The sequence below is a fragment of the Sinohyriopsis cumingii genome, chromosome 13 (assembly GCF_028554795.1).
Source record: "Sinohyriopsis cumingii isolate HCF-2022 chromosome 13, ASM2855479v2, whole genome shotgun sequence".
NCBI lineage: Eukaryota > Metazoa > Mollusca > Bivalvia > Unionida > Unionidae > Sinohyriopsis > Sinohyriopsis cumingii.
This window is the reverse complement of record NC_142973.1, coordinates 80,525,552-80,773,091: the sequence shown is the minus strand read 5'-3', so window position 1 is coordinate 80,773,091 and position 247,540 is coordinate 80,525,552. Positions and strand designations below refer to the sequence as shown.

The window sequence follows — 247,540 nt, the reverse complement described above, 5'->3', positions numbered from 1 at the left end:
TTGCCTAATTTATTTGTTATGGCTATTTGTTTTGTTAGTACACTGGATGGTCCTGGGGTTTGGCTCAGATGGTACTTAACCTTGTTCTTTTTTATTGTTAGTTCTGTTACTTTTCACTTTATTTGCCTGGTTCCATATAGTTGGCGTTTGCTTTTCCCTGGTTATATATGGGGTCTTCAGGAGATCATGTCAGTCTATGGTAATGTGTGGTCCTGTTTTGTCGTTTGGGGAGTTGTTGGGGTATGCTCTGATTTAGTTTGATTATTTGTTTTGGAGTTTTTACTAGGTTGTGGTTGGATTGATTCAGGTTCAGTCTGTGTTAGTTGTATTTATAGTTTTTTGGGGGTTGGGGTTTGCATGATTTGCGATATCGACTGTGGATATAAGCTTTCTGTGAGCTCATATATTGACATTGGGAGGGTGTCGTCAAGTTACTCTTCTTCGTAAGCTATATTTGGGTCTTTAAATGTGACTGGACTGACAATTCCACACTGAACCCCGTTCCCGTAAAGGCACGTTCTTCCTAGGTGTGCTGACAAGGTCGGTCTTGGTTGCACGTTTCGGCACAAGGGAAACATCAGTTTCCTTGGCAATGGTGAGGCAAAACGGGATTGTACAAGTCTGTAGGAGGCAAGACTTGACATTTAATCAATCATTCGTATTGTCGAATGTTGTCCATGTCGATGTGTTCCGTCAGCAATTGCGGGTGCCCTGCGGAAAAGGGACAATATTTACACACGTAAGGATACAGTGAACTCGCGTCCAGGTAATTGATTTTGTTTCTCCTTTCTCCACGTCCGCGTGATACAGCAAACAGGTTGCATTTGTCAGGTATTTTGCCTTTTTCTAAGAAGTCTTCTTCTAATGAAAGTGTTCTTATTCAGGGAGTAGAGTGCAGCTTTGTTAATGTTCTTCTCCACTGTGTAAATTTGTCATCTGACTTAGTTTCAGGACCCGTGACAGTTGGAATAGTGTTTGCTTTACCCAATGGAGCATTAATTTATTACTAGGCAATGATCTAGCTGTAGACAAGGTTATGGTTAATCCACTTGTAACTGACAAGCCTTGTTTGGATCAGAAAGTCGATCCAGTTGCAAAAGAATTCCCTGATTTATACCCAGCTTGTGGAGTTAAGAAAACTATGGCAAAGAATGCTCTTGAGAATGATGTTGATTAGGAAAGTATTCCTTTAGCTGACACATGTATTGGTCAGGTTTTTGATTAGGTCACTTTCACTCTTTGTTTGGATCAATTGGACGGTATTGATCACAATGATCCTCTATTAACTATTCATTCTCTTTATTCTAATCAGGGTAATAAATGACAATCACTTGTTGTCGAACAGGAATAGATCCTGAGATCTCCTGTTTGTTTCAAAGGACCACTGGTGAAACTGAAGCCACTTTAGTACCTGTCTATTTAATTAAAAAAGGAATTCTTATGAGAAAATGGAGATCTCCCTAGGTACCTGCTGCTGACGAGTGGTCAGTGAACAATCGAATTGTAGTTCCAAAGTTTTACAGACAGGAAATACTTAGTCTGGCCCATGAAATTCCTTTGGCTGGTCATTTAGGAATTAATAAGTCTAATCACAAGAGCTTGACTCACTTCTATCAGCCAAAAATCAAAAGTGATGTTTGTAAATACTGTAGATCCTGTAGTACTTGTCAAATGGTAGGAAATCCAATCAGAAGATACCTAAGGCTCATTTGCAACGTATTCCTGCATTTGATGAACCATTTAGTAGAATTATGGTAGACTGTGTTGGTCCCTTACCTAAGACCAAGTATGATAACCAATACCTTTTGACCATTATGTGTGCGTCAAAAAGGTTTCCAGAGACAATTCCTTTGAGGAATATTAAATCTAATACAATAGTAAAAGCTTTGATAAAGTTTTCTACTCAATTTGGCCTTCCCAAATCTGTCCAATCCTATCAAGGCTCAAATTTTATGTCTGGAATTTTTCAGCAAGTTATGTACAAAATTAAGTATCCAATAATTCAAATCTTCTGCCTATCACCCTGAAAGCCTAGGGGCATTAGAAAGATTTCATCAGACTTTCAAAAATATAATTTGATCATATTGTTTTGATACGGGTAATGATTGGGATGAAGGCGTTCATTTACAATTGTTTGCTGTTAGGGAATCAGTTCAAGAATCTTTAGGCTTCAGTTCCTTTAATCTGGTTTTCGGACACACTGTGCATGGACCATTGAAGTTGTTGAAAGAGAAACTTCTTTCTAATGAAGATAGTGAAATTAATCTTCTTGATAATTTTCCAATTTTAAGTATAAGTTGTGTATAACAATGTATTATTTCATGTACACTGGGTGTAATTTATAAGAGTATTTTTAATCTAATGTATAATTAATCTATGGTAAAAAGAAAGCTTTATCATATATATCTTTCTTTTTCTTTATGTGGTGAAGTGTTATGTATATTTTGATTTAATTTAAATGTAAGTTTAAATTTTGTTAATTTTATTTCATTACATATCAAAGGAATGTAACATTGTTTACTTGATTTGGCATTTTGTCGCCAGAAAATTCAGTTTGACCTGACTCTTTTGATAAACAACTAATAATAGAAACAGTTTCTATTTTTTACTTAGTTCCTGACCTTGATTCAGAAATCACTAAGACAAGTAAACAACTTTCTATTTGTATTTTATTCGTGCAGTAAAATGATTGGTTTTTATCAAGGTCATACTGGGAGTATATGACTTTAGATATGTAAATAGCCTCTATTGTGCAATTCTGGGTTTCAGAAATTGCGCAGTAGGTAGATTTAATAGTGATGTTTAGAAAAATATTTCTCAGTTGGGCATTTACACTGGAATGTGTTTGTGACCAGTTTGGAGTTACATTTTAATCTGTATTCAAATTATTTGAATTCTAAGAGAATAATTCTTTTTCCTGAAAATATTTAAGTGCTCAAACAGAAGTCTTGGACAGAGACATTTCTTTAAATTTTATTCGGAATTCAAACATCGGAATATTATTTTCTGTGGTTCACAAGAAACTGTAAACACATCCATGCTATACTGACTACAGTATATGTCATCTCCTTCTAGTTTGGATTTTTCATCGGGACTCAAACTTGAATTCATTAGAACATTTCATTACTAGGACTTCAAAATTTAATTCGTGGATTATTCTTGGATTAGATTCTTAAAATTGTAAGTTCTCATTTTTTAATTTTTACATTTTTTTTCTTCTAGGGAAATAATTTGTTAAATTTTACAAAGCTCGTTTTCACTTTTTCTTTGTTACTGTTTATTACAGCCTAAACACGTAACATAAGAATATGTATGTACCCAATATATGAGTGGGCTGGGTCTTATAGAGAAAGTCCAACTGGGGAAGCAACTTCTTAGCCACCCTTAATATGAGAATCCTGTAATCATTCTTTAATCTTCTTTCATCCTGGTCAGAATGAATAAAGTGATAAAACTAAATATTTAATCTGTCCTTGACTTTCATATGGCATTTCATCAAAAGACTTTGTCTTTAATATGACAGCTGACCCAAACCAATGTAACATTCCACCGTGGTTATCAGTTCTTTTATGTTTGACCCCTACAGAAACGTTAATATTATCCCCAATAATCCTGAAAGGCTGGCCATTTCTGACTCATTCCACAACATCACTGTAACAATGCTTCCCAATATCCTCTATAATGGGGTTGGCAATTTGTACAAAGTAGTCACACTACTACCTGAAGACAGTGAAAGACCTGGTGAAAAAAAATATTACAGTAATTATTGCACTGATCATCATATGTATATATGTGGTTGACAATTATGCTCTGTAGTTACTTAATTACAAGTCAAGTTCAACTGCAAACTGCACAGACCCAGATCTGCTGTTGCATAATGTGCCAAAAGACCTTGATCTACAGGTTCATTTCGCAATGGCAAATTGGGTTCTGTTTGCAGATGGCATAGACTTCCATGTGAGTATATACAGTACAAGATCAATGTGTTAATATGGGTTTATTCAATAAATTTACCTGTCATATAGGTTCTGGAAGATGAAACATGATATCCAAAAAACTCCTATAATGTTAAGTTATAATGAATGTTGATAGTACAAGGAATAAATCTATAATATTTTTTTAAACAATAAGTAAAACAATGTTTTATCTCTGAGCAAATACTAAAATATGTTAGCATGTCCAATATAAAGTCTGCAGTCTTTTGATCTGTAATAAGAAACAAAAAAAACCTCATGTGTCAAAAACAATATTTTCGTCACATTATGTCACTGTTATCAATCATATATGAAGAAAATATGTTTGACATGCTAAATAATATTTAAAATTTCACTCAGTTACTCAAGGGTAATTTTTTTTATCAAAGTAAAAACCGTTCAGTCATTTTGCATATTTTACCAAACAATCTAATAGCTGTAAAGTGCTTTCATCAACCTTAACTATTATTTCATCTGTAAAATAATAAAGTGTTGCTTTACAAAAACCTGTTAGTAGGCAAACATCACTTTGTAATGCCAAGCAGGAATCTCCACCCAGTGAAATCAGAATTGTGACATCTTTGTACAACATTAGTATGCCAATGAAATATGGAAAATTAGACCAGCACTTTGCAAAAGCATAATACTCTTGTCATACAGGGCAAAGGGAATGAATGTGATATCAACAAAAACTAAATGGAAAAGAATTGACAGAAACAATAAATAAAATATAAATGAAAATGTTGTCAAATGCAGTTATTTCAACATTTCCTGCCTTTTAAAAAGCAGACTTAAAAGATAACCCTAAAAACAATGAAAACTGTATAGAAATAATGATCTTGTAATTTCACTGCGAAAAAATTCAAAACAGATGCTGTTTTAATCTTGACTTAAATTACCAATCAATAAGAGAAACTTCAACAATGAAATGCCTTAGTTCTTAAAGCCACTACTTAAATTCATCAAACTATATATAAGCAAGTCCCAATCTGAGTTTATAGTTTTCGCTTTATTTTACAATTATTTGTAGAATCAAATATAAACATCAAGATTATGTGATTTTTTTCCTAACATTAGCTAAAACTAATTCTGAAGCAGATAATTATCAAAGTACAATAATAAAAACGTAGATATTGCAAGTATGACAAGGAAAAAAATGTAACTGTGGTCCTATAATTATAGAATTGTCTTTTTCTTTATTTTCTGTCAAAAGAAGAAATTCGATAGTACTATTTGTTATATATTTACAGTTACAAGCGTTACTAATAGCAAAAAAATTAATCAAGATTAAATTGAACACTGAAGATGAAGTTATTCAAAGTGATCAATTCAGACCAATTGAAAATAATAAATTTTCACTCATGTGTTTTAATCACTTTTGAACTAATTACTTTTAGTTTTCTCTAATATCAGAAATAAAATCTGTAAGTACATAATGGGGGAATTGCAAAAAGGTATGCAACATAAGCAAAAATCTTAGAAAAGGTTGTTCTATCCCAGCTTGTATCTCATCTAATTCAAACAGTCTTTATGGCAATGTACAATATGCATATTGCCCTTGCCACAGTACTGAAACTACTCTTCTAAAAGTAGTTAATGACATCCTCTCTGCGTTGTATAGTGGAAAGATTACACTCCTCTCCCTCCTTGATTTGTCTGCAGCATTTGACACAATAGACCATGATATATTACTTCACCATCTCCAGCATGTATTTGGAATTCATGATACAGCCTTACTGTGGTTCAAGTCCTTCTTGGTCAACAGGACACAAATTGTATCTGCAAATGGAATACACTCCAGCCCAGTTGATCAATGTTTTGGTGTTCCACGGGGGTCTGTTCTTGGACCTGTTCTCTTCATTATGTACACTCAGTCGCTCTCAAGTGTCATAGATTATCATCCATTGTCTCACCAATTGTATGCTGATGACACCCAAATATACAAATCTAGCCACCCAACTGAAGTTGATGCTACCATCCAAGGTGTAGAGAGGTGCATTTTTGATGTGAAATCATGGATGACATGTAACAAGCTGCAGATGAATGATGATAAAACTGAGGCCATTCTGATCACAACACAAAGACTTTCTCATTCACATCCTTTACCTCAAACAATAAATATCAGCAACACCAACATTAAATTCACACAATCAGTACAAAACCTAGGTGTTACTCTGGACAGTACTCTCACATTGCACCAACATGTCATGAACATATGCAAGGCTGCATATCTTGAGCTGAGACGCATCAGCTCAATTCACAAATATCTTTCAGCTGATGCCACTAAAACACTTGTGTGTTCATTAGTACTTTCAAGACTGGACTATTGTAACTCAGTTCTGTCTGGTTCATCTCAATATCTGCTCCAGAAACTTCAAGAAGTTCAAAACACAGCTGCTCGGATCATACTTAGAGTACCACGATCAGAGCACACCTCCCCACTGCTCTGTACTCTAAACTGGCTATCCATTTGATCTAGAATCAAACACAAAATTTGTTCTCTGTGCTACGTTTCACTGTCGGACTCTAGTCCAACATGCCTATCTGACCTCACCCATGTGTACACACCAGCAAGATACTTACACTCCTCTTCTGACAATCGTATACTCATTATTCCCACTATGAAAACAAAGTCATATGGACAGCGTTTTTTTGCATACCAGGGCCCAGCAACGTGGAATGAATTGCCCACTGAACTTAGACACAAAGACACAGCTCTCAAAACTCACTTATTTTGACTGCAAGAACAAATTTAAAGACCTAATAATGTTTCCTACCTTAAATATTCTCAGCATGTTTTTTTAATTATTTTCTAATTTCATGGTGTTCATTTTTGTAATCATATCATTATATGTTTTTTATCTTATAGGTATTGTCTAATGTTGTAAAGCGCTTAGAGCTTCTAAAGATTAGGCGTTATACAAAGTCATCATCATTATTATTATTATTACATAACACTATGAATTTAAATAATGAACATTTTAGGAAAAGTGGAACAAGTAAACAAGAAAATACCAAAAAGATAATCACTTTTTCAGGACCACATTCATCCAGTAGGACAACTGTCTCTACCCTTTGAAGTCTAGAGAGTTCATGAAATCTGCAGGACATTAAAAAGCTGTAAACAGGCGTGGAATCAAGTCATGCATTAATTTAATACTACCAACTCTGCTTATTGGTACTGAAACAGCCAGAAGGCTGTCAAGAAGAAATGGCTGATATGTTGCTATTTTGGCCACTAATTTGGATAGTCCTTTTGAAATAGATAACTGTTGTCAGATCTAGCACACTTTTTCAATATCCATTAAAATGGAATTCTTTACTGCCATTTTGATACTTTTGATTTGCAGTATTGTTTTAGCAATTGTGGCTGCATCAGTATATAGCACACAGTGCAATAACTCTACTCTGTCTTGGTTTGAAATATCCCCAGCAACAAACATGTCTTAAAACACCAATAAATTTTTCTGCACCTGACTGCTGCTCTGTGTGGGATATTAATATAACTCTAGTAATGAGAAGAAAAATTGGCTTACAGTACTGAAAATAAATTGGGTTTATTTCACAAAAGTTTCTAAGGAATTGTATATCACCTGCCATATGCTTATCAGAAATATCCATTTTAGAAGTGTATGTGTTTGTGTGTTTGGATTTTTAATGCAGCTTTAACAATTTTAGTCATATCATTACGATGTCTGCAGTGTGGCATCATGCTGCAGATCATGTTACACCCTGTCACATTATCCTGACACCTGAGGCCAACCAGTCATCACACTAACAACTTATTACTGTGCACCAAGTGAGGCAGCTGTTAGTACCATTGTTATAAGTCTTTGGTATGACTTGGCCAGGGATTCAAACATGCTACCTTCTGCATCCAAGGTGGATGCTCTAACCTTCTTCCACCTGAACGGTCCCATTATTAAAACTGACTGTGACCTTGACCAAGGGTGGTAGGTGACTGGATGTGTAGGCTATTGAAATAATGACCAAATATAGTAACTATCCCTCGACCTTTTTGGAACTCATGATCATGCAGAAAAACTGAAACTTAAACCTTCAGTAAACTGCAAGCAGTGATGCAATCGCTGACAGACAAAACAAGTAACATATATCTCCCCTGCTAATGCAGGTGAGGCAATAAAATATCAAAACAGGGACCAAATTATGTTTAATAATGCAAATGAATTGTTTGAAAGCTTTGTTTTTAGTAATAACAGCCATTTGTGAGCGCTTATAGGAGGCATTTGAGTAAATTGTAAAGTGCTTGAAGTGATAATGCTTCTGAGTATGTTCATATTTTGTTCCTTAGTTTGAGTACAATAAGTATAATAAAGATATTTGTGTTTATATTTTTGGTAATGGTAACCATGTTGTTGCCGTCAGAGTAATGCTTAACATTTCCCTCCAATAGATATTGATTATCATTAAGACAAGATATATGGTATTTTTAGTTTTAAAGGATTTTAAGTGGTCAGATATGTTAATGTTAGAAACAAATACATAGTTCACACATCTGATACTGATAAAGATTCTGACCCATAAGACTTGGAGTCGAGTCTGTATTTGTCATCACTGTAAAAGCAAGAATTTATACTGTTAATGAACCCTGACTTTGTCTCCATTCTGTAGATTTGATAAACTATTGCCCTGGTGTAAAACTACCAATCTGTTCTCTGTAAAGGGCAGTGGTCCTGAGCCCTATATGTTCATTATTTAAATTGTGTTGGATGTTATTATGTGCAATGTTTGTACCCCGTAACACATGTATTTTGACTCATAATGGTCATTTACACAAATCTGAGAGAACTCATGCCATCCAGATATTTATAAAGATTGATTACAATTTGCCAAATACATTTTGGACAATAGCAATTTTTCATTGGCTGACAAAGATGATGCATGATGTATGCAGTCCCAAATTGTAATTTAATCAGTCATGTGATCTGAAAGGAAAATAGTCTGAGACATATTAGCAATGAAATTTAGTATGGATGAAACCCATCATGATGTTTACCTGTGTATAGCAAACATTGTATGGAGCAGTATGTTTATCAATGGCTCTTTGAGGTTGCTATATACAGGTTCAAATAGAAACACACACACACACACAAATAAACACATGCATTGAAATTATTTTACTAAGTAACAAAGGAGTAAACTATTAGATAATTGCACCTTTTTTCCTAAAAAAAAATGTATCATTTTTCCACAAAATTTGAGCAAAAATAGTTACTATTTTGGTAAAGTGCTTTGACTAAAAACTTACTGCTTTTCAATAACTGTGAGAGCAGGATCCATTTGTGTCTCTTTTGTCAAGGAAAACATCACTGTCTGCATTCCTTGTGTGGTTCCAACTGGGAAAAGATTCTTTATCTTTTGATACCTGCTGTAACACATCACACCTGAATTATGGTAATGAATTTGAATAATAAATTACTACTTTTCAATAATTTTCATGTAATCTGTACAAGCTATAATAATGTTTTCACTCAAACCTGTTATTAAAAGTAACATACTTTAGCAATCACTGATTTCCAATATTCTTTCAACATCACAAGTACCAACTATGGAAAAATGAACCATTATTAAGACATCTGTCTTTTTGTTGTTGTTGTTGTTCTAGGGTTTAACGTCATTTTTCAGCACAAGATAGGCTATACATGGCAGCCAGTATAACTGGTGGAGGAAGAACCCTGGAAAACCCAGGGAAGAACCACCAACCCACGAGAAGCTACTGGCAGACTTTCCCACATACCCACGCTGAGCCTTGGACTCAAACCCACGCAGACAGAGATGAGATGGCAGTGATCCGGAACGGTGAGCGCTTTAGACCACTTAGCCACTCGCGGGCCCCCACATGTCTTTTATGATGAGGTCTGAATATTATAATACAATATATATCTATATTCTACCATTTTGAATCATAATCATACTTCACTATTTAAAATTATTTAATATGTATGCTAGAATACTACACACACACACATTTATAGATATAAACGTATATATAATTTGTTCATATTTTCATCCCTTGGATGCGGGAGGTCGTGGGTTCAATCCCCAGCCGAGTCATACCAAAGATTTATAACAATGGTACTAACAGCTGCCTTGCTTGGCACTCAGCATTAAGAGGTTAGTGGTAGGACTGGTATCAGGATAATGTGACTGGGTGGGACATCATGATACATGTCTGCGGCATGATGCCCCAGTGCTAGACATCACTATAAACTGTCACACTGCAGACATCATAGCGATATGACTGGAAAATTGTGAAAGCTACGTTAAAAATCCAAATCACACACACACACACACACACACACATATTTTCATCATGACAAAAGAACAAAAGGAAAATAATTATGAGGATTTTCAGCATAGTCAAACCTAAACTAAATGGATATCTGCATAAGTAAAGAAGCCAAAAACACAGAAACCAATAAATGTACAAATAAGATGGCAATTAAATTAAACCATTGGTAATTTAAAAGTAAGCAGTCATCTCAGACTATGTATTCACAATACTCAATAGTTATCTGACAATAAAGAAACATCAAGACTCTACCAGTACGTGTAGAGTCGGTGTTTGTTTAGCTTGTTAGCATTATTATTTCAAAATGGATTCACTGTAGTGGTTGGTACTCCTCCTGCTTCTAAAACATGCATGTTCAGAAAATCTTTTTCTTCCTTTGACCACTATATTCTCGACAAGGTAGGATCCTGAATAAAATCAAATACCATGTGTACATAATATTGTTATTATAAGCTAGAAAAGTACAAAATAAAGTATAATGCTGATTTTCAAAATGTTACCAACCATCTTATTATTTTGTACAATGATCATCAGATTCATTATACCATTCAAGAGTCATCCTCCGAGACCAAAACCAAAGTTTTTAAACAAATGCTAGTAGTAATGAAGAAAATTAAATCTTTATTCTTAATTTCATCTTTTTCTTCTTATTCATGTTATGAATGTAAAAATTACCTGTCTTTAAGTCAAGTTTAAGATTATATTATTTTATGTATAATACTGATCATGAACGGTGTTTGGGGGTCAAAAAGTGGGGAGACCGCCCCAGGCCCCGCTTTTGAGGGGGCCCTGTGCTTCAGGCCTAAGGTTGTCCTTATTAGTTTGTCAAGCTATATTCTCTGGTAAATTGGAAATGCTGATACAGGCCCCGCATGGTCATGCTCGGCCCTAGGCCTTGCGTACTCCTATTGTTGCTTCTGATACTGATTTCAAAAGATGGTTACCAGTTTATACTTATTTCATGATCTTAAGAACTGCATACCTTGAGTTTCTTTGACTCTTGTTGAGGTGTCTTTCCAGTTGGTGATGAGAAATCTCTTCCTCTTTTCCACTTTAAGAACATTAGATGTCTTTGAACAAGTGTGTTAGAACTGTTATTTTCTCGATCTTCAGGCCACCAGCATTTACACATGTACGTGTATGTATATACATATATATTACAAGAAAAGAAGCAAAAATATAAAACTTGTACAAGTAACTTAAGTGGGAGAGTGGCTTGGAAGGGGGGGGGGGGGCAGAGGGTGAAATCAAGGAAATGCAGTTTGCAGGAAATATGCTTTTAATATTAAAGAAGATGTCCAAAATATATTTTAACATGTATTCTATTTATAGGACTTAAAAGCTCAACCTCATTCTACATAACAACACATCATACATTTGTCAAAAAATTGTCCTAGACGTGTTAATGTTGTTTATCAAAACCTTGGTAACAATTTAAGAATCACAGATGTCTTAAGGTCTGGACCTTACATGTATGAAAGGTCAATTGTAATCAACGATACGAGCCCTGTGTGTACATTGCGCGATTTCAACATGGCGGTGGCCGTTACCTCACTTTCAGAACGAAGAGTAATGGAGTGGAGAGAGGTAAGAGAACCAGACAAATATCTTCTATCTTATTCGGATGGACTTTGACAGATGCTACTTGGACTTTGAAAGACTTTGATTTCGTGACGAGTACGTGCTAAGGAGAGGGAAGAACAGATTCCACTGACGTGAGAGCTACTTAAAGGTGTATTTATGTTTACATAAACTTTTGAATAGCTGTATGATTTCAGAACGTACTGATATAGCTTTCACGGGCAGCAAGAGAGAGAGAGAGACGACAGACAGTAGCGATGTGCAAGCAAGGAGGGGATAACTCTAATATGCTTTTGAAAAACAACGTTAGGGCCGGAGATCAGAACAGGTCTCTTTTTGCACCATACCCTGTGTTAAAGTGATAAAGTCTTGCATGGAATTATTGTTTCTTTATGTTAGGTAAAATTCCAAAATTCTGCGTATCTGGCATTATTTTAATTTTAGCGCGCGTTTTAAGCGATAAAGGGCACTACGAAGTATTGTAGCATGCAACCTGGTCTAGAGCTTACCATGGACTCTCTTATACTGACATAAAGTCTAGATTTTCTCAGTTTTCTATCATCCCTATAACTTTTCCTGACAGTGACATGCTTCAATCTTTTCAAATATCACAAGGTCATTAACCTTACTTCTTAAGCCTATAACAATATCATTCCTTAAAGAACAGTCACCAGCCCGCCTCTGTCCTTGTCAGATCGTTTCTCCATTTTACGGCGCCATTAGACAAACACTGACGTAGTGTGATCTCTGTAATGATTGGGTTTTTGTATTGAGAGAGGAAGAGACCTGTTTCTACAAACACATGTTTATTCCATAGCATACAAGTTATAACTGACTTGTATGACCTACATCTAGTACCCTATCCGTCAGCCTTATCTCCAGTCTCTAACATGCTGATTCAGCAGTGGGGAAAGTCTATATTACTGTATAACACTGCTTCTAGAACACTACATCCCTACTTTTCTTTCAGATTTAAAATTTATGTTCGTAAATTGAAAATCAGTTCGGTATATTTCGAATTAGTCATAATGATAATAAATATACATTTCTTAACAACAGAAATTCACATAATAGAAATTCATGAATGCAATAAAATTTGCTTCTTTATTTTTTCCTTTCTTGTTGATGATGTCAGGGCTTGAAATTAGCAGTAGTCCGCTAGCCCGAGGCTAGCAGATTTCCTGTCGGACTAGTAACTTTCATAATGTTAATAGTCCGATGGGCTAGTAAGTTTCGGTTATCAACAGTCAGTGTTTGTTTATGCCATTCCCTAATAAAGACTTGACTTAGCAGATGTTCTGTAGAATCAAAGCAGTGGCCATTGTAAACACAGTCTTAAAATATAAGCATGAGAAGATGATGTCAATTTCTGCCTCGGAAAGGTGCATTTCTATAACAAGAATCCATCTGATTTTGTGCATTTCACTTAACAGTGCAAATTATGGTCCCGTCGTTAACAACAGAAGTTTTGTAATTGATCCTATTTAATCTGATAACAAATTAAATGAAAAAATGACGTGGTATCACACTTTATTCACTCAACCACAGTAACAAACTACAAAGCGGTATACCACACAAAAGAACATGGCAGAAACTATTCAAAGAAATTAGTTTGCACGTTTTTTTTGTTTAAGGTTGTTTTTTTTTTTTTTGCTTGCTACCCAAATGCTCCAACAGTCACAAACATGAAACTACATATTTTACATTTCCATCGAAATAATTATAAGAATTTGATCAATTTATTACAATTACATTATTGACACATCCTTTCCATACAACTACTTTTTCTATGATGATAAGAATAGTTTTTATATTTTTCCCTTAAAAGAATGAATTCTCGTGGGTCGGTGGTTCTTTCCGGGGTTTTACCGGGTTCTTCCTCCACCATTAATACTGGCCGCCATGTATAGCCTATCGCGTGCTGAAAAATGGCGTTAAACCCCACAACAACAACAACAACAATAAAAGAATGAACAAATAATTGAATACATGTGGAGATATCCAAGCAGAATGCCATACATTGGTTGGGAATTAAAATCTCCGAGCATGGGCATCTAAGATTTGAAAATTTTCAGCCCTATTTTTAATTTCAACAATACATTGAGGTTTGATTAATTAGGAACAATTACCAAACTTATGACTTATGATACCATAATTGGAGCTGTTAAATACAACGTGCCGAGTGTCAGATGGCTTCGCTTGATGGGAACACACCTTTCCAAGCTGAAACTAACCCTATCTTCTGTTGCTAATATTTTATTACAGTGTTTACAATAGCTACTGCTTTGATCATGCAGAACATCTGCTGAAGTTAAGTCTTTTTTAGGGAGAGGCCATTTAATTGTGGGAGGGGGCAAAGACAAGTGTTTTGAAACGTGTTTCTTGCTCTGACTTTCTTATATAAAGGACACTGTGCCATTTCTTTTTTTGCTTTAAATAATTTGCGTCAGCTATTCCATAACATATCATATTTCAAAACAAGGCATAATTTCCTCCTTATAAGACAGGAAAATTGTAGCATTTGATAGAAGGTGTTCAGCCACTGGAAAAAAAGCAAAAGTTGAATGAGAATGACAAGGAATAATTCTTATGATAGGGAAAAGCATAATGGAAAATTTCAAAAGAAATGGACAAAAGACAGTGAATGGCTGAATTATGACAAGGAAAGGAATGTTATGTGGTATAACTGGTGTACACAGTTCGCAAAAACAAACACACAGAAAACATCCAGTTTTGTTGTTCAAACTTTAAAATTGAATTGGTAAACATACATGAAAGCTGTGTGACATTGTTTTGTGAACAGGACTAGTAAAGATTTGGCAGGACTAGTAAATTTCTCAATATACTAGTCCTTCTGGCTACAAACAGATTTGTGTTAAATTCGAGCCCTGGGTGTATATGTCATCTGATTTGATTTATATACTTGGGAGTTTAGTTTTCACTTTTCGTCCAAATAGAATTTTAGCTGGAGATTTGTTGGTTGTTGCATGAGGTGTGGCTCTATAATTTCGTAAAAAGTTGTACATTTCTTGTTTCCAGCATTTATGTTTTGCATTAGCTGCTTTGATTGTTTTTCCAATTGTGCTCATAAACCTTTCTGCTTTGCTATTGGCTTGAGACCATAAAGGTGTGATTTTCCAATGCTTGTATCTCATGTATTCTGCAAATTTTGTAAACTCTTGTCCATTGAATGGAGGTCCATTATTCATTTTTACAACTTCTGGTATTCCAAACATTGAAGATATTTTGTCAAGTTGCGGAATGAATGTTTTTGCAGATGTTGAGTTAATAATTTCAACTACTGGATACCTTGAGTAGTCCTCAACAAGTACCATTAAATAGAATACTGACGGAAGAGGGCCACTGAAGTCCATGCTAATTTGACTCCAAGGATTGTCTGGTAGAACTGTCATTTTTAGCAGCAATGTCATTTGCTTTGGCGTTGATTCAAGGCATGGTATACAACTTTGACAGAAATCCTCTACTTGTTTGTCAATACCAGGAAACCATACTTTCTCACGAAGAAGTTGTTTTGTCTTGACTAAGCCTTGTTGGCATTCATGTGCTAGCTCTATCACTCTGTTTTGTAGCCCTTTTGTTATTACTAGTTTCCTGTCACACAGTAGGACAAAGCCATTTGTAACTGGAACAATCATGAGTTTGTGTCTGAGCCGTGAAATGTTTCCAATGTTTTGTTTTGTTTATAAGAATGTTTCCAGTTTCCAGATTCTATTGATTTGATAACATGTTGAAGGTCCTGGTCCACTAAAGTAGCCATCCGAATTTCTTCAACGGTCTTGGATTTGGGTACAGCACTGACGAATATGAATTGTACATAAGCTTCTGCAACTTCAGAATGTTTACGGCATTCATTTCCGGTCTTGGGATGTCATGAAATGTAATCTTCTGCATTTGTTTTACCTGGCTTGTATACTACTTTGAAATTGTATGCTTGTAATCTCAATCTCCATCTCTCAATTCTTGCAGGGGGTCGTGATTTTCGATTATTGAAAATGACTTCCAGGGGCTTGTGGTCACTAATTAACTTAAACGTATGACCGGACAGGTACAGCTGGAAGTGCTCACAACACCAGACTATTGCTAGTGCTTCACATTCAGTCTGTGAATATTGTTTTTCCACATCTGAAAGTGCTTTACTGGCGTAGGCAATAACCTTACCTTTCTGGGTTAATAACGCGCCTAGACTGACAGGACTTGTATCTACAATTAATTGTGTTTCCTTATTAGGAATCAAAATACGCTATTATTGTGTTACTAGCTAGGTCTTGTTTGAGTTTTTCAAACGCTTTTTCGTGTTTTTCAGTCCATTCCCATGGTTTATTTTGCTTGGTTGAAGCTCGAAGAGGCTCATTGATTGTTGCATAATTTGGGATAAATCATCCCACATAGTTTGTCATGCCTAGAAAACTGTGTATTTCTGATGTGTTTGATGGAGTACTTTCACTTTTGATTGCTTCCACTTTCTTTGGATCTGGAGAAATTCCATCTTTGCTGACAACGTATCCAAAGAACTCAATTTTGTAATATTTCTTGATTTTTCATCCAATTCAAGTTGATGGTAACCCAAATTAGGTCAAGATTGGAGAATACGGTTACACCATTGAGATCTGCTGTAAGGTCATCTATTGTTGGTGTGATGTGTCTCTCATGAAGTACTGCTTCATTGGGCAAACACATATCAACGCAGATCCTAATTTCATCGGGGTTTTTTGGGTTTGGGAGCAACCACAATTGGGAGATACCCAAGGAGTTGGTCCATCTACCTTTTCAATAATGTCTAATTCTTCAAGTCTTGCCAACTCTTTTTCAACATTCTTCAGAATATGAAATGGAATACGTTGATGGGGTTGAGTTACAGGGATCACAGTATCATCAGTGTGAAGGTGTATCTGTACGTCTTTTAGTTTTCCAATTCCTTTGAAGATATCTGGGTACTTTTTACACATTTCTTCAGACTTGCTCTTCACTGTAGCACAGATTCTTAGAATTATTTGCAGCTTTATGCTTGTTTCATAACTCAGTAGGTTTCCAAAATTTCCTATGGTTACATAGAATGGAGCTCTAGTGATCCTATACTTTGTTTAAATTTTGGCTTGAAATTTGCCAACTATATGTAATTTAATTTCTGATCCATAGGCAAATATGTTTGTGTCTGTTTTCTGGAGTTTAGGTCTCAGCTTTGCAAATGTATGTTCATCCATGACATTAATGCTTGATCCTGTGTCAATCAGTTTTCTATTTTCGTTCCATCTACTTCTACCATTGTGTGAGGTTGTTTTGGTTTTAGAGTATTGACTTTATCTCGAGTTTGCAGGCCAAATGTGTATTCTTCATCTGAGCTCTCAGATGTACTACCTCTATCTTGCTGGTTTTCTACTTGATTAACTTTGCTTTCTGCCTTGAGTCTTGATCTACAGACTTTAGCAAAATGGTTTTTCTTGCAAAAATTGCATTGTCTCCCTTTTGTAGGACACTGCCTATCTTTGTGTGGATATTCACCACCACAATTTTTGGTATGTTTGGTTTTTGTATTGTTGTTTGTTGGTGCCTTTAGCTTTCTCCATGAAATGCGTCTTGTTTCTATGATGACTCGATGTCCTTCGTTTTGTAATGGCATTGGCATTCTCTCTTTCTGATTTTTCTGTTTCTGTTGCTTGTCTATCAGAGAGTTCCATGGCATGGGCAAGTGTAAGAAGATGTGTTAGGTCCATTTCTTCATGAAGTGCACAACGTCTAAGACGTGTTGACAAACATCCTTGAATTATTTGTGATTTTATTTCTTTGTCGACATCATTGAACTCACACGTTGCTGCAAGCTGCCTTAGCTTGGTGTGGAAATCATCAATCAATTGTCCATTTTGTTGTTTTTCTTGCCGAGATTTATAGATTTCAAAATCATGGTTCTTCTTTGGTGCAAAATAGTTTGTCAATTTTTCTACTGCAGTTGGATAATCTTCTCCTGTCTCTTGGAGGGTTTCAAAAATGTTGTTTACTTCCTCTCCTGCATAGTGTAAAAGCAATGCACTTCAACATTTTGTGTCTATGATGTCCATTCCAGTCATAAGGTTATTAAGTTGTTTCAGCCACTTCTTCCATCGAACATCAGGTGCATTTTCATGGACTGAGAATGGTGGGAAAATGGGCAAACTTGCTGCCATTTTCAGAGATATAGACTTTCACTACAAGTGTACAATACAGTAGAAGGTCTGTAATAATTCTCTGAGTAGAATGACACAACTGTCCTAATTCTTCCCTTGTTATTCTCAGCTTTTTCTACTATATCCTCCTCACCATTGTAATGATTGAGTTTTTGTAATGAGAGAGGAAGAGACCTGTTTCTACAAACATATTTATTCCATAGCATACGAGTTATAACTGACTTGCTTGTATGACCTACATCTAGTACCCTATCTGTCAGCCTTATCTCCAATCTCTAACATGCTGATTCAGCAGTGGGGAAAGTCTATATTACCGTATAGCACTGCTTCTAGAACACTACAGTCTCTATCACTTAACAGGCTAGTTTTGGGAACTATTTACAAAGTCAGCAAAGATACCATGCTACAAATTACCCATACCTCAGAATGAAAGTGTCCTCACTAAAACTGCAATGTGTTTAGATTTTTTTTGTTAAAGCTGCAAAATATATTCAACATGACTAGATATTATAAAAGAAAAATAGTTGCGATTAAAGTTCTTTTTTAATAGCATAAGAAAGCTCTATTGTATAATTCAAGAATTCTAGATGCATAGTCACACACCGTACATCCAGCAGAATATTTCAGGTAAGTACTATTTTAATTTAGTGGTTTTCATTTTCAGCATTTTTTACTTTTTAGATTTGCACAACTGAAATTTATAGTGTCTCATACTAATTTTGAAATCAAAGTTTCTCTCTAAAGCATATATTCTTTCCACCAGCTCGGGTGTCGCCTATGGCATCCACTCTGTGTCCTTGGTAATGGATGTTCTGACACGATACTTTCCATAGGGTAAGGCCAAGGTAGATCATTAATTCTGGATGGATCATCATGATTATTGTAGCTAGCATTGTCATGCTCATCAATATCATCATCACTTCAATGCTTATCCCCATTATCATTGTTATCTTGGACTTTACAGGGTTTCATTCTGTCCACATGAATCCCTTGCGATTTGCCCCTATATCCACACTTTACACGGTATGTCACATCACTGAGTCGTTTAACAGTTTGAAATGGTCCCTTCCACCAAGACTGCAATTTACTTGACAGTCCTGATATCATTTGTTGAATGTAAACCCAAAACAAATCACCTGGTTTGAACTGTTCCCATTTTAGTCAACTGTCATAGAATCTCTTCTGGCGAAACATACTTAGGTTAAGGTGGTTCTTTGGAAATTGATGAGCTAAATGTATTGTCTCCAAAAGGATTTCAACCCACATATTTCAAGAACATGTATCTGGTGACTGTCCAAATTGAATATCAAGTGGAACGGTCACTTCCTACTCAGCATCAAGAAGTTTGGAGTGAAGTTTGTTGACTCTTAGACAGCTAAACAGTACACCATTGTTAAATATGGCAAGTGTTCATCCCAGTTATCCTGATGTTCATTTACATGTGCAGAAAGCATCACAGTGAGCATTATGTTGAACCTTTCAACCATTCCATCACTCTGTGGGTGGTAAGCAGTTGTCCTTGTATTTTTGATACTCAGTAACCTGCATATTTCTTGGAAAATTTCAGAATCGAATTGTGTCCCTTTATCCAAATGAATTTGACAGGGCATGCCAAATCTGCAGATTATCTCTTCAACAAGTACACTAGCTGTGGTTATGGCATCCTCATTAGGCAGTGCAAATGCCTCTGTCTATTTAGTAAAATAGTCTCCAATCACTATATTTATTCCTAAGTGAAGTTTCTGGCAGTGATCCCATAATATCCAATGTTGTTCTATCCATTGGACTTTCTCACTTGCAGAGTTGCATTGGATCTCTTGTCTTCTTGCCTGGGGACTTTTTCTTGCACATACTTCACATATACCACACCAGTCCCTAACATCATGTTGTAGTCCAACCCATTAATATCCTTGCCTGATTTTATGAAGAGTTTTTGAAATCCCTAAGTGTCCTCCAGTTTTACTATGATGAGAAAATTTCAATACACTTTTCCAGAGTTCGTAGAGGACAATTGCTTGATGAAATCCCGCTTTACCATTAGATGTTTGGTATCTCCGACACAACAGTCCATTGTGAAACTCAAGTTGGTCCTATTAAGCCCACAGACTTCATTGCTTTGGCCTGATACTTCATTCCAGCATGGTCTTACGCCACCAGTCACCCACTGTCTAACTATGGATGGATCATTATCGCCATGCTGAGATTCCAGCAGCTTTGATACTGTATCTGCCGCTGTATAGGTACCATTATTATGATTTTTGGAACATAACATACTTACAGCAACTGTTTATGGTGCATTTTTCTTATCGTCATTTCCAATGTTTTCAACATTCATTTGTCTCCCGCATTTTTGGCATGGCTTTCTTGATAATGCATCCACATTTCTATGATGCAAGCCTGGTCAGTGTAGGATTTCAAAGTCATACTGAGCCAGCATCTCAAGCCATCTGGGTCCATTAACATCATGAGCCAACGCAATGCACTGTGATCAGTCCGAATGAGAAATCATTTCCCACACAAGTATGGCTTGAAATGTTTCACAAAGTACACTATAGCAAGTAATTCTTTCCGTGTCACACAATAGGATCATTCTGATTTTGACAGTGTCCTATTACCATATGCCACGACTTTTTCACAACCTTCATGAACCTGGGAAATTACTGCACCGATTCCATTTTCACTGGCTTCAATATCCAAAATGAATTGTTTTGTCATGTCAGGGTATGTGAGTATTGGTGTTGTTGTTAACTTAGCTTTTAGCATTTCAAATGCTTCTCCGCACTCCTTAGTCCATTTAAACGCCCTCCCTGACTGTGTCAATTTATGTAAACAACTAGCGATTGATGAAAAGTCTTTTATGAATCTCCTATAGTAGGAACAAAGCCTCAGGAAGTGTAGTCCAAGATTTCTCTGCCGCATTTTTTTGGGTCAGTTTTAATTTCCTTTACAGACACAATATGCCCTAAGAATGTAACTTCATGTGCAAACAAGTGACACTTGGAAGGTTTAAGTTTAAGGCCTGCCTGTTGCAACTGCGTGAAAACTTCTTTGATGGCTTAGATCCTCATCAAAAGTTTTACCGAAAATAATTATGTCGTCCAGATATATTAGACACGTTTTCCACTGTAAACCTGCTAAAATAGTCTCCATCAGCCTTTCGAAGGTGGAACCTGAATTGCATAATCCAAAAGGCATTACACAAAACTGATATAAGCCATTTGGTGTTATAAAAGCTGTTTTGGGTTTATCATGCTCTTTCATTTCTGCTTGCCAGTATCCACTCGTTAAATCAAGGGTAGAAAACCACGATACACCTGAAAGTCAATCAAATCATTCATTTATACATGGTAGAGGATACACATAATTCCCAGTCGGTTGATTGATTACTCTATAGTCAACACAGAAACGAGTAGTTCAATCCTTCTTATGTACCAGCACTATGGGCAAAGCCCAGGGGCTTAATGACGGCTTTATAATGCCTTGAGTTAACATACTCTAAACATGGTCTTCAATTTCATCTCTTGCGTGAATCGGAATTCTACATAGCGGTTGTTTTACTGGTCTTGCATCCCCCGTATTTATCTTGTGACATATTTGATTGGTTCTGCAAAGGGCATCGTTTGATTTGGCAAATAAACCCAAGAACATACATAGAAGTTGGTCAACTTTCTTGCATTGGGCCAATGTAAGACCCTTTTTCGTTTCTTGAGATAACTTTTTCACAGGTTCAGGCGTTTGGATAGTTTCCACTTGAGCCAATAATTCTCCAAAAACATCAATATCATTATCATCCACTGGCACATAAAGACCCCTAATAGTTTCGGAATGGACAACTTTTGTTTCATCAGTAACGTTCATGACCTTTAGAGAAATGACATTGTCGGATGTAGCCCTAATAAGTACTTTTCCTCCCAGAATAAACTGTTCCTTTGGTTCCACAATCCAGATCGAACCGAATGAGTTATTATTCCCTACTGTTTGTAATTTGCAAAGAATGTTCATTTTATGTCTTGCAGAGATCGATATTGTCTCCAATAACACAACTTGAGCAAATTTCATCAAATTTGATTTAATCACCTCATATGATAAAATGGTGTCCCCAATCATCAAACTGTGATTAACAAAATCAATTTTGCTTCCTACTTTTTCTAGGAAATCCAACCCTAACACGGATGCTAGAAGTCATGGGTTCGATCCCCAGGCCAGTGTCATACTAAAGACTTACAAACATGGTACTAACAGCTACCTCGCTTGGCATTAAGAGGTTAGTGTTAGGACTGGTCAGCCTGGTGACAGGATATTGTGACTGGGTGGGACATCATGCTACATGTCTGGAGCATCATTGCCCGTACAAAATTTTCCACATGGATTGGATATGGAATCCATACATACTTTTACAGAAATATCCACATGGACATTTTTATTCTATAGTTGAAGCACTCTTATGGATTTCACTGTATCCATATGGAAATGTTATGGACTCCATACGTATTCCGTATGGAAAATCTCATGGAATATGCTAATTAGTCTATGAGATCTGTAGGTTGTCCATATGGAATAAAATTGAAATTCCATATGGAATTTAGCAATAATCCATATGGAATTTGTGAATAATCCATATGGAATTTGGCAATACTCCATATGGAATTTGTGAATAGTCCATATGGAGTTGGCAAATATACCATATGGAATTTGTAAATGGACCATATGGAATTTGTAAATAGTTCATATGGAATTTGGTAATAGTTCATCCCGTATGAAATTTTCCCGGCATGTTTAAGGCGGATTTCAGACGGGTTTTTTAGGCGCTTTCTGTCTAAACCATAAAAAAAATCAGCGTCAGATTTCTATTAAACGGCCTAATGATTCTTAGACATTATTGGGAATCAATGATAAATATTCACCATAATTTTTAAAATGGATCATACATTTTATTTTGACAGATATTATCAAATAAGATTTAGGTTTTTCTTGTCCTCATTTTCTTTCTTGCATTAAGCCTAATCCATGATGGCGTCACTTAAGTCTTTTTCATTTCACTGAAGTCTGGTGAGATTTCACAAATATTTGACTAAAACTTTTGTGAGATTTCACTAAAATTTTGATCATTATATAGTATTTTAATGAAGTTTCAGAAGGTTTTCATACATTTCAGAAGGTTTCAGATTAATAATGAATATGATTTAAACAGGACTTTATTAACCAAGGTGATATTAAGTTTGCATGATTTTTTTTTTTACAGATGTTGTAATTATATGACATCCAAGGCAAGAGATATGGGAGTTTATAATAATAATAATAATAATAATAATAATAATGACTTTATTTAGAGAAGGTAACTTGATTAATTACAGAACTAATCTACCTTGAGGCTTTCTATCTGTTATGTACAATATTTACAGTATATACAACATGATGGGAAGAATCTGGCTTGACACTAAATAATTAAGTGATTTTAAAAATCAAAGTATCAAGCCTGGAATATATGCACAGGCATCTGTGAACACATAAACATATATAAAATATTAATCTGCATTGAAAAATTCAACTGTGAAAATAACGCAAAATTACAGAAAAGCATCCATTTGAGACATGAAAAGAAGAAATGCTAGAAGCCTGCCATGTCACTTGTACTGCAACTTGAGTTTTGATAATGTACAAACTATGATGCTGTTGTGGTCTCTTGAATTAGGCCTTGTTTCATAAGCAGCCGTGACAAACGTTTATCATGATATAAGTACTCTTATTTTACACTGAATTCCAACACACCTAGAATATTTGATAATATACACAATAATGCCTCACAATATTGAACGATGATTCTTCGTGTGGGCCAAGAAAATTCCGCAAAGATATGACAATCTTTGATAAACATGGGTATTTTGCAAGAATTCCCACCAGTGATCTATACATTGTCCTCCTTAAATTCATCCTGGGAGTTAATCATTTTTGAGTTACATAACTTAGAAATCATCCTGGTTCAATTCCTTGTCCTATTTAGCACGTTCGCCACTACTGTAGAGCTGTTTATGGCACAAAAAGCAAAATGCTAGTCCTGGCATTCAGTTTTAATACAGACTGACCAATTACGTTCCCATCAACTTTGCATTCAAGCTATTCTCATTGCCACACATTTTTCAAATGGTTATTCAAACTCGTATCCCGCTCGAATCGCCATGTTTAGCATTCCCATCAGTTTTTTGTTATGCAATGATTCATTGGGCAAGTACAAAATTTTGACCAATCAGAAAGCACTTTACAACGATCATCCTTAAATAATAAACTTAAGAAATACTTCTTAGAAAGCCATGGCCATCTCTAAAACCTTGTAAACACTACTCTGACTTCTAACATGGTACCATGGCCATCTCTAATACCTTGTAAACACTACTCCACTTGTATGAATGGTGGCATTGACATTGAGTATTTATTAAAACACTTCTTGCAGTGATTGGGTCAGAAAGAAAATGGTGCAGATCTGACCATCAACATTTCTTCACCCTTTTTAGGGAATTTTGAAAACCAGACCTAATGAACCTTTGGGCCAAGTAAAATCCTATTGTTTGCATTTTAGTACTTCATTCAGCTTAGGTACACAGGAAGCTGTACATATGCATTTTTGTACTTCTTTCAGCTCAGGAACACAGGGACCTGTACATATGCAATTGAATGCAGACTGGACTTTGTAATTAGTTGAATTCCAATGAACAAGTTGGTAGTAAGGACATTTGTTTTAAGTTCAATGATCTTGACTTTGGTTTTCAGCTATACTTCATTGTAAGCATGATAACTTTAATATGAATCAATTTTTCATTTAACCCGATCTGATGATAATTCTGACAAATGCCTTGGTTATTTTCTCTTCCAAATATATTATTTGTTGATTTAACCAAACCTAACATGTGTTCATATCTTGACAGTGAGAAAAGCTGAAAAATTTTCTATACATAATGTCAGGTTCAAGGTTAAGGGTCATGATAAAGAATTGTACAAATATCTGGTGAACATGTCACCTGAAACATAAGAAAATAGTTTTGTTATCAGATTTGATATGTTAGAGTTTCTAGAAAATATTAGAGATGGTTTTAATACTGTTATGTATATTTCATTTGCATTGTTTGTTAGGTGTTTTTTTAATTTATTATATGCTATTGTTACATAAAATTGTATTTTGTAGCTGACCATGTCCAAATCAAGTTCATTGTCTACCTGAGCAGAATCATTGATATTTTACGCTGTAAACAACTAATACATAGTTTATATTTCTCTGTGAAGGTTGGTTAAATATTAGGATCTTTATCTTGGAGTCATGGACATTATGTTTACCATGTTCTTTATTATAATTTTAGTAACAAACCTTGTCTAATTATAGCTGGGATTGTTCTGGAAATGAACTTTTGTCCTACATCATGGCTCTTCATTTGTGTCTTAGTTTTTTATATGATGTTGTTTATCTAGGAATTATTCATTTGTGCTGTAAGATCTTGAAGCATAATCATTGTTGTGCTTAATATTTTGATTTGGGTGAAATTATTTAATTCAAATTATCCTTCTCTGGAAGCACAAAGTGCTCTATAATATTCTTGGATAGAGACATTAACTTAGAATTATAGTAAATTCAGACAAGGAAACCTTGAATTATATTACTGTGATTCAACAAAAGACTATTGGCACATCATTACAAACAATTCAGGCCATTGGTACATTAGTAGACTAGAGACTACAGGCACATCGACACCTTCAGTATTGGAAATTATTTGGAATGCCAGTAAAGTTTATTCAGAACTTCATTCATTATGACTTATGTTAGTAAATCTAGGATTATTTGGGATTTAATTTGCAATACTCCAAGTTATTTTTACATTTTCAATTTTTATTCTTGGGAAATAAATTATTTGTTGAATTTTACAAGTCTTATTGGTTTTTGCTTTTCCTATTACTTTAAGACCATAGAGTCATGATAATACTCAGCAGTTAAAATGATGAAATAGAATATTCTTGGATTCCTGGAAGTACTTTTTGGATAGTAGAGCATCAGTCCCTACAAGAGACTTTTTTTCTCTCCTTCTTACGATACTGTTATTCAGTTATTTTTTTCAGTCAGTTTTGCCTATGCACCTATTTAAACATGATCCAGTGATTTATCTACCAATGCCATCACATTTTAAGTATGCCACTATGACATACTTTTTACATGTTTGATTTGTCTTTCTACTCCATCTTTCAGGCCTTATCTAACATTGCAGAAGATAGAAAGCTTGTAGAAGATAGAAAGCTTCTATTTTCTGTCTAGCTTGGCTCTTAGTACCTTTACAGTAATGTCTGACTTGACTCTAATTACCTTTATTGTAATGTATGGCTTGACTCAAAATACCTTTACTGTAATGTCTGGCTTGGCTGTAAGTACCTTTAATGTAATGTCTGGCTTGACTGTAAGTACCTTTACTGTAATGTCTGGCTTGACTGTAAGTACCTTTACTGTAATGTCTGGCTTGACTGTAAGTACATTTAATGTAATGTCTGGCTTGACTGTAAGTACCTTTACTGTAATGTCTGGCTTGGCTGTAAGTACCTTTACTGTAATGTCTGGCTTGGCTGTAAGTACCTTTACTGTAATGTCTGGCTTGGCTGTAAGTACCTTTACTGTAATGTCTGGCTTGGCTGTAAGTACCTTTACTGTAATGTCTGGCTTGGCTGTAAGTACCTTTACTGTAATGTCTGGCTTGACTGTAAGTACCTTTATTGTAATGGCTGGCTTGACTGTAAGTACCTTTACTGTAATGTCTGGCTTGACTGTAAGTACCTTTACTGTAATGTCTGGCTTGACTGTAAGTACCTTTACTGTAATGTCTGGATTGACTGTAAGTACATTTAATGTAATGTATGGCTTGACTGTAAGTACCTTTACTGTAATGTCTGGCTTGACTGTAAGTACCTTTACTGTAATGTCTGGCTTGACTGTAAGTACCTTTATTGTAATGTCTGGCTTGACTGTAAGTACCTTTACTGTAATGTCTGGCTTGACTGTAAGTACCTTTAATGTAATGTCTGGCTTGACTGTAAGTAACTTTACTGTAATCTCTGGCTTAACTCTGATTAACTTTACTGTTGTGTATGGTTGACTTCCAAGTACCTTTAATGTCTGGCATGACTCTGTGTACCTTTGGCTTGACTCTAAGTAATTTTACTGTAATGTCTGGCTGGACTCCAAGTACCTTTACTCTCATGTCTTTACTGTAATGTATGGTTGACTCCAAGTAACTTTATTGTAATGTCTGGCTTGTTGTTAACTACCTTTACTGTATTGTCTGGCTTGACTCTGATAAGTACCTTTACTGTAATGTCTGGCTTGACTCTAAGTACCTTTACTGTATTTTGTCTGGCTTGACTCTAAAAAACTTTAATGTCTGGCTTGACTCTAAGTACCTATACTGTAATGCCTGACTTGACTTTAAGTATCTTTACTGTCATGTCAGGCATGAATCTAATAAGTACCTTTACTGTAATGTCTGGCTTGACTTTAAGTATCTTTACTGTCATGTATGGTATGACTCTAATAAGTTCCTTTACTGCAATGTCTGGATTGACGCGCGTGAATTTAGGTACCTTTATTGTAATGTCTGGCTTGAATCTAATAGGTATCGTTACTGTAATGTCTACTTTTTTGTTGCAGCTATGAGGTCGTCTGTGAAAAAGAGAGTATTGGTGAGTTGCTTTGTTGGATGGGGACTCAGCATTCTTGGGGCAGGCCTGATTCCATTGCTGGACTTTGTTATCAGAAAAATGGTGGAACAGGTATGTACTATCATTTGAAACAGCTATTAACCATAGAGATTGTGATCGTAAAATTTTTATCACCTAAGGCATGGTACTTGGAAAATTTTCAAGCCTGAGTTGATTGAGTGTAAACTGTTTGATGGTGGGACTCGGGTGGAGAAGATAGTCGCAGCTAGTTATTTATTTGTAGTCTATATTACTAATTTTAAATCCAAGAAACTTGTAGCGTTGTTCACTCCCTGTTCTCAAAGTAAATGGAAGTGACAACAAGTTTCAGATATTGTTGTCAGCTTCCCTGAGCGAAAGTCTCAGCAAGAGCAATTATTCCATTTGAAAGTGAAGGTCATCACATGCTTTTAATATAGATCAAGTTGACCTGCATTACTCACAAAATCAGTAGAGTTGGAGTTCCTTTCCTTTTAAGGTTGGAACATGTGTATCCATTGCAAGCAGACACAAACAAACTAAAGCTTCATTGCTAGAATTATGCTCATAAACTGCTTGAGCCAAACCTACTGATACATTTACACTGAATAATTTTTCAAGAGAGTGATTTTAAATGTCACTTTATTTATAACATATGGCTTTATACAACTTTGTATTACTATTCAAACCAGATGGCACATGGCAGTTGCATGGCCCCAGTTGACTACATTCAGACTGAGAAAAAAATTGTGTACAAGGATAAAAGACAAACATGTTTGCATTTTATTTGAACTTACAAGTTTATTGTTTGACTGTATCAGTGCAAATTTTGAGGAACAGTCCACTGATAAGGCAAAAGCAACAGCTTAGGAATTGTCTGTGATGTGTGATTTTAACAACAGATGTTACTTTGATATATGGTCTGTGATGTGTGATTTTAACAACAGATGTTACTTTGATATAGGCACTTTTCATGTATTGCAGTCAGCTGGAAATGAAATAATCTGTTAATTAGCTTGCACTATCATGTCAAATGACCATCAGGTTCTCAACAGCTGTCAAAATAAATCTTGCTTTTCTGAGCATTTACTTAGGACAGTAGTGAATGAAGTGACTTTGTTTTAACCAGTCTTCAGATTTCAGAAATATTAAGCAATCGGGATGAGAACTTTCACATCTGCAACCACAGGAAAAGAGTGAATTTAAGCAATTATTATGTGAATATGTGGTTTATTGTGAATGTCTTTATCTTTATGAGAGGAGGTGCTATTTATATCTCTATTGTGTGTTAAATAGTTTCCATGATTGTAGATAACAGCATAGTACATAACTTACTTTTGTCCATGATTGTTGATTATGCTTTAAGAAGAATCATTTGTAGACATCTAGTTTACTTTGATTTGTGTTCAGGACTTTACTTTTGTCCATGATTGTTGATTATGCTTTAAGAAGGGTCATTTGTTGACATCTAGTTTACTTGGATTTGAGTTCAGGACTTTACTTTTGTCCATGATTGTTGATTATGCTTTAAGAAGGATCATTTGTAGACATCTAGTTTACTTTGATTTGAGTTCAGGACTTTACTTTTGTCCATGATTGTTGATTATGCTTTAAGAAGGGTCATTTGTTGACATCTAGTTTACTTGGATTTGAGTTCAGGACTTTACTTTCGTCCATGATTGTTGATTATGCTTTAAGAAGGATCATTTGTAGACATCTAGTTTACTTTGATTTGAGTTCAGGACTTTACTTTTGTCCATGATTGTTGATTATGCTTTAAGAAGGATCATTTGTTGACATCTAGTTTACTTGGATTTGAATTCAGGACTTTGGATTTTCCCTTGGAAAAACTATGGTCTACCTGATATTTGTCAGGTTTTCTGCTAAAATTTAGGTAAACAGGCCTGACCTTGTTGAAGAACTTGATAAAAGTTTTAATTGGAAATGACCAGTGCATTTTATTGTGTCATAAGAAAAGTGAGTCTGTATATATGGAAAGACCAAGTAAACAATTACTGATTCCTCCTTTTAATATCTGTCTGGAATTGTTTACTGTTGTGTTCAGATATAGTTTGAGAGGAATCATTTATTTAAATTATTCATGGGAATGACAAAGTGCTCATTGTTTGGACTAAAACACTATTTGGGATTGTTGTGAATTCATTCAAAGATATTTAAGATGATATCATGATACATCAAGACTATTGGCACATCAGTTCTTACAATCCTTTTGGTACATCAGCACATTCAAGACCTGGAATTCATTCAGAACTTTTCTATACTTTTGGACCTGTGACAGAAAGTTCAGGATTATTTGAAATTTAATTCACAATACTGTAAATTTCTTTTAAATTTTAACTTTGAATTCTAGGGAAATAAATTATTTGTTGAATTTCACTAAACTTGTTGGTTTTGCTTTTTCTGTTACTTGTTTAAGACCATTTAGTTGTAACACTAGTGATGAAGCAAATATTTGGCAGCATTATTTTGTGTTTCAATTTCTTTTTATATAGGATTTATTCTTCCTATATATCTATTCACCATTCTTATTGTAGTCAAGTATTTTATATTTTTAGTTGTTCTGTATACTAAAAACTAAAATTTACAGAATACTGATATAAAGGTTTGATAAGGATGTTTTGCCCATGTCACAAGATATGAATCCCATTTATCAGATAGACTAAGGTATGATGTTTTGAAAAGCATCTCTTTCTTATCGCAAGAAAATTTATTTTATACTTCATGTACGATATTTTCTAACTTCAGAATGTTGTAATCAGTCCTAATAACGATCTGGTGTACAAGATATGGAAGGACTACCCAATTCCTATATATATGCAGTTCTACATATTCAATGTAACCAACCCCAAGGCGGTTCTACAAGGGAAGAAGCCTCACCTGAAGCAGACAGGACCATACACTTACAGGTGCACTTGATGTTTATTTTGTAAATATTCTAGGCAGCTTCCACTGGATTTACATTTGCGACTTTGTGAACTCTCCATAGTTAAGTATCATGTGCTGTTTCCGTCTTGGAGAAAATAAAAATAATGAAATGTATTTTATAGCTATGCTTTGGTCCTGTCTTGTGAAGTTAGAAATTGTGTATATTTTAGGCCACAGGGTTCCTTTCTAGCTGTTATTTCTTTATTCACATGTCATTCTCATTGAAGTTATAGCATGACTTTATTTTTTTTTTTCCAATGAAGGAAAAATGCAAGTAATACTAGTAACCAGCTATTTATTGTAATTAATATCCCTTCATGTAACAAGTAGTACATGTCAGTGGTTTGATTTTGCCTTAGTGTGAGATGGTTTCTACATCAAGTATTCATCATAAATTTGCTAAAATAAGGTTGAAATTGTTTAGAAAATAAAAGTTTAATTATTAATAACTTTTCTTAATGCCATTTCAGTGAGAAACGGTTTAAATTCAACATCACATTTAACCCTAATGGAACTGTGACCTACAGACAGAAGAGAGTGTTTCAATTCCTTAGAGATAAATCTGTGGGAAATGAGTCCGACATATTCACTTCTCCTAATCCTTTGTTCTGGGTATGTAGAAGATTACATTTTTAAGAACCTTGTCTTTTCATGTCGGCTTTCTAGATGCAAATAATGTTTTTCAAAAGTGTACATCTTGTAAGGAATTCAGTAAGTAAAGCATTCTAGGAGAATATTATTCACTTTGTGATAGCATATTGGGGTCTGCATTATTTGCTGTTTGACCCATGAGTACGTGCAGTAGATTTTCACTGTACTGAACTTCATGATTTCACGAAATCAAAGAATGCTAAAATGTTATGATTTTTAATATCTTATTCTTCTGGAATTAAATTACATTGGATATAATAGTTAAATCAAATAGTTAGTTTCGCTTTGTATAGCTTTTTCTGTAAAACTTACCTATTTTACCATGGAACTCATTCTCTCATATCACTTAAGGATCTCAAACATTCATTCTCTCATTTCACCTCATGGATCTCAAACATTCTAACTCTCATTTCACTCATGGATCTCAAACATTCTTTCTCTCATTTCACTCATGGATCTCAAACATTCATTCTCCCATTTCACTTATGGATCTCAAACATGCATTCTCTCATTTCACTCATGAATCTCAAACATTCATTCTCTCCTTTCACTCATGGATCTCAAACATTCATTCTATCATTTCACTCAGATTTCCTATGGAAATGCTATATTTTCAAATGCATGTGAATTGCTTTTGTAATTATTTTGCTTTTTATCATTTGTATAAACAAGAAAGATAAAGTGCTAATACACCACTCCCTCGATAACTCGTACCCTGATAACTTGCAACCTGTTTATAACATGGAGTCAGGCATGGATCTCATTTTTTTATACCAGAAAATACATAAAACAATTATCCCTATTTCTTAAAACTTGAAGAAAATCGCGATCAAAAGTGGTAACTGAAACGTTGATATACCGCTCGTTTTATAGTCGAAAATGGTAGACAGGACCTCAAAATTTTAATCACCATTTTGAAATTATCAACTTTTAATCAAAAGTTGTAGAAGTGGTTACATTTTCTTTCCAAACGACATTCTTAGTACACCGCAGACCTGCTAACTCTTACAATTTTGCTATAAGTCTTACAAAAATTACCCTTAAAATACGGACTTATGGCATACAAGCAAAAACTACGGAAAAATGATAGTTGCCAAAAGATCCAGATAATCAGTATATGTATAATCTACCGTAACAGCTATGCCTGCAGACGTTTCTCTGAGAACCTAATAAAGTTCCAACCATGTTTTGATAACTGATTTGCAGAAGTATTTGTTGTAATCTTGCACTGAATTAAAAGATGGCCTTCTTTGTATTATAATGTTATTATGTCTTTTGAATTAAATAAAGGCGGTGGGTTAAAGGAAAGGCAGGTTAAAGGAAAGGCATGCAAGTCCTACAAACTTAAAATCTAGAGGCCCCGGTCATATGTCGGGTGAACTCACTTCATGGATCAGTTGAACACTGTTAAAATATTATTGTGTATGTAACATAAACTACCTTTAATTAACCAACTCATTCAGAACTGATCAAAGATACAAGGCAACCAAGCTAATAGAATACATCATAAAATAAAGAGCTTGGGTTCACAGATATTGACCATTGTGGGCAAGCGAGTTTCAGAGAATTCCTGAACTGGCATTAAGAGATATCCTCAAGGATGATAAGAAGTTTCACTAATACTTCCAATGAAGTCACGACATCAATAATATAATAATTAAACAAATAAAAAGTTGAGTTTCAACATAGACGATTGTCTCAGGAAATAAATGTTGCTTGTTTTCGGGGAGGGGGAAAGAATCTTGTTTGGTGGTGTATCAACAGTTAGTCTAGTTCCTTGCTAACAGACTCCCAATTTGGTGGGATACTATTGAATACCACACCGGGAACCAGACTAATCAACAAAACAAAAAGTAGTGATGTAATACACAGATGTTTTCACGTTCGTGATGGTTGTTGAAATCAGTACAATCGATCTTTCATATGTTGGACATTTTGAAAATAAATGTTATTTATACAGAATAGCGAACAACTTCATTAGAAAAAGCACATTATTAACAATTATTATCATACCAGGGCCCAGCAACATGGAATGAATTGCCCACTGAACTTAGACACAAAGACACAGTGATCACATTCAAGAGGGCTCTCAAAACTCACTTATTTTGACTGCAAGAACAAACTTAAAGACCTAATAATGTTTCCTACCTTAAATATTCTCAGTATGTGTTTTTAATGTTTTCTAATTTCATGGTGTTTTGTTTTTGTAATCATATCATTATATGTTTTTTATCTTATAGGTGTTGTCTAATGTTGTAAAGCGCTTAGAGCTTCTAAAGATTAGGTGCTATACAAAGTCCTCATTATTATTATTATTATTATTATTGACATGATTGTAAATCAAAGATTCAGTCATTAAACAGGCCAGTCCCCTACCCCATCCCATGGTTTTCTCGATGTTTAAGCAGACTTTTTGTCAATTTTTGGAGATCCATCAGTAACTTGCACCTTCGCTTACAGTGCAGTCAGTGTTTGTGGACCCCGTTGTGTGTGGGTTATCGAGGGAGAGGTGTACAGTTTATATTTTTCTTCATTGTTAAATATATCTAAATAAGATATTATTTTGGTGTTCAAAATACAATTTAATAAAATGTATTTCCATGTTTAGACATTGATTAGTTCCCTAAAGATGGAGTCTGGTGAAGTTCGTAAAGTTGTGAAAGACATTCTGAATCTTTTTGATGAGCATGCGTTCACACACCGTAGCGTAAAGGAGCTCCTCTGGGGTTATCAAGACGCATTGCTCAACGCAAGTCAAAAGATTGATCCAGAATGGTTCTACACTGATATCATTGGATACTTCATCAATGTGAGTTCTTTAAGATCTTTGATTTTGCATTGGTTTAAATTGGTTTTACATTCATTATTTTGTAGGGAAAACAAGGTCTCATAATGCATAACCATAATATCATACAGTACTATCTCACAGACTTCATGGAATTGATATCTCACTATCTCACTCATTTAGACTAATATCGCTCAGAATAAGGGATTCATTATTAGCTAAATGATGATATCATGCATTTGTTTTCATAATAAGATGTATGTTTGAGTAAACATGTAAATGGAATATTTTAGGCATATTTTCATACAGTTATCAGCCTTCTGAAATATGCTGTAAATCAATGTAAAGGCCAGTATGTTTGCACTTTTTCTTGTAAACCTTTGATGCCCATAGAAAAAATTAAGGTCTTACAGAATTTACTCCAATTGCACAATATTTTGTCGTATCTCACAATGTAGTACTCTGAAAGTATCACAGGTATATTTATTAAGTTTTCCATCTGTGCACTTGTTTGCATTCATTATTAAGTGCATATGTGTATAATGTTATTGGACACCTCCTGTACCATTCACCATGGGGACTTCAGGTCATAAAATTTGATACACCTTCTGTACCATTCACCATGGGGACTTCAGGCCATACAGTTTGATACACCTTCTGTACCATTTACCATGGGGACTTCAGGCCATAAAATTTGATACACCTTCTGTACCATTCACCATGGGGACTTCAGGCTATAAAATTTGATACACCTTCTGTACCATTCACCATGGGGACTATAGACAATAAAATATAATACACCTCCTGTACTATTCACAGTAAGGACTTAAGACCATAACATTTCATAACCACATGTACCATTCACAGTAGGGACTTCAGACACAAAATTTGATACCCCTTCTATACTATTCACAGTATGGACTTCAGACCATAACATTTGAGAACCACCTGTACCATTCACGCTAGGGATTTCAGACCATACAATTCGATACACCTCCTATACTATTCACAGTATGGACCTCAGACCATAAAATTTGATAACCACCTGTACCATTCACCCTAGGGACTTCAGACCATAAAATTTGATAAACCTCTTTTGCCAATCACATTACGGACACCAGACCATAAAATTTGATAACCACCTGTACCATTCACCCTAGGGACTACTTCAGACCATAAAATTTGATAAACCTCCTTTGCCATTCACATTACGGACATCAGACCATAACATTTGATAACCACCTGTACCATTCACCCTAGGGACTACTTCAGACCATAAAATTTGATAAACCTCCTTTGCCATTCACATTACGGACATCAGACCATAACATTTGATTGAGAATAGTTTGTAAAGTTTCATGGCCTTACACAGTTTGTAGCTATTTCGTTAAATGAGGTAATGGTTGATGGGTTAGAAAAAACATACAGAAAAGTGTTGGATTTCTGGAGTAATTTGACACTTAATTTAGCTAAATTCTAAATAGAAATCCAATTCTTTGCATCATAACCTTGGTAACAATGAAAATTAACAATAATTAAAGGTACATCATTTTTCATTGCCAAAACATACAATTAGATCTGTGTTATTAGCTTGGCCAAGGGCCCTAGAGGCTTGACTTTTCATTGGAATATATTTGGTGAATCTTGTCCAGGGTGTGGATATGTGAGAAAGCCAGTAGCTTCTCGTGGGTTGGTGGTTTCTTTCCAGGGTTTTCCCGGGTTCTTCCTCCACCATTAATACTGGCTGCCATGTATAGCCTATTGTGTGCTGAAAAATGGCGTTAAACCCCACTACAACAACAATTGTCCAGGGTATGATGGTGGGCATGAATCATGCATACATGAAATATGCAGAATATTTTCTGCATAATGCACACGAAACATGCATGCATGCACACAAAACATGCATGCACATATATCTATTGAATGGAGTAAGTCTGTGGTATATTTCACCCAAAAGACTTAACTGATAAGGTTATTTTAAATGGATTAAACGTGTGGTACATTTCACTCAAAGGTTTACCTGTTTAAGTAATTTTGATAGTGAATGGATTTGGCCTATGGTATATTGGTGGCGCTATACAGTTTCGCATTTTGCATAGGGTTAGGAATTTAAAGAAAAATAATGTCCCCGGCTTTCCTCACTGGTTATACTGGCTATTTAAAAAAGACCTTGTATATCTTAGGTATAATGCAAAGAACCTTTAATTCCCTTTATTTTGGTGTATGATTGATGGGTGTACTATGGGTTATAGAGTATACAGCTTGGCCTTACTTCAAATGTGCACCTTTCAAAAAAGTGCTAGCTCTACTTGGTCATTTTCACTTCCTGAACTTCAGAGGTCAATTGTATAAAAAAGAGCTGATAACTTTTTTTACATTTTATATATTTGGTAATTCATTCATTGCACTTTCAGACGCTGTTATTGTCTAGTCTGGCAAAATTCATTTTCCCTATTTTAATAGCTGCTATGTATAGTGTACTTTAGACTAATTCAGACTGATTTTTTAACACAAGGGAGCAGTCATTTTAGTTAGCAGTGTGCTTAAATCATGTAAAATTTCCAAAAGTACAATATCCAAAAGAAATATCATCCACATTACATTAATGTAGCATAGAGGTATGCAAACATTCTCTCCACTGTGCATGTTTTAAATGCGAACTACTTCACCTTACATACGTCACTCTCTCAAAAGTACATATTATCTGGTGAGCGCCACCATTTGACACAAAAGGCCTCACCATTTAAATTATTTGATAGCAAATGGAATAAGTCTGTGGTAAATACACCCAAAAGGCATAATCACTTAGGTTATTTTGATAGTAAAAAGATATAACCACTGAGGTTATTTTGATAGTAAAAAGATATAACCACTGAGGTTATATTGATAGTAAAAAGATATAACCACTGAGGTTATTTTGATAGTGAATGGATTAAGCATGTGGTCCATTTGACCCAAATGTGTGACCACTTAGGTTATTTTGAAAGTAAATGGATGAATGGTATGGTATATTTGACCCAACAGGTGTGACCACTTAGGTTATTTTGAAAGTAAATGGATTAAGCATGTGGTCCATTTGACCCAAAATGTCTGACCACTTAGGTTATTTTGAAAGTAAATGGATGAATGGTATGGTATATTTGACCCAACAGGTGTGACCACTTAGGTTATTTTGAAAGTAAATGGATGAATGGTGTGGTATATTTGACCTAACAGGTGTGACCACTTAGGTTATTTTGAAAGTAAATGGATGAATGGTGTGGTATATTTGACCCAACAGGTGTGACCACTTAGGTTATTTTGAAAGTAAATGGATGAATGGTGTGGTATATTTGACCTAACAGGTGTGACCACTTAGGTTATTTTGACAGCAAATGGATTGAGATGGTATATTTCATATATGGCATATTTCATCCAAAAGTTTTAACAAATGAAATTATTTTGATTGTGTCCAGGGGTTGAGCTAAAATTGAATTTGAGGGAGAAGTGGTTTCTCTGTTTAGTCAGAATAGGGGGAATTGAGAGCAAAACAAGAAAATGCAGCAAAGCAAGTATGCGTGTATGTGTGTGTGTGTTCATGCACACACTTTGGTTCTCTTATTTAAACATGTACTTTATTTGCATTTAATAAATTAATTTTTTTCATAGTTTCTTCTGTAGAAAATGGCAGTCAAAAACATTTCTAAGCTAGTTTGAAACAACCTATATACCATGCATGCGAGTACATACTCAACATCATAGTGTTAATCCATTCCAACTACAGTATTCATGGATGAGTATTCTCAACTTTACAACTGTATGTTGAGGAAGTCATTTTTGGGTGAAGTTTTTACAAGTATAAAAATGAAATTGCTTATTCTAGTAGCATTTGATAAACTGTTTGTACCAGGTTATTGTTACAATGATTTTATATAAAACACTACAAAAGCTTTTATTAGCAATGAACTGATGCATTAAAGTTAGAGTTTTACACAACCAAGTACAAATATAAAAATATGACACAATGCATGCAGTGTAGTTACATCTAATTTTAGAAACATGGATTATTTTCATATGACCACTTACTTTCTAGCTTTGTTACAACAATCCTTCAGTGTCCCTGATGAAGGAAATAATCTAAATTTTTTTTCTGGTTGCTAAAATGGTACCAGAGCTCTCTGTAAACCTTTGATCCTGGGAGTTCTGGACCCTCTGATCTATCCAAAAACTGTTGCTACTGGGAGTCATAGACCCTCAGAGCTCTTTGCAAACCTTGATATTGGGAGTCATGGACCCTCAGAGCTCTTTGCAACCTTTGATACTGGGAGTCATGGACCCTCAGAGTTCTTGGCAAACCTTTCACGCTGGGAGCCCTGAACCCTCAGAGCTGTCTGTAAACCATTTACACTGGGAGCCCTGGACCCTCAGAGGTATCTGCACACTTTCGACACTGATATTGGGAGTCCTGGACCCTCAGAGCTATCTTTGACATTGGTAGTCATGCAATGTATCCTTAGTCTTCGAAACTGAAAACTGAAAGTCTAGGTGAGAAAATAGGGAGTCAGTCAGAGGTCATTATATCACTGTACTGAAGCAACTCAATAAATTTGTACCTTTTCAACTTTTAAGTGCAATCTTTTTTTCTCATTTTTATTCATTTTATTATCCTTCTTACCAATTAAGACATTTTTCTTATAACCCATTGGGCACAATGTACACCTAGTAATTTCACACTGAGGATCCAGGGCATGTTACTGGGGGTCAGTAGGGTGCACAGTATGAGAAAATTGTGGGTCCAAGAAAGCATTTGAAGGTACAGGATGCATTAGAAGCGCTTGGGGAAAACTCCCTGTAATATTATAATGCATTATGTATCCCTGTAATATTATAATGCATTATGTATCACTGTAATATTATAATGCATTATGTATCAAGCATATATTGGGATAAATAAGTACATTCGAGCTTCAGTACACAAATTTATTATATTGCATCAAGTAACAAGCATACCTTATGATAAATAAACACATAGAACCACTCTAATGTTTTAATTCAGATAAAATAATTGTGGATTTTTAAAATGCAAGATGGTTTAACTAACAATGTTTAAGATGATAATTAGCAAGCAGTTTTTCTGAAGTATTCATATACAATGGTCCTCATCTTTTACACACCCCACCCCAGCAGCCACCCTCTCTGCATGGCCAGTTTTCTTTGCACCATCAGGCTTGTGTACCCTTCATGTCATTAGCCATTTTATGCAACCGTCATTTCCAAAAATATAAAATTTACCCCTCACATGTGGCCACATTGTATCTAATACATGTTTAAAATCAAAATTTAATTCAAACAGTAAGGTAAGTAATCTGATTATTTTTTTCCAATGTTTGTTTCCAGATTTCAGGTTTTCATTACTGAAGTAATTGCTGGCAAAAGCATATTATAATATGTGCCACTACATTTAATATCATATCATTATCCACAAGTGCCAATGTTTATAGGAAATAGGCTCCATCAGTGTTGTGGCAGTGTGTTGGGCTTCACAAAGCTGTTGAATTCTACTCTTTGATTATTTTGCCTGGAGATAATTTTTAAGATGGTCAACAAAGGCTAAAACTATAGCTTTAGTGGATTCACACACAAAGAGAAATGAACATTGAACAAAACAGGGTACCATGAAAAGACCAAAGGTCATATGACAGTACATGTATCCCTTCCTTTGTAAACAGTTTGCATGATTAAACTGCAGTACAGTTAGGAATAGTTTAACTTGTCATTACATAAATGGATAATTTTTACTTTAGAAGAAAAGTTCAAGTTTTTTGACTCAGTAACAGTGTTCAAGAGTTCTTGCTGAACAATTTGATGTTAGAAGGACTCAAATACAAAACATAAGAATATTCTGCATCTGTGGGAAAATGGAAAGAGAATGATTTTGAATGCCAAGTAATATTTGTACCAAGATTTAAATATCATGGTTTTTTTAATGTTTTTACACTGCACATGCAGAGAACATCCCAATTATGAATTAGGAAGTATTAATGTATATTCACTTGAAATAAGCCTGTTCTTAACACAAGAACTTAAATGCTTTGAAGTTATATGTAGGTTTCTAGCTTTATAGACATACTGTACATATACTTCTCTCAAAAATTTCCCCCTTCTGGAAAGGCCATTACTTATAATGATGCTTTTCAAGTGTAGAAGGGGTGATTGTATAAGGAGTTGATGACTGTATGATAAATAACACAAATCATATTTATATTTTTCAGATTTGTCAGTGATTATGCATTGTACAAACTATGTGATTTAATTTTAAAAAATTCAGACTAAATACATTCTTTGTTGGGGATTTACAGAAAAATGATACAGATGATGGAGTCTACACAGTTTATACAGGGGAGAAAGATATCAGCTTTCTTGGGGTCATTGACAAGTACAATGGATCAAGGTAAATTAAAGATGGAAGCCATTAAAAAACATTTACACATTGGCTTACAAATGCTTTTGACTGTTGACCCCTTTCCCAGTCACTGCTGTGTTTCATCCAGGAAAACAAAACCTTACTTGTTCTCATGAAGAATTTCTACTAAAGTCATCCACTGATTCTAATGAAACATTCCTACCAAAGTCATCCACTGATTCTAATGAAACATTCTTACCAGTCATCCACTGATTCTAATGAAACATTCCTACCAAAGTCATCCACTGATTCTAATAAAACATTCCTACCAAAGTCATCCACTGATTCTAATGAAACATTCTTACCAAAGTCATCCACTGATTCTAATGAAACATTCTTACCAAAATCATCCACTGATTCTAATGAGACATTCCTACCAAAGTCATCCACTGATTCTAATGAAACATTCTTACCAAAGTCATCCACTGATTCTATTGCAACATTCCTACCAAAATCATCCACTGATTCTAATGAAACATTCTTACCAAAGTCATCCACTGATTCTAATGAAACATTCCTACCAAAATCATCCACTGATTTAAATGAAACATTCCTACCAAAGTCATCCACTGATTCTAATGAAACATTCCTACCAAAGTCATCCACTGATTCTAATGAAACATTCCTACCAAAGTCATCCACTGATTTAAATGAAACATTCCTACCAAAGTCATCCACTGATTCTAATGAAATATTCCTACCAAAGTCATCCACTTATTTTCATGGAGCATCCACCTCAGATGCAGGAGGTCACAGGTTTGAACCCCATCTGAGTCATACTAAAGATGGTACAGTGTGACTCTGCTATAACACAGTAGTTGGAAGCCATAGAACCTGACCGTGTTATAGACTGAACCGTGTTCTATGCAACCAGGTTAGTTAGCTAAAGAAAATGATGCATGTATCCAACAACATTGGCTGGGGGTAGGGGGGTAAGTAATGATGTGAGCTCAAAAATATGTGCTTCATTGGCAAAGTTACCATCTTAAATCAATGTATATTAAATGAGAATATGCCTGTAGTGAAAACAGAGAAGGCATACATAATATTTTACTTTGTTCAGAGAACCAAGCTTTGGTACATATACATGTATACTGTTTATATATACATGTCTGATGTACTTGCCCACGAATCTCATCACATACATTGACTCCACAATACAAGTAATTCTATTGAAAATATGCACACACACAGATTTAAAATATTCAATAATTTTGTCACAGGTCATATAGGTCTGAATTCAGTGGGAAAAAATAGCACAATCACGTAACGAATGATGGAGCACATTTACTTTTCAGTACATCCCAAGTCGGTAAAAGTTAGTTTGCATTTTAATCCACCATTGGTAGCATTCATAAGCATAAACTTTTTTCCAGTGAAAAGGAAACTTCCATGGCACAGTGAACGTGTTCCAGTCACGTTGGAAAATGAAACAATCCCTCAGATTCCATTTCTTTTAATTAAGTTTGGTACTGACTTCCTTTGAAGAAAGGTTCTTTGATTTTATTGAAGGTTGTAGTTGGCTTTCTTTGATGAAGGGTGCATGAGTTATTGAAGTCACTAATAAATTACAAATTGGCAAATGGTATATTTTGCCACCAGTAAGGAAAAGAATCGCAGTTTGAGACATTGGTGAAGCCCTGCACAATCCCTGAATAAACTAAAAGTTTTACATGTTATTTTTTGTACTTTTAAGAAGGAAAGACTTTTTTCATGTACAAGAAAAATACATATAAAATTTCAGAGCCATGCCACAATAGTATTGTATTATTCATACGTGATCTCTTTCCCAAAATGAAAATACTTTTTTTTTCATTTTTTGGGGGTACTTTTAATGTTATTTTTTTGGTGTATGCAAAAAATATATTTATATCAAAGTTTGGGAGCCACACCATGACCGTGTTATATCCGAATTTATGTTATAACAAAGCATGCTATAGCAGGGTCACACTGTATTTGTAGCTGCCTCATCAGGTGCTCAGCATTAAAAGGTTAGTGTTAGGACTGGTTGGCCTGGAGTCAGGATAATGTGACTGGGTGGGACATGATGCTACATGTCTGTGACATGATGCTCCAGTGCTAGATATTACTATAGACTACCACATTGCAGACATTATAGTGATATGACTGAAAAATTGTTAAAGCTATGTTAAACACACACACACACTCTTATCCTATCAAAGTCATCATTTGTTGTAATGAAACATTCCTATTAAAGTCATACACTTATTAAACATTTATTAGATATACAGTTACCCTCCTTCATTTGTTATATTGAACATCAGATCTCATTACAATCATGAGTCCATCTTACAGATGATGTGACCTTCACCACTCCCATCTGTACCCAATCTTATGATTTAAAAAAATCATAATTAGGTCACTGATAAAACATCGTGTCAGATAAGACCACCATCTCAAAGAAGGTCCAGTTAGGAGAACCAATAAATTGACAGATGAATGGATGCACAGATGCATGAGTGGACATCACTTATCATAGTAATGTATATACTTGCTTGTAAGTTGGGGTCAACTGCAAAAAGATTGACCCTGATATGCTGTTGCATTATACACCTGCCAGGTCAGGGTCTGTGTTGTTTGTTCTACTGATTATTCCAAACCAGCTGCCTAGATCTATATCTGCCACTGCGTTATGGGACTGCAGATCCGAGGGTATTAATTTATAAGCAAGTGTATACTGTATATCCAACAAAGTGTAGATATGATAGCTGTTGTGTTATGCATAACAAACAGCTATCATCTGTACTCTCAATTACTATAACTATATGTTTTGACCTAAGCTGTAAACCACATCATGTAATACAAAATATAATCACCTTTCTTATTTTTTTTTAACATGAATGGCAAGATACATTGTACATGTAAAATTAAATGAACTCACTGGCTTGATTGTTGAATTATTATTTATATGATGAATGTAAACCATAGAAATTAAGTTTAACTAGTCTAGTATCATAGCTCCTCGTAACTAGGTCATTGTAGTAAGAAACTTTCGCTAGGTCACTGTGATTGGTAAATCTGTAATAATGTTTAAAACTTTTTGTTTGATTAAAACATTTGGAATACCTACTGATCAGTTAATCTGTTATCTGTTAATTCAAAATATCTTAGAACATAATCATCATCTTTATTGTTTGGCCTCGTAATTATGTATTAACTACATGATCTACATGGATTTTCTAGGCTGGTTGGAAATATGGCTTGAATTCAATGTTTGGTAGTAAAAATAGACTAATTTGGGAACAATTTCAAGAGTAAATTAAGAATTCTGCATATTTATTAACTTTTAATTGGGTTTATTATAGCAATCACTTGCCCACCCAGTTTTTCATTCCCCTTACCAATGTTAAGAAAAAAAGCATCAAGGATATAGAAAATGCGCAAAAACTTAGTCATTTCATTCATCAATATATAATTTTTAACCAGACTGTTGCCAGGGGGTCCATAACACTATTAACTTTTTGGTATTTCAAATCAAAAAGGATTTTATTTACTAACATGGTCACCATATTGGTATGGATAAGTCAGTGTTTTCAAGCAACAGATGGGATGTAGTTCACCATCTTGTTATGTATATTTGATTTAATTTAATTGTTTGTTTGTTAGTTTTAATGTTTTTTATTCCATTACCTGCTATTTTTCTTGGATAAAAACATTTATTGGAAGTTATACTGAATTCAAAACTGGAATAATTTCTGTGATTCAACAAGAAACTATTGACACAGCAACACTTCACAGGTTACAACAGGCATCATCATCTTCCATTTTGGATTTCATCGAGATTCAAACTCAGTTTCATTCAGGACTTTTTATTACTAGGATTTCTATTTTTTTAATTCTTGCATTATTTTTGGATTTGATTTGTAAAACTAAGATTTTTTTTCTTCTAATTTTTCCCTTGTTATTCTAGGGAAATATATTATTTGTTAAATTTTACAAAGCTTGTTGTCTTCACTTTTGTTCTGTTACTTTTCTCAAAAATTCTGAAATTTCTGTTCAAGAATGATTGATTCAGCTAGCAATTTAAAAAAAAATAATCTCAACTAGGTGATGATCATAAATTTGGTCATGACATCAAAAGTGTACATGAACATGTTAACACCAATTTTACACTCCATCACCATCAGGTCTTATGTGTGATTTCTGTTTTTCCAGTGTGCTTCCATTCTGGACTACATACTATGCCAACATGATTAATGGAACTGGTAAGGGAACATAACTTTGTAACCATTAATACTCAAAATGAGTAATGGAACTTGTAAGGGGACATCATTTTGTCACTTTGAATATTTCACATGAGTATATAACTTTTATGGGGACATAATTTAGTCACTTTTAAGATTTTTTTATTCATTTAATCATTGTTTTGAAGCTACTCTGTTAACTTCCAGTTTTGTTTTTGTTCATATGTAATTACTTAGTGTCATTCTAGTCTAAATAAAATTGTAAGACTTGTATAAGTTGGAATGGTCTTTTTTCATTAATTTTGGTGTCTAGATTTTTGTAAACTACCATAAATGATTGCATCATGATAACCAATTTCTAAAAAATTTGAGGACAGATTAAAAAGGGGGACCTAAGTATTTATATATCTTCTGTAATAAATAAATAAATAGTTCCTAATATCATGCATAATGATTTCTTTACATTGATAATTTGTTATTTTTGTTCAACCATTGATTTACTACTCATTTTAGTATTTTCCAAACATAATTTATTTCAGTACCTAGAATTACTTTAGCAAAGAATTAGCTCAGTTGGTTTCTGAAAGATAATGAGGATAATTTTCTTTTCTTAAAATGAAGCACCTAGGTTTGTCCTTAACATCACCCAAGTGTGTCCATAACATCACCCAAGTGTGTCCCTACCATCACCCAAGTGTGTCCCTAACATCACCCAAGTGTGTCCTTAACATCACCCATGTCTGTCCTTAACATCACCCAAGTCTGTCTTTAACATCACCAAAGTCTGTCCTTAACATCACCCAAGTGTGTCCTTAACAGCACTCAAGTGTGTCCTTAACATCACCCAAGTGTGTCCTTAACATCACCCAAGTCTGTCCTTAATGGCACTCAAGTGTGTCCTTAACATCACTCAAGTCTGTCCTTAATATCACCCAAGTGTGTCCTTAACAGCACTCAAGTATGTCCTTAACATCACCCAAGTGTGTCCTTAACATCACTCAAGTCTGTCCTTAACATCACCGAAGTGTGTCCTTAACATCACCAAACTGTGTCCTTAACAGCACTCAAGTGTGTCCTTAACATCACCCAAGTGTATCCTTAACATCACCCAAGTGTGTCCTTAACATCACCCAAGTGTGTCCTTAACATCGCCCAAGTCTGTCCTTAATGTCACCCAAGTGTGTCCTTAACATCACCGAACTGTGTCCTTAACAGCACTCAAGTGTGTCCTTAACATCACCCAAGTGTGTCCTTAACAGCACTCAAGAAGCATTGATGTCAACATATTCCAGTTAGGTTAGGACTAATGACATTATGACTAATAAACTGAATTAGGCAATGCCATCCTATACTGAATTTAAGTACATCCCATTGTTAAAAAGTAAAACTGATCTGATGAAATACAAACAAATGTAATTGATATCAGATGCTAGAAGCCCCCCCCCCCAATTCTACAGTATTCACTCCAAAATGCAAACTATGTTCTTAATCTTTGAACAGAAATGGTGTAATGTCAACAAAAGCATGTGTTCATGTGATTGTGTTATACACACTTTAAAGAATGTCTTTATTCCAACACTATAATCAGTGTCCACTCTGGTCAACATTGTTTTAAAGTGTTGAAACAGCATCAATATAGGATATTGATTTAAATACCCAGCTCAGAAAGCCATTGGATTGGCAGCCCAGTCATAACCTATCATTTAACAGTGGAAATTTGATAATTGTCAGGCACGACACTTAAACACTTAAATAAAGTGAATAACAAAGTGGAAAATTGTCTTGATTTGAAGACCTTTTTCATATATACTGATGATTATGTCACAATCTCAGATGTTGGGTGGTTTTTTGTTTGAAGAAGAAAAGGAATATGGCACCAACAATTATAATTTACCTGCTGGCATTTTCCTGTTTAGATCTAAAATAAGTTGACAATCTTGACTACAAGATTAGACCTGTATATTCATGAAATTTCCCATATTTCTTGTACAAAGTAAATATCTAAGGTTTATTAAAAAAAACATCGTTTTCTAAAGCTAACGTGCTTACATTAAACAAAATGTAATTGTTATTATTGCTGCTCAAAGCATCTATCCAAAATAATATTTGGACCTAATTTTGACTAGGATGTTTCCACTTACACAAAAAATTACGCTCATTATATCTTCAGTAGATTTTGTTTTTACCTTGCAAGAAAACTTCTTTTTGTTTTGTCTACGATTATTTTATGGGGCACTCATACTAAATTTTTTGTGAATATATATGTAATCTTGTAGTTGTCTGTCTTTGACAAGTGTGCACACAGCTTTTCATCTCCTATTGTACTCTTGCTTGTTTGGTTCTTATGTACTGAAGTGAACCTATGGTTTATTTAAGAAATATATGTGCAGATATAGGTCTGTGACTCAAAATATCTTTGACCTACAATGTGGCTTTAATTTGTCATTCATCCTACTTCAGATAGTCAATCTTATAAAGAAAACAATGATTTAAAGAGTCTTCCTCATCCAATATATAAATTTGTTTGTGTAATTTTCAGCAAATAAAAGTCTCAGCTGTTTTGAAAACAGTTGCACATAACTGCTCACCCTCTCTCTCTCACTCTCTCTCTCTCTCTCTTTCTCTCAAATCAATATCTTGTATTTTCATTAATGTTAGGCTCATAAGAAAATCTTGAGTTTTTTATATATTCTATTATCATAATATTTAGACTGCATGAATGCACACATTTAGCCCCAGGTTTTTATATTCTGTTGTCGCTGTATTAAGACAGACATGTTCACTCCTTTAGCCCCTTTTTATAGTCTGTTGCTACAGTATTAACACTGTGTACATGCACTCCTTTAGCCCTTTTTTATATTCTGCTGTCACTGTATTAACTACATTCATGAACTCCTTAAGTGCCCTTTTTATATTCTGCTGTCACTGTATTAACACTGCAGGCATGCACTCCTTTTGTCCCTGTTTTTATGTTCCATTGACACAGTATTAACACAGCAGGCATCCTCTCCTTTAGCCCCTTTTTGTATTCTGCTGTCACTGTCACTTTATTAACACTACAGGCATGCACTCCTTTAGCCCCTTTTTATATACACTGTCACTGTATTATGATTGGACATGTTCAGTTCTTTAGCCCCTTGTTGTATATTCATGCACTACTATAGCGCCTTTTTATATTCTGTTGACACTGTATTTACACTATAGATGCACTCCTTTTCCCCATTTTATATTCTGTTGACATATTATTGACACTGTATACATGCACTCCTTTATCTCTATTTTATATTCTGTTGACACTGTATTGACACTGTATACATGCGCTCCCTGAGCCCCATTTTATATTGTTGACACTGTATACATGCACTCCTTGAGCCCTATTTTATATTCTGTTGACATAGTATTGACACTGTATACATGCACTCCTTAAGCCCCATTTTATATTCTGTTGACACTGTATACATGCACTCCTTAAGCCCCATTTTATATTCTCTTGACACTGTATTGACACTGTATACATGCGCTCCTTGAGCCCCATTTTATATTCTGTTGACACTGTATACATGCACTCCTTTAGTCCTATTTTATATTCTGTTGACATAGTATTGACACTGTATACATGCACTCCTTAAGTCCCATTTTATATTCTGTTGACACTATACATGCACTCCTTGAGCCCCGTTTTATATTCTGTTGACACTGTATTGACACTGGAAATGTTCACTCTTTTTGCCCAATATTTTTTACCTGCATTTCTCTATTCCTTCTTTCTTTCTCAGTCTGTGGTAGCCAAGTTGGTAAAGCATCAGACTCATATTCCATGAATTGTGGGTTCAATACAGAGCCAGGCCAGCTCAGGTCGGTTGCTTTAGTGTGTCCTTGAGAAAGACACATAGCTCCCATGTGCTGGGCATATAGCCAAATATAAATTAAAAATGCTGTTAAAACCAACATAGATATTCTTTCTCTGTTCTTCAATTTTACATATTTACATTGATTTCATTTGTATTATTTTAAAATAGGGAACATTGAATTTAAATTGTTTTTATTCTGAATGAAAGAAACATTGAAGTTCAAATGGTGACATCAAAAACACAAATATTTAACGATGTGATTTTATGTTTCAGATGGCACAATGTCTCCACCATATATTGACAAAACAAGAACTATGTTTTCATTTGCCTCCGATGTATGTAGGTATGTGTATGCATAGCTGTGTATTGGAATATTAGGGCTTAGACATATGTAAGTTAGCATATGTTTTGTTGTGTATTAGAATATCAGCCCTTAGATGTATAGGTAAATGTTTGTATAGTTGTGTATTAGAATATCAGCCCTTAGATGTATAGGTAAATGTTTGTATAGTTGTGTATTAGAATATCAGCCCTTTGATGTATGTAGGTTAGTATATGTATTGTTGTGTATTGGAATATCAGTCCTTAGATGTATAGGTAAATGTTTGTATAGTTGTGTATTGGAATATGAGTCCTTAGATGTATATAGGTTAGTGTATGTATAGTTGTGTATTGGAATATCAGCCCTTAGGAAAGGGAGCCATGGTAGCTCTATAGATTGCCAGACTCGTGATCAAAAGGTTCCAGGTTCAGTATCCACCTAGGTCAGCTTGGGTCAGCTGCCACAATGTGCCCTTGGGAAAGGCACTTAGCTCCCATTTCCTTGATATGGTATAGCAGTTATGGTGTGGAAAGTCCAATTCAGAACCAACCAAACCAGATTATAAGAACAAGGAATCAAATATTGTCAAATCAACACGTATAATGAAAATCAAAAAGTTTTGCAGAGCGTTAAATCTGTACGCACTGTGTGAGGAAATAATTAAATTTGCAAAAATACTTTTCATAGTTCATAATATAATGTTGCAGTATGTGATATATGTATAACATATGAGTTTAAATTAGCAAACATTATGTTGGAAGAATGTGCTAAATTTTAGCAAATTTAATGATAATTAAAATGATAAAATTTACATTGGAAATGCAATTAATGGTTGGATGGATTTTTAAAGATTAGATTTGATAAATGACCCCAGTACTGACCAAGATTCAGGGCTTTTCATGCAGAGCAATGCAGTGGCTGCGAAGTTTATGTCCAAAAGACACAGAAATAGAGAAAGAATTGTTGCTGGATGTTCATAGTGAACCAGCTTTATTCATGGAGTGATCTGGCCATTCCAAAACTTAGCATAGCACCACTTCAACAAAATGGGCAAAATGATGCATGCCAGTGATATGGCATCATCACCGGCATATGTTATGCTCTACCCACAGATTCAAGGTGTTTGAGAGGACAGTCCTCAACTAAATGAAGGAGGTGATATGGAAATGCCTGAAATCGGTTGTATCTTGCCTCTGTCCAAATGTCCTCTTCCACTTACCATCATCCCTACCTACAAAGTCAAAGCCTTTGTGGATGTAGATGCTGAACTTGATCGTCCATCATTTAGAACATTGTATCAGTCATCAAAAGTTGCAGAAATCTCAGAAGAGAAAAAATTAATGATGTAGGTAATGCAAAATCTTTCTTTACCATGACTCGTTATACTCTTCTTTTAGATATTACTTTTCTACTCTGCTAAACCTGAAAACACAATCTGTGACTTTTAGTTTCTGTCACTCGTGGGCACCAGACTTTTATTTTGTCAGACTTGGATTGATCTCATTAGCAGAATGAGTGGTCCAAGTCATGTCAGAGGGCCTCAGAATCTCATTTATCGGCTTCCTCCACTTTCAATGTCCTCCTTCATTACGGAAACCCCAATTAATGACATGAAAGCTGACATACTACAAAAGGGATACATCAGATGGTGGAGATTGTACAAAAACCATACACTCATGGCCTCTACTCCCGACTGCTTCTGGTAATGAAGTACAGTGGTAAATTGAGACCTGTGATCTCATCTGATTTTTGCCCTGAAATTCAGGATGGAGATAGCAAAGGCAATCCATCTTTCAATGACTGCACAATCTTCCTAGATCTGTCCAATGCATATTTTCACATTATAATCCATATGATATCACATAAATATCTCCACTTCACCTATGGGGCAAAGTATATTAATTCTGTACTCTTCCTTTCAGTCTCAACCTAAGCCCTTTGGCCTTCACAAAAACTTTAGACTGAACAATCTCAAAGTTCAGGTGGACCTCCTCCACAGTGATGGTCCAAGATATGAACAACCCTCTTGTCCTCATTGACAGTTTTTGTTAAATATTGAATGTTGCCCTCGGTATTGAGGTTTCTACACACCTAAATATCATACATCTTTCTCCCAAACACGTCAAAAACATTCATCCATCAGAGAGGATTTCAAAACTCTTATCTTGGCCAGGGAGTTTCTTATCTCAAAGGCCCAGTCAAATGCAGTGGCACATTTTTTTCACTTGGTAACCTTTACATGTGCGTTTTAAAAATGACCCTTCTACCCCAATGTTGACCTTTCACTCGATATCTAGATCAGAACATTATGATCTTGATGCCCGCCTCAAAACATCCCTCTCCACTGGCAAGACAGGAAGTGATTCATGGCCAGAAATCCCCCTGAAAATCCACAAGCAGAAATAGAGATTTCTGCAGATTCCACTTTGTTGTGTAGGAGATCACACTTGGTGCCAGAATTTACAATGGTTTTTAGGAAGTGGATGCTTTATGAGATGTCTCTTTATATTAACCTCCTGGAAATGAAAGCCATCAGAAGCCATCCAGCACATGGATAGACTACATTTGTGGACATGCAGCCCTTATACTGTCAGACAATTTGATAGTGGTCACATCCCTCCACAAACAGGGATGGATGAAATATCTGGACCTTTGCATCATGGTATGTGATTACGTTTGGTGTGGTGTGCGCAATACCATATTAATATTCAGGTCCACCACGTACCAGGACAGTTCATTGCTTTTGAGGACAGCTACTTCATATAGTTTTCTCCATAATTCCATCGGTCCCTATGGTCCACCCAATGACGTCTTTTCACAATTAAGTCGAATAACAAAATGCCCTTGTTTGTCAACCCTTTTCTGGACCCAGAAGAATTGGCCATTGATGTCCTGCATGTAAGCTGAGAGAGAATGTGGGCCTGTGCCTTCACTCGGTCAGTCCTAATATCAAAAGTAGTTCCAAAAGTGAGGAACATGAAATGCCAGATAATTCTGATTGTCCCTCTGCAGTGGGACAAATCTTGGATCAGCATATGAAGGGCAACAGCAGGTTTTAATGACTGTTGTCACATCATTGACATGAAACCACTCTCCCTGCATTCCTCAGCCAGTCATCATCTTTCTCTTTCAAGGCAAGATATTATCCCCCATAACAGTCAAAGGATACATGTCCATGATCTAGGACACATTCCAGTGTTGTGGACAAGATGATATTGGACACAACAAGGACTGTTGCAACATGTTGATCACACTTATTCATTTTATTCCCAAAATGGAATGTCTCCTGTGTGTTGAGATGACTTAACTGATCCAAGTTGAGTTCCTGTCATCCATAAGTCAGCATCAATACAAGTAAGTCCTACTTTCTGATAGCACTTGCTTCAGTATTCCTGGTCAGTGATCTACATGCCCTTCCTCACAATGTAAACATCCTTTAAGGTGTTGCTCAAGAAAAAGTGGTTTAAACCAGTATGACGGTAACCGTATGGTGGGTAGAAAGGGGAGTTAACCTGCAAGAGTTGTTTCCCATTATATATAATATATTGGCAGAACAACACTGTTCCACATTTCCAAGAGGGCTGGATTCTGAGGTAGCAGAGAATGCTAATGTAATTTGGTCACGTAAGTATCGTCAAAGAAATATTGTCAAAGAAACATAATTTACTATTAAAAGACTTCACTGCACTATGGTATTTTTTCACAGTAAAGCATACACATACACTGTAGCATGGTATATATTCACAGTAGAGCATACCACTGCACAATGGTATTTATTCACAGTAGAGCATACCACTGTAGCATGGTATTTATTCACAGTAGAGCATACCACTGCAGCATGGTATTCACAGTAAAGCATACCACTGCAGCATGGTATTTATTCACAGTAAATCATACCACTGCATCATGGTATTTATTAACAGTAGAGCATACCGCGGCACCATGGTATTTATTCACAGTAGAGCATACCACTGCACCATGGTATTTATTCACAGTAGAGCATACCACTGCAACATGGTATTTATTCACATTAGAGCATACCACTGCAGCATGGTATTTATTTACAGTAGAGCATAACACTGTAGCATGGTATTTATTCACAGTAAATCATATAACTGCAGCATGGTATTTATTCTCAGTAAATCATACCACTGCACCATGGTATTTATTCACAGTAGAGCATACCACTACAGCATGGTATTTATTCACAGTACAGCATATCACTGCATCATGGTATTTATTCACAGTAGAGCATACCACTGCAGCATGGTATTTATTTGCAGTAGAGCATACCACTGCAGCATGGTATTTATTCACAGTAAATCATACCACTGCACAATGGTATTTATTTACAGTAGAGCATAACACTGCAGCATGGTATTTATTCACAGTAGAGCATATCACTGCATCATGGTATTTATTCAAAGTAGAACTACCACTGTAGCATGGTATTTATTCACAGTAAATCACTGCAGCATGGTATTTATTCACAGTAGAGCATACCACTGCACCTTGGTATTTATTCACAGTAAATCACTGCAACATGGTATTTATTCACAGTAAATCATATCATTGCAGCATGGTATTTATTCACAGTAAATCATACCACTGCACTATGGTATTTATTCACAGTAGAGCATACCACTTCACCATGGTATTTATTCACAGTAGAGCATACCACTGTAGCATGGTATTTATTTACAGTAGAGCATACCACTGCACCATGGTATTTATTCACAGTAAATCACTGCAGCATGGTATTTATTCACAGTAGAGCATAAAACTGCAGTGTGGTATTTATTCACAGTAAATCATATCACTGCAGCATGGTATTTATTCACAGTAGAGCATACCACTGTAGCATGGTATTTATTCACAGTAGAGCATACCACTGCACCATGGTATTTATTCACAGTAAATCACTGCAGCATGGTATTTATTCACAGTAAATCACTGCAGCATGTTATTTATTCACAGTAGAGCATACCACTGCACCATGGTATTTATTCACAGTAAAGCATACCACTGCACCATGGTATTTATTCATAGTAAAGCATACCACCGTAGCATGGAATTTATTCACAGTAAAGCATACCACTGCAGCATGGTATTTATTCGCAGTAAATCATACCTCTGCATCATGGTATTTATTCATAGTCAAGACAGTGCTATTTCATCAGCATGATCAGCATGGTATTTATTCACAGTAAATCATACTACTGCATTATTCATTCCAAACTAAACACATATTGTATACTTTCACAGAACATTGTTACACATTTGTCCAATCACCTAAAATCTAAGAAACAATTTTTTTCCTTGATAAGTTATGAATTTTAAAGATGCCGTCTTCAAGTAGTTTTGTAAATGTGTTTTTCAGCCTATTTGTTTGTTTGTAGGTCTGTTGCAGGAGTGTACAGTGAAGACTCATTGACACCACAGGGCATTGATGTCTGGCGTTTCACAGCTCCTTTAAACTACCTGCAAAATGCCACTGTTAACCCTGACAACATGGGATTCTGTACACCACAGAACAATTGTCTAGGGCAAGGCCTTATCAATGTCAGCAATTGTCAGCTAGGTAATCCACACAGGGAATTTGTTCTAATATAAGTAAAATGTCAATTGTTCAGACACCGATTATCAGGATTATTTGCTTGTACTGACTGCAACTGTCACGAGTCTATGCTCTTAAAATAAGTAGCAGTAAAGAGTGAAGACAACAAGTTTTGTAAAATTTAACAAATAATTTATTTTGATAGAATAAAAAGTTAAAATGAGAAAAAAGAACTTATGGTATTGCAAATTAAATCCCAAAATAATCCAAGAATTAAAAACACAAGTCATAATAATTTAAAGTCCTGAATAAAGTTCAGTAAAAGTTCTGAAGAGATCTGAAAACTGAAGGCGATGATGTGTTTGTTAAAGCTTATGAAGTGCTGATGTATCAACAATCTCTTGTTGAATCACAGTAATATAATTCCAGGTTTGAATATATTGTAAATTCCAGTGAATGTCTTTATCCAAGAATTTTATCAGAGCACTTTTGTATTTCCAGAGAAAATAATCACTTGAATTCAATAATTTGAAGAAAATAAGATTCAGCCCAAACTGGTCACAACATAATACATTCAAAAGTGCTAGATATTCAAGTACAAATGACTAAATCCTTACAATCACAATATAGTTCTCCTCTTGACCTCAAATCACAGTTAGCATTTTCTATATAACAAAAACATTACTTAATGGAAAATAACCTTCTAGAAAGATTTAATGAGCCTTGTTTACTTACCACAAAATAACCTGTAAAATTCCCTTAGGTATCTCCAAAACCCTGACCCAAATCAACGTATTTACTCCTCATTTACCAGAATAATAATCCTGATATTAAGCTCATACACATAGAAAATAATTTAGCTATGTATTAGTTGTTGATATCAATGAAAAAACAAAAGATTCAATCAGGTCAAGCAGAAATGAACTCAATTTTGGACAAGGTCAAGTCCAGCATAGAATGTTACATTACAATGGCAAGTAATGAAATACAATTTTTTTCACCAAAAATCTAACAAATAAACAATCAGAACAATTAAATATACATAATACTACCATGTCCCCAAACATTTTATTTACTACAGTGTACGTGCATCAATAAAAGAAACTAATTAACCAATCACAATGACATCTTAGAAGAGCAACAGAAAAAAAGAAACAAATACAATCTATTGTACATATATAATTACAATGGTATTATTCTTTTTAAAGTAAGGTAAATTTAATCAGGAGGAGGGAGATACTAGAAGAAAATTTATTTTTACATGCAATTGGCACAAATTGAGTGCTGCAGTGACAGTATGTAGTAGCTAATCAAGCATGGTTCACATCTCCTAATGGTCCAGTTAAAGCATTCTGTAGTCCAGGCTAACAAAATTAACTGTTAATCAATGATCAATGGTTACTTAATGGGTAAAAGAAGTTAAACACCTTCTATCACAGGTGTGAAGAGAATTCGTGTCAGCCAATTTAACCTTGATCAGAGCCCTTTGTAGGAGGAGGTGAATTGCTTGCTATCATTCCTGTAAGAACCTTTGACTTACCAGAAATTTCGAGTGACCATTTTTGTTTCAAGACTGGAATTGTATTATTCAGCTCTATTCTTGAGGTAAAATAATGGACAATTGCAGGTTGAATTTAGAAAGTAAGTTAAACTTTGATTATAGAAATTTACAAAATTTGTGAAGTTATAAAAAGTACATAGATATTATATGTAGTTTTTTTCACTGAGTACTTTTTGGGGGTAATTACTCTAAAATACACAAGGTCATTATGTAAATAAATAAAATACATGCAAATATCAGAACATACCTTATAAAGAATTGTGGTCATAAAATATTGGAGGGTGAATTTCATATTATAACATGTCCTTTTTACTCTCTGCTGAGAAAGAATTTATTATCCCTATTCCCGACCCCCACACATACTGTTGAACATATTTTTCTGAACATTTTTGTAGCAGACAGTTATTTATGAAATTTAGTATAAAAACAATGAAACTAGTTGTAAAAGGTTGCAACAAATGAGAAAACATTGAAATCAATCTTTATTCTGTGTAATTTTGGGTTTTTTTGATTAGCTTACATATTCACTAGCTTTCTTTGAAATTAGTTCTTTAAAAAGTTATATTTATTTGAGAAGATTGTACTGAGAATTTCACCCAACATATGGTTAGCAAACCAGTTAAACTACCTTTGAAATCCTCAATTTCATTACTGTTATCTCTTCTGTTCAGGGTTAAACACACTGTAAGGCAAATGGTGATGTCACTGTCATCCAGTTGCAAAATAATATATAGTGCTTGTTGCTGTCATTTTGAGTTTGAAGTCTAGATCACCATCTTGACTAATCATTACAGTGCAGTCTCCTAGAACAGTCACCTTCCTGAAGCAACAACCTCTAACATCCAACCTGGTTCTGATCGTCCCTTTTTCTTTATTTCTTCAAAATATATAACCATCCACAATATCCACATACCTTACTCACATAAAATTCATATATCCCATTGGTGGGTCTTCCACAACAGCCACCTCCCTTTCCCACCCAAGTTTCATCAATCCCATTTGTGGCATCTTGAAGGTGAACTGACATGGTACACCACTTTGTGAGATTTTATTTGAAATTTATGCATTACTAATGGAGGAAAAGTAACTTTTATGGGAAGAAATGTCAAATAGTATGGTTTTATCAAAATTGTGATGCAGTTCTGAATATCTCTGTCACTGGGATTGTAACCTTTATCCCACATGACTGACATTACAGGAGTTTGTTTAGGAAAGATTGCTTATGGAAACCGTGATAAATGAAAACCAGGGATTCTGAAATTCAGATGGCTCTCTGGCATTTTCCCCTGTATATTAATATTTCAGCCAGATATGTGTGAAATGTTTTATAAAAACATTAAGAAAAGATGTAAGAAGTTGTAAAAATTGAGAAAATATTGATAAACTTGATTAATAAATGCACCAGACAGTAAGTCAGGTTCTGTTTCAGATTACCTGTATTTTCATCCTCCATAAACAAATTTTCTGTCATGTTATTTATTTATGAATATGAAAATTTCACCCAAGATCAGTCTTTTATTTCACCTTAGTGTTTTTATTATTTTATTTTGGTTGTTGCAACAAATAGATTTACTAGAACAAAAATATGTAACACTTAACTGATTGGTATTTTTTATGTCAGGTAAAAGCTTATTCGTTATGTTCCTTATACAAGCATTTTACGATGACACATAAAGTTATTATTAGTTTATTAGTATATTTTTCTGTTTAATTAGGGCATAGGCTACATATACCTTGTTCTAAAGGTGTAATATGTGTCAACATGCTGACACATTATGAAAAAGCACATGGTGTCATGGACATGGTATTGCAATGCCTGTTACATGGACCTGATCTATGCTGACATGTTTTTATAAAGCATAGATTTTTTTTTAAAGTTTCTGCATAGACCCAGAGGCAGTCATTCAGTTATAGATATTTTTTTTCATTGGCAAGACCGATGTTGATTATGAGACTGAACGGTATAGCTCTCAAGTAGTTGGGCTGCTGCTAGTTTAGTAGGCAACACCTATTTTGATCTCGAACAAAGAAGCAATGTGTAAGTCAAAGACTTTACATATATATATATACACACACACACACACACACACACACACACACACATATATATATATACACACACACAGTGTGACCCCACTTTAGCGAGCTCCATTATAATGCAAATTCGGATATATACACATATATATACACACACACACACACACAGTGTGACCCTGCTATAGCGCGCCCCATTATAATGCAAATTCGGATATAACATGGTCGTGGTGTGGCTCCTGAAATTTCATATATATGTATTTTTCTTGTGCACAAAAAATTCTTAAAAAGTAAAAAAAATGTAAAAAGTTGCTTATCATTTTGGGGAAGAGATCGTGTATGAATAATACAAGACGATCGTGGCTTGGCTCTGAAATATTATATGTATTTTTCTCGTACACCAAAAAGTATTTTTCTCGTACACCAAAAAGTATTTTTCTTCTTCTTCTCAAAAGTAAGAAGAACAAAAAACGCATAAAAAGTTTATTCTGTGATCACATACGTCTTCGCCAATGTCGCAAACTTGGATTGTTTTTCCTTATTGACTACAAAACATACCATGTGGCTTTTTTTATTTGTTGGCGACATTGTTGGCTGTTTAAACTTTTATATACAACCATTGGTTTGGAGTGCAGAAATTCAGAGGCCCAATGAAAGGAAGCTGCAAACTGGACATAAAATACACTGAAATTTATCTATTGTTACATAAACAGATTCTTTGTCCATACTGACAAACCATCTAAACAGTGCATTGTTATATCATAATCCACTTATCCTCACATCTAGCATGAGTTCTGTATGTTGTGAAATATCCGCTTTTTTGTTGTTGACATTTCTGGTAACAGAGATCAACCGGACAAGGCATTGTCTTGTAATCTATCTTTCATCAGATTTTCAGCCGCTCATTAGTAATTAATATATTTACAAAGACTGACATTTGTATGTAGATGGTAAGTAAAATTCCTCTTCATTTCACTCAGAATTAAAACCTTCAGAATGCTCACTTTTTCTGTAATAATCCCTGTCATCAGAACACCTGCGTCTCTATCATCCGTTAACCCTTTGTTAATTTTCAGATGCATGCGTGGAAGGCAGCATCATGCTGCTACCACAAATGTAAAAAAAAAATACAGCATACTTATTGGTTTATTCAGTAGGCATGGAGGGACGGTAACTAGAATAATCTAAACGATGGCCAATTCCTTTTTAAAAATGTACCCAGATAAAATAGTTTGCTCAAATTTCAAAGGAAACAGATTACCTTTGAAGCACTGACTGTTATGAAAACATACTCAGCAAATGGAAAAAATACCAGTTTCAATCATGCAATACAATTATTTGATGTTGCCGCAACAATAAGAAATGGGCATTCGTTTGGTTCTCCAAAGCTGTCCTTTAGCGGTGACTTCAATAGCGCATGCACCCGTCATCAAAGAAAGCCAACTACAATCTTTCAATAACAGCAAAGAACTTTTCTTCAAAGGAAGTCAGTACCAAACTTAAATAAAAGTGATGGAATCTGATGGATTTTTGCATTTTCCAATGTGACTGGAACACGCTAGCTGTGCTGTGAAAGTTTCCTTTTTGTAGGGAGAAAATTTATGCCAACGGTGGCTTAAAACACTAACTTTTACCGACTTGGAATGTACTTTAAAGTAAATGTGCTTCGTCATTCGTTACCTGATTGTGCTATGTATTTCCACTGAATTCAGACCAATATGACCTGTTGCAAAATTAATGAATTAATGAATATTTTAAATCTGTGTGTGCATATTTTCAATGGAATCACTTGTATTGTGGATTCAATGTATATGATGAGGTTCGCAGGTGAGTACATGGTGTTGATACTCTATTCGTGCTATACATTAAATATTTATATATAAACAGGATTCATGTATATGTAACAATTCATGGTTCTCTAAATAAAGTAAACTATTATATTATGTCTTCTCTGTTTTCACTACAGGTGTATTTCTCATTTAATATGCATCAATTCAAGATGGTAACTGTGCCGACGCCCGCATTTATTACCCACACACACAATTTTTTTGTGGGGTTATTGATGCATTGTATTCAAACCAATTGGGTAAGAGGTAATTTGGTGACATCCTGAAATCAATGCAGTGCGAGGTGACCTTGTTTCGGCCCATTTAGGTGAAATGACAGACTATGAGGTGACTATTTTACCTGAATTACAGCCTAGTTTGGAACCCTATGTATTTGGATTTTCCAACATGCATGGATTGTCAAAAAGCTTGTCAAGAAAGAAGACATTTCCTCCAGTTTTTATAACGACAGATATTCCTTCCATAATTAGGACAATTTTTTTAACTAGCTGTTTAGATAGTTGACATTGATAATGGTTGATTCACATATTTTGTGCTTTGATTCAACACATGACCAGAGATTCATGGTGAGAATACAATGCATTAATAACCTCTGTGCAAAAATGTGTTCTAGTGTGAAATGCTAAATATCTTTTTTGACTGCTTTACTTTTGATGAATAAAGTCCTTTTTTAACATTCTGATTCATACTTTGTTCGTGAAAATGGAATATAGTTTTAGTGTTCAGTATTTTAGTTTGTTAACTTGAGTCTGCCTGGAAAATTTTCTGCAAAGATACCTTTTCTTTAAAATAGAATTTTGCTGTGAAACTTACTAAACAGTACCATGTGATTATAGGGCACCTTTATTCCAGTTACAACTGTGTATAACAAACAGAATGATTATAATGCAGCCTTAATCTATAGTATGTTAGTTTAAAAACTGGTAAATTTGTTTCATTTTAAGGACTTTTTATTTGAAAAAAGCTGTTTTATGCCAAAAATATCACAAAAGCTTCTTCTGACTCTGCCCAATTTAAAGGCAATTTCTCAACAAAACATGAACAGTATTATATAACTAATTTTGGTGTATAATGTTAATTTTTTAAATCAGGTATAAAGGAACATCAGAAAATAAATGGCAACAAAATTTATGACTGATGAGAATTAAAGTTAGAAACATAAAACTGTTTAAAATTTTGACAAATATTTGCTTTGAGATGACAAATTCACAATTCAAGAGATGATAGCCACAACATTTTAATGTTGTAATCATCCCTGGACTAGGGAAGCAATCTGTGATGATTTGAATGGTGCATTACTCTTGCCATAAACTGTCGCAAAATACTATATAAATATTCCTTTTTGTGCCATTGTACAATACTATGATCTGTGCTGTTAGATTTGGTTATTGTCAATATGAGATACAATACTGTTATCTATGCTGTTAGATTTGGCTATTATCAATATGATATACAATACTATCATCTATACTGTTAGATTTGGCTATTATTAATATAAGATACAATACTTTTATCTATGTTGTTAGATTCAGCTGTTTTCAATATTTAGTAGACAACCTCAGCCCAAAAAAACTCCACAGACAACACAGCAAAGGGAAATAAGCAAGTCAAATTTTTCAGCTTGATGGAAATCTCATGTGCAGGGTAATTCTAAATTCCCCTTTAAAGATGTAATGTAGTATCTAAGGGTCAAATGATGATCATAACATGAAAGTAGAAACCAAATGAAGTTAATAGTTGTCATTATTAGAAAAACTGGAGAAAACATGTCAGTCCACCTAAATATCAGCTTCAGATTGCATCATTCATTGTTTTGCCTAAAATGCAGGTACTGTCCAAACCCAGTAATAGATTTATTCATAGATCCAGTCAAAGATCTATTTTAGTCATTTCCGGTTTCAGTTGAGATCCCTTCCCTTTATAACTCACTTATCCTCCACCATTTCCAAGTCAAGGGTCATATATACTGACCCAGTATCATATCTTTAAAGCTAGAGCCAATGAAAAGTGTTAAGCATCCTTTGCTTTCTCAGTGACCCAGAATGAGTAAAGTTTGACTGCATTTATTTCAGAAGCATTTTGGCTGTAGACCAGCGTTATCAGACAAGCTATGAAGTTTCCCTAGTACCTGTCATTATTAGAAACAACTCTGGAGTTTCCCTTGTACCTGTCATTAATAGAAACAACTCTGGAGTTTCCCTTGTACCTGTTGTTATTAAAAACAACACTAGAGATTCCCTAGTACTGTCATTATTAGAAAAACTATGGAGTTTCCCTATTACATACCTAGTACCTGTCATTATTAGAAAAACTATGGGGTTTCCCTATTACATACCTAGTACCTGTCATTATTAGAAAAACAATGGAATTTCCCTATTACATACCTAGTACCTGTCATTATTAGAAAAACTATGGAGTTTCCCTATTACATACCTAGTACCTGTCATTATTAGAAAAACTATGGAGTTTATTGAAAAGACTGGTAGCATTATAGTTTTTAATTTTCCTGTTTTTCTCTCCTTTATGCACATTAGATGCCTCACTAGTTAGTTAAAATTAATCGAATATCCTCTCCTTGCAGTGGATTTTTTCCACATCCCTGCTGTACTCTCATTCCCACATTTTTACTTGGCTGATAAGAAGTACCTGGATGCTGTGGTGGGGTTAAATCCAAATGAAGCTGAACATCAAACCATTGTGGATGTTGAACCAGTATGTATATTTAAAAATGTAGAAAAATATACCAGATCAAAATGAAAGTGTCATGAATAATCACATTATTTATGCTTGCATTTGTATCATCAGATGTACACGTGGTCATTATAAGAGTACATCAAAAGAACAACTTCAGCTTTCATTACTGTGCTCTAATTAATGCCTCCCTTTTGGAAACTGTAGCACCCCTGGAGGCATTAATTAGGGAATATAGGGTCCATCTGTATGGCCTCATTGCATCTCAGCTATTCTTACTGCTTAGTTCCAAGCAAAAGTTTGGAGTTTATTACATAGTACTGACCCTGTAGAGAGTGGGCTAAGGGCAATAACTTTGTACATGTATATTATTTGTACATTCTTGATAAAACTTTGCATTCAGCTCTGGTTATTTGCACATTGTATACATATTGTTTTATCTGGAATCATGGAACATCATGAGGGGACAAGTACTACACCCTCATCACAAAAGAAGGTCACTATGACACATTTCTCACGTCTCTGACATTGGTTAGATTTTGTTGTTGTTTTTTTAAGTTTAATTCATACTTGAATTGTAAAAGTAGATGATTGTATGAATCATTAATAGTATTAGACTCTTTCAACACAGAAAGTCACTGTGACCTACGTTTCACATTTTACTGGCTTAGGTTATGTTATGAGGTTTACCTCATGACCAGTTTGTTTTGTTGTTGCATTCAGTACACATACTGTTATACCTAGAATCATGAAACTTGGTAAGGATTCATCTTGATGCATACCTCAGAAAGTAGGTCATTGTTAATCGTATTATGCTTCAGTGAATTTTGTGTTTAATATTAAGCACAGTTTGTCAGAATCATTCAGACTAGACAATAGTGTCATTCTCTGTATAGTACCACATTCTTATAACAAAAGCCGGTCACTGTGCCCTGCATTCACAATTTACAGGCCTATGTTAAGGTTTTGTATTTAGCTCATTTCCATTTAGGTTTTTAACTCTTCCCTATGAAGTCAAGCAGACTAGTTGTAGTACCCTTCCTTTGGCATCTGCACAGGTAGAAGATAATACATATGTACATCCCATTGAATCTCAACTGTTCTTTCTTCCTAGGTCCTATGCATCAGTTTGGAGTGGGTTTGTATGTGATTTAATGGTATGTTTGCAAAATTCTGGCTATATAGTGCCATATAAAAGTTAAAATTTTAAAAATATTAAAAGATATCATGTCAAGATAACTTTATTAAAATACTTTTATTTGTTACCACTCTATGGTCATTAACTAAGTAACAGAAAGAAGGAAAATCAACAAGTTTTGTAAAACTGAGCAAATCATATAATTATCCAAGTTATAAATAAAAATGTGAGAGGAACTTATAGTATTATGAAATGAATCCAAAATAATCCTGAAAGAGTTCTATTAAAGTCTAAAAATGAAATGTTCCATATAAAGTTTGAAACTGGAAACATACTGTTTTGCAAAGAATCATGACAGTGTCAAAATGGCATTTTCCAGAACTACCTTGAATAATTCACAACAGTTCGAAATAATGAGCTCTTTTATTTCCAATAAACAGTCCAAACAAATGTTTTTCCTCTCTAATAATATCTAGATTTAAAATAAACCACATCTGCTGACTTGATGTTACAACAGGAACACCAAAAATAAGAATGACTCCAAAATAGGAATGAAATTTGATAGTTCATTTCTCTCCTTATATACACATTTTATTACAACTATATTTCACAGCATAACCCCATGTGACAGATCATACTACTCAATAAATATTTTGAAATACCTCTTCATGTGATCTAACCCAACCAATTGGAGATTACTTAATTTTTCTAGAACCCTACCAGCCAAAATGAAATTACCCCAAAATCATCAACAAGTCTTATTAAGATTATCATTTGTAACATGTAAGCATGTAATTTTACGCTCTTAATATTCCTAAAACAGACCCTAGTCATGTGGGCAAGATCTAACTAAAGATAATCACTGCAATTTACAGCCATAAGTAAAAATTGCAAAAATTAGATAAATTTGAGTATATTTTCCACATGGTAATTTACAGTGACTACTTAAAGCTGAGTAGTGGTCAGCTAAGTAATCATTGACTACACTTTGGTTTCTTCTTTAAAAATGTTACCCAATCATAATACCTTAGAAAAGCTACTACTTCCTTGCAAATCCAGCCCTCCCAGGCTAAACCGTTTAGCTATGAAAGCTAATAGCTACTTGTCCAAATAGTGGTTGACTAAATAAAGTGCCATCCTCTCGATACAGAGATTGGTGCCAAATCCTTTGACTTCTGAAGTTATTACTTCTGCTCATGCCAAGTTGCATGCTGTCAGCTGATGAGAAGAATTTTGGGAAATTATTGAAAGCAAGTAGGAGGAATTATCTGATTGAATGGAAATAAATTCCATCTTTAATGTCATACCTTTTTTTGCTCCCTTCTTTCAACAACAAAATTTAGTATGGTCAGTGATAGGATTTTATTCTACACTTTTTTCAATACCTCTGTTTTATTGCTTCCTGTTTTTCTTTCCATTGTAGTACACTGGCTTGGTGCTTCAGGCAGCCAAGAAGCTTCAGATTAACTTGTACCTGGAACCCATTGCCAATATCACGTAAGACAATATTTTAACACCTATTGACGTAATGTGCTTTAGGACAGGTCAAGCATACAAATGTAATACACTTTCTGATTAGTCATACTTCCAAATTTAATGAACCTTCTGATTAGACAAACTTCAAAATGTGCAGCACTGAAATCCATGATATACACTTTGAATATTGATGCCATTATGCTGTCAAAGTGTTTCCTGTGTCCTAGTGCTATGGGAATTAAACTCTCCCTGTGACCCTGTGCCAATGAATTTTAAATCTTCCTTCGACCAAGTGCCATGTAAGTTACATTTCAGCTATTATTTTTTTAAACAAAATTTCTCAATATACATTGCAGTGTGGATAACAATACAGTAGTCCCCCTCTTATAAGGCCACCCCTATTGCAGCAGAGAAGTGACCTTATAATGAGGGTGGCCTTTCTAGAGGGGGGTGACAAATGCGAATAGTAAATACATTTGAAGAAAGTCACAAGTACATTTAATTTTAAAACATTTAATATTTTCATTAAAATATCACATGCATGTTGTGAAATAAATGAAAAACAAACTGTTTCATCATTTTCAAAAGAATGTTATGAATAACCATTGATATAGTTTTAAAACTGTCTTTATAATAGTGTTACAGATCACATCATCTGTCACTTTCTTGGTAACTGTCTAAAAAACAAACCAGTCTTGTTACAATTAAAATATCCTTGCTGTCATTTCCCCTGCATATATTGTTTAGTCTTTTGTTCCAATCTTCAACAACTTCATTATTAACATCAGCTGATTCTCCACTTAGGACAGAACACTTAATATTGTGTCAGACTTGAAATCTGTGCAACCATCCATTACTTGCGGTAAAGTCCTCATATCCCATTTCAACTGACAAAATTGTTGCTTTCACTTGGATGTGGAATTTTCTTAGGATGCGCAGTGCAAAGCCATTCAAAAACCTTGTCATTCGAATCAGGATACAAACATCTCCTGGCTCAATCTTCCTTTCTCCACCCATTCCACCTTCCCACTTCTGCAGAATTGTTTGCTTATCTTTCACGATATTGTTTATCTGAGTCTTTCCAACATCACAGTTTTCTGCAAGGATCCTTGACCCTTTCGTGAGGGGTACTTTTGAACACAAACTCATCTTTTTCAACAGATTCTGGCCGTAAGGAGCAGGTGGACGCTGGTCAGGGGGCCCGTTCAAGAGGGGGACTACTGTATTGTGTTTATGATTTGAGGATGTAAACCGATTTTACTGTCACTGATGTATTACTAGTAGAATCTCTCTTTATTACCCTCAAGTCACCAGCAACTCCTCCACTGATGTTTCACTGGTAAAATCACTGTTAGTACCCTCAGATTTCTCATGATGTTTCACTGGTAAAATCACAATTAATACCCTAATATCACTGGCAGTCCCTCCACTGTTGTGTCACTGATACAATCATCATTAAAGCCCTGATATTACCAGAAGCTCTTTGGCTGATGTGTCACTGGTAAAATTACAATTGACATCCTTAACTCATTGGCAGCTCCTTCACTGGTGAAATCACCAATAATGCCCTTTAATCACTGGCAGATCCTCCACTGATGTGTATGTCACTGGTAAAGTCACCATCAATGCCCTGAAATTTCTGGCAGATCCTGCACTGATGTGTATGTCACTGTAAAGTCACCATCAATGCCCTGAAATTACTGGCAGATCCTGCACTAATGCGTCACAGGTAAAATCAGAAAGATCTCAAATCACTGTCAGCTCCTCTTTTAATGTGTCACTGGTAAAATCACCATTAATGCCCTCAAATCACCAGCAGAACTTCCAATGATGCATCACTGGTAAAATCACCAAAAATAGTCCTTAAAACATCATCTGTTTCTCCATTGACATGTAACTAGTAAAATCACCAATAATGTAGATCCTCCTGTGAGTCAGAGTTAAAACCACCCTTACTACCATTTAATTACTATTAGCTCATGCACTGCTGTGTCTCTGTTAAAACCACCCTTACTGCCATTGAATTACCATTAGCTCATGCACTGCTGTGTCTCAGTTAAAACCACCCTTACTACTATTGAATTACCATTAGCTCATGCACTGCTGTGTCACTGTTAAAATCACAAAAAAAGCGTTCAAATCACCAGTAGTTCCCCCACTAAATTGTCACTGGTAAAATAACTGTTAATGTCCTGAAATCCATAAATACAAGATACTATCCTTTGTTTTAAGTTGGCATGGAACAATTATCTGTTTTGATCTGCAGTAATCCTTTTGGCTTTATCTGCATACTTTTGTTTTTGGCTTTATCTGTGTACTTTTGTTTTGATCTTTTGGCTTTATCTGCATGCCTAAGTTTTTATCTGTAGTTATCCTTTTGGCTTTACCTACATCGCATAGTTTATCTGTAGTTATCCTTTTGGCTTTACCTACATGCCTTAGTTTTTGTCTAGTTATTCTTTTTGGCTGTATGTGGGTGCCTATGTTTGATCTGTAGTTATCCTTTTGGCTTTACCTACATCACATAGTTTATCTATAGTTATCCTTTTGGCTTTACCTACATGCCTTAGTTTTTGTCTAGTTATTCTTTTGGCTGTATGTGGGTGCCTATGTTTGATCTGTAGTTATCTTTTAGCTTTATCTGTGTGCCTTAAGTTCCATCTGCAAGTCTTTGTTGTTATCTTTTTATCTTTTTGGCTTATCTTCTTACCTTAGGTTTTATCAGTAGTTCTAATTTTGCTGTTTATGTCACATTTTTAAACAAAACATTAACACTAAGGATCATTTGAATGTGGTTTGTACTAGTTTTGTTTGATCTGTATAATAAACCGAAATACTGTATGTCAGCAAAAATGTTGCAGTCCTCATAAGATCATAATTTCATGCTTCTACCAAGGTCCATACAGGCATATCAAGTTACCCTGATCCCTACAATCTATCAAATTACCCAAGTCCCTACAGCCATATCAAGTTACCCTGATCCCTACAATCTATCAAATTACCCAAGTCCATACAGGCATGTCAAGTTACCCTGGTCCCTACAATCTGTCAAATTACCCAAGTCCATACAGGCATATCAGGTTACCCTGATCCCTACAATCTATCAAATTACCCAAGTCCCTACAGCCATATCAAGTGACCCTGGTCCCTACAGTCATATCAGATTACCCTGGTTCCTATAGGCATATCAAGTTATCCTGGTCCGTGCAGGCATATTACATTGCCCTGGTCCCCATAAGCATATGAAGTTACCAAATGTAAATACCTGTTTACATCAGAAACAGAAATCAGGATTATGAATGTGTGTGTGTGTGTGTGTGTGTGTGATTTGGATTTTGAATGTAGCTTTAAAGAAAATTTAATTCATATAGCTACGATGTATGCAGCTTGACAGTTTATAGTAATGTCCAGGACTGGATCATCATGTCACAGACATGTAGCATCATATCCCACCCAGTCACATTATCCTGATACCAGGCTGACCAGTCCTAACACTAACCTCATAATGTTGGGCGCAAGCAAGGCAGCTGCTAGTACCATTTTCATGTCTTTCATATGACTCGGTCAGGGTTCAAACCTGCAAACAACTGCATCTGAGGTGGATGCTCTCACCACTAGGCCATCAGAGCAATCTTATGAACTTGAAAGCATTTATCTGTTTATAATATGTTAACTTCAAAATCACTCCAAAAATCCATATCATGCACTTAAGTATGTAACAATTACATTTTCATCAAAAAATCACTTTTGTGTTGCTATTATCAATAACAAGCCATGTTGTTTGTGTTTCAGAGAAACAGAAAATATAACTGAAGTATTCTTGCCCATATTCTGGCTTAATGAGGTATGTAATCAGTAAATACTGTCGTCATAGGCTGTTGTGTGTTAACTGTCTGATACTTTGGTTGTAGGAGTTATTTTTAGTGAGGTATGTAATCAGTAAATACTGTCGTCATAGGCTATTGTGTGTTAACTGTCTGATATTTTGGTTGTAGGAGTTATTTTTAGTGAGCTTATCGGCTACGCCAAAACAGGGAGTTGTCGTAGTGGGCTTATCAACTACATCAAAACAGAGTTATTTTAGTGAGCTCATTGGCTACGCTAAAACAAAGAGATACGTCAGGATATCAATGTACATAAAGTAACCTGTTTATTACATACTCTTATAATTAATATAATTTACCAGATCTCCAAACATAGGTAAGTGGGAAGAACACAGCTGTTTAAAAAAGTTGCTTTTATACTCTTGACGGAACTTCAGTTAGATCTAAGAGACCTGAAGAGCTTTATGTGATTGACTGTTGTCCATTGTAGTGTGTGTCTTTCATCCATCCATTACCAAAATTTGGTTATCACTACTTCTAAACTGCTGGGAGGTTTGCAATGAAACTGTATGCACACATTCTTCCCAAGGTTTGGTTGGTCCTAGATAAAAATGGTGCCCCTCAGACATTGAATGTGGCCACCCTAACAGCCATCTTTTAAAAAATCTTGTTACTGCTACTTCTTCTGAATGGACAGTCAATATCAGTGTTGGCTTTTCACCAAAATGCTTCTCATGATGTCTAGTTATTTTTTAAAATATTTTGTGCCAAACTGCCAACCATCACAGTGGCAGTCTTGAAACTCCTATTGTCATTACTGTTCTTGAACATATAGTCATTTTGTTATGAAATTTTCACTCAAAAGATTTCTTGCAAAGTCATGTTGGTTCTACATAAAAATTGTGCTGATCTGAATCCATTGTGAAAATCTTTTGATTGTTACTCCTTCACACTGGATGGGTATATTGACATTGGTTTTTCACTAAAAAGTTTGTCATAAATGAAAATAGTACACCCTCCCCCTTAGGATATCCAATATGCCTGCAATGGCAGCAATCTTGAGAATCTTGTTCTTGCTACTCCTTCTGAACTAATGCTTGTTTTGACTAAACTTTTATTATAATGTTGTTCCAGATGAAAATGGTGCCCTTTGGACAGGCAATATGGTTGCCATGGAAGCCACCTTGATAATCTTACGACTGCTTCTTCAGAATGGATGGTCATTGTGACATGGCATTTCAGTGAAAGACTTTATGCTGTCTAGTTGATCCCAAGTGATGATTTTACATTTAGTACTGCAGTGACTTTGAAATCTGAATGCATAATTTCAGATCAGATGGTTATGTAGATTTGCACGTTTTACTTTAAGACTTCTTATGATGTCTAGTCGGTCCTCAGTGTAAATGGTGCTAATTGGACACACTATATGGCTACCAAGGCAGCCGTTTGAAAATGTTACTGTCAGTACTAATTCCAGATGGATGGTCATATTGACAAGACATTTTCTCTGAGTTACGAGTCTAGGCTCTTACAAAAAGTAACAGAAAAAAATATGAAGACAACAAGCTTAGTCATTTGGTTACAATAAAGCCATTTGATTATTGTTCAGAGTCATTTGGCTACATCAAAGCCATTTGATTACTAGACTCATTTGGTTAAATTAAAGCCATTTGATTGCTTTTCAGTCATTTGTTTTCATCCAAGCCATTTGATTACTAGTCATTTGGTTAAATTAAAGCCATTTGATTGCTTTTCAGTCATTTGTTTTCATCCAAGCCATTTGATTACTAGAGTCATTTAGTTACAATAATGCCATTTGATTATTGTTCAGTCATTTGTTTTCATCCAAGCCATTTGATTACTAGACTCATTTGGTTAAATTAAAGCCATTTGATTGCTTTTCAGTCATTTGTTTTCATCCAAGCCATTTGATTACTAGAGTCATTTAGTTACAATAAAGCCATTTGATTATTGTTCAGTCATTTTGTTACTCAGTGCCATTCAGTTACTGTTAAAGTCATTTGGTCATTCAGAGTCATTTGGTTTTTTTTTAAAATATGACCTTCACAGAAATTGAATTCCTTTTTAATTGAGATAAGAAGGTGGAAAATTTTGCCAACCAGTTGATTCTTCTGCAGAGTGCAGTGATAGATGATGAGAATGCAGACAAGATGAATTCCATGCTGTTTACCCCACTGAAAATCATCTGGGTTCTGGAGATAAGTCTAATATCAGTGGGACTTCTGGTAGTACTAGTTTCTGTGATGTATTGTGCCTTCAACAGACATCTAATCTTCACGGTCAGTGTAAAATCTTTAATAACTCTGTACATTTACAGATGTATTCTTCAAGCTCGGTGTAAAATCATACATGTATTCTTCAAGGCTTATTGTAAAATCATGTACTTAATCCATAAGGTCTGTGTAAATTCATACACATATTCTTCAAGGTCAATGTGAATTCATACACATATTCTTGAGGGTCATTTCTGTAAGGTCGTTGCAAATTCATACACATTCTTCAAGGTCAGTGTGAATTCATACACATATCCTTTAAGGTCCTTTGCAAAACCATGTACTTAATCTGTAAGGTCTGTGCAAATTCATACACATGTTCTTCATGGTTAGTGTTAATTCATACATGTATTCTTCAGAGTCAGTGTAAATTCATAAATTGCAAAATCTCTGTTTGTTAGAAGTATTAAATTCTTACAAATCAAATGAAGAAACTGAAATCATGAAACTAATTTTGCTATTAAACACCCAAATTCTAGTTAGGATAAAAATTTAACTTTAAAAATGAAAATGTTAAATTATATATTAATGTCTTATATTAATGTAATATTTGCTAAATGTAACCTAGTTATTGCTACCTGCAGTAAGATCCAGATTTACAATAGTTTGATTAGTTTTTTTCCTTGCCTTGCAATTTTTGTCCTGTAGTTGAAATGTTTAAAGCATGAATTTTGTATAATTCGATGTGATTTTGGGGTTATGGTCTAAATTACTTTGTTAGTATTGTTCGTGCAGTACCTGTTGAACACTAATTAAACTCCACTAATTTGCAGTGTTGGGCACACGATAGACATTCCCATGTTAAATAGAGTGGTCAGTTTATCTTGCATAAAATTATACTCATACATAGTGGACATTTTATTTACTAATTTTCACCGTAACTATGTAGCAAGTTAAATGCAGTTGATAGTTTAATGTCTCAGAGAACTTAGGGTATTCTCTCTAGTTACTTTCCTCTAATGATAAGTCCACCTTGCAAATTTTGTCGAGAAACGATAATTAGATTTTGAAGAAACTAGTTTACCTGGATAAATATTTGCTGAAATTTTGTGTCATCTTGCATGAGTTTATTTTGAGATAAATATGGCAAAAGTCCACAACACTGACAGTCTTTTTCTGTTTATCAAGAGACAGTCAATCTTTCCAGTCTACAAGAATTATGATAAAAGTCAATGACACATAAAATCTTCTCAACCAACCAATATTAGGATAGAACTCAATGACAAATAATCTTCTCAGGCTGCCAGAATTATGGTAAAAGTCCAAGCCACAAATAATCTTGCCAGTCTACGAGAATTAGACTAAAATGTCAAGATAGGCTAATAGACCAGTCTATGAGATTTAGGCTAAAATGTCAAGATAGGCTAATAGACCAGTCTATGAGAATTAGGCTAAAATATCAAGATAGGATAATAGACCAGTCTATGAGAATTAGGCTAAAATGTCAAGATAGGCTAATAGACCAGTTGATGAGAATTAGGTTAAAATGTCAAGATAGGCTAATCGACCAGTCGATGAGAATTAGGCTAAAATATCAAGATAGGCTAATAGACCAGTCTATGAGAATTAGGCTAAAATGTCAAGATAGGCTAAGAGACCAGTCTACCAGAATGATGATGTGAATTCAAGACATAGCTGATCAATCTACCAGAATTAAAATAAAAGTTCAAAACACACTATCTTACCAGTTTAGCAGAATTAGGGTACAAGTTCATGACATAATCTTAACATTCTACCAGAATTAAAGTCCAAGACACAGATAATCTTAACAGTCTACCAGAATTAGGGTAAAAGTCTCAGACACAAAAACTTATCATTGTTCTAGAATTAGGAGCCTTAATTTTTTAAGGATGTTGATGTGGTTTTATCAGCACAAATTATCACAATGGTAAATTTTACTAGTGATATGTAAAGTGAACTTTTATACATTTCTGCACCATCAAAAACCCAATTCAAATGCAAGATTTCTATCAACAATTCGACACATTTTAGAATGTTCTGCTGAGAATTTGTGGAAAACACAGTTATTCTCTTTACAGAATAACATCACATGCATCCCATGACATCACAATAATACAATTAATTATGACAGCTTGTTTGGAATTTACTGTGAAAATTTTGATATTTTACCAGTAAGATTACAATTTATTTTATCAGCAGCATAACATCAGCTCAATAATACAAATATATATTTTGTTTATTTGGATTTTACTTGTATTTACCAACAGGAAAGACCATTACATTGTCAGATGTGTTAGAATTTTACCAACAGGAAAGACTATTACATTCTCAGATGTGGGAATTTTACCAGTAAGAAAATAATTACATTATTAATGCAATAAATTTTTGCATTATCTCTTGCAGTCCACTACCAGTAGAAAGGTGAAAGTGGAACCATCTTTTAATGAAGGTCCTGGGACAGAATATGATCATACTGGACAGAATGAGCGATCTCCTCTGATAAATTCTGATGTAATAGATCAGAGCTATTCATCATGAGGGACATCAGGGTCTATATAAGTGAGGGTGTTAAACCTTCAGCAGTTTTGATTTTGTACAAGTCTGTTCATTCAAAATCTGTATAGAATTTTTTTATTTTGTCCTGGAACAATAGTTTCTTTTGGTTATGAGATAAACTTTGACGCAATAGTATAGTTTTAGAACCAAAAATGGAAGGTTTTAAGTTCTAAATACTGCACTCTGGCAACTACAGACTAAAGGCTTTAAGTTCCAAATACCACACTCTGGCAACTACAACCTAAAGGCTTTAAGTTCTAAATACTACACTCTGGCAACTACAGTCTAAAGGCTTTAAGTTCCAAATGCCACACTCTGGCAACTACAGCTTAAAGGCTTTAAGTTCTAAATACCACACTCTGGCAACTACAACCTAAAGGCTTTAAGTTCTAAATACTACACTCTGGCAACTACAATCTAAAGGCTTTAAGTTCTAAATACTTCACTCTGGCAAATACAACCTAAAGGCTTTAAGTTCCAAATACTACACTCTGGCAACTGCAACCTAAACGCTTTAAGTTCTAATACTGTGCTTTGCTTGGCAACTAAAAACTGAGGGCTTTGAATTATAATACTACACACTAGCAACTAAAAATAAATCTCAGTTAATATGATTTTACTTAATAAATCACTACAAAGTGTATTATAAGTGACCAATCCTTGACAAGGGCAAAGGCAAGACAGACCAATGGTATCATGACTAACAATTAACACACATGATTATGTTACAGCAGACAAGACTAAGCATGGTTTAGAACTGGTGTCAATTTATTTCACAAAATGGTTCAGTTTTTTTCTTCTTGTAAATTTACAGCTCAATAGATACTAATTCATAATTATAGCAGAAGTGTGGGGAAGAGTGATAGGTGAGTGAAGGAATAGAGATTGTCACCATGTCACCAATGTGGAACTTTGATGACCTCAGAGTTCTTGCATGATTACATCTTTTGCTTATTGGCTAAAAAAGCAGTTGCTTGATTAGTCTAGATAACATAAGCTGGCAACAGCCACATCTAAGAATTATTGCAAAAATATTTTTTTTCTTTGATCAAAACAATCATTGTAACAGTAGAAAATGCACAGGTATGATCTCCAGTTATAATAGCATATACCTTGAGACAAAATCCTCAACAACACATAACTGGTGTATAGATACAATCACATTGCCATCAAACAAAATCCTCAACAACACATAACTGTAGTCTCCAGATAAAATCACAGTCATAAAACAAAATCCTCAACAATACATAACTTTAGTCTCCAGATATAATCACATAGCCATCAACACTGCTGATTAGTCATACTGGATTTGTTTTGTTTGAAGTGTTTTGATTGGCTGATAATTTGTTCACTTGGCCCAGTATGCAGTCACACAATAATACAAATCATTTAATGTGACAATAGTATCACAGTATGTCAATACATAAATTGACTTTGATTCAAGCATACGGTATGCTTAGATGGCATGAATGGCCAGATAATGGTAGATAAAGTAATTAAAGTTTGAAAATTAGCACTGGCCCAACTTGCAGTAAAATAGGAAGAAAGCACTTGTCACAGACTAGCACCTTGGAGAATTTGACTTTTTTGACTTTGTAAATGTATAGACAGTTATCTAGGCTATAGGATTTCATCTGCCCTGCTCTACAACTCATAACCATGGTCACAAGATACAATCATCTAGCCATCAAAAAGAGTCCTCCACAACAAATAATTATGGTCTCCAGATATAACCACATGGCATTAAATAGAATCTTCCAAAATTCATAACCATGGTCTCCAAATATAACCACATGGTCATTAAATAGAATCATCCACAACTCATAACCATGGTTTCCAGATATAACCACATGGCCATTAAATAGAATCCTCCACAACTTGTAACTATGGTCTCCAGATATAACCACATAGCCATCAAACAGAATCCTTCACAACTTGTAACTATGGTCTCCAGATATAACCACATAGCCATCAAACAGAATCCTCCACAACTCATAACCATGGTCTCCAGATATAACCATATGGCCATTAAATAGAATCCTCCACAACTTGTAACCATGGTCTCCAGATATTACCACATGATCATCAAACAGAATCCTCCACAACTTGTAACCATGGTCTCCAGATATGACCACATAGCCATCAAACAAAATCCTCTACAGCTGAACTGGATCACACTTGTTGAATAAGAGTATGACCAGTCGAGAAAGTATTTTTTCAGAGTTTGTCCTTAAAAGGTTTCAGTAAAATAGTTATGTAATTTGTAAGTATTTTTTATTAATTTGTATTTAATATATGGACCAATAAATGAGAAATAAAGAATTCATGTCTTATTTAAGAGACCAGTATCATTAGTTTATTGATAAATTACCATGACTGTAATATTTATAAATTATTGAAGTTTGGTTGATGATAATTTTTTGTCATAATATACAGAAAGTCATGATACATCAGAATCATATTTTCATGTTTTTTAGAATTCTATTGTCAAATTATAATGGAAGATGACAGTCCCAGCTTAGCTTTCATTTTTCATCAATATTCTTCATTTTGCAGATGTATTGACATAAACACAGTCGTACACATCTGTTAAGTTTACAGACTTTCCAACCTTTAAAACTTTACCATAAAGTGTACTTAAACAACTTTTTATGTTTATGGATTAACAGAACAATAGCAGAACATTTTAAAATCTGACAGTTGCAGGATAATTCGGATATTGAATGGTCCGGGTTTGATCCAGATCTGGGTTTTAATATTAGACTGACTTGAGTTGGTCATTGAACCAAACTAACTTGTACAGATGTTACCTCAGAAGCCACAATACACACATGTTGTTCATGCAATTGTTATGTATATTTGATTTAATTTAAATCTGATTTAATTGTTTGTATGTTTTAAAAATCTTTCTATTTTTTTAATCTCATTATATGTCAATATAAAGTAGTTCTTTTTACAAGGAACTCATATGTTTTCCAGAAAACAGTTTGACCTTGACTGTTCATTTTAGTAAACATAAAAGGCTGACCTGGTTCCCAACCTTAATACAAAATTAGTAACAGCCATGTGAACAAATTATTTTTAATTTATTTTATTGTGGGAATAATAATGTTGAGATTGAGGCTGTATTGAATACATGACCTTAGGCTTGTAAATAGTTTTAGTGAGGTAAACAACATTTTTTCTTGGAATAAAATTATTGGTTTTTATCGAAATCATACTGGGGCTACATAATTTTTTATATGTAAACATGATCAATTGATCCTCTATTTTGTAATTAGGCATTTCCAAAATTGTGCATTACTTAGTTTTAATAGTCTGGGCTTAAAAATGCTTGATTTCAAGTCATTTTCTTCTGTTGTAGCCATTTTTCGAGTTATATGTTAATATTTCTTCAGATTGTTTGGATTCTAAAAGATTAGTTCCTTTCTCAGGAAATATTTTTGTGCTCATACAGAATTCTTGAACAAAGAGATTTCTTAAAAATTTTATTCATATTTCCAACACTGGATTATTGTTTGTGAATAACACAGAACTGTAGACATTCCAACACCACAAAGGATACAGTATACGTCATCGCCTTCCATCTTGGTTTCTTTGTCGGGACTAAAACTTGAATTCGTTAGAACATTTTATTATTAGTTTATCTAGGTCTAATGTTGCAAGAAACATTTTATATTTTCTTAAACCAGTCTTTTGATTGTTATGTCTGACACAAATGGCATCTTACTAAAGATCCAATCTTCTTGTCCAGGCAGCAAAGTATAACCTAGTTTGATTAGACTTTCCAAATTTGCTTCTGCAAATTGAAATTTTCTAATCTTTTACAATGCATCATCTGTGATGAGATCATTTTTATTGATCATTGAGATATGACTTAAAATAAATCCCTTATGAGTTGAGTTTGTCTGTAAACACTTTAAATATTTCCTTAAAACATCTCTAATTATATTTACTCTGGTGGAGAACAAGACTCCTTTTGTATTAATACAGTTTAAAAGTTTGTTATTCTTGTAACCTCTTATAAGTCTATCATGGGCACACACATGTGATAGGCAGTCTATCATGGGCAAACCCATGTAATAGGCAGTCAATCATGGGAAAACCCATGTAATAGGCAGTCAATCATGGGCAAACCCATGAGATAGGTGGTCAGTCATGGGCACACCCACGTGATAGGCAGTCTCTCATGGGCAAACACATGTGATAGCCAGTCTCTCATGGGTGCATCCACGTGATACACAGTCTGTCATGGGCACATCCATGTGATAGGCAGTATATCATGGGCACATCCATGTGATAGGCAGTATATCATGGGCACATCCATGTGATAGGCAGTATATCATGGGCACATCCATGTGATAGGCAGTATATCATGGGCACATACATGTGATAGGCAGTCTGTCATGGGCACATCCATGTGATAGGCAGTCTCTCATGGGCAAACACATGTGATAGCCAGTCTCTCATGGGTGCATCCATGTGATACGTAGTCTGTCATGGGCACATCCATGTGATAGGCAGTATATCATGGGCACATCCATGTGATAGGCAGTATATCATGGGCACATCCATGTGATAGGCAGTCTGTCATGGGCACATCCATGTGATAGGCAGTCTCTCATGGGCAAACACATGTGATAGCCAGTCTCTCATGGGTGCATCCATGTGATACGCAGTCTGTCATGGGCACATCCATGTGATAGGCAGTATATCATGGGCACATCCATGTGATAGGCAGTATATCATGGGCACATCCATGTGATAGGCAGTATATTATGGGCAAACCAGGATAATACAAAATATCAAAATGTGGTGGCAAATTTGCAGGTAAAAATGTCACTGCTTTCTTGAAACTTCTCAGTTTAAATATGCACTTAGCTCAGAATTGTGATTCACCAGCTGACTTTAGTATGATAAATTCACAGTATTTGAACATAATAACAATAATAATAATAATAACAATAATATGTACTTTATTTGATGAGGGTAATGCAGTATAATATACCATTCTTCCCTTAGACCCTCGGGATGAATAAACTATAGTAAATACAATGGAAAAATAAAGAAAATAATAGAGCATGTTGAAATACATTAAGTATAAAGCACATAGTGTATTATGAAATGCATTAACATAATAAATTCGAGTCCATGAAAAATACCTTTCCAATCTAATTGTTTTGGTGAGTTCATCCCATACAATTGCATTGGAGTAAGCAAGTAAGTTTTTTTTAAGTATTTGATTTTGCAAATGATGTTTTGCAATGATCATTTGTAATTGAAATGCCCCCATCACATTAATGTTTAGATCATAATCTAGAGCTACCTGGAGTTCAGTTTCAAACTTCTCTCTCCAGGTAAACCAGGTAGCCTATAGACAAAACATATCAGTATTGACTTTGATGAAACAGGGCAGATTTGTATCCATATTGCTTCAAGCGACTGATCCCGGGGTCTTTTCTTCATTAATAGGAAATCTGACTGTTTATATATAAATTTACCCCTCCTCCAACTTTATCAGTAGTTTCTGTTCTGTCTTTTCTCTCATTTTCATATCTCTGTATACCAAACTGATTATTTTGTACATCTATACCAAGGAAAGTTCCACATAGGCCTAACACATGGACTGTTCTACCGCATAATGTATTAGCAACACTTGCCTACTGAGATGTGCCTCATAACATCCTTATTTTACTATGCCTATTGAAGCAATAGTGGATATATTCTTTAAGGATTCACTTTTAACATCTATAGAAATACTTAAATTTGTATTCACATCAATACTAGTAAAAGAATTTACACTGTCTCCACTATTCACATTTTCAGAAGGTCTGTAAACTGTATAGAGCAATTACAAGGCCTCATGGGAGGTTTCATTGGAATAACATCTGTGTACATCTTCACATTAAATCTGGTTAAGTTGTACCAGTGATTTGTCTAATGTTTTAGCAGTATGTGCACGTTTGGATATTTTTTGTACAATAAACATAGTACTTGAATGGTTACACTCTGTTTCTTTCATGATAATATTGTGGTGTTAGTGGATTGGTGTTGTACATTTACACTTAGATATTGCATTTTGTGCATATTCCTGACATGAAATCAAACTGTTTTTGTTATAGTATATTTTGTTATTGGGCTCATTGAAAATAATATTCAGACATAAAGTACTGCTGGCTCGTTGAAAATAATATTTAGATAATATCCAGACATGAAGTACTGCTGGCTCGTTGAAAATAATATCTAGATAATATCCAGACATGAAGTACTGCTGGCATTCTGTTCGTTATGGATCTTTATTGTAAGTGTCGAATCATGTGTTTGGAAAATGTTTTTTGAAAATATGAGTATCTTTTTCAAAAATAAATGTTTTATTTAGGGTTTTTTGGTCTTGTTTTATTTAGGGTTTTTTGGTCTTGTTTTATTTAGTTCTTTTTGTGTCTTGTTTTATTTAGTTTTTTTTTGGCATTGTTTCATTTAGTTCTTTTTGGCCTGCTTTATTTAGTTCTTTTTTGGCCTTGTTTTATTTAGTTCTTTTTTGGGTCTTGTTTTATTTAGTTCTTTTTTGGCTTGCTTTATTTAGTTCTTTTTTGGTCTTGTTTTATTTAGTTCTTTTTGGGTCTTGTTTTATTTAGTTCTTTTTGGGTCTTGTTTTATGCTCACTGAAGGAGAATGAAATGCTAGCTGTGCTTTATTTACAAGACTTCATTAAAATAACATCATGACTTTTTATGGTTGAAATAGCGTTGTATTATAAGTGACATGGATCATGCATAAAAAAATAGTCAACCCATCTTTATCCGATGGCAAGGAAAAAGTGTGAAGGATGTTATAGACCTTTCTTGGTTCAAAATTAATTGTTAATTTAATTTTTCTTATGTAAGATTGTATATAATTAAATACGGTGTTCCCAAAATGAGCTTAAAGGCAGTGGTTCTTGCAGATTAAGTACTTTTCACACTACTGATATATCTCTTTCATTAAACAGTTTCACATTTCCAGTTATGTAAAATGGTGTTTTTTTATTATTTACCATTAATTGATTATGATATATGATTATATACTCTGTATAATTTACCATTGATTGATGACATTGTATGATTGCATGTCCTGTGTTGTTTACCATTAATTGATGACAGTGTATGATTGCATGTCCTGTGTTGTTTACCATTAATTGATGACAGTGTATGATTGCATGTCCTGTATCATTTACCATTAATTGATGACAGTGTATGAATTTATGTCCTGTGTCATTTACCATTGATTGATGACATTGTATGATTGCATGTCCTGTGTCATTTACCATTAATTGATGACAGTGCATGATTGCATGTCCTGTGTTGTTTACCATTAATTGATGACTGTGCATGATTGCATGTCCTGTGTTGTTTACCATTAACTGATGACAGTGTATGATTGCATGTCCTGTGTTGTTTACCATTAATTGATGACAGTGTATGATTGCATGTCCTATGTCATTTACCATTAATTGATGACAGTGTATGAATTTATGTCCTGTGTCATTTACCATTAATTGATGACAGTGTATGATTGCATGTCCTGTGTCATTTACCATTAATTGATGACAGTGTATGATTGCATGTACTGTATCATTTACCATTAATTGATGACAATGTATAATTGCATGTTTTGTATTATTTACCATTAATTGATGACAATACATAATTGCATGTCATGTATCATTTACCATTAATTGATGACAGTGCATGATTGCATGTCCTGTGTTGTTTACCATTAACTGATGACAGTGTATGATTGCATGTCCTGTGTCATTTACCATTAATTGATGACAGTGTATGATTGCATGTCCTGTGTCATTTACCATTAATTGATGACAGTGTATGATTGCATGTACTGTATCATTTACCATTAATTGGTGACAATGTATAATTGCATGTTTTGTATTATTTACCATTAATTGATGACAATACATAATTGCATGTCATGTATCATTTACCATTAATTGATGACAATGTATAATTGCATGTCCTGTATTATTTACCATTAATTGATGACAGTGCATGATTGCATGTCCTGTGTTGTTTAGCATTAACTGATGACAGTGTATGATTGCATGTCCTGTGTCATTTACCATTAATTGATGACAGTGTATGATTGCATGTCCTGTGTCATTTACCATTAATTGATGACAGTGTATGAATTTATATCCTGTGTCATTTACCATTAATTGATGACAGTGTATGATTGCATGTACTGTATCATTTACCATTAATTGATGACAATGTATAATTACATGTTTTGTATTATTTACCATTAATTGATGACAATACATAATTGCATGTCATGTATCATTTACCATTAATTGATGACAATGTATAATTGCATGTCCTGTATTATTTAGCATTAATTGATGACAATATATAATTGCATGTCCTGTATTATTTACCATGAATTGATGACAATATATAATTTCATGTCCTGTATTATTTACCATTAATTGATGAAATATATAATTGCATGTCCTGTATTATTTACCATTAATTGATGACAGTATATAATTGCATGTCCTGTATTATTTACCATTAATTGATGACAATATATAATTGCATGTCATGTATCATTTACCATTAATTGATGATGATGTATAATTGCATGTCCTGTATTATTTACCATTAATTGATGACAATACATAATTGCATGTCCTGTACCATGTAATATTGTTTCTTCATCATTTACCATGACTAGATAGCAATATATGATTGCTTGCTCTGTATAATGTAATAATTTTCCTTCATCATTTACCTTTAATTGATAATGATATACAATTATATGCCCTGTGTAATTTACCATTAATAGATGACAGTACATGATTCCATGCCCTGAATCATTTATCATTTTAATTGATGATGATATATGATAACATACCCTGTATCATTTACCATTAAGTGATGAAATTGTATGATTTCATATCCTGTATCATTTAATATTGTTTCTTGTTCATTTACCATGAATAGAGAACAAAATATTTTATTGCATGCTCTGTATAATTTGAAATTGTTTCTTCATCATTTACCATGAATTGAGAACAATATATGATTGTATGCCCTGTAATATTGTTTCTTGATCATTTACAATAAGTTGATGGCAGTATATGTTTGCGTGTCCTGTATAATGTAATATTGTTTCTGCATCATTTACCATTAATAGATAATGATGTTTGATTGCAAGCCCTGTATCATTTACCATAAGTTGATGACAATATATGATTACATGCCCTGTATAATGTAATACTGTTTCTTCATCATTTACCATCAATAGATAATGATGTATGACTGCATGCCAGCAAATCCATCCATATCCAAATAACCTCCTCCTTGACTCCTGACTCCTTGACTCCCGACACCTTTAAGGGGTTTCCTGATTGATAGGAATTTAGAACTTCAATCCTGGAGAGGGTCACAACAGATGAAGCCTCTCTTCTTGGCAGTCATACAATGGGAAATCATGTTTTTTAATGACTATTGTCACATCAGTAATACTATGCCACCCTCAGCATGTTTTTTCTCTTTAAAAACAAGAAGATACCCCTTAGCACAATCATGGAATACTGTTCGATGATCTAAGACATCATGGAATACTGTTTGATGATCTCAGACATCATGGAATACTGTTCAATGATCTCAGACATCATGGAATAGATGATGGTGCCTGAAACCTGCTTATCATGGACATGGGATCCAATTTTGATCTATCCAGACCATGCTCACTCGCCTTGTTCCCAAATGGAATCTTTCCTGGGTTTTAACAGCTCAGTCATTCTTGTGACAAAATCATGTTTCCTTCTTAAGAACAGCTTGCTATCACTAGCCGTCCAACACATAACTATTTGCTCCATCTCCATGATGCAAACACAACCCCACACGCGCTGGCCGCTTGGCAAAGGGAGTTATTAAATCAAAGTACTCTACATTAGTGGATCAGGTACACTAATGAAAATTTGCCTCACTTAATGTAAGTGACTTCCATGATCGTTTCCTTGAATGTAATGTCTGACTTTAGGACAAATTGAAGTTAACTGACTGTCATGCCCATTCTGCCTTCTCTAGTTTCCATTTTCATGATATGGTCTCATTAAGGGGAAAACTGAATCTCAGTAGGTTAGTGGTAGCTGAACTGACAGTGCCTACTCCCCATTTATTAATGCACAACATTTAACCTAACATGAATTTTTTCCCCTTTTGCTGGATTTACCTGGTAAACTTTTGTCTCTTGTGCTAAACTAACTTTAGAAGTAAATTCTTTGTCCCTTGTGCTAAACTAACTTTAGGAGAAGTAAATTCTTTGTCTCTTGTGCTAAACTAACTTTAGGAGAAGTAAATTCTTTGTCTCTTATGCTAAACAAACTTTAGAAGTAAATTTTTTGTCTCTTGTGCTAAACTAACTTTAGGAGAAGTAACTTTTTTGTCTCTTATGCTAAACAAACTTTAGAAGTAAATTTTTTGTCTCTTATGCTAAATGAACTTTAGGAGAAGTAAATTCTTTGTCTCTTGTGCTAAACTAACTTTAGGAGAAGTAAATTCTTTGTCTCTTGTGCTAAACTAACTTTAGGAGAAGTAAATTCTTTCCTCCTCCTCTTGCCTATTATCTAAATGTCATCCTGGAATTCATTTGACAGAGAAAGCAAATTGTTTAGTAAATTATGTTTCTTCCGATAATTCTAATGTGATCACATAACAGATAATCTCTTCCACCCTTCCTCACAAAATAACTGGCCAATCTGGGTGTATGGTAACCACCTTGTGGATTGAAATGGGAGTTAACCTGTATTAGTTGCTTCCTAATGGCTATGTAGCATAGAGACAGAGATATGTTTCTTGTCTTTCCGGAAAGGCTTGATTCAGGTGTAATAGAGAAAGTTATCCTACTGTAATATGGTATTTTAAGCATTATTGGAGGAATGTAATCTTGTAAAACTTGGCTTTTCCTCATGGTTCATTATATTGATAGGTTTTGTCCTATGATAAATTGTCTGCATTCAGTCTCTCCGCCTTGTGTTGGACTCTCTTACAGCCTAATAGTGAAGTCAAGATGAACTTCTGCAGAACAAAATGACCAGTTTACCTCAATATGACCTTTGTAAGTATTAATGCTTAGTCTGATTTATTTATCTATAGCAAAATTTCAAGAATGTGTGTGAAAAAAATATACTGCCATAAATGTTATCAAAATCCAATCTCACAATACAAAGTCTCTTCCCCTGCAGGCAGTACATAGGTAAGAAACCACTTAGTACCCATAGTAGAAAATTGCCAGTCTATTTTCTTCAGATTTTACTTTGTCCCAAATTCATACATTTTGCATTGCTAATTTCACACCGCAAGTTATACGCTATGGAACAAGTAACATCCCAGTGCCTTTTTGGCAGATCTGGTTCATTTGTCATTGTGTTTACTCTTAAAAGGTTTGTCAAAAAGTTTCCAAAACTTTGCACAAAACCAGCTTCTCTGTGTCATCTTTTCTTGCTGAGTAGGTTGTTTCATTTATCTTTTGCCTATTTAATTTTGTTTTCATTTTTGTGTTGAAGCCTATCACATTGTTTTTGATGTGCTGTGTTTAGGTCAGTCTTAAGGTGATTCCTAATTTAATATACAAAATATTATGGCCAATGCAAGTCTCTGGATTATAAATTCAACGAAGGGACCAATGAGCCATTTCAGTAGTTACTATTCCTGTTATTTTCTAGTGAAGATTGCTTTTCTCATCCTGCCTGTGTACTATGTATCAATCAGTGATGATGTATTTTCTCAGCTATCTATGTTGTATGGTAGAATATTGTATATTGGTCTGTTCTTCTTGGAGTATTTCTGTGCATCCGAGTTAATTTTGTCAGCTGTCAATGTTTGTGATGTTGTATATGCTGACATTGCCTGTTTAATCTGTACATGAGGATCTGTTATGTAAATTTTCAGGTCTTAATGATTTTCTTAGAACATTCAAAAAATGCCTGTGGCCCAGTGCTCTCACAGAGAGAGAGGTGGGGTTTACATTGTATGTAAGTAACGACAGCTTGCGTTTAATCAGTGATGCACTTAAATCAGACTATGATGGATTTGGTCTCAGTACACGACTCATTAATTTGTGTTGGTTTCTTTACAGAATTGCAGGAGGTGAGGCGTTCTTGAGAGGAAAAAAAAACATTACACCTCTCTCTCATTTTGGTTAATAGTCTTTGACTATCTTTCATTTGCTTGTTCATTGTTTTAACTTGTTGGGGGGCAGCAACTGTAATGTTTCTCCAATAATACCTGATTACATTCCATTGGGGGGGCCCCAAGTGGCCGAGTGGTCTAAAGCGCTCTCTGTTACGGAATACTGCCATCTCACCTCTGTCTGCGTGGATTCGAGCGTCGGATTAGGCCAATGTGGGTATGTGAGAAAACTTGCCAGTAGTTTTTTGTGGGTCGGTGTTTTTTTCCGGGGTTTTCCCGGGTTCTTCCTCCACCATTAATACTGGCCGCCATGTATAGCCTATCGTGTGCTGAAAAATGGCATTAATCCCCACAACAAGAACAACAACAACATTCTATTAGGATAATTTTCTTTGATAAATCTGAATCTTCCTTCATGGAAAGTCGGAAACACTTTTCTGTCCATATTTATATAGACAAAGGGAAGCAACTAATACAGTTTAACTCCCATTTCTATCCACAAGGTGGCTACCATTAAACCTGGCTTAAACTAGACTAACTTGAACGACACCTTAAAGGATGCTCGCCTTGCGGGAAGGGTGGAATGGATATTTGTAATGGGCACTGAGAGTAGTTTGGCTTCATTGATGTGACAACAGTTACTGACATCATACAATTTCCCCTTGTAAGTCCTCCAAGTGGGGGAACTTCAGCCATTGAGATTCTCCCCCTCATTGAAACTCCAAACTACTTTTCAGTCAGGAAATGCTGAAAGGATCAGGAGTCAAGGAGATTGCTTGAATATGGATTGATTAGGTGGTACTCTACAGTTTCATATTTTGCAAAGGATTAGAATTTTAAGGAAAAAGAATTTTCCTGGCTTTCCTTACTGCTTATACTGGCTGTTTAAAAAGGACATTGTATATCTTAGGTATTATTCAAAGAACCTTTAATTCCCTTTATTTTGGTGTATGATTGATGGGTGTAATTTGGGTTATAGAGCATACAACTTGGCCTTACTCCAGATGTGTACCTTTAAAAAAAACTGCTAGCTTCACTTGGTAATTTTTACTTCCTGGACTTCAGAGGTAAATTTTAAAAAGAGACGATAACTCTTTTACATTTTATATATTTGGTAATTCATTCATTTCATTTTCAGAAGCTGTATTGTCTAGTCAAGTAAAATTTTCCCTATTTTAAAACATATGTTTAAGATAGTGTACTCTAAACTAATTCAGGCTGATTGTTTTAGCACAAGGGAGCAGTCATTTTAGTTACATTAAATCAAAGCAGCATAGAGGTGTGCCAACAGTCTCTCCACTATGCATTGTTTCAAATGCAAACAACTTCACCTTACATAGATCACTCTCGAGAAAGTACATAATAACTGGTTAGCAATTTCAAATGTTTGAGAACCACTCCGGTGGCCTAGTGGCTAGAGTGTCCACCTCAGATGCAGAAGGTCATGGGTTTGATCCCCAGCTGAGTCATACCAAAGACTTACAAAAATGGTACTAACAGCTGCCTCATTTGGTGCTCAGCATTAAGAGGTTAGTGTTAAGGCTGGTCTGCTTGGTGTCAGGATAATGTGACTCGGTGGGACATCATGCTACATCATGCTACATGTCTGCGGCATGATGCTCCAGTGCTAGACATCACTATAAACTGCCACACTGCAGACATCATAGCGATATGACTGAAACATTGTTAAAGCTACATTAAAAATCCAAATCACACACACACAGACACACACACACACACACACTCAAATGTTTGAGAGAGGGGTCACTATGACTCATCTGATTACATCTGTTGCTAAATAGAGGAGACAGTTTATCCAAGATGTTTTGTCTTTATGGAGCAGTCATAGCTATTGCAGTTAGAGCTTGTTTCCAAATGAAAACTGACGGAAGGAAAGTGGATGCCCACATTACCTCCCAGCTGATATAATCCATGCTTCTTGATCATGCAGAAAGGTCACATTGCCAATGGAAGGTTCCTGGATGCAAAAAATGAAGCTTCCTGTGAAAAAATGAAAATGCTAATTGGGCTAGCTCATTTTGTTACTTTATTTTTGATGTTTGTGTTTTCAAAATTTTATGCTTGTTCACTTACCCACCTGGACACTCAATTTTTGGTGGTGTAATTAAATCATTATTATATCAGTAACGGAATTTTGCACAGCTAGACTAGCTCGAGAGCATCTAGCACGTCATGAGTCTCAGTTGGAATTTAGAAAAGGTACAGAACAATTATTTAAACCAATTATTAAACCAACAAAGAAAATTTTAAAACTTCAAAAGCTGCCAATTGGATTAGGGATGTATATCGCATTGCTACTAATACTCTGCAGATTAGATCTGAAAGAGATGTTAATCAGTTTAACATTTTTAAACAGGCAGTAGATGAGCATATTAAACAAGCCATGCAGGAAAGGGGACAAAGATACAAAGAAATGGAGCAGCAAGTTGAAAAAGCAAAAGCAAAAAGGAAATGAAAAGAAATGAAGCCGAAATTTAAGGAGGTTAAACGAGCAAGGAAACAAAAAGATGAAGATTTGGAATTTGAAGAAATTAGACAAAGGAGGGAATTACGTTCACCAAGTAAGAAAGAAGCAAAAGAACAACCGGAAGTGGTCTTGTTACTCGAGGAAGTGGTCTTATTACTCCATGCCCCAATAACGTCCTTGCAGATGTTTATCAACTAGTAATTTGTATTGGCAGAAGACAAGCAGGAAATAATTCCCCAGAAATCATTAATGAAGCAGCTGCTATTTGACAAAGATTATTTACAGGCGGTATCAAGGACATTAATGTTTATTGGTCCCTTATTGATGAAATCGTTCATGATTACCACAGTGATTGAGGTATGCAATTAGATACAATGACTAAAATAAGATGATCATACATAATGCTCAACATGGACCTGTAATGGTCAGGGTGATAAATTTGAGATTACCAACATACGAAGCAATCTACAGTGATGGACTCTGTCGTGTTGTTCAGAGTCTATTTAGAAGGATAGCCCTAAAAGCAACACCGATTGAAAAGCAACTTGGAATGAAAGGTATTGACGTCCAGGATAAAGGTACTGGTGCTGTTGGTGATGTTGCTGGTAAAACATTCTTGGCAATCAAGGATAGACTAACACGATTTTAAAAATTCCCCAGCACTGAAGTAATGCCTGCAAATGTTGGTAAAATAACAAATCAAGCTGCAAATCAAAAAACTAGCCGAGTTTGCTGGTGTACCCATGGCAGAAAAGGAAAAAAAATATAACTGCTAGGCTGATAGCAGGAAGCGGTCTTCATGTTAGATGATAACAAATATAATAAAATGTTCAAACGCGTATCTGATCCAGCATTTGACATAGATGCACCAGTTCTCAAGGATGAATCGATTTGTGATTATCAGTATGACGCACCTGTACCTATTATCAGTATTATTCTTATGACGCACAAGGAAGAATTGAGCTGCAAGTTCAGGATACAAGTAGATATTTCTTATCTGCTGAGGCATTCACTGAGATCAAAGGTAGACTTTTGAAGGCAGATAATAGAGCATATGGACTTTTATACTGACCTGTTTTTATTAACAATGGTGTTATGGTGTTATTTAACAGTGCCACATACATCATTGACAGGAAGAATATGAATCATGTTGATGTTGCCATGATAATACTTGGCCTTGCAAGATAAAGTGATGATTACTCGAGATCAGCTGGTCCATCAATGATGTTTGCAAAGGATACAACTGATCACCCCAAGAGCAACAAATTGAGACTGAATTCATCTGGGGACGCAGTTGCATCAATGAATGATGATTTCAGCTTAGGATTTGCTGCATGTAGATCCATGTTAATTGGAGAAGAAAACTTTTCATGTGTGATTCCACTATCACATATTTTTGGATTCTGTAGAAAAGTCAGAAAGGTTATTTTTGGAGCCAAACACACCATGGTACATGTACTTGTAAGAAAAGCTACCGACAATAATGCAGTCTGGCAACCCAACACAGTTGATGCAGGTAAAGTAATACTAACAAAACTTTCACTGTGGATGCCAGTAATGACTCCATGACTTGTCAAAGAACAATAGTTGCTTTCTTTAATGGATCAAAGTGAACTCAGGTGGTAAATCATTGTTGTCATGGTTGACAATGACCACAGACAGTATTCAAAGTAATGCTGCTGGGTTATTCACAATGGCAGACAGCATCACAGCAGGGAGTGTCAGCACCACAACATGTATTCATTGCATTTCAGCAAAATGCCAGGGTAGATTCGCAGGAACAAAATCCAATGGTGTTTGACATGCTTTCGTTTAGTGAAGTTGCTTTGAGGATAAATGGACATCACGAACCTTCTGAAGAAGTTTTGCTAAATTTTGATTAAAATCATGTTGCACGTGCTTATCATTGGTTGATGGCATTTATGGGGCATGATCAGATTGTGGATTCTGGTTTGCAGATATCTCAGCAGGATTTCACAACATTATATCCAATCTATTGCTTTTCACTGGAACATATGGATCTGTTCCGAAAATCACTCAGCTCATGTAGCTCAACTACTCACTGGTTATTCCTGGTGGTTACAGAGCAATCGCTGTTATAGTCTCAGATAAAACAATGCTGCTTGAAGATATAGGTGGACAAATGAGAGTTATTGATGCCCCAGTGGAAAACATGTAATTTAATCGCTCATGATATTATAATGTCATATCATCATGTTAGTGTTACTCTGACTCCTGGTCAGATTAAAAAGCGACAATCAGTATCATAAAGGAATTGTGGAATAAAAATATCACTGAAAAAAGAAAAAATTGAAGGCAGTCTGAATAAACTATCATTGTCAGAACGTCAGTTCAGGCACTTTAATGAAGCCAGATGATCAAAGACTGACATATGACTTAACCTTTCTGCAGGTGCCATTAAAGATGCAGTCAAGATGGGGTGGTATATTTCCACTTCTTGCAGCTATACCAGCATTGATAGCCGCTGCAGCCCCAGCTGTTGCCAAAGCAGCTGCACTTGGTGCTGTTGGAACTGCTGTTTGGATGGCATTGAAGAAAGCAACAGGTCACGGACTTAAGACTTCCAACAAAAAAAGGGAAAGATCTAAGACTTCCAGGAACTCCCCATTTGTGGTACAGAAAAGGTCTAAGACTCCCCGTGACACTTTGTTGATTCTTTCTATGTCCAATTTTGATTTAATTGATGCTGGTAAGCAGTTAAATATAAAAATTTTAGAGGTGTTTTTATGCATGATCAATTACCAAAACAACCAAACAATGTTGAAACTGGTATCATCAATCTCGATAAACACTACTCATTGAGTTGCATATGCGTTTGATCTATGTGGAATTGTTTATTTCAGTTTGTATAAATTGGCACCACCAATAGAATTTTTAAAATATGTGAGCACTGGAATACGTTTTATTCCTGCAATCTGGTATTCAATGTTACCAACACAGACAACCGATCCGCCAATATGTGGCCGTGAAGTAATTCCTGTACTTGAGGCTGTGTCAAAATCGCTGACACCACCTCATAAAGTCACGCACGAGTATACCACCAGACAGTATAGCCATCCACCGTCATTTCAAACAGATTTTAAAGTATGATGGTAGATATTTGTGGAAGATCTTCTCATCTGAGTAAAACTCAACAAGTTGACTTATCCAAATATGCAACTCTTCACAATGTAAAGGAAGAACTCGCTAATCTTTTCAGTCTTGCAAATGTGGACCAAAGTGAAGTTGTTGTTTTTCAGGATCAGCAAGGATGATTAAAGACGAACAATATCCCATTGACAAACATTATTCTGAAAGTTCCAGATGTGACTGAAGATAACTTCGTTGTGTTTGCTAAAAACGGTAAAAATTAAAAACTCGGATGGAATAAATTCATGGGCGAAATTACTGGATGTATCAGAAGAATTGGGGATATTATGTATGGTGATCTCAACATGAGCAAAAATACAGTTATTAATTTGAGAGAACCAGAATTAGACGATGATGTGGCAACAAAAAGATACATAGACAGCAATGACACTACGATCAGAACTGAGATCAGTGAATATGTTGCTATAGCCGGGGATACCATGACTAGTGATCTCAATATGGCTAGTAATACCACTACTTGTTTCAGAGAACCATTAACAGACAATGAATGTGCAGCGAAGAGATACGTCGACAATAGCAACATCCCGATGATGACATCGTTAATAACAATCAATGATGGAATGGCCACATTTAGATCTGAATATTCTAATCATATAAACGCGTTTACTAATTTTCGCAAACAAATAAATGGAATCGTTGATGATTTCTTTGGAAAGCCAACAGTTATCAATATTAAGCTCACTGAAATCAAAAAGATAACGAACAGTGTAGTGCATACTGTAGCGTCTCGATCAGCATTATGAACACCACCCATTAAATCCATCAAACATTGTGCTGAGGTTAGCAGTATATACAGGTTCTAAAGAATCGGAGATACAAAATTTACTGCATTTACCTCAATTTTATGCCGTCTCCAGTAATCTGGACCTTCTCTATTGTTAGTATTTTTAGAAAAAGACACCCCTGTGCTGTACTATTGGTGTCTTGAATTAATCGCTAAACTACCACCTACTTAAAATATAATGAATCAAAACCCAATCGATGTTCAACATTTCAGATACGAGCAAGTGTGTTCATGGCATACCCAACTAAAAAATATCACACAAGTATACAAAACAAATTGTATATAGTGACGCTAGCATACTCCTAATTATCTTTGGTGATATCATCAAGTCTCAGCGATGAAATAATAACAGATCAAGAGTTCACAGAAATGATTAAGATTTACCATGAGGCAATGACTGTGTCAGAATCTACAAAAAAAACAATATTAGACCTCCAATTTAACAAATAATAATAATGTCAACGTCGAACGAATTACTACAACAGATTGATGCTAATACAACTCCATCAAAAACCACGATGATATCAGCAAGCTCAACCAATCCTGAGTTCAGCGTGGTTTCTCCAACTGTGATTCCAGCCAAAGAAATTGCACTACCACAACTGCGAGTATATCATAGTTGGCCAAACATTAGATCAAAGTCATTCGGTGGGTTCAAGGAAATAATTCACTGGTATTTGCAAAGAACAATAAAACCAATGGAACACCAGACTGGAATGTTGTGAGTATACCTACGGGCAGTTTTCAAATTGAACCGATCACCGATGAATTCCAGTGCAGTGCAGAATCAAATCTGTTATAGGAAAATAATCCAAAATAGCTATCACTGTTCACGAACCAACATTATCAGCGGCGATAGAAATAAACTCGCTAGCTTATGGCGTCGATATATATCAATCGTCGAACAAAACTGTGTTAGGATGGCCAGAGGTTCCACCGGTTTATCAAGGACCACCAGAACCTAAACAAGCCGATTTTACAACACGTAAAAAATTATATTTCATGACAACCTACGTAGAATATTCCCCCCCCCCCTCCGAAATATGGTTGTTTATAAGAAAGGATCCGGTGCCTAAGCCATATATAGATAGAGATTTAGGCAGGAATTTTCAATTTGATCATTATAAACATACATATAGTTTCGATAGGATTAAAGATTTTTTTTAAAAAAAATGTTTTCTTTTATAATTTGAGTATATGTGAACTGCGCGATAAATTTTACAACTACGTAATAGCATAACCCAATTGAAATTTTGTAAAGAAATTATTTCAGATTTTGTGCAAATTAAAAAAAATCGAAGATCTTAAATTTTCCAATAATAAATTTGTAAGTATGTTATTCATTTAACAGATAATAAACAATAGTTTTTAAAGGTAATGGTAGTATCTGAAGGTGATTTACCAAAATTCTAATTTTATAGAGATCTTGACAAAGTCAGAGATATCATCGATTACAACTTTTTAACAGCAAAATCGTTGCCGCATGGAGAAATATTTCCCCACCAACAAACTTTCTCAGAGACAACGATTCATAGGGTAGAGGTTGCCATATATCGCCAGATGTTGTAAATATAACATTAACGATCACAATCAGTCTTGTTGTGATGCGATTTGGTGGCAGTTATCAAGTAGATCTTGAAAAATCCAGTCAGGCCCATCTGGGATGTATTTTATTTGCACTCAACCTCAAGCACTCCCAGGATTTTTAATTGTATTAGAACCCGTTAATCCAGTTTATCTGCAATGTCATAATCAACTTTTGTCACGGATACATTTCAAGCTTACTGACCAGACCGTACACTTGCTTGATTTGTGACATGGATTTTTGAATATAAATCTGTGCGTTCGTAAAGGATTTTGTAAAATCTCTTTCTGAGTTGAAGTTGGCATTTGACAAACGCTACAAACAATTATTTATGTGGTATTATATAATGTATCAACAAGTGAGAGTTTTTGTATACAACAAAGAGATACTCGAAAGTGCCGTCAGAACAATATTGACACTTCCACACAGAGAATAATTAAGTGTTAATATAATTATTGATGAATACGGTTATGAATTTTTGTTAACGCAGGAACAGTTAAATGAGCTGCAGCAAGAACATATTATAACGATCGTGTGCGATAGAGATCAAATTCTGAATCATGCACATTCTTGCATTGAATTTGATCAGCTTAAAAAATATTTTGATTCAGAATAAAAAAATATTTATTTCCTTTTACTAGAGTCAGAAAAGAATTATTCCCCAATGACCTTGTCATCGACTCTGTCAAGGATTTTCACTTTGTTTATCTGTTACAATTAGTTTCATTTTCACAATCCATTACTACTTTCACTTTGCTGAGCTTATACTGACAGTGCTTCCACAATCACTAGGGTCATTGGTGACAGCGCTTTCATTTTCACTTTCAGCAGTAACAGAGTTACTTGCATACATCATCTTGCTCAATTGTCTTTCACGCATATTGACAATCTTTCTTTTTTATTTCGTATTCGTGAGACAATTCTGATCTAATTTTCTCAATCGCATGTGCCTGTGAAACGAATTGTTCAACTTGTGTATCTTCGACTGTCGCCAAGGATCATAACATAGACTGATGAATCAGCTTAATGAATCGGTAATCAGCTGGCATTAATGTTTTCGAAATGTCTGTTTAAAATAATAAAAAATATTTCACAATACATATTTACAGTATATATAATCTTAGTTTTAACGAAGACGCAACTCCAACATGAACTCCTAGATCACCAAACGATATTCTATATATATATATATATATATATATATATATATATATATATATATATATATATATATATATATATATATATATAATCTTAATTATATGGACAGCACAACACTAACTTAAGTCTAAGAACGGCACAACACAAATGGGGGTCTTCTCTACGTTCAAAAAATTGCACACCTTCCCCCAATGTCAACCCCGGGAGAGTGCAAAAATGCAACAATCTCGTGGTGACATGGTGGGAAGATGTATTTGTCTGTTGAAGTTCGAGTAAATGATGCGGACGATGGTATGTTTCATAAATTCATTTTGCTATATTTATATATTTTATTTGTCTAAATAATTATTTTTAAAATCTAGCGAGATAGTCTTCAGCGTCTTTGGGAGATTCATCAGCGTTATTTATTTTATCATACTATCGCTTCAGCTCTATGTATAGTTTACAACCGCACTGAACACACAACTGCGTTTCTCTAACTCCTTTGCTACATTTTATACACGGTTTTTATTCCTAGATTCTCTCTTCGCAAACTTTGTATGTGATATCCCCAGAATTCATTTGCGCATGTTTTGTTACAAATTTGGAGGATTGGAAGAAATTAGCTGTGATTAAGCCCTCTAAAGCTAGATTCGATGTTGGCAGAATATCCCCTGACTTGCCGATGCGAGCTCTGGTTGATCAGCGAATAAAACTCTGATTAAAAGTATTTATGGCGCCAAGAAAGAATTTCGTGACGATGACGCGGTTCATGTGTGGTCAACATTCAGAATTATGCACGCGACAGCGGCAGGTGTTGTTGATGCTACAATGAATGACCGACGAGCAGCGACGATTATTAATTATCTCGACAAAGATATTTTTTGCGAATAAAGTTTATTACGGAAGTAGACGATACTTGTATTATCCGTGACAAACATGACCCTGTTCGATTACATCACCCTAGAAATATTGTTATATTAAATAAAAATTCCAAACTAGGAATGTTGTCTGATACTGATAGACCTTATTATGAACGAGCCTATCCTGTGACTGCAATTGTTTATGCGATATATCCGCTGAATGATGAACATAACGTTGATCTCAAACCGATGAAACTGTCAAGATTGAATTGTGTAGCTGAGCGAATTACAGAGCACTTTACAAACGCGATACGTGGAAACGGCTTAACGGATCAAAGAGGTAAAAAACATAAATGAGTGGGCAAAAACAGTTAAAGATACCGGAGAGTCAATCAAAGATGTTGCTGAACTAGACACAATATTAAGATTCCCAATAGGAGTGAAGACATTGCCCGGAGATATTTGTTCAAATCTATATATATATATATATATATATATATATATATATATATATATATATATATATATATATGTGTGTGTGTGTGTGTGTGTGTGTGTGTGTCTGTGTGTCTGTGTGTTCAATTTTATCAGAAATAATAATTAAAAGCGGACCTGTAACTGTGTGGCTGTTTCAAAGTTCCGATGATCAATTTATACGTCCTAATGGATATATTAATCGTACATAATCTCTCCACGAAGAAATGAAAAATCTTGCGTTAAAATATACAGACGATGCTGAACACTTACTGAGTAATTGTTTTACCGTTCCGTCAGTTGATGCTCACTTTGCTCAGAAGGAAAACTCATGGAAATCAACACGGTTGGCAGTTCTTGAAGACGTACAACGCAGTTGTATCGAATACTGTGGAATGCTAAATACGATTATAAGGATGTTATCTCTTTTGATATGGTTGCGTGTTAATCTGGAAGTTTTCTTGCAGTGGGAGAGTGTTCTGCATATTTTAAGAGATTCGGACATACAACACACGAAATGATCAGAGTTACAATAAACGGACCCTTACCATATTTTGCCTTAACTAGATTCGCTTGTATCGAGTCGATCGAATTATGGTGAACGCGGCTGGGCTCCTATAGTTTTATTACGATATATACTTAATGTGAAAATATTGATAGCGTTGGTTGTAAATGAAGCAATTATGGCATATTGTGCACAGAAACAAGTTTGGTTCCCACAACGAAAGAAATATTCTGATGATGAAAATCCTGATATAACTGATCTCGAAAATAAACCGGTGAAAGATATTGGCAGAAATGTAGTTGGTAAATTTACGCAAGGAGGATCGTATGATCAATTTACGCAAGGAGGATCGTATGATCATAAACGACATTGTACAAGATTAATTATAGACGATGCTGAGTTAAATTTCATATTTGCTGATACGAATGGAACTAAGTTTGGTACAATTGTGAGTTACACTGCTGGTGACTCACCAGATTACTCATTTAAGATCTTCGATGCTCGCGTATGTTTCGATAAATTTATTATCGATGATAAACAAATTTCCTGATACCGCAGGTAGAGTCTCCACAGATTCATTGTATATCAATCATAATTTAAAAAAATACAGGATTGCTAAAACAATTCCATATAGGCGCTGGTGCATCATGGGTGAATGGAGAATAAAACGAGATAATTAGTTATTCTGAATCTGCCGACGTTAAATCTAAAGAAATATACTATAGAAATAAACATGTCAGAATTGTCATCAGCACCATATGTATATGATCCTGTGACCAGGCATAAAATAGTTTATTTCAATGGGCCGACGGTTCTGGTAAAACAACACGTGCGATCGAATTATTTCGAGATTTTGATATGTTTGTTTTGACACCCACACATAGATTCGCCAGAGAAATGAACGAACGAGGAGTTAAATCTCATACTTATCACAGCTTCTTCCGATGGAAGGGAGATACATGGACTCCTGAACGGATGGGTGAGAAATATATTCCAAAGATTATTATCTGGAATGAAATATGTGCAGTGTCGCTGGAGACTTTAAGATGTTTATTGATTTGTTATTGACTAAAAAATACTGCTGTTATGTGTGGTGATCATGGTCAACCTCCACCTTTTGTTGGATCATCTCCACATGAATGGCTGAAACGTTCGTAGATTATTATGAGGAGATAACTGATGATATATAGCACTTGATCCAGAATTAAGAGAGTCTAAGGAATTAATCAGACTACAACCAGATAAAATTCAGTGTGAAATAATGCGTGAGATAATTACAGAAACTGTGATGAATGAATTTGTGGAGACCATATGATTTGATAGTTGCAAGTAGAAAAATAGTTCGTGATATACTTAACAACAATTATTTCTGTTACATAAAGTAAAGTTTTCAAATTTACCTGTACCATTGTGTTATCGCCCAGCAGATATTCTACGGCAAAATATCAACGTTAAAATTCCAGGTTGCGGTAGTAAACAAAATCTTGTGTTAAATGATATTATTTTAGTTCCTATGAGTGTTGCTGAGAGCGCGTTAACAATAGACAAAACTCCGTGGACTCTATGATAGGCTATAACGATTCATTCGTCACAAGGATTAACTATTTCTGATACAAATATTAGGATTGTTGATCGTTATTGAATGGTCAAATTTAGTTCATCTTGCAGTGTCTCGAGTCAGAAGAATACCTCAGCTGAGGATGGTTATCATAAACTTCACAGAAAATCAAACTGTTAGCAAAGGAGATGATATAGTAAGAAAAAATAGCTAATTGTAAACGATGTGACTAAAACTAAGCGCGACTTTGATCTCGACGCTGCATTTGTGCGAGCTGTAAAACAATAATATTGTGGCAATATTCAAATAATAATCCAAGACAGTTTACCGTAGATAGAATTAATAGTAGTCTTGGTCACACACGCGAAAATATGACGCTGACCTCTCTTGAGTGTAATCATCGTCGGAGCTCCAGTTCACAAAAGTGAACGTGTTGGTAACTGTATATTTTCAGGAATTACTTGTAATTGTTCACGTACAAATTCAGGTTGAGAAACAGTTGAATTTAGTCTGTAGATTGCGGGTCTACCCGTGGATCTTACCACACTGGAAATTTTGTGTGTCGTCACACCCCTAATAGGATCAGTTGCTTGTTTTTTACTACCTTCAAGTTCACCAGGTTCATATAAATATCATACAGTCACATTATCTAGTGCTGGTTGTTTTGAGAAGGAGTCATGTTGTTGAATCGGTATATGTTTTCTGTGATTGCATGGTAGGTTTCATAGAAATTGCACGAGTAATTTCATTATTTAACGCAGATATTACACTTGGTAGTCTTGCAACCAATTCACGAGTTCTCGTGTCTTTTTGAAAATTGTTCAGGGATATTTCTTGCGCATACTGATATTCAAAATAACCTCTCAACAAATGTTCGATTAAATCGCTCAACGATTTCCTGATCGCAACGAATTGCTGTGTGCCCTCGTCTGATTTTGTCGTTATGTTTTTTCATCAGAAATGATACTGCACCAAGAAATTCCTTGCCAGGATCAACCTGTAGCAACTGTGGCCATCGTAGACCACCACGTTGATAAATTCGTTAAACGCAGATGCAACTTCAGTTGCTGCTTTAGTTGATAGTGGTTCTGCCTCTTTATAGTTACTTGCAACGTCAACGACAGTAAACGGATGTTCGTATGTACGTAATTGACGTCTACCAGTTTTAACGGTATCGTGTGGTAAAAACAATTTTTTGATGAACTTCATTGTGAGTGCTGACATAAAAATGTGCGTACTAACTTTGTTTAGCTGGTGGTAGATATATTTGCCATATTGCCTGTCGTGCTAACCAATTTGCAACACAGAACGTGCGACATTTGCTGCATCAGCAAGTTTACTAATCGCTGCTCTACCCCTCCAATATCATCTTGGGCTACAATAAATCGATTCCATTATTATCATAATAATCGGCCGACTAATTACCAGCTCCTAGCACTAGTTTACCTTTCATCGCAGATTTTACTAGGAAGCTAGCCAGTTTTTCTCTGAGAGATTATATATATATATATATATATATATATATATATATATATATATATATATATATATATATATATATATTTGATGTGTATATATATATATATATATAGAGAGAGAGAGAGAGAATTTAACTAGTGAATCAACTTTATATCTGCAATATGTCCTTATTTGTACACGCTACATTATGAATATGGTACACTTGATCAATCACATTTACCGGATACTCTCCAGGTCTTAGTTGGTCCCTTTCGTCAAGTCGGATATCAAGTTGGGTTAATGGACCACAATTATATCCAGGAAGATGTTTTTCTCCTGGGTATTTAACCCATGGAGCTCCTGCTAATTTTCTCAAAGTTGCAGCGATATCACCACCTGTTTTATTACAGGTAAATTTGTATTTTTTGTACCACATTTCTTACACTTGCCAGTAAGTGTACGCTTTTTATTTTTAGTTATTATTGTTGTTAATCCACTGATGGGGGTGGGTGATAGGCATCGAACACAATACAAATCCATATTATTTATTATATTTGTACAACATGGATATCACTGATTTCTCAGCGACACGAAATCAAGAGCCAGTCAAGCATCATCTAGCGCTACAAAATTCTATCAGAGCAATTACCAAAAGTCCATCTGGGTTTGGTAAGACGCAATTGTTGCTTAATCTGATAATGAGATGGATCAAGTGGGATAAGTTATATTTATTGGCATAATCAGTAAATGATCAGTGACGCTACGCTGTGCTTAAAGATTTTAATAAAAATGTAAAATAATTGGACGTGGATGGTAATTATATTATTGATTTTATCACCAATATTGACGAAGCCCCATCTGTAGATGACCTCGATGGATTTATTAATAATCTCGTAGTATATGATGATGTGATGCTGAACAAACAATCAAATCCAGCTCGGTTATGTTCTCCAGGCAAGCATAAAAACACAGGCGTGATTTATGTTATCAACGATATACACAAATACCTAAAGTGATCAGAGATAACTGCAATATTTTAGTTGTGTTTAATGGAGTCGATACACATACTCTGCAAAACATTCATCAGACTTGGTGATCAGGGCATATGGATATGATTAAGTTCAAAAACTTCTTTTCACGCGCGCAAGCGGATTTATAATAATAATATTACTTGATTATCGGTTGCGATATCGTGTAGGTCTTGATAAAATGTTCGGGTTGACAACGGTTGACAACAAAATCTGAGTGTCCAGGTGTGTAAATGAACACGCATAAAATTTGGAAAACACGAACGTTAAAAATAAAGTAACAAAATGAGCTAACCCAATTAGAGAAAATCTCGGTTGGTTAGAGGCTACGGTTTGGCGTTATTGACCTTGTATATTCATTTATTCGTAAGAAGCTTTATTTTCGGAAATGGACCCATCTAAACCTTGCTGGGTTCATCCTCATTGATGTGCTTCTCATAACAATACAATCGTAACCATGTAGGAAATTTTTCTACTCAAATATTTATGGATAATTTTTTATGTAAAATGTTACTGGTCCAGATTATCAAACGGTAGACTACTAGAATCAGCAGGCAGGTATTTTAGCTATCCTTGCCTATGAACCACTGAATCCTCATAGAACAACCATCTCTCTCTTTCTCCTCTCTCGGGTATTTATTTTATTTTTACTGATCCCACAGAAAAACAAAGCAAAGTAGATCTGTTGTAAAACAAGGCAACAACAAGTTTGTGATCTTTCCAACTATGATAAACCGCTACCATTTAACTGCGACCGAATCAGTATTCAGCGGAATTAACTCTGCTGCACTACCATGAGTATCTCTATCCCTGGTTCTTCTGGATAGGTCTTTATATTGGACTGATACCCTGATGTATCTGTCTGAGGACTGGCGCTCTAGAGTGTGACAAATTTCTACCGCAGAGCAGTACCGTCGTATTCATGGCTTCTTGTCGCCGCCTGCTCGCCAGCTGGGACGTATTCCGGATCGCAGATTGAGTCATCGACTCGATCCCTGAGTCGTCGACTCGGTCCTCTTATGGGTCGCCGACAGAGCCGTCTTCTGGGTCGCTGACCGAGTCGTAATCTGCGTCGTCAACTGAGTCGTGGTCACGGGTCGTCACTCGCTTAAGATCTGCTAAAATACGAATAGGGAGAATCGATAAGAGAAGAAAGGTCTTAGTTACTATCTATATTCTGGCAAGGTCGTGATAACAAGAGTTGTGTGCTTCTTCAAGAAGCCTTTGTAGCGCCTCTATTCTGATCGATAAAAGACCTAGTCCATATCATTCTGAGATTCCTCGGTCTGGCTCTTTTCTGTTCGAAAAACTGCTTGCTCCGGCTGGATGGTTATACTGTTTTACGTGAAACGTACGTCTTCTCACCACATGACATCATGACACACCACCACTCCAGCAACAATTGGCCCATATATATACCCAACAGGGTGAGTCACGTGACCAAAACTAAGACGCTGGATGGTGCAACAAAGTCCTCTAACATTTTAAACCAAAGCATAAACTTTAACGAAACGAAAATTACTGCCATGTGTTTTCTCACCACAAGTACTGCGATTAGTAACCCTAAAAGAGGAAAATTGACAGATGTAATGTTTCGAGTGGTGACATTTATTATTATCGGATGGGTATTGTGCTACCCTCCATCCGTCTGTCAGTTCATAACTCTATCCTCTCAACGCAGCGTGGAAATTGACTAAGCTAGGTGTGACATAATTTGGGCTTCTCTCCACGTGTCTGTGGGATGAATCAGAAATGAAATATGCAAAATCACTTACAGTGATATTTTTAAAAATATTTCGACTATATTTTATACGTGCATTTTTAGGTCATTATCTTGAGAGTGTGGCTGCCACAGACATAATTGAGGGCGTGGGGATTTCCCATGAAGTTTATTCTATTCTTGAAGAAATATCGCTCGGAAAACAATTTTCTCGTAAAACATTACTCAGTCAATCGATTTTGCACCCTAAAAAGTCTCAAACTCAGCTTTTATTTGGCGCAGATCTGAATTTCTTAATACATTCTCAGAGAATCTAAAAGTATTCACGTGAAAGTGTGTTTAGTAACTAACATCTTGAGGAAGAAAGTTAATATTTTACAAAATAAAATAATAGAAATACAGCTGATTAACAAATAATGCGCTTTTTTCGAAAAGCAAGTATCTTTGTCGGAAGATAGATTTCGGCGAAGAATTCTTTTTTTTTCTCTACCTGATTTGTTTGCAAGTAGATTTTAACAGTGAAAATGAATTTCTTCTAGAGTTCTTCATAAGCTATTCTTTCGCAAAGAATCGCTTTGCTTATGACCTCATAAATATGACAGGTCAGCGATAGTCGTCAAATGTTACATTATCATTACGATTTCAAAGGAAGTTGTCCACGAAGATAGGGAAGTCGTTCCGAAAGGCAAAAGCTGTCACAACTGTTTATTACTAACTTACTGAAATGCATAGTTACTTAAATTTTAAACCGTTTATGAAATTACGCGGCGGAAATTTCAAAACAAATTTAATCTCCGATAAATTGTTTAGCATTTGCAAGCTTTGAGGAGGTCATTAAGACAAAAATAAGGTTGGTAATGTTACTGATGTATTATGTGTTGTCCCATAAAACCTTCAAGAAGATATGTTTCAGAAGTAAGACACTCGAATTTTCCGCGTTATTGTTTCACCTGGTACATGAGGTAGATCAAGTTCAGGACATCTATTGATTTTGACCCATCATGTGACAAGGGATTTTTCATACTGTCAAAACACGGGCACATGACATTGTTATAACAGAGTTTTATGACTTTAGGCGCAAAAAAACCCACCAAAAAACTGTGTAGATAGATAGGAGGTGGGTGATTATTTAAGCTATTGTAGACGCACTACTAATAAAAACAATTAGATACCATAACTTACAACAACTAGTAGTATTATGGTTTTATAAAAAAAAACAAGGGCCTTTTTTCCTTATTGAATCTGGCACTAAATAGGGTGATGAGCAGCACACTGCTATGATAACCGGTATCCTAGGGCACGTGACAACTGAATCAAGTGCTCCTGAGTGGTATCGTTTAATATGGTTTTTCGTCGCTGTGTGTAAGCCAGATGTTTACATATCTTATCAAAATCTGACATTTAGAGATCCATTTTTGGAATAAATTGCCCCTTGATACCAGTTTACTGATAAAATGAGACAATGCCGCTTCATAATTTTCCGTTCACCTGCCCAAAGACTTGCTGAACTTACGAAACTGCGAATTCGACTCAGGCTGGTCTTAACCGGACACTTTCAGAGTTATTCTTCAACAATTGCACATCTAGTTTTAATCAAAGTGTAACAAATAGTCCACAATAAACCAAAACAAACAAAAGCAAACGCACAAAAAACAAAACAAAAATAAAACAATCACAATAAAATCCCGGAGCAATTTCTATTGCACGTATGGATTTCATGGTCGCCTAATCGACATTTTGATCAACTGTCGAGCTTTTCTGAAGAGATGGTTTCTTGGGGGATGGGGGTAGTTGTGTTTTTTTTTATTTATAAATAAATGTTTTTATTTACATCTCGCAGAGAATTAGGAGTTGAAAAAAAGCTAATTTCAAGTACAGTAAAGGAAATATTGAGTTCGCAAAAGGGACAAAGCAACCATAATGAGGTTGGGAGATGGACGGAGGGCAGAGTAATTTTTATATAGGCTAGTCAGATGGCTACAATTATGCCTCGTAAATGCCTAAAATGGACGAGCTTCCGGGGGATTATACCCATGGGTCCCAACCTGTTTGTTCCGTCCCAAAGTTCCCTCGCTTTCCTGCTTAGGTGCCCCCCAACACTGTTTCTAAACGATATTCCTATATTCCTGAAGCACGCTTAACTATCATTTACGGTTACCAAATACTGTGGTAGGCTTATCGGTAAGGTGATGTCCCAAGGGCATCCGAGGTTAAAACATTACGCTCGCCCCGACATAGATTAGGTCCGACAAGATGCTAATCCGTAGAGATTGTACCATTTAAAAAAAAAAATAAAAAAAGTATTCTAAAAGTCAGAATCGCTAAATCGATTCTGAAAAGAGAAAAAAAAACAACATTATATACATGCATTTAAGTTGCAATTTCTGTCGTTTGTCTTCACTCGCATGTCAAAATGTTCAGATGATCAGTTAAGTGTCATGGATGGAACTATCGTCACATGCAAAAATTCGTCTGATCAAAGAGTCTCTATCTCTACCAAAACATACGTTTAAGAACCAAGGATAATTTGGTACAAGAACATTGTGAATTATAGAGTATTTAAAACTTACGTATTATCATTCATAATTCTAAATAAAAGTACCTCATTCGCGAAACAACTTGAGCAAATGTATTTACTCGTACTACCAAATGTAACGTTTGGTAGGAACATACATTATTCAGAAAGACAAGACAGGTTTATTAAAGTGTGCACTTTTGCACACACACACAGAATATATATATATATATAGAGAGAGAGAGAGAGAGAGAGAGAGAATATTGACAAGTTCTGCCTCCTTGTTGTTCGTACTCTGTTTTTCCAGAGATTGGTATAGGAACCTGATAAATGTTTTAGATCCCCAGCCCAGACTATGAGTACAAGATTAAACCATTGTTCCCTGTATTACCTTAAGGTCTCTTGAGCTGTAGAAAGCCTTCCTCACACACTTCATCTCTCTCTAGCCTACTTATTATAATATGCACTTCTAGATCATGTTGACTTTCTCGCTGTTTTGTTTGCTTTTTGTCTAAAGACGATGCACATCAAAATCTAGAATCCGCTAAGATTCGGCATTTATAAATACTCAACATTCGTAGTAATAATCCTGGTTTCACTGGCCTCTTAAGGTAATTAACGTTTCCACATATGTTTAACTAAGGAATAGCACTCTGGCCCCTTATAGCAATGGCTATTGGTTTAACATGCGAATGGCACATACGGAAATGTAATGCTAACTTGCAAATTTATAATCCATTTATATCTTGAAACTTTTCCTGGCCCCTATGGCAAATGCAATGTCAGAAATTTTGGACTACAATGAGAAAATATAAAGTCATTCCAAACATACATAATGGTAGTTATATTTTCTCGACAGCCTACAGTTGCCTAACGGAAGCCTCGAAAAGCTACCCGCCAACATTCCTAAGAAGGCATTTCCCGCCAAAGCAAAGTACACGGAGCACGATGTTGAGTCCTTCTATGGTCAACTCTTTAGAGTTGGAATCAAGACGGTGAGTATTATAAGGCGTTTAAATGCCAGAAGCTAAGAGACTACCACAGTATCTACACGAAGACTGATGTGCATCTGCTGACTGACGTGTCTGAGGCGTTTCAGGACACTTCGCTAAAATAACTACGGTTTTGGCCCGGAATGATCTGGATGCCAATCTAATAATCACATATCCAAGCAAGTGCTGCTGACAGACACCGGCATGCACATGTTTATCGAAAAGGGGATCCGAGGCGACGTTTCCACGGTCAGTCGGAGCCACGCGAAAGCGAACAACCCAACGGCCAGTGCTACGACAGAAACATTCTACCATCTGGATTACCTACATAGTGACCAACAACCGCTACAGCTGGGTCACAATACAAGACAGATGATGGCTTTAACTGAGATAGCCCACCAGATTTTTAATCAGTAGTCGCATATGCTCCCAAGGGCAACATTTTTTCAACAAGACATCGATTGCCCAAAGGAGTCATATGACGTGCATGGCGACTACCAGCTTACCACAGAGGCATTGTGCGTCCAAGAGAGCTAAGAAATAAACCGTGAGAGGGGAATAAACACATTGAGTGCACGAAACTATCTCGCAGTCTAAGCTCTGTGTAGTCCATTACAAGAAACTCCTGTTCTACATCATTCTCGGGATGCCATCACCAAGGTTCACCAGGCATAAAACACAAGTGGATGGCGCTGTACATACAGCTCAACATCTGGCTGAGGACACATGCAGAAAATGAGTTTAGAAAAGACTTCAAGCTTATGAACACTTCCATCCTTGAGAAGGCCACGACAAAAAAACGGGTTCGCATGTGTCTCGGCATGCCAGAAGGTGAGGAAGACAAGCTGAAACAACTGATCACGGTTCACAGCACAAAATCTTAATTTCAACTGAATCGACCAATATTTACCTGATAGTAGATCCTTGATCTGAGCCGGTATCTGATGTAGAACGTTTATTACAACGTATTTAAAGCCATGTTTGACGAAACCCGGGCCTGCTGAACAAGGACATATATAGCCTGGTCTTGACCGTGGAATCACTTGATCGATCATCATCGCTAACCAATATTAACATTTCGGATCCTTGGTTGATATACTCCAGACGTTTAGGAACTTAAAGGCAGAATCGCGCGTATGTTGAGGAATCATATGGAAATTGTGTTGATGCAGGTCATCATGAACGCCGTTGGCAATTTTTTGGAAGGCTTATGGTTTTGACTACACTTTCACAGCATCGGTAATGGCGGAAAATGCAACGTCGTGAAGCCTACTGCAAATTTTGATTTCCATGGCCATCAAACTGCCTATACCAGCTCTGCAAAACGTTTTCCCATAAATATGGCGCCTACGCCAAGAATTACCTTTAGGTGGTATTACCTTCTTGCACAACATGCAGTCCTCGCGAACGAAGCTTCTACCCGAAGAACCGCTCTCAGCAAGATGGTATATAATGATGGCTCGCCTGGGATATCAAAATAATTTTGAGGTTAGACGTTATCAACCTACAAAGTCACAGACGCTGATGACACAGCTGATCGCGAAGAAGCACGAATGGCATCATTTGCTTATTCCTTTTCACTTGTGAGCAGCATTATCGCCTAAGTATTTAAGACCACCACAATGGCAAGCAGCCACCGGAAACACTCAGTGCTGTGCTTTGCAGCCTTGCTCTCGGAATGCAACATCATTAGTACCAAAAACATCCGCTGAACCAGAGTATGGTTGAACCACTAAACAATGACTGCGTATTGGTAGACGCCGGTCTCACCATGCCTCTCATGCGCTCCGTGATTGTCCAAGAGCTACAAAGAGGCATCCATAGACAAATGCCAAAGAACCGCAAATTCGGAAGCTTCCTTTGTGGTCAAGTGCTCGACGTTTTTTGTAATGACTGGCAACATAAACCACGTCAGCGGATCGACCTGGTGCACCTCGTTTGGGGCTAGAGCATGACGTTTCACCAGGGGAAGCTTGCATGGTTTCATGCATGTAAATCTGCTGCTAGGCCCGTTTCTCAAGCCATTCCCTGGCAACATCTTGTGATGCGTTGGTGGCTTCTGCCAGTTGCTTCTATAGCGCCTTTCTTTTTTTGCAACCTAGGACGGCAGTAGTGTATTTCAGTGAGCTTAGTATCCATTGCGTTTACACGTCAAAACTATGTCGTTGACACAGTAGAATGATCTGTAGGCAACGCAGTCCACACCGACGGGGTCTCAGGCAGTAAATATCAATTCGGAAATTCGTTACTGAGACGACATTTTATGTACGTGCGAAACCTTGGATTCATCATTGAGATATGGGTTATCGTCCGTCGCCTGCATATACACGAAGCCAGCCTCGACGATATCCTGATCAATCCATTTGACATGCTATCTGGCACGAAGCAATTCATTGAGATGATCGATTTGCATAAATGCTTTTTATGCTGGCATTTAGCCTGCGGAGCTTAGTTCTTCCTTATGACTCCATTTGAATCTAGCGCTTGTTGAAAAGATGGGCCAGTGAATATGATGGCGTTAATGATTGCTCCGCACAAAGACAGCAACAGAGGACATTATTCGAACTTGTTGATATTTGCGAGAATGATGTCCTATTTATATAGCATATACTGTGTCCAAATGCCTTGCCTCCTGATGGAAACAGTCCTTGCTGCATCTTGAAAGTCTAGGCAGCCAAGGTCGGTCAGTTTCATTCTAAAGAAGTGTTTTACAATCATTGAATACCCGACATCAAAGCTGCTAAGTACTGTTCCATACTAAAAAAGTTTTCGAGACATCTTGCGTTTTGCACTTTTCTATTCCATATCTTATGTTACGTGTTTAGGCTCTAATAAACAGTAACAAAAGAAAGAGTGAAAACAACAAGTTTTGAAAAATATAATAAATAATTTATTTCCCTGGAAAAACACTGCATAAATTAAAAAATAAGAACTTACGATTTTAAGAATCAAATCAAAAAATAATCCAAGATTAATCCACGAATTAAATTTTAGAAGTCCTGGTAATGAAATGTTCGAATGAATTCAAGTTCGAGTCCCGTCGATAAATCCAAAATGAAAGGCGATGACGTATCCTATAGTCAGTATGGTGTTGAAGTGTCTACAGTTCTTTGCTGATTCACAAACAATATTACGGTGTTTGAAATTCCGAATAAAATTTATTTAAATGTCTTTGTCCAAGAATTTTGTAACACTCATTTATTTCCAGGAAAAAGAATTTTAGAATCCAAACAATTTGAATAAAAATTAAAATACAACTCCAAACTGGTCACAAACAAACACTTTCCAGTGTTAAAGCCCAACTGGAAAAATCTCTATACACAAAGGTAATACGGTAACTTGATGCGCAAAACATGTTCCCTGATGAACATCACGTGACCACATTCTAGAATGATTTAGAAGGTATCTACAAGTCTGATAGCATGTAGCACAGTACAGCCTCGATTTCACCACCACCATTCACACACCAAAAATGAATTAAAAAAAGGAATTTGTTTACTTTATTCCCAGTGATTTTTTAATCAAGGTCGGAAACTAAGTCAAAAATAGAAACTTTCTATTATTAGGTATTTATGAAAAGATTCGAGTCAAACTGAATTTTCTGGAAAAAATCAAATTCCTAGTCAACAAAATTACATTACATTGACATGTAATGAAATTGTAATAGAAAATCTGTAAATTTTCTGGTTTTCCATATGTGGTTAGGCTTTTATACCGATGTCCAAAACTAGGCTAATTCTAGATTTAAAAAAAAATCAGAACGTGCCTAAAATGAAACATACTCTAGTCAAAACGCTAAGGGCAAATCTGATTAATGTTAAATGTCATTTTCTTGGAATAAGTTCATTTTAATGTAGCTACATATTTTATATTACTCCATATTTTGACAACAATTTGGGTGTGTGTGTGAAATGACTGATGAATTAAGCTGATGGCTAGGATTTTTCAATTGGATTGTCAAGCAGTAAAATTGCCATTATTTGGCATAATATGTATTTCTTCTATAAAATTTGTTCACTAGTATTTTCTTATTTTTTTCACAGATGTCAGAGTCAAAAGACATGCCAGATCATACCATGCTGTACTTCCCTACAAAAGCTGAAAGTATTATTTTGAAGGATGACATTACTCAACCAAATTAAATCAAAAAGGAGATTGATGAGAGTGATAAGACTGAGTCAAGGACTTTCAAGTTAGACACGAGTCTACCTTATGTGTCCCTGCAATTTCATGACTATTGTAGAGAATATAATTATGACCAGTTGTCCAAATTGTTAGACAAATGTGAGCAAACAAAAATGTTAGTTAATGAAGGAAATACAAGCAGGGAAGTTATTAAAAGATACACAGCAGCACAAACGAGAGTAAAAACTGTGTCAACATTAACTCAGACTGATCTGATTGATCAGCACTCAAATATAGTGAAGAAGTTTGATGTTGGAATTCATTGTAAACTGCCAGATATTGCTTTTGAAGACATTGCTGACAAAGATTCGGCTGTAATGTTTTATACTGGACCGCCTAATGCCGGTACATTTAATGCACTGTTTGATGTTGTAATTCAATGTAAACCAGTCTTACAGATATTGCTTTCGAAGACATTGCTGACAAAGATTCGGCTGTAATGTTTTATACTGGACCGCCTAATGCTGGTACATTTAATGCACTGTTTGATGTTGTAATTCAATGTAAACCAGTCTGACAGATATTGCTTTTGAGGACATTGCTGACAAAGATTCGGCTGTAATGTTTTATACTGGACTGCCTAATGCTGATACATTTCATGCACTGTTTGATGAAATGGATGATACAGAATCTCAAACAGCAAGAACAGGTTCTGGACAGAAAAAAAGGACATCCACGACAACTTTTAGCCTTGATGCGGTTACGTCTGGGACTTTGTTGGAAATATCGCTGCCAGATTTCACATCTCTAAGTCAACATGCTCAGTTATCATAAATGAATGAACAGATTACCTACATGTAAAGTTCTATTAACCCAGCCAACCAAGTCTGTGGTTGAAAGAACAATGCCTAATAAATTTAGAACATATCCCCAAACCAACGTAATCATTGACTGCACTGAACTTTATACAGAAAATCTTTGATCAACAAATCATTCATGTACTCAATACAAATCTCAGATACATACAAAGCATTTCTTGGAATAAGTCCATCTGGAATAATAACTTTTGTATCTGAGCTCTGGGCTAGAAGCATCAGTGACAAGCAAATTACACAACCATGTGGATTCTAGACCTCTGAACGTGAAGATGCCATTATGGCAGAAAAAGAATTTATAATTGCCAATATGACAACACCAAGAGGACTCCAGTTGATAATACCATCTTTTAAACACGAACGATTTACACGTAGGGAAGTGGAGGAGACTGAATAGCCAACCTTAGAATTTATGTTGAAATGGCAATTGAACGAGTAAAAACTTTACTGCGTACTATACCAATAACAATGTCTGGACAACTTAGTAAGATGTGGAAGTTATGTGCTAAGTTGTCCAATCTACAATCACCACCGATACTTGATTATAATACCGGTTTTAATGAAATAAATACCAACGATGACAACAAATAGTTTCCATGAGATTTAGATGTAATTTAACTGTATCCATTTAAGTACTTAATTCAGTATTTGTAATACTTTACTGTTGTTTATATGAACAAAAGGATATAAATTGTTACAAATTTATTTGTTAATATCATGATGGTGTGGCGAGCGTTTTACTAAGATAATTAGTTATTGAATAGATTGCCATTTTTGGTATCTGCTTTGTGGATAGACAGACACAGGAACACATGGCATACATCCCTATTTAAAGGGGTGAGGGAGTGGAAACAATACGAGTTGCATGCTTTCTCAGCCGCAACCATGGGTAATAATTATCAATCTCCTGAGCACAAAACTCCAAATCAAGACTAAAATTTTCAGATTGTATACATTTTATATAAATAGATGCTTATATTAAAAGTATCAATACCGGTATGAACTATGTCAGGTTATTGTGGAAATAATCATGAAAATTTAGAAAAGGTATCAAATAACTAATTTAATTTGTACGTAAAATGTATTATTATATGCTCATTTTTTTTCTCCGTTAACTTTACATTGTCAAAATCGTTCAGTATTTTACGATATTGAACTCCTTCATATTGCACTCACGAGCAGGACACGTGCCCAATAGTGTATTAGGAACTACTTTTGTAAACAAATCATGTACACTCGTGTAGCAGACGCTTTACGTTTTGGTTGATTAAATTTGTTTTTGAATGAACTAAAGCAGATGTTTCGTGGACTGCCACATACCAGCTGCTTTAGCACATTCCGCGTTAACATCTTTGATACAATGTTTCGGATTTAGGCTTGTAACGGAATTTAAACCGAGTGGGCTTTGGACTAAATGAATAACACAAACAATGTCTGTGAACGACGAGACTTGTGTATTGTACGACAAGATGATGGCACAGAAATAATAAATGAAACAATCTATGCAATATCCGACTCTCGCACACACCCTACACACACATTCACAAAAGAGAGATATATATATATATATATATATATAGGATTGAGATTATGACGACACAGTGCTGAAATTACCAATAATAATGATGACGACGGTTCATATAACCGATATGCTACATAAAAATGACACAAAACAAAATATCATAGTTCCAACCCACGCCGGCCGCACTCTGGTTCAACTTTGAATGAAAAAAAACCCCACAAAATATAAAAGTTCCACTTTGGCTCAACTTCCAAGATTCATACTGGCTCAACTACATTCTCCACCAGTTTCAGTCTGGCGCAACAACACCTCCCACCAGTTCCAGTCTGGTTCACCTACACCTCCCCCAGTTTCAGCTACAAATAGATGAACTGATAAGCGTATAATTCGAAATATGCTATCGAAACAATACTCAAAATACTCGAATATATGTATATGCAATGAATAAATATTCACTCTGCAAATGCCTATAGTCCATTAAATTATATCAATATCCCTAATGGTTTATACAAACAAACAAAAAATACATTAAACCCGCAGTCTTAGTGTAAATTTCTGTTACGAGTCCTACACGTGAAAAGGAATAAATTCTAACAGTGAACTGTCTGTTAAACGTGGGTTATTTTATCTATCGAAGCTTCATCATATTTACGATATTAATAAAATAAGTATGTCACTAACACACTGACATGCATAAATGTACAAGGGAATCAATTATTTTAACAGTTGTAAAATACCCCTATGGCTGTAGTTTTGTGGTTCAAAACCGCCACTATGTGACAAGATCCAAGCGATGATGTACCGCTTGTAGTAGAACCTTACTATTTATACTATATAAAAAACAAGACGTTCAAGACCCAAGGGTAAAGTAACCGTGCATGTCGAGAAACATGGGCATCACGGTACGAGCGACCTGCGTCGAGATATACTCATTCACTAACTATATGTCAAGGTAATAAAAACAAGCTACTCTAGTTAACGCTATACACGTCGACAAAGTCATATATACATTGTCAACGTTTAATGCAAAACCGAATTATTTTCTTGCCTTATTCCGTGACAAGGATAGCTATACAGTAGATGCCAGACATGATCCTTACAAACAACATGTAAGTGACAAGGCATAAGCTGTCTTCTTTAGCTGGTAATAAGAATTGCAAAATATATACTTACAGTTTTACATCCTGAATTTCCTCAAGATATACTTCTTAGTTCTGCACATCCGAATTACATGAGCCATGCCACAGGTTCTCAATCTTGATTACACATTTCGAAATTGTACGGTAATTTCGAATATATTCCAAGTACAATTACATCCTCCTTACTGCACTCAAAATTAAATAAGCATTAAATACCGTGGCGTCTTTTTGAGCAGCAGAGGGGGCGAATCGGACATTTTGTCCAATCGTTATTTTGCTTAATTATTACTTTCTGCACTCAACGATCTAGTGTCGTCAGCGCCCGGTAAAAAAAAAATGACGTCGGTCCATCCTACACGATGGTGACGTCATTTGGTTTAATTAACACCTTCTGCGCGCCGATCCCCAGCGTCGTCAGCGTCCGGTAAGCACGTCGACGACCGCGTCGATGTCATTGCCCCCCCTGCTGCTAAGGAGTTATTTACAATGAGGGTCTTTATGATCTTACAAACAGAGTGATCACTAACTCCTCCTCCTGTAGATCAATTAGGTTATTTGACTGATCGGTGAGTTTAAAATTAATTCTCGTTAAAAACCGATCATGGCATCGCATATAGACCGGATTAATCGGATTCTCAACGATTAAATATCCCGGAGGGGCTGTTGGTGAAAATGAATAAAGGATATATCCCTGTTGAGCTTGATTTGATTGATTGGTATCCACCTGGTAACTCCCTTCGATAGCATCACACACTAGATTGATTGCTATCACCGATGCGATATTTACGTTGTACGGGGCAATATGCCTACCATCATCCCCGTTATCGTGTCTGAGGATATGAGTTGATGGACTGAGAAAATCATTAAGAGACTTTCTTAGTTCTGGCGCGTTGTATCCTGGAAACTTGAAATCGGGTAAATCGGCTTCTGCGATATTATACTCGGTTAGGAATTTTTGTTTATTATCATCGCTGCTATCGGATATTGCTTTAACGATTCGTTCATTGATATATTCCATGTCTGATATAAGTTGATTTAACGCCTCAACGTGTTTTCGTGCTTTTGTTTCCCATAGCCGTCCTAGTTGTAATTGGTAATCACGATTAATCCCGATAAAATACTTATTAATATCACTTAAACTAATTATGGCCGCGTCGGACAATTTAGGAGTTTCCTTATACGAAAATATCCATTGCATGGTATTCCTGTCTTGAAATGTAAACCTACTGGGTAATAATAACACGCTTTTTATAATAGGCAAATCAATTTGATAAGTGGAATCAATCTTATGATACGATTGCTCATTCGTGTGAAATTCCCGCGGACTTTCATGAGGTGGATTCTTAGGCCATCCTAGTATGGTTCTTATTGAACTGTTATAGATATCAACCGTATACCCCGGTGTGCTTATTTCAATCGTCGACGATAACGTCGGTTCATGAACCGTAATAGCGATTTTTGATTCTTTTCCTGTGATCGATTTTATCCTGCGTTGAAATTCTTCATTAATTTGTTCTATTTGGTATGACCCAGTTGGTATTGTAACCTCCTTCCAGTCTGGGGTTCCATCGGGTTTACTTGTCCATGCAAAAACCAGCGAGTTATTAGGTTGTTGTCCGTTAAATGCGTCCGCTCGAATATTAGGCCAACTGTGATATACTCGCAATTTTGCCAGCGCTATTTCCTTCACTGGAACCGGTGATGGGAAGTTCACACTGAATTCGGGTTTCGTTGACGTTATCGATATCATATTTGTTTGTACCGGAGTGGTGTTCTCCGCGATCCGCTGAAGTAATTGAAACCCTTCGGGGTTCAGCGACATTATTATTATTCGTTGTCTTTAGTGTTTAATTTCAACAACCAGGTGGTTCCGGCTTCCAGTTGAAAATCCTCGATTTTTGACATCGCGGAGCTATACAACTGGACCATCGTGGAGAATTCAACATCGGATACGAACAAATTATCAATCGATAACGAGATCAACCCGGATAATTTCGAGTACGCGTCGGATACTATTTGATGTTTTACTGTATACTCGTTGAGTTTTTTCTGAAAACACGATGATATCTTCCTAGTGATTGCGTTGGCAACTCCAGCAACTGTTGTCATCGCGGAGACAGCGATTGGAACAGCGATCGGGGCTATCGTGGTCACCGTGGATAAAATAACACCGGTGCCAGCTACTATACCCGACACCGAGTACACGACCGCGTCGATGGCGGTTATTTTACGACGGTATTTTTTTATTTTTGCACGGTATTGTTCGGAAAGCGTTTTTAAGTTCGCGGAGAATTCTTTTGCGGTATCGAATCGATATTGATGTGACGTCGGTGATACCTCTGATTCAATTTCCTTGGTGGTCATTTTTATTTTAAAAGAGCTAGTGTTTTTAATTAATTAGATTCGCTGCAAATTCCACATACCATGTAATGTTTGCCCCGGCTAGATTTCTATCAACGGCATAAATTGTAAACAGTTCAGTTGCGTTCTTGTCTATAATTGTTGATATTGTATTGTTAAACCCGGATGAACTCGACGATAATATATTAAACTGCATCATTGAAACCAGTGTCAATCGATAAATACCCTTAACAGTTGCGGTAATATTTACTGTATTCTGTGTAGGAGTCCAATCGAATGATCCATGCCGAATTGTGTATACTGTGTTGATGATGTTCTCATGAGGGATTTTTATTTTTTCGAATTGCTCTGCTACTCTCGGTAGTCCGTCTTTAATCGCTTCAACATCAGTTTTAATCGTTCCTATTTCCTGTATATGCGTGTCCACATCTTTTTTGTTCGCTGCAACCCTAGTAATGAGTGTATTTATTTCCTGTATATGCGTGTCTATACTTTTTTTGTTCGCTATAACATTAATTTTGAGTACTTCTATTTCCCCTTCATGCACGTCTATACATTTTTTGCTCGCTATAGCATTAGTGTTAATTGTTTCTATTCTCTGTCCATGCGCGTCTACATTATTTATGACCGTTATAACATTAGTTTTGATTGTTTCTATTTCCCGTGTATTCTCGGTCATACTTTTTTTGTTCGCTGCAACATCAAGTTTGATTGTTTCTATTTCATATGTATGCACGTCTATACCTTTTTTGTTCGCTGCAACATCAGTTTTGATTAATCCTATTCCCCGCCAATACGCGTCTACATTTTTTTTGTTCGCTTCAATATCGGTTTTGATTGTTCCTATTTCCTGTGTATGCGCGTCCACACTCTTTTTGTTCGCTTCAATATCGGTTTTGATTGTTCCTATTTCCTGTGTATGCGCGTCCATATTATTTATGATCGTTGTAACATCAGTTTTGATTGTTTCTATTTTCCGTCCATGCGAGTCTACATTATTTATGATCGTTGCAACATTAGCGCCGATTATTCCTATTTCTCGTTCATGCGCGTCTACATTCCCTTTGCTCGTTGCAACATTAGTTTTGATTGTTTCTATTTCCTGTCTATACGCAATGATATCATTTATAGTTATTGTGATTTCATCCGGCTTGGTATTTTTTTTACCAAAGAATTTATCAAAGTTGTCATCGATCCTGTTAACATTTTTTCGTAACGTGTAAAATTGGCCCGACAGCGTCGTAAACTCCGAAATAGTATTCTTTATTGTTGCAAGATTTGGTTCGGTTACCGTCGGGGTCCCAAAAAAACTAGCGGTAGTGAGTTGTATATCGGTGACAGATTTTTTCACCCGCGCGTCGAATTCGATCATAGATATATTCAACGATGTAAGTCTGTCTCGAACGGATGTTATCTCATTCATCACCTCCGATATATGTTTACCCGGTTTGAGTCGTCCGTCGCCGGTATACAACGCGATAGTGCCATTGGCTACATTAGGATGTCGTATTAAAACGTCATCCAGCGACACATTACTGGATTTCAATTTACCCTGGCGGTCTTGAAATACAACTATTTCACCTGGGTCAACACTTGTTAAATTCAACGTATCAGCGATTTCATCCTCGATTAGTTTTTTTATGTCATCGGTGGTAGGCGTTTCCGTGGGCTTTTTCAGCGCCGAAACCGGTCGTCCCCAAATATCAATCATTATTATCTAATGTAATTGTCTCTAAATTTCCCACTAGTGTATTCGTTTACAACCACATGAGGTGGTTTTCGCGATGATGAAATCGCCGCAAGTACGTTTAATACCTCACGACCACATATCGGTGGGTCACTTAATCGCTGTGTTGGCAGCGTGGAATAAAAAACCCGGGCTGAACACGCCCGGGTTGAACACGCCCGGATATACCGCATGAACTCTTTCGGCGGGGCTAACCCGTATGAATCAAAATAGACGATCGCACGCGGATCAATCGCGTATGCAACCCAATGAGTTCCCGCTCCGGAGGACCCATCGAGGTTAATTATGCCGGTTTCAATATTCCTTGGTGCCGCCGGTAATTGATCCCTCATAAAAACACCTCTGAAGTTTTTTATCGCTAGCGCGTTTGCGGCGTCTATTAAATCAAAATTAGACATTGGAGTCATAGACTCAGGAGTCATTGACTCAGGAGTCAATAAACGGTTCCCGGTAGTCTTAGACCCTTTCCCGAATACCATGAATACGGGGTTCCCGGTAGTCTTAGACCCTTTCCGGCCACGGGTCGTTTTTTTTTGTAGCCTTTCCCGGTTGCCTTCTTTAATGCCATTCCCGCCGCGGTACCAACGGCTCCTAACGCCGCCGCCTTAGCCACTGCTGGTGCGGCCGCGGCAATCAACGCTGGAATCGCAGCTAACAGCGGAAATATCCCACCGGTCTTTTCCATGTTTTTAATTGCTGCGGCTGAAAAATCTATTTGAACACCCTTTTTATTCTTCATCGCATTATTGAAATGTTTTATTTGACGCGCCGTCAACGATATCTTATGATTACCACCTGCCATCTGTGACGGCTTCAGCGTTATTGTGGTTCCACATTGTTTAGCCGACTTTGATCGTAATTTCTTGACTTGACCATCAGTCAACTCTACACTGACGACACTATACGACATTTTATTGTAAACGCGTTTGTGTTTTCAATTACATGTTTTCCACTGGTGCATCAATGATTCTCATTCGTCCACCAACACCTTCCAACAGCATTGACTTATCGCTGAGAATGACAGCAACCGCTCTGTAATTAACACCACCCGGGGCTATACGAGCTCGGAAGTGTATATCAACGACGGATTGTCTCGTTAAATCAAGATGTTCCAACGAAAAATAATAAATCGGATACAGCTTTTTAAAATCAAGTTGTGATATTTGCAAACCAGTGTCGACGTTTTGATCACGACCCATATATGACAGCAATCGATGGTACACACGTGCGATATGGTTGTCGCCGTAATTAAGCTGTATATCCTCGGATGGTTCCTGTTGTCCGTTTATTCTCAGCGAAACATCCCTGACTCCTAATTGATCAAATATCATATGGCTGTGTTCTTGATTACCCAATCGTCCCCTATTCTGTAGTGCTATAAATATATGACGCGGGGCTGAAACACCCTGTTTTGATGCTAGGTGCCATGTAAACGTATCGGCGACGTTATCCTCTTTAGCATCAGTTGTTACCGCTAGCCAACTCAACAACGATTTCCCTCCCTGTTCCATAAATGATAACAATCGTGCTTCCGTGGTAACTGATGGAGTCAGCACCGGCATCCACAATGCCATTTTAGTTAAAACGACTTTACCGGCAGCGACGCCAGCAGCATGCCATATTGCATTGTTATCATCGCCCCTTCGCGTGAGCGCGATTGTATGCTTAGCCCCATAGATAACTTTTCTGACATTTCTGCAGAATCCAAATATGTGATGGAGTGGAATCACGCATGAAAACTGCCGGTGTGGTCTTTTTAGCATCGACATTCGTGCTGCGAATCCCATATTGTAATTATCGTTAAGACTTTTTATAACAGTGAAATCAGCGCCTGGTTTTGCTCTGCGATCTGGATTGGTTGCTTCAACCTGGTCAACTGTGATATTTTCTTTTATTAGCACGTTAACGTACTGAAAATGGTCAGCATTATCGGTGGTGTCCTTCGCAAACATCATAGATGGGCCCGCCGATCTTGTATAATCATCCGAGTATCTCGCCAACCCAATTATCGTCGTTGCAACATCAACCTCGCGTTCTATTGATTCAATTTCTCGCCCGTCAATAAGATATCTGGCGCTCTCAAATAACGCCATGATACCGTTGTTGACGAAGCCAACTCGAACACGATGGTCATCTGCGTATGGTGCATTATCGGCGGCATTTGTCACGAGTTCTCCCTCGATTTCGATAAACGCTTCACACGGCAGAAAGTATTTACTGGTATCTTGGACCTGAAGTTCAATTCGCGATCGTAGGTCGGGTTGCGCTGCATAATAAGAATAATATTGATAATCACGGACAGAATCATCCCTGCGCACTGGGGCGTCCATATCAAACGCGGGGTCAGCGGTACGCGCAAACATTTTATTATTTATCATGTTGATGTTTTCAATTGCGATTTTTTCGTCGTAAATTCTTTGAATTTAAACCACTCCCCGCTATCGCGTTCATGAGCGCGTTGGTTGCCGCATCGGCGGATGGCGAAGTCGCCAACGACGGAGTCGTCGCCAACGACTGAGTCGTCGCCAACGACTGAGTCGTCGCCAATGACTCTAATTTTTCTTCCACGGCGTTATTTATTACTTTACTGACATTTGCAGGCATCACTGTCGTTGATGGCATTACCGGTGGTTTCTGTTTTCTTTTTGAGAATCTCTTAGATTTCACCAATGACATTAGTTTGTCCCGCGCGGCTGAAAGCGCCTTTCCGGCAACATCTCCAATGGCACTAATACCCTTATCACGAATAACATCAATAGCCTTCATTCCTAATTGTTTGGCTAACGGCGCTACTTTTGGAGCCATTCTTGTAAATAACCCCGCAATGGTGCTACCGAGACCATCTCCATAGTACGCGCGGTAAACAGGCAATCGCGAGTTTACCACGTAGACGAGTACTGGTTTATCATGATTGTAGTGTATGATCATCCTTATTAAAAACACCAGTTTTCCAATTAATCATCCACGAGCTCGTCTATGAGCGTTCGATATGCATTAATGTCCATAATACCGCCTGCAAATAACCGCTTGCAAATATCAGCGGCCTCATTGATTATTTCCGGAGAGTTATTTCCGGCTCGTTTTCCTCCAATTAGTACCTCTAGCCGTGATATATCACTGAGAACACTATTAGGGCAGGTAACGCCGTAGGATTCTTTACCAACAGGGTATCCTTTTCCTTTTTTTGGTGTTATACTCTTAACTTCCTTGTGGAATGCGTCGTAATCGGATTTACTACGATGTGGTAATGCATCTTTATGTTTACTTGCTAAATACACTATTCTTGCCCAGTCCTTTAACGACTTTATATTTTTCTCGTAACCGCTATTGATATGCTTCTTATCTCGTATGCTCTTAGCAAAATTGTTGGCAGTAAAATTAATTAATTCTTCCCTGTTGCTGAAGCCTCTAATTTGATCTATTGTGCTCTTCTTGAGTACAATACGGGGTATATTCCCCTCTTTTTCTTCCGGTATTTCTTCTTCTGGTATTTCTTCTTCCGGTATTTCTTCTTCTGGTTCTCTTGCGGTGGCGCCTAGTTCTTCTTCATCGACCATTGTAACATAGGGTTCTTGTGGTTCGGTTATAGCGAGTGGTGGTGGCCTCCGTGTTGTAGCAGCCGCTATTTTTGCAGGGAGTGTTTCAATAGACCTTTTTGTTTGTTTTGTCTCTGCCGCTATCTTTTCAAGCGCACCAAGAACGGGTACAGTTGCCGCCGTAACATCCTTAGTCGCTTTAGTTACCGGGGCAAATAACTGTTCACTTCCAACAGCAAAATCAGTTTGCATTTGTTGTCGCGTTTGAAGTTTCTCTCTCACTCTATCTCGTAACGGTATAAACTTTTTAAGCGCCGCTAGCCGCTCTCTGGCTAGCCGAGTAGTAAGTGATTCGCCTACCATTATTGTAAATTGATCCGCAATTTTCTAATTTTCCGCCGAGTGTACCATCGGGGGTTCCACGGAGTTTTCGTCTATAATCCTTCTAATGTTTTTGATCTTGCTAGAAATCTCGCGGCGTCGTTCATAAACACGTCCGAGTTTTTTTCGTATTATTTCAACGGCAGTAAATAGTCCAATGAATGCATTTGCGTCATTGTGGTACAAGTTTTCATTGATCGTATGTTGTAATCGTTTTATAAAAAAGTACTCGCGGGCCAGGGTAAAACGCCCCCGTTTCGACTGTTCGTTAATAATCTCATAATCGGATAATATTTTTTCACTGTCGAGACCATCAGATAATTCAATTCCTTGATTTTTTAATTTTGAAATCTCGGCTAATATATTATTGATGTCTTCGATATTCATTATTCTTATAAAACATCTTATTTCTAATATCAAAAATTTTAATAAAATTTAAGTTAAAATTTAATAAAATTATTGGGGTCATTTTTGACCCCGTTTTTTGTATGGACAGTACAATGCCGTAAATCTCCACTCGAGTGTTGTGGCAGATTACAGGCATACACATATACTTAATTAAGGACATTCACATCTTGGAACCCTAAACATACATCTCCGGGAGGGAGGCCTAGGGTGACAAACGTCATCGTAGACCTCCCAGAAGATATGCTTAGGGACATCACTACATGTACTTAATTAAGGATGAATATATTTACAATGAAATGATTGATGGATGATGGGACGGCACAGGACAGCACAAACATAAAACGGCGGGGCGGAACTCTACGGCCAATTCAACCAATCAAAAGCAACCCAATTAAATTAACCCGGTTGCATGATTGTGAACAAAAGACAACCACACGCCCGGGTCAAGAGCGTGGGTTAGTTTTGATTAGTTGAATTGGCTTTCGAAAGCCCCAGGCTTATAACGAGTCATCTTGTATATAAAGTGACTAATACAGCGGCGTCAGTCACAAGGTGTGTGTTAATTTGAATTCGCTTGAATCGTTAAACCCTTAAATACTTATTAATGGTGTTTCACGGCATTTAAATGAAACCAAATACTCAAATAAAACATTAAAAAAAAGAATACAGCTGTTAGATAACAGTGTGTATTTCATTAGTTTTCATCGTAAAATGATTAATTAATCGCAACATTAATTGGACTTCAAGGGACATAACTCTTGTCATGCGACGCTATCACAAAACGAGTTATCTCCCTTTGATGTTATATATGAAAATCGAATTCTGTGACCCGTCTTTTTTGAGATCGCTGTTTGATATACTCGTTCTGCAACAAATTGTATTGAAGCTCTACAAATATCGAAATATTTTCCTGCCTCATTCATCGACTGAAATATTTTTTCCTCGTGAGTTGTTGTATCAAATGATTTTACGCTTTTTGCTTTTTTTGAGCATTTACCAGTTTGGCCTTTTTTACTATTTTCACTCTGAGAGATGGCTTGCAGATTACACAGTCTGTTATTTTGAGGACATCCATCAATATGATCAATAACGAGACCGTCCTCGATTAATCCGTTGAATGCTTCAAATACCACCCTATGAACATAATACTTCTTCTTTCCGGCACCAAACATCAAATATCCGTGATTATTTTTCCATCCAACCGGCTTCTTCAGTCTACAATTTCTAACAATACCGTCGCGAGATGCCTCGTAATTAACGAGCACGGGATGCGGCTGAAATTCTTGGTCCATTTGTATAATAATACTACTTGTCTAATTCATTATTTGGTTTAATTATAAACCTTTCAATGTAGTCTTGGGGGGTTTTGATGACGAAGTCGGCGGTGGGGTCAATGACGGCGTTTTTTATTCGTTTATCGTAATAGCGTTTTAGTTCCCTGTATCGCTTTCCGCCACAATTGATACACAACTGCGATTTTCCTCTTACACCAACGTGGCAAACCAAGCACGGGAGGGGGCCAAGAGAACCATTACGAACGCTTTGTAAATGATACCCGCAGAATTCACCTCTACATGATTTATTGCACGGGGTTGTCGACCCAATCATCAACCATTTGCATTTATTCATTATACTATATTCTTTTATTTAAATACTTGTTTTAATTATATGGATGAGTTTGAGAGATTAGCAGTAATTAAGCCCTGGAAAAATATTAAGTTCAATCTCGATAGAGTCCTCAAGGACACACCAAAAGCGTTAATAAACGATAAAACCCTGTTGAATAAAATACGCGATTGTATCAATGAATTCAAACGTGATGGTGCATCTCATAGTTGGTCAACATTTCGAATTGATGGTGTTGTTGATGCTACCATGAACGACAACCGCGCAGCAATGATAATATCACAACTTGACGGTAAAAGGTATTTCTTCAGAGTAAAATTCATTGTCCGGGTGGAATCAGGCGATTGGATCATACGTGATAAATTTGAACCAGTTTTCAGCGACAAGAAAACAGTCACTGTCAGCCGCGACTCCAAGCCGGGGTTGTTAACCGGAATTGACAGACCATACTATGAACGAGCGTATCCTGAAACAGCAGTTGTTTATGGAATATACCCGTTAAATAAGAAACCTGATATCGGAAAACTGAAACCGATGAAACAGTCAACGGGGATAAATTGTGTAGCAGAACGAATAATAGAGCATTTTACAAATGCATGTCGAGGAAACAAATTGACTGATTTACGACGTAGCAAAATCAACCAGTGGGAACTAACCGTAAAAGAGCGTGGAGCAACCATCAGCGACATAGCGAGATTAGAAACGTCGTTGAGATTTCCAATAACCGTTACAACGATAACCGGTGAAGTATTATACGAATCGAAGTATAAATCGAAGGGAGCCCCAATCAAAATTATTGATCATAACGAACACGCATGGACGCCCGTGATCACAATATTTCCACGGAATAGAACAGTAAAGTATATACCCGAAGAATTCCTGGGAGAACAATTCTCCAAGGAAGGTTTTCTCGCGGAGAGGAAACTATTTGATGCTATTGCCTACTTGTGTAAAAACGACCCTGTATCAGTGTGGTTACTTCGCAGCGCTGAAAACGATGCGGATACCTTTGATCAGTTTGTAAGGCCAAACGGTGAATTATATCGCACTGAAGCATTTCACAACAGGATGAAAAAAACCGCCATAGAATTTGAGGAGCATGATGAACAACTGCTAACAAATTGTTTTACGATTCCATCGGTTGCGGCTCATGTTGCAGCAAGGAAAAATGCGTGGAGACCAACGCGCAAGGAATTTCTACCGGATGTACAATCCAGTTGTTTGGAGTATTATCACGGTGGATTATGGAACACTGGATACAACCGCAACGCTATGATCTCGGTTGATATGGTTGCCTGTTATCCAGCGAGTTTTCTCGGGTATGGATCCGCCGCTGAGTATTTCAAACGATTTGGACACCCCAGACATGAAATGACTCGTGTTGCTATTAATGGACCACTGCCTGATTTTGATTTAACCGGATTCGCTCGCATAGTATCATTTGAGTTCGCGGCAGGACTTCATCGTTGTTGCTATATTTGGATCGGTAGACACATGACTGAAAAGAAGTGGCTGCCAATAGCGCTGCTACGGTATATGATTGATTGTAGCATGCTAGTTTCGTTGATTGTCAGTGACGCGATTATATCATACCGGGCGCAGACTGAAGTCTGGTTACCAGAACCGGAGCGTCTAGATAGCATAATTGACGAGTCCAGAAAAAACATTGATGCCGACGAGGAATATATCATCGAATGGTCCAGGAGGATATTTAACCAACGAAACCGCGAGGCAAAAGATCTCGGTAGAAGAATAATTGGTAAGTTCACACAAGGTGGAAAAAACTGCGACTACAAACGATATTGCTCACGGCTGATTATAGATGACGCAGAATATGATTTCGTAATCAAGGACGCAGTGGCAAAAAATAGATACGTGAACTGCAAAACAGCTTTCTTGTCCAATGGAACGAGGTTGGGTACAGTTGTTACCTACAGCGATGGAGACAGCCCGGCGTATCCACATTTGAGGGCGTCTATGCTGGGTTATGCCGCTATCAATTTATTCTCGATGATAAATAGATTCCCCGATACCGCGGTTAGAGTAGCAGTTGATTCGTTTTATATTGACGTAGCGTATAAGGGAAACGTAGCCGAGTTTACTAGTCCGGACGAGAGTTGGGGTACATGGAGAATTAAAAATGAAATACGACGCGATTATTCCCCGTCAGCAGATGTCACCGTTGAGAACAACTACTTACGCGGTGATAAATTGTCAGAATGGTCTAATGCACCATCGTGTTCTGATCCAATTTGTAGACACAAGACGGTTTATTTAAGCGGCTGTGGCGGGTCAGGAAAGACGACTCGGGCAATTGAATTATTTCGAACGCGGGCAAGTATAATCGTGCTTACACCGACCCATAGACTAGCGCGAGAGATAAAACAACGAAATGTTGACGCCGTTACTTATCACAGCTTTTTTCGATACAGCGGCGGTGAGTGGACTCCTGATCGAATGGGTGAAAAATTTATTCCCGACATTATCATCTGGGATGAGATATGTACTGTTTCGTTAGATACTTTACAAATGTTTCTTGAGTGGTTGCTGCGCGCGAATACAGCGGTGATCATGTGTGGCGACCATGGCCAACCACCACCATTTGTCGGCGAGGGTCCACATGATTGGTTAAGGGGTTTTGTGGACTATTATGAAGAAACCGATACTGATTACCGAGCACTTGATGAACAACTGCGCGAGGTTAAAAAACTAATCAGATTACAGCCGGATAGAGTTCAGTGTGAAATAATCCGCGAGGTAATTCCGGAAACGCCGTTGAATGAATTCTGGGAAACATGGAGACCAAACGATTTGATTGTAGCGAGTAGAAAGATAGTCAGAGACACACTTCAGCGGAAGTTGTTTACGTTGCATAAGGAAAAGTTTCCAACGCGTCCAGTGCCGTTATGTTATAGACCCGCGGACACACGGCGGCAGAACATTGAAGTTGAAATTCCAGGCCGGACAGAAAAACAAATTCTCGTGCTGAATGATATCGTGCTCGTTGATATCAGCGTCGTCGAGGACGCGCTACGTGCTGATAAATCCCCGTGGACGCTAGGATACGCAACAACAATACATTCCTCGCAGGGACTAACCATCACGGACACAATTGTTTGGATAGTTGATAATCGTATCGAATGGTCGAATCTAGTCTATCTTGCAGTGTCCAGAGTACGAAGGATAAATCAGCTTCGAAGAATTGTTATTGACGAAGCCACCGACGAAGCCGGCGACAAAGTCACCATCGATGCAAGCGTCATTGATAGAAAACTCTCGGGTTACCGCCAACAGGATAAAAAAAAACAGCGGCGTTTTGATATTGATGCCGAATTAATAATCTCGCTACGACAACAACAGAATAATCACTGCGCGAGTTGCAATTGTATAATGAGTTGGCGTTATTCGGATAAAGACACTCGCCAATTTACCGTGGATAGGATCGATAACAGTCTCGGTCATGTCAAAAACAATGTGAGGTTGACCTGTCTTGAGTGTAATAGACGCAACGGCGCTAGTTAAGACCACGCGGGGGTAATTGAGTATCGTTAGGTATCACTTGTAGTTGCTCGCGTGTAAATCCGCGCTGAGGAGCAGTTGAATCCAGTCTATAGATCGGTGGTCTACCAGTTGATCGTGTTATCGTTGATATGTTATGTGTGGTAACACTCCAAATAGGATCGGTAGCCCTTTTTTTACCGCCTTCAAGCTCTCCTGGTTCATATAGATATCTAACAGTGACATCGCCAAGAATCGGCTTAGAAACGCTATTTATTTTTAATTTTCCGGGTATATACTCGTATTTAATCGCGTCGCTGGGCTTCATGTTGATTACTCGGGTAATCTCGTTATTTAACGCTGCAATTACACCTGGCAACCTTTTAACCCATTCACGAGATCGTTTTTCTTGGATGAATTCCTTCGCGTATTGATATCCAAATAACCGTTCAGCGAGAGTCCGATTGAATCGTTCAACAATTGCCTGATCACGATGTAGCGCAGTATGACCTCGTCGTATCGCGACGCTATGATGTTTCAGCGTTGATAAAACAGCGCCGCGAAATTCACTACCAGGATCAACTTGTAATAGATTTGGCCAGCGCAGAGGACCTCTTCGATAAATCTGCTCAAACGCAGCGGCTACTTCAGTTGCCGACTTTGTTTTTAACGGCTCCGCTTGTTTGTATCGACTCGCAACATCAACTACGGTTAGCGCGTATTTGTAACCGTTGTCATGCGGCAAAAATAGTATATCAGCCTGATGAACTTCATTAGGTACGCTGACATCAAAGCGCGAGAAGTTGATTTGTTTAGGCGGTGGTAGATAGATTTGCCATATAGCCTGTTTGGATAACCAATTAGCCGCAGTGGTCTTTGTTACCTTTGCAGCGCTTGCAAGCTTACCAATTGCGGCCTTCCCCTTCCAGTATCCTCTCGGAGAATAATAGATGGATTCCATGTTGTTATTATAAACGCTATCGTTTTCAATTACCAGCGCGAGAAGCTCCGCTTCCAATCATTAATTTACCTTTCATAGCCGATTTTACCAACCATGAGGCCAATTTTTCTTTGACGGATTTATCAGGAATAGCATTTAATGCGTGAATTAATTTTACATCCGCGATATGACGCTGTTGCAGATCGCTACTTTTGTAAGCAACATCATGAGCATGACACGCCTTATCGATAGCGTTTATTGGATACTCACCGGGTCGTGGCTGATTTTGATCATCGAGTCTAATATCTAATCGTGTTCCGGGGCCACAGTAGCTATATCCTGGGAGGTGTTTTTCTCCTGGATACTTTGCCCACGGTGTTCCGGGGAGTTTTGCCAATTTGGCTGCAATATCACCTCCTCGCTTTTTTTTAAAACATCCCCGGGTTTAATAGAAATAAATCTAAATTTCTTTGTACCGCATTGTACACACTTACCAGTAAGCGCCGATCTGTTATTTCTTGTTGTAGCGGTTGTCATATCATTTGTGCCAGTACGCACTCTACACTTCACACAATATAGATCCATAATTTATGTATAGAGATATGAATATAATTGATTTTTCGGCGACTAAAACAAGAAAACCAGTTAAGCATGTTGCAGCGTTACCAAACTCGATCCGGATGATTATCATCGGACCATCTGGATCCGGCAAGACGCAATTGTTACTCAATTTAATAATGAGATGGATGAAGTGGGATAAGTTGTATTTGGTTGCTCCTAGCGTAGATGATCAACGATGCTACGAGGTGTTGAAAGATTTCAACGAGAATGCATCAGCGATCGCTAAAAAAAATGTCATCGAGTTTATTACAGATATCAATGATGCACCAGGTATTGATGATATTGATGGCGACGTTAACAATCTAGTCGTGTACGATGATGTTATGTTAGACAATCAAAAAAACCCAGCTAGGATATTTTCCAGAGGCAGGCATAAAAACACTGACGTGATATATGTCACTCAACGATACACTCAGATTCCAAAAGTAATTAGAGACAACTGTAATATTCTTGCTGTGTTCAACGGCGTTGATACACACACGCTACGAAATATTTGGCAGACATGGTGCGGCGGTGACATGGACTTCAATGTTTTTCGAAACTTTTTTAGTCATGCTCAGTCGACCCCACATGGATTTGTAACGATAAATTTACATGATCCTCGGACACGATATCGTATCGGACTTGACCAAATATTCGGTTAGTTGTAAATAATTTTCATTGTAAATAACCACTTAGCAGCAGAGGGGGCGATGACATCGACGCGGTCGTCGATGTGCTTACCGGACGCTGACGACGCTGGGGATCGGCGCGCAGAAGGTGTTAATTAAACCAAATGACGTCACCATCGTGTAGGATGGACCGACGTCATTTTTTTTTTACCGGGCGCTGACGACACTAGATCGTTGAGTGCAGAAAGTAATAATTAAGCAAAATAACGATTGGACAAAATGTCCGATTCGCCCCCTCTGCTGCTTTTTGATAATTGCAATTGAAAGACTTCATATTTTTCCCACATTATGATTTCAAACATTCAATGACAGAAACAGAAATGCATTTGCAGACGTCAACACGCTTCTCCCTCGCTACCTCAATCCGATGTATTTCATGTGGAATTGTCACACATAAATCCAGCCCATATTCACGACATTTCGTAGAATCGACAAAAATACCAAAATCTATTCATTCCAGATCAAATGGAAAAGTTGTTGCAATGCGCATTCAATCAACAATATGACTCAAAATTTAAATTTTAACTAGACAAACCATTTTCAATCAAGGGAAGTTACTCGTAAAATGATTATTTCACGGTAAAAATGTATCTTCCTCGATGATCATTTTGCTCGCTGTATTATGCCATTATTTGTGACGTGCAAATAATTAGTTTCTTTCCCTCACCTCATTCACTGTTGTCATCGTCTGACTGATCTAGTGATTTTCAATTGTGAAATTTTCTCATGTCTGACTATTCCGGTAACTTTGTTATTTATCAAATGATACAATCAAATCTATCTTGACCTGGAATTTCTAATCTGGATGTTTTTTGCTCGAGGCTTCGTTTGCTCCCTCAGTGAGAATTACGGCTCAAGATTCATTCCTCCAGGAAACGTTCTGGTTATTTCGCGCTCATTTTGTAAAGGAAGCGCTCGTTCCTTGTCGACACCGCCCCCCCCCCCCCCCAATTCACCCCTAGTTCGAATTCTAGATTTGTAAATAAGAAATGACAACGATATCATCGTACATAAATAAACTGAAGCACTGTGTACTGTCTCAATTAACACAGTCATTTGGTAATGACCGTTCAATTAGCATTGCATCGATGATAAATTATTTTCCTATGTAGTTTATTTTCGAGACTTCTTAGGTTGAAGTTTTTAATATTTATATCTTTATATTATTACGACATATTGTATTGTGATTGATATTATATTACCTTATATATGTACATACACACATTATTATTATTATTATTATTATTATTATTATTATCATCATCATTTTCTGTTGTTGTTGTTGTTGTTGTAGCAGTAGTAGTTTCTAGAAGGCAATGATATAGTGTTGGAGCACAGCAGGTTTGTTCCGTGAATGGTAAGATTCGTATTATTGCAATACAAAATAATTTTACGTTAGGTTAGAGTTGATTATTCACTTCTTTAAGGCCTTCAGAATAATTTTACATACAGTTAGACTTGGTAATCCACTTTGCCACGGCCTTCAGCTGTTGTTTCATTGCATCTTAAATGGTCTCTTAGGTTGTGATTGTTTGTTGAATGCAGAAAGTTGCTCTCTCTAAGATTTATGATGCACTTGCTAGTCTGAAAGGCCACCTCGTCCATGAACAATTATTTCGAAAGCAGAAGGGTAAGGAAAAAAATACACATTTCAATTTAGCAAAATACCATTAAGGTGTTCTCGAGTTTTGATTACTTACACTATTACATTCTTTTTTTTTCTTTTTTCTCTTTTCTTTGTCTTTGAAGAACACGATATATCTCCAGAAATACTTGATCTGCCATGGCCTTGGTGACCTATGATATCTGAAATTTTGTGTCAGCGGTGCAAGTTCAGATACAAAGTCATTTGGTAAACAACGAACATCATGATGTTCTCTAAAAATATGAAGATAAGAGTGTTCGTGTGACCTGAATCTTTATCGAGCTAGGTTATGCAGATATTTCAGTGGCACCCGGGTATAAAAGGGGCATTCTACTCGTATTGATATCATAAAGAGACACACAACATGAAGGGGGTGCTGATACTCGCCTTCTGCGCGCTAGTGGGCTGCCCATTGGGTGTCCAGAGCGCAGCGACGACACCATCAACAGGTATAGCGACAGTTTCTCTTTGAAAGTTTTAATTTTTTGCTATTGGTCCTCTTCATCATATTTTCCACCTCCTAAATACTTTTATGTCAAAAGGCAATTTGTTAAGAAAGAAAAAAAAACTTTCTATCCTTAGTATATATGTATATATTTATTTATAATTTGTTTCTATTTATTTACATGTTACTGATATTTGTTTATATTTTATTGACATTTATTTGTACTTTATTGATATTTGCAAATAGTTATTCATATTTTATTGATATTTACAACATGAAGAATAATTTTAGGACTGCAGATATCTTTTAAGCGAAAAGACTGAAACATTTTGCTGCTTTAAGAAGCACAACTGAGCGCGAAACCTATCATCAGTCATTTTTATCGAGTTCATATTATGCTAATACAATTACATACTAGTATGCTTATGTTACTTATTTCTTTGTTTATTTATTATTATGCTCAATTCAAAATGAACAAGAATAATGGTTGTGTTATTTGCACAACATGATATTAAACAATATTTTTAATGGCTTTTGAAGGAGATTTGAGCCGTATGTTTCGGCTATTTTATTACAGAAAGCAGTATAGCACACCTTTGTCGTGTTATCAAGAAATAATTCACGTTTAACTTACTTTTGCTATCAAAAATCACGCCACAGTTATGAGGCACGGAGTAAGTTTTGAACGCTAAGTGTCAATAAGTCTTCAGGAATCTTTAAGTTTTTGTTTTCGTTAACATTATTAATTTTTGTTTCATTAAAGGATGTGGACGAAACCCGGCAGATATTGTGTTTTTACTTGACTCGTCTGGAAGTGTTGGCACTACCAATTTTGAGAAACAGAAAGACTTTGTTGCTCATTTCGCCCAGTCATTTGATATAGGACCATCCGATGTTCAGATTGGAGTGGTGACCTTCGCTACGAATCCACACAACGAGTTCAACCTGAATACATACCAGGTAAAGCACACTCTGGTGGATGCTATTCACAAAATTCCGTATATCAGTGGCAGCACGCGGACGGACCTTGCTTTGCAGTATGTAATGAAGAACAGCTTCACAAAACCCGCCGGTGACCGTGACAGAGTGGCCAACATCTTAATTGTGATGACTGATGGTCAATCAACCTTGCCTCCTCAGACTCTGGCAGAAACCCAGAAACTCCACCAGATGAACTTGAAGGTCTTTGCAATTGGTATTGGGAGTGGAATCGACAGGACGGAGCTGGGACGTATCGCATCAGATGCATCACACGTCTTCACAGTTGACAATTTTGGTGCTCTCACTACGTTGAACGCTGAACTTAAAAAAACGGCGTGTACAGGTAATGACCACAGGTGCTCGACGCGAGCTTGATGTTGAGAGGAAAAAAAAAACACAATAATCTGAAGGGGAAAAATCATACAGAGTGACAAAAATACCTTAGATTACCCCCATGACCTCATCTGACATAGGACCCTCTCTGTCATACTATATAATATTCTTACATATTATGATAGAGAGGGTCCTATGTCAGAACAGGTCATGAGATTAATCTAATGCATTTTTTTGTCACTCTGTAAAAAAATAATCTTCAGATTATTGTTTTTTTTTCTTCTTCTTCTCAACATCAAGCTTGCGTCAAGCACCTGTGGTATTGACAGGGCAGTTGTGGTTTCTTCAGAGAACTTTGCGTCAAATCTGCGATAGCAGGTAATGACATGTAGGTATCACTTTTCCACCATCGATATCTATGTTAAGGTTCTTGTGGAGACTTTTTTTTAAAAAAGTTGTTAAAAGTAACATTCAGTTAGATTACATTATGAAGCAGGTAAAATACGAAACGTAGTATTCCGCTGAGACATTGAATTATTTTGTTTAATTTTTGCTTTGCTTTGTCTCTATTTCTCTGTAACATCTTAACTTAACTTGATCACTATTTTCTGATTTTGTATGACCATTACTTTCCGCGAGAAAACAGACACCGTCAAACTTGCAGATAGAATGGATTCTTTTTGCAGAACAAATAAAACATTTTTGAGATTGATATCGTTAAACGTTAAGTTTAACAAACTGAGCGCAATTTCTACCGGTTGCCTCCTGTTAATTCTAGAAAGCAATCAGTTATACTATCTCGTCAGGTCTTTAACAGTGTGTCTACATATATGAAAAAGATGGCTATTTTAAAGAGGAAATAATAGAAAAGGTGTAGTCAACTGAAAATGAACTTTTAAACTGCGCTGTGCTTGTTCTATTCGGTTGCATTGTGTTATAACTGTAGGCTCTATCAGGCATACAGATTAAACAGGTTTGGGAGTGAACTCAGACTCAGGCTCGAGAAATTAAATTTGTATATAGAGTTAGATATTTTCTTTCAAATTGAAACAAAATTAATTGAAGAAATATCATTCTTAAACTGTTTTGAAACTTTAGTGCTGTGTTCTGTACATATTAGAATGTTGTTATTTGTAACAGTTCAGACTTTAGTCAAATTAATCCTTATATAATGCTACATAGCACAAATTTAATTAAATACAGTTCCAAGTCAAACAGTTCTCAAAATGCCATTGAAACTTACTACACAATATAAATGAAGAGTGGTGCAGAACTTCGTATACATTCACTTTTGACATTTTGTCGTGGATACTTAATTTGTTGAATTCGTATGCTTGGCTCTAAGTTATGAACTTTATAATATGCATCTTTTAAAGTAAATACAGGATCTGTTGCGCAATGCTAGATTTTTTCTCTCCACATACTGTCAGTAACTATATCAATAATATTCACACAATTAACACTGTACAAATTTCGACATTTTTTACAGGGCGAAAAAATATATCAACAAGTAAGATATTTACCAGGTGCAGAATTTTTACTATCTATTTTATTGAATACAGTCATGGATATATTTTGTTTTCATTACCTGTAGTCATTGATATATTTTGCTTTTATTACATATAGTCATGGATATATTTTGTTTATCATTTGCTCCACTCACCTGACAGTACTCTAAAATACAAAAAAAAAAATTCGTTAAAAACAAATAATAAGGTTTTGGTCTTTTAATGTATTGTAAACACACACACACACACACACACACACACAGACGTGCTCATTTTAGTTCCCTGTATTCTTTTATTTAAATTGTCCATTTTAAACTAAATTTTGCTAGAAGAATTTCTCAACTGCACCAACCACGCATTGGCTCATTCTTTAACTCTTATCCATATCAACTAGGCATGTTTGTAATTTTTTTAAAAATCATTCTTTCATTTATTTTCCTCAACCCATATTTTAAAAAATGCAATACCATGATTTAAAGTGTGTGTATGTATATTCATGTGCCGTACACCCATATGGTGACTTCTAGTATTTTTATTCCACGATTTTAAAGAGCTGGTCAAACATCGCAAAAATTTAAACGCAATGGAAAGAAAACAATTAGAACGCGCAAAATCGAAAATGCATCATTTCAGTCCTCATGAGAGGTCGTAAATATGTTGGAAAGGAGTGGGAGTACCCATTCTGGAATTCTTTAAGAGTGGGGGTGTCAGGTTGTCAGGACCTGCTGTTTTGCATGGGTTTATATATATATATATATATATATATATATATATATATATATATATATATATATATATATATATATATACACACATACCCACCCCTGATCGTTGTCTGGACTGTGGCCAAAATTTAATGAAATGAAATTTAAGCCAAGCCGATTACACAGTTTATTCATATTGTGAAAGAGAACCCTCCCCCCATACTGTAAATAAAGTACTATAGTATTTCGCACACCTTCACGTTTCTTTGTACCCCTCTACCGACTCTAAAAACGAAAAGCATCAAGGATATTAAACAATGTACAAAACTTCGTCAATTCAGTCATCAATTTATAACTTTTAGCTTAATTGTTACCAGAGAGTCCCTAACACTGTCAGCTTGTACTTATGGCTTGTTGGTAGAGGCCCCGAATGGCCGAGTGGTCTAAAGCGCTCTCCGTCACGGATCACTGCCATCTCACCTCTGTCTGCGTGGGTTCGAGTCTCGGGCTCGCCAGTGTGGATATGTGAGAAAGCTTACCGATAGCTTCTCGTGGTTCAGTGGTTCTTTCTGGGTTTTTTTTCCGGGGTTCTTCCTCCACTATGTATAGCCTATCTTGTGCTGAAAAATGGCGTTAAACCTTATAACAGCAACAACTTATGGCGTTTCCAACCGAACCGACGCAAAGAAGCTGATTATGATTGTATGGGTGTTAGAACAGTCTATCTTAGAAAAAAATAACCTGTGTTGCCTGCTTCCAATATTTGCAATGTCGAGTTTTAATATTTATAAATGGAAGAAATCAAGAGCAGAAACTTTAAAGAGAAGTAGCTTCAAAATATATACTAAAATATCAATGACAGTGAACTCATCAAACCTTTGCTTGTAAACATGGACTCGCCCAAGCGAATATGGCGAACACAATATTAAAGAAATTGGTGTTCGATTCGAAACACATTAAGTTGAAGTGATGGGAATCCAATAGTGTCAGTCAGGTTAGAAGTTACAAACTTATGAATGGAATGATTAAGTTTACTGTAACTTATTTGTATTTTTAGTATCTTTTGTTTTTAAAATTGGTAGGGGGTAAATACTATAATATACGGCAACATTTCACGCATGATGCAAAACCTGATAATTTGCCGTTCTTGTCACAGAGAGAGAGAGAGAGAGAGAGAGAGAGAGAGATTCAAAAAGGTTTCCCAATGTTTTGAACCAAACAAGCTCTTCGCCTGGGGGGGGGGGGGTTGGTTTACATACACAAAACAAACAATTGACACAAAGTCTGAGCCAATGAGCAAATGTACTATATTTATTTTTTAGGGCAACTACCTCAAAAGCCTAAACTTTTTTAAAATAATTGCACATATTATTAGCAACGTTATCATTATCTAGTGTTGGAATAGGATGATTTTTATGATTGGTCAATGGTTTCTGCTATGCAAGCAGTCATTGATGAATAACTGGTAATCAACTGATTTGTCCACATAATATATTGTCAAATCTGGGTCAGTATTTTAAATTTGCCTCAAGTCTGAAACAGATGGAAATGTGTACAACTGAATTTTTTTACCAAAATTAACCTGAGAAATCACAAATTATTATCTGGTCATTTTATTGAATATGACCAGTTCTAATTCACCCAATTAATAGCTACACTGCTAGCATCACTTTTTAACTTATTATTATATCCAGCAAACAGAGTTTTGGTGTGCATACTGGTCAGTTTGTGTGCACACTGGTCAGTTTGTGTAACCATTGATCCATCACACTTTGTTTGCTTAATTATCCTGAACTCTGAGGGATTTTCATGAAATCTGATCTGATTTTGTGTCATGACCAGACACTGCATCCTGTAAAAAAATAAATACATTCTGTCAAATCAGCATTATCCTCATTACAAACTGTGCCTATCTGCCTGTCACACTCTTGTCATACTCTTTTCATACCTTTGTCATACTCTTTTCATACCTTTGTAATACTTTTTTCATGCTCTTTTCATACTTTTTCATACTCTTGTCTGGTTAATATCTCCGGAAACATTTGAAATATCTTCATAAAACTTGGCATCAATTTATATTATGGCAAGAATCATACAAGATTCAGACTTGTCATATTAACATTTTAGACTCATGATCTAATTTTGGGGAAAAGTGAGTGTAGGCATTACATCAGCAATTACATATGGACATATCTAAATATTATTATTATTATTATTATTATTATTATTATTATTATTATTATTATTTAAAATTCTTTTGTTTTTCAGTTGATGGCCACTGGAGCGACTATGGGTCCTTTTCACCTTGCACTAAAACCTGTGGTGGAGGTACCCATTTTCGTCAGCGTGCCTGTAACAACCCACCACCAGCAAATGGGGGCAAACCATGTGAAGGTGCAGACAAAGACACCCAGCCCTGCAACACTCAGGCTTGTCCAACCACTCCCCCACCTACAACACACCCACCCACTACTCACGCAGTCATCACCACCACATCATCTTCAGGTGAGTTGGGAGACATTGGGGGACAGATCTGTCTTTAGCAATTACCATATAAATTCCCACTCTTGACATATCCATGATTCTAAATTGTACTACAAATATAAATGAACCATATTGGACTAAGCACTGAAATGTACAGTTATAAATTTCAATTCATTCAAAGGGCTCACACATGTTATAAAATAAAATTAGTTTCAAAGCAGTTTTCATGGCTCAACAGTAAACTTACTGTCAACATTTTTCAAAATTTTTTTTGCATATTCATTTGTTTGCCGATTTTTGGAAATTTCATACAACATAACTTTTGTTGGTCAAACAATGACAAATGAAGATGCCTCAAATACTTTCTTTGGTATATATTGTGAAGGACTAAATCTGGGTTGGGAGACACTGGGGGACATATCTGTCTTTAGTAATTGCCATATAATAGTTAAAAAGCTTTGCAATTATTATTTTGATAATTATGTCATATTAGGACAGAATTCATTTAACTTGATGCAACCACATTGTACATATGTATGTATGTATGTATGTATGTATGTATGTATGTATGTATGCATGCTTTTCTTTATTTCAGTAGACATGAGTGCAAATATGTTCTCCATTTTGTCTTGGATAAGACAAATCAGAAATGATTAAGCATGTATCTCCTGTTATTATATGAATCCAGGTTCTCTTATTTCTAACATGGATCTGAGGGCAGTCTGAATCCAGGTTCTCTCATTTCTAACAGATCTGAGGACAGTCTGAATCCAGGTTCTCTCATTTCTAACATGGATCTTAGGGCAGTCTGAATCCAGGTTCTCTCATTTCTAACATGGATCTGAGGGCAGTCTGAATCCAGGTTCTCTTATTTGTAACATAGATCTGAGGGCAGTCTGAATCCAGGTTCTCTCATTTCTAACAGATCTGAGGACAGTCTGAATCCAGGTTCTCTCATTTCTAACATGGATCTTAGGGCAGTCTGAATCCAGGTTCTCTCATTTGTAACATGGATCTGAGGGCAGTCTGAATCCAGATTCTCTCATTTCTGTAATGTGTCTGTCATTGCTGTCTGAGTCAAGATTACCTCAATTCTATGATGTATCTCCATTTGCTGTCTGAATCAAGAATATTTATATTCTAAAATGTATCAGATGGTCTCAGAATCCAGATTCTCATTTCTGAAATGAATGAATCCAGAATCTGTCCATTAAAAAATGTATTAGATGGCTCTCTAACTCCAGATTCTCTTAACTCTAAATATTTGTCTTCTTTCCTTTACTATTATCTGTTTACTTTCATCAACATCTTCAATATTATAAATGTCATCACCTTGATGAAGATAAATGTTATTATCTTACTACTATTATTGTAGTTGTTCTTCATTTTATTATTATTATTATTTTTATTATTATTATTATTATTATTATTATTAAAGGCTGTAATGGAACAGTCCCTGCTGACATTGTGTTTATCCTTGATGCCTCTGGAAGTGTTGGGGCACAAAACTTCCGAAAGATGTTGGACTTTGTCACAAAGACTGTGGAAAGCTTCCCGATTAGCGCAACTCAAACTCAGATTGGTCTGATCACTTTTGACAGCAAGACATATCTTCAGTTCCATCTTAATAAATTCCGAAACAAAGGAGATATCACCAGCGCCATTCAAGGGACAAGGTAGCTTTAAACTAAAAAAATAAGTGTGAAGGAACAAGATTTTAAACAATCTGGCCATTATATGTATGTACCTAATATAACAGTTATCTCTCTTTGTGTGATTGGAGTGCTCCACTTTGGATTTGCAATTTCTCTCTAAATAAGATTGTGTTGAGTAAACATATGTAAAATTAATTTTGAGGCTGACTTACCCCATCAAGTTCTTGGTAACAGGACATCAGATATGTATAGTTGTTAAGTTCCAAGAAAATTATAATATTCTAGGTACATTTCAGCAGAAACTTTTTCCTAGAATGGGACAGAGCAATCTGCACACCATAGGGGAAATTAAGCTTTGACCAAGTAAGGGATATGCCCTTACTAATCATTATACAATAATACTATTACTTGGTTCATTTATGTTTCCTGCTTCATATAGTTTCTGATAGCACCAGAATGGTGTGGTTGCTTTACCCAATAAGACTGTTGTTACTAAAGTAGACAACACTTTTAATGACTTCTTTTCAAGAATTAGTTCATCAATTTTAATTAAGAGACCATTATGACACTGGGGCTTTTTGAATCATGTGCAGTGATGCTGATTTACTCTCCAATATGGCCACCATGATTCAAAGTCACAAGTATTTTAGATAAAGCGAGCTAAATGACCAACTTTGTGTTAGGTTTTTTGTAATTTTATTTTTGGAACTTAAGTTTTCATTGATACTATATAGCCAGTATTGTGCTGATATGCCATGATATGCCATTAAACCCTATAAGTCTAAGACATACCAGGGATTCCAAATTCTTAATGGCTCCTGCTGGACATCTGCTTCCCCAAATTAGCTGTGGTTGTCAGATGTTAGTGAAATTTGACATAAAAACATTAAAATGAGGTATAAACAGAAGTATATAATTTCACTCAACAACAATTATTTAATTCAGTTTTAAAACTTAATTATTAACTGATAACAAGCAGATCTGCTACCTCCAATATACTTAACACTTAATTGTTGGGCACTTCCTGTCGAGTCTGATAGTAAAGTTTTATTCAGTCAGATCCTCAAAAAAGTCTTTTGAGATGATACTAAAAATTTAGTTGTTGCGCTGGTTTCATTTTGATTAAGGCCGAACCTACCATAGTTATTCTAATAGATACTCCTGGGACAGTGCAATTTCCAAAGGGAGTGGGGCATTGAATACCATACATCCTAGTTTGACTGAAAATATTCATAAATTAAGTTATCGTGATTTATCTAACAATCATTGGACTGCTAATGTACTATTTTAACTATCTGGAATACCATGATGGATGTATACAGATCTAGAAAGCCTTGATAAGGTAGGAATTTTTTTTTCTGGAAAAAAAAAGGGGGGGTGTTTATTGGAAGGGTGGCTACTATCAGAATAACAACATTATAATACCTTAAATTTTCACTGATAAATGAAGTAAAACTGCAAACAACAAAGATCCAGATCTGTCATAACATAATGTGCCTACAGATCAGGGTCTATGCTGTTTGTTCTATTGATTACTCCTAACAAACTGCACAGATCCAGATCTGCTATTGCATTATGCAGTGACAGATCTGGGTCAGTGCACTTTGCAGTTGAACTCCTAAGCGAGTAGATATGGTATTTTATTTTAAAGGTCTGATATGTGCTGACACACTGCCTGACAATATTGTTAAAAAGGACATTGTGCAAGGGAATAAGTTTTATGTAACTAGGTAATGTCTGTGGTACAGACCTTGGGGCAGTCATTCAGTTTTAAGTTTTTTATAAGTCCAGGACATAAGCTTTTAAACTTGTTTTGTACTTTGAGTGTTTAAACAATTGGGAAAATGTGATGATTAAATAATTGCATTGGTTAAAAGGATGACTAAATAATTGGGAAATTGTGATGACTAAATAATTGGGAAATTGTGATGACTAAATAATTGCAAAAGAGTATCTGATGACAAAACATTGCATGGAAAAACTTTATGACTAAATAGTTGCATGGGAAACTTTATGACTAAATAATTGCATGGGATATTTATGGGCACATTATGTCCAATGTCTGACATGTCAAATTTGCAAACAGTCATTTGAACTAATTTTATGGATCATGTCAAATAAATTTGGCCATTTTAGGACCTTACACACACACACACACACACACACACACACTTTTTCTTTATTGAAAAAAAGCAAACTTTTCATTCATTAAATTTTATGAATCCATGGATATGCCCTTCGTTATTACCAAGGTCATTGAAAACACCCAAAATTTTCAACAGTTTCTTCTTACATAATGTTTTACAAGACATCTAGACATTTAGGTCTTCTATATGTATACAAATTATTTCCATTTACCATCAAGTACAACTTTTATTAGTAAATAAGTTAAAAAATTTACACTGGCATTAAGTAAAAGCAAATGATAACTTGTATGGAAATATATTCTCAAGTGTTGCATCAATTCTTAATATTTAACATTTGTCATCTAGGTGATGCCACTCTTTGTTGTTGTAGGTACACTGCTGGAGGCACAAATACTGATGCAGCCCTCAATTATGCCACCAATACAGCTTTTACCGCTCCCAATGGAGCACGCAGTAATGCTGCCCAAATTGCAATCATCCTTACTGACGGTAAGGAAGGAGTAAACTTTGATGATTGTTTATTAAACTGTAGAAATTTAATGATTATTAAACTGTAGAAATGAATGACTTTTAAACTGTGGAAATCAGTGATAATTAAACAGTAGAAATGAATGATTATTAACTGTAGAAATCAATGATTATTAAACAGTAGAAATGAAGGATTATTAAACTGTGGAAATCAGTGATTATTAAACTGTTGAAATTAATTATTATTAAACTGGAAATCAATGATTATTAAACTGTAGAAATGGATGATTATTTAAAAAAAAAACTATTAAGCATCTAAACTACTAAATTCTAAAAATAATCATGATAAATAATGATAAAGTAATTTAGTATTAGAAATGACAGAACCTTGATTTCTTGGATCAGTAGTAAAGATGAGTATTGAGAAAGTCAGATTTTTAATTTTTTTTAAATCATTAATTTTAAATCAGGTTTATCAACATAATTTATAACCTGACTGTCGATTCCATTCTATCATGAGGAATTAGTGAATAAAGGAACTAAAAAATTATGAACCTCAGCAAAATGGATTATAAAAGAGCTGAAAATCATTTGTCAGAGTTATTTTACAGTTAGTGGTTAGAGCGTCTGCTCCGGATGCAAGAGGTCATGGGTTCGAACCCCAGCCAAGTCATACCAAAGCCTTTTTAAAATGGTACTAACAGCTGCCTCACTGTGCACTCAGCATTAAGAGGTTAGAGTTAGGAATGGTCAGCCTGGTGTCAGGATAATGTGACTAGGTGGGACATCATGCTACATGTCTGCGGTATGATGCCCCAGTGCCAGACATCACTTTAAACTGCCAAATTGCAGACATCACTTTAAACTGCCAAATTGCAGACATCATAGCAATATGACTGGAAAATTGTTAAAGCTACATTAAAAATCTAAATCACGCACAAATCACACAGTTAAAAATGAGACCCAATACAGTTTATGAGAAGAACAATAAATTTCATTGATTATTTCCCCTTATCCCAGTAAACTTCTTTAATGTCAAAATCACCTGTTTGATTTGTTGCGTTATAATTAAAGGGAGACAACTCATGTATTTTTATAATGATAACCCATGAATTGATTTCCAAAATCAAATGTTACAGGTTTGACTTCTCTCTGACTTTGCAGAAAGTGTTGAGAAGTTTGCCAGTACTTACATTCATAGGTATTCCTCTGGTGTCTGCTGTCTTTGCAAATTTAAAATTGTCTGTTTAATTTTTTTTATTTGTCATTTATCAACCACGGAATTCACAAAAGTTGGTATGCCATAAAGCATACAGTGTTAAATTTTTGTGTATTCTCAGCCAATAACCTGCAAGTGACTCTATCAGCAATGCAAAAATACCCACTGGGAACCTAGAATTAAAGATACTGTATGATTTTGTTATACACCTCTTTGCAAACTCCATATCACCTTGTAGAATGGTCTCCCTTGCCTTAAACACATGGTAACCCAGACAGCAGGTAGGGTTATATGTTACTTTTTGAATAGGTTTTTAAAAAAATAATTGTTATTCATGAAATATAGTGCCCATTTAATTCAACTGTTACAAGAACCATGTCTCTCTCCAATAAGAGGTCAAAGTTCACTGCTAATAAGTGATACTATTTTAATGTTCTTGCTCTACATGCCTGTATCAGGGCAGACAAAACTTGACCTGCCTGTGTCAGGGCAGACAAAACTCGACCTGTCTGTGTCAGGGCAGAGAAAAATTATCTTCCTAAATTGCAGAGTAACAAGCACAATCAGCAGCCTGATCAAATATGTTAAATATCTTGTCACATAGGTCATTTGCCCAATTTGCTGAACTGTTTGATATTGATAATTTCACACATAGGGCATTTGGCGATTTGCTGAACTGTTTGATATTGATAATTTCACACATAGGGCATTTGGGGATTTGCTGAACTGTTTGATATTGATAATTTCACATATAAGGCATTTGGGGATTTGCTGAACTGTTTGATATTGATAATTTCACATATAGGGCATTTGCCCAATTTGCTGAACTGTTTGATATTGATCATTTCACATATTATAGGGCATTTGGCGATTTGCTGAACTGTTTGATATTGATAATTTCGCACATAGGGCATTTGGCGATTTGCTGAACTGTTTGATATTGATAATTTCACACATAGGGCATTTGGCAATTTACTGAACTGTTTGATATTGATAATTTCACACATAGGGCATTTGGCGATTTGCTGAACTGTTTAAATTTGATAATTCCACACATAGGGCACTTGCTCAATTTGCTGAACTGTTTGATATTGATAATTTCACACATAGGTCATTTGCCCAATTTGCTGAACTGTTTGATATTGATAATTTCACATATAGGGCATTTGGTGATTTGCTGAACTGTTTGATATTGATAATTTCACACATAGGGCATTTGGTGATTTGCTGAACTGTTTGATATTGATAATTTCACACATAGGGCATTTGGCGATTTGCTGAACTGTTTAAATTTGATAATTCCACACATAGGGCACTTGCTCAATTAGCTGAACTGTTTGATATTGATAATTTCACACATAGGTCATTTGCCCAATTTGCTGAACTGTTTGATATTGATAATTTCACATATAGGGCATTTGGTGATTTGCTGAACTGTTTGATATTGATAATTTCGCACATAGGGCATTTGGCGATTTGCTGAACTGTTTGATATTGATAATTTCGCACATAGGGCATTTGGTGATTTGCTGAACTGTTTGATATTGATAATTTCACACATAGGGCATTTGCCCAATTTGCTGAACTGTTTGATATTGATTATTTCACACATTATAGGGCATTTGTCGATTTGCTGAACTGTTTGATATTGATAATTTCACACACAGGGCATTTGGTGATTTGCTGAACTGTTTGATATTGATAATTTCACACATAGGGCATTTGCCCAATTTGCTGAACTGTTTGATATTGATAATTTCACACATAGGGCATTTGCCCAATTTGCTGAACTGTTTGATATTGATAATTTCATATATAGGGCATTTGGCGATTTGCTGAACTGTTTGATACTGATAATTTCACACATAGGGCATTTGGTGATTTGCTGAACTGTTTGATATTGATAATTTCACACATAGGGCATTTGGGGATTTGCTGAACTGTTTGATATTGATAATTTCACACATAGGGCATTTGGCAATTTACTGAACTGTTTGATATTGATAATTTCACACATAGGGCATTTGGGGATTTGCTGAACTGTTTGATATTGATAATTTCACACATAGGGCATTTGGGGAGTTGCTGAACTGTTTGATATTGATAATTTCACACATAGGGCATTTGGGGAGTTGCTGAACTGTTTGATATTGATAATTTCACACATAGGGCATTTAGGGAGTTGCTGAACTGTTTGATATTGATAATTTCACACATAGGGCATTTGGGGAGTTGCTGAACTGTTTGATATTGATAATTTCACACATAGGGCATTTGGCGATTTGCTGAACTGTTTGATATTGATGATGTACTCTTTGTGCATGTATCTTTAAGGGTAAAGTAGAGCAGGTGTTTTTACAGTGTTGAAATGGAAACTTGACCAAAAAAGGGATTTTGCATTAGAACAAAATAATGAGAAAAATTATGACATTTTGTCATCATCATCATCATTATCCTCCTCCTCCTCCTCCTGCTACTACTACTACTACTACTACTACTACAACTACTAGTAAAGTAATAATTCTTTATTTTAAGAGTGCAGATCAATTAGGATTTACTAATCTTCCATGAGGTTCCCTTCTAAAAATCTATAAGAGCACTTCTATTGTAAGCACATTAAAACTTGGATTTGAGAAATGAAAATGAATACAATTAATATCTTAAACTATGGTAACATTAATTTCATATCAGACTATCATATCAAAATATCTGTGTGTTCAGCCCTAACCATGAAAAGTAATTGATTGGTAAAGTCTGAAGTCACTCACAATAAAAAAGAATTTGATTTTTGTTAGGTCAGTCATCCAATCCTACAGCCACAGCAAATGAAGCCAAGAAGCTACGAGACAAGGGGGTGACAGTTTTCTCCATTGGTGTTGGATCTGGTGCCAAAGTAGCAGAGTTGAATGCAATGGCTACTGACCCTGACAGCACTCATGTTTTCCAGGTTGACAACTTTGACAAACTGGATTTAATCAAGAGCTCATTGGCCAAAAAGACTTGTGATGGTAGAATCTACATGTATCTGTCTGTCTGCTTGCCTATCTATCTATCTATCTGTCTGTCTGTATGTCTGTATGTCTCTCTGTCTTCCTTAATTTATCTGTATTAAAATAACATTAGTAATCACCAAGTTTCACAAGTATAACATGTTTAGAACAACTAAATTTTATTTCTTTAATATAGTCAAAACATTGGCAAGTTGAGCAACCGAATAATACAAATATTGGTTTTATAACATGAACAAACTAAGATTGGTGTATATATTTAAGTTGGCAATGATTGAATTTATGGGATGGACTAATGTCAGCAGGATACATTAATCTTTTGTAGAAAATAAATTTGAGAGAAAACAACAAATACCTGTAAATATGATTTTGTTGTACAATGCACATAAAACATTAATAATAATAATAATAATAATAATGATAATAATAATAATAATAAATAATATTCATTGTATATTATATGTTCAAAATCCAATTCTAAAATGTATACCTGTGTATAGTGGTCACCTGCGTACAACAGCCAGTATAGCCACTTGTGATAGGTTTGACTGTGTATATGGTATGCACATATTGCAAATGAATAAATCTGTGATGTTTGCACGTATTGGGGTGGGGTTCTTCCAATATAATTTAATTAAATTATGATGAAAGTTCCACCCTGGCTCATTAGGTTAGAAAGTTAAATTAGTGACGATGTAGATTTACAGCTCTGAGCCCCCAGTCAGCAATGCCGACGGTTAAATTATAGAGAACACGAAGATGAAAATTCAATCAATAACAATTTAATAAATTCGATTAATTAAAACGATAACTTCCAATCACTCGTCTTTCCCTCAACCAAGTGACAGCCTAATTGATCCCGTGATTTACAGTGTGAGTTCAATTTTCCCCCTGTCCTTGCATCTACTCATCTATTTCTTTCCCGCTGATTCCTTCCTTCTTTCTGTTCCTCTAACTCCTCCTCTGTCTCCGTTTCCCTCTCTACTATCTCCTCCTCCAATTCGCTCCTAGACTTCAACTTGTCCTGAGTTCTCTCCTTTCTTCTCTTTTCCTCCGTCTCTCTATCTGAGACTACGGGACCAAACTATAACTGGTCTGTCCCTCAAAGCTTCCTGTGAAAACCACAAGGCATTAACATATGTTTTATCAAATCTCACCTCACACTATATCGACAATTAATCATCAGATAGCTATCACTGTTTTGGTCACGCATGCATACACATCGAAATTCCCACACACTTCTTGCAGGGTAAACAATGGCGTAATAACACGGTATCAGCGAATTGTTATACAGACATCAATACATTGCGTCACGTCAGTATATACACATATATATTTAATCTCATCATACTACAATCTGACAACAATCAGACGCATGTCTGTACATTACAAATATTCAACAATGGCAAAATCTATAATCATATGAACATATGTGTTAGTCTACTATAAAATACCCACATAGCAAAGTACAATATTAACTCTTACGACAGCTAGCAAGCTATATAATTCTTTACAAATATCAACTCATTTCTTCAAAATATGCAACATATTAACAAAACAAAGTCATTCTTCATACTACGATTCTAGTAATAATAAAGGCTACATACGACCTACAATTGAAATGCAGCCGCATTCCACAAAGACCGAACAAATATCCTACTGACCTTATTTGAAGCTTTCTGTACTTAGAATTTCCCGCTCTAAGATTTTCCCGCCAATAACGAATGGCTATTCGGAGTTACGCTAACCTCTTCTCTGGGTAATTTCTCTCAGTGAACTAACTCTTGCTGGAAGATGCGGGGATATCATTCTACCCAAATCAAGGTCTCTCCCCATCTCGAATCTGATTGGGTGGCGCTGTGCCCCTGTCCAATCGTCTTAGCGGCCAGTTCAACCTGTCTGTCTGTTTGTAGGGAAAGAAGTTAAGACACTCCCACTTCTTCAGGCAACTTCTTTTGATCTTGGAAACATTTAGACACCTAGGTGATAATTGGCTATCAGGCGGCCTCGCAACTCCTATGTCCGGTTCTTCAATTCTAGCCACAACAATCTTACATAACGGATTAGTGCTAGCCTTCGGCAATGTTTGACATCAAACAATGGCCTGTCAGAATTACCTTGATTATACATGTTTCAAACTGGGCTACTCTGGGTCGGGGTAAACATGACAAAATCTTAAAACTTTTATTAAATATGCTGAATTCAATGAATTTGTTAAATTTGAATGGTGCAAAAGTATTCTGAGTGAGGTACCTATCTATCTGTCTGTAAATCTCTCTATTTACTGATGCCGGTCATCAGGTATTTTTTGAAAATATTACATGGAATTGTATTGTGCCTCAGCACGTTCTTGCATTTTTGTCTAGGATACCCATTTTACTTTTTAATTCTTTGTGGAAAAATATGTGGTTTGATTGCATAAAACTATTAAACCCTTTTATGAAATAGTAATGGAATGAAATAACAGAGCTTGTAAAAACAAAAGTTGCTGCTTTAAAATAACTTGATGTTGTTAATAGTTGCAAATTCTGAGAAGTTCAGAACTAAAAAGCCCAGATGTAGTCACTATTCAGGACCTATACTTTGGTAGGGATTATCATTAGCCTGAATATTACAGGTTACTGAGAGCTAATTTGGCTGGATGGATGCAAGGGTTGGTATCCACACTGAATAAAATTTAGGGGCAGTTTGTTGCAAATAATCAAGCCTGTGACAGGCCATGTTTCTCAGTGGCTGAGTCTGATATTCAAATTTTGATAATTGAAAATGTGCCAGTACTAAGAAAATGCAATGATGTTCAAATTTTTATACCATGTGAAATGTAAGCTCATTTCCAAACTGTTATACCATGTGAAATGTAACCTCATTTCCAAACTATTATACCATGTGACATGTAAACTCATTTCCAAACTGTTGTACCATGTGACATGTAAACACATTTCCAAACTGTCATACCATGTGACATGTAAACTCATTTCCAAACTGTTATTCCATGTGACATGTAACTCATTTCCAAACTGTTATACCATGTGACATGTAACTCATTTCTAAACTGTTATACCATGTGACATGTAAACTCATTTCCAAGCTGTTATACCATGTGATATGTAACTCATTTCCAAACTGTTATACCATGTGACATGAAAATTTATTCATTTGTACTTGCAGCTGATGACTCAGATTTCAATAGATTTAATAAATGCATGATTTTGTTAATTGTTTTATACATTTCCATATGTGTTGGTAGATTTTATACCATAATTGTTATCTATTTAGTTCTCATTTTCATTGTCAGCTGTGCAAGCCACGACACAACCCAAGGCCACCACTCCTGCACCCAAGACAGGTAAGGTACACATTTATCTACTGTATGTACTTGCTTATAAGTCATGTTGAACTGCAAGCAACATAGACCCAATGTACCAGGCCAATCAAGGTATATGTTGTTATTTCTATTGTTTACTCCTAACAAACTTAATTGATCCAGATCTGCTGACACATTTTGTACAGCAGATCTAGGTCTGTACAATTTGCAGTTGGATGAGACTTATACCAGTAGGTTACTGCATTTGTACTGGAAAATATGAATTAGTTTTAAAAAATTCTCGTTTTGGTCTACTTAAAATTGAAATTTAGAGTCATATTTTGAATGAATGCACATATAAGAAATTTTTCCAGTTGGTCTGAAATGGATGTTTTTTTTTTGTTTGGACCCAATTCAGTTCGGTTTTTTTGCTTATGAATGACTGGGTTTATGGGTCAATTCAGTTCAGTGAGAAGAAAGCGATTTCAGTTGGAAATGAAAATTACATTACAATTTTGGTGTGTATCAGGTTTTCCATGGCCTGGGTGAAGTCATTCAGATTTACAGAACTAACTAAGAAAGTGCATTCTGAGGAAATTCAAGATGCATAAATATAAGTATATTGATTACCATTCTTATTCCCAGCTAAAGAAGACAAATGTTTATGCCCTGTCACTTGCATCTTGCTGTTGGAAGGACCCCAGCTGTGACTTATAGGGTTTGTGTCACTAGCCTAACATTGCATCAAAATAGTTAAATGGGGAAAATTACAAAGCAGCTGTTGTGTGACAGAGTCCATTTAGCCAGCAGAAATAATACTTTTTCATTGTCTTGGTTTATTGGCTCTGATGCTCTTAGTTTCCTACCAAAACCTTCAGTTGCATTTTTTTCTCAAATTCTGTGTTTTGACTGACTTGTAAAATAGTGCGTATCTGATAGATATTTGATAGCCTTTGGCCTCAGTTGCTTTTTATTGTTATTCTTATGATCACAAGAGAGCACTGGTCCCAGTCTGAACTATTCCATTTGCAAAAAAAAGTTATTAATATTTCTCCTAAATAATTGTTTAAATGATCAGAATGGTATTTTCAATTACTGTGTCACTAACATTGGTTGTGGACATGGCAAATATCATGTTCATTCATTTGCTTGCTTGAAAGTTTCATTTGTGACTCAGTAATCTCCTCCATATACTTCACTTTATCATCTCCACTTTCAAACATATAAAACAACTTCTTTAGTTCATCCACAAACAAATCTGATAAACTAAAAATTAAAGCATCTATTACATGAGTGTACATGGTTTATTTACACAGTAGTTCCTAATACACTATACTATTTCTAGATGCATGAGTCATGCAGTATAAAGGTGTTCAGTATCATAAAATACTGCATGTTTCTGACAATGTAAAGTTAATGGAAGAAAAAATGAGCACATAATAAATGGGTAGATACAGCATATTATGGCAAATGAGCATTTAGAACATGATGGATCTTAATCTGTGAGAAAGAGAAGCAATTTTTCTGCCTTCTTGTCCATTCAAATGAGAAGTATACACATTTTCAAGTAGAAGCAGCTATTGCTTTATATTTTTTGTTCATTTATTGTTTTAATCAAATAATGCCAATGAGCCACTTCTTTATGAAATAAAGCCATTCTGTTGCTAAAGTACTTTAACAAATAATGCCATTGGGTTGCTTCTTTATCAAATAATGCCAGTGAGTCACTACTTTATAAATAATGCCATTGGGTTGCTACTTTATCAAATAATGCCATTGGGTCACTACTTTATCAAATAATGCCATTGAATCACTACTTTATCAATTAATGTCAGTGAGTCACCACATTATCAAATAATGCCACTGGGTCACTACTTTACCAAATAATGTCAACGAGTCACTACATTATTAAATAATGCCTTCTTCTGAAATATTATGTTGATGATATTTATTTTCAGCCAATCAGCAATCTTTATTGTTTGAAGTGTGGTGTTGTTATGCCACCAGACATAGACAGGTTATGTAGCTCATAAAATAATAAGTTGGTTGTGACCTACATTTATGGAACATTCTCTAACACACAGTGGATCTTAATAACATTATTGTTACCCAAAATGCTATGCTGATTGTACAATAATTTCATATAAATCACACCAAATATATTTTAAGCTTAAGTTTGCTTGGGGTAGTCTTTTAAGTCAATACAACTAGTAATCAAGTTAGGGATCACAAAAAGTGCAAAGTAAGTGCATTACTGCTGTGATATCCAGATTCCAGCCTTTATTATTTATATGTCTCAATTATTATCAGGTAATTAAAGTCTCTTAATTGGTCTTCAAAATTATCATTTTTGCTGTAATTTTTTTTCTCAGACTGCCATGCACAAGCTGATATTGTCTTCCTGCTTGATTCCTCTGGAAGTGTTGGCGCAGCAAACTTCCAGAAGATGCTGGGATTTATAAAGGATGTCGTCACCAAGTTTAACATTGGCCCCAATGATGTACAAGTTGGTGTAGATACATTCCAGACAAATGTTAAAACAGAATTCAACATGAATCAGTACCATGACAGCAGCTCTATCCAGGCCGCAGTGGCAAAAATAAACTATGTCCCTGGATACACACACACTGGAGAAGCTATTAAGTTTATGAGGGAAAACAGTTTCAGTGCTGCAGCAGGTACAGTGTTGGAAATTTAGAGATAAGTGAGACATTCTTTTTCCATTAAGCTGACAATGATTTTCTTAGTTTCATAAATGCCATATAGGGAAAGGTCTAAAAATATGAATGTCATGACAACATTGTCTTGAAAGGACAACTGTTTAAAAAAGAACCTTTTGAGGATCACATTGATATTCTGTTTTGGTTTTCCTGAATAGATCTTAATAAATAGGGGGTTTAAATTGGAAGGGGGTATCATGGTGAGTTTGTACTAAAGGACAATTTGGATAATTAATGTCATAATATTTGATGTACTACTGTACTTACTGTGGAAGATTTCAGCAGATAACTCTGTATAAAGGAGAATTCTCTTGAAAGATGAATTTATCCTGGCTGTTGAAACTTTATTATTAATAGAAGACAATTTTGTCCTAGGTATTGACTCATTTTTACTGATAGGCTCACTTGAAAGACAGTTTTATCCTAGTTGTTAACTCTTTATTATTGACAGGTTCAGTATAGTAGGATAAGATTTTTAAATTAGACTAACCTTGTAAATCCTATTTAATCATTTACTTCAGGTGACAGACCAAATGTACCTAACATTGGTATTGTTGTGACTGATGGCCAGTCGAATAACCATGCCCTGACTGTCAGTGAGGCAAAACTGACCCGTGACAACCACATAACACTGTTGGCTGTGGGGGTTGGAAGTGGCATTGACAGGGCAGAACTTGGAGATATAGCTACGGATCCAGACAATCAGAATGTGTACACAGCTGACAACTTTGATGCTCTCAAGTCACTGAAAGACCTTCTGTCTACAAAAGCTTGTGAAGGTATGCTGCTTCAATTCATCACATGACCTTACCATTAGATGCATCATAATGACAAAGTGTTGCAAAATAGCACCTAGCAATGCAATGTCACCCCATAGCATTAGTTATTATAATATTACAACATTGATACATAACACCTAGCAGTACAGTGTTATCCCATAGCATTAGTTATTATAATGTTACAACATTGATACATAGTTACAACATTTATACATAACACCTAGCAATGCAATGTCATTCCATAGCAATAATTATTATAATGTTACAACATTGATACATAACACCTAGCAACAACACAGTTTGTTAAGTACATCTTGATATGATGTCCCTTTATGTGCTCTCTGCTGCCAAAGATAATAAAAGTATAATCTGCCTCTTCCGGGTTCAAGTTTCCACAACAGTAGTCTCTGACATGAAATATGTAATTAAAGAATTTCAGAAAGATGACGTATTTTGGTAGTGAATATTGTTAGGCAAATTTTATATTGTAGAAAGTCCACCATGGTAAGAAGTTTATATTACAGAATACAGAGAAATATTTTTTTGGGCTGAAAACTTAATAAACTGAATGTTTTATGAACATAAAAGAGCTCATTAAATTTGACAATGTATACTTGCCCCTACAAAGACAGTTGGAGCAGATAATTTAATTAAGACTAAAACTAAGACATTTATTGATTTACTGTACAGTTATTGAATTATAGAGATTTAACATTTTTATGTTACTTTTATGCATAACTTTAACTTTATTTATCCAAGAGGCCCATGACCCAATTATAATTTCACAAAAATCATGTGGAAGTCATTTTTGTCTGCCTGGTAATTCCTTACAAAATGGCTCCATTGAAATGTTATTTATTTGCAAATAATGGGAAAATGCATGCATTTTATTGCTCCAGAATAATATTTGAATTGCTTATTTGTTATCTTATATCTGATCAATGAATATTACATTGTTGTCAAGGATACAGCCAGGAAAACTAAAATCAAGATGAGGAGCAAAGGTTGCTATGCTGCAAATAGCTTCTTGTAGATTAGCCTTTACATTGATTCCACACTAATTTTCAGGATCCTTTGAAACTATTCCTTCAAGAAGGGAAACGGCCCCAGTCTCAACAATGTAGAATGAAATGCATATAAATTGCATCTATAGCAATCTAAATTGCAATAGAGGACTCAAAGGAATACATGATGTTTTATCATCAGATGGTTCTATCCAAAAAATATAATGAATTTTGTGGTCTTCAACTTGTATAGTTTAACACAAAAATGTTTTGTCCACTATTTTCTGAGTATTGTCATGTAGAAAGTTATTGTCAAAGTTAATAAATAATGTAGTTTGCAGTTTTGCCTACAGAAATATGACTCCATTTGCATATAAATTTAGAAACAATTTTCATAATGAGATAGCAATGAGTCCTCTTTGATGTATTTCTTGGACTAGATACTATTATTGGAGCCTTTTATGGCATGTTTACAAATGTTGTAATATGAATTACTGTATTATTTTCATCCTGAGACCTCAAAAAGAAATGCATCAAAAATGACATTTGTGCTTTGTTGAGTTTGTGTCAGAAATGTTTAACAATGGTAAGTTTTGAATATTGAATATAGAGAGATTTCAGTGTGATTTTATTATAGCGAGTTTCATGACTGAGTCAAAAATCATGAAAATTTAACATCCCAAAAACTAAGTGAGTAAAATAATGTGTTTAAGCAAGTGCCAAAATCATGAGGAGTAAACATGCTGTCTGTTCCAAAATAGTACATTCATGAAAACGTATCAATGCAGACATTTCCCCAAATGCATTGTTAGGTTCAGTTTATATTTAATGGAAAGTCATTGCAGTAGCAAAGTCAAGGTAGAAATATGTGATATTACCCTAAAAGCTTTAGCTATATTTTCCATTTTTTCATTTTATCATGAGAAAAACATTCACAAATACTACAAAATCAACCCAAAGGAAGCCAATTATTAGGCACTTTGTCTCTGCTAAAACAATACAAAAAAGATATTGTCTATAACTGAAAAGTTATATGAATGAAACACTCTAACATCACATTGAAATTTAAATTTTCAGGTACTTGACTGATTCATCTAATTCAACATCTTTACACTTAGATAAGTAAATTAGGATTTAGTTACTCTCCATAATTAAGGTGGTTTTTATTGGTAGTTAAGTTGTCAGACAAAATTGTCATCCCATGTTCTAGCAACCAGGAATGTTTAAGACCATTCAACAAACATCCATTTCAATAACCTTAAGAAAGTGTGATAATTTAGGGGTAAACATCCATTTCAATAACCTTAAGGAAGTGTGATAATTTAGGGGTAAACATCCATTTCAATAACCTTAAGGAAGTGTGATATTTTAGGGGTTTTTATGAACAGAAGGATATATATTTTGACAAAGATTTTTTATGATAATATCATGATGGTGTGGCAAGTGTTTTCCAAGGAATATAAGTATAAACTTTTTGTCACATTTAAGAGTTAAGAGTTACTAAGCTCTCCAGAATGGACACTTCACAAGAATAATCAATCTGCATATACTCTTTAAGGGAGGTAAATCATGGTATCAAACTGGCCCATACAATGTCATGGTATAACATTAGTTATTAATGTTACAACATTGATAGATAACATTTAGCAATACAATTGCATGGTATAACATTATTAATATTATGTAACAACACTGGGACATAACACCTAGTAATGCAGTGTCATAATGCAACATTATTTATCAAATGTCACAAGACTGGGGGAATCACACCTGGCAATACAATGTCATACCACAGAATTATTTAGTAACATGAAGGCTTTGCAATGTTGTTATAAACAACATCCTAAAATTGTTTTTATCAAGCATAATGTTCATGAAAATTGCAACATTTGATTGAATATTACAATATTCCACTTGCTATATTGTTCAGTTTGCTTCAAATATTTAATATGTCATGAAAAACTTTATGATCCCTAGCTTGTCTTTGCATTAAAAATCTATGATGATTGATCACCATGCCTTTAATTATGTTGTCTGCTGTTTGTCACCTAGTATGTCACCAACTTTATATCACCTTGAATGTCACCTGCTATATGCAATGATTATTATTTCCTCACTAAGTATTTACATTTCTTATTGAGCATATGATTTGGATTTAAATACAGGTGTAGAAATTATTCAAAAAGTTTGACCCTCTTAAGTCATTAGGAATGAATACTCTATACCTACAGTGAATTTATAAATATATGCAATGAGTAGAGGGGCTGGGGAGAGTTAGTTGTAATTTTACATTAATATTGTTCAGCATCAAATATGATTAATACAACCAGGTGTCAGCAAGTAAAATAGTAGTAAAGATCAAGGATACAACTGTGTGTCAGCAAGTAAAATAGTAGTAAAGATCAAGGATACAACTGTGTGTCAGCAAGTAAAATAGTAATAAAGATAAAGGTTACTACAAATGTGTACCAGCAAGTAAAATAGTAATCAGGATCAAAGATACAACTGTGTGTCAGCAAGTAAAATAGCAATAAGGATCAAGGATACAACTGTGTGTCAGCAAGTAAAATAGTAGTAAAGATCAAGGATACAACTGTGTGTCAGCAAGTAAAATAGTAATAAAGATAAAGGTTACTACAAATGTGTACCAGCAAGTAAAATAGTAATAAGGATCAAAGATACAACTGTGTGTCAGCAAGTAAAATAGTAATAAGGATCAAGGATACAACTGTGTGTCAGCAAGTAAAATAGTAATAAGGATTAAGGATACAACTGTATGTCAGCAAATAAAATAGTAATAATGATCAAGGATACAACTGTGTGTCAGCATCTAAAATATTAATAAGGATCAAATATACAACTGTGTCATCAAGTAAAATACTAATAAGGATCAAGGATACAACTGTGTGTCAGCATCTAAAATAGTAATAAGGATCCAGGATACAACTGTGTATCAGCAAGTAAAATAATAATAAGGATCAAGGATACAACTGTATGTCAGCAAGTAAAATAGTAATAAGGATCAAGGATAAAACTGTGCCAGCAAGTAAAATAGTAATAAGGATCAAGGATACAACTGTGTATCAGCAAGTAAAATAGTAATAAGGATCAAGGATACAACTGTATGTCAGCAAGTAAAATAGTAATAAGGATCAAAGATACAACTGTGTGTCAGCAAGTAAAATAGTAATAAGGATCAAAGATACAACTGTGTATCAGCAAGTAAAATAGTAATAAGGATCAAGGATACGGCTGTATGTCAGCAAGTAAAATAGTAATAAGGGTCAAGGATAAAACTGTATGTCAGCAAGTAAGATAGTAATAAGGATCAACAATATAACTGTGTGTCAGCAAGTAAAATAGTAATAAGGATCAAAGATACAACTGTGTATCAGCAAGTAAAATAGTAATAAGGATCAAGGATACAACTGTGTTCAGGAAGTAAAATAGTAATAAGGATCAAAATTACAAATATATGTTAGCAAGTAAGATAGTAATACAGATCAAGGATACAGCTGTATTTCAGCAAGCAAAATATAAGATAAATATAAAAAAATCAGTGTCAATGTTTCGATCTTTCCATCTATATTCAGAAATTTACCATTGTATTTTTAATATATTATAGCATCCAAACCTATGACCAATGAAACAAGTACACCAGCACCCAGTAAGTATACAGCTTGAATGCATTTATCACATCATCACTGAGTAGGTCTAATGTCACAATTATTTATCACATCATTTATGAGTAGGTCTAATATCACAGTTATTTATCACAGCATTATTGGGTAGGTCTAATGTCAACATTTTTTATCACATCATTACTGAGAAGGTTATAATGTCACAATTATTCTATTATAGTCAGTGATTGGTTGATTTTAGCATTTGATCAACAAAGTATTGTGATTTGATATGTCATATTTTACCACTTTAGTGAAATTTATAAATTTATATAAGGACTGAAGAAGGGTCCTAAAATTATAATAACCTTAAGATTATTGTGCATGATGTTCATATATGATGTGTATATTGACAGTTTAATTAGTTATGTTGTAGCTTTATTTGGAACATCTGTACTACCTTTTTATGCATGGGGTAGTCAAAATACATTCTCATGTCCCAAATAGCATAGTCCTGGCACATATGCACCACCCAAATAGCATAGCCCTGGCATATATTCACCACCTGATGGGTGCTGCAAGGGATCAATTAATCATCAAAGATCAGTCACAACATTTTTAATGGTTTCCAATACAGATCATCTCATTTACAATTTTTTCATTCAGTAATTATACACTGGACCATCATAATTTCTATTGTCATTAGGTAATTATACACTGGACCATAATAATTTCTATTGTCATTAGGTAATTATACACTGGACCATAATAATTTCTATTGTCATTAGGTAATTATACACTGGACCATAATATATTTATATTGTCATTAAGTAATTATACACTGGGCCATAAAAATTTCTGTTGTCATTAAGTAATTATACACTGGACCATAATAATTTCTATTGTCATTAAGTAATTATATACTGGAACATAATAATTTCTATTGTCATTAAGTAATTATACACTGGACATTAATAATTTCTATAAGTGTTCATTTGCTTACATAGAATGTCTTTCAACTGAAAAGGACAATACCATCTATAATATCATACAGGAGAGATTTGTTTGGAACATGTTGTTTTATCAAATACAATGATAAGTAGAATTTTGCTTAGGCTTCTAAAGTTGGTAAAACTATGGCTTGAAGCTTACAATAACCCATTCATCTCATGATAGATATGAACTCGATTGACATTATATTGAAATCAATGTTTTGTATTCCAGCATGCAGTGCTAAGGCTGATATTGTTTTTGTTCTGGATTCCTCTGGCAGTATTGGGAGCACCAACTATCAGAAAATGTTAGAGTTTGTCAAGAATATAGTTCAGAAGTTTGATATTGGTGCTGACAAAATCCGTGTTGGAGCTGAAATCTTCAGTGATCGTACCTACATCCAGTTTCAACTGAACAAGTACTTTGACAAGGGTGCTTTAGAGAATGCCATCACCAGCATTCCATACAAAATGGGAACTACAAACACAGGCCAGGCATTGAAGGATATGTACTCGAACATGTTCACCCAGGCCAATGGTGACAGACCTGGCATCCCCAATATTGCCATTGTCATCACAGATGGAATGTCCAGCAACCACCCCCAGACTGTCTCAGAGGCCAAGAAATCACGAGACCAAGGAATCAACATATTTGCAGTGGGTGTCGGAGATGGTATTGACAAGAATGAACTTGGAGACATTGCCACAGACCCAGACAGTACCCATGTCCTTACTGTGCAGGACTTTAGCAAGCTGGCACAGATCCAAGCTTCCTTTGCCAACCAGGCTTGCGCAGGTGAATCCCATATAGGATTTTATAGGGATCTTTAGGGGATAGGTCCCAGTCTCCCTATACAAATTATTTCAAAAATAGAATTCCCAATTTCACTCCTGAACATTTTGTTTTCAATTTATAATTTGTTTACCAAAATAATGGGTTCAAGCCCCATTCTTGATCACCCAAGAAATATCCCTGCCCCTTAAACACGGCTTAATCAGACCTCAAAACTGTTAACCTCTGACCCTTGTACTGTGAACAGAGCAGCTTCTAACAACCAAATGCTTGGAGCCATTTGTATCATTCATAAACACCATTAAAAAAAGTGTGTATTTATTCAAGAGATTCACTGTTTGTTTTGAATTAAAGTTGTCATATGTGGACTGCATTCATAAAAGTTATAAACTTTGAGTATGTATTTACTCTACTCAAATTTTGTTTCCTCGATGAGGTTTATTTTGAAAAAGGTAGAGGCAAGGATGCATGAGTACATAATGACCAATAGGGTGAATTTGACCAATCAATTGTACAGTCTAAATAATGATCCTCCAAAGTTTGAATTAAGTACCAGTATGTAGAAATAGTTGAGATATTTTATTCAAGTGGAACCAGGTGTTAGGATTGTGCAGTCATTATATCACTGTGTAAAGTAATGTATTATTATTTTTACCTTTACACTCTTTTTGAAATATTCTATTCATTTTATATTTCAATTAAATTTACATCTCTTGCATTTTTCAGTAATTCCACCATCTCCACAAACATATATACCCACAGGTAAAGTTGTTTTTACATAATATTTTGTTGCTTATGTTTCCATATTTGAGATAAAATGCTGAAATACCAGTCTCTGATTATATTTCAATATTGCAAGTTTACTGAAAATACAAAAAAAAACCACAAACAGCAATGTATCATTAATTCATTAACTTTATTGAAAGTTAATGAATTTGAAAGCTGTGGCTAAATGGTTGTATGTTAAATTTCAAAAGTGTGGTTATAAACAATGTTCAGAACATAAATTTAGATTAGATGAATAGATTAGTGTTTGCAGAAAGGTCAAGAATAGGTACCAAGAAGGAAACATCTGCCTGTTGTCATTGGATAAGAACAAAGGGGTAGGTTGGGTCATGTGATTCCTGAAAAATATGGGGCATATGTAATTTTTAAAAATACATATTAGAAAATGGAAATGTACTTGGGGCAAGTTAAGCCCCATAATTTTAGGGTCAAAAGCACAAAGGTCAAGGTCACTAAATGAAAGAAGAAAACACTATCAACAGTTTCCAAACTTACACAGTAGCTTGCACTCTGAATAAGGAAGAACACTGTCAAGCTTGGTATTAAAAGATCCGAAGGGTCAGTTACTGTGACTGAAAGAAGACAAATGGTTTGTACACAATATATTGAGTTTTCAACCACCTATGATTACAGGTTTTTGTGGATGGGTTGAACTTGGGTAAGGAAAAGCTTTATTAATTTCAGACTTGAAAGGTCAAAGGTGAAGATCACTGAGAAAAAGAAAAAAAAAATGATTTCTGCAAAATAAATTTGAGTTCTCTATCATCAATGGTCATCAAACTTTGTGTTTGGCATGCAATTAGGGTAAGGAAGAAATGCATTGATTTTGGAATCTTTATGTCAAAGGACTTAAAAAATAAAAATGGCTTCCACACAATAATGTTAGTTCTACATCACAGACCTGGACCATATTTTATACATGTCTTCACACTTAGGGTAAGAAAAAAAGCAATACATTTTGTAATAAAAAGGTGAAAGGTTAAAGTCACTGCCTGAAAGAAGAAAAATGGTTTCTGCAAATAAATTTCAGTTGTCTATATAGAGGACTGTTAAACACAGAATGGGTGAATGATATGCTGCTCATGGTACTCTTGTTTTACTCACTTGACAGTGGTATTATCTTTGGAATTTAGTTTGTATTTAAACTTTCATTTTTATATTCTAATGATAGAAAAATTGCATGTTTATGATTGGTTTGTCCAATTTCTTCCAAAGAGAAAGCATTTCATTGTCACCAATAATATAATACTAACATTGTTTGATGATAATGTTGCTACTAACTCTGCAGGAACATTAATTTTCAACACTAAGAAAATTATTAAACATACAGTAGTTGCCCAAATAATGCTACCTTCGGTTATATCCTGGTATTTTTTTTCCTAGTGATATGATAACTTTGGATGACATAGATTCTGCTGTATTTTGTTTACAGGGGCTCCCACAGCTGCACCCGACCCATGTCAGGACCAACTCTCCACATGCTCCCAGTTTGATATTCCGGCAGTATGCTCTGACTTTGCTGACTGGGCCAAGGACAACTGCCAGCGATCTTGTGGTTTCTGCAGCAGTGAGTTTAAAGTTTGCCTTATCTTGTCTGCATGAATAGATAAGATGTTTGTATCACCTTTCTATCTGTGGCCACTGCATTAGTGTCAACCATTGTAAGGTTTTGTGTCAGTGTTTATAGCTGGTTAGATATGTAATTGGTACACTTCTTGGAGTTTCTACAAAATTCCATCTTTGAAATAATTGAATTTCCTACCAATTATCACCTTTTGATAACTGCTTGATAATGAATTATTATTGAAATTTTCCACATGATGTTTGACCAAAACCAGGGCTCATTTAAAATAGTTTTAAGTCAAAAACATTAGGAAATGTGCAGAACTGAATTTTCGACAGTAATGCTTACAAAAATCTTGATGAATGAATTGTTCATTTTGATGAAAGTGACTACTGCCTATATGCACAATGTACTTATTTGGATCATGTTCTTACCAATTGTGTTGTATCCATATGTAAATGTACTTATTTGGATCATGTTCTTACAAATTGTGTTGTATTCATATGTAAATGTACTTAATTGGATCGTGTTCTTACAAATTGTGTTGTATCCATATGTAAATGTACTTAATTGGATCGTGTTCTTACAAATTGTGTTGTATCCATATGTAAATGTACTTAATTGGATCATGTTCTTACAAATTGTGTTGTATTCATAATGAAGGACCAAAAAGGAGGATTAGTTCCATGTAACTAATTGTGTTACCTTCTTTAAATAAAGTCATTATTATTATTATGAGGATATTATTGTGTGATCATATTGGTTAATTGGAGCAGCACTAGCATAACCACACTAGTTAATAATGATGTTGTTGTTGTTGTTTTGGGATTTAACACCAATTTTCAGCACAAGATAAGCTTTACATAGCAGCCAGTAATAATGGTGGAGGAAAAACCCGGGAAAAACCTGAAAAGAACCACCGACCCATGAGAAGCTACTGGCAAGCTTTCTCACATACCCACTTTGACCGAAACCCAAGACTTGAACCTATGCAGACAGAGGTGAGATGGCAGTGATCCTTAGATGAGCACTTTAGACCACTCAGCCACGCAGGGCCCCAGTTAATAATGAGACATAGATGGTATTGTCACAATATTTTCTGCAAATCAGACAGACCAAACTTAAAGAATGCTTTTGCATATTGTCGAGAGTTTTGTTGTTCTTTCAACTTGCAGCAAAACAATTTTTTTGTCAATTTTTATTCATATTCATGACAAGCAATTTCTTGTACAAGAATTTACATTGTTAATATGAAAAAGGTAAAGTTTCTCAAAGTAGTTTTAACTATAAGTTAAAAAAAGAACTGATAATCTTAGTAAGCAACTAATTGACTTTGAATGTGCCATTTTAACCCAAATTTAGTATGGTCACCCTGTCAAATCATCTGCCATTTTAACCCAGATTTAGTATGGTCACCCTTTTATATCATCTGCTGTTTTAACTCAAATTTAGTATGGTCACCCTGTCATATCATCTGGTGTTTTAACCCAAATTTAGCATGGTCACCCTGTCGTATCATCTGTTAATCTGGTAATTAAAATCACAGTTGATTTCTAACAAGTTACAGTAAAATTTATTATCAATAAACCAGGAAGAAAATAGGTTACTAGTTATGGTATATTCTTGCATAATATATCTTCAAGCAAAATTTCTCTGTACCATTTTCCTAGCATCTTCTCCCACCATCCCGCCTCCTTGCATGGACAAGATTGGCAACTGTAAAGATTATGATCCCAGCATATGCACAGGAACTTACGCCCCCTGGGCCAAGGATAACTGCCGCAAATTCTGTGGTTACTGCTGTAAGTAGTCATTAAAGTATTTCCTGCTTATTTTCTTCATTTGAGACCAAAGATAAATTTGGACTTAGTGCATCCATTTTACAGTCCTTTTTATCAGTCCTTATTTATTCAGTAAATACCCTTTTCTTGAATGCCTTATAATGTGTACACACAGATTTTCAGATAACATTTTAATCTACTGTCTTTTCTCCATTTTTCAATACAATATTGCATTCCATGCAAAAATAGAGGATGAAATAACACAACAGAGGATATCATTGCAGTAATTATAAAGGAAAGGTTATAGTGTTTGTCATTCAGACTAGAAAGCAAATTCTTTTATTCAAGGTTTAGTCACAAGATAAAAAAACAAAAACAAAAATCTAAATAGTATTATAAGAAGTTGTATTCATTCCATTTTGAGAGCTTTGATCCATAAAAACTTATTCTATCACATTGGGATGCTTACAAAACTATATTTGTTTTATTTTCAGCTATCACATCCAATAGTCAACTTACTGGATTCTGTAAGTCAATTTTTGTTATGTATCTATACAGGAAACTTTGATTTAAAAAAAAACAACAACCTTGAACCTATTTATTCATATTAAAAGACTGATAATGCCACCTCATACATAATGTAGTTAGTGATATTGACCCTAATAAGACCCTGATAATGCTGCCTCACATATAATGTAGGTACAGGTTTTGACCTTTATAAGACCCTGGCTACACTGCCTTGCATATAATGTAGGTACAGGTATTGACCCTTATAAGACCCTGGCTACACTGCCTTGCATAAAATGTGTGTATGGGTATTGATCCCTATAAGACGCTGGCTACACTGCCTTGCATATAATGTAGGTGCAGGTATTGACCCTTATAAGACCCTGGCTACACTGCCTTGCATAAAATGTGTGTATGGGTATTGATCCCTATAAGACGCTGGCTACACTGCCTTGCATATAATGTAGGTACAGGTATTGACCCTTATAAGACCCTGGTTACACTGCCTTGCATAAAATGTGTGTATGGGTATTGATCCCTATAAGACGCTGGCTACACTGCCTTGCATAAAATGTGTGTATGGGTATTGATCCCAGTAAGAGCCTGGTTACACTGCCTTGCATAAAATGTGTGTATGGGTATTGATCCCTATAAGACGCTGGCTACACTGCCTTGCATATAATGTAGGTACAGGTATTGACCCTTATAAGACCCTGGTTACACTGCCTTGCATAAAATGTGTGTATGGGTATTGATCCCAGTAAGACCCTGGTTACACTGCCTTGCATAAAATGTGTGTATGGGTATTGATCCCAGTAAGACCCTGGTTACACTGCCTTGCATAAAATGTGTGTATGGGTATTGATCCCAGTAAGAGCCTGGTTACACTGCCTTGCATAAAATGTGTGTATGGGTATTGACCCCAGTAAGAGCCTGGTTACACTTCCTTGCATTATATGTGTGTATGGGTATTGACCCTTATAAGACCCTGGTTACACTGCCTTGCATTATATGTGTGTATGGGTATTGACCCTTATAAGACCCTGGTTACACTTCCTTGCATTATATGTGTGTATGGGTATTGACCCTTATAAGACCCTGGTTACACTTCCTTGCATTATATGTGTGTATGGGTATTGATCCCAGTAAGAGCCTGGTTACACTGCCTTGCATAAAATGTGTGTATGGGTATTGATCCCAGTAAGACCCTGGTTACACTGCCTTGCATAAAATGTGTGTATGGGTATTGATCCCAGTAAGAGCCTGGTTACACTTCCTTGCATTATATGTGTGTATGGGTATTGACCCTTATAAGACCCTGGTTACACTGCCTTGCATAAAATGTGTATATTGGTATTGATCCCAATAAGACCCTGGCTACACTGCCTTGCATAAAATGTGTGTATGGGTATTGATCCCAGTAAGAACCTGGTTACACTGCCTTGCATACATTTTTTGTATGCGTATTTGATTGCATTCAACTGGCTGAATTTAGTTTTACATTGTTGTTTTTGATGGCACATAATTTTAGATTTGTGTTGATGAAAACCAATTACTGTGCAGTTTCATATAATATAATACCCTCTTTGTATGTGTGTGTGTATAAACAAAATAACCAGTTTTAGCTTTTAGCATACTTCAGTATAAGGTGGTCTCACTTACATAATTAAATATATTTTTATGACCTCCTTTAATAGCATTATAATGATGGAGCATTATTATATACATTATAATGATGGAGCATTTTATTACACATTATAATGATGGAGCATTATAATTCACATTATAATGAGGGAGCATTGTAATTCACATTATAATGATGGAGCATTAACAATGCCGAAATGCAAGCCATTCCAGATTTGTTGGAATTATTATGGAAATTCCACAATCTAAATTAATAAATTCCACAAGAAAAACATGGGGGGGGTAACAGGAGTTTTTTATGTGGACAAAAAGTACTTCAACATTAATATATAGACGGGTACATAGAATATTGTTTCTTGACTTTACAATCACAATGTAAACAGTAAGAAACAAAACAGAGAAAACAAAAATGCAGATTAACCATGTGTTTAGTTTTTGTAGTTTTGTCCAGAAATGCTGAAAGAATCAATGGTTCTTGAATACAAAACAAAGAACACCATTTGATCTCATTGAATGGTTACTGTTTCTGATGGCATACAGGTCCATACCTTCCCACAATAAGATGCAATAGGATCAGAAGGAAATTTTATATATTTAATGGACATGTTATCTATTATGGACAGGTCGCTTAGGGTCTGATAATAGACACCAGGATTTACGATAAGCATTCTCATTGGTTAGCATCTCTTAAGTAATTAATGTTCCATTTTTATAGTAATGAATGTGTTACAATTTTATAGTAATTAATGTGTTACAATGTTATAGTAATTGATGTGTTCCAATTTTATAGTAATGAATGTGTTACAATTTTATAGTAATTGACGTGTTCCAATTTTATAGTAATTAATGTGTTACAATGTTATAGTAATTGATGTGTTCCAATTTTATAGTAATGAATGTGTTACAATTTTATAGTAATTGATGTGTTCCAATTTTATAGTAATTAATGTCTTCCAATTTTATAGTAATTAATGTCTTCCAATTTTATAGTAATTAATGTCTTCCAATTGTATAGTAATAATAACTTATGTAGATTGATAGAGCTGAATCAGCATATGTGTGGGGACACTGATGTATATGTATATAAAGATTTATACACTTGGATGGATCATGCTGGTAGCTCTATACAGTTTTTGTACATCTGTCATGCATTAATATGTAATTTTGTATGGAGATGAAGAGAGTTTATCCGTTTGTATTTTAGAAGTTTACCTGTTCAATGTCTGCAACTTCATTCTACCTTTTCCAGTTGGAAAATGTTTCTACAATGGCCAGGCACACAACCAGGGAGAGAGCTGGAGTGATGGCTGCAAATATGACTGTACTTGTGATGATGCAAGTAGGGGAATGTACAGCTGCTATAACAAGTATGTGTTTATCTGTGTGTTTGTCTGTTTCTGAGTATCTGAGTATATATGCAGTGGTTGTTATCCCCACACTTACAAAAAGACACTGTTGAAATTGTGATACCCTTTGTCTGTCTAACTTTCGATCTGTCTGGATATCTGTCCATGACCACATATAAACTGCTGAGTGGATATCATTAAACTTGGTAATTATTTCCCTTTTTGGGTTACCATTTGCAAGAGAGATGTCATTCATCTCTCCCACCTCTAGGGTACATGGAAGGGCATCAGAAGTTAGATTTACACAAATTTCAGTTACAATAACATTTGCTGATTGTTTCAGACCAAAATGCTGTATTTACAGTCGTGTCATGTAGACATGTTATATATACATATGACAGATTTTGCATTATAACACTTGGGTCACTGTTATGTCGTGTGGCTGAGTGTTGGCAAAGGATGATTGTGACTTATGTGGTGTGGCTAAGTGTTGGGGAGTGGTGATTGTGACTGTTATATGGTGTGGTTGAGTGTTTGGGAGGGGTGATTGTGACTGTTATATGGTGTGGTTGAGTGTTGGGGAGTGGTGATTGTGACTGTTATATGGTGTGGTTGAGTATTGGCAAGGGATGATTGTGACTTATGTGGTGTGGGTGAGTGTTGGGGAGTGGTGATTGTGACTGTTATATGGTGTAGTTGAGTGTTGGGAAGGGGTGATTCAGATTATGAAGCAAAAAGCATAAGTATTCATGTGAGTCGTATTTCTGCTGGCATAATCTGATATGAAGCCTGCTAGTATGGATTTGTGGCAAGACCATACAGAGATTGCAGAGTTGATGTTCCTAGTGTGTGTAATTGTACATCAATGTCTGAATGTTTTTGTATGTACATCAGTGTCTAAATGTGTGTATGTACATCAATATCTGAATGTGTGTGTATGTACATCAGTGTCTATATGTGTGTATGTACATCAATATCTGAATGTGTGTACATTAGTGTCTAAATGTGTGTGTATGTACATGTATGTCTGAATGTGTGTGTATGTACATCAGTGTCTAAATGTGTGTGTATGTACATGAATGTCTGAATGTGTGTTTATGTACATCAGTGTCTAAATGTGTGTGTATGTACATTGATGTCTGAATGTGTGTGTATGTACATCAGTGTCTGAATGTGTGTGTATGAAAATCAATATCTGAATGTGTGTTAATGTACATCAATATCTGAATGTGTGTGTATGTACATGAATATCTGAATGTGTGTGTATGTACACTGATGTCTGAATGTGTGTGTATGTACATCAGTGTCTAAATGTGTGCATGTGTATGTACATTGATGTAAGAATGTGTGTGAATGTACATCAATGTCTGAATGTGTGTGAATGTACATAAATGTCTGAATGTATGTACATGTACATCAATGTCTAAATGAGTGTGTGTATACACTGATGTCTGAATGTATGTGTATGTACATCAGTGTCTGAATGTGTGTGTATGTACATCAGTATCTAAATGTGTGTATATGTACATTGATAACTGAATGTATGTGTATGTACATCATTGTCTAAATGTGTGTATGTACATCAATATCTGAATGTATGTGTATGTACATCAGTGTCTGAATGTATGTGTATGTACATCAGTGTCTGAATGTGTATGTATATCAATGTCTGACTGCATGTGTATGTACATCATTGTCTAAATCTGTGTGTATGTACATCAATATCTGAATGTGTGTGTATGTATATCAGTGTCTGAATGTATGTGCATGTACATCAGTGTCTCAGTGTGTATGTATGTACATTGATGTCTGAATGTGTGTGTATGTACATCAGTGTCTAAATGAGTGTGTATCTACATTAATGTCTGAATGTGTGTGAATGTACATCAGTGTCTGAATATGTGCATGTGTCTATGTACATTAATGTCTAAATGTATGTGTATGTACATCAGTGTCTGAATGTATGTGTATGTACATCAGTGTCTAAATGAGTGTGTATATACAATGATGTCTGAATGTGTGTGTATGTACATCATTGTCTAAATATATGTGTGTGTACATCAGTATCTGAATGTGTGTGTATGTACATCAGTGTCTGAATGTGTGCATGTACATTGATAACTGAATGTGTGTGTATGTGCATCATTATCTAAATGTGTGTATGTACATCAATATCTGAATGTATGTGTATGTACATCCTTGTCTAAATGTGTGTATGTACATCAGTGTCTGAATGTGTGTGTATGTACATCAGTGTCTTAATGTATGTGTATGTACATTGGTGTCTCAATGTGTGTGTATGTACATCACTGTCTCAATGTATGTATTTGTACATTGATAACTGAATGTGTGTATGTACATCAGTGTCTGAATGTTTGTGTATGTATATTGATAACTGAATGTATGTGTATGTACATCCATGTCTGAATGTGTGTGTATGTACATCAATTTCTGAAAGTTTGTGTATGTACATTGATAGCTGAATGTGTATGTATGTACATCAGTGTCTGAATGTTTGTGTATGTACATTGATAACTGAATGTGTGTGTGTATCTACATCATTGTTTGAATGTGTGTGCATGTACATTAATGTCTGAGTTTGTGTGTATGTACATTGATAACTGAATGTGTTGGTTTTACATCAAAGTCTGAATGTGTGTGTATGTACATTGATAACTGAATGTGTTGGTTTTACATCAAAGTCTGAATGTGCGTGTATTTACAGAGTCAGGAATAAATATGTCCAATATGATATCTCTCTTTATGATGCTGCAATGTCACACACAAAAATGTACTGCCAAGTATGTGTTGGTCTATCTGTCTGTATGTCCTTTTGCTGGTCCACAATTACAGTGATGACATAAAGCAAGAGTCATTACTGTCTTTATACTAGTAATTGCATTTATGACTTGTAAAAGTCAGGGAAAGGACAGCTATTATAGCAAGTGTGTGTGTGTGTTTTTATCTGATTATAGCAAATGCGTGTTGGTATGGTTGTTTTATATCTAATTATAGTAAGGTAAGTGTGTGGATTGGTGTGTTTGTTTTGTGTCTAGTTATAGCAAGTGTGTGTGTGTGTATGATTGTATGTTTGTTTTGTACCAAATTATAGCATGTGCTTGTGTGTGTTGGTGTGTTTACTTTATGTTGATGTTTTTACTTGCATTTATGTCCATTAGGAAATCATTTTAAATCACTTTTAAGAAAATATTTTAATTGGAGTATTGTATTATGCATGGTGTGCTAATCTTGCATGGTGTGCTACCTGCTTTGAGAAACCATATTTTTTGGCAGAAGGGTGGGTGTTTCAGAACAGGTTCTATTAAACTGATTTGATGCCATTTGTTTCAGATGCCCAATTTACTACAACCTGCCACCCCAGTGTACTCTGGTGAAGGACAACAATAACCCATGCTGCCTTCAGCCCATCTGTAACTTTAAACCCACATATGGAACCACTAATGGACAGGCTCTCGGAAATCTCAATGGAGTCAGTCAGTAGCTTTTCTATTGCATACAAACTGCAAAACAAGCTGTATAGTCATTGATTAGAGTGGCCTGTGTACAGAACTTAAATACATCAACTTGAAAAAGAAATACAAAATTTAATTTTATATATATTATTATACGTTAGGGTGATTGACAGAATGAAAAAAAATTCTCTCTAAATTCTGTTGTCTCACTTAATTTTATGCTATTAAAATTTCATGATTTACAGTATATCAAATTTATTTTTGTATGAAGAGCCTGGATAGCATTAAAATGTAACTTGAGGCTAATATGCAAATTTAAAATATTCATACTTTGCAATTATTGTTGTTGTTTTGGGGTTGAATGCCATTTCTCATTGCAAGATAGTCTATAACTGGTGGAGGAAGAATCTAGAAAAGATCCAGTAAGAACCACTGACCCACTGGAAGCTACTGACAAGCTTTCACACATACCCACATTGGCCAGGCTTGAGACTCAAATCCATGTGGGCAGAGGTGAGATGGCAGTGACCAGTAAAGGTGAATGCTTCAGATGACTCAACCACACGGATCCCCTAATTTACATGTGTAAAATACCAACAATTTTTCCAATTAAGAAATTTCCTTTGTGCAGATTTATTTTTCTGCAATTTTCACCTTAGAGCATATTTTTAATTATTTTTTATAAAAAAATGTCACCATGTTGTAATTAAAATTTGTTACCAAGCCTTTGATTCACACATTTAGAGCAGTTAAGATTACATTATGCAATACAAGTACTATTAGTTACTAGTTAATAACATTAGAAAACTATTAGTTATTAGTTAATAACATCAGAAAACTATTAGTTATTAGTTAATAACATCAGATAACTATTAGTTATTAGTTAATAACATCAGAAAACTATTAGTTATTAGTTAATAACATCAGAAAACTATTAGTTATTAGTTAATAACATCAGAAAACTATTAGTTATTAGTTAGTAACATCAGAAAACTATTAGTTATTAGTTAATAACATCAGAAAACTATTTAGTTATTAGTTAATAACATCAAAAAAAGAAATACAATGGATTTATGCACAATTCTTTTGTGTTTTGACAATATTTGTAAATCATTTTAATTGTAATTCATTTACTTCATGAGATTTCATTATTGTTTTATAAGTGTTTGTAATTATAGGAATTGAATTCCACATGTGTTACATAATTCATAAAATCCTGTGTTAAATTACAGTTGATCATATACTGCATGAATGGCTGTAGCAAAGGCAGTTCATGCAGGGTGCGACTGGTGACTTCATGACTGCTGTGAAATAAGTTATTCATTGCTTTTTGAATGCAAATAGAATTCAGATTTGTCAGAATCTTAATATAATATCTTATTAACACAAAGTTGGATGCCACTCTCTGACATCATTTAGCAACATCAGTATCTTTGAATAAGGCAAAATGATGCTGTACTTTGATAAAGAGAGTCAAACAGCTGATGTAATATAATGTTATTTAACTTACTGGTGTAATATGATGTTATTTAACTTACTGATAGAGTATGATGTTATTTAACTTACGGATAGAATATGATGTTATTTAACTTACTGATAGAGTATGATGTTATTTAACTTACTTGTGTAATATAATGTTATATAACTTACTGATGTAATATAATGTTATATAACTTACTGATGTAATATAATGTTATTTAACTTACTGATGTAATATAATGTTATATAACTTAATAATGTAATATAATGTTATTTAACTTACTGATGTAATATAATGTTATATAACTTAATAATGTAATATAATGTTATTTAACTTACTGATGTAATATAATGTTATATAACTTACTGATGTAATATAATGTTATTTAACTTACTGATGTAATATAATGTTATATAACTTAATAATGTAATATAATGTTATTTAACTTACTGATAGAATATGATGTTATTTAACTTACTGATATAATACAATGTTATTTAATTGACTGATGTAATATAATGTTATTTAACTTACTGATGTAATATAATATTATTTAACTTACTGATATAAAATGATGTTATTTAACTTTCTGATACTTCTTATATCTAATAAAAATACACTTGTAGTGACCTCCTTTTCACTGTATTGCTATAATGATCTTGTCTGTACCCCAGATGTATGCGTGTACAAAGGAACAAAGTACTACCAGGGTCAGACATGGCAGGATGGCTGCGACTACAATTGTGTATGTGAAGACGGAAGTCTTGGGCTGTACCGATGTGCATCTGTGTGAGTATGATGTAGCTGTATATGGTATACATACGTTTGCCAAATAACAAGGAATAGTTTGCTATTTTAGGATGAATATTTTTACCTGCTGCAGCCATTTTCAGTCAATGAAGCTAAGAACAGTGATAAGGTTGAAAGCTAAGGAGTCATAAACTATTATGCTACAAAGTATCTATTTTTAGTTTCATGGTATGCTATGCAGTAATGTTTGCCAAATAACAAGGAATAGTTTGAACCTAAGGAAGACTTGGTGTGATATGTAATATTCACCAAAGAACAAAGACTATTTAATGCCAAAAAGCAGACATAGGTGGGGGTGTTAAGGTCTAAGTAATCAAGGAAACTAGTTGAAATGTAAAGGTCTGTGATTATTTTTTTAGAAACAATCAACCATATATTTTAACCCTTTACCTCATGCAAGCACCTTTTGATGCCTCTACTCCATTCACATGTAAGCGCCTTTGGACGCCTCAACCTGATTCGCATACAAGTTCCTTTGGACACCTCTACCTGATCAATTCGCATACAAGCACCTTTTGATGCCTGCTGGAAACATCAGCCATTTTGAGCAGGTTTTCATAGTGCAACCTTCAGGGAAAAAACCCTATTAGATACTACATTCACTGGTGTGAATGACCATTACGTCAGATCACGTGGTCGCTGTTTATGCTCTGGTCAAAATCTGCTATTTAAAGTAACTGAGTCATATTCTCCACTCTCCGTAATGGAGGCCACAGATTTCGTTCCATACTTACACGAGTTTTCATGATTAGAATCACAACTGTGAAAGCTTCAAAAACTTAGGTAAAGGCTCTAATATTGATGTAGGCAGCAATTAGTTTTTATAAATTGTCAGATTCAGATGATTTAGTGATGTAGACTCAAAGAACTTGTAAATTTTGAGTATGAGAAATGGCAGTTATGGTTGGTCATGCGGCTTCACTGACTTGATGGTGAACAAGTTCTCTCAAGATTTTAAAGCACATAAAAAATTCTTCCATGAAAAATAGTTATACAGCTGTAACGATCAGATTTTACTGTTAAGTCTTTCATACATAATATGTGTACCAAAAATGTAAACTGGTTAAAATTGCTGTTAAACATAATACACACTACACTGCTAAACAGTTAACAGGCAGGCCTATGTGTATGGAGTCGAATAGGTAACAGGTGTTCTATTTATTGTGTACTGCACTGGGTAACTTTGCTACATGTGTATCAAAGGGCTAAAAAGCTATACACTCTATGAGGTAAAGGGTTAAATGGCTGTAGTTTTTCTACAGTTGTTTCATGGATGATATAATTTTTGTATTCTTGAAACTTTTACTTAGAGTCTCAAAAGGTATGTGACATGTCATCCACCATGTTGTTGGTGATTACAAAACAGCAGGGAGCTCTTTTAGCTGGAAGATTTTATGTATGTACTTAAATTTGCTGGAAAGTAATAAAATTAAAATTTAAGGTATAAAAAGAAAATTCAGAAGTAGAAAATTATGGCCACCAGTACTAAAAATATTGAAATCCCTTTAAATGACTTCTAAAAATACTACTGAGCAGAATTTGATCAAATTTGACAGAAGCATCTTGGAATGAGCACCTTTGAAGTTTGTCCATGATTCTGATCTGCCTTATGATATAGATGCTGTTACTAAGAATAGAAAAGGTACTGTTACTAAACATGACTTTAGACATCCTGGCATGAGGACCTTTCATGTCAATACAAATGATGCCAATTCATCATCAAATAGGGCTGTCATTACTGAATGAAGAAAGACCATTTATATGACTGTTTGCCAAAACTGATGCATGGAATTTGACTTGACAGAAAGCATCCTAAAATGATTCATAGAACTTGACAGAAAGCATTCAAAAATGATGCATAGAATTTGACTTGACAGAATGACAGAAAGCATCCTAAAATGATTCATAGAACTTGACAGAAAGCATTCAAAAATGATGCATAGAATTTGACTTGACAGAATGACAGAAAGCATCCTAAAATGATGTATGGAACTTGACTTGACATAAAGCATCCTAAAATGATGCAGAGAATTTGACAGAAAGCATTAAAAAATGATACATAGAATTTGACTTGACAGAATGACAGAAAGCATCCTAAAATGATGTATGGAACTTGACTTGACAGAAAGCATCCTAAAATGATGCAGAGAATTTGACAAAAAGCATCCTAAAATGATGCAAATAACTTGACAGAAAGCATTTTAAAATGATGCATAGAATTTGACTTGACAGAATGACAGAAAGCATCCTAAAATGATGCATGGAACTTGACTTGACAGAAAGCATCCTAAAATGATGCATAGAACTTGACAGAAAGCATTTTAAAATGATGCATAGAATTTGACTTGACAGAATGACAGAAAGCATCCTAAAATGATGCATAGAATTTGACTTGACAGAATGACAGAAAGCATCCTAAAATGATGCATGGAACTTGACTTGACAGAATGCATCCTAAAATGATGCATATAATTTGACTTGACAAAATGACAGAAAGTATCCTAAAATGATGCATGGAACTTGACTTGAAAGAAAGCATCCTAAAATGATGCAAAGAATTTGACTTGACAAAATGACAGAAAGTATCCTAAAATGATGCATGGAACTTGACTTGACAGAACGCATCCTAAAATGATGCAAAGAATTTGACTTGACAGAATGACAGAAAGTATCCTAAAATGATGCATGGAGCTTGACAGAAAGCATCTTAAAATGATGCATAGAATTTGACTTGACAGAATGACAGAAAGCATCCTGAAATGATGCATAGAATTTGACTTGACAGAATGACAGAAAGCATCCTAAAATGATGCATGGAACTTGACTTGACAGAAAGCATCCAAAAATGAGGCATAGAACTTGACAGAAAGCATTTTAAAATGATGCAAAGAATTTGACTTGACAGAATGACAGAAAGCATCCTAAAATGATGCATAGAATATGACTTGACAGAATGACAGAAAGCATCCTAAAATGATGCATGGAACTTGACTTGACAGAATGCATCCTAAAATGATGCATAGAATTTGACTTGACAGAATGACAGAAAGCATCCTAATCTGATGCATGGAACTTGACTTGAAAGAAAGCATCCTAAAATGATGCAAAGAATTTGACTTGACAAAATGACAGAAAGTATCCTAAAATGATGCATGGAACTTGACTTGACAGAACGCATCCTAAAATGATGCAAAGAATTTGACTTGACAGAATGACAGAAAGCATCCTAAAATGATGCATGGAACTTGACAGAAAGCATCTTAAAATGATGCATTCAATTTGACTTGACAGAATGACAGAAAGCATCCTAAAATGATGCATAGAATTTGACTTGACAGAATGACAGAAAGCATCCTAAAATGATGCATGGAACTTGACAGAAAGCATCCAAAAATGAGGCATAGAACTTGACAGAAAGCATTTTAAAATGATGCAAAGAATTTGACTTGACAGAATGACAGAAAGCATCCTAAAATGATGCATAGAATATGACTTGACAGAATGACAAAAAGTATCCTAAAATGATGCATGGAACTTGACTTGACAGAATGCATCCTAAAATGATGCATAGAATTTGACTTGACAGAATGACAGAAAGCATCCTAATCTGATGCATGGAACTTGACTTGAAAGAAAGCATCCTAAAATGATGCAAAGAATTTGACTTGACAAAATGACAGAAAGTATCCTAAAATGATGCATGGAACTTGACTTGACAGAACGCATCCTAAAATGATGCAAAGAATTTGACTTGACAGAATGACAGAAAGCATCCTAAAATGATGCATGGAACTTGACAGAAAGCATCTTAAAATGATGCATAGAATTTTACTTGACAGAAAGCATCCTAAATGAAGACCTTTCAAGTTTCTACATATGATGATTAACTGTCAACTGCATTCACCATTACTAAAACATTGAAAAACATTTAAATAAATTCTTCTAAAAAATTGCTCAACTGTAGTTGACCAAATATGACAGTATCCTGGCAAAAGGGGCTTTCATATTTATTGAAATGATGTCAATCCACTGCTAAAAGTGGAAAAATCTTTATAAAACTTTATCTAACAAAAGCTGCTAACATAATCTGAGCAACTTTGACACAAAGATTGCTGGTAAAGGGGCCTTTCATTATTGGACAAAGTGATGCTGATGTGAGCAACTTTGACACAAAGATTGCTGGTAAAGGGGCCATTCATTATTGGACAAAGTGATGCTGATGTGAGCAACTTTGACACAAAGATTGTTGGTAAAGCGGCCTTTCATTATTGGACAAAGTGATGCTTATATGAGCCACTTTGACACAAAGATTGTTGGTAAAGGGGCCTTTCATTATTGGACAAAGTGATGCTGATGTGAGTCACTTTGACACAAAGATTGTTGGTAAAGGGGCCTTTCATTATTGGACAAAGTGATGCTGATGTGAGCAACTTTGACACAAAGATTGCTGGTAAAGGGGCCTTTCATTATTGGACAAAATGATACTGATGTGCCATCAAATATTAACATAGACAAACTAGGAGAACCTCAAGACAGTTTTTTCAGAGTATAAGCAATGAACAGCATTGGAAGGAATTTGAAAAGAAAGTATCCTAAAGACCCAGATTTCTTGGACAGCTGCTCTTGGCTCTTGGATGACATTCTGATGGCTTATCAGCTTCTTTCACATATTTTGCAATTTGTTGATAATTTGGATTCATTATCATACTACTATTTCAAAGGTTTCCCTCAGCATTCTGGTAAACTCTTGAACTTAACAAACCAGCTTTTAAAAATGAGCTTTACAAAGATTAATGCTTAATTTTGAAGTTTCAAATTTCATGAATCTCTAATAACCAGATAGAAGTCTGTCAGTTTAAATTGTACATTTAAGAAATTCTGAATTCCAATGAAGATAATTCCAAATTCTTAGATAGAGCTGTATGAAAGTCAGTCTGATTAACACCTATACATGATGCTGACATTTACAGTTTTGAAACATGCAGCCAGTATTGTCAAGTGGTACATTTTATAGGTAGCAGCCAGTATTGTCAAGTGGTACATTTTATAAATAGTAGCCAGTATTGACACAAGTTACATTTTATAGGTAGCAGCCAGTATTGACAAGTGGTACATTTTGTAGGTAGCAGCCAGTATTGTCAAGTGGTATATGTTACAGATAGCAGCCAGTATTGTCAAGTGGTACATTTTATAGATATGTGGTATATGTTACAGATAGCAGCCAGTATTGTCAAGTGGTACATTTTATAGATAGTAGCCAGTATTGACACAATGGTACATTTTATAGGTAGAAGCCAGTATTGACAAGTGGTACATTTTATTAATAGCAGCCAGTACTGACAAATGGTACATTTTATAGATAGCAGCCCTAATTTATGAGTGGTACATTTTATAGATAGTAGCCAGTATTGACAAATGGTACATATTATAGATAGCAGCCAGAATTTACAAAGTGGGACATTTTATTATTAGTAGCCACTATTGACAAGTGGTATATTTTATTGATAGATGTTGAATATATTGGTACACTATTGACAGATCTGTTATAATCTGACCCAATACCTACAGGTGTGGTAACTATGGTAACCTGCCTCCAGAGTGTCACTTGCAGACCAGTCCAGGAAAGTGTTGCCCAGAGCCCATGTGTGATTTCAGCAAACAGTTTGGCTCATTTAGTGGTGCAGGAACCACTAGTGGAAAGGGCTCTGGTGAGAAACTGCTTGCAAATTAATACAGCTTTCATGATTAAGACTTTAAGTCATGGATTGGGGACATTCAATCATGTGGACTTCTAGGAAGTCAGTTCAAATTACGCTATTCAAGTTTAAGTCCTATCTGTCAAAATAATACAAAATATTTGTTCAAATTTTAAATTTAAGTATTTAAGACAATACTTTGTACTAAGGTGAAGTCAAAGATTTGTTTGAAAACTTTTATGTATTGGATTGGTGTTTATAGGTCAGGAATTATACATTTGTACAGTCAGTAATTTCACTGCCTTAAATCAAATAACTCAAATGAATATGTCTTTGTGTCTAAGGGTCTAAGTTATAATTATATTCTAGTGTAATTACACCTCAAGTCAAGTATCTAAGTTATAAGTATATTCTAGTGTAATTATGCCTTCAAATCAAGGATCTAAGCTGTAATTATAGTCTAGTGTAATTACACCTCAAGTCAAGTATCTAGGTTTTGATTATATTCTAATGTAATTATACCTCATATCAATGATCTAAGCTGTAATTATTGTCTAGTGTAATTACACCTCAAGTCAAGTATCTAGGTTTTAATTATCTTCTAGTGTAATGATACCTCATATCAATGATCTAAGCTGTAATTATTGTCTAGTGTAATTACACCCCAAGTCAAGTATCTAGATTTTAATTATATTCTAGTGTAATTATGCCTTCAAATCAAGGATCTAAGCTTTAATTATAGTCTAGTGTAATTATGCCTTCAAATCAAGGATCTAAGCTTTAATTATAGTCTAGTGTAATTATGCCTTCAAATCAAGGATCTAAGTTGTGATTATTGTCTAGTGTAATTGAGCATAAGCTAGTTTAAATGTGAACCCATTTGATTTTCAATCCTTAGTAAAGGGAAGAAGGAATACACACATTTAAAGTTGTATCATGAAGTATCAAATTTAAGTGATGTTGCTTGTTTTGAGATTGTTAGTTTTGAAACAATCCTTTTTTTGTAAAGAGGGCATTTTTTTAAGACGGTGTTAAGTTTAATGATTGTGTGTTTCATGAGTTGATTTAGAGGACCATTATACTTGATTGCACTTCCCATTTATTAATATAGATATAAATTTATGATAAATAAATAATAGATGAAATGTTTAAAATGAACCATTAACTTTCCACTTACTTCACAGGCTTTATGGCCATCCCGACCATTCCCCCCTGCATGGATAAAGACAGCAACTGTAACCGCTACCCCAAAGCCACCTGCTTAAACCCCACCTACCAACAGTGGGCTATGGACCAATGCCGTAGTTACTGTGGATTCTGCAGTATGTACTATCTCTCCTCTCCATCTTATGGCGGATGGACACCTTTATCAGTTAGAAACAATAGTTATAATTGAATTACAGATATGCCAAATGTATTGGATTACACACAGACACACAAACTTGTGTATATTTTATGCACTGATATTGTATATCAATCAGACTGGTAGCACAAAACATTATTTACTGAGGCATTTAGCAGTGGAGTTTTTAATTAGCTTAGTATATTTTGGGCTTCAGATAGGCTGTTTTCATAGCAGAATTTAAACTGTAGAGTTTATACATAGTTTAATTTATTTTGGGCCTTAAAAATTATGTTTGTACAGCCAAGATCTTACCTAGTTTAGTATATTTTGGGCTTCAGATAGGCTGTTTGTACAGTAGAGCATATACTTAGCTTATTATATTTTGGTCTTCAGATAGGCTGTTTTCATAGCAGAATTTAAACTGTAAATCATATCCTAGATGTATCAGAAAAACTTAAATTTAGCACTATATTTTGTAAATTGTTGAAAAATAAATGTTTTAAGATAATTGTTCATGGTTTGTTATGTTTTTATTTGAGTGCAATAAGTTTTTGACTGATAACGTTCCAACAGATCACTTACAAAGAGATGAAGACAGTAATGAATTACATTAATATGGTGAAATTACTCTTATTGAATTTCTGCATGAAAACTAAAATTTAATTTTTTTTCTTACTTTCAGATCTAGCTCCAACTGTAGCACCAGATGGTAAGCACTGTTAGTGGCAAAAAGCCATAGTCTTCCCCCTTCTTACTTTCCTTTTCAGCACAAAAAGAAACAAGACATGAAACTTACTGTAAAGCATGTTTTAGCACTCCTTATAGTATCTCTTTGCATACAGAGAACATTTATTGTTGTTGTTGTTTTGGGGTTTAATGCCATTTTTCAGCACAAGATAGGCTATACATGGCGGCCAGTGTTAATGGTGGAGGAAGATTCCTGGAAAACCCTGGAAAGAACCACTGACCCACAAGAAGCTACTGGCAAGCTTTCTCACATACCCACATTGGCTGAATCCTAGACTTGAACCCACACAGACAGAGGTGAGATGGCAGTGATCCATAATGGAGAGTGCTTTAGACCACTTGACCACTCAGGGCCCAGAACATTTATTGTAACTTCCATTAAAATACATTGAAGGGAATATATATTTTGGGACAGGAAGAAATAGTTGCTTTTTTCTTGTCACAAAACTTATGAACTGAAATAAATCACTTATATAAGTTGTCCCAAAACTGTTGAAAATGAGAAATTACCAACCCACCACCCCACTTATTGGTGTGCCAAATATGGAAATAATTTTTCAATATTTGATCAGAATGTCAGAAATAATTTTCTTCTTCTTTCTTTGGCTTGTTTTTCCTATCCATTTTATTAGAAATAAATCCCAAAATTGAATGAAAAAAGTGAAATATTGTTAGAAATCCCAATATTGAATGAAAAAGTGAAATATTGTTAGAAATCCCAAAATTGAATGAAAAAAGTGAAATATTGTTAGAAATCCCAAAATTGAATGAAAAAAGTGAAATATTGTTAGAAAATTTGGATCAGGCTTTCACCTATGTAGACATCTCATAGATCCAAGTTGCCACCACCATACTTCAAAAAAAAAATGATTACTGAAAAGTGATTACTGAAGTTGTAACTCACCTTGGGAATTAGAAAGTTGTTTATTGGTTGATTTTAATGTTTATTAAGCAGCTATTCTGCTGATGACTATGGTAGTCAATGTCTTTGTAATTGTTAAATTAGCCATTTTCCTTGATGTAAGTGGCCATGACTACATAAAGTACACAGGCAATCAAAATGTTTTCATGGCTTATTTTCCACCTCAGAATGATAAAATAAAGTCACATTTGGACTTCAGTGGTTGGGAAGTGCATATTTAATTTGTACTGCATGCTTGACCATTAGCCATAATTTAGGGTAGGAGTTTGAGCCTACCTGACTAATGTCTTTTTAAAAAATATGTTTACTTGGATTTAGGTTCAGGACCTTGATATTTCCCTAGAAAATTCTATTGTCTGCCTGATTTTATGCAGTTTGCTTGAATTTAAGTAAACAGACCTGAACTTTTTATGCATTTGATCAAAATTCCCATTGGAAATGACCCATATCCTGGTCTTTTATTATTTCTTAGGTTTTTATATAATGTTCTGATAAACAAAAATTATTCATTTCCATTTTAATATCAGCATATAATTTGAGAGGGATCATTATTTAAATTATTCATTGAAATTACAAAGTGCTCATTGACTTTTTGGACTAAACCACTACATTATGATTTTTGAGAACTCGTTTTCAAAGACATTCTGGATTTATGTCACTATGATACATCGAGACTATTGGTAAATCAGCACATGCAAGATTCTTGGAATTAATTTGGAACAGTCTATGCTTTTGGATTTAATTCACAATATTATAAGTTATTATAAAGTAATTGCTTTAACAGTTTCTTGTATTTATCATGTTGCAATGACAGCTGGATGTATCTATTGTGTTACATCAACAGACTGTTGTAGGATAATGAAACAATTCATGTGTTTATCATGTTACATGGACAGTCTGATGTATTTGTCATGTTACATGGACAGTCTAATGTATTTATCATGTTAGATGGATAGTCTGATGTATTTATCATGTTACATGGACAATCTGATGTATTTATCATGTTACATGGATAGTCTGATGTATTTATCATGTTACATGGACAGTCTGATATATTTATCATGTTACATGGACAGTCTGATGTATTTATCATGTTATGTGGACAGTCTGATATATTTATCATGTTACATGGACAGTCTGATGTATTTATCATGTTACATGGATAGTCTGATGTATTTATCATGTTACATAGACTGTCTCTTGTAGTCAATTCATTAGCATTGACAGCTAATCAGCAAACCTGTTCTAAATGTTTCCTGCTTTGCATCACTTTTGGAGCAGCTTATTTAAAAAGTAGTTTTAATGATGCCAACACCAGTTTTAACATTTTTATGCCGGACAGTCATTGGAAATCAGTACCAATGAGCACAGATTTACTAAGTCATGTTACTGTGTGGCACTGCATAATGTTTGTAGAGGAAGTAGCAGTAACAATGGCCACATATTTGGCTGGGTCTTGCTACTTATACAGCTGATGTTTATCAAAAGACATGCAGTGTCAACAAAGGTCAGGGTTATATACAAGGTTTCACTTACTGTATGATAGGTTTTATCACTCATTACAGCCTGATGTGTGTACAATGGTCAGGATATGCAGGGTTACACACATGACTGGTTTTATCACTCATTACAGCCTGTTGTGTGTACAAAGGTCAGGGATATATGCAGGGTTACACTCATGACTGGTTTTATCACTCATTATAGCCCGTTGTGTGTACAAAGGTCAGGGATATATGCAGGGTTACACTCATGACTGGTTTTATCACTCATTATAGCTGGTGTGTGTACAATGGTCAGGGATATATGCAGGGTTACACTCATGACTGGTTTTATCACTCATTATAGCCCGTTGTGTGTACAAAGGTCAGGGATATATGCAGGGTTACACTCATGACTGGTTTTATCACTCATTATAGCTGGTGTGTGTACAATGGTCAGGGATATATGCAGGGTTACACTCATGACTGGTTTTATCACTCATTATAGCCTGTTGTGTGTACAAAGGTCAGGGATATATGCAGGGTTACACTCATGACTAGTTTTATCAGTCATTATAGCCCGTTGTGTGTACAAAGGTCAGGGATATATGCAGGGTTACACTCATGACTGGTTTTATCACTCATTATAGCTGGTGTGTGTACAATGGTCAGAGATATATGCAGGGTTACACTCATGACTGGTTTTATCACTCATTATAGCCCATTGTGTGTACAAAGGTCAGGGATATATGCAGGGTTACACTCATGACTGGTTTTATCACTCATTATAGCTGGTGTGTGTACAATGGTCAGGGATATATACAGGGTTACACTCATGACTGGTTTTATCACTCATTATAGCCCGTTGTGTGTACAAAGGTCAGGAATATATGCAGGGTTACACTCATGACTAGTTTTATCAGTCATTATAGCCCGTTGTGTGTACAAAGGTCAGGGATATATGCAGGGTTACACTCATGACTGGTTTTATCACTCATTATAGCCCGTTGTGTGTACAAAGGTCAGGGATATATGCAGGGTTACACTCATGACTGGTTTTATCACTCATTACAGCCTGGTGTGTGTACAATGGTCAGGGCTATATGCAGGGTTACACTCATGACTGGTTTTATCATTCATTACAGCCCGTTGTGTGTACAAAGGTCAACAGTACATGCAGGGTCAAACATGGGTGGATGGATGTGACTTGGAGTGTACATGTGAGAATGCTACATATGGATTCTACAGATGTAACAAGAGGTATTGATACTAGTTCACATTTGTTATATTGGTATGGCTACAAACAGGATGATGGGATATTATCTAGTGAACTCTTAGTGTTGTTAATATAGCCAAAAATAACATTTTTGCATATATACAGCTTCATCTTTTGGTGCTAAAAATCACATGATCATGTACACAGCTACATCTTTTGGTGCTAAAAATGGCATGATCATGTACACAGCTACATCTTTTCGTGCTAAAAATGACATGATCATGTACACAGCTACATCTTTTGGTGGTAAAAATGACATGATCATGTACACAGCTACATCTTTTGGTGCTAAAAATGGCATGATCATGTACACAGCTACATCTTTTGGTGGTAAAAATGGCATGATCATGTACACAGCTACATCTTTTCGTGCTAAACATGGCATGATCATGTACACAGCTACATCTTTTGGTGCTAAAAATGGCATGATCTTGTACACAGCTACATCTTTTGGTGGTAAAAATGACATGATCGTGTACATAGCTACATCTTTTGGTGGTAAAAATGGCATGATCATGTACACAGCTACATCTTTTGGTGCTAAAAATGGCATGATCATGTACACAGCTACATCTTTTCGTGCTAAAAATGGCATGATCATGTACACAGCTACATCTTTTGGTGGTAAAAATGACATGATCATGTACACAGCTACATCTTTTGGTGCTAAAAATGGCATGATCATGTACACAGCTACATCTTTTCGTGCTAAAAATGACATGATCATGTACACAGCTACATCTTTTGGTGGTAAAAATGACATGATCATGTACACAGCTACATCTTTTGGTGCTAAAAATGGCATGATCATGTACACAGCTACATCTTTTGGTGGTAAAAATGGCATGATCATGTACACAGCTACATCTTTTCATGCTAAAAATGGCATGATCATGTACACAGCTACATCTTTTGGTGGTAAAAATGACATGATCATGTACACAGCTACATCTTTTGGTGCTAAAAATGGCATGATCATGTACACAGCTACATCTTTTGGTGGTAAAAATGGCATGATCATGTTCACAGCTACATCTTTTGGTGGTAAAAATGGCATGATCATGTACACAGCTACATCTTTTGGTGCTAAAAATGGCATGATCATGTACACAGCTACATCTTTTGGTGGTAAAAATGGCATGATCATGTTCACAGCTACATCTTTTGGTGGTAAAAATGGCATGATCATGTACACAGCTACATCTTTTGTTGCTAAAAATGGCATGATCATGTTCACAGCTACATCTTTTGGTGGTAAAAATGGCATGATCATGTACACAGCTACATCTTTTGGTGGTAAAAATGGCATGATCATGTACACAGCTACATCTTTTGGTGGTAAAAATGGCATGATCATGTACACAGCTACATCTTTTGGTGGTAAAAATGGCATGATCATGTACACAGCTACATCTTTTGGTGGTAAAAATGGCATGATCATGTACACAGCTACATCTTTTGGTGGTAAAAATGGCATGATCATGTACACAGCTACATCTTTTGGTGGTAAAAATGGCATGATCATGTACACAGCTACATCTTTTGGTGGTAAAAATGGCATGATCATGTTCACAGCTACATCTTTTGGTGGTAAAAATGGCATGATCATGGTAAATGATTGACTATTTAAAGACTGTGATAACTTGGAAACTTTGTGCATGCTTGATATCTCTCTCTTTCTACATATGTATAAGGTATAAATTATATTTCAGTTAACAATGTTGTATGTATAAGGTATAAATTATATTTCAGTTAACAATGTCATATGTATAAGGTATAAATTATATTTCAGTTAACAATGTCATATGTATAAGGTATAAATTACATTTCAGTTAACAGTGTCAAATGTATAAGGTATAAATTACATTTCAGTTAACAATGTCAAATGTATAAGGTATAAATTATATTTCAAATAGCAATGTCATATGTATAAGGTATAAATTATATTTCAAATAGCAATGTCATATGTATAAGGTATAAATTATATTTCAAATAGCAATGTCATATGTATAAGGTATAAATTATATTTCATTTAACAATGTCATATGTATAAGGTATAAATTATATTTCAGTTAACAATGTCATTTGTATAAGGTATAAATTATATTTCAGTTAAAAATATCATATGTATAAGGTACAAATTATATTTCAAACAGCAACGTCATTTGCATAAGGTATAAATTATATTTCAGTTAACAATGTCATTTGCATAAGGTATAAATTATATTTCAGTTAACAATGTCATATGTATAAGGTATAAATTATATTTCAGTTAACAATGTCAAATGTATAAGGTATAAATTACATTTCAGTTAACAATGTCAAATGTATAAGGTATAAATTATATTTCAGTTAACAATGTCATATGTATAAGGTATAAATTATATTTCAAATAGCAATGTCTTATGTATCAGGTATAAATTATATTTCAGTTAACAATGTCATATGTATAAGGTATAAATTATATTTCAGTTAACAATGTCATATGTATAAGGTATAAATTATATTTCAGTTAACAATGTCAAAAGTATAAGGTATAAATTATATTTCAAATAGCAATGTCATATGTATAAGGTATAAATTATATTTCAAATAGCAATGTCATATGTATAAGGTATAAATTATATTTCAGTTAACAATGTCAAATGTATAAGGTATAAATTACATTTCAGTTAACAATGTCAAATGTATAAGGTATAAATTATATTTCAAATAGCAATGTCATATGTATAAGGTATAAATTATATTTCAGTTAACAATGTCATATGTATAAGGTATAAATTATATTTCAGTTAACAATGTCATATATATAAGGTACAAATTATATTTCAAATAGCAATGTCATATGTATAAGGTATAAATTATATTTCAAATAGCAATGTCATATGTATAAGGTATAAATTATATTTCAGTTAACAATGTCATATGTATAAGGTATAAATTATATTTCAAATAGCAATGTCATATGTATAAGGTATAAATTATATTTCAAATAGCAATGTCATATGTATAAGGTATAAATTATATTTCAAATAGCAATGTCATATGTATAAGGTATAAATTATATTTCAAATAGCAATGTCATATGTCTAAGGTATAAATTATATTTCAGTTAACAATGTCATATGTATAAGGTATAAATTATATTTCAGTTAACAATGTCATATGTATAAGGTACAAATTATATTTCAAATAGCAATGACATATGTATAAGGTATAAATTATATTTCAAATAGCAATGTCATATGTATAAGGTATAAATTATATTTCAGTTAACAATGTCATATGTATAAGGTGTAAATTATATTTCAGCTAACAATGTCATATGTATAAGGTACAAATTATATTTCAAATAGCAATGTCATATGTATACGGTATAAATTATATTTCAAATAGCAATGTCATATGTATAAGGTATAAATTATATTTCAAATAGCAATGTCATATGTATAAGGTATAAATTATATTTCAGTTAACAATGTCATATGTATAAGGTATAAATTATATTTCAAATAGCAATGTCATATGTATAAGGTATAAATTATATTTCAAATAGCAATGTCGTATGTATAAGGTATAAATTATATTTCAAACAACAATGTCATTTGCATAAGGTATAAATTATATTTCAAACAACAATGTCATTTGCATAAGGTATAAATTATATTTCAAACAACAATGTCATATGTATAAGGTATAAATTATATTTCAAATAGCAATGTCATATGTATAAGGTATAAATTATATTTCATTTAACAATGTCGTATGTATAAGGTATAAATTATATTTCAAATAGCAATGTCATATGTATAAGGTATAAATTATATTTCAAATAGCAATGTCGTATGTATAAGGTATAAATTATATTTCAAACAACAATGTCATTTGCATAAGGTATAAATTATATTTCAAACAACAATGTCATTTGCATAAGGTATAAATTATATTTCAAACAACAATGTCAAATGTATAAGGTGTAAATTATATTTCAAATAGCAATGTCATATGTATAAGGTATAAATTATATTTCAGTTAACAATGTCATATGTATAAGGTATAAATTATATTTCAAATAGCAATGTCATATGTATAAGGTATAAATTATATTTCAAATAGCAATGTCATATGTATAAGGTATAAATTATATTTCATTTAACAATGTCGTATGTATAAGGTATAAATTATATTTCAAATAGCAATGTCATATGTATAAGGTATAAATTATATTTCAGTTAACAATGTCATATGTATAAGGTACAAATTATATTTCAAATAGCAATGTCATATGTATATGGTATAAATTATATTTCAAATAGCAATGTCAAATGTATAAGGTATAAATTATATTTCAGTTAACAATGTCATATGTATAAGGTATAAATTATATTTCAAATAGCAATGTCATATTATAAGGTATAAATTATATTTCAGTTAACAATGTCAAATGTATAAGGTATAAATTATATTTCAGTTAACAATGTCATATATATAAGGTACAAATTATATTTCAAATAGGGATGTCATATATATAAGGTATAAATTATATTTCAAACAACAATGTCATTTGCATAAGGCATAAATTATATTTGAAACAACAATGTCATATGTATAAGGTATAAATTATATCTCAAATAGCAATGTCATATGTATAAGGTATAAATTATATTTCATTTAACAATGTCGTATGTATAAGGTATAAATTATATTTCAAATAGCAATGTCATATGTATAAGGTATAAATTATATTTCAGTTAACAATGTCATATGTATAAGGTATAAATTATATTTCAAATAGCAATGTCATATGTATAAGGTATAAATTATATTTCATTTAACAATGTCGTATGTATAAGGTATAAATTATATTTCAGTTAACAATGTCATATGTATAAGGTATAAATTATATTTCAAACAGCAATGTCATATGTATAAGGTATAAATTATATTTCAAATAGCAATGTCATATGTATAAGGTATAAATTATATTTCAGTTAACAATGTCAAATGTATAAGGTATAAATTACATTTCAGTTAACAATGTCAAATGTATAAGGTATAAATTATATTTCAAATAGCAATGTCATATGTATAAGGTATAAATTATATTTCAGTTAACAATGTCATATGTATAAGGTATAAATTATATTTCAGTTAACAATGTCATATGTATAAGGTACAAATTATATTTCAAATAGCAATGTCATATGTATAAGGTATAAATTATATTTCAAATAGCAATGTCATATGTATAAGGTATAAATTATATTTCAGTTAACAATGTCAAATGTATAAGGTATAAATTATATATCAAATAGCAATGTCATATGTATAAGGTATAAATTATATTTCAGTTAACAATGTCATTTGTATAAGGTATAAATTATATTTCAAACAGCAATGTCAAATGTATAAGGTATAAATTATATTTCAGTTAACAATGTCATATGTATAAGGTATAAATTATATTTCAGTTAACAATGTCATATGTATAAGGTATAAATTATATTTCAAATAGCAATGTCATATGTATAAGGTATAAATTATATTTCATTTAACAATGTCGTATGTATAAGGTATAAATTATATTTCAGTTAACAATGTCATATGTATAAGGTATAAATTATATTTCAAATAGCAATGTCATATGTATAAGGTATAAATTATATTTCAAATAGCAATGTCATATGTATAAGGTATAAATTATATTTCAGTTAACAATGTCAAATGTATAAGGTATAAATTACATTTCAGTTAACAATGTCAAATGTATAAGGTATAAATTATATTTCAAATAGCAATGTCATATGTATAAGGTATAAATTATATTTCAGTTAACAATGTCATATGTATAAGGTATAAATTATATATCAGTTAACAATGTCATATGTATAAGGTACAAATTATGTTTCAAATAGCAATGTCATATGTATAAGGTATAAATTATATTTCAAATAGCAATGTCATATGTATAAGGTATAAATTATATTTCAGTTAACAATGTCAAATGTATAAGGTATAAATTATATTTCAAATAGCAATGTCATATGTATAAGGTATAAATTATATTTCAGTTAACAATGTCATTTGTATAAGGAATAAATTATATTTCAAATAGCAATGTCATATGTATAAGGTATAAATTATATTTCAGTTAACAATGTCAAATGTATAAGGTATAAATTATATTTCAAATAGCAATGTCATATGTATAAGGTATAAATTATATTTCAGTTAACAATGTCATTTGTATAAGGTATAAATTATATTTCAAATAGCAATGTCAAATGTATAAGGTATAAATTATATTTCAGCTAACAATGTCAAATGTATAAGGTATAAATTATATTTCAAATAGCAATGTCAAATGTATAAGGTATAAATTATATTTCAGTTAACAATGTCATATGTATAAGGTATAAATTACATTTCAGTTAACAATGTCATATGTATAAGGTATAAATTATATTTCAAATAGCAATGTCATATGTATAAGGTATAAATTATATTTCAGTTAACAATGTCAAATGTATAAGGTATAAATTATATTTCAAATAGCAATGTCATATGTATAAGGTATAAATTATATTTCAGTTAACAATGTCATATGTATAAGGTATAAATTATATTTCAGTTAACAATGTCATATGTATAAGGTATAAATTATATTTCAGTTAACAATGTCATATGTATAAGGTATAAATTATATTTCAGTTAACAATGTCATATGTATAAGGTATAAATCATATTTCAGTTAACAATGTCATATGTATAAGGTATAAATTATATTTCAGTTAACAATGTCATATGTATAAGGTATAAATTATATTTCAGTTAACAATGTCAAATGTATAAGGTATAAATTATATTTCAAATAGCAATGTCATATGTATAAGGTATAAATTATATTTCAAATAGCAATGTCATATGTATAAGGTATAAATTATATTTCAGTTAACAATGTCAAATGTATAAGGTATAAATTATATTTCAAATAGCAATGTCACATGCATAAGGTATAAATTATATTTCAGTTAACAATGTCAAATGTATAAGGTATAAATTATATTTCAAATAGCAATGTCATATGTATAAGGTATAAATTATATTTCAGTTAACAATGTCATTTGTATAAGGTATAAATTATATTTCAAATAGCAATGTCATATGTATAAGGTATAAATTATATTTCAGTTAACAATGTCAAATGTATAAGGTATAAATTATATTTCAAATAGCAATGTCATATGTATAAGGTATAAATTATGTTTCAGTTAACAATGTCATTTGTATAAGGTATAAATTATATTTCAAATAGCAATGTCAAATGTATAAGGTATAAATTATATTTCAGTTAACAATGTCAAATGTATAAGGTATAAATTATATTTCAAATAGCAATGTCAAATGTATAAGGTATAAATTATATTTCAGTTAACAATGTCATATGTATAAGGTATAAATTATATTTCAGTTAACAATGTCATATGTATAAGGTACAAATTATATTTCAAATAGCAATGTCATATGTATAAGGTATAAATTATATTTCAGTTAACAATGTCAAATGTATAAGGTATAAATTATATTTCAAATAGCAATGTCATATGTATAAGGTATAAATTATATTTCAGTTAACAATGTCATTTGTATAAGGTATAAATTATATTTCAAAAAGGAATGTCATATGTATAAGGTATAAACTATATTTCAGTTAACAATGTCAAATGTATAAGGTATAAATTATATTTCAAATAGCAATGTCATATGTATAAGGTATAAATTATATTTCAGTTAACAATGTCATTTGTATAAGGTATAAATTATATTTCAAATAGCAATGTCAAATGTATAAGGTATAAATTATATTTCAGTTAACAATGTCAAATGTATAAGGTATAAATTATATTTTGAAATAGCAATGTCAAATGTATAAGGTATAAATTATATTTCAGTTAACAATGTCATATGTATAAGGTATAAATTATATTTCAGTTAACAATGTCATATGTATAAGGTACAAATTATATTTCAAATAGCAATGTCAAATGTATAAGGTATAAATTATATTTCAGTTAACAATGTCATATGCATAAGGTATAAATTATATTTCAGTTAACAATGTCATATGTATAAGGTATAAATTACATTTCAGTTAACAATGTCATATGTATAAGGTATAAATTATATTTCAAATAGCAATGTCATATGTATAAGGTATAAATTATATTTCAGTTAACAATGTCAAATGTATAAGGTATAAATTATATTTCAAATAGCAATGTCATATGTATAAGGTATAAATTATATTTCAGTTAACAATGTCATATGTATAAGGTATAAATTATATTTCAGTTAACAATGTCATATGTATAAGGTATAAATTATATTTCAGTTAACAATGTCATATGTATAAGGTATAAATTATATTTCAGTTAACAATGTCATATGTATAAGGTATAAATTATATTTCAGTTAACAATGTCATTTGTATAAGGTATAAATTACATTTCAGTTAACAATGTCAAATGTATAAGGTATAAATTACATTTGAGTTAACAATGTCATATGTATAAGGTATAAATTATATTTCAGTTAACAATGTCAAATGTATAAGGTATAAATTATATTTCAAATAGCAATGTCATATGTATAAGGTATAAATTATATTTCAAATAGCAATGTCATATGTATAAGGTATAAATTATATTTCAAATAGCAATATCATATGTATAAGGTATAAATTATATTTCAAATAGCAATGTCATATGTATAAGGTATAAATTATATTTCAAATAGCAATGTCATATGTATAAGGTATAAATTATATTTCAATTAACAATGTCATTTGTATAAGGTATAAATTATATTTCAAATAGCAATGTCATATGTATAAGGTATAAATTATATTTCAGTTAACAATGTCATTTGTATAAGGTATAAATTATATTTCAAACAACAATGTCATATGTATAAGGTATAAATTATATTTCAGTTAACAATGTCGTATGTATAAGGTATAAATTATATTTCATTTAACAATGTCGTATGTATAAGGTATAAATTATATTTCAAATAGCAATGTCATATGTATAAGGTATAAATTATATTTCAAAGAGCAATGTCGTATGTATAAGGTATAAATTATATTTCAAACAACAATGTCATTTGCATAAGGTATAAATTATATTTCAAACAACAATGTCATTTGCATAAGGTATAAATTATATTTCAAACAACAATGTCAAATGTATAAGGTATAAATTATATTTCAAATAGCAATGTCATATGTATAAGGTATAAATTATATTTCAGTTAACAATGTCATATGTATAAGGTCTAAATTATATTTCAAATAGCAATGTCATATGTATAAGGTATAAATTATATTTCAAATAGCATTGTCATATGTATAAGGTATAAATTATATTTCATTTAACAATGTCGTATGTATAAGGTATAAATTATATTTCAAATAGCAATGTCATATGTATAAGGTATAAATTATATTTCAGTTAACAATGTCATATGTATAAGGTACAAATTATATTTCAAATAGCAATGTCATATGTATAAGGTATAAATTATATTTCAAATAGCAATGTCAAATGTATAAAGTATAATTATATTTCAGTTAACAATGTCATATGTATAAGGTATAAATTATATTTCAAATAGCAATGTCATATGTATAAGGTATAAATTATATTTCAGTTAACAATGTCAAATGTATAAGGTATAAATTATATTTCAGTTAACAATGTCATATATATAAGGTACAAATTATATTTCAAATAGGGATGTCATATGTATAAGGTATAAATTATATTTCAAACAACAATGTCATTTGCATAAGGTATAAATTATATTTCAAACAACAATGTCATATGTATAAGGTATAAATTATATTTCAAATAGCAATGTCATATGTATAAGGTATAAATTATATTTCATTTAACAATGTCGTATGTATAAGGTATAAATTATATTTCAAATAGCGATGTCATATGTATAAGGTATAAATTATATTTCAGTTAACAATGTCATATGTATAAGGTATAAATTATATTTCAAATAGCAATGTCATATGTATAAGGTATAAATTATATTTCATTTAACAATGTCGTATGTATAAGGTATAAATTATATTTCAGTTAACAATGTCATATGTATAAGGTATAAATTATATTTCAAATAGCAATGTCATATGTATAAGGTATAAATTATATTTCAAATAGCAATGTCATATGTATAAGGTATAAATTATATTTCAGTTAACAATGTCAAATGTATAAGGTATAAATTACATTTCAGTTAACAATGTCAAATGTATAAGGTATAAATTATATTTCAAATAGCAATGTCATATGTATAAGGTATAAATTATATTTCAGTTAACAATGTCATATGTATAAGGTATAAATTATATTTCAGTTAACAATGTCATATGTATAAGGTACAAATTATATTTCAAATAGCAATGTCATATGTATAAGGTATAAATTATATTTCAAATAGCAATGTCATATGTATAAGGTATAAATTATATTTCAGTTAACAATGTCAAATGTATAAGGTATAAATTATATTTGAAATAGCAATGTCATATGTATAAGGTATAAATTATATTTCAGTTAACAATGTCATTTGTATAAGGTATAAATTATATTTCAAATAGCAATGTCATATGTATAAGGTATAAATTATATTTCAGTTAACAATGTCAAATGTATAAGGTATAAATTATATTTCAAATAGCAATGTCATATGTATAAGGTATAAATTATATTTCAGTTAACAATGTCATTTGTATAAGGTATAAATTATATTTCAAATAGCAATGTCAAATGTATAAGGTATAAATTATATTTCAGTTAACAATGTCAAATGTATAAGGTATAAATTATATTTCAAATAGCAATGTCAAATGTATAAGGTATAAATTATATTTCAGTTAACAATGTCATATGTATAAGGTATAAATTACATTTCAGTTAACAATGTCATATGTATAAGGTATAAATTATATTTCAAATAGCAATGTCATATGTATAAGGTATAAATTATATTTCAGTTAACAATGTCAAATGTATAAGGTATAAATTATGTTTCAAATAGCAATGTCATATGTATAAGGTATAAATTATATTTCAGTTTACAATGTCATATGTATAAGGTATAAATTATATTTCAGTTAACAATGTCATATGTATAAGGTATAAATTATATTTCAGTTAACAATGTCATATGTATAAGGTATAAATTATATTTCAGTTAACAATGTCATATGTATAAGGTATAAATTATATTTCAGTTAACAATGTCATATGTATAAGGTATAAATTATATTTCAGTTAACAATGTCAAATGTATAAGGTATAAATTATATTTCAGTTAACAATGTCATATGTATAAGGTATAAATTATATTTCAAATAGCAATGTCATATGTATAAGGTATAAATTATATTTCAGTTAACAATGTCATATGTATAAGGTATAAATTATATTTCAGTTAAGAATGTCATATGTATAAGGTATAAATTATATTTCAGTTAACAATGTCATATGTATAAGGTATAAATTATATTTCAGTTAACAATGTCAAATGTATAAGGTATAAATTATATTTCAAATAGCAATGTCATATGTATAAGGTATAAATTATATTTCAAATAGCAATGTCATATGTATAAGGTATAAATTATATTTCAGTTAACAATGTCAAATGTATAAGGTATAAATTATATTTCAAATAGCAATGTCATATGTATAAGGTATAAATTATATTTCAGTTAACAATGTCAAATGTATAAGGTATAAATTATATTTCAAATAGCAATGTCATATGTATAAGGTATAAATTATATTTCAGTTAACAATGTCATTTGTATAAGGTATAAATTATATTTCAAATAGCAATGTCATATGTATAAGGTATAAATTATATTTCAGTTAACAATGTCAAATGTATAAGGTATAAATTATATTTCAAATAGCAATGTCATATGTATAAGGTATAAATTATATTTCAGTTAACAATGTCATTTGTATAAGGTATAAATTATATTTCAAATAGCAATGTCAAATGTATAAGGTATAAATTATATTTCAGTTAACAATGTCAAATGTATAAGGTATAAATTATATTTCAAATAGCAATGTCAAATGTATAAGGTATAAATTATATTTCAGTTAACAATGTCATATGTATAAGGTATAAATTATATTTCAGTTAACAATGTCATATGTATAAGGTACAAATTATATTTCAAATAGCAATGTCATATGTATAAGGTATAAATTATATTTCAGTTAACAATGTCAAATGTATAAGGTATAAATTATATTTCAAATAGCAATGTCATATGTATAAGGTATAAATTATATTTCAGTTAACAATGTCATTTGTATAAGGTATAAATTATATTTCAAATAGCAATGTCATATGTATAAGGTATAAATTATATTTCAGTTAACAATGTCAAATGTATAAGGTATAAATTATATTTCAAATAGCAATGTCATATGTATAAGGTATAAATTATATTTCAGTTAACAATGTCATTTGTATAAGGTATAAATTATATTTCAAATAGCAATGTCAAATGTATAAGGTATAAATTATATCTCAGTTAACAATGTCAAATGTATAAGGTATAAATTATATTTCAAATAGCAATGTCAAATGTATAAGGTATAAATTATATTTCAGTTAACAATGTCATATGTATAAGGTATAAATTATATTTCAGTTAACAATGTCATATGTATAAGGTACAAATTATATTTCAAATAGCAATGTCAAATGTATAAGGTATAAATTATATTTCAGTTAACAATGTCATATGTATAAGGTATAAATTATATTTCAGTTAACAATGTCATATGTATAAGGTATAAATTACATTTCAGTTAACAATGTCATATGTATAAGGTATAAATTATATTTCAAATAGCAATGTCATATGTATAAGGTATAAATTATATTTCAGTTAACAATGTCAAATGTATAAGTTATAAATTATATTTCAAATAGCAATGTCATATGTATAAGGTATAAATTATATTTCAGTTAACAATGTCATATGTATAAGGTATAAATTATATTTCAGTTAACAATGTCATATGTATAAGGTATAAATTATATTTCAGTTAACAATGTCATATGTATAAGGTATAAATTATATTTCAGTTAACAATGTCATATGTATAAGGTATAAATTATATTTCAGTTAACAATGTCATTTGTATAAGGTATAAATTACATTTCAGTTAACAATGTCAAATGTATAAGGTATAAATTACATTTCAGTTAACAATGTCATATGTATAAGGTATAAATTATATTTCAGTTAACAATGTCAAATGTATAAGGTATAAATTATATTTCAAATAGCAATGTCATATGTATAAGGTATAAATTATATTTCAAATAGCAATGTCATATGTATAAGGTATAAATTATATTTCAAATAGCAATGTCATATGTATAAGGTATAAATTATATTTCAAATAGCAATGTCAGATGTATAAGGTATAAATTATATTTCAAATAGCAATGTCATATGTATAAGGTATAAATTATATTTCAGTTAACAATGTCATTTGTATAAGGTATAAATTATATTTCAAATAGCAATGTCATATGTATAAGGTATAAATTATATTTCAGTTAACAATGTCATTTGTATAAGGTATAAATTATATTTCAAACAACAATGTCATATGTATAAGGTATAAATTATATTTCAGTTAACAATGTCATATGTATAAGGTATAAATTATATTTCAGTTAACAATGTCATATGTATAAGGTATAAATTATATTTCAAATAGCAATGTCATATGTATAAGGTATAAATTATATTTCAAATAGCAATGTCATATGTATAAGGTGTAAATTATATTTCAAATAGCAATGTCATATGTATAAGGTATAAATTATATTTCAAATAGCAATGTCATATGTATAAGGTATAAATTATATTTCAGTTAACAATGTCATATGTATAAGGTACAAATTATATTTCAAATAGCAGTGTCATATGTATAAGGTATAAATTATATTTCAAATAGCAATGTCATATGTATAAGGTATAAATTATATTTCAAATAGCAATGTCATATGTATAAGGTATAAAGTATATTTCAAATAGCAATGTCATATGTATAAGGTATAAATTATATTTCAGTTAACAATGTCATATATATAAGGTACAAATTATATTTCAAATAGGGATGTCATATGTATAAGGTATAAATTATATTTCAAACAACAATGTCATTTGCATAAGGTATAAATTATATTTCAAACAACAATGTCATATGTATAAGGTATAAATTATATTTCAAATAGCAATGTCATATGTATAAGGTATAAATTATATTTCATTTAACAATGTCGTATGTATAAGGTATAAATTATATTTCAGTTAACAATGTCATATGTATAAGGTATAAATTATATTTCAAATAGCAATGTCAAATGTATAAGGTATAAATTATATTTCAAACAGCAATGTCATATGTATAAGGTATAAATTATATTTCAAATAGCAATGTCATATGTATAAGGTATAAATTATATTTCATTTAACAATGTCGTATGTATAAGGTATAAATTATATTTCAAATAGCAATGTCATATGTATAAGGTATAAATTATATTTCAAATAGCAATGTCATATGTATAAGGTATAAATTATATTTCAGTTAACAATGTCATTTGTATAAGGTATAAATTATATTTCAGTTAACAATGTCATATATATAAGGTACAAATTATATTTCAATTAATAATATTCTACTACTTTGGATCTTTATGCGATCATTTTTGTATGAAGAAAAATTATTGTGAACATGACAAAACATGGTAGAGCAAGTCAAAGAAACTGGCCAAGTACTTTTAAATTCTCAGGGAACAATTAAATACATAAACAGTAACAAACACACAAAATGTAGGATACGAAATTTGATACACAGAAACAAATACACAAAAAAATTGGCATATGAAATACATGCACAAAAACAAGCACACACAAAATGTGGAATATGAAATACATAAACAGAAACAAACACAAAATGTGGCATATGAAATACATAAACAAAAACAAACACACAAAAGATGGCACGTGTTAAACAATAGATAATTACATTTTGCACATAGAAAAAGTTTCAAAAAGATAATGAAATGGTCTAATCTAAATGAAAATAACAAAATAAGTAGAAACCTAAGAAACAAATGCTATTTCCATGTATTTTGTATATATATATGTATATATATATATAAAAATCCTTGTTGACAGATGCAGATTAGCAATTTTGCTTTCTCTACATGCTGAATTACAGGTGGTAGCTGGCATGAAGAAGTAATTAAAGCTGTTCAGGAGACTTAATCAGATTTGGTTGATGCTGTGTTTTAATTTGAGAAACAGTGTCTCTTTATAATGTTTGGTGAATTAGAAATGTTTGATTGAAATAATAATATAAGATGCAAATTAGAAAGCAATACACTGAGTTCTGAGATTTGTATATTTAATTCAAAAGTCACTGACCAAGTTAGATATTGTATCATTTACTAGGTGTCCAAACTACATTAATCTTCCACTTGGGTGCCGGGAGACCCAAGTTGCAGGAGAATGCTGCCCGACCATCAAGTGTGATGGATTCACAGGGACTTTTACAGGCTCTCAGACACAGCCAGGGACTATAGGGGGTTACCCTGTTCCCAGCCTAATGCCTACTGCTATCCCAACCCCTATGCCTGGTCAGACGTTTGCTCCTGGCATGCTTCCAACTGCAGCACCACCACTGGCAGCCAAAACTATTGGTAATTACATCTTCTCTTAATAGATTCCATTCTTAATATCAAAAATATAGATCATTGTATCAGTGTTATTTTGCTTCATTGTTTGTTTTGAGGAAAAACTCAGACCATGTAAAGGCAACAACACTTTTAATCCATGTGTATGTTGGGAAATAAAAACTCCGACCATGTAAAGGCAACAACACTTTTAATCAGTGTTTATGTTATGAAATAAACACCCCAGATTCTGATCATTTCCCATTCTCACAGCACAAATATATTAAGAATTCAAAATTTGTGGCAATATCACACTGCCCTCATCAGCGACTAATGTTGAGCATGTGACTTATAATGGTCTCGTGATATGAGGATGGGTGGTAATTCAAGCCACTCATCCTTGTTTAGTGGTGACCCCCACCTTCCTTTTCCATATATTGTCTTCTGATGTGATGACTTTGGTCTGATTGGTGATGATGGAATGTCCGATATTGCCACAATATTCATATGTGACCAATGACTCTCTACTGATGTGTTACATAATCCTTGTTTCTAACACTCTGCCTGTTTCCCCAATGTAATAATTCTCACAATCGTTACATTTGATATAATAAACCAAACTGCTTTTTTTTTCAAAACGTTTCCGTTTTGTCCTTCATGTAAGTTGTTGACTTCAAGATTTGTATGGTTTTTGTACCCATGTTGTCTGATTACTCTGGCTAGGACTTCTGATGTACCACAGATATAAAGCATGCCAGTGTTGATTCTATTTAGGCTACTCCCTGTTTTGTGTTGTGTTTTTTTCCCACTTTTCGGGAAATTTAAAAACCCATTCTGGATATCCATTTACCCTTAGTGCTGATTTCACATGCTCTACTTCCTCCAGTCAATCTGTCTTGTCGGTGACGAGGAGTTAGCTCGGTGCATTAAAGATCTTACTATTGACCTCTTGTGTTACAGATGGTAATTAGAAAAAATGTTGAGGTCAGTGTGGGTTACTTTTCTGTCTTTGATTGATCCATCATCATTTACGTGTATATATGTGTCCAAGAATGGTAGTTTGGCATTTTCTTCTTATTTTGAAGTGAAGTGAATATTTAGGTCAGTGGAGATGAGATGATTAGAGAACTCTTGAACATGGCACTCATGTAGTTCAGTCAAGGTATCATTCACATATCTGGTGGGTTCTTGGCCGATTCCAAGGCCTTTTTCTTAAAAAACTCCATATATAAGTTTGCAGCTCTTGGTAAAACTGGGGACCCCATTGCCACTCCCTGTTTTTGTTGGTAAACTGCCCATTATAGATAAAATATGTGCTGTCCAAACACAGTCTCAATAGGGCACAGATATGTTCAATAGGGAGGTCACATCTAGATTTCAGATTATTTTCTGCCTCTAATTTCTCTCTGATCAAACTAATAGTTTTGTCCACTGTAATACTGGTGAAAAATGTTGATATATCATAAGAGATCAGTTTTCTACATGGTGGTTCCACTAGGCTCATGGTCTTTGGACAAAGTGTACACTGTTGGTGATATGGTGTTCCATTGTACCTACTAGAGGCCCTATGACATAATATGCATATTTGGTGAAAGCATACAGGACACTGCCCAAACTAGATAATATGGGACAGAGTGGTGCATCTTTCTTGTGAATTTTGGGTAACTTATATAGCTTCAGGGTGTTTTCTTCAGTTGGATAGTGAACGTGGTGCAATGTGTCTTCCATTGCTTTAACATGTTAATCTCTTTATTTTTTAATGATGTTGTAAGGTCTCTTCTGAATTTCTGGTATGTGTCTTTGTTGTTAACCAACAATTAAATTTTCTTCACATAATCAACCTTGCTGAATAATAAAAAATGTCAAATTCTGAAGATATTTATGCTCTGAGTATGGGAAATTACTAATGGTCATGAATTATCCAGTATGGGAAATTACTAATGGTCATGAATTATCTAGTATGGGAAATTACTAATGGTCATGAATTATCTAGTATGGGAAATTACTAATGGTCATGAATTATCCAGTATGGGAAATTACTAATGGTCATGAATTATCCAGTATGGGAAATTACTAATGGTCACGAATTATCCAGTATGGGAAATTACTAATGGTCATGAATTATCCAGTATGGGAAATTACTAATGGTCATGAATTATCCAGAGCAAGGAAGAAACCTTTTAGTTGTAACTCAGATTCTGTCCATTTTAAAAGGATTTTTTTCTGAAGATTCTTCCAAATCTTCATATGACACAGTTAATTGTCATAATTCTTTTACAACATTGTAGATAGTATTAATCACGTTAGTTCACTGAAGTATAATATGAGACTTCTTTTTTATTCTTCTTCTTCTTATTATTATTATTATCATTATATTATTATTATTATTATTATTATTATTATTATTATTATTATTATGTGAGACAAGTGTAAAACTGATATTGTATACAATATTAGGCACATAGGTTTCTTCAATGCAAGATTTTATTTGTGTAACTGTCACATACCTATTTAACATTTTTATATTGTATGTGTGAGTTTTGTTTCAGTTACACAAACTCAATGCCTCACTTAAAAGTTGGATTATTCCTGCAAGTCAGTTTAAATGGCATGTACTCAGGAAAACTCTGTGCTTTTTAAATCTGGGAATTTGGAAAATGAGCACCCACATCAGATCCTGTAGTAATTACACAAACCTGAATGAAATTAATGTAACAGAATAAAATTCCCATAGAATTCCAAATTATGAAATGCACGTATCTGTTGTACCATCATGAAATATTATATAACCATTGGCATAATATGAGTGGTGGCTAAAACTAGAGAAGCCATTGCATGGAAAATATCAGTGCACATTTTCACGTAGCCAACTGAATGAATATACAGCCTATGAGGAAAAATTTACTTCTGTTTACCTTATCTCTACAAACTGCAGATGGATGCCTGTACAAGGGTGTATTGTACAACCAGGGAATGAGGTGGAATGATGGATGTACTTACTCCTGTATATGTGAAGATGAATCCACCGGGCGGTTCCGATGCTCAGCCAAGTAAGTATTTTAAATTTTTTTAAAAATATTGAACAGAAAATGCACTTTGTGGAGATAACTTGTGGTGATAACCTGAATGAATCCACAAGGCAGTTCCAATGTACAACCAATTAAGTGTTCAGAATTTAGTTATTTATAATTAATTCACTTTGTCAGGGCTTCCATCATATGAGCCTGAAGGACTTTTTAAAAAAATATTAAAGAAATGTTTCAGGTGTTAATTGCATTTCTTTCTTTCCTTTCTTAAATGCATTTTCATGCTTTAAATATGCAGTCATGATACTGTTTGATGGTCAAGTAAACAGCCAGGGTTGTGTCAGTGAACACCCAGTAAATAATTAGACATTTGCCATTAAATATTAATGCCCCATCATTTCTTCTTTTCATCTGCCATTAAACATAAATAGAAAATTATAGAAATCCCACTAAACATGAATGACAAATGATAGAAATTCCATTAAACATGAATGGCAAATGATAGACATTCCATTAAACATGAATGACAAATGATAAAAATGCCATTAAAAATGAATAGCAAATGATAGAAATCCCACTAAACATGAATGACAAATGATAAACATGCCATTAAAAATGAATGGCAAATTATAGAAATCCCATTAAACATGAATGACAAATGACAAATCCCTTTAAACATGTTTGGCAAATGACAGAAATCCCATTAAACATGAATGGCAAATGACAGAAATCCCATTAAACATGAATGGCAAATGACAGAAATCCCATTAAACATGAATGGCATATGACAGAAATCCCATTAAACATGAATGACAAATGATAGAAATCCCAATAAACATGAATGGCAAAAGACAGAAATCCCATTAAACATGAATGACAAATGATAGAAATTCAATTAAACATGAATGACAAATGATAGAAATCCCAATAAAAATTAATGAAAAATGACAGAAATCCCATTAAACATGAATGACAAATGATAAAAATGCCATTAAACATGAATGACAAATTATAAAAATGCCATTAAATTTGAATGACAAATGATAGAAATCCCATTAAACATGAAAAACTAATGATAGAAATGCCATTAAATATGAATGACAAATGATAGAAATTCCATTAAACATGAATGACAAATGACAGAAATCGCATTAAACGTGAAAATTATAGCAATGTTATTAAAATTGAATGACAAATGATAGAAATCTAATTAAACATGAAAAACAAATGATAGAAATGCCATTAAATATGAATGACAAATGATAGAAATCCCATTAAACATGAATGACAAATGATAGAAATGCCAGTGAATATGAATGCCTGATCATTTCTTCCTTAGACAAGCGAGCACTGTCCTCAGCAAAACACTTCCTAACAGGAAGTAAGGTCATATTGCTGCCAGCCATGCCAAAAAACTGACTTAAACACAAAATTAACCAATGACATATATGATGTAGGTCATACAAACCTATTTTTGATAGCAGGCTATTGCTTTCATCAAGAGGCTTCCACATAATGATATATGAGCCTGCAGCCAAACTTAACCAAACTTAATATTCTGATGGATAGAACAGGGTAGTACTATATACATCTTCATGTGCATGGTAGGAATGTAAGAATACTTCAGTGTTGAACATTGTCATCAACCAAAGAACACACAGAATTTATTGGATACATGTGGCACAATGGTGTCATTCAGTATCTTCTGGGCCTGACCCAACCAACCATTATTTGTACTGAACATTTCCCACAAATTATTTTTCCTGACCAATGTTTACATATTTTGTCATTCTCTCTGGGCAAATACATCTGCTTGAAAATATACCAAAGCAAGTCCAATTAATTTGAGAAAAATAACTTTGCAACTTCCTAGTCATCTATCTTTTGTAAAAGGTATAAAGATTGTGGAAGAGTACACCAGAGTGTATATGCAAAAGAAACCCCAGGGATATATAGGCATGATTGGTCAGTTCCTGATAGTATTTAAGACAGCCTCAAGAGACACATAGCAAAATAAAACAGTCCCTGTGATCAAGAATGTCAGAGACACACAGCAACAAGAAAACAGTCCCAGTAATCAAGAATGTCAGAGACACACAGCAACGAGAAAACAGTCCCTGTAATCAAGAATGTCAGTGACACACAGCAACAATTAAATAGTCCCCTTAATCAAGAAAAGCAGAGAAATAGGCCACATATTTAAGAAAATACCTGATCACAAACATTGAATTGGTTCTTAAGACTTCAGAATTAAATATCATAATTAGAGTATTCTGACACAGAGAATGCTTGCATAGGAATAAGTATTAAGTTCAGTCGGATCATATTCAGTTTTATAATTTTTCTGAGTAAAGGTAATGACATTCAGACTTTTTAATATTGTGCCAAGATGTTTTGTGATATTGTGCCAAGATGTTTTGTGATGAAAAGGCCAGTTGTTTTGTGATGGAAAGGCCAGTTGTTTTGTGATGGAAAGACCAGTTGTTTTGTGATGGAAAGGCCAGTTGTTTTGTGATGAAAAGGCCAGTTGTTTTGTGATAGAAAGGCCAGTTGTTTTGTGATGAAAAGGCCAGTTGTTTTGTGATAGAAAGGCCAGTTGTTTTGTGATGAAAAGGCCAGTTGTTTTGTGATGGAAAGACCAGTTGTTTTGTGATAGAAAGGCCAGTTGTTTTGTGATGAAAAGGCCAGTTGTTTTGTGATGGAAAGACCAGTTGTTTTGTGATAGAAAGGCCAGTTGTTTTGTGACAGAAAGGCCAGTTGTTTTGTGATGGAAAGACCAGTTGTTTTGTGATGGAAAGGCCAGTTGTTTTACATGGGTTTCATTGAGATCTTATGTTAAATATTCTTCTATTATTAATATTACATCTGCACTATCATGAATGTCCGAATTATTTTCAGATTATTTGAAGCATCTAAGTACACTGTTGGTGTATTTTTTTGTCAATTAACCTTTAAGTAATAATTAATGCTTATTTTAAGTAAATAAGTAACACAGTAGTTTATGCAAGAAAATAAAATGCGACATTTTGGAGAGAATGTGTACAATGATTTGTTAGCACAGAGCTGTTAGCGTGTCATTCACATTGGTTTGTTAAATAGTGTGGTAGCTTAGAGCTATTAGATTGTTATTCATACTTTTCAAGTCATAAATTTCATTTTGAACAAAAAAATGATCACTTCGAGAGAGAGCAAAGTTAATATTTGAAATTAATATGCTTATACATTGCCTGCTTTGTGCTGGTGAATTTTCCTAATGATTTTTTTGTTACATACCAGATGCCCCACTTTCAATAATCTGGGCTCAGAGTGTCATTTGGTGGACAACCCCAGTGACCAGTGCTGCCAGTATCCAGAATGTAATCCAAAGAATGGCACACTTACAGTTGTTCCAGTACCTATATATGGACAGGGCTTCACTGGGTATGGCAAACCAGTCTATCCCTCTGGATATGGAGTCAATGGGCCAAGTGGAATGAACACAACTCCATCCCCTGGAATGGGAACAATTACAGGCGCAGGGACAGGGACAGGGACCTTACCTGGGGGAATGACTGGAATCAACCCAGTACCTGGAACTGGCTTCTCAGGACAGAGAAGTGAGTATCACATCCCATCCTTTCTATATAACTCAGGGTAAAAAATAATTTGAATCCTAATTAAATCTGATTTTCCTTTACTTTTATCATTTATTGTTCATTCTTTGATTTTTAGGGATGCTAATATTTGAATACCTTGTGCTTCTTCATGTCTTTATATTCTTACTTATCTCTAAATATATCAGGCATCAAATGGAAATTGCACAAATTAGATATGTGTGCATTAAAACAATATAAAATACTTTAAAATTATTTTCTTTTAAGGGTTAAAGTAAAATAAACAAATGTAGAAGCTAATATTGAATTACCAGGTTTCAGAAATGACATTGACTTATCAAACAGTATTCTTCCGCTCTAGGGATGAATCAAAGAAAGAAAATGGAAGGGAGGGGTCTTCATCATATGTGGTTAATTTGTGGTTAGTGGCAGATTCAAAATCCACAAGAATTGGTACCCCTTGAAAATGTGTAAAATTACAGTATTTAAGGCAATCATTACCATATTTGGAGATGTAGTGTTTAGGTCATGTAAAGCATTTTGGAATGAAAATATTAATTTTTATTCAGATTTTCAGAAGTAAGATAGTATGAATAGATATATATCATTCCATTGATACATTCAGAATCTTTATATTGTGAGACAATATTGATATTATAATTGGTCCAATCAGCAATTTGCATATGGAAGTTTATAATAGGTGCCTTTTGTAGCGATGTTTGAGACTTATGGGGCTCTAATAGATTGGTTTAATTACTATGTTACTCAGGCAGGTTATGCAGCATATCTTTCAGTTTGTGAACTTACCCAGAGCTCACTGAAATTAAATTAATTATATCAATTAAGGCTGGTTAACACTTATGACCAACTGCAGCACATGTACATGATAAACAGACTGGCAGTTTTACAAACAAAAAGCAAACACCCAAAATGCAGCCAGCATTCATTTTTTTGTAAAAGAAAATACTCAAAAAACGTTTTTATGAAAATGTTCTTAGCAGGGATTTATAAAATCCAACCCAGTTTGACCTACTTACACCACTTCTGACCAGCAATGAGCTCATTGCATGTATTGATGTACCGACAATTAATATATTAATTTTCTGGATTAAATAATTTGGAAAATTTACTGTTCAGTGGTACACAATCCATGCATATCCACATTAGCAGACCTTTGTGAATTATCTTTTACTTGCAGTAGCAAATGAGAGTACTAGATATTGCATACACAAGTATTTATGTTTAAAGTAAATAATGAGACCTTATTTGCCAGCCAGTTTCTTAGAAGCTGCTTTCGGGAGTTTGCAATATGTTATTATCTCCCCATCCTATCCTCTTTAACCCTCCTCCCATTAAATACCTAAGGACTAAATAAAAATATAACTTAACAAAATCCAGAATTCAGTATCTCAATGTATCTCATTAAATAACAACCTTTATTTAGAAATTGCTATGGTTATTATTTTTGTACTCCTCATTTTCCCCAAACTCACAGCCTGCTTCTCAATTGAAATAATTTAATTTGTTAATGACATCTTAGTTCTTTCAACGTCTTGAGCAAGAAACTGGAGCTAAACTTAAAAGTGCCAAACTTGCAAACTAAGCACTCAAAGGAAGTAACTAAAATCAGGAAAGTGATGAAAGTTTTGTGGTTCTTAGGTTTATTAGAAGTGGAGTTACAAAATGCTTGAAGTACTAAACTTTGAAAATGAGTTCAAGTTACTCATTGTAAATTTATTTGGTATTTGGGGCAGTGAAAATGGTTTTATTATTTATGGTTGGCTTTAAGACAGTGAAAACATTTATAGTATTTGGGGTCAGCTGTAAGACACTGAAAATGTTTATGGTATTTAGGGTTGGCTGTAAGACATTGAAAATGTTTATGGTATTTAGCATTTAAATCCTCATATAGCATTGAAATTTGGTTTTGAATTTGGGGCCTGATATAGGCCAATTAAATATTTGTAATGTTTGGTGCCTGCTATAGGCCAATTAAATATTTGTTGTATTTGGGGCCTGATATAGACTAATTAAATATTTGTAGTATTTGGTGCCTGATACAGACAAATTAAATATTTGTAGTATTTGGGGCCTGTTCTAGGCCAATTAAATATTTGTAGTGTTTAGGGCCTGATACAGACTAATTAAATATTTGTAGCATTAGATGCCTGATATAGACTAATTAAATATTTGTAGTATTTGGGGCCTGATATGGACTAATTAAATATTTGTAGCATTTGATGCCTGATATAGGCCAATTAAATATTTGTAGTATTTGGTGCCTGATATAGGCCAATTAAATATTTGTAGCATTTGATGCCTGATATAGGCCAATTAAATATTTGTAGTATTTGGGGCCTGATACAGACTAATTAAATATTTGGTGCCTGTTATAGGCCAATTAAATATTTGTAATATTTGGGGCCTGTTATAGGCCAGATACATATTTGTAGCATTTGGGGCCAGATATAGACTAATTAAATATTTTTAGTATTTGGGGCCTGATATAGGCCAATTAAATATTTGTAATATTTGGGGCTTGTTATAGGCCAATTAAATATTTGTAGTATTTGGGGCCTGATACAGACTAATTAAATATTTGTAGTATTTGGTGCCTAATATAGGCCAATTCCATATTTGTAATATTTGGGGCCTGTTATAGGCCAATTAAATATTTGTAGTGTTTGGTGCCTGATATAGGCCAATTGAATATTTGTAGTGTTTGGGGCCTGTTATAGGCAAATTAAATATTTGTAATATTTGGGGCCTGATATAGGCCAATTAAATATTTGTAGTATTTGGTGCCTGATATAGGCCAATTAAAGTTTTGTAGTGTTTGGTGCCTGATATAGGCCAATTAAATATTTGTAGTGTTTTGGGCCTGTTAGACACCAATTAAATATTTGTCATATTTGGGGCCTGATATAGGCCAGTTAAATATTTGTAGTATTTGGGGCCTGATACAGACTAATTAAATATTTGTAGTATTTGGTGCCTGATTTAGGCCAATTAAATATTTGTAGTATTTGGGATCTGATATAGGCCAATTACATATTTTTAGTATTTGGTGCCTGATATAGGCCAATTAAATATTTGTAGTGTTTGGGGCCTGTTATAGGCCAATTAAATATTTGTAATATTGGGCCTGTTATAGGCCAGTTAAATATTTGTAGTATTTGGGGCCTGACACAGACTAATTAAATATTTGTAGTATTTGGTGCCTGATATAGGCCAATTACATATTTGTAATATTTGGAGCAAGATATAGGCCAATTAAATATTTGTAGTGTTTGGGGCCTGTTATAGGCCAATTAAATATTTGTAATATTTGGGGCCTGTTATAGGCCAGATACATATTTGTAGCATTTGGGGCCAGATATAGACTAATTAAATATTTTTAGTATTTGGGGCCTGATATAGGCCAATTAAATATTTGTAGTATTTGGGGCCTGTTATAGGCCAGTTAAATATTTGTAGTATTTGGGGCCTGATACAGACTAATTAAATATTTGTAGTATTTGGTGCCTAATATAGGCCAATTACATATTTGTAATATTTGGGGCAAGATATAGGCCAATTAAATATTTGTAGTGTTTGGGGCCTGTTATAGGCAAATTAAGTGTTTGTAATATTTGGGGCCTGTTATAGGCCAGATACATATTTGTAGTATTTGGGGCCAGATATAGACTAATTAAATATTTTTTAGTATTTGGGGCCTGATATAGGCCAATTAAATATTTTTAGTATTTGAGGCCTGATATTGGTAAAAGAAAATGAATGTGCAAAGTGTAAGATTTTATGTCATTTCCTACCTCTGTGGCCTTCTTATTACAGATGGCTGTTTCTCCAACAACCAAATATATGCTAAAGGTCAGACATGGGAAGATGGATGTAAATACAGGTGTGAATGTATAGATGATACCACTGGCTCATACAGATGTACAGATAGGTAAGTCAGCTTGTAGTTCAAATTCAAAGGTGTACACAAAGTGTGTATAATTTGTTTTTTGTTTGTACATTATAAATATAAAGGTTTGGATGATTCCACTGGCTTGTACAGGTTTACATATGGGTAAGTTTCTAATGACAGGTATGAAAGACATGTTTACTTATGGGTAAGTTTCAAAATGATGGTACAAAAGTCAGGTTTACATAAGACTAAGTTTCCAATGACAGGTATGAAAGACATGTTTACATCTGGGTAAGTTTCTAATGACAGGTATGAAACACAGGTTTACCTATGGGTAAGTTTCTAATGATGGTACAAAAGTCAGGTTTACATAAGACTAAGTTTCCAATGACAGGTATGAAAGACATGTTTACATCTGGGTAAGTTTCTAATGACGGGTATGAAAAACAGGTTTACCTATGGGTAAGTTTCTAATGACAGGTATGAAAAACAGGTTTACTTATGGGTAAATTTCTAATGATGGTACAAAAGTCAGGTTTACATAAAACTAAGTTTCTAATGACAGGTATGAATGACATGTTTATATCTGTGTAAGTTTTTAATGGCAGATATAAAAGACAGGGTAAGTCTAAATAACAACAACAAGAGGATTGCCCTACTAGGATGTTCAGAAGGGTTATGCACAGTAAAAACAAAATCTTTTCTTTTGTAGGCCTTCTTTGTATCCAGATTTCTCCTTCCTATTAACTTACTCACTCTGCACTAAACAGTAACCTATTTTATGTATCAATACCCTTCCCCCTCCCATTCCTTCGCAACATTCCCTTTTTATTTCCTGTCCTGTTCTGACCGCAGTTTGATCTCTCTTTTATTAGGCTTCTTGTTAATAATTGAGATTTTTCAATATTATTGACAAAACAAAATATATATTAGAGCAAATCTGCAGATAGGGTATGCTAAAATAAATCACAAAATTAAGTATTAACTTGGAAAGGAAGGAATTTTTTGATAAATGTTATTCATGATGAAGTATACTGGAGTTCTATGATATCATAAAGTTATTGATCAGCAAAATGAATAAATAAAGACACTAACCTTCAAGATATGATTTATGTCTATTTGGCGTTCTTTGTTCTATATTAATATACATTTAATTTCCAGTTTAAATCAGATGATTGTGGAAAACTGTCAATAAACAGATGCAATGTAGATTCAATGTTTGGCAAGGGGCATTACTCTTGATATCATGGTAATACCAAACAAAATATTTTTACGATGGCATATACTTGTCCTGATGTTAGGACCTTGATGTTTATGTGGCACAAATTGTAAATCAATTTGGAAATTGAATAATACTTCAATGGCTCTAATTCTGTCGCCTGTACACTTAAATGACAGAAACTTATCTGAGAGAATTCAAACAATGCATATGTAACCATTGTGATGGGGTGGTGGTGCCAGGGTTGTGAATGAGAATAGGCACACCAGCCTGAAGGTACAAGTTGATGACAGGCTGTTTAAACAAGACCAGGCATTACAATGAAAAATAATAAATCATGTACAACAACGTTTTTAAGTCAACACCTGTCAATTGTGAAGACCACATTAAGATCCTTCCTATTTTGACTCCTATTTTGCAACTATCGATTAATTCTCTTGTGTCTTGACAAATATGGTAATTATGTGACCTAACTCTTGCATAAAATTATTTCACATTATCAGATGACAAACTAGTTAACTAATTTGTTACGGCAATATCAATTTTAAGAAGCTATAGATTTTACTTGGGAACAAGAGGTATGGCCGTGTTTTGAAGAAGTGAAATTCATGGGTGCATTTTATAATAGTGTACTTCCCAGTAGTACGTTTTCCCCCAAAAAAACTGGTGATTCAGACCTAATAACTTATGGTCATCCAGTGTATACAAGATAAGCACACGATGGGTGGCACTATGCAGAAAAATTACCGAAAACCTCAAATTCTGCTATAGAAAGAACCCACACTATCATTAGAAGCTACCATTATACCTGTAATGCAGTTCTGGAAAAATTACATAATATGATCTGTATTGCAAATTTGTATGTATTTATGTACTTGCACTGATGAGTCATTTGATAGAATATAATGCAGTGTGTTACACTTATTTTATTGGGAAAATGTAATGATACTGAAATGTGGTAACAGTAGTTCCACTGACAGATAATCCAACCAGAGTGGTGCTGGTCATCTGCTCTGTTGTAGTCCACATCTAATATATCAATAAAGCAAATCAAGTTCTTATTTCTTTTGATCAGCTCAACACCTTTTTGAAAATTAGCAGCTTTTCTCTCTTGAAATGGCTTACCTTATTAATTATTCTGAACGATTCCCATCACCATCCCCCCTTTTTGCTGAGCACAGTAAGTTTACATGGAATTTACTGAACACAATTTAAATCAACAACAATATGTACTTAAACACTGTAAAGAACCTCATTTCAAGCCTTATAGCAGGCGTGCTTGTTGGATATATTTATATACCTACTTACTGTATAATAATAATAATAATAATAATAATAACATTAATGCTTGTGCTTCTCAGTAACTGTAAATTTTCCTATGTTTTCCTTTGTATAGATGTCCATCTTACATGGACATACCTGCTCAATGCCATAAAGTTCCTGACCCAGCTGACTCATGCTGCCAGACTTTACAGTGTGATTCCTCTCAAGTGACCACTCCCAGGCCACTCTTTATGCAGACCACGCCTATGGCAGGAACTGGTAGGCCTTTATTTCAATACACATTAGTTACACTATGTCAGGAACTGGTGGTCCTATACTTCAGTACACATTAGTTACACTATGTCAGGAACTGGTAGTCCTATACTTCAGTACACATTAGTTACACTTTGTCAGGAACTGGTAGTCCTATACTTCAGTACACATTAGTTACACTATGTCAGGAACTGGTAGTCCTATACTTTAATACACATTAGTTACATTATGTCAGGAACTGGTAGTCCTATACTTCAGTACACATTAGTTACACTATGTCAGGAACTGGTAGTCCTATACTTCAATACACATTAGTTACACTATGTCAAGAACTGCTAGGCCTATACTTCAATGCACATTAGTTACACTATGTCAGGAACTGCAAGGCATATACTTCAGTACACATTAGTTAAACTATATCAGGAACTGGTAGTCCTATACTTCAATACACATTAGTTACACTATGTCAAGAACTGCTAGGCCTATACTTCAATGTACATTAGTTACACTATGTCAGGAACTGCTAGGCATATACTTCAGTACACATTAGTTAAACTATGTCAGGAACTGCAAGGCCTACACTTCAATGCGCATGAGTTAAACTATGTCATGAACTGCTAGGCCTATGCTTCAATACACATTAGTTACACTGTGTCAAGAACTGCTAGGCCTATGCTTCAATACACATTAGTTACACTATGTCAGGACATTGTGTGGTTTGTAAGATTTTGCCATCTTAATTGATCTGAAATGTTAGTAATTTTTAGCAAGCTTCTTTAAATCATATTTGCTGACGTAAATGTAAATGACTTAGATAAACATGGAAATATGTATGTAGTTGGTAGACTTGAGGGCACTTTATCATTAATATACTGTAAAGTGTAATAGTGAAGACACTCAGTCAGTCATGTACTGTATAGTGTAGTAGTGAGGACACTGAATCATTCATATACTGTACAGTCTAATAGTGAGGGTACTCAGTCAGTCATCTAATGTATAGTGTAATAGTGAGGACACTCAATCATTCATATACTGTACAGTCTAATAGTGAGGGTACTCAGTCAGTCATCTATTGTATAGTGTAATAGTGAGGACACTCAATCATTCATATACTGTAATAGTGAGGACACTCAGTCAGTCATATACTGTATAGTGTAATAGTGAGGATACTCAGTCAATCATATACTGTATAGTGTAATATTGAGGATACTCAGTCAATCATATACTGTATAATATAATAGTGAGGACACTTAATTGAATATTCCAAATGAATTCCAGATCCCCTAATGTACCGGTCTGCCAATAATCCTGATGTATCACAATGGCATTATCCAGAACTTCTTTGAATAAATTCACAATAGTCCCAGAATAATGTTTTAGTCAAATGAGCATTTGTAATTCCAATGAATAATCCAAACAAACATTTCCTCTCAAATTATATCTAAACACAACATTAAACACATATACAGACTGATGTTAAAACAAGAACTTAGGAAATAAGACTGAAAGAATTGTACAGCTCTACCTATTTATTTGCATCTGTAAAGCCCTAAAACAATTCTTTTACAACTCATTACATGACATTTTACAATACCCCATGTCATAAAAAAACCCAACTAACTGACCCATCCAATGGGAAATAACTTAATTCCTCTAAAAGCCCACCTGACCTCACTAGCCAATATACAATTTAGAGTCATGTAGGAAAGGTTACACAAAATATAGATATACATAACAAGTGGGGTTCATTCTAATGCTAAAAACAGCATGTCTTTTTCATGGAACTGGCTTGGGTGTGCCAGTATTAAGACTGATACTTACAGCACAATACTTATAGAACTTTAAAAAAATTATATCTCTGATTTATTGAATTAGGATGTTGCTATTAAGATATGTGTGAATCTAGATGTGTGTTTTCTCCAGCTTTAGTAAGCTCAGAGTATCAGATCTTTTTGAGAGACGTATAAGTTTAGATAATAAGGAACTTGTATAATCATATATTTTTTATGGTACTTTAATCTATTTACTTCAGACTGCTGAGTGTATACAGGTGTATATTATTACCAGAGGGAGAAATAAAATGAAAACTGTACTTTAAAGTGTCACTGTTATTTTCATCTATTTTCTTTAGGCTTTCATTTATAAAAGGGTACATGTGACAGAACCAAGATCTCAAAGCAGTAGATTTGCATTGTTTGATAAGTATATTGGCTTCAAAACCAATAAAAGAAATTATTAGCTTAAATGCTATGTTCTTCAAGGGGATTGAAAACAAAACAAATACATTTTGCCATAATATGCATTATCTTCATAGTACAATAAAAGAGCAAGTTTGGAACATAAATGTGATTTATATTCAGATGTTACAATAATAATTAATTAAAATTAGCCTGTATGTTGTCAATTAATGAAAATTAAGAGTTGTTTATCTTCTAGTTCAATGCAAAGATTTTTTAACAACATCCAATAGCATTTTTAGTTTCTTTCACAAGATTACTGCCATCTGGTGACAATGGAAGACATTCACTGTAATAATGAAACTTTACAACTGACAGGCTTTCAGTCATTCTCTGGTCAAGATTTCCCCTTGAATCACTTTGTATTTTGTGAAAAATGGTGAATGTACTCTCTGTATCAGTACCAGAATATTGGAATGACATGACAACTATGCTCAGTCTGAAAGAAGTTCTAACTTCAGTTTGCTGTTGCTGGGTTTGTAAGGTGGCTTGCTGTTCCCCAATAGTTCTTCAAGTTTAAATCCACTTCACAAAGGAAGTTCCTGACTTGGGCTTATGATGGATTCCTGTGGCTCATCCTAAAGGGTTTTCTTTTCATGCCTCAGATCCAAAAATCTATTGACAGGTTTCACCACTGTACAAAAAGATAAAGATTCATTTAGACTTTAAATAAACAATGAAAAATGCATGACATTTTTATGATTTTATTAAATAATTTATCCAAAATTTCAATAAATTATGTTGTAATGTACTGTTAAGTGATATATATTGTCTTGGGACTGAACTTATGTACATGAAATACAAAAGATGCATACCTTTGAAACACACAGTGCAAACTCAGGACCTTTGCTGCTCACCTGCACATGCTTAAAACTCTTCTATCCATGCAATGTTGAACTTGAAATATTTCTTAGCTGATGGGTTTCTTGCGCTGAGAGAAGCACACATTCTGGCATTTTGCCATGACTTGAACAAAAATGCAAGAGTTGCCCATAAATATTCCTCTTAAAACATCTTGAACAATTCAGTAAAACAACTAAACATGACATAAATGTGAAAGTACTTACTCTAGTATAGTGTGTCTACTAAAATAATTTCTTATGGTCATTCTCTCAATAGTATCTCCTTCCAGCAATGATCATCCAATTTTCATCAAAGGCTAAGACTTGATCACCATTTATTCCTTTATTACTTATAAAACCTCAAAAAAATCCCACATTTGGCTTTAAACTCCCTATATTCCAACAGTAAGATAACCAATTTATCACTTGTTTTGTACACATGTTCTCTATTCTTGAACCATTCTGATATGCTGTGCATCAATGCACCAGTAGTTCTACTGGTGGAACATTTCCAACCCCCATTTGACTGGTTCTGGCAGGTTTCTCTAATGTGTTGATAGAACATGTAAAATTGAAGTGTTTATTTTTCTTCTAGTTAAAATAAAAAATAATATTCATGTAATTTTCAAAAGGGGTAAATTTCAGCAATAAAATGGTGTGTGTGGTAGAAGGCCTTTGAAATGGTATTTTTGGCCTACCACCAGTAGAATGATAGGTATGCTATTATCACCTGGGGAGGAATGGGAGGAAGGCTGTAGCTTGAAATATAATTGTGAGTTCTGAGATTTCACTGCATTTTTGTCTATTTAATTTCAGACTACTGTGTGTACAAAGGTGCTTATTATCACCAAGGAGAGGAATGGGAGGATGGCTGCAGCCTGAAATGCCGCTGTGAAGATGCTTCTCATCATTATTACCAGTGTACTGATAGGTAGCTTTAAACATCTACAAACAGAAGCTCCATTCAGTTAACATAGTCTATAACCTGATAAGTAATTGAGACAGCCGTGACTTAGTCTCCTGCCTGAACACATTTTAGTTTTAATAGCCCATTGGAGGATCTTAATTAATTTAAAAGATTGTAAAATTTTACAAACTTATTGTTTGGTATTTTAGTAACACTAGTGGATTATTTAGTGTAAAGACAATTGGAGTGAAATGCCTTGCCAAATGACCCACAGTGGTGAACAAACCAGGCTGAGCCAATGGTAGGGTTTGTACCCACACCCTTTTGGTCAGGAGTCCGGTATTGCTTCTTCCTCCAATGCTTACCTTTCATGACATGCAGGAGAACTGATTCAGACTTTTTAGATCCCTTTAGGGGTAAGCTATAATCAAAACTGGAGCTGAATTTAATCAGTACTTTTTTGTCATAGAATTTCTCTATATACATGTATTAGTCTCATGTCTGGCATCTTGTCCCTTTTTTAATTCACCAGCTGACTGGTACTATATGGCACTTTGCAATCACTGATTGATAGGTAAAAACTGGTGGCTTTGTCATTTGTCATAGATAAAGAAATAATCAGGTACTGAGTAATGTTGACCGATATGATGAGACTGTGGTAATTAGCTGAAGTTCTTTCCTTTCCTCGTGTTTGTGTGGGTGGCAGGAAATTTAGATGGCATTGTTTGTTTTTGGTACATTGAACATGAGAAACAAGCTGGCTGATAATTGAAAACCACACAATATATTAATTTAATTTGCATGCTATTAACAACTAATAATGTATGTAGTCATGTAGATAATCAAATTAGCACCTAAAAAATTATACTCATTGACCTCTGGAAACTGAAACCTCTTGAACTGGCACTCAAAAATCTGAAACCTTGTAGAATTTTCTTACAGGTATTCAGAGATTTGAAATAGTCTGAAAAAGGTGCTAAATACAGAATTTTGGTGCTTTCTTTATATCTATATTTATGAGGTCTTTTTAAGAATGGTTATGTTATGATTCTGGATTGCATATATAATAAAATATTACATTATATGTACATGCGTGTTATCACTGAATCTGAAATTACTTGACACAGACACTAGAGCTCTTATTATAAGACAGTCTTATGCTACTATCTTTCATAATGAATATTGAAATTACTTGACATAGACACTAGAGCTCTTATTATAAGACAGTCTTATGCTACTATCTTTCATAATGAATATTGAAAAGCACCAAATGTTGCTACTTTTAACTGTAAATGAAGAGCATAAATTAAAATATATCAACAATTTTGTCACCAGATGCCCAAATTATAGCAATGTTCCTGTGGGTTGCCAGTTTGTGCCTGACCCCAAGGATCCAGCATGTTGCCGTGTGCCACAGTGTCAGGTGACAGGAACAATAGGAACTGGTACGGGAACTTCTGGAACAGGACAACCACAGGGATTTATTGGCAGCTTTACAGGCTATGGACGGCCCCAGACCATCGATCCAAATAGTATTGGCAAAACAGGATACTCCAGTTAGTATTGATCCAACTAATATCAGCACTACAGGCTACCCCAATTAGTAGGCTAAGTCATATTCAAATTAAAGTTTAATTAGTAGATGTGTTAAGAGAAATTTATTTTTTGAGCTTATTTCATTAAGTAATATTAGAAATTAAAGTTGTCATAACGCCACTCCATTAAAACATATAGCTGATATAAAGAAATTAAAAGTTAAGGTGGTCAGAGATAAAGAAACAACTTTTCAGAGATTACTTAATTAGCTGACATTAGCTAGGGTGAAATATTGTGTCACATTCTGCTGTGGAAGAGTCCATTTAGCTAATTTGCATAGGTAAAGTACACAAAGTAGAACAACCCAATTTTTCTGAGTGTTATGTACATGAAACACATGCTAAAGAACAGATGTTATTAATCACTGGATTGAATGAGAATGATGTAGTCATCTTTAATAAAGTTTGTGATCAGTGGCAACTTTTCTATGAAGTCAAAATTATACTCCATATATAAAATGCACAATATGATTGTTTTTAGTTATCTGAGTAGTAAATACACTTCTGTCACTTAAACACAGATCATGACTTAAATACAATTCAGTAACTTAAATTTACTTCAGTCACTTAAATTTACTTCAGTCACTTAAACACAGATCATGATTTAAATACACATCAGTAACTTAAATGCACTCCAGTTACTTAAATACACTTCTGTCACTTAAACACAGATCATGATTTAAATACAATTCAGTAACTTAAATTTACTTCAGTCACTAAAAACTCATATCATGACTTAAATGCACTTCAGTTACTTAAATACACTTCAGTCACTTAAACTCAGATCATGACATAAATGCACATCAGTAAATTAAATGCACTTCAGTCACTTAAATAGGCTCCAGTCACTTAAACACAGGTCATGACTTAAATACACATCAGTAACTTAAATACACTCCAGTCACTTAAACACAGATCATGACATAAATACACATGATCGCTTAAATACAGATCAGTCAGTTAAATTCACAGCATTACTCAAATACACATCATCATTAAATACAGTCCCAGTCTTAAGCTTTCTTTTCGTTGTAACCTCAGATATAAAACCAGCTGCAACCTTGAATTTTTTGCCTTAAGCATTTTAAGTTGAAACTCTAGTTTATATTAACAATGAAACATTTGCTGGACCCCATTAGAATTTTCCTGGATATCACAGAGGTAAAACAGATGTTCTGTACCTCTGGAGTTGCAGGTCCAATTTCCAATTCTTCAGTACAAGTCATAAAGGTCATGTAAGGAGTCAGTACCAACTATTTTAGCAATGGGTATAAAGTTCCATATTCCATACAAAGGTCATTATATACATGCTTTAAGAAATACTTGTGACAAAATCACGGTTTATGTATATAGATAGTTCAACATAAAGTATGATCCAGTACAAAATGGGTTTAATTGTAAAGTGTTGTGATGTCACAAGAAAAGCAAAGCAAGCTGCAAGCATTGAAAGAAAATTCATACTAGCCAGCCTGTTATCTGTATTGATTTGACCCAACATCCTCATTTCTTTGACCCAGCTTAGTACCAGGCCATAATTGTAATAGTTTATAGGGATCAATAATTTTCAATCTGATTTTTTTAATTACATTTATGGTGTAGAATGTTCAACAGTCAAGGTTTAATAGACAATAGTTAAACTATATTGGTATTAAATTTTAGAACAACAATTATGATTAATTTCAGATAAGGAAATGCACTTACATGACCACATTTGCATACACATTAGCACATGTTGAGGTCATTGGCTTTGTACAGTTTCTTGGTTTTCCTCTATCTGATGGGACACTTTGCTGCCTGGGCAATTGATAGTATAAGTTGTCATTACTTGCTGCCTGGGCAATTCATGGTATAAGTTGTCATTACTTGCTGCCTGGGCAATTGATGGTATAAGTTGTCATTACTTGCTGCCTGGGCAATTAATGGTATAAGTTGTCATTACTTGCTGCCTGGGCAATTCATGGTGTAAGTTGTCATTACTTGCTGCCTGGGCAATTGATGGTATAAGTTGTCATTACTTGCTGCTTGGGCAATTAATGGTATAAGTTGTCATTACTTGCTGCCTGGGCAATTCATGGCATAAGTTGTCATTACTTGCTGCCTGGGCAATTGATAGTATAAGTTGTCATTACTTGCTGCCTGGGCAATTAATGGTATAAGTTGTCATTACTTGCTGCCTGGGCAATTCATGGTGTAAGTTGTCATTACTTGCTGCCTGGGCAATTGATGGCGTAAGTTGTCATTACTTGCTGCCTGGGCAATTGATGGTATAAGTTGTCATTACTTGCTGCCTGGGCAATTGATGGTATAAGTTGTCATTACTTGCTGCCTGGGCAATTGATGGTATAAGTTGTCATTACTTGATGCCTGGGCAAATGATGGTATAAGTTGTCATTACTGGCTGCCTGGGCAATTGATGGTATAAGTTGTCATTACTGGCTGCCTGGGCAATTGATGGTATAAGTTGTCATTACTTGATGCCTGGGCAAATGATAGTATAAGTTGTCATTACCTGCTGCCTGGGCAATTAATGGTATAAGTTGTCATTACTGGCTGCCTGGGCAATTGATGGTATAAGTTGTCATTACTGGCTGACTGGGCAATTGATGGTATAAGTTGTCATTACTGGCTGCCTGGGCAATTGATGGTATAAGTTGTCATTACTTGATGCCTGGGCAATTGATGGTATAAGTTGTCATTACTGGCTGCCTGGGCAATTGATGGTATAAGTTGTCATTACTTGCTGCCTGGGCAATTGATGGTATAAGTTGTCATTACCTGCTGCCTGGGCAATTAATGGTATAAGTTGTCATTATTTGCTGACTGGGCAATTGATAGTATAAGTTGTCATTACTTGCTGCCTGGGCAATTGATGGTATAAGTTGTCATTACTTGTTATAAATGTAGAATGAATAAAGTTATTTTTCTTCATCAGTTTTGTAATTTTCCAACAGTAATGACTTTTGTGTTGTTTCTCCAGCTGCCTGTTTGTACAAGGGTCAGATTTACCAGCAGGGTCAGACCTGGGACGATGGATGTGACTATCAATGTGAATGTGTTGATGCTTCCAAGGGCATGTACAGGTGTAATGAAAGGTGAGTGTACAGGTAAAGGTGACATTGTAGAGATATACAGAAAGGTGCATGTACAGTTTCTAATGTATAATTTACAAAAAGGTATTAAAATATAATGTACTGGTACAAAGAAGCATGACACAGCTGTCTTAAATGTAGCGATACCTCTATAGCAATGACACTGCTGTCATAAGTATAGATAGAAAATGTTGTCTTAAGTATATAGATACCTCTATAGCAATGACACTGCTGTTTTACATGTATAGATACCTCTATAGCAATGACACTGCTGTCTTAAGTATATATAGACAATGTTGTCTTAAGTGTATAGATACCTCTATAGCAATGACACTGCTATCTTAAGTGTATATATATCTCTATAGCAATGACACTGCTGTCTTAAGTGAATAGATATCTCGATAGCAATGACACTGCTCAGCTTACCTAGCTTGTTTCCCAAGCGCTGTGTCTGAGTGGCAGTATTAGTCTAGGCCTGTATCCCACATGACGAGTTTAATTGTCACAAACCTTTGGTTGATTTGAAGCCATTCCCTAATTATTCAGGCATTTTAACCAATAAAATGTTAGCTTACATAGATAGAGTAATATTGCTGAACAAAGGGGAAAAAATTTGACTTCAATAGCAAAAAATAGTGGAAGTTTTTAGATTAGAAAATGATGAAGGTTTTTTTTGGGCAGCAGTACGAAAAGCAGACATGCTTATTATCATTGGTGACTTCAATGCTAGCGTTGGCATAGAACACCAAAAATGGCCAGGTGTCATCGGTAAAAATGGCATTGATAAATAAAATGACAAGTAATTCCTACTACTGAGGAAATGCACTAGACATGACCTCCTAATCACCAACACAGACTTCTTCTTCCTGACAAGCCACAAAAGATGTCTTGGATGCACCGTCACTCCAAATATTGGCATCTTATTGACTACATCATCATCAGGAGATGAGGCAGGATGTCCAAGTATCAAAAGCCTTGAGAATGCAGTATTGACCACCATACATGTGAGCCTCCTACATGAGAGGTTTTTTCTCCTGAGTTATTGGACCCTATCATCACTTTTGGACCCTATCATAACTTTTGGAAACCTCCGATGTATCCCAAATTATAAGTGAAATTTTTTATTGTTTCCATTTTTTTCACATTCTGGTTCCAATGTATTAAATTTGCAGTAGTACAGCCTGTGTTCCCATGGCTGAACCGGCTTAAGCAGGGCAAGACCATGTAATTGTTAATTTCACCCTTTGATCCTGTAAGCAGGGTCAGCTGGCTTCATTGCCCTAAGTTTGTCAAGGTAGATTGTACTATGTATGAGCAGAAGTAATTCAGAGAAGATTAAAGGAACTAAGTGACTGTGAGTGGATTATTAAAGAGCTAACTCAGCATAAAACAATAAACATTACTTTGAATCTCTCAGCAAGGTGTGTACTTCTTTGGTGTAGAGATGGATTAGAACCTATTCTGTATACAATTAAATGTAATTTGGACAGGATTAAAGTTGTTAATTGATTACACAAGAGTTCATGTGGCATAAAACTGGGTTGGTTTGACTTACTGTTTAAAGTTTGTTGAAACGTCTAAGCATGCTTAAAGTTTGTTGAAACATCTAAGAATGTCAGTGTCAAGACACAAACATCCAAGCAACAAGTTATCACAAAATCCAGTGATGGTTGGAGATGGGAATTTCATTGGTTACAATCATGTTCAAGGACATGAATATATACTCTGCTTTTCCTGTTAAGCTAATTTTAAAGTCTGTTATGGTGGTAAGAATGACATCATGAATAGTGTAGAATCCCAATTTCATAAAAGCATAATAACCATGACAACAAATATGCCATCACTGAAATCCATGCTTGCAGAATGTGCATCAAATGTGGATTAAGTTAGACATGTTGAGATACTATTTGTAACTTGAAATACTATTTGTTAACTTGAGATACTATTTGCCAACTTTATAGCTGAAACATAATCTCTAACAGAATGTGACCGTGATCATGATTTTAGGTAAGATATACATGTGACACTACTATGAATGACAGCATCCTAAAATCTGATATAAACACCACTGACCATGATTTAAAACACATGAATGTAAACCAATGTAAAGTACATGTCATTAACTGCCATTGTAATTCATAATGCCTGGCATGAATGGGGTCTTTGTCTCAGTTTATAATACATGTAAGTGATAATTATCACTTCCAGAATTTGATTGTCATTATGAAAGAGTGGTGATAAGGCTGATAATAATAACAACAAAGATGTCTGCAAATTAGGCTTAAAGTCACAATGGGTGTGATGGTATAATTTAATATACAATGCTCAAGGCACATGCATGACATATAAACTTCCTGAACTCTTCCAATCAATGTGGATTCTGCAACCTATACACCAGGAGTACAAGGATATATCCATCACCCACTTATACAAGCAGAAATGCAACAAAATATTATGCAACAAATCATTGGGGCATATCCTTGCTATCAATAGCCATTTAAATCCTTGCCAGAATTGTGGCTTTAGAAAAGGATGAGTGACCACAAACATGGTTTTTGCAACAGGAGAAGTGCCAGTAACAAAACTCCATTGGCCTGGCTAAAAGCTTTTGACGCAGTAAGCCGAAGTGGTTTTTGGAAGATCTGTCAAAAATTTGGTTGCCCAGAGAAATTTATTGCTATAGTTTGACTGTTCTGTGATGTCATGCTCATTTACCTCGTGGATGATGTTAAGTCATCAGAACTATTCCCAGTTACCAATGGAGTCAAGCAAGGTTGTGTGCTTGCCTCAACCTTTCAGTATCATGTTCTCTACAATGCTTACATATAACTAGGACACTGGAATCAACATAAGATACCAGACTGACTGCAAGCACTTCAATGTGAGGAGCCTACAGAAAGTTAAAGGAAGTGACTGTTCATGATCTCCTATTTGCTCATTTCTGTTTCTGGAATGCCAAACCTGAGTGTGACTTGTAACACAGCATGAAACTTTCCTCTTCATCTTGTGACAATTTTTGTCTTCAGTTAATATCAAGAAGGCAGAGATGATACACCAGTCTCTGCCAGGAAAGTCTTGCATACTGTATAGCATTACAGTAAATGGCCAAACCCTCATGGCATTGGACACATCAGTAACAAAACCAATACCAGAATTGCTAAAGCATGTGTTGCCTTTCCCAGACTATGTATAACTGTGTGGGAGCACAGATAAATCAGTCTACAGATAAAAATTAAGGTCTAGCAAGTCATTGTGTTGCTGACCCACTGGACTAAATGGATAGTGTACAGATGCAATTTTCACATGCACTGCCTGAGGAAATTTATGAGGATAGGATGCATTGACAGTGTCCCAGGTCATGTGGTTCTCACAATGGTAGGCATTCCAAACATCCAAACTCTTATAATGAAATCACAGTTGAGATGGGCAGGCATGGTCACCAGGATGTCAGAAGAGTGACTCCCAAAGAAGGTGGTCAGAAGAAACATTTTCAAAGATTCTCTCAAGTTATCCTTCAACAGTGTCCCTGAATCTTGGGAAGATCTCACATAGGATCACTCCATTCTGAAACTGCAGACTTTGGCTGCAGAAGGTAAAAGTGCAGAGGCATTGCAGAACGTGAGCAAGGGAAATCTTGGACCTCCAGCATGTTCTCTGTTGTTCTAGCCAACCCAGGCAGTATCTCTTGTCAAGTGTGACACAGATAGCTCAACCATTCAAAGCACAAACTGACTTATTCAGGCACTCATGTGCTCACAGAATCCATGCTAGTTAATGATGTCAGTGTCATTTATGCAATCAATGAACGATATATATATATATTCTCTTACAATAACAAATAATCAAATTTTGTGAATTTTGTATTCCTAGTGTATGCTGCTTTAAGTTTCTAAAGTTTCTTGATATAATTGATCATAATGATATCACCAGTTACAGTGTGAAGATATTCTATTTCCATCTTTTAAATGTCAGAGCACTGCCTCAGTTGACATGAAAATGTTCTATTCCCATCTTTCAGATGTCCAAGAATTGCATCAGTTCCACAAGGCTGTCACTTTGGTGTCGATCCTGCAGACCACTGTTGTCAGATATTGGTATGTGATCCAACTGCTCTCTTGGGAACCTGCCGAGACAACATCAACTGTGACCAATATGGAAGTTATGCCTGCACTGGACAGTACAGGGACTGGGCGACTCAGAACTGTGCCAAAACATGTCACATCTGTGATGGAGGTGAGTCAGTAACATAACTGTGCCAAGACTGTGATGTTGCTGACTCACTAACAGAACTGTGCCATATCTTAGTATAATGTGACTCCATGTTTGATATACAATGTTTTTGTTAGATCTGTACAGTCAACCTAAATATTTAAAAAGTCACTGAAAGGAAGAAAGCAATGGAGTGTAATAATCAACTATGAACAGAGACTATATCAATAAAGTGACACAAAATAATGAGTTCAGGCTGACTCTGATGTCACCACTCACTGTTTTCATGACACAACTGTTGGTTAGCAACATATTTACAGTAAAGATGTTAGAACCAGAAGATTCCATTCAATAAATAATTTGTGACAGACTTTCCAGTTGGTTTTTGGAATTTTGAGCATCAACTGGGTGTAGTAACTGAAAGACATATTTAAATCTGAATCATCACTTTATTCAAGTTACTAATATTCTTTTTTTTAAAGTCTTGATCACTGATTTATATCTCTATTTTCAGGTGGCAGCCAAACCGCTACTACCAGTGGACCGTGCATTGACAAGATCCCTAACTGTAACCAGTATGGACAGTCAGCCTGTACTGGAATGTACACACCCTGGGCTACTGCAAATTGTCCCAAATACTGCAACCTTTGTGGTCAGTAAACCTGTCCTTTCTTGTCCTTGCCAACTCACCCATTATTATATATCAGGGGTGCACAACCCATGGCCCACAGACTGGATCTGGCCTGTTAACATATTCTGTCAAGCCCTCAGGGCAAATTAAAACAACACAGAAATCTGGCCAGTGAACAGTAATTATATTAAAGAAATTAGTGTTTGCAGTCCTCGAGTGGTCTTAGAAAATGCAATCAGGCCCCTCTTGGCCAAAATAAGTTGTGCACCCCTGTTATATGGCAATAAATTCTTAGTCTGTACATCTTACATCAAGTGCATTAGAATTTTAATTATTTTTCTTCAGTTTATTGAAGAGGAAGGCCTCTCTTTGGCATTCTTATTGACAGCTCTGTTTGGTAGGTGTTCTGGATAAAAATTTAAAAGGAAACATGATGTCAAAACTAATCAAAGACTTTATTAGAATCACTTATAACATCCCTTACATACCAGTCATGCATCAAAGTTTTGCTGAAAGTTGTATGCAAGTTATGACTATAAAGGTAAAAAAGTAAAGGTAACAACAACAATATTTATGTATTACACTATACCTAAGTAAACTTTCTGATCCAGGTGGGACAGCCACAGGAACTGGTACAGGTACAGGTACAGGGACAGGTGGAACAGGAACAGCCATTGGAACTGGAACAGGAGGAATCACTGGGACAGGACATGTTGGTAAGACTCGGAACTTCTTGTAGTAGCTTTTTCACTGGTATTCCTTCCATACTTCAAGAATTTCATGAAAGATCTTAAAGTTTTGTTTAACACTCCAAAGTACTCGTACTTATATACACTTGTTTATCTAGTTATTGAACCATCTAGGGAAATACATTGATCCAAGCTTGTTTGTTATTTGAAACATTAGTGAATTTGAATAAAGGTTGTATTATTATCACATGGACTAACTCATGTATTTGGTGATTTGCTGTGACAAATGTGACAATTTTTTTAGAAAGGTTTAATATAATTTCTATTCATTATATATATTTTGTTACTCCTAAAATGGAATATTTACTTTGTAAACACTATTGTTTGGAATGCGATAAGATTTTATAATTAACTACCAGTCTGTGCTAATTGATTGACAAACAGTGAATAATCAATTAACTGTTATTCCACATGAGGTATTGCCAGAAATGGGGTTATTTTCATATGGTCAAAGTCCAAAACAATTTGAATAGCCTAGAATAATAAATATTTTGGTCATTTTACTGAAAGTTGCCAATGCTGAACTAAATCAATATATTGGAAAAAAAGTACTGTATATACCTGCTTATAAGTTGAGTCCCACAGCAAGCTGCACAGACACCAATCTGACATCGCATAATGTACCATTAGATCTGGGTCTTTGCATTTTATTAGGAGTAATCAGTAAAACAAACAGTGTAGGCCTTGATCTGCAGGTGCATTATGCTACAGCAGATTAGGATCTTTGTGATTTGCAGTCTGAAGCTACTTATAAGCAAAAAAATAAGGTAGTAGTAGTCAACTTTATAGCACAAGAATTTTTTTACAGAGTTTACTTATTTCATTTTCATGTTATTTTTTTAATACTGATTTTGACATTTCCAAGATAAAAGTTTGCTCATGGTCATCCATGAAGTAGTATGACATAAATGTACTTGTATATACTGTATATTTGGTATTTAAAGCAATTTATGAACAATATTATTTTCAAACAAATCCCTCAGTCAAAGATAGAGTAAGATAGAGTAACATTACATTTCAAACAAGTCCCTCATAGATACATGTACAGTAACATTCAATTTCAACCAAGTCCCTTATAGATACAGTAACATTAAATTTCAAACAAGTCCCTCATAGATACAGTAAATATTAAATTTCAACCAAGTCCCTCATAGATACAGTAACATTAAATTTCAGACAAGTCCCTCATAGATACAGTAACATTAAATTTCAAACAAGTCCCTCATAGATACAGTAGCAATACATTATTAATGAAGAGATGACTGTATTTTCAGGCAGTGGGTCCTGTTCAGATGCAATTGCTGACTGTAGTAAGTACTCCCAAACTGCCTGTCATGAGCCATATGTGGAGTGGGCAAAGGCCAACTGTGCCAATTATTGTGGATACTGTGGTATGTAGTATACCTTTTTAATGCAATACTAATTATGCTGTCCTGGTTATCCAGGTTGTTAACTCATAAAGACTCCATTCAAATTTTAAATCTCAAATTTAAAAAAAAATATGTATGGGACTAGTTTTGGATAATCATTGAGGTACTGTATTTTTCATGCTGCTTGAAATATAACATATTATTCATTGTTTCACTGTATTATCATACTGCTTGAATTATAATATAATAATCAGTGTGTACCCAACTTTAACAGTGTTGATCCAGATCTGTTGATGCACTGTGCTCTTGTAGGATGGAGTTGATGCTGTTCATTCTAATGATTACTTAAGGTATAGGCCATCATTATGTATCAAACGACCTTATGTATTGAACACCATTATGTATTGAACACCATTATGTATTGAACACCATTATGCATCTAGCAGCCTTATGTATGGAATACTATTATGCATCTAGCGGCCTTATGTATGGAATACTATTATGGATGCAACACCATTATGCATCTAGCAGCCTTATGTATGGAATAATATTATGGATGGAACACCATTATGCATCTAGCAGCCTTATGTATGGAATACTATTATGGATGGAACACCATTATGCATCTAGCAGCCTTATGTATGGAATACTATTATGGATGGAACACCATTATGCATAGATCAGCCATATGTGTGGAACACCATTATGCACCGAGCAGCCTTATGTATGGAACACTAATGGATGGAACACCATTATGCATAGATCAGCCATATGTGTGGAACACCATTATGCAACAAGCAGCCATATGTATGGAACACCATTATGCATCGAGCAGCCTTATGTAGGGATCACTAATGGATGGAACACCATTATGCACCGAGCAGCCTTATGTATGGAACACTAATGGATGGAACACCATTATGCATAGATCAGCCATATGTGTGGAACACCATTATGCACTGAGCAGCCATATGTATGGAACACTAATGGATGGAACACCATTATGCATAGATCAGCCATATGTGTGGAGCACCATTATGCACTGAGCAGCCATATGTATGGAACACCATTATGCATAGATCAGCTATATGTTTGGAACACCATTATGCACCGAGCAGCCATATGTGTGTAACATCATTATGCATGAAGTAGCCTTATGTGTGGAACACAATTATGCATAGAACAGCCTTATGTGTGGAACACCATTATGCATAGAGCAGCCTTATGTGTGGAACACTCACTATGGCCATTATGGTGTCCAATATGGCCATCTTGAAAATCTTGTTATTCCTACTCCTCTTAAAGAGAAAGTCATTTTAACATGGGGTTTTAATCAGAAGAATTCTTGTGGTGTCTAATTGGTCCTGAATGAAAATGATCAAAATTGGCCTTCAATATAACCAGTTGGCCACCATCATAGCCATTTAGATAATATTGTTATCTCAACTTCTCCAAAATTGTGGTTGTATAAACTCATTAACCCCTGGAGATTTATATCATTTTCATTTGAAATGCGAGTAGGAAACACATTTTGGAGACTACTCCTGAATACGTCCAAATAAATTAGCTTCCAAGAAATTTTCATGTAACCTGATGCCTGTTTTTCCCTCTGTCATTTGTAATGAGAGTAGAAAGTCCAGATTATTTGGTATCATTGTAGAGCTACATCTATCTATTTTTCTGTAATACCACCCAATTTGGTGTACTATCTATTTTTCTGTAATACCACCCAATTTGGTGTATCGTAAATGACCATAACATTACAGAGCTCTAAGATAGTGTACTACCTCCCAATGTGGTACCATGGGTTAATGAGTTAACATGGGATTTTCATATGATACCTTGCTGGTTCTAAATGAAAATGGTGCCATCCATACATCCAGTATGCTGCCACAATATCAGTCTTGAAAATCTTGCTGTCACTACTCCATCTGAATAGATGGTCATACTAATATAGGGTTTTCACCACAAGACTCCTAATGTCCTATAGGAAAGTGTTGCTTACCTGACTTACAAAATGTCCACCACAGCAGCTAATTTAAAAATCTAGTTATCACTGAAGAATATCAGAGAGGGTTTTCAACATTTAGGAGTTAAAAGGAAGAATGGTCTTATCTTGAATCACTGGACATTCTATTTGCTTTGTAGAGTATCACAGACTCTTGTTTTAAGACCTTGAAACCAAAATATGTGCAGATGGAATTTAGCTGATGGTGGGTCAATGATTGGGTTTTCCCCTCAAAAGCTGGAAGGTAGTTGATGGTTAGGTTTTCTATTGTATAGCTGAGGGTGGGTCAATGATTGGATTTTTCCCTCTATGGCTGGAAGGTAGTTGACAGTTAGGTTTTTTATTGCATAGCTGAAGGTGGGTCAATGGTTGAATTTTTCCCTCTATGGCTGGAAGGTAGTTGACAGTTAGGTTTTTTATTGCATAGCTGAAGGTGGGTCAATGGTTGAATTTTTCCCTCTATGGCTGGAAGGTAGTTGACAGTTAGGTTTTTTATTGCATAGCTGAAGGTGGGTCAATGGTTGAATTTTTCCCTCTATGGCTGGAAGGTAGTTGACAGTAATGCTTTTTATTGCATAGCTGAAGGTGGGTCAATGATTGGATTTTCCCCTCTATGGCTGGAAGACAGTTGACAGGTTTTTTATTGCATAGCTGAAGGTGGGTCAATGTTCGGATTTTTCCCTCTATGGCTGGAAGGTAGTTGACAGTTAGGCTTTTCATTGCATAGCTGAAGGTGGGTCAATGATTGGATTTTTCCCTCTATGGCTGGAAGGTAGTTGACAGTTAGGTTTTTTATTGCATAGCTGAAGGTGGGTCAATGGTTGAATTTTTCCCTCTATGGCTGGAAGGTAGTTGACAGTAATGCTTTTTATTGCATAGCTGAAGGTGGGTCAATGGTTGAATTTTTCCCTCTATGGCTGGAAGGTAGTTGACAGTAATGCTTTTTATTGCATAGCTGAAGGTGGGTCAATGATTGGATTTTCCCCTCTATGGCTGGAAGACAGTTGACAGGTTTTTTATTGCATAGCTGAAGGTGGGTCAATGGTTGAATTTTTCCCTCTATGGCTGGAAGGTAGTTGACAGTAATGCTTTTTATTGCATAGCTGAAGGTGGGTCAATGATTGGATTTTCCCCTCTATGGCTGGAAGACAGTTGACAGGCTTTTTATTGCATAGCTGAAGGTGGGTCAATGATTGGATTTTTCCATCTATGGCTGGAAGGTAGTTGATAGGTTTTCTATTGCATAGCTGAAAGTGGGTCCATGTTTGAGTTTTCTTCTATGGCTGGAGGGGGGAGAGATCCACACTTGGGTTTTCTTCTATATACCTGGCAGGGAAAGGTCCACAATTAGGTTTCTTCTGTGTAGCTGGAGAAGGGGCTGTGGTTGGCTTTTCATCCACCATTCATCTCAACAAAGTAATATGGGATTGGAAATTTCTTGTATTCATATCAAATCAACAAATTAGTTTTGATTCTTGAGTTTATAAGAAAGATAAAAATAAAGCTTTAAATTTTCCAGATATAGTTTATCAGTTCATTTTTGTTCCTTTCTGTTCATTTGTTCATGTATATTTTGATATTTCACCATCATGAGCTACAATATGTATTTACTGTCAGACTCCCAATCCAGTATGAATGGGGATTGTCAGACTCTCAGTCCAATATGTATGGGGATATCCAGGAGCTATAATATTGATCTATTTGTCAGACTCCCAACCCAGCGTGTTTGGGGATTGTCAGTATTCCAGTTCAATAAGTATGGGGATTGTCAGACTCCCAGTCCAATATGTATGGGGATTGACAGACTCCCAGTCCATTCTGTATGGGGATTGTCAAAACTCCAAGTCCAGTATATACTGACATTGTTAAAACTCCCAAACCAATATGTATGGTGATATTCCAGCAGTAGTACTGAACAAATATAAAAAGTTTGAAGTATAACAAATATAAAGTATGAATTATATGAACATAAAATTGTATGAATTATGCAGATATAAAAAATTATAAATTATACATGGCTTAATACACAAATATAAAAGTATAAATTATACATGGCTTAATACACAAATATAAAAGTATGAAGTATACATGGCTTGTACACAAATATAAAAGTATGAATTATATATGGCTTGTACACAAATATAAAAGTATGAATTATATATGGCTTGTACACAAATATACAAGTATGAATTATATATGGCTTGTACACAAATATAAAAGTTTGAATTATATATGGCTTAATACACAATATAAAAGTGTGAATTATACATGGCTTGTACACAAATATAAAAGTATGAATTATATATGGCTTATACACAAATATAAAAGTGTGAATTATACACAGCTTGTACACAAATACAAAAGTATGAATTATTCATGGATTATACACAAATACAAAGTATGAATTATACATGGATTATACACAAATACAAAAGTATGAATCATACATGGATTATACACAAATACAAAAGTATAAATTATACATGGATTATACACAAATACAAAAGTATAAATTATACATGGATTATACACAAATGCAAAAGTATAAATTATACATGGATTATACACAAATACAAAAGTATGAATTATACATGGATTATACACAAATACAAAAGTATAAATTATACATGGATTATACACAAATACAAAAGTATAAATTATACATGGATTATACACAAATACAAAAGTATAAATTATACATGGATTATACACAAATGCAAAAGTATGAATTATACATGGATTATACACAAATACAAAAGTATTAATTGTACATTGAGGTTATGTAAGTTACTAGTATGGTCAGTCAGGCATTTTCACATATCTCACTTGTTTTTCTCAGCGTCAACCTTTTGGCTTCTGAAGGAGCAGAAGGTAACTCTACCTCAGACAACAACTAATATCATCATCATTATCGTCATCATTATCATCATCATTATCATCATCATTATCGTCATCATTATCATCATCATCATGAATGACATCATTACAAAAATTCTGAGCTGCTAGTTGAAATAACTTTTCCAGTCTATTTGACTGATCAGTTTGTTTCCTAATTGCAGACCAGATAGGAACAGGGACTGGGACTGGGACAGGCACTGGCACTGGCACTGGTACTGGTACTGGAGGGACTGGCAGCTTTTTCACTCAGATGCCAGGACAGACATTTACAGGATTCAGTAAGGACTTAATTGTATCAAATGACAAGATAATTCATACAAAGTATGGTTTATTTATTTCATGCTTTTCCAGCATGATGTGTGTATTACCTTATTACATCATGCAAAGCAAAAATTAAATGTCTGAGAGATAAAATTAATGTTTCAAGGGCAAATAATCATGCTAGTCTGTTATTTATAAAATCAATAATTTGTCATATAAATATCTTACAATTGTATTTATCTCATAGAATAAACTTGTTTTTACTTTGTTGGCACTTTAAATATATTGACTATATCATACTGAGGAAACAGAAGCTAAGTGTCCTTCCCACAATGCCAGCCCATGCTTATCTGGCTGGGTATTGAACCTGCAACCCTTGGAATATGAGTCTGATGCTTGACCAACTAAACATTTTGACAAACTTGTTGGGTAAGTTTAATATTTTGTTTTTAGGACTTGCCAGAAATAGAAAATACTTAACATTTGTTTGTTTACAATTTTCATTTGGGATGAACACTCAAGTAAGATCCTTTATTTTGGCAGTCAGCTATTTCAGGCTGGAAGAAACGTTCAATGAGTATTTACAACATTTACCAATATTTATATTATCAAAATTTCAGATTGTAATCTATGTTGTATGTTACAGGTGGTAGGTGTATGAACAAGTCCCATTTCTATGTTGTATTTTACAGGTGGTGGGTGTATGTACAAGTCCCATTTCTATGCAAGTGGAGAGTCTTGGAATGATGGCTGTGATTACAACTGCACATGCCGCAATGGACAAACAGGATACTATGAGTGCTCTGCAAGGTATGTGGAAACTAGCAATAAGCATTATCAAATGTATATGCTGGAGGGCAGTTTTACCTTTTAAACTTGATTTTTGAGCAAACACCATACATTAAAAGTTACTGTTCTTCTCCATCTTCTTTTAATTACAGGTATTATTATTATTATTATTATTATTATCATTATTATCATTATTATCATTATTATTATTATTATTATTATCAACAGATTTAGTTTAGTGCACTATTCAGCAAACTCATAAGATAAATCTATATTGCTGTTGTCTGCCAAAGTTGTGTTCCATACAAGATTACTATATCTTACTATTTAGGGGCTAGGAAGTTAAAACAGAATCCCATTGCCCCCATCTCCAAGAAATGGTCTGTCCTTACTAACAAATGATCCCTCATATTTTGAATCTGACTTATTGACACTTTGTATTTACACTGACAGTGTGACTGGAGATTAGTGAGAACAAGACAGTTGAGAAATGTTTAAACATCAATTCATAAGACATTCCTATAACCAAAGAATGCCTTGCTGATGAAACAAAAATGTGATTTTCATTTGTTGTCAGTCAAATCCTTATTATTTAGAATTCAATGCTTCATGAAAAGATCACATAAACTCTTCCTTATTACATGCACGACATCGTGAAGTGTATTGGGTAAGTGTAGCTGACCACGAGTTGAGTAACTGTAGCTGTCAAGAGAAAGTTCTCCACAACATCTGCTCAATGTAAAGGATTTGAAATAAACATAGATGATGCAAAAAATGAGTAAATAATATGTATAATATAATGATACAAAAAAATGAGTACATAATATGTATAATGTAAATGATACAAAAAAGGAGTACATAATATGTATAATGTAAATGATACAAAAAATGGGTACATAATATGTATAATGTAAATGATACAAAAAATGGGTACATAATATGTATAAAGTAAATGGTACAAAAAATGAGTACATAATGTGTATAATGTAAACGATACAAAAATGAGTACATAATATGTATAATGTAAATGGTACAAAAAATGAGTACATAATGTGTATAATGTAAATGATACAAAAAATGAGTACATAATATGTATTATGTAAATGATACAAAAAATGAGTACATAATCTATGATGAAGATGATACAAAAAATGAGTACATAATCTGTATAATGTAGATGATGCATGAAAATGAGTACATAATGTGTATAATGTAGATGATACATGAAAATGAGTACATAATGTGTATAATGTAGATGATACATGAAAATGAGTACATAATATATATAATCTAAATGATACAAAAAATGAGTACATAATATGTATAATGTAAATGATACATAACAATTAGTACATAATATGTATAATGTGAATGATACAACAAATTAGTACATACTATGTATAATGTATATGATACATGAAAATGAGTACATGATATATATAATGTGAATGATACATAACAATAGTACATGATATGTATAATGTAAATGATACATAACAATTAGTACATAATATGTATAATATAAATGATACATAACAATTAGTACATAATATGTATAATGTAAATGATACATAACAATTAGTACATGATATGTATAATGTAAATGATACATGACAATTAGTACATAATATGTATAATGTAAATGATTCATAACAATTAGTACATAATATGTATTTCTATTAATGATGACAATCACTAGAAGGAATATTTGCATGTTACTATTGCAAAGTAATGTTTTGGATATGATATTTTTATGGACATTACATTTTGAAAACTTTGTCTGTTTTGGATAACATTATTTTATAAAATAGTTATGAAAATGGATAACATTATTTGATAAAATAGTTGTTAAAATGGATAACATTATTTGACAAAATAGTTATGAAAATGGATAACATTATTTGATAAAATAGTTATGAAAATGGATAACATTATTTGATAAAATAGTTGTTAAAATGGATAACATTATTTGACAAAATAGTTATGAAAATGGATAACATTATTTGATAAAATAGTTATGAAAATGGATAACATTATTTGATAAAATAGTTATGAAAATGTATTTTTAAAAATTGGCTTTTCCTTAAAAATAGAAAGTTGAATACAGTGCTCCTTTTTAATTAATCTGTTCATTGAAGCTGTAAAAGTGCCCCTCGTTATGAAGTGAGATAGCCTTATACAGAGGCATGTCCAACAAGGCTGTCTCAATAGTGTATTAAACTCAAACGTATGGTATTTAATGATAATAAGTCATATTATCATTGGTTCTCATCTGCCAAGAAGTAACATAAAGTGACAAAATCTAAGGTAGTAATGACTAAACAAACTATAACCAATTTAACAGGATGCATCAGGGGCACATCAGGAAAATGATGGGCTTTATAACAAGGGGTGATAAGGGAGGGTGTTTTGGAATCTTTTATGTAGCTTTAACAATTTGAGTCATACAATGTCTGCAATGTGACAGATAACAGAGATGTCTAGTAATGGGGCATCATGCTGCAGATGTCGATTCAGGTCCCACCCATGTTTGGGTTCAAACCTGCAACCTCCCGCATCCAAGGCAGACGCTCTAACCTCTTAGGTCACTTGGTATACCAAGGGGTGATGGACATCATTATACATATACTGAGTGACTTTATAGCAAGGGGTGATGGACATCAGTACAATGGGGGGGGTTATAGCATGGGATCACTCTATGAAAGTAATCTATTTTATATGACAGTGATATTAATTCCAAGGGACTGTTAATTTGTGTACAATGACCACTTAATTGATCCATCTATAACCTGTGTATAATGACCACTTAAAGTACCATATATAACCTGCATGTAAAGACTAAAGGACCACCTGTAACCTGTGAATAAAAACTGCTAATGGGATCATAAATAACCTGTGTATAATAACCACAAAACAAACCATTTATAACCTGTAACAAATGACTACTAATGTGACCATCTATAAACTGTGTATAATGACTACAAAAGGACCATCTATAACATGTGTACAATGACCATTACAGGGACCATCATTAGCCTGTGTATAATGATCACTAGCAGGACCATCTTAAGCCTGTGTATAATGATCACTAGCAGGACCATCTTAAGCCTGTGTATAATGATCACTAGCAGGACCATCTTAAGCCTGTGTATAATGATCACTAAAAGGACAGTCTATAACCTGTGTATAATGGCTGCTAATGAGACCATCTATAACCATTGTATAATCACTAAAGGGACCATCTATAACCTGTGTATAATTACCAATAAAGGGACCATTTATAACTTGTATATAATTGCTACTAAAGGGACCATCTATAACCTGCATATAATAATTACTTAAGGAAATATCTATAACCTCTGTATAATAACCACCTGAAGGGACCATTTTCAACCTCTGAATAATGACTGCTAATGGAACCATCTATAACCTGTCTATAATGACTACTAAAGGGACAGTCTTTAACCTGTGTATAACGACCACTAAAGGGATCATATATAACTTCTGTATAATGACCACTAAAGGGACCTTCCATAACCTGTACATAATGATCATTAAAGGGATCATCAGTCACTGTGTATGATCACTAATGTGACCATCTACAATTTTATAATACAATCTGACCTTTGTATAAGGATTACTTAAGGGACCGTTGTTTATGATGACCACCACAGAATGCATGCATGTATAGCATTGACCACTAAAGGGATATTGATTCCATGCTCTTTATTAACAAATGGTCTTTATATATAGGTAACTCTGTATAAAGTGAAAATTGAACCCAGCAAATCTGGTCTCTATACATAGGTTTTCCTTAAATTTGGGTGGTCAATTAATGTTTGCCTGTATAAATCTTGAGTATAGAATGGTCCTATAACTATATTTTGAAAAATGCATGTTAAGTAAAATGTAGATAAAACTTTACAATTCACATTTACATAAGGCATGCAAATGACAGTGATCTGTATTTTTCAATTTTTGTGTTATTCTGACCTCACTTAATTTTTCATTTTAACAAAACAATTAATATAGAAAATATTTTTTATTCCATTTTTCTGTGAACAGATCTGTATGGGCATCTGACTGATGTCTCTGTAAAAAAAAACAACTTTACTTGAAGACTAGAAAAATTGCAACAATAATACTTGGGAAAATGTTTGGTTTTACTTTACAATTTCTATTCTTATACAGGTGCCCAACTTACACAAATCTGCCTAATGGCTGTGTGCTAAAGAAACCTGATGGAGAATGCTGTGCAGTTCCGGACTGTTCAGGTTTGACTGGCACTGGCACTGGAACAGGAACAGGCACTGGGACAGGAACAGGAACAGGCACTGGCATGACTGGAACAGGAACAGGAACTGGGACAGGCACAGGCACTGGCATGTCAGGTAAATGGGAATCATGTTGCACTTCTTTTGATAACCTCAGAAGTAGCTTCAATAGCATATGTTTCATATTTGCAAAGAAGAAAATAATGTATACAATTTTTTTTAGCTTCTTTCTCATGTCTTTCATATACTAAGTGTGTTGTAAATAAACCTTGTTTTAATACTTGAAAATATTACATTTTATTCATGGGTATTTTGGCTGATATAAAAACAGTTTAAAGTTTTTATGAAAGTAGCCCTGTTTGATTTGGCAGTATTTTTACCAAAAACTTTCATTTTGATGTCTGTTTCTAACAGTGTTGAAAAAAGTAAATACCTGTTTACTCCCTATTCTGTAAATTCATATATATAATAATCTTTATCCTTTTTTCCATTTGTCCTTCCATCTGGCATTTGTTAGTGCAACTAGTTATGCTATCAGTGATGGATTGCCATCATTGTCAGTAAACATTATGGTCATCATCAGAAGACATGCATATCAACAAATCACATTGTTCCTGTAATATTTGTAAGAGTTATTGCCCTTTTTGGCTTGCAATTTAATGCAGTGTATGGCACAATTTCATTAGTGCAAACGGTCATACAATTTTGAAAGATTTCAGTCAAACTTGGTAAATCATCTGCTATCAACAAATTACTTTGCTTCCGTAATTCTTGTGTAGTTATGACTGTTTTGGTATTTATTTAATTCAGAGTATATTGCAACCTCATTAGCACAACTAGTTCTTTAGTTTTTCTTGCAATTTTTTTATGGAATACTGTGAAACTCAGTACATATTATGGTCATCATCTAAAGATGCATTATAGACAATTCTTTTCTGCTCCTACGGGTCTTACAACACTTAATACCCTTTATGACTTACAGTTGGATGCAGTGTATAAGAGAATTTTGTGAATGTCACTACTTTGTGCAGTTTGTAGTGTAACTTAGTACGTATTATGATTTGCATGGTGACAAATCATTGTACTCACATGATTTTCAAAGAGTTCTTTTTACTATAGATTCATCTCTATCTTGGAATAAACCAGTTGGAGGGGGGATAATTTTATGCGAGTTAATTGCTCAACATTCCTTTAGTTCTGTTTATAGACAAGTTCATGATGTGAAAGGAATAGAAAATTAAATCACCTTAATTATATAGAGCTAATTTCCACCTGTATTATTATTTTCAGGTTCTGGTATGGGCTGTGCATATAATGGCCAAGTGTACCAACAGAGTCAGACATGGAAGGATGGCTGTAAATACAGGTGTACATGCATAGATGCAAAATCTGGCCAGTACACATGTCAGGGATTGTAAGTAACCTTGTACATTGAATTTGTTATATATATATATATATATATATATATATATATATAAAGGAATATTAGTTTTCATGAATTTGAGACATGACTGTATATGACACACTGTATCACTATGAATTTATTGTACATGATTGTATGACATACTGTATTACTATGAATTTATGAGACATGATTGTATATGACATACTGTATTACTATGAATTTATCAGACATGATTGTATGACACTATTACTATGAATTTATGAGACATGATTGTATATGACACACTGTATTACTATGAATTTATGAGACATGATTGTATATGACACACTGTATTACTATGAATTTATCAGACATGATTGTATGACACTATTACTATGAATTTATGAGACATGATTGTATATGACACACTGTATTACTATGAATTTATCAGACATGATTGTATGACACTATTACTATGAATTTATGAGACATGATTGTATATGACATACTGTATTACTATGAATTTATGAGACATGATTGTATATGACACACTGTATTACTATGAATTTATCAGACATGATTGTATGACACTATTACTATGAATTTATGAGACATGATTGTATATGACATACTGTATTACTATGAATTTATGAGACATGATTGTATATGACACACTGTATTACTATGAATTTATGAGACATGATTGTATAAGACACACTGTATTACTATGAATTTATAATACATGATTGTATGACACACTGTATTACTATGAATTTATGAGACATGATTGTATATGACACACTGTATTACTATGAATTTATAATACATGATTGTATGACACACTGTATTACTATGAATTTATGAGACATGATTGTATATGACACACTGTATTACTATGAATTTATTTACTTTTATCATACTTCACCGTATGACATATGGTAATACTTAGAATTGATGTACTTTTATTATACTCAACTTATAATATACTATAACACTATAAATGTATTTATCATACTTGACTGTATGAGATACTGCAGAACTATGAATTGACTGTATGACATACTGCGATTAATGCTATAAATGTATTTAGTTTCATGAATTTGTGTAGTTTAGCAGTAAACAAAATTACACTTTCTTCATTACTTGCATTTATGTATTTGGATTGGGAGCAATCATTGTTTTGTTAGGCATTTAAATTTGTTTTTTGCACCAACCATAACATCCACAAAAAATAGTTATTTCACAGTATTACACATATGCTAAACTGAGAATTGTTATATCACATTATTATACAGTTGCTAAACTGAGAATAGTTATTTCACAGTATTACACATATGCTAAACTGAGAATTGTTATATCACAGTATTATACAGTCGCTAAACTGAAACTAGAGGATGAATTTAGTTAAAATCATATCAATGACATCTTATAAAAAAAAAGTACCAACTGCAAAGCAAATGACTGAAGGTAATGTAAAAACAGAAAATGAAAGTGTTTTTAAATTTTATTTATGTAATAGACATACCGTACAGGTATGAGCAGCAGCATCAAAGACAAATCAGTTTGTGTCGTATAGTAATAGAGCAATAAGAAGTACATTCCAGACTATGTAAATCAATTAATTATTATCACCTGCAGTTATTATCACCAGGTTTGAAGCCATAAAGTTGGGTTATGATGACTTTCATTTTGTGACAACATGATGTGTAGATATTAAACATGTCCATAATTTATACTGCCAAGTAAAACATTTTCTTGTTTCATTTCTTCCAGATGTCTGCAATGGAACTTACCATCAGGATGTACACTTGATCCACCTGCAGCAGGCAAGTGTTGCCAGACACCCAAATGCCCTGCTGGGTTCACAATTAACTACCCTCCAGGCTATATTCAAGAGTAATGGGCTGCTTCAAAGCATGTTCCAGTCACTAGAAGTGTTCCAAACTGACTCTACCTCTGTGTACACTTTACACCTAGTTACTGGATATCAAAATGTATAAGCACATAACTGTTCATGCTAAGTTCTTTTATATTTTTATCAAATGGCAAGTCTGTTTTATACTTTTATATTTGCAAAGAAGAAAATAAAATTGTATTTGCAAAGAAGAAAATAACTTTGTTTTAATTAGTCATTTTGTTTCTCTTATCTTTTCCACACAAAGTCTTTTGTTTGCAAACTTATGTTTATATTATACTTTCCCTGCAGATATAAAATTCAAATCATAATGGTTAAGCAATTTAGTTCTGGAATTAACAAATTACAGAACTTTCAAATGAATGATATATTGAAGAAGCTTTTAAACATTTTAAATCAATGAAAATCATGGTCAAAACAGACTGTGTTATTACATTAAAATCATGGTCAAAACAGACTGTGGTATTTACATTAAAATCATGGTCAAAACAGGCTGTGTTATTACTTCAAACTCATGGTCTAAGCAGCCTGTGAAAATCAATTAAATGGCTTTTACTATAATTCAGTGAACATCATGGTCCAAACAGCTTGTATAAATCAATGAAAATCATGGTCTAAACAGCATGTATAGATCAATGAAAATCATGGCCAAAACTGACTGTGTTTCTACATTAAAATCATGGTCTAAACAGCCTGTGAAAATCAATTAAATGGCTTTTACTATAATTCAGTGAACATCATGATCTAAACAGCCTCGATAAATCAATGAAAATCTTTGTCTAAACAGCATGTATAAATCAATCAAAATCATGGTCAAAATAGCATGCATAAATCAATGAAAATCATGGTCTAAATAGCATGTATAAACCAACAAAAATCATGGTCTATTCAGCATGTATAAATAAATGAAAATCATGGTCTAAATAGCCTGGATAAATCAATGAAAATCATGGTCTAAACAGCATGTATAAATCAATGAAAATCATGGTCTAAACAGCATGTATAAATCAATGAAAATCATGGTCTAAATAGCCTGGATAAATCAATGAAAATCATGGTCTAAATAGCCTGGATAAATCAATGGAAATCATGGTCTAAACAGCATGTATAAATCAATGAAAATCATGGTCTAAATAGCCTGGATAAATCAATGGAAATCATGGTCTAAACAGCATGTATAAATCAATGAAAATCATGGTCTAAATAGCCTGGATAAATCAATGAAAATCATGGTCTAAATAGCCTAGATAAATCAATGAAAATCATGGTCTAAATAGCCTGCATAAATCAATGAAAATCATGGTCTAAATAGCATGTATAAACCAACCAAAATCATGGTCTAAATAGCATGTATAAATCAATGAAAATCATGGTCTAAAAAGGCTTTATCATAACTCATTGAACATCATGACCTAATCAGCCTGTATAAATAAATAAAAATCATGTTCTAAACAGCTTGTATAGATCATTTAAGATCTCTTAACAGCCTTTCTAAATAAATGAAAATCATGGTCTTAATGGCTTACATAACTCGTTGAAAATCATGGTCTATCAGCCTATATAAATCAACATAAACCATGATGAAAACAGCTGTATAAATCAATGAAATCAATGTCTAAACAGCCTGTATAAATCAATGAAATCAATGTCTAAACAGCCTGTATAAATCATTGAACATCATGGTCTAAACAGCCTGTATAAATCATTGAATATCATGTTCTAAACAGCTTATTTAAATCATGACCTTAAACAGACTGTATAAAGCAATGAAAATCAATGTCTAAAGAGCCCATATAAATCAATGAAATCAATGTCTAAACAGCCTGTATAAATCAATGAAATCAATGTCTAAACAGCCTGTATAAATCATTGAACATCATGGTCTAAACAGCCTGTATAAATCATTGAAAAGCATGTTCTAAACAGCTTATTTAAATCATGACCTTAAACAGACTGTATAAAGCAATGAAAATCAATGCCTAAAGAGCCTGTATAAAGCAATGAAAATCAATGCCTAAACAGCCTGTATAAAGCAATGAAAATCAATGCCTAAAGAGCCTGTATAAAGCAATGAAAATCAATGCCTAAAGAGCCTGTATAAGCAATGAAAATCAATGCCTAAACAGACTGTATAAAGCAATGAAAATCAATGCCTAAAGAGCCTGTATAAGCAATGAAAATCAATGCCTAAAGAGCCTGTATAAAGCAATGAAAATCAATGCCTAAAGAGCCTGTATAAGCAATGAAAATCAATGCCTAAAGAGCCTGTATAAAGCAATGAAAATAAATGTTTAAACACCCTGTACAACTCATTAAAAATCATGGCTTAAATAGCCTGTATAAATCAAAGAAAACCATAGTCAAAGTAGTCAGTACAACCTGGAATCAAGCATTGGATATTATTGGCAAACTTATTTTGTTTTCTTGACCTTGTATAAAGCTTTGGATCTTTTTGATAACCATGTGTTGTTTGATGACCTGGTATGAAGCCTTGGATCTTCTTGGCAACTATTTGTTGTCTTTGATCTGGTGTGACACACTGAATCTTTTTGGTAACCATGTGTTGTCTTTGACCTGGATGAACCACTGAATCTTTTTGGTAACCATGTGTTGTCTTTGACCTGGTATAAAGCCTTGGATCTATTTGGTAACCATGTGTTGTCTTTGACCTGGTATAAAGCCTTGGATCTATTTGGCAACCATTTGTTGTCAATGACCTGGTATTAAACCTTAGATCTTCTTGGCAATGATGTATTGTGTTTGACCTGGTATGAAACATTGAATGCTCTTGAAAACCATGTATTGTGTTTGACCTGGTATGAAACATTGAATGCTCTTGAAAACCATGTGTTGTATTTGACCTGGTATGAAGCACTGCATCTTGGAAATCATGTGTTGTTTGATGACCTGGAATGAAGTGTTGGGTCCTCTTGGAAACTGTCTGTTGTTTTATGCACACTGTCAGTTTAAACATTTGACAGTATCTGTTCATTAGAATATATGGTTCCTTGAATATGTCTACAAGCAGTCATTATAATGTACAGTTCTAAGGATATGTCTACAAGCATTCAATACAATGTATATTTACATGGACATGTCTACGAGCAGCCATTACAATGTATAGTTGCATGGACATGTGTACAAGCAGTCATTACAATGCATGGTTACATGGACCTGTCTTCATGCAGTCATTACAATGCATGCTTACATGGACATGTCTGTTGTTGCTGTTGTGGTGTTTAATGCCATTTTTCAGCACACAATAGGCTATACATTAATGGTGTTACATTAACAGTAGTAATGGTGGAGGAAAAACCCAGGAAAACCCCAGAAAGAACCACCGACCCACGAGAAGCTACTGGCAATCTTTCTGACATGTCTATAAGCTGTCATTACAATGCATGGTTACATGGAAATGTCTACAAGCAGTCATTACAATGCATGGTTGCATGGAAATATCTACAAGCAGTCATTACAATTTGTAGTTGCATGGACATGTCTACAAGCATTCATTGCAATGTATCACAGCATGGACATGTCTACATTATAATGTATAGCTGCATGGACATGTCTACAAGTAGTCATTATAATGTATAGTTGCATGGAAATATCTACAAGCATTCATTGCAATGTATCACAGCATGGACATGTCTACCTTATAATGTATAGCTGCATGGACATATCTACAAGTAGTCATTATAATGTATAGTTGCATGGACATGTCTACAAACATTCAATACAATGTATCACAGCATGGACATGTATACAAGCAGCCATTACAATATATGGTTGCATGGACATAGTGAAAATAGAGCAATTCTGACATTAAATATGGCTGTCAAGGAGACAGTTTCCAAATCTGAAACTGCTACTTCTTCTACGCTTGTGGGAGTGGGTTTGTACAATTTGTTCTTTATATTTGATATCATATATTATTAATAAATTTGTTTAGTGATACCAATAATCAGCCATGATTTGAAGATTTTATAACAAAATTTTCAATCATTTTATAGATATTTCAATGGCATTTTTTTATACAGATTTTCTTTTTTAAAAAAAATACTTTTTGTAATTTTAATTGCTAACTCATAATATTGTAACAAAAATCAGTACTGTGTATTAAATGTTGACTGTAACTGAAATAAAAGGTCTAAATTCATTCAAAATATTTTAATGAAACTGTCATTTTACTATTTAAAAAACACTTTAACCTACAATCCTTTTACTATTTAAAAAACACTTTAACCTACAGTCATTTTACTATTTAAAAAACACTTTAACCTACAGTCCTTTGATAGCTAGAACTTTTACATAGATGTGGGTTTAGGAAAGGAAGATGTAGCTTAAATCCTTTACAACTCTGGGTATGGGGGGTGGGGTATCAAAGTCTGCATAAATCATATGGAACCCCAAAAAGCAGCCAAAACTTTTTATATGGAAAACTTAATTATAGATATGCAATTCAATATTTCTTTTTTGTTCATAAAATAGTTTGAATAAAAGAAAGAAGAATATATAAAATATATTGAAATATGTGATATCAGAAAATAAATGTTACAAATCACAAATTTGAAAATATGGCATCATACATTTGAATCCACAATACATGTACAGAAAGTTTCCTTTCTGATATTGAACTATCTGATAATGAAGTTAAATGCAGTATATATTTAAATTTAAAATATTTTAGAAGTTTGATATAAAAATTAATATTTTATAGTTCCATACAAACACACCAAAAGACAAATAGTAAAACGGTATCTCTGAATGAAGATGGTAAAAGACCTAAATTTAATATTTTTCTGGGGTCTGACATTC

General features: G+C 34.3%; 2 protein-coding genes and 1 long non-coding RNA gene across 12 annotated transcripts; 2 read left to right on the top strand and 1 right to left on the bottom strand.

Moving 5' to 3' along the window:
• Positions 1-2,960: 2,960 nt before the first annotated feature.
• LOC149785892 (uncharacterized) lies at positions 2,961-14,062 on the bottom strand. Of its 9 annotated transcripts, XR_016425483.1 has the most exons (4): positions 11,270-14,062; positions 10,602-10,694; positions 9,244-9,379; positions 2,961-3,738 (listed from the first exon to the last, which is right to left on the bottom strand). It is a non-coding gene; the product is annotated as an uncharacterized LOC149785892 (long non-coding RNA). The 9 variants fall into 9 exon arrangements; XR_016425480.1 differs by having other exon boundaries at positions 9,244-9,363; positions 10,540-14,055; XR_016425482.1 differs by having other exon boundaries at positions 10,602-14,055.
• LOC149785891 (lysosome membrane protein 2-like) lies at positions 11,927-83,163 on the top strand. 2 transcript variants are annotated; one of them, XM_089979885.1, is made up of 15 exons: positions 11,927-12,019; positions 20,043-20,287; positions 27,721-27,842; positions 30,516-30,676; positions 31,166-31,307; positions 33,955-34,155; positions 40,473-40,564; positions 44,753-44,802; positions 48,906-48,975; positions 54,354-54,535; positions 62,535-62,665; positions 65,206-65,279; positions 69,051-69,102; positions 71,221-71,382; positions 73,741-83,163. In XM_089979885.1, the coding sequence occupies exons 3-15, from the start codon at positions 27,723-27,725 to the stop codon at positions 73,873-73,875; spliced, it is 1,572 nt and encodes a 523-aa protein (XP_089836011.1). In that variant the 5' UTR covers positions 11,927-12,019; positions 20,043-20,287; positions 27,721-27,722; the 3' UTR covers positions 73,876-83,163. The 2 variants fall into 2 exon arrangements, with proteins under 2 accessions (XP_089836011.1, XP_089836013.1); XM_089979887.1 differs by lacking the exon at positions 20,043-20,287.
• A 48,587-nt stretch (positions 83,164-131,750) lies between these two features.
• LOC149785890 (uncharacterized) lies at positions 131,751-242,921 on the top strand. The gene is made up of 39 exons (XM_089979884.1): positions 131,751-131,909; positions 132,669-133,229; positions 137,700-137,936; positions 139,354-139,591; positions 142,088-142,206; positions 146,200-146,412; positions 149,708-149,758; positions 152,089-152,394; positions 152,958-153,215; positions 157,845-157,886; positions 159,064-159,627; positions 160,351-160,386; positions 161,843-161,977; positions 163,645-163,776; positions 164,250-164,282; positions 167,156-167,273; positions 170,604-170,746; positions 172,880-172,994; positions 178,584-178,723; positions 179,896-180,033; positions 180,739-180,765; positions 184,349-184,463; positions 200,060-200,307; positions 203,216-203,330; positions 206,583-206,902; positions 210,734-210,848; positions 213,425-213,570; positions 217,460-217,574; positions 218,886-219,106; positions 222,123-222,237; positions 226,253-226,467; positions 226,958-227,095; positions 227,686-227,790; positions 229,098-229,214; positions 234,261-234,377; positions 235,053-235,170; positions 239,341-239,540; positions 240,714-240,837; positions 242,581-242,921. Exons 1-39 carry the CDS (start codon positions 131,825-131,827, stop codon positions 242,705-242,707), a joined length of 6,462 nt encoding a protein of 2,153 aa, XP_089836010.1. The 5' UTR covers positions 131,751-131,824; the 3' UTR covers positions 242,708-242,921.
• Positions 242,922-247,540: the final 4,619 nt, after the last annotated feature.

Coding starts and splice junctions, on each gene's coding strand:
- LOC149785891 (XM_089979887.1), top strand. CDS start 27,723: ATGAGGTCGTCTGTGAAAAAGAGAGTATTGGTGAGTTGCTTTGTTGGA. Junction 30,677..31,165: donor ACAGGACCATACACTTACAG/GTGCACTTGATG, acceptor ATGCCATTTCAG/TGAGAAACGGTTTAAATTCA. Junction 65,280..69,050: donor GAACCCATTGCCAATATCAC/GTAAGACAATAT, acceptor TTTGTGTTTCAG/AGAAACAGAAAATATAACTG.
- LOC149785890 (XM_089979884.1), top strand. CDS start 131,825: ATGAAGGGGGTGCTGATACTCGCCTTCTGCGCGCTAGTGGGCTGCCCA. Junction 163,777..164,249: donor CAAATTCTGTGGTTACTGCT/GTAAGTAGTCAT, acceptor TTTTATTTTCAG/CTATCACATCCAATAGTCAA. Junction 239,541..240,713: donor CACAGGCACTGGCATGTCAG/GTAAATGGGAAT, acceptor TATTATTTTCAG/GTTCTGGTATGGGCTGTGCA.